This window comes from Oculina patagonica, chromosome 3, assembly GCF_052425735.1.
Source record: "Oculina patagonica isolate OP01 chromosome 3, crgOcupat, whole genome shotgun sequence".
Lineage (NCBI taxonomy): Eukaryota > Metazoa > Cnidaria > Anthozoa > Scleractinia > Oculinidae > Oculina > Oculina patagonica.
Window position 1 is genome coordinate 10,964,397 of NC_135760.1, and position 215,778 is coordinate 11,180,174.

General features: G+C 38.1%; 13 protein-coding genes, 2 long non-coding RNA genes and 1 pseudogene across 24 annotated transcripts; 5 read left to right on the forward strand and 11 right to left on the reverse strand.

Moving 5' to 3' along the window:
• Positions 1-2,478: 2,478 nt before the first annotated feature.
• LOC144646540 (serine/threonine/tyrosine-interacting-like protein 1) lies at positions 2,479-9,199 on the reverse strand. Its single transcript, XM_078506176.1, has 8 exons — positions 9,026-9,199; positions 8,171-8,219; positions 6,487-6,548; positions 5,988-6,087; positions 4,004-4,075; positions 3,548-3,615; positions 2,891-2,942; positions 2,479-2,576 (listed from the first exon to the last, which is right to left on the reverse strand). The coding sequence occupies exons 1-8, from the start codon at positions 9,083-9,085 to the stop codon at positions 2,479-2,481; spliced, it is 561 nt and encodes a 186-aa protein (XP_078362302.1). The 5' UTR covers positions 9,086-9,199.
• Positions 9,200-12,247: 3,048 nt separating this feature from the next.
• LOC144646496 (uncharacterized) lies at positions 12,248-131,121 on the forward strand. 6 transcript variants are annotated; one of them, XM_078506103.1, is made up of 2 exons: positions 12,248-12,877; positions 127,494-131,121. In XM_078506103.1, exon 2 carries the CDS (start codon positions 127,531-127,533, stop codon positions 130,657-130,659), a length of 3,129 nt encoding a protein of 1,042 aa, XP_078362229.1. In that variant the 5' UTR covers positions 12,248-12,877; positions 127,494-127,530; the 3' UTR covers positions 130,660-131,121. The 6 variants fall into 6 exon arrangements, with proteins under 6 accessions (XP_078362229.1, XP_078362231.1, XP_078362226.1 ...); XM_078506105.1 differs by lacking the exon at positions 12,248-12,877 and adding an exon at positions 37,267-37,340; XM_078506100.1 differs by lacking the exon at positions 12,248-12,877 and adding an exon at positions 40,104-40,155.
• On the reverse strand, positions 25,243-26,313 carry LOC144646554 (uncharacterized). The gene is made up of 2 exons (XR_013569442.1): positions 26,236-26,313; positions 25,243-25,790 (listed from the first exon to the last, which is right to left on the reverse strand). It is a non-coding gene; the product is annotated as an uncharacterized LOC144646554 (long non-coding RNA).
• On the reverse strand, positions 27,096-39,044 carry LOC144646557 (uncharacterized). 2 transcript variants are annotated; one of them, XR_013569446.1, is made up of 4 exons: positions 38,757-39,044; positions 29,456-29,501; positions 28,622-28,670; positions 27,096-27,223 (listed from the first exon to the last, which is right to left on the reverse strand). It is a non-coding gene; the product is annotated as an uncharacterized LOC144646557 (long non-coding RNA). The 2 variants fall into 2 exon arrangements; XR_013569447.1 differs by lacking the exon at positions 29,456-29,501.
• On the reverse strand, positions 50,201-60,521 carry LOC144645839 (eukaryotic translation initiation factor 3 subunit C-like). Its single transcript, XM_078505376.1, has 13 exons — positions 60,506-60,521; positions 59,978-60,240; positions 58,473-58,598; positions 58,019-58,084; positions 57,575-57,662; positions 57,115-57,198; positions 55,396-55,493; positions 54,960-55,009; positions 54,645-54,710; positions 54,353-54,440; positions 51,791-51,883; positions 51,278-51,356; positions 50,201-50,832 (listed from the first exon to the last, which is right to left on the reverse strand). Exons 1-13 carry the CDS (start codon positions 60,519-60,521, stop codon positions 50,684-50,686), a joined length of 1,266 nt encoding a protein of 421 aa, XP_078361502.1. The 3' UTR covers positions 50,201-50,683.
• Positions 60,100-112,746, reverse strand: LOC144646541 (serine/threonine/tyrosine-interacting-like protein 1). 2 transcript variants are annotated; one of them, XM_078506177.1, is made up of 8 exons: positions 112,562-112,746; positions 111,663-111,711; positions 110,489-110,550; positions 64,749-64,848; positions 63,819-63,890; positions 62,161-62,228; positions 61,457-61,606; positions 60,100-60,240 (listed from the first exon to the last, which is right to left on the reverse strand). In XM_078506177.1, the coding sequence occupies exons 1-7, from the start codon at positions 112,619-112,621 to the stop codon at positions 61,499-61,501; spliced, it is 519 nt and encodes a 172-aa protein (XP_078362303.1). In that variant the 5' UTR covers positions 112,622-112,746; the 3' UTR covers positions 60,100-60,240; positions 61,457-61,498. The 2 variants fall into 2 exon arrangements, with proteins under 2 accessions (XP_078362303.1, XP_078362304.1); XM_078506178.1 differs by lacking the exons at positions 110,489-110,550; positions 111,663-111,711; positions 112,562-112,746 and adding exons at positions 66,421-66,479; positions 81,683-81,731; positions 82,649-82,821.
• On the forward strand, positions 86,075-132,152 carry LOC144645840 (protein NLRC5-like). Its single transcript, XM_078505378.1, has 2 exons — positions 86,075-90,450; positions 131,998-132,152. Exon 1 carries the CDS (start codon positions 86,075-86,077, stop codon positions 89,117-89,119), a length of 3,045 nt encoding a protein of 1,014 aa, XP_078361504.1. The 3' UTR covers positions 89,120-90,450; positions 131,998-132,152.
• Positions 92,413-108,684, reverse strand: LOC144645841 (eukaryotic translation initiation factor 3 subunit C-like). The gene is made up of 26 exons (XM_078505379.1): positions 108,658-108,684; positions 108,471-108,570; positions 107,499-107,554; positions 107,316-107,384; positions 106,641-106,740; positions 106,414-106,465; positions 105,579-105,711; positions 104,916-105,011; positions 104,561-104,630; positions 103,972-104,071; positions 102,499-102,598; positions 101,514-101,632; positions 101,209-101,332; positions 100,709-100,751; positions 99,134-99,396; positions 97,698-97,823; positions 96,953-97,018; positions 96,525-96,612; positions 96,051-96,134; positions 95,292-95,389; positions 94,939-94,988; positions 94,609-94,674; positions 94,342-94,429; positions 93,766-93,858; positions 93,261-93,339; positions 92,413-92,815 (listed from the first exon to the last, which is right to left on the reverse strand). The coding sequence occupies exons 1-26, from the start codon at positions 108,682-108,684 to the stop codon at positions 92,667-92,669; spliced, it is 2,439 nt and encodes an 812-aa protein (XP_078361505.1). The 3' UTR covers positions 92,413-92,666.
• A 1,615-nt stretch (positions 132,153-133,767) lies between the features above and the next one.
• LOC144646551 (eukaryotic translation initiation factor 3 subunit C-like) lies at positions 133,768-182,146 on the reverse strand. Of its 2 annotated transcripts, XM_078506191.1 has the most exons (5): positions 140,965-141,159; positions 136,484-136,532; positions 135,290-135,407; positions 134,760-134,838; positions 133,768-134,314 (listed from the first exon to the last, which is right to left on the reverse strand). In XM_078506191.1, exons 3-5 carry the CDS (start codon positions 135,347-135,349, stop codon positions 134,166-134,168), a joined length of 288 nt encoding a protein of 95 aa, XP_078362317.1. In that variant the 5' UTR covers positions 135,350-135,407; positions 136,484-136,532; positions 140,965-141,159; the 3' UTR covers positions 133,768-134,165. The 2 variants fall into 2 exon arrangements, with proteins under 2 accessions (XP_078362317.1, XP_078362318.1); XM_078506192.1 differs by lacking the exons at positions 135,290-135,407; positions 136,484-136,532; positions 140,965-141,159 and adding an exon at positions 182,130-182,146 and having other exon boundaries at positions 134,760-134,880.
• Positions 146,197-151,089, forward strand: LOC144645842 (uncharacterized). Its single transcript, XM_078505380.1, has one exon. The coding sequence runs from the start codon at positions 146,457-146,459 to the stop codon at positions 149,562-149,564; it is 3,108 nt and encodes a 1,035-aa protein (XP_078361506.1). The 5' UTR covers positions 146,197-146,456; the 3' UTR covers positions 149,565-151,089.
• LOC144645843 (eukaryotic translation initiation factor 3 subunit C-like) lies at positions 152,603-165,973 on the reverse strand. The gene is made up of 20 exons (XM_078505381.1): positions 165,767-165,973; positions 164,869-164,964; positions 164,488-164,518; positions 163,997-164,096; positions 163,259-163,379; positions 161,586-161,704; positions 161,283-161,406; positions 160,782-160,824; positions 159,826-160,088; positions 157,815-157,940; positions 157,338-157,403; positions 156,910-156,997; positions 156,435-156,518; positions 155,690-155,787; positions 155,331-155,380; positions 155,001-155,066; positions 154,734-154,821; positions 153,964-154,056; positions 153,461-153,539; positions 152,603-153,015 (listed from the first exon to the last, which is right to left on the reverse strand). Exons 1-20 carry the CDS (start codon positions 165,971-165,973, stop codon positions 152,867-152,869), a joined length of 2,091 nt encoding a protein of 696 aa, XP_078361507.1. The 3' UTR covers positions 152,603-152,866.
• On the forward strand, positions 172,872-178,024 carry LOC144646503 (nucleotide-binding oligomerization domain-containing protein 1-like). The gene is made up of 2 exons (XM_078506116.1): positions 172,872-172,963; positions 174,995-178,024. Exon 2 carries the CDS (start codon positions 175,031-175,033, stop codon positions 178,016-178,018), a length of 2,988 nt encoding a protein of 995 aa, XP_078362242.1. The 5' UTR covers positions 172,872-172,963; positions 174,995-175,030; the 3' UTR covers positions 178,019-178,024.
• LOC144646545 (eukaryotic translation initiation factor 3 subunit C-like) lies at positions 182,147-185,850 on the reverse strand. The gene is made up of 8 exons (XM_078506185.1): positions 185,793-185,850; positions 185,333-185,416; positions 184,637-184,734; positions 184,273-184,322; positions 183,961-184,026; positions 183,534-183,624; positions 182,826-182,996; positions 182,147-182,551 (listed from the first exon to the last, which is right to left on the reverse strand). Exons 3-7 carry the CDS (start codon positions 184,718-184,720, stop codon positions 182,853-182,855), a joined length of 435 nt encoding a protein of 144 aa, XP_078362311.1. The 5' UTR covers positions 184,721-184,734; positions 185,333-185,416; positions 185,793-185,850; the 3' UTR covers positions 182,147-182,551; positions 182,826-182,852.
• A 210-nt stretch (positions 185,851-186,060) lies between these two features.
• On the reverse strand, positions 186,061-189,364 carry LOC144647496 (eukaryotic translation initiation factor 3 subunit C-like). Its single transcript, XM_078507297.1, has 5 exons — positions 189,253-189,364; positions 187,775-188,037; positions 186,964-187,089; positions 186,491-186,556; positions 186,061-186,141 (listed from the first exon to the last, which is right to left on the reverse strand). Exons 2-5 carry the CDS (start codon positions 187,940-187,942, stop codon positions 186,061-186,063), a joined length of 441 nt encoding a protein of 146 aa, XP_078363423.1. The 5' UTR covers positions 187,943-188,037; positions 189,253-189,364.
• LOC144646538 (serine/threonine/tyrosine-interacting-like protein 1) lies at positions 189,249-202,478 on the reverse strand (annotated as a pseudogene). Its single transcript, XR_013569438.1, has 7 exons — positions 202,307-202,478; positions 198,593-198,641; positions 195,809-195,870; positions 194,088-194,187; positions 190,844-190,915; positions 189,963-190,030; positions 189,249-189,401 (listed from the first exon to the last, which is right to left on the reverse strand). The product of XR_013569438.1 is annotated as a serine/threonine/tyrosine-interacting-like protein 1 (transcript).
• A 1,279-nt stretch (positions 202,479-203,757) lies between these two features.
• Positions 203,758-206,296, forward strand: LOC144645844 (NACHT, LRR and PYD domains-containing protein 3-like). Its single transcript, XM_078505382.1, has 2 exons — positions 203,758-203,763; positions 203,917-206,296. The coding sequence occupies exons 1-2, from the start codon at positions 203,758-203,760 to the stop codon at positions 205,498-205,500; spliced, it is 1,590 nt and encodes a 529-aa protein (XP_078361508.1). The 3' UTR covers positions 205,501-206,296.
• Positions 206,297-215,778: the final 9,482 nt, after the last annotated feature.

Below are 215,778 nucleotides of genomic sequence, written 5' to 3' on the forward strand. Positions count from 1 at the left end.
CCGCCTGTCACTGAGGGTTACACTACCTATCTGCAGCAGAAGTTCATCGTAATTGGAGTCTCTGTCATCTAAGATAGCCCTAAGTATTCTTTTATTTAGCGTCTCTAGCTTGTCATGATTTCGAGCGCTACAGAAATGCCATACGGGCCCGCAGTAAAAGACGATCTTTCCGGTGCCTAAATGAAGCAATCCTTCGCAATTATATAATTCGATAGTAATTCGCTATCCGCCGCTTAAATTTCTCGGCAGCCTGAATAATTTTGCAGTGGGAATCAAGGTGTTATTGCCGGATCTTCGACTAATAAATTCAATTTTGGGCCATTTTTTGGATACCTTCAATCTGTTTTCACTTACTAAAGCAAAAATGTTTGGAATCTATCATTTTTCGAGCCTTTCGAGAATCTCGGCCTCACATTGTGCCGGTCCCCTAGGCCTCCATACAAAGCCTTTGCCCAAACTAAAATTGTTGTCCGACTCACGCAGAGGGGGGGGGGGGGGTATCATGTGGCGAAATCTATTTTTAGTAATAGTGCGCTTCGCTAGATGATGTTGCAATTCTAAATTGTGCAACTCAGCAGAAATAATCAATTGTCACGAAATGAGATCCCTTTGGTTAACTATTAGCAACGTTTTAGTGTGTGAAAGACTTGTACAAATTTGCGTTGTTAATCGTTTTAGGTTAAATTAATATTAGCGCCTAAAGACTTGTACTAGTAAAAATTGCGTTCTTAATCGTTTTAAACTTCACTGCCTTTGAGCGCTGAACCGCTTACATTCTTAATTGGTTATGTGACGTAAGATTTGGGCTACTCACGTTTTTGATTCTTATATAATGTTTGTAAATTTGACAAGTCACGTTTTTTCTACAAGAACGGAAGTGCTGAAGCACAACTATAGAGTGACACTTACAAGTCACGCGCTTTGATCACCCACAGCGGAAAGTATTCCCTTGAGAGTTAACAAGAATGCGATCCCTTCCGGTTCAGATTTGAGTCCACTAAACGCTATTCTTCTACTTTTTTGCTTGTAAACAAGCAAAAAAAGTCGAAAAAATGACGATTTATTTCACTCATGGACTCACTCACTCACTCCATTCCGATATCAAACCGCAATTAACTCATGCATTAAACGGTAAACGTGCTGACAGAAAGGTCCTTTGCCACACAATTTCCCCTGCCTCCCCGCCCTTGTGTTCTGTTCAAATATCTGGGGGGTGGGATAGAGGCCAAATGTTTGCTTGAGTGCAGAGATGAACATTTTCAAATTGTTCAAATTTCAAATTTTCAAATTTTTCAAATTGTTGCAAAAAGTAGAACTCGGTTCTACTTTGTGCAACATGTTGCTGCAACTTACAACACCGAAATTTGTTGCGAGACAAGTTGAGCGCGCGGTAGTAATACGGGCAACAACTCGTTCAACTTGCAGCGCAGCAATGTTGCGAGACAAGTTGAACAAAAATGTTGCCCGTATTACCGTTCCTTAACTAAGTTATTTTGCAAAAAAAAACAATACATAATAAAAAAACATGACGATGCACCAAAATAGAATTTAAACTGTTCATTTACTTGTAAATTTTCTGTGAAGTACTAAGAAAACTTGGTTCTTCGGGGAAGTCGCTTATGAGTTTTTGCCCGTGTTAACGAGCCTTTACTGCTTGCTGAAAATGGTTGAAATTAAATAAGCGCCCAGCCTCGATTAAGCTCTCCTCTCCAATAAATTTAGTGTCATAAGTCATGATAAGTGTCGACTCTCAAGATCCAAAAATTTAATAAGTGCCCAGGGCACTTTATCGACCACTTTTTATAATTATCAAATAAAAACGGTCTATGTCAGGGTAAAAGAAGGAGAATCAAAAAGTCTCTTTTCGGATTTCCTGGAAAATACATTTTCCTACACATCCCAGAAAGTTTTGACATGATTTAATCTACTAGATTTATCTTACCAATAAAGTGAATAATGTCAGACAAGTGTGAGTACAGATCCTCTTCACCATTGTCATCAATTGGTACAGTTAGAATTTGCTTGACTCTCTTCTCCTCTTTACCAAGTGTCATGCTTTCTGTAGGAAATCTACACCCCAAAATGACGCACATTAAAAAAAATAAGTTTTTACTTTTTTACCCAATGGGGGGATCAGGGACTCCCCTATAAAAAATGATGAAGGGAGCAAATTGTCGTACCCTCATGAGGGGGTAAAACCTAAAATGACCGCTGCTAGAGTTGTCAGTGATGGGAAAAATAACGCATATGTTGGCCAAGTTGTCAACATAATCTATTAATAATTATTTCACAAGATTGAGCAGGGCAATTTAATTAAGGTCTTATTTTTTAACAAAATAGCTGTCAGTGAAACAGTCACTTTAACGCAAGATAAACTGTGAACAAAGCACTAAGTAAACTATGTACAGTCAACTCTCTCTTAAAGACAGATACCACTTAAAACTGCAGTGAAAATAAGGTTTGTATCCAAGACTGTACTTACAATGTGTCATTTTCTTTTGCAACAATCACATTCGCCTTGACATTAAGATCCTTGATAATTCTGTGGTCCTGAGATTGTTGGAATGTTGCAACATACAAGAAACCCAGGGGGGGTACTTGCAGTATTCATGACGGGGGGGTCCGACGGAGCTTCATATTGCGAACCCAAAAAAATACATGAGCCTGAAATTTTACACCCATAAAAATACCTGGCAACAAAATTTTCTACCCCAAAAAATACAAAACCTAGCACCTCGATACTGATTTATTCAATCAAACAGACTTTAAGTCCTAAAAAAATTACATGACAGATCTCTTGACCCAAAAAAAATACCGAGGGTGTAAATTTTCAACCCAAAAAAATACGTCGGACCTCCCCGTTACGTATACTGCAAGTACCCCCCCTGGGACAAGAAACCAGGTATGATCTCCACTGGATACGTATTAATGACATCTAGCTCCTGTTGATAAAAGAATTAATACAATGGTGGATAGTGTAATAACTCATTATGTTTACATGTATTTAAGGGAGGGTACTGCAAGCTTAAGCTTAACTTGTACGTGAAATTACTCATACAAATAAATTACTGGTAAATTATTTTTTTATAAATAATTTACCAGGCTGCTTAATAAGACCTTAGGCCAGGGTATCCAACATCTCTTAATTTGCTCAACTTTAACCTACCGGTATATTAAAATATAGGTAAAACTAGAGCAAATTAAGAGATGTTGAATACCCTGGTCCATTAGGTCTGATGGCAGCCAAATTGAGGTGATGTTTATATAAGTATACAAATTTTAACTAGCAGAAATTAAAGTGCTCAAAACATTGGGATCCACATCTACATTGTAAACACGTTAACATCATGAGGCAAAATTAAGGATGCATGCATGGTAAAGTGTCTTTTTAGAGGTCAGCCGACTAACCATAGGCCACTGTGCATTCCGCTAACAGCCTAAAAGAAGCCTCGAGTGTTGAATTTATATGCATATGAACATCAATAATGTACTCAGTACTTAAAGTGAGAATGATATGTAGTCACATTCTACAGAAATACAAACTCACCTTGGGCATATATATGATCTTTTGAGTACGAAGAAATGGGTACAATGCAGAAAATTCCTCATATCCACCTAAATATGAATAAAAGAATTAATAATAATAAAACCTTTTTTTACCCGGCACACTCTAAACTGCTGTAGATGAAACCCATATCTCAAACAAGGCAGTCAAATGAACACTGTATATTATCGTCTACGAAGGACATGGTTAAGTCAAATGTCAAACTTATCATGCATACATGACTGTATGAACTGAAATGTTATTTTTGAGCTTGTACATGTAAAGCATACAGAAGTCTAGGAACTTTCCTGCTGAGCTCAAATAGTACTAGTGCTCTTAGTTTTTCAGCTGTTTTAAAATGAACTTAAATGTTTCACATTCAAAATGGTTCATACAGCATTTTAAAGTTAACAATATTAAGAAAAATAGCTCTGCACAACACACAACTGATAGAAATACCTTTTATGATTTTTACAGGGTTCTTGCTTTCCATTTCCCACATCAGTTTAGCACATGACAGAGCAGTGCTATCTGGAAAAATATTTAATTTGTCAAATATTCAACAGTACTATTTTTTGCCTTGATCATAATATTCAACTTATTTAATTTGAGTGGACAAGTCAGGACAGCCAAAGGAAATACAAATATCAGTACTCATTACTGTTGAAACAGTTGAACCTCAATCTCATTATGGACACCTCCAGAATATTCGGTTATTCAATGGGTGGACAAGGCTATCTACCAGATAAATCGATCATTATCCAGATTATGCTAGAGCGGTTTTCACTTGAGTGTCGAAAGTTAATTGCGTTTGCTTTGGTTTTGCATTACTACGCTCAGTGATTGGCTTAAAAATCTCGCGCCACTTTCTCAGCCAATCAGAACTAAAACCAAAACCAATCGTGACTCGCTCGCGCACGTTTTCCCGCGCTTCGTGCCGGCTACATGTATTTGCTTCGAGTTTTGATTGGCTCACTCAATTGTCTGTGTCCTTTGTGATTGTCCAGAGTAATTACTTTGGTTTTGGTTTTACGACACTCGATTGAAAACTGCTCTATGCACTGGATAGTGATTTATCCAGTGGATAGCTCTTTCCATCAGGCCCTGGTTGTTCAAAGGATTGATAATGCTTTCCACCGGATAAATCAGTATCCAGTTGATAGCGTAGTTTGTTTTGTTTACACTAATTATCCACTGCACAACCAGGCCCAGTTGAACAATCAGGGTCAGTTAACCTGGTCCAAAAGACATCAAAATTCATAGGAACCCTAGGCCTTTATAACATGGTCACCTCCATAATACAGCCGTTCTTCGCTGTCCCTTTGGTGTCCATGTTTAAGTGTTATATTCATTATATCCATATTACAGTTGCTCTTTCTGTTGACTGTAATTTTCAAAGACCTTTTTAATTGTAATTTTAGCTTCATTTTTAATTACAATTGTAATTTTTTAATGAACTTTTTATTGTAATCTTAGATACCTTTTTAATTGAAATTGTAATTACCTTTTAACTAGAATTATATTTATATAGATTTCTATTTATTCATATCATAATCACAATTTTGTACATATACACTTTTTACCTTTTAACCGTCTTTTATTTGTAATTTTTAGACCTTTTTTATTTCACGAGAGCGTTTTAACGAGCTACAGCTCCTGAGCTCTTCGTGGTTAAATAAACTATGTCTATGTCTATGTCTATGTCAACTGCATATCACTGACAATTCAACAGCACTAAGTTATTTGTAAGTAACATGCACCCTTGTCAAAGAATATACAATTATTTTAAGATCTTGGTCAAGTCCTCATAAAATCCTTGACAAGCTTGATGGATCCATTTTCTAGACCCATGTCAGCACATAAGAGTTCAAAGGCTTTTCAAGGACTTTTAATTACAACATAGAATTTATTTTTAAGCACCTGATCTCACTGGTCAGAATATCAAAGACTCAAAGACAGTCTGTCAGTCTAGCTAAAACAAACATTTTTAGATACTAATTTCTAGTATATAATTTGTAAATCTGCCTTTGCAAAAGTCTATTTATTGCATGAGCTTCCCTTTTGTTGGGAAATTGAAAATTGTACTCCAAAATAAAAATACACATCAACAAAAATAGAATGGTGTTTCAAATTTCAAGGACTTTTCAAGACTCATTATTAAAAAAGTTGATGGACTTTTCAAGAAATTGAGCAGATTCATAGACTTTTCATGATGACAGCCAAAGTTCAAGGGCTTTTTAAGACTGTAGAAACCAGGTAAATCCTAATGCCATCATCAATCTTTGAAAAATACTCATCATCTTTGAAGTCCTGCAATGTTTTTTTTTTTACCAGGGACTTTAAGTGTTTTGGTGTGGCTTATACTGATTATTGCTTTTTTTCCTTTTGTAATAATACGTTATATTTGCCTGATTGCAACACCCAAACATTTCTAGCAACTTACTTTTGTCTTTAATTGAACTGGTGTTACTGTCGTAAACTATAACATGTTCCTTGGTCTGCAGCTCGGCATCAGGAGGAACTGTGAAAGCACCAATGTCATTCTAGAATACAACAAGCAAAGTATTTATAAATAAATTATAAAAATGTTAATTACACAATTTGCTTACGACTCTACCACTGTTCCAGCAAGTTTTCATTGATCACTGAAGAAAAAACACTTATCAAAAAGGTACCGGTAGCTGTCGTTTACATTTGTTGGAATACTGTATTATTTTGTTTATTTGAGTATAGTCCAACGTGGTAAAACAACATCCATGTTGCTTATGGCAAATGGCACAATCTTCCTACAAATAGCTAAAAAAACCTCTGGGTGATCTGTGACATGGTATTATGAAAAGTTCTATAATTTATCAAGAATTGGTTTTTAGCAAATGATGCAAAATTGACCTCTGAAAGTATAAATTTAATATAAAATTCAACAACTCAATGTATTAACTAACCCTTGGTGCAAATTTAGCTGTTATAATATGACTTTCATTGTAGTCAAGTCTTTGTCTTGTGTCTGTAAAAGACAAATATAAAACAATACAGTAAAAATACACAAGAACCTAATTTTTCAAGGTTAGGGCATGTTTACATGGTAGGCGGGTGTGTCCGGCTAACCGAGCTACCCTGGGCAAACCAACTTTTTATACATTTCTTTAGAAAACGCATCAAAGCGTTTACATGCAAGACGGGAAACCCGCCTTGCCGGGGCACTCGGTCTGCTTGCCCGGGGCATCTTTCTAGGTGAGATGGCTTTTTGCCATGTAAACAGTTTTGCCCGGGCTATCCCGACTTGCCGGGATAAGACTTAGCGCATGTTCTTAAATTAAATTTGAAGTTAATGGCATAAAATGTATAAATTCTGGATCCAAACAGTGCTATTTGACCAAAATTAGATTAAGGTCATTGCCCCGAAATAAAACTGAACATAGATTTTTAACCAAACTTCGCCTACTGGTTTATTACTTCAAGGGAACTTAAATTTTGAAATAAAAAAGGGGGGTCACCAGATTCGTTTAGGAGCAGGACGACCATGTATATTCCATATAATTCCTTTATAATTCCTCTGCGAGTACTGGCAAAGTACACTTTTTTAGCGATAATTTATTTTTCAAACACATGAATTGATCTGTTTTCATTTTACAGAAAGAATTTGATCGCTACACCCAAAATATGAGAAAAAATTGATAGGTCACCAGGCTCGTTTAGGAGAAAGTGACAATTTACTTCTCTCGGGGACTAAGCCGCATAGAAAAAAGCCGCCATTTTGTTGATGTGCTCGCGCGCGCGCGCTAATTACGCGTAAAATTCTGCGCAGTAAGGATGCGCAATGCAAAACAGGGCAATGACCTTAAAGTAGTTTTATCTGTAGGCTGGAAATTTTCATGGGAATGATCATCCTAATTCACGAAACAACAAATTTAAATTCAATTTGGCGGCCAAAGACTGTTTTATTTTGATTGAATTCCCCCATAAATGGACGCAGTAAACTTCTAAGAGCTTGCACATCAAAATAAAATAGGTTTGAAGACAGCTATAGCCTTGATGTTTTCTGTAAAAAGTCATATTTTTCTTTAATTATTTGGAGCGACATGGTTTTCCCACGCTGTGACAGGTTTCAATGACGCTGTTTCAACTCGGGTAGAAGGGCTGTGAATTCTGCATGTAAAGGCGGGCTACGTTTCATCCCTTATAGCCAGTTAACTCAGTTAGCCAGGGCACCCTCCCTTCATGTAAACAGGCCCTTAGCCTAAACAGGTTCTTTATATAAGGACAAAGGGTAATTAACACAATTTTTGGCTATTAAAAGGGCCTTAATAGTATCTTATTTTCTGTAGAAAAACTTACTTTGTTGCTAATAGAATTTTTAACAATTATTCCACGAGCGTGCATTGGATATGAGATAGTAGATTAGCCCGGTTGACGGGGATAAAATTAAAGAAATGAAACCAAAATGGTGACACATAAAGTTCCATCTTTTGCCACAGGACACTAATCGCTAGTCGCCTCCTGGCGACTGGCCTTGAAATTCTGGTCGCCAACACTCAATTTTTAGTCGCAGTGGCGACCAGCTGGTCGCAATTTTGGAATATTCAACAGTTTCATTGATTTTCGTAATAATTTACCTCTACAACTTACCTAAAAGAAGTAAATAATTGGGATCACTCAGCCTTGGGTACTGCCCAGCCTGGCGACATGAAGAAAAAAACATTCAAGGATCCTCCTGCACGGTAATAAGCTGTTACCTTACCTACTGAGCTAGAATTCATTCACTGGAATAGGCGATTATTATTTAATTAATATTTGTGAACAAAGGCTGTCGCAAAGCAGGCCACTCAACTATGTTTTAATACCAGGAAAAATGCAATCCATAAACTTTACTATTTCCTTAAAGTTGATTTCTGTTTGCCATAAAATAAAATTCTACAGAGTAGAAGACTTACAAAATAAGCAAAACTTTAAACCTTAGAAAGGTCAACGCACAAAACAAAGGAACCAGATCCTGATGGATCTGATCAGCAAAAATGTAGAGATACAACTGCTAGCAACTGTAAAACAGAAAGGCTGACCCTACAGTTGGATTGAACTATCATATTTCCAAATTATATTTCAATTCAATCGTACGGTCAGCCTTTCTGGTTTTCAGAAAATAAAAACAGTTTCACTTTAATTTAGAAACACTAATTCATCTATAACTTGCAAACGTTACAGTTTACGAGCAGAACTCTGAGAACTCATGGACCCATCGGGGCCCAACTGTATTTTCATTCAGGCCAGACACAGCCTATATTCATATTTTGTCAACTTTGCCATCTATTTATCTTTAATGGTAATTACAACAAACTGTTCATCATAGAGTTAGGAATTCGGCGAAATGAAGGTCGCCAGAGTATCACAATAAAGAATTTCGGACGACATCCACAAATCCCACAATAGAATTCAGTCTGCTATATTCAGACTAGTTTATACAAAACAGAGAGTGAAATTTCTTACCTGATTTAGAATATTATACACCTCTGTGCACTCTAATAGAATAGTCCCTGTTGACGACATCTACTTTGTTTGAAATGTTATTCAAAGTGATTTAAGCTTTGCTAAAACAGGCAAATAACTTAAAATTTCTCACAAGTCTAATGTCTCAAAATGTCCGCCATCCGCCATGTTTGTTTTCGTTGCCATTGGTTTAGCCGCTAATTGTTGACCCGCTGGCTCAAAAAATGGACGGCGATGATGGGAGGGGCGGGGCAAGGGGCGGGGTTGGGGGCGGGGTGGGTGATTCTTTTAAGAGGGGGTGGGGTTGTGGCTGAGTAAATTCAGTGTATGAATCAAACAATTTTCTTTATTTCTACTTTTACCTAAATTAAAGGTAACGGTAACAGCAAATAAAATTATCAACCGGAGTCCTCCAAACTAACCATGACCGGAACTCACACAAAAGTCTATAAATCAATTATAAAACGGATCGGAGTGATCATCTGTGTACAAAAATCTCGCTTGCACTGGAAGGCGTTTTATCTGCCCCCAGGCCAAGTCTCAGTTACAATCTTTGTCCGGTCACTGCTCCGCGGATTGCATTTTAAAAGCAAACTCTGAAAACTTAGCTTTAATCAATTTCGAAAGCATTTTGGATGAGACACAATGGTGTTCTATGTTTAAAATCAGCCCGTTTTTGTTGGTTAGTTGTTTTAGAAAATAAGAAATAAAAATGTTTTCGGTCGCTATTGCTGTCCGACTAAGCTGTCCTAAGTTTCAACCCACCACTGAACTCAGCTGAACGGTTTTTCTTGAAAATAATCATAAGTTATTTATTGCAAACTGACAAATTCTTGCAACTGTTTAGGAATAAGGCCCCAAAGAAACATTCTTTTACAGGACGTTCTTGACAAAAATGTGCCCTTATCACCTAGGGGAGGAGAAATGACAGAATCTTTGCGTGGGTCCTCTAATTGCCCATGAGACGCCAAACAAAAAATATAGATTACTAACAAAAATATGCCCTTATGGCCTAGGGGAGGAGTTTGCGCAAGGCCTCTTATATTATGGGAGATCGCAGATCATTCCTTAGATGAAAAATTCGACCAGATACACAGATCACTCAGCTCCTCACTCTCTGTATCTAAACACGCTACATACTGTTCTCTGAAATTCCTGAATGCAGGTTTGTTAAATTGTTTCCTACTTTTTTAAAAACGTTAAGGGTTAACATGGATGTTTTGTAATCCAGCAAGAGATTTACGAGTTTCATTCAATGGAACAGTTAGCTTCATTTTATGGATAGGTTGGCAGTTTCTTTCTAGTAATCTTAACTCTTCGTTCTAGCCAGCATTCTCTCGATAGTCGCTGTGTTTGCCCATCGCTAAAAACGTATTTTTTCTACAGATCGGAAGTAGACAGCTTCAGTAATTACATTGTCGATCGCGATTGACAAGAACTGATTTCCAAAACAATCTGTAGCATTTTACAGTCGAACAAAAAAAACGATATCTCTTGGTATGCCATCTCTCAGCCTAGCCGAGGTTTTGTATTTTCACATACAAAACTCACGAATATGCAGAACGAGCTAATGTTTTCCGCAGCTCGCTTAACTTCGCGCGCTTTTCTCGTGATCGAAGCATCCCGAAATTTGCTAGTTTTCTCCCGCAGTCTATAAGCTAAACGAAGGGACTGCTCTCATGTACATAACAGTCGGTGGAATGTTGCATAATTCTTTTCTATGTATTGTTTTCATCCATTTTTGTAAATTAATTTTATGGCCAGTAAATCTCGCAGATGCATCAGGCAAGAAATGAAAATCAGTAAATAAATATGGCAAACAAGTAGATTCAAATCTGGAAAAATGTATTCTTTAAGAGACGATAAAATTTTGCAACAAATCAAAATATCAGTAAACACGCTACCAAACATGAGCGGAGAATTATATTAATAAACCCGGCCAAACTTCTTACGGGAAGGTTTTTACTCCAAAAAAAAAGCGGTGAACAAGCGACAAATGTTTTGTCAAACTAGCACGCGCTGCGCGAGGAAAATATGGGTGATGCTCCCTTGCCATTTTTTCCCTCTTTCGAAAAAAGATACCCTATCTCAGACCAGGCTGTAAAATCGCACTTCTCAAAAGATGAGCGATAACAGTATAAGAACAGTTTCTCGAGGGAGATGTACCTAATTACTGACCAGACTGCACACACTATTCCCTGCAGGTATTTATTTAACTGATCAACCCTAAATTGATAGACGTGCCAATTCTGAAATGTAGTCATGAATAGATTGTGCTAGTAAATACAGGAAAAATTGCTTGATAACCAAAAGTTGCTCTAAAGTTGCTCAAATATCAAAACGTTGCCACCAAAATTTAGAAAATTTGCTTGCTCTAGAGTCGTTTTGTTTAAGATAAATACTCAAAACGTGTTTGTTTGTTTGTTGCCATTTAAACATTTTCATTAAATATTCTTACAATCATTAAAAGAGGCCAAAAAGCCATTGTTATATGAGAAATATAAATACTTTGTTGTAATCAATATATTCTTTAACTCAACATAACTTCAATAATAGATACGTATTTTCTAGTTAAAGTTCCTAACTATTCAACCTTGCAAAGTTTACTTGGATGGGCATCGTAATGTTTACTATAACCAAAGTTTAAATAAAATCCTTCGACATAAACCATAAACTTTTTATGGTTTGGATCGGTTTTATATATATCAATTTGTTGCTCAAAAGTTGCCAAGGAAGGCAAAAGTTGCCCTAGGTTGCTGGTACCACAAAAAGTTGCTCAAAACGCTAAAAGTTGCTCAAAAGTTGCCGAGCACAATCTTTTTATGCCTACTGAAATGACATGGTTTTTGATCCTGAATGATATGTTTATTCGATTAATCTAGGCGTCAAACTGGCGCGCCGATTCCATTTTAAAACGTTCACCCTTAACCCGGCTTCAAACAAAACTGATCAGTTTCATCCCACGCAATGATATCTATTACAGCGTCTAAACATCCAAAAAGTCGAACACTTCATGGAATTTACAATTTATCCCAGAGAGTAAAGAAAGAAGAGTGGAGTCCAACTAAACATTTTCGGGGTGATTGTGAAACCTAATTATGCGGGCGTTGCTTGAATTACTTTCGTCCTCAATGATTCGTTTATTTATTTAAGAAGCCAACTGTTTATAATCCTGCCAAGCGTCCAACTGGCTGCACCTTTAACCTTTAGACAAACTTGATCAGTTTCATAGCGCGGCACGCAATGTAGTCACGAAATTCCATCTGTAACGTGCTTCTACCATTCAAATTTTGGTCGGTAAGGTTTTTGAAAAAAAAAAGGAAAAGATGTTTTCGGTTGTTATTGCTGTTCAACTCAGTTGAAACCCGCCACTGAAATGTTCTCTAATTAGACCAAATCGTCCCCGATTATGGCTCCTGACCAAACCTGGTTGTTAACGGACAAATTCTTGCAACTGGATTGGAATAAGATAAACATTCCTATCCCTGGATACAAGACTTAATTCCCCACCCTTCAGTTTTGCACATTTTGTTATGGTGCGTTCGCAAGAAGACAACTCTTTGATTCGTGACAAATGCCGAGCCATGCCACGCCGCATTAAAAAAAAAAAACATTACTAGGATTAATTTTAATTCTTGAGAAATATGTGCCCTTAAGGCCTAGGGGAGGGGAAATCACAGAATTTTTGCGTGAGGCCTCTACTGACCTTTAACTGTCAAGGAGGCAGGAGATATATATTCTTCAAATACAGCCCTGATACGACATTCACAAATTTTAGTCTCTACTCCAAATCGATCCAAAACTCTTTGATTTTGAGCTCGCCCCCTTTGCTTTGGACTTTCGCGAATGCAGGTTGGTTTTCTGTTTCTTTTTTTTTAAAACATTAGGTTTTAACAAGGATATACGGTAGTTATAATCTAAGCTAATCTAGCTAATGGCACAGTAATTGTCGCCGCAAAAATTGGCAAAACCGCAACTCCTGTCATACCGTTTCTTTCGAGTATAAAGGTTGGATTTTCTATATCTAGCCAGCATTCTCTTCTAGCGATCAGTCACATTCGCTTCGCGTGTTATTTTACGAATCAAGTGAAGGGAAAAAGCTTTACATTATGACCGCACGCTTTGGAATGCTTCCAAAGACTGATATTTCAACTAGTCGACTGTTTTGCTCTTAGATGCCTTAGTACATTTTTAAGAGTCATGCAAAATTTAATACCAGTTAGCGATAGCTCTTGGTATGTGATCTAGTGGTTCCTATATTCGACAACCATTTGAGCTGCGACTGCGACGAAATTCACAGACACTGGTCATTTGTGTTAGTATATTCAGTTTGTCCTAATCATTGTTACTCGTCTTACTCATCAACATCAATTTAGTGTAATCAACATCTTTGCCCAGAAAAGAAACTATTGCATAAAGATCGTTATTTTTTCCAGCTAGTGGCATAATTTCATCATTGCAAAAACTTTTCTTGAGCTTGATATTTGACGGAATAATGTTACTCTGTGTTTCACATTTAAGCCGACTGTTATTGGCAGAAACTTTGCAAAACTGCCGAAAATTCATACGTTGGTTATTTATGATCAATTTTGGCTTCTAAGATAAAGTATTAGAAAATGTGGCTTAAAGTACTTGTGAAAACTAAACGTGTGGTGAACAGAAATGGTTCAAGTAAGTCGTGAAAATATGTTCGCAATGTAAGTGACATCTCAAGATGTCTATCGTTGGAATGATTATGAAGTTACTTTGTTCAGTATAGTACATCAGAAGACAAACGGCCACAAAACATTTCTTGTAGAATTAGCCCAAGAGATAAGCAAATTAGTGTAGAGGACGTGTGAAATTTCGTATTCGACGGAACAGTGATATCTGTTGTCTTGAAATTAGTTTGTGATGCGTACACAGTTGCGAAATACTGCTCATTTCTACTACGTTTCTTCTTCAATTCTACTCTATTAACTTGAAATCGAAAAAAGGGAAGAATTAGTCAATGCAAACATTCGATCATCATCTTAATTTTACTCAATCTAACTATAAATTCCTGCGCGTAGAAGGGAGTGGGAATGTAATTTGTTCATTTGGCTTACATTATCATCATTGGGGAAAACTGCTTGATGGCGACATCTGCTGTCTCAGATGTATTATAAATGAGAATCGAATCGATGTACAAGCATCAGTGGTTATTACTTTGGCGGAAAATACCGTAAACTCTATATTATGATAAATAAACTTGGACAATTGATAAAGTATTTTTAACACAGACAACTTCAGTACTCGGGCGTGAAAATATGATTGCAATGAATTTTACCAGTCATCAATGTAAATGATATCTTGTGCATAGCCGAAGGGATTTGTCTAAATCGGTTTATAGTACAACAGTAGAACAGCAAAGTTCGTGAGAGTTATCAACACATCGGTACAGATTTTGGAATCAAAACAGACAATAAACTTATCTATCTTTAATTTTTTCAACCATCGCTGAACTCAGATAAAGCAATTTTAAACAGACGAACAAACAACAACAACAACAAAAAAACAGTGTTGGAAGGATACTGATCCTAATCATTTATATTTTCCCAAAGTATTGGAATTCGGTATACTTCATGATTAGTTATAGCTGGTTAGCTGATCCTGGCGAGGATCCTATACTTTTGTTTCTCCATGGTGGCCCTTGCTAATTTACGTTTTGGTTATCAAACATTTCTGTCAAAATAGTATCATTGGAACCCTGCAACAAAATAAATTAAAACCGGCCAAGGTATAAAAGGTTAATCTCAGCAGTTACAGACCTTACAAATCGAGAAGAATGGAATTTTTTGTAGTTAGAATTGTGCAATTAAAATAAACACAAAAAATTAAAAACAAACAAATATTTTTAATTATAAAACGGATCGGAGTGATCATCTGTGTACAAAAATCTCGCTTGCACTGGAAGGCGTTTTATCAATTCACAGTTTGGATTTTTCTTGATCTGCCCCCAAGCCAAGACTCAGTTACAATCTTTGTCATTTATTGCAAACTGACAAATTTTTGCAACTGTTTAGGAATAAGGCCCCAAGGAAACATTCCTTTACAGGACATTCTTGACAAAAATGTGCCCTTATAGCCTAGGGGAGGAGAAATGACAGAATCTTTATGTGAGGCCTCTTATTGGCCATGAGACGCCAAACAAAAATTATAGATTACCAACAAAAATGTGCCCTTATGGCCTAGGGGAGGAGTTTGCGCAAGGCCTTCTATATTATGGAAGATCGCAGATCATTCCTTAGATGAAAAATCCGACCAGATACACAACTCACTCAGCTTCTCACTCTCTATATCCAAACACGGTAAACTGGGGACTGTTCTCTGAAATTCCTGAATGCAGGTTTGTTTCCTACTATTTTTAAAACTTTAAGGGTTAACATGGATGTATAGATGTTTTGTGATAATTTTTAACCCATCAAGAGATTTACGAATTTCATCAATAGAATTTATTTTATGGATAGGTTAGGAGTTTTTCGCTAGTAATGTTAAGTCTTCTAGCCAGCATTCTCGCCATAGTCGCTGTGTTTGCCCATCGCTATAAACGTGATTTTCCTACAGATCGAAAGTAGCCAGCTTTTAATACATTTTCGATCGCGATTGACAAGAACCGATTTCCAAAACAATCTGTAGCATTTTGCAGTCGAACAATAAAACCGATATCTCTTGGTATGCGCCGCTGGACCGAGGGTTTGTATTGTGACATACAGAACTCACGAATATGCAGAACGAGCTAATGTTTTCCGCAGCTCGCTTAACTTCGCTTCTCGCGTGATCGAAGCATCCCGAGATTTGCTAGTTTTCTCCCGCATCCCGCAGTCTATAAGCTAAAGACGAGACTGCTCTCCTGTACATAACAGTCGGTGGAATGTTGCATAACTCTTTTTATGTATTTCATTCATCCATTTTATTGTACCTTCCTGCTAGAGTAAATTAATTTTATGGCCAGTTAATCTCGCAGATATATCAGGAAAGAAATGAAAATCAGTAAATAAATATGGCAGCTGAAACAAGTAGATTTATATCTGGAAAAATGCATTCTTTACGAGATGATAACATTTTGCAACAAATTGAAATTTGCCGGTTCACATGCACGCAGCCAAACAGCGAAGAATTGTATGAATATATCCGGCCAAACGTCTGACGCGAAGATTTTTACTCCAAAAAAAAAAGGGGGAAAAGCGACATACCGTATTTACTCGAATAAGCGCCGCGGCGCTTATTAAAATTTTCGCGCCTCAAGTGCGGCGCTTATTCGAGGGCGGCGCTTATTTGAGGGCGGCGCTTATTTAAAATTTGGACGCTACAAAGAATCTTATCTTTTACAGTTATTGAAAAGCGTCTCTTGATCGTCAGTATTTGTCTCTTGCTGAGACACAAGTGGCGCGAGCTGTCGTGGCAAAGTTTGCGGTCTTCATAACATCTACAGAACTACGTATTGTGAGAGTGTTGAATAGAAAAACTAATGAAAGAGCGATAAGAGCGAACTGCAAAACATCGCTTTTGATACAAAGAAATGTTACAGCTTGTTTTAGAGTTGCTTTGTAGTGCCGTTTTAAGTTAAACGAAATTCTTCAAATAAGCGCCGCATCGGGACTGCGGCGCTTATTCGGGGGCGGCGCTTATTAACTTTTTTGTCCCAAATGCGGCGCTTATTCGAGGGCGGCGGTTTTTCGGGGGCGGCGCTTATTCGAGTAAATACGGTACTGTTGTGTCGAGCTAGCATGCGCCACACGGGGAAAATCCCTCGCGCCGCGCGAGCTCTAATCACGTGCCACTCGCGTCCTGTACTTTGCAGCTTAGACAGCTTCGGCTAAACCTTTTATTATTAAGAGAAATGCTTTAAATCGCGCAATTTGGTATCTCCTTAGCGGATGTCTCATGATACGAAATTTCTCAGCACGAAAACAAGCTTACAATACCCTCCGCCCGAGACGACCAAAAACATGCCATTTTCCCTCTTAAAAGTGATACCCTATCTCAGACAAAAATGCTTCGATTTGCGCGAGAAATTACATGCAAAGGACTTCTAATTCCCGATGTTTGTCTTAAAATCGCACTTCACAAGAGATGAGACAGAGTGCTAACAATATAATATAAAGACAGTTTCTCATGGGCCCGGGAGTTATTCCTAATAACTGGCCAGACTGCACAAACTATATATACCCTATTTAATTTCTGATCAAAACGGCCACACCTCACAGCTGACCTCATGCCGCATTTAAAAACAAAAACGGCTTGAAAACTGTGACACCGCACAAACTCTGTTTTTGAGAAACGACACCCTCCCCGGGATGAAACCTTCTTTTGTCGGCTGCTGGTATTAATTATCAATCCTAAATTGATAAATGTGCCAATTCTGAAATTACAAGTAGCTCTCTACTTTTGGCTTTTCTGAGTGATATGCGTTTATTCGATTTATCTAAGAGCATGTGGGTCAGCCCTGTTTAATCTCGCCAGGCGACAATCTGGCGCGCCAATTCCATTATGAAACGTTCACCCTTAACCTTCAAACAAAACTGATCAGTTCCATCCCACGCAATGATATCTATTACAGCGTCTAAGCATCCAAGAAGCTGAAAAATACATGGAATTTACAATTTATCTTAATAGAGAGGAAAAGAGGAGTGGAGTTTCATTTTAAAAAATGTTCGGGTTGATTGTTAAAGCTATATTCTGCCGTCGTTGCTTGAATTACTTCTGTCCTCAACAGATAGATATATTTAAAGTGGCTATGTCACGGGGATTTCGTAAAGTTTTGGTCTACACTAGTACTGTTCTGAATTATCTTTAAACATCTAAAGGAAGATATAACCTTACTTTGCGGACAGAAATCAAACTATGGCTATAAATATCGATTTTTTTTTTGAAGACTTGAAAAGTTAAGCCTTAATTTTTCAAGTTGCAATCCATTTCCATCCAAGCCATCTGCAACCAATGACGCTCGTTAACAGTTTCAGTGCTCTAATATAGCAATTTTTAATAAAAAAAAGACTATTATATTTATGTTTCCTGCGACACAAATATAAATTTTGGCTGTTCAAAAATCCATTAAAATCGGTGATGTGGCTCAAGTCTGCTAATCCTGTCAAGCGTCCAACTGGCACCAAACCGTGCACCTTAACCTTCAGGCAAACTTGATCAGTTTCATAGCACGCAATGTAGCCACGAAATTCCATAACGTGCACAGACAGGCAAAAAAATCCAATAACTCATCAAATTTAGACGTTTCTTCGCGGTCGTCCGATTTTGTTAATTTTGCTTTTTATATGATTACAGACCGAATTGGACTCCACTCAGTCTTACTACCATTATAAATTTAGACGTTTGCAAAACTTTAAAAGAACTCGACGAGGTCGCAGGCTTAGTGTCTTTAAAAAATTTGCATATCTGCGGAAGAAAACGCTTTAATATGCCAGATTCTTTATGTGTAGATTGTCAATAGATATCTGATTTCTAACAAATTAAAGTAAAACAAGCTACGACGAACTAGTGATCAATTGACCTGTCAACTTATTTCATCAATGCTTATATTTTTACAGATCCATTGAACGGGAAGGCTAGACGACATACAAAATGGAATATCTCAGAGAATGGCTGGCACCAAAAACATTTAATCGACTCAGCCATGTAGTAGTTGTTACTTGGACGCTATGCGGAGTAATACTACTCGGCATCTTTGCAGCGATGGATAACAGTCAGCCGAGGTTCGCTTGCAGTGCGAAAAGTAAAAACATGGACCTTGTACCAGAAAAGTGTCTTCAGCAATATGAGAAGCGGCACAACAAATTCGGTGTTCCCGTCTTTGCCTTCGTGATCGTTAATTTTTCCTTTATTGGAATTGTTTGCGTGATTTACTCCCTACTCGTAAAGTCAAGAGTTGAACAGCTGCTGGAAGCCAATTTAAACAGAGATGCCGAGAGACAACGCCCACCTGAAACACGCAAACTGTTTGCGGCGTACTGTTGTCAACTCACCGCCAGATTCGCTTTGGGAATTCTCTTTATAGTCGTACAAACTCAAGTGCTTTATCCAAGCAACTTTCCTACCGACTTTTCTTGTGATTTAACACTCGCCGAAAGTACTAGTGCAGCGAATGCGTCAGACGCGAACATTCAGAACACAACAAAAATTATATACGAGTGTCACAATCAACAGGCAGCGAAGAAAACCTCCTGGATGAACGCTGTGAGTGTGGTGAATGGACTTTTTGCCCTTGTTATTTTTATCGAGATCATCTGGATCTTATCTCGCGCTATAAAACGGAGAACGTTCATGAAAGACAGGCAGTTTTTTGCAAATCATCTCATCGGGAGTCCCAACGAGTGACGGGGGAAACAAAAGTCAACTATGTTTATCCACAAGAGCTATCCCTCACATCGTTCCTGGAGATGATGAAGAGAAGTATCATCGAGAACACAGAAAAACCTCTAGATCTGAAGGCACTGTTTACAGCTTATCCAGGTGAAGGCGAATCAACCAAAGATCTGAACATTGACAAAATCTACACTAATTTGGTTCTTCATCCTAAGAGGGCGCAATACGATTTTCCCGAAGATAGAGAAGAGCAACTCAAAGTATACCCCAAGCCAAAAGCGAGAAAAATTTGAAATCAAAAGGACCTGAAGATATTGTTGACACTGAAAACAAGAAAATACTGATCATTGGTCGCCCAGGGATTGGAAAATCATTACTTTCTACAAAGTTTCTTAGAGACTGGGCTTCGGGTAAAATATTTAACGGCACACAAGACACTGAGCTCCACTTTAATATTGCTTTCCTAATAAAGTTCAGAAGATTTAACGTCAAGAGTTCTAACTCGGAAGAAAGGCTCAGGCTGGTACCGCGCAGTCTTCGTGAACTACTTGAACGGGCCGAATTCTTGCCGACAGAACATCTTCCTGATGATGTCTGGAATAACATTGTAGAAAATCCGGAGAAAGTCCTAATTTTGTTCGACGGCATGGACGAACTTGCAGATGAAGATCTAACAAGTATTAATAACGAGGCCGTTAACGACAGCTACAGAGACAATGTTGAACAGAAGATGCCTCTAGCTACTCTCTATGCGAAACTTATGAACGGCAAACTTCTCCGTGGAGCCTCCGTTTTGACAACTACAAGACCTACCGCCGTGTCAAGCATCGAAAAACTTCATGGCCAATTCCATCGAACTTTTGAAATTCTCGGCTTCGCGCCTGAGCAAGTTGACGAATATGTGAAGAGTTTTACGAGAGGAGCAGCGGAAAATGTAAGCGGCGCAGGAGAACAAATACTGCATCACATCACCTCGAATATGAACTTGTTTTCATTTTGCTACGTTCCTGTGAATTGCTTCATAATTTGTTCATCCCTGCTTGAAGAGCTCAAGTTCTCCCTGAAGTCCGGTTTAACTGGAGGCGGCCTCCCCGTAAAACTCACTCAGATTTACAAGACTGCCACCAAAGTGTTTTTCTTCAGGCACAACGAGCAGTATCGTAATAAACCTTTCGGCCGGAAAGAGATCCAATCAAAAAAATTACCTCCTGATGTGGAAAAGCAATTCAAGGACCTAGGAGAACTGGCATTCAAAGGTATAAAAGAACGAAGACTAATCTTTGGATCAAGCGAAGTACCACAGGAATTGGAAAACAGTTCGCTATTTCACAAGATGCCGGATAGACAAAGTAGCGCTCACGAGCACGAAGCTCAATTCTGTTTCATTCATTTGACAATGCAAGAATTCCTCGCAGCGAAGCATATAACCGATACCATGAATGAAGCAGAATTGAGAACATTTGTCAAAGATCACATTAATAAAGGTGAGTGGCATGTCGTGTTGGAGTTTGTGGCTGGCCTTCTCGGTGAACGAAATGAGCAATTGATGAAGATCTTTACTGATCTGCTTCCCGAGAAAACAGAATTGCTGCTGATGAATATGGCAACCGAGTCAGAGCCACGCACATTTACCTGTTGGCCGACTGAGAGCGAAAAACATTTAGCACTGACAATTATTAAATGTATATATGAAGGCAGTGAATCAAACGTAGTTTTAAAAAGCAAGTTAGAAAACATTAGATGTAATGCAGTAGATTTTAGTTTTTGTAGTCTCGCTCCTGCTGACTGTACAGCAATAGCGCATGTGTTTAAAAATGTGCAACAAATTTCGCTCATAGATTTGTCCTTTAATTACTTTGGCTCGTTGGGTTGTGCAGAGATTACAAAGTTGTTTGACAATGACAATAGTCAACTAACGCACTTAAACCTCAGGAGCAATAGGATAGGAGATGAAGATGTAAAACAATTGAGTAAAGTAATTGTAAAAAGTAATTTAGATGTTAGACCTGTATTCGTTAAACCTCCGTGCTAATAGCATTACAGATAAAGGATTAAATTATTTAAGTGATAAACTTGTTAATACAAATGTAAAATCGTTAAACCTCAGTGAAAATAATATTACAGATAAAGGGTTAAATTATTTAAGTGATAAACTTGTTAATACAAATGTAAAATCGTTAGACCTCAGTGACAATAATATTACAGATAAAGGGTTAAATTATTTAAGTGATAAACTTGTTAATACAAATGTAAAATCGTTAGACCTCAGTGACAATAATATTACAGATACAGGATTAAATTATTTAAGTGATAAACTTGTTAATACAAATGTAAAATCGTTAAACCTCGGTCGCAATAATATTACAGATAAAGGATTAAATTATTTAAGTCAACACTTGTTAGTACAAAAGTAAAATCGTTAACCTCAATCCAAACACAAGTGAAGCTAAACAGCGCATCCAAGATGCTAATCCTAATTGCAAGGTCCGCTTCTTTTAAAATTATTTCAAAACTATTGTCATTGTCTTTCAATAAACATGTAACAAAACAAATTGTAAAGATTATTGTTGCTGGGTGACCGACTGAAAAAGACAAAACAGGAACTCCGTAAAAAAAACTCAAAACAATCTTAAAATAAATGAAGACAAGTTTTCATGTCAGTGACTGATGCGTGAAGATATGAATCATGTTAAGATTGAAGTCGCTTTACATCTTCAATACAACAACAGGTGTCTAGGTAAAATGCATTTTTGTGTTTTATATCATTTGACATTAAAACATCTTGTGCAAGATGTGATTTTATATTTACGGAGTTTTTGATAAACAAAGGTCACTCAGCTAAATACTAGTTAAAATATCGTGTTAGGAGAAGACATGTTGCAAACACCACAAATATATCAGGCAAAAACACTTTATTAAGCTACTCAATTCAAAGAAAATTGTACACAGAAAGAAAGAAAAACAGAACATCATTCTTAGCTGTTTTATCGACGGTAGCAAATCCATTGCTGATTGTGTTTGAAAGTTGTGTTTGCTTCATGTAGCGTTTTGAAACGAAATTGTCTTTTCAACTCCAAGGAATTCTAGCAGACGAAACTTTTCAACTCTGAAGATTATTTTGTAGCCAGCAGCACTCAGAAAACCCAGCCTTCGCCAGAAGCGTGAAACTGTCAAACTGAAATGAAAAATAACGCTTGGCGACATTTTGCTGGGATGTAGGATCGAAATTAACCAATCAAAAAAATGTTGTGTTTCCCGAGAGGTCCTCCTTGCGAGGTGAAAAGAAAATGGCGCCAAAATTCGACCATTGCAAATCAAGGCAAGTTTCGGGTAAAAAATTTCAGTGCGTATAATATTTTCCAGCCTTCGTTCACTGCTGTATTGTTTTCCAAGCCATGAAAGGCTTTGCAGGATTTTTATAGTATAGAAATATCTTAATGTGTTTCAGTTTGCTTGCAAGAATAATTACCGTATTTGACATTAAACAATTTGCAGGATTTTTTGGGGGGATATAATTTTTTTTTTTTGGGCAGAATTGCCTCTCTTCCCTTGATTTCTAAAGGTCAACCAATTGTTTTTACAAGATATTGTAATTGCATGTCTTATAATTTAATGATTTTGCATGTAAATACAAAGGCAGTCAGCACAATTGCTTATTACACTACATAAGAGCATCTGGCAAATAAATTATCTTGGGAAATGATCGATCCAGTCAACCATAGTAGGTGGGAGAGGGGGGTGGGGCAAAGCTGTCCCACTCATTCCCTCTCTAGCCATGGTTTTGTTTATGTTATGCATTTATAAAAAAGATTCATATAACCTAGTGTGAGCTGATTTGCTCCATTTTGCAGCTTAATTTATAGTTAATTGAGGTGTTAATTCGACCTCTGTACAAAAACATTTGAACTGTATCAAATACATAACTGCAGGATATGAACTTTTTAATCTCGCATTATTGCTGACTTTAACTTATCTTAGTAGTAACTGGTCAAGTATGTAAATAGAGCAAAGTTCCTGTTCAGTTCGGAATAAAAATTGTTTGTGTGAAGTTCAGTGTCGTGTTCAATTTTAGCTAAATATACTATTGGTGTTTAGGCAGAACTATAGTGATCAAAATTTGAAACCCTGCGCAGCTAGGTGCTAAATGTATAAATGACAAAATATGTAAATACTACGCTGTAGTAAAAAAAACTGTTCCCAACATTTCGGCAATGTTGCCTTTTGGGAAAAAATTTTCCGAACTTCTTAACGGTGAAATAGTTTTGTCCCCCTGAAGAAGGCAGCATTGCCGAAACGTCGGTTAGGCAGAACTATGTTTGGCTATCCTGGCTCAAAATTTATCTGACCAATGTATTCTCCTGCAACATAATATAAACCTATGTTTGCTTAGTAGTTTCCATGCCAACAAGCTTATTCGGTCTTTGACCTTTTGAGAGGAAGGTGGGGAGGGGGGGGATCTTGTAGTAAATATTTTGAATTCAAATCACAAAACAGAAACATTTCTTCGAACGAAATGATCGCTGAGTAAACTTCTTTAGTAATTCATGGGGTGGTCTTCCGGGATTCACATCAGACCAAACAAATGGCCAATTCTAAGAAGCCCCAAAACAACCGTCTCCCCCCCCCCACCCAATGTTATCAGACAACAAACACTAGTACCAAATCAACAAGATTGTGGAAATTGTTTGCCACGGTGATAAATTGAGATTGCACAAGTATGTGAACAGACTTTAGTTCCAGAAAATGTCCATACTACCCCCCACCCCCCCCCCCCCCCCACACACACACACACACACACACAGAAAGGATTGGAAATTCCTGGCGGGTTGGGGGGGCGGTTTCTTTGACCAACAAATGTTTAGACATGTACAAAGTTTAATTGGAATTTCCAGAGGGGTGGGGGATTCTTATAAAAAAATCCCTTGCATGGGGGAGATATGGATATTTTATGGAACTACACATTGAAACTCAATAATGGACCTGTTCGCACACCATTAGATATAATTTGTTGAGCAGCTGGAGTGTTTGGAATTGGCTGCTTCTAAAAGAAAAGAGGGAATCATGCTCAGGGGCGGTTTCTCAAAAGCCGTGGAAATACTTTTTTGGCTTGCAAAGTCATTTTTTGTTACCCGCATCTTAAAAATGGGGAACTGTATACCGTATTTATTGGATTATGCGCCCTGGGCGCTTATTAAATTTTTGGACCTAGAGAGTGGGTGCTTGTTCAAGGCTGGGTGCTTATTAAATTTTTGGACCTTGAGAGTGGGTGCTTGTTCGAGGCTGGGCGCTTATTAAATTTTCCGCAAGGGTAAGTTTATTTTACAACAAAACAATGAATAATAATAAAACGTGAAGATCTACCAAAGCAGAATTTTAACTGTTCATTGAAAGTTTCTATAAATTACTAAGGAAACTCGGTCTTCGGGGAAGTCTCTTAGTAGTACTTAGTCAACTTCAATTTCAATTTCAATTATAATCAAAGTACTCCTCTAATGCACTTCAGTATTTTTGAAGCGGGGTGGGGGTGGGTGCTTATTCGAGGATGGGCACTTATTAACTTACCTACAGGGTGGGCGCTTATTTGAGGTAGTTGCTTATTCAAGGTTGTGTGCTTAATCGAATAAATACGGTAGGCCTGAAACTTTGTATGCAGGGAATTGAACCTCTGTTCATATTTTAAATATATGTGAATATAGCAACAGCTTTGGAATGATAAGGTTCGATATTTGAATACAATGCCAGAGATATTTTTATGCTCACATCACAAATTAAACTCTTAACAGAAAAAGCTTGTGATGACTTGCGAGGCTTCACCATGACAGTTACTTATAATTAGTGAACCCAGTCTTCTGTGCGGTTGTGACGAGTAACAAACAAAACCTTGATTTAACCTTTAATATATTGTGCACCAATGGAGATTTTGGGTGCGAAAACTTCAAAAATTGGAAGCCCACCTAGTCTAAACCAACAGTCTCTTGCAATATTGGGAGAAATAATACCTCCATCAAGTACAGGTTATCACAGGCTTCTGTTAGTTTTATTAGCTTACAAGATGTTCACACATTTGAAGATTTCAAAACTGAACACCCAGCAATAAAATAATATACTTTACAATATTATTTCTAGTTCTTATTGACCAGTGGAGTTCTTCTCGGCTTATATATCAATGAAACTTCACGGTATTTTCTTACAAGAACAACATTGACTTGAATCACAGACAGGACAATAAAATGCCCCCTGATAATCCTTGGTTAGTTGTGCATGTTGTGTCTAGTTCAGTAAGATGACTGTGACTTTTGGTAAGACCTGTCATGCTGCCGTCCGTATCTCTCCTGCCAGTTGTATCGATCCTGTCTGTCCTGTTTTTCTGGCCCGTCTTGTCGATCATAATGTTGCTGATTTTGTCGACGATAGCGGCCTTGGCCTGAAAGGGAGAAAAACAGTGTTGACTAAAACAGTTAAATAGCTGAGAGCTTCAGTGAGCAAATATAAGCCTTCCCAAAAATTAACCATTTAGATTACAGGTCATGTTAAATTTCCACCAAAATTATATTTAGCTGGTTTAGTAACATAACACCGGTGCACTGATTTGGTCGTGGTCAATCAATTTGATTGTTGAGTGTAAATGTGCCATACTTCTGATACTTGAACAAAATTATTTTGACAAATGGTGTTGACAAGTCTGCATTTTACTGAAGGGGATGGCTTTCAGTCTCTTGCCACACTAGTAAACTTTTCACTGGTTCGACAATAAATCAAACCTTTAGAGTGGTTTAATGTGAGAGGTGACTGCGAGTATCACTTGTGCAAAATTCATCTATTTGGAGGTAAATGTTGTCCAGAGAAGAAAATAATTAAGCAGTTATTACCTTGCCTGTCCTTGAACTGGACAAATCCTCCATGCCTTGTGTCATAGATACGTTCATTGTTTTCTTGTACTAAAGTGCTGACCTGAAAAACAGAAAACACCGAAAAAAAAAACAATACTTGTGATAACCTGAGCATGTGAAAGCAAGGAATCCGCAAATAGGTTTAGTGAAAACAGTGTTAAAATATCAATCTGTTCCTCATGTGACCAAATGAAAACCAATGCTAGGATAATATGCAATCCGTTATAGCCCATCTTTGACATAATCAAAATTCTAACTTTTTTTCTAGTTAAAAATGCAAATTTTGAATTATTCCTTTGTCTGTTAATATCCAACAAAAGACTTGACACAAGGAAAACAAAACCAGATATAGAAGTTAGTCAGAAAGTGTCGGTGCCATGCATGTTTGAATGTTGACATAATAAACTTGGGCTGTTCAAAATACATTGACTGGTGCATAAATACCAAAACATATGAACTCTTATATGTGCTTCCTACATTAACAGCTTCTTATGGCTGCAAAATAAACAAAAGAAAACAAACCAAGGAAAAACTATGAAAGTTGTTTCATTTATTTTTTTTAGCTTCAGGTTATTGCTTACGGGACAATTGTCCCGTAAGCAATGTAAGTAAGTGAACTGTAAGTTGTTGTTTTTTTCTGTGTTTTGCAATTAAAAAAAAAAAAAAAAAAAAAAAAAGCTTCAGGTTATTAAAAAAGCAAGTTGACTTGACAGTAATAAAGAGTTCTACCTTGTCTGCCAATTGTAGTGCCAGGCTCTGGAGGAGAGAAGGCTTGGCTCCTCGGTGCATTACCACTGTCTGAGTTGGCTCATCCCAGGAGGCCTGGGGCAAGACGAATACCACAACTACATTAAATAACATTGTTTAATCTTGAAATTTGAATTCTTATCGAGCCCTTTAAAAAAGCATAATCACTCTGCTAGTTGTTTTATCAGTGTACCCCTATCAGGATCAGGCCACAGACATCCTTGGCAAAAACAATAGGTGCATTTCAATACAGAAAAAAATCTTAGCTTTATTCAGTTTCAAGCCCTTTTTTAAATGGTAGGCTGGTTTTTGGAGGGACTTACATATATTAATCTAGGAATTTTCCAATTCAAAAATGTTCTGGTCTGTATGTGGATGAAACTAAGTGTGTGAAAATTTCAGCTGTACATAAGAATGCAGTTTACATGTTGTTTATGAGAGCTTCCTGCAAAGCATTTGTAGAATAGTTCTTATATTTTAATTTATTTTACACAACACGCAAGTAATACGCTAAATTGATTTTTATGATGTTTGATAATTTATAGAGGTTACATGCACATATCATTTTCTATCTACCATTCACATAGGTAGAATTTATATTAAGAATATAAAATACTGTTTTACTACAAAAGATCACCACACTGTGGAATCATTGGGTCCAAGTTTTCAGATTGCTGCCCAACCACTTTGTTCTACTGCTGTTGGAAAATTTTGTTGCTTTTTTGCATTATAATTTACAACTTAGTAATTAAATTAGGGTCGTTGATAAATAAAGCATCAAATAAACAGTTGGTAGAAGAGCAAATTTTATTTATTTATTTATTTATTTATTTATAAAAGTTTGGTTAAAAGAAGTTTTTTTTCTATTTTCTAGTTAAGTGGTCTACACTGTAGTAAAAAATATATTATTTTAACCGGGTTAATTTTTCCAGCATGGCTCAAGAGTACTACAATCTTTTTCAAAAACACTTGACACGGTGGCATCTATTTGTGTGACATGGGAGTGCGCGTGACATTTATTTCCTTCCACCCCTTTCTCCCCCGCACAATGTTGAACTTTGAAGGAATGTTCACTGAAACTTTTTTACGCAACATTGGAATGGGGAGGGGGGGGGGGGGGGGGAGGAAGAAGGATCTGTTATATTAGTCTGGACTAAAGGGTTACGGTATCCAAAATTGGATGGGTATCCAATTTTGAAGGAGTTTCTCAACAATTTTGCAAAGCATTGTAGTTAGTGCAACTTTCAACAACAGTAGCGGTAAAATATTAGGATATGCAGTACATGAGCCACACTGGAATGTCTGGAATTGTGTTCTTTTGAATGTTATCAAAACAGTTAATTATTACTGTGATCGATCGCGTCATGGCCCCAAGTCTCTTGTAACATTCCCTTGGGGACTAGTTTGCAGTTCGCTGTGTATTTTGAAACTCACCCTCCCTCCTTAGGGCCTTTCTTTTAACTATAAATTAAACGAATATTTTAGCCCAAACATGTCTCTCATGGAGCAATGAACAAGTTATTAGTCAACGAAAGTGGGTGGGACAGCAATATATAAATTCTGAAATATTTCACAGTTAAGTGATTTTTGTAATAATTTACCTCAGTCTACATCTTACCTGAAAGAAGTAAATAGTTGGGATCACTCAGCCTTGGGTACTGCCCAGCCTGGCGACATGAAGAAAAAAAACATTCAAGGTAAAAAGAACTTAAAAACTTTGAGGTCTGATGGAATTATTAATTATTTTAATGGTTGGAAAATGATGGAGCTATAAGGAACATTATATCCAAACTGATTTAAACCTGTATAAAAATAACAATATTTTCTCTTTTCAATGACATCAAATTGTTGTTGTTATTTACTAAGTGATTAACAAAAAATGTTGTCCTAGTTTGTTTCACTGCCATTATACAATTAATAAAGCAGGTTGCATCGTGTGCAAGCTACAACTGCATCTTACCGTTTACCGTGGTATTGCTTGCCGCAAAATTCCTCGGTAAAACCAGAGAAAATTTGTGGCATGCCGCGCCTTTCCCAAGGAAAGAACACAGTATCAATCTGCAGTTTGACCGACTGGAGGTAAAACTGTGGCAAATTGGTAAATAGTTTTGGTTGATACACTGTATGCCAAAGGTCTTCATCGGGATTTTTGCCTTTTTTCACTATTATCATAAAAATCTTGGTGTATCTTTGATGTAAACTACACATGAAATGTGCCTTGGCAAACACAAATACACACTGTAAGTTAAAAATAAAATATTTTTATTAAAAAATATAGTAAGCAGGCTTTTGTATGTAAGGCTTATGCTTTTGTATGTATGTTTTATGTCTCAATTCAATAAAAAAAATAAATGCTGCCATTTTCTTTATAAAAAAGTCTTATGGGATTATTATAAAAAATTACGAAAAGTGTGTGTTAAAAGCTTAGCTCATAAAGAATGAGTTAGTTTACCTCAGTTATATAAAAGGAGAACTTTGTTAGCCAGCAGAAAAACATTCTAATGTGATAAAATTATAACACATTTTCAGAACTCGCAACCTCAAAGAACCAGAAATCTGGAGATTGAGGTAATAAAATCAGGAGATTTCAGTAAAAACTGGGAGATTGATCAACTGAGGGACAAAAATAACTAAAACCAGGTGCTAATCAAAAAAGTGTTTGTTTCCTGTTGTGAAACACTTAAAATGCGATATAACCTTAGCGACACAAAAATTAACATAATTTTCACAGCTTATGTCTTCTCTATGTGGTCATGGATTGTGTGTCTAGCAGACAAACTATAGATTGAAATACTTCTACTGATTACTCAGACCATGTGCTATAGGATAAGTGATCACCAAAATAATAAAAGCAAATGTGTTCCACAACACATTCATAACCAAGCTTTTAATGAACCAAGAAGTCCTGGATACTTAATTATAGACTAAGAGTTCCTATGCCCACTCCCCAAACAAACACCATTTTCTTTGGGGGTAGGTATGGTTACATGTGGACTTCTAGCTAAGCTTATTTTTGCATTTGGTGTTATGTGTTATCATACTCTGGGTAGGAAGATAACTCCTTCAATCATTCAATCTATAAGATCCAAGGGTGACCATCTGCAAAGGAAACCAGTCCAACTCATAATCACACAGGAAGTCATATGTTGTAAACATGGATTTACCGTATTTTTTCATTTAAACGCCCCCGGCGTTTATTTCAAACTTGGCTCCGTGGATCCGGCGTTTATTTGAATGGTGCAGTTTACTGGAGCAAAATGTTTATAAAAGAAGGGTTTTAAATCATTATTTGTGACATGAACGTAATTTGCCATCATACCTAAAGCATATTACACCTCAAATAAATGCCTGGAAGGCTTACTTAAAACTCTAGCTCGGAGACCCAGCGTTTATTCGGGGCCCGGCGTTTAATCGAGAAAATACGGTACCCAGAGTTGTTGCAGTCTTAGACTGTCCACAGCCTCTATTTTTCACGAAAAAAGGGGGCCTTGTGCCTCCCATTTTCCCCCTGGCCTTCAGTTCTCTCACCGTTCTTTCACCGCGCTCATTCAATCAAAAAATAAGAAAAAATAGAGGGCTGTGAACAGTATATTGCAGTCTTGCTTAATGAATTGAATTTTGCAAGCGTGATATGTTGTAAACATGGATTTACCCAGAGTTGTTGGAGCCTTGCTTAATTAAATGGTTGAAATTTGCAAGCATGATATGTTGCAAACATGGATTTACCCAGAGTTGTTGGAGCCTTGCTTAATTAAATGGTTGAAATTTGCAAGCATGACATCAGCTTTCAAACAAATTGAAAAAATACAGGCTATCCCACTTTTACAACTTTCCTTTTCCTTCCATCATGTACTGACGTTCAAATGTTAAGGTTACACAATACTTTCGCGGGTGTCCTTCACAAAATTTTTTACTCACATTGTTTTAAAGTAAACTACCACAAACTATATATCAATAGAAAGGTAAAGAACTGTGAAATTCGAAAAAAAATATCCGATGCTTGGCAGAGCCATCCTTGAGAAGAAAGTAGGCGGTAAAGAGAAAACGACTGAGTGTCATTCCGCCAAATTAATCGGGTATCAAACACAACCACTATTACAAAAGTACTGCACAATGTTTACGTAAATCAGCAAGCATCAATCTCTCAAAGTGTGTCAGGCTTTTTCTTATTTGTTTCCCGGTGGGGGGGCCCCCCATTCTTATTGGTTATCTTTTTATAGACCCGTAAAGTTTAAAAGTATGGAATAGTTTGCCGACCCTGTTGCGTTCCCGGTCATCACAAGCAAAATATCCAAAATAAAGAAAATCCCTGTCTCACGGCAAATTAAAATCCTGAGACTTGAGAGGTCTGCATTTTTGAGTCAGGCTATTTTGTCAACTTAAGTTTGCCACCTCTTTGTCTTGGTCATTGTTACAAACTGCCCATCATAAAATAATGAATTCGGAGAATAATGAAGTTGCTCTTCCCAATTCAGCTAAACTTCAGAATACGACATAAACGCGTTAACATTGCAGCCATTTAGCGTCTTTAGCGCTATTTAGACCCAGGACATATCTAATCGATATTTTCGATACTCGATAGAAATCGAACGTAATCGATCCTAATCGATACTAAAGTTTGTCGTAGATCCACAACACTTTGACAATGTTATGACACAATTTGGAAAGATTTCCGCACAGGACCCTACATTAATTATGTATGCAACTATTTCATACTATCACTATACATAAACAGCAATCATGAAAAGAACGAATCAGTAAGAAAATTGTATGCATAATTAATGTAGGGTCCTGTGCGGAAATCTTGCCCACAATTTATCCTCAATAACAGGACAGACGCATAAAAAACTAATGTCAATTTGTTAATTCGATGATCGATTTCTATCGACTAGATACGTCCTGTTAGACCAGTTACAAGAACATAGAGTGAAATTTCTTACCTGATTTAGAATAATATACACCTCTGTGCACTCTAATAGAATAGTTTCTGTTGACGACATCTACTTTTTCGGAAATTTTGTTGGGGAACATCAGCCGATGGTTATTGGGTGATGTGCTTCTAAATAACAAACATCAGTTTTGGGTCATGGGCAGTCTTGCATCATACTTGGATCCAAGCAACTCGTGCAGTTTATTTTAGTACTAGTAATTTCCCATCACCTGTTAATTGTAACTACTAGTTGGTTTTTGCCTAACGTTAGTAAAAGTACAAACACGCTAGGTACAAAAAGGGATCGCGCAGAGGGTCGAGTTTTATTGCTCAATTGCTTAGCTTGCTAGTACACGCTACACCTGGCTACTACACATATTGGCAGCTTTTCCTTTTCTCCTTATTCTAAGTCCTTAGAATAATTGATTTTATAGACAAAATTGTCTCGAACACTGAGGACAGAACTATTTCCGATTTAGGAACCACGAAACTGGTCATTTCTTCTGGGCCCAAAAAGCCTAAGTTAGATTCTATTTCTATCGCCCAGTGGGTCGTAGGCAACACTAGAATTTTCCACCATTTGTTATGTAGTGGTAAGCTGCCATCCCCTCAGGATGTCCAGCATTATCTGGCATATACTGTTAAGATAATGGAGTTAAGTGCGAAATTTAGTTGGTCTTCTGTCCTCCAATATGATGATGAATTTCGTCATATACAAGCAGTGTATAATTACCCGTGGAGTTTCGACTCCCATCATTTACATACCGTAATATTAGAACCATTAGTATTAGCACCTAAGTCAGCCCTGGGCAAGACTTCCCAAGCTCCTTCTGTTTTTGCCAACTATAGCTCAGATGGCAGAGTTATTTGTAGAAACTTTAATCGGGTAAAGGGCTGTACCCTTTATGAGTGTCACTTTGCGCATCAATGCAACCGTAAGGTAAATGGTAGGGCATGCGGGCAATCACACCCCTCCCATAGTCACCCTGGGGGTGGTAGGGGGGCTCTCCAGGGACAGGGGACTTCAGCTACATCCAGCTGACTCCCTTTGGCCTCTCCCCTCAACAAAAATCTTTGGCTGGCAGAACTTATTGGCGATGAGGATCATGCGTTCCTCTCTGATGGCATTTGCAATGGCTTTAAGTTGGCTCCAGTAGATTGCAATTTTGTACCAGCGCACCAGGGCAACTATAAATCAGCAACTTGTGCAGAGCAAAAAATGGCAGTTGAGGAAACTATCTTGGGTGAGATTGCAGAGGGCAACTACGTTATCACGATGTTAAACCTACTATTGTCAGTGCCTTAGGAGCTATTCCTAAACCTGATTCCTCGGAAGTGCGCCTTATTCATGATTGCTCCCGTCCTGTTGGGCGGGCACTTAATGACTATATCACTAGCCAATCCTTTAAGTTTCAAACTTTGGATGACGCGATAAAATTGCTAAAACCAAATTATTTCATGGCAAAAATTGATCTGAGGCATGCATACAGATCGGTTCCCATTCACAAAAGCAACTACTCAGCAACAGGCTTGCAGTGGCAGTTTTCAGGGCAACCTCACCCCACCTATCTCTTCGACACTCGGCTTCCTTTTGGAGCCAAAAGCTCACCTGAAATTTTTCACCGTCTGACACAGTCCGTGCGGCGCATGATGGCCAGGCGTGGCTTCGAGACAGTTGTTGTCTACCTAGATGACTTTCTCGTCATAGGCAAGTCCAAGGCAGAATGCCAAGAAGCCTTCTCAGTACTTTTGAAGCTGCTCCAGGACCTTGGCTTCCAAATCAGCTGGCGCAAGGTCATTGGCCCAACACAGAAGCTTGTGTTCCTTGGAGTGGAATTGGATACCCACCACTGCGAAATGGCATTACCACCCAATAAACTGGCAGAACTCCATCAAGTTGTCTCCCGGTTCCTCACCAGGCGCAGGGCCAGCAAAAACCAACTCCAGCAACTTGCCGGCAAGCTTAATTGGGCCTGTCGTGTGGTGTATGGAGGGCGAACTTTTCTTCGACGAATACTCGATATGATGAATTTACTGGAGTCCTCCTCAGCAAAGAAGCGACTCTCTCCAGAGTTCCACAAGGACATTAGGTGGTGGCATTCCTTCCTGACACATTTCAATGGCAGATGTGCTTTCCTTCATCAGCAGCCCACAACTGATGTGCAAACAGATGCTTGTCCAGTAGCAGCAGGGGCCTTTTTCCGTGGGGACTGGCTGTACCACAACTTTGCAGTTGACTCCCCAGAGCTTTCACACCTTCACATCAATTACAAAGAAGTTCTTGCCCAAGTTTTTGCTGCTTTTCGCTGGGCCCCTAGTTGGGCCAACCACCATGTAATTATTTACTGTGATAATGAGGCTGCTGTGCACATTATTAATAAAGGCTCAACTGCCCATCCTCTAGTTATGCATGCATTAAGGCAGTTATTTTGGTTATCTGCTATTTACAATTTTAGATTTACAGCCAGGCATATTGAGGGTAAACTTAATGTTATTGCCGACGCAGTGTCGCGCCTTCACCAGCCTGTCAAGTGCTTGGCCTTTTACCAGCACCTATGTTCACTGGCACCACAACCAGAAGTGGACAGCATCCTGTTATCTCATCACATGTCTCTTAACAGCAGGAATCTTCTTTGTTGCAGATTGTCTGGACCCTCAACTGGCCAAGCAGCTGGAAGATGAGATTTTCCTATATCGCTCACATACATTTTCTACCAACACCAAGACAACTTATCGTACACATCGCAACAGCTACTTCCGCTTTTGCCAGCGTATGGGTTACCCCCCTATCCCAGCAGAACCCACCCATATTTGTCAGTATGCTGCCTTTCTAGCGCGGTCACTTAAGCCATCGTCGATTCCTAATTATCTAAACATTATTAGTATTTTGCACAAGGAATTCAACTTGCCCAACCCCTTAACCAACAACTGGCCCCTCCAGTCTTTGCTTACCGGTATCAAGCGGGTTAAGGGAGAACCACCCTCTCAGAAGCTCCCCATCACCCCAGAGATTCTTCATCTTATACATACTAAGCTTAACCTGCGCTCCAGTTTTGATGCCTCCTTCTGGGCAATATGTTTGGTCTCCTTTTTTGGGATGCTCAGGAAAAGCCACCTTTTAGCTAGTTCTTCGCGCTCATTTGACCCTTCCCAGCAGCTCCTTCGGTCAGACTTCCAGTTTTTTCCCTGGGGTGTTCTCATAGATATACGATGGAGCAAAACTATTCAGTTTCGGGAACGGGTTGTACAACTTCCCCTACCTCTCATACCGGGTTCTCCCCTTTGCCCCGTCACAGCTATCAGACGGGCATTCTCCTTTGTTACACACCCTCCCTTGCAATCCCAGGCCTTTATGTGGGTTGATCCTACCTCCCTTGCCTACAAAGTTTTTACTTATTCTAGATTCCTGTGGCGCCTCCAAAGCATCCTCCAAGCTCTGGGGCTGCCAGCCAAAGATTTTGCCAGTCACTCTTTTCGGCGAGGTGGTGCCTCCTTCGCTTTTCGTGCAGGGTTGCCTGTCGAGCTCATTAAGATCCTTGGTGATTGGCACTCCGATGCCGTGCTACTTTACCTTACGGTTCCACTGTCTGTTCGATTAGAGTCTGTCAATATTATTGCCAATACATTACTTTCCACAGTTTAGTTTTTCATATTTTCCTTTCACAACCTTCTCCTTCTGGGTTTGGAGTGTTATTTGACTTATTAGCTTATATTATATTCAAATAATAGTTATATATATTGTGAAAATTAGTTAATTTATTATATTGTAATAATTATTAATAAAGGCTGCCTTTGTCCCAAACACTGCCTACTGTCATGTTATGTGGTTTAGGGGGGACATCAGCCGATGGTTATTGGGTGATGTGCTTCTAAATAACAAACATCAGTTTTGGGTCATGGGCAGTCTTGCATCATACTTGGATCCAAGCAACTCGTGCAGTTTATTTTAGTACTAGTAATTTCCCATCACCTGTTAATTGTAACTACTAGTTGGTTTTTGCCTAACGTTAGTAAAAGTACAAACACGCTAGGTACAAAAAGGGATCGCGCAGAGGGTCGAGTTTTATTGCTCAATTGCTTAGCTTGCTAGTACACGCTACACCTGGCTACTACACATATTGGCAGCTTTTCCTTTTCTCCCTCCCTCCCTCCCTGGCGTTTCATTTTTTCTTAGTTTTTTACTTCGTTTTCATTATCTATTTTATTAGCAGCCACTCTGTTAAATTGTGTTTAGTGTGATTTGACTTATTAGCTTATATTATATTCAAATAATAGTTATATATATTGTGAAAATTAGTTAATTTATTATATTGTAATAATTATTAATAAAGGCTGCCTTTGTCCCAAACACTGCCTACTGTCATGTTATGTGGTTTAGTAACAATTTAGTTTCAAGCTTTGCTAAAACCGGCAAATAACGTAAAAATTCTCACACGAGTCGCCAAAGCCCGCCATCAAAAGCGGACGGCGGGACGGCGATGATTGCGGAGGGGGTGGTGATCCATTTTAGCGGGGTGGAGGTGTGGATCAAGTAAATTCCATAATTTGCATTCAGTGTACAAACATCTTGCGTTGCTTAAACTGCCAAGAGTCATTTCTCTCCCCTCCCCCCTGTCTCAGAGGACAATCCCCGCTTACTGCTCCACCAAAATGTCATAATTATTCTCTGCATTAAAATCAAAACTTGGCTTTTATCAATTTATTTCGAAAGCATTTTTGATGAGTCACACAATGGTGTTCTTTTGTAATAAGCTCGTTTTGGTTGGTCAGGTTTTTGAGAAAATGGAAAAAAAATATGCTTCGATTGTTATGGCTGTTCAACTCCCTCCGTCACTGAACTCGTATAAATCAACTTAAGTCACTAAACAGTTGAAGATATTGTGCAATAGGTAACAGTCACTTCAGTCATAAACAGATCTTGAAATATTCCCTACGTAAAAACCAATCATGATCAATGCAATCAAAACTGGTCGAGGGCCTTGAAACAGTTGCTCCCAATAGAACACTACTAAACATACATGAATAATATTTTGTTTACTGAAAAATTCTTGCAAGGCTTTGAGGGGTTTTATAAAAATACTACACTACATAAACTGGTTGAGAATAACATTCATATACTGGGCGTCCTACCCCTCCGTTCACTTTTCACGACTTGTCGACAATTTCCATTTTTAACGAAAATTTGTCCTAATGGCCTGGGGGAAGGAAGGCGGGGGAAAACAATGACAGAATCGCTGCGTGAAGCCTTTAATTGCCAAGGAGACAGGACATAACAGCTCATTCTTTAGATGACGCATTCACCCTCTCAGGGCAGATAACTTGTTTCAAAACTTTAGAAACTTCATTACGAAAGCACACCCGTTACATTTTAAACTAGCCTGCTGTTCTTCGGACTTCGTGAATACAGGTTTGTTTCCTACTTTTTAAAACGTTAAGGGCTAACCAGCTGGATATCTGTGCTTGTTTTGAGACAACTCTTTAGTTTAGCTAGTGATTTATGGTTTGATATGGTTTAAGCATTCACCAATGGCACAATAATCGTTTCCCGCATAAGTTGGCATCACCGCAACGCCAATCACAATGAACAGTTTTTTTTTCAACTCTTTCAAACAGTGTTCAGTGTTGTAGCCACTTTAGCGATATCACATCGGCTGTGCTTGCTCATAGTTATTTAAAACACGACTCCTCAACGAAGTGTAAGAAGCTTCGGTCGATTGCTTCAAGAACTAAAATTCCAAACTATTTTGCTCTTTTGCTATCGAAAACTTGAATACATGCTTGATTAGAGTCGAGCTATAGATATGTGACCTATACAGGCCCAGCGGATTTTATATTCGTCAATCTTAAGCCTGAAGACTATATTCAACTCCCGGCCTTGGACCCCTAAGAAGGCTTGCTCGCAGGCCAGAGCTAGAAGAACGACGAAGCAGTCCGATGAGACAGTTTGGCCATTTTGCTAGTAATCAGTTTCTTCTAAACATTGAATGTCATGTTTTTTACTCATCCAAATCAATTCAGTGTAATCAATATCTTTGGCCAGAATAGAAACTATCGCATAAAGATAGTGGCACTTCCCAGATAGTGGCATTATTTCAGCATTGCAAAACTTTCCTTGATTTCGACGATATGAGTGTGACGAAATATTGCTATTGATTCTTCAAGCCGACTGCAAAACACACACAAAACTGTATGTTTGGTTCTTGAACATGATACATCTTGGCTTGCAAGACATAAACAATTGATTAAGTGCTAGAAAATGTTTAATGTACTTAAACGTGTGGTGAAATGGTTGAAGTCGTGAAATATGTTTGCAATGTGAGTGACATCTCAAGTTGTTTATAGCTGAGAAAATTAGCATCTACTTGATCAACTAAAGTGACTTTGTTGATAGCACAACAGAAGAAGACAAACGGCCACAAGGAAAAAAGTTCATGGGAATTAACGGCAAGGAGTTTAGCTCAATAAATTGTGTTATCCCACAACACAAAATATGAATTTTAGAGCAAAACTGAGAAGACGTATATTTATAACATACTGAGTTGGTGAAGCGTACACAGTTGCGAAATACTTTTAATTTCTACTCTAATAACTTGAAGTCAAAAACGGTAAGAAAGACTATTTCACGAAGTCAATGCGAACATCTGATCACGAACATGTATTTTTCTTAATTTTTTACTTCTAACTTGCGCCTAAAGAAGGACATCTCGTGATCTGTTTTCAGTCATGCCGAACAAAAGGCGTAAACCCCATTTTGATGTCCGTCTGCTTATGGAAATTGTTTTATAAGCAATAATTGAAATTGGTTAATCTTTTCAAACCTCACCTTTCCGTTGGAGCAAGTAATTTTCCAAAGCAGAAGTTAATTTGATGCATCACTTAAAGCATCGTGTTATAGCTACATTAATGTTTCGCTTTTGTTAAATTGACGGATTGGAATATTACTGATATCCAAAAATATTTCTAGGGCGGTTTATTGTTATCACTGTTTTATCCATGCATGCATCCACCCTTGAACTTGCTAGTTTATTGCTGTCCGCTGTTCTTTGACTTCTGTGAATGCAGGTTTGTTTCCCTATTTATTTTAAACGTATGAGGCTTACCTGGATACATGTGTTTGTTTTGTTATGTCTTATAATTTATCTAGTGATTTATGATTTTTACGATCAATGGCAGAGCTATTTTTTCCCGCATTAATTGGCAAAAAAAAAAAAAGCGTGTGGTGGAATGGCTGAAATCGTGAAAATATGTACGCAATGTAAATGACATCTCAACTTGTTTATAGCTGAGAACAACCAAAAATGACTCAACCAAAGTGACTCTGTTGATAGTACAACAGAAGAAGACAAACGGCTACAAGAAAAACGTTTTTGGAAATTAACGGCAAAGAGTTAAGCTCAATAAATTATGTCAACCCACAACACAAAACTCGATTTTAAAAGCAAAAATGAGTAGACGTATATCTATACATTACTGAGTTGTTGAAGCGTATACAGTGAAATACTGCGAATTTCTACTCTAATAACTTAAAATCGAAAAACGGTAGGAAAGACTAATTAACAAATTCAGTTCAAACAACTAATTGATCAAGAACGCGTATTTATGTTATTTAATTTTACTTCTAACTTTTGCCTAAAGAAAGACATCTCGTGATCTGCATTAATCGGTCTACCAACCAAATATATATATCATGTCGTACTTAAGCGTAAACTCTATTTTGATGTCTGATTAATGGAAAATGTTTTATAAGCAGTGATTAAGATTTTTTCAAACCTCAAATTTCCATTGGAGAAAGTACTTTTCCAAACTAGAGTTTGTATGATGCATTCATTTAATTTTACAAAAAGTGGCTTGTTATGTATTGTTATCGTGGTAAACAACACAAGGGCAATCGATCATATATTGTACTTCTAGAATTCTGGGCGGGGATGGTGTTAAAATTGTAGAGTTCGACTGTGAAGCAACTCCAAACGAACAACTTTTTGGTTCAATTTATTGGGAGGCTCGAGAAATCAAAGGCTTGAGAAATGCACTGAAGCGTAACGTACGAAAAACGCTGCGTCAAGCCTGTAGTTACCAAGGAGACAGGTAATAACAAACCATGGATGACGTCATCCGCCCACATAAGCCCCTCCCTCACGCGCTCCCTGCATCTTAAGTCTCCATCCACCCTTGAACTTGGTAGTTTATTGCTGTATGCTGTTTTTTGCCTTCTGTGAACGCAGGTTTGTTTTCCTATTTTTTAAAACGTAAGAGGCTAACCTGGATACGTTTGATTATTTTGTAATAATTTTATACTTAAGCTAGTGATGTATAGTTTTTAGAACTGTTTACCGCATTCATATAATTGGCATAAGCGCAGCGCCAGTCGTCGAGTACAGTTTCTTCAATTTAAGTTTAGCTTTTGTAGCCAGCATTCTCACAACATCACGTTCTTGATAAGGGCCGAGCTATCAATATGTGACCAAACGGCTTCTCTATTCGACAATCATGAGCGGGGCTGTTTATTGGAAGAGCAACACATAGACAGTTTGGTCATCTTGTTAGTTATCACTTTCCTTCGAATCGTTGACCGTCATGTTTGTTACTCATTGAAATCAATTCAGTGTAATCAACATCTTTGGTCAGAAAAGAAACTATTGCCGTATAAAGATCCTTTTTTTTCAGCTAGCGCCATGATTTCTTTGTTGCAAACAGAGAAGAACTGTATGAATAAATCCGGCCAAACGTCTGACGCGAAGATTTTTACTCCAAAAAAAGCGGGGGGAAAGCGACATGTTGTGTCGAGCTAGCATGCGCCGCGCGGGAAAAATCCCTCGCGCCGCGCGAGCTCTAATCACGTGCCACTCGCGTCCTGTACTTTGCAGCTTAGACAGCTTAGGCTAAGCCTTTTATAATAAAGAGAAATGCTTTAAATCGCGCAATTTGGTATCTCCTTAGCGGATGTCTCATGACACGAAATTTCACAGCACGAAAACAAGCTTACAATACCCTCTGCCCGAGACGACCAAAAACATGCCATTTTCCCTCTTAACCCGAAAAGTGATACCCTATCTCAGACAAAAATGCTTCGATTTGCGCGAGAAATTACATGCAAAGGACTTCTAATTCCCGATGTTTGTTTTAAAATCGCACTTCACAAGAGATGAGTGCTAACAATATAATATAAGGACAGTTTCTCATGGGAGTTATTCCTAATAACTGGCCATACTGCACAAACTATATATACCCTATTTAATTTCTAATCAAAACGGCCACACCTCATGCCGCATTTGAAAACAAAAACGGCTTGAAAACTGTGACACCGCACAAACTCTGTTTTTGAGCCACGACACCCTCCCCCGGGATGAAACCTTCTTTTGTCGGCTGCTGGTATTAATTATCAACCCTAAATTGAATCTCGCCAGGCGACAATCTGGCGCGCCAATTCCATTATGAAACGTTCACCCTTAACCTTCAAACAAAACTGATCAGTTCCATCCCACGCAGTGATATCTATTACAGCGTCTAAGCATCCAAGAAGCCGAAAAATACATGGAATTTACAATTTATCCCAGAGAGGAAAAGAGGAGTGGAGTTTCATTTTAAAAAATGTTCGGGATGATTGTTGAAGCCATATTCTGCCGTCGTTGCTTGAATTACTTCTGTCCTCAACAGATAGATATATTTAAGAAGCCGTCTGTTTATGTGGCCCAAGTCTGCTAATCCTGTCAAGCGTCCAACCGTGCACCTTAAACCTTCAGGCAAACTTGATCAGTTTCATAGCACGCAATGTAGCCACGAAATTCCATAACGTGCGCAGACAGGCAAAAAAAAATCCAATAACTCATCAAATTTAGACGTTTGCTTCGCGGTCGTCCGATTTTGTTAATTTTGTTTTGTATATGATTACAGACCGAATTGGACTCCACTCAGTCCTACTACCATTATAAATTTTGACGTTTGCAAAACTTTAAAAGAACTCGACGAGGTCGCGGGCTTAGTGTCTTTATAAAACAGTTAAGACAAGTTGCATATCTGCGAAAGAAAACGCTTTAATATGCCAGATTCTTTATGTGTGAATTGTCAATAGATATCTGATTTCTAACAATTAAAAGTAAAAAAAAGCTACGACGAACTAGTGATCAATTGACCTGTCAACTTATTTCATCAATGCTTATATTTTTACAGATCCATTGAACCGGAAGGCTAGACGACATACAAAATGGAATATCTCAGAGAATGGCTGGCACCAAAAACATTTAATCGACTCAGCCATGTAGTAGTTGTTACTTGGACGCTATGCGGAGTAATACTACTCGGCATCTTTGCAGCGATGGATAACAGTGAGCCGAGGTTCGCTTGCAGTGCGAAAAGTAAAAACATGGACCTTGTACCAGAAAAGTGTCTTCAGCAATATGAGAAGCGGCACAACAAATTCGGTGTTCCCGTCTTTGCCTTCGTGATCGTTAATTTTTCCTTTATTGGAATTGTTTGCGTGATTTACTCCCTACTCGTAAAGTCAAGAGTTGAACAGCTGCTGGAAGCCAATTTAAACAGAGATGCCGAGAGACAACGCCCACCTGAAACACGCAAACTGTTTGCGGCGTACTGTTGTCAACTCACTGCCAGATTCGCTTTGGGAATTCTCTTTATAGTCGTACAAACTCAAGTGCTTTATCCAAGCAACTTTCCTCGCCGAAAGCACTAGTGCGGCGAATGCGTCAGACGCGAACATTCAGAACACAACAAAAATTATATACGAGTGTCACAATCAACAGGCAACGAAGAAAACCTTCTGGACGAACGCTGTGAGTGTGGTGAATGGACTTTATGCCCTTGTTATTTTGATCGAGATCATCTGGATCTTATCTCGCGCTGTAAAACTGAGAACGTTCATGAAAGACATGCACTTTTTTGGAAATCATCTCACAAAAACAAACTTTGTTCATCCGCGAAATGAAACACCACAAGAACAACCGCTCACATCGTTCCTGGAGATGATGAAACGAAGTATCATGAAGAACACAGAGAAACCTCCAGATCTGAAGGCACTGTTTACAGCTTATCCAGGTGAAGGCGAATCAACCAAAGATTTGAACATTGACAACATCTACACTAATTTGGTTCTTCATCCTAAGAGGGCGCAATACGATTTTCCTGAAGATAGAGAGCAGCAACTTAAAGTATACCCCAAGCCAAAAGATATCGATGCTGAAAATTTGAAATCAAAAGGACCTGAAGATATTGTTGACACTGAAAACAAGAAAATACTGATCATTGGTCGTCCGGGGATTGGAAAATCATTATTTTCTACAAAGTTTCTTAGAGACTGGGCTTCGGGTAAAATATTTAACGACACACAAGACACTGAGCTCCACTTTGACATTGCTTTGCTAATAAAGTTCAGGAGATTTAACGTCAAGAGTTCTAACTCGGAAGAAAGGCTCAGCCTGGTACCGCTCAGTCTTCGTGAACTACTCGAACGTGCCGAATTCTTGCCAACAGAACATCTTCCTGATGATGTCTGGAATAACATTGTAGAAAATCCGGAGAAAGTCCTAATTTTGTTCGACGGCATGGACGAACTTGCAGATGAAGATCTAAAAAGTATTAACAACGAGGACGTTAACGACAGCTACAGAGACAATGTTGAACAGAAGATGCCTCTGGCTACTCTCTATGCGAAACTTATGAACGGCAAACTTCTCCGTGGAGCCTCCGTTTTAACAACTACAAGACCTACCGCCGTGTCAAGCATCGAAAAACTTCATGGCCAATTCCATCGAACTTTTGAAATTCTCGGCTTCGCGCCTGAGCAAGTTAAAGAATATGTGAAGAGTTTTACGAGAGGAGCAGCGGAAAATGTAAGCGGCGCAGGAGAACAAATACTGCATCACATCAACTCGAATATGAACTTGTTTTCATTTTGCTACGTTCCTGTGAATTGCTTCATAATTTGTTCATCCCTGCTTGAAGAGCTCAAGTTCTCCCTGAAGTCCGGTTTAACTGGAGGCGGCCTCCCCGTAAAACTCACTCAGATTTACAAGACTGCCACCAAAGTGTTTTTCTTCAGGCACAACGAGCAGTATCGTAATAAACCTTTCGGCCGGAAAGAGATCCAATCAAAAGAATTACCCCCTGATGTGGAAAAGCAATTCAACGACCTAGGAGAACTTGCATTCAAAGGTATAAAAGAACGAAGACTAATCTTTGGATCAAGCGAAGTACCACAGGAATTGGAAAACAGTTCGCTATTTCACAAGATGCCGGATAGACAAAGTAGCGCTCACGAGCACGAAGCTCAATTCTGTTTCATTCATCTGACGATGCAAGAATTCCTCGCAGCGAAGCATATAACCGATACCATGAATGAAGCAGAATTGAGAACATTTGTCAAAGATCACATCAATAAAGGTGAGTGGCATGTCGTGTTGGAGTTTGTGGCTGGTCTTCTCGGTGAACGAGATAAGCGATTGATGAAGATCTTTACTGATCTGCTTCCCGAGAAAACAGAAGAGGAAAGTGAAGAGCGGCTGATGGTTATGCCACTCGAGTCAGAGCGCACATTTACCCGTTGGCCGACTGACAGCGAAAAACATTTAGCACTGACAATATTAAAATGTATTCACGAAGGCAGTGAATCAAACGTAGTTTTAAAAAGAAAGTTAAAAAACATTAGATTCAATGCAGTAGATTTTAGTCGTTGTAGTCTCGCTCCTGCTGACTGTACAGCAATAGCGCATGTGTTTAAACATGTGCAACAAATTTCGCTCATAAATTTGTCCGGTAATTACTTTGGCCCGTTGGGATGTGCAGAGATTACAAAGTTGTTTGACAATGACAATAGTCAACTAACGCACTTAAACCTCGCGTTCAATGACATAGGAGATGAAGGTGTAATACAATTGAGTAAAGGAATTGTAAAAAGTAATTTAGAATCGTTAAACCTCGTTGGCAATAGCATTACAGATAAAGGATTAAATTATTTAAGTGATAAACTTGTAAATACGAAAATAAAATCGTTAAACCTCAGTGTGAATAGCATTACAGATAAAGGATTAAATTATTCAAGTGATAAACTTGTTAATACAAAAGTAAAATCGTTAGACCTCAGTGGCAATAATTTTACAGATAAAGGATTAAATTATTTAAGTGATCAACTTGTTAATACAAATGTAAAATCGTTAGTCCTCAGTGTCAATAATATTACAGATAAAGGATTAAATTATTTAAGTGATAAACTTGTTAATACAAAAGTAAAATCGTTAGACCTCAGTGGCAATAATTTTACAGATAAAGGATTAAAATATTTAAGTGATCAACTTGTTAATACAAATGTAAAATCGTTAGACCTCAGTGGCAATAATATTACAGATAAAGGATTAAATTATTTAAGTGATAAACTTGTTAATACAAATGTAAAATCGTTAAACCTCAGTCGCAATAATATTACAGATAAAGGATTAAATTATTTAAGTGATAAACTTGTTAATACAAATGTACAATCGTTAAACCTCATTAACAATCCAAACATAACACGTGAAGCTAAACAGCGCATCCGAGAGGCTAATCCTAATTGCTTTGTCCTCATTTAAAATTATTTCAAAACTATTGTCATTGTCTTTCAAATATATCAACTAAACAAATTGTAAAGATTATTGTTGTTGGGTGACCGACTGAAAAAAGACAAAACAGGAACTCCGTAAAAAAAACTCAAAACAATCTTAAAATAAATGAAGACAAGTTTTCATGTCAGTGACTGATGCGTGAAGATATGAATCATGTTAAGATTGAAGTCGCTTTACATCTTCAATACAACAACAGGTGTCTAGGTAAGATGAATTTTTGTGTTTTATATCATTTGACAATGATTCAAACATCTGGTGTAAGATGTGGTTTTATATTTACGGAGTTTTTGATAAACAAAGGTCACTCAGCTAAATACCAGTTAAAATATCGTGTTAGGAGAAGACATGTTGCAAACACCACAAAGATATCAGGCAAAAACACTTTAATAAGCTACTAAATTCAAACAAAATTGTACACAGGAAGAAAGACAAAACATCATTCTTAGCTGTTTTATCGACGGTAGCAAATCCATTGCTTGTGTTTGAAAGTTGTGTTTGCCTCATGTAGCATGTTTTGAAACGAAATTGACTTTTCAACTCCAAGGAATTGTAGCAGACAAAACTTTTCAACTCTGAAGACTATTCTGTAGCCAGCAGCACTCAGAAAACCCAGCCTTCGCCAGAAGCGTGAAACTCAAACTGAAATGAAAAACAACGCTTGGCGACATTTTGTTGGGATGTAGGATCGAAATTAACCAATCAAAAAAATGTTGTGTTTCCCGAGAGGTCCTCCTTGCGAGTTGAAAAGAAAATGGCGCCAAAATTGGACCATTACAAATCAAGGCAAGCTTCGGCTAAACAATTTTCAGTGCGTATAATATTTTCCAGCCTTAGTTCACTGCTAGATTTTTTTCAAGCCATGAAAGGCTTTGCAGGATTTTTATAGTAAAGAAATACCTAAATGTGTATCAGTTTGCTTGCAAGAATAATTATTTGACATTAAACTATTTGCGGGATTTTTTGGGCAGAATTGCCACGTTTCCCTTGATTTCTAAAGGTCCACCACCTTTTCAATGAGCTGGTTAATTAATTTTACATGTAAATACAAAGCCGGTCAGCGCAGTTGCTTTTTACACAAAATTATAGCATCTGACTAATAAATTCTCTTTGTAATGATCGTTCGAGTCAACCATAGTAGGTGGGAGAGCGGGTGGGGCAAAGCTGTCCTACTCATTCCCTCTCTAGCCATGGTTTTGTTTATGTTATGCATTTATAAAAATATTCATATAACCTAGTGTGAGCTGATTTGCTCCATTTTGCAGCTTAATTTATAGTAAATTGAGGTGTTAATGTGACCTCTGTACAAAAACATTTGAACTGTATCAAATACACAACTGCAGAGTATGAACTTTTTGATCTCGCATTATTGCTGACTTTAACTTATCTTAATAGTAACTGGTCAAGTATGTAAATAGAGCAAAGTTCCTGTCCAGTTCGGAATAAACATGTTTGTGCAAAGTTTTGTGTCATGTTCAATTTTAGCTAGATACAGTCAACTCTCGCCTTGCGGACACCCCGCTATTGCGGACAAAATCCAGATCCCCGGCAAAAGAGGTTTGACTGGAAATGACTCCCGCTATTACGGACTCTCGCTATAACGGACACTAAACGACACCCCGAGCGTGTCCGCTAAAACGAGAGTTGACTGTATACTATTGGGGTTTAGGCAGACCTATGTTTGGCTATCCTGGCTCAAAATTTAGCTGACCAATATATTCTCCTTGGCTTAGTAGTTTCCATGCCAACAAGCTTATTCGGTTTTTGAGAGGAAGGTGGGGGGGGGGGGGGGGGTGGGTGGAATCTTGCAGTAAATATTTTTAATTCAAATCATAAAACAGAAACATTTCTTCGAACGAAATGTTCGCTGAGTATACTTCTTTAGTAATTCATGGGGTGGTCTTCCGGGATTCACATCAGACCAAAAAAAATGGCCAACTCTCCAAAAAGCCACCAAAACAAGTGTCTCCCCCCCCCCCCCACCCAATTTTATCAGACAACAAACACTAGTACCAAATCAACAAGATTGTGGAAAATGTTTGCCGCGGTGAAAAATTGAGATTGCACTGGAATGTGGACTTTAGTTCCAGAAAATGTCCATACTCCCCCCCCCCCCCCCCGCACACACACACACAGAAGGGATTGGAAATTCCTGGCGGGTTGGGGGGGTTTCTTTGACCAACAAATGTTTAGACATGTACAAAGTTTAATTGGAATTTCCAGAGGGGTGGGGGATTCTTATAAAAAATCCCTTGCATGGGGGAGATATGGATATTTTATGGAACTACACATTAAAACTCAATAATGGACCTGTTCGCACACCATTAGATATTTGTTGAGCAGCTGGAGTGTTGGGAATTGGCTGCTTCTAAAAGAAAAGAGGGAATCCAGGCGCGTAGCTGAGGTTTTTGGAAGGGTGTTCGTATTGACAGGAATATTTATTAGGGGGTTATTAAATACGAGCGCCGAAGGCGCGAGCCTCTAGGGGCGTCTGGGGGCATGTCCCCCCAGAATATTTTAAAATCTAGAGGCCCGGAAATGCTATTTTCAGCATTGTACACGTCAATATTTCAAACTCAATGGAGTGTAAAATAACAGGTATTTTTAATCATAACAACAATATTTCCGGCGTTTTGTTAACTTGATACATTCATACATACATTGTGCTGCAAAGGCATCTCAGGATTAAAGCTTAAGCCCCCCACTCCCGGCTCCACCGTCAATGTACTAAAAGCAGCGTCAAAGCGTCAATAGGTACTAAATACACGTATCACCTGGGTACTCCTAAATTGTATTCCCCGCCTTTCCTCTGTTAATACTCCATTTATCAAATCCCGAACGCCTGTTAAGGAAATATGTTTTAAGGATGGGATTATTTTGACTACATATAATACTAGGTCACTAGGATATATTGAGGCCACTTACTAACTAATTCACTACAGGATTATTCATAAAGAAAACTTGACAATTGCATCATCCTCGGGTGGAGGCCTTGAAATAGATTGACAATTTCGTCCGGATCGACCACAGGTAACCAAAGCGTACTATGAGAGTTTGTATGGATGTACTAAGAAGGCTTGTATGGATTTGAAATAAAGTTGAGAAAAATATCCCTTTTTACCGGCGAAAAGTTATAATGAAACTTTAAACCTTACCTGGTGTCACGTTTTTGTATTTCTAGTGCTTTAGAAAGTCATACGCGCGATTTTCGTCTTAACCGTCTGTTGCACTAAACGGTTAAGACGAAAATCGCGCGTATGACTTTCTAAAGCACTAGAAATACAAAAACGTGACACCAGGTAAGGTTTAAAGTTTCATTATAACTTTTCGCCGGTAAAAAGGGATATTTTTCTCAACTTTATTTCAAATCCATACAAGCCTTCTTAGTACATCCATACAAACTCTCATAGTACGCTTTGGTTACCTGTGATATGCATGAGAGCCAGTGAGGAGAGCCCATTCTCCTAACAATTTAATACTTTCCCGATACTTTTAGCGTTTTCTTGCAGGGTAATATAAAAGCTGTAACACTCAAAGTTTGTTTTCCATTCCCCACTATTTGCTAAAAGCTGAAAATCAACAGTTTGTGTTTTCAGCTTGTTTTCAGTCCTCCATTATTGACCTCAAAGGGGGTTCGTTCGAACCCCTCGAACCCCCCCCCTCCTACGCGCCTGGAATCATGCTCAGGGGCGGTTTCTCAAAAGTTGTGGAAATACTTTTTTGGCCTGCAGTCATTTTTTGGTACCCGCATCTTAAAAATGGGGAACTGTAAACCGTATTTATTGGATTATGCACCCTGTTCGCTTATTAAATTTTTGGACCTAGAGAGTGGGTGCTTATTAAATTTTTGGACCTTGAGAGTGGGTGCTTATTAAATTTATTAAAGTGTAAGTTTATTTTACAACAAAACAATGAATAATAATAAAACATGAAGATCTACCAAAGCAGAATTTTAACTGTTCATTGAAAGTTTCTATAAATTACTAAGGAAACTCGGTCTTCGGGTAACTCTCTTAGTAGTACTTTATAGTCAACTTCAATTTCAATTTCAATTATAATCAAAGTACTCCTCTAATGCACTTCAGTATTTTCAAAGCGGGGTGGGGGTGGGCACTTATTTGAGGCTGGGCACTTATTAACTTTTCTTACCTACAGGGTCACTGGGCGCTTATTTGAGGCTGGGCTCTTAATCGACTAAATACGGTAGGCCTGAAACTTTGTATGCAGGGAATTGAACCTCTGTTCATATTTTAAAAATATATTCACATATATTTAAAATATATGTGAATATATGTGAATATATTCACATATATTCACATATATTCACATATATTTTAAATATATGTGAATATAGCAACAGCTTTGTAATAATAAGGTTCGATATTTGAATACAATGCCAGAAATATTTTTTTGCTCACACCACAAATTAATTAAACTCTTAACAGAAAAAGCTGGTGAAAACTGGCGAGGCTTCACCATGACAGTTACTTATAATTAGTGAACCCAGTCTTCTGCGCAGTTGTGACGAGTAACAGGTCACAAACAAAACCTTGATGTAACCTTTAATATTCGTGCACCAATGGAGATTTTGGGTGCGAAAACTTCAAAAATTGGAAGCCCACCTAGTCTAAACCAACAGTCTCTTGCAATATTGGGAGAATAATACTTCCATCAAAGTACAGGTTATCACAGGTTTCTGTTAGTTTTATTCGCTTACAAGATGTTCACACATTTGAAGATTTCAAAACTGAATACCCAGCAATTCGCTGTTTCGACCGTTCCCATAATACATCTTGTTTACCCCCCAAAATTTTTGCATAAGCATTGTTTTCAATTTCTCTTGGGATTTACAGTGACGTGCAATCGTCCCCAGAGAAATTGAAAACAATGCTTATGCAAAAATTTTGGGGGGGTTATTTAAATAAAACAAGATGTATTATGGGATCGTGAAAAAAGCGAATAAAATAATATACTTTACAATATTATTTCTAGTTCTTGTTTACCAGTGGAGTTCTTTTCGGCTTATATATCAAATGAATGAAACTTCACGGTATTTTCTTACAAGAACAACATTGACTTGAATGACAGACAGGACAATAAAATGCCCCCTGATAATCCTTGGTTAGTTGTGCAGGTTGTGTCTAGTTCAGTAAGATGACTGTGACTTTTGGTAAGACCTGTCATGCTGTCGTCCGTATCTCTCCTGCCAGTTGTATCGATCCTGTCTGTCCTGTTTTTCTGGCCTGTCTTGTCGATCATAATGTTGCTGATTTTGTCGACAATAGCGGCCTTGGCCTGAAAGGGAGAAAAACAGTGTTGACTAAAACAGTAAAATAGCTGAGAGCTTCAGTGAGCAAATATAAGCCTTCCCAAAAATTAACCATTTAGATTACAGGTCATGTTAAGTTTCCACCAAAATCCTATTTAGCTGGTTCAGTAACATAACACCGGCGCACTGATTTGATCATGGTCAATCAATTCAATTGTTGAGTGTAAATGTGCCATACTTCTGATACTTGAACAAAATTATTTTGACAAATGGTGTTGACAAATCTGCATTTTACTGAGGAGGATGGCTTTCAGTCTCTTGCCACACTAGTAAACTTTTCACTGGTTAGACAATAAATCAAACCTTAAGAGTGGTTTAATGTGAGAGGTGCCTGCGAGTATCTCTTGATGAAAACTCATCTGTTTGCGGGTAAATGTTGTCCAGAGAAGAAAATAATTAAACAGTTCTTACCTTGCCTGTCCTTGAACTGGACAAATCCTCCATGCCTTGTGTCATAGATACGTTCATTGTTTTCTACTAAAGTGCTGACCTGAAAAACAGAAAAACACCGACAAAACAGTACTTGTGATAACCAGCATGTGAAAGCTAGGAATCTCCAAATAGGTTTAGTGAAGACAGTATTAAATACCAATCTGTTCCTCATGTGACCAAATGAAAACCAATGCTAGGATAATATGCAATCCCTAATATCAAAATTCTAACATGACTTTTTGGCTTTCTAGTTAAAAATGCAAATTTTCAAATATTCCTTTGTCTGTGAACTTGGGCTATTCAAATACATTGACGGCATAAATACGAAAACATATGAACTCTAATATGTGCTTCCTAAATTAACATGTTCTTATGGATACAAAATGAACAAAAGAAATCAAAACAAGGAAAAACTACGGAAGTTGTTTCATTTATTTTTTATTAGTTTCAGGTTAAAAAGCAAGTTGACTTGACTGTGACAAAGTGTTTTACCTTGTCTGCCAATTGTAGTGCCAGGCTCTGGAGGAGAGAAGGCTCGGCTCCTCGGTGCATTACCACTGTCTGTGTTGGCTCATCCCAGGAGGCCTGGGGCAAGAAGAATTACATTACATACTTTTGTTTACATTTGACTGAAATTTGAATGGGCGATTCCAGAAAATATCCGTACCATACCACGGACGGCTTTTTGGAAATCCGAGGGCAAGGGGGGATTCATTGAACTGGAATTCCGAAGGCATGGGGGGATACTTACGATTGGAAATTCCAAAGGCATGGGGGAGTTCCAGGTCTTGGATTTCCAGAGGAGAAAACAAGAATGTGTTCCTTGAAAATGCTTATTTTGTGGACTACCAAGTCGCAAATAAAGCACGAACTGACACCGCGTAGCGGAAGCAGGATACAAGACAAGTATCGATCGATCAGGCATGTGTTTGCGTTCATTTACAAAAGAAAATCGCTAAAATGTGGGTTCTACATCAATCTCCAGATGCCCTAACTTTGATGAACTTCTTCATTCGCTCTTTGTTTTCTTGTCAAAGCGGATCCACAAATATTTAGTCCATTCAGTGGAGTGGGAAACTCTTTTGCTACGCTTCGAGACGCCATTTTGAAGCACGTGGGTTGGGAGCGACTGCTGACCGTGAAGGCTCAAATCCAAGATGGCGGATATGTCAGTGCACTCGATCGTCCTCGATCGTATTATCTTCCGAGTTTACACACGTGCATCACGCGATATTTTTATTTTAATGTTCTGCACCAGTTTGGGGCAATGTAAAATTAATGTAGGTTGTATCTGTTGAACAAGGGTAAGGAGAAAAGTCTAATTTTTTTTACATTTTCATCCCAGAATCTCTCGAGTCATAATGACTGTCTCTATGTACAGATCGAGTCATTTGAAATAATTTGATGTAAAATACGCCACATTGGGCGTATTTGCGAACCCTGACGGGAATTCTAAAGAGCTTGACTAAAAAATGAAAAATCTGAACGGGAGGGGGGGTTAATGATTATGGAATTCCGAGGACATGGGGGGATAACGAATTTTGGAATTTCCGAAGGCAAGGGGGGCTAAAATATGGAAGCCGTCCGTGGTATGGTACGGATATTTTCTGGAATCGCCCAATTCCCATTGAGCCTTCAATCACTCTACCAGTTGCGTTACCAGCGTACCGGCCAGAACAGTAGACTAAGGCAAAACGTGCATTTCAACACTGAAAAAATCTTGGCTTTATTAATTTCAAGTCTTTTTTGGTAGGCTGATTTTTGGAGGGACTTACATGTGATGTGTGTCTGTTTTTGGATGAAACTTTGTGTGTGAAAATTTCAGCTGTACATAAGAATACAGTATACATGTTGTTAATGAGAGAGAAGCACTCCATGTTGCTACCTAATCCCAAATACCAATAAAAGGCTAACTGCAAGCCCTAAATTAACTGTAGGCTAACCAGAGTGCTATTAAGGCTAACCGAAGTGCTATGTAGGCTAACCAATGTCCTATTTAGGCTAACCTGAATGGCTCGCATGACTCGCAAGCCATGCGAGCAATGCGAGCCAGAAATCCCTAATCCCCAATAAAAGGCTAACTCAAGCTACCAAAGCCAACTGTAGGCTAACCAGAGTGCTATTTAGGCTAAATGAAGTGCTATTTAGGCCAACCGAAATGGCTCGCATGGCTCGCTGGCTCGCAGACCCGGGGGGGTACTCAACAAAGTTTTGTACGGGGAGGCTCCGCCCCAAGCTCCTACCCCTTACCCTTTTATATACCATTTTGCCAGAAATTGTACCCCTTTCGTATACCTTTTCATAAAAAAGGTACCCCTTTCATATACCTGAAAGTCATGGCATAGACTTAAAACACAACGTTTTCTTTTCATTTTCAATAGCGCTTCATAAACTGAAATTATACAGCCATAAATTGCATCTGCTCGAAATATTTTTATTAAAAGGCCCTTTCAAAAACCTAAATGACTGATTTCCATATACCCTTTCGTATACCTAAACTTGTGAAATCCCTACCCTTCATATACCTGAAGCCTGAAAAAGGTACCCGGTACCCCTTTCAGGCGGAGCCTCCCCGTATAGGCCATTATAGGGAGTACCCCCCCCCCCCCCGGCCTTGCAGATTATCCGGACCCGATAATAAATTATACGAGTGCAACCTCAATTTATGATATTTTTTAAAATGGAGATGTTACTGTCACATCAAGAAAAATTATTCATTCACTGCTATTGTTTTCTGTTGTCACCTAACACTGTCTATTGAATGAACACATGGCTCACGTGATCACAAGTCAAGGGAAAAATATTTATGGTCTGTTTTTGGATGAAACTTTGTGTGTGAAAATTTCAGCTGTACATAAGAATACAGTATACATGTTGTTAATGAGAGAGAAGCACTCCATGTTGCTACCTTATTCTATGGAGGAGGCATTGCACAAGTGAAATGGCCCCAAAAGTAGTAACATCACAAAAAATGAAATCCTGAGAGGTGACATCCATTCAAAAATTTCCTCTAAATTTACTATGAGTACAGCAGGAAAAAGAAACATTTCAAACCTGTAGTTCCTCATTGATGATCATTTTGCTAATAGTACTGTGCACCACAGATGGAGGCAAATCAAACATTTCAGCCAACGTGTACAGGCTACAAGTAAAGAGATATACAAAGTCTTAATAGTGCAATACAAAGTCTTGATAGTGCTACACCAATTAATGGCACAGGACTGAAGACTGAATAAAGATAGTTGGATGACTTTAGATTAACAAGAGAGAGAAAGCAATAAAACAATTAATTATAATTATAACAATCATCAAATCCATTTAGCTTGTCACTTTACTAAAACTGTACCTCAAAGAGTCATATACACTGTTATATGTGAACAAATATGTCCTGAGGCTTTCCTCTTGAATTTTTCTGTGAGAAAAAAAAAAGACAAAATAGAAAAGTGACAATCACGCTTACAAGAGAAATAGAATTTACAATAACATTTTAACTTGCATTGCAAGATCATGAGTCCAAATCTCATTCTGCATGCTAAATTTGCAGGTGCCTTCACAGGCATTTACTTCATGTACATTATAACTTTAAACAACAATCTTTCTTTGATCATTTTATCCACAGTAACATAAGAAATCTGCAACAAAATAACAAAAAAGCTGTTACCTTGTTAACATTTCTTGTACCTGCTCCGTTTGGCGAAACAATTTCCATACCTATCATGTAAGAGAGAGAGAGGAAAAAAACGCTTATAAAACATCAATCAATCAGTCAAAAAATCAATCAATCTATCCATCCGTCCGACCATCTGTCCATCAGTCAGTCAGTCAGAGTCAGTCAGTCAGTCAGACAGTCGGTCGGTCGGTCGGTCGGTCGGTCGGTCAGTCGGTCGGTCGGTCAGTCAGTCAGTCAGTAAGTCAGTCAGTTAAAATTTGTCCATTCAGACAGCTAACAGGCATCCAACAAACAAGCAAAGGACAAAAAATGCAATGGTGCAAGACAGCACAACATGTCATATCCTAATGGCAACAAATAAATTATTGTTGGATTAATATTTTCCATAAGCTAGTTAGTACACATAATTCCATTATTTTAAGTTTACCTTAACAGCTAATATGTAGTCCTTGCATTGTTTCCAGTCTCCCTTTTTCATAGCTTTGGAGGCAGCCACTACATGTTCACGCATGCTCTCTGGTGGACCTGAAATAGATGCAAATGTATAGAAATCAGTGGGCTGTAAAATACAATAGTCGGCTAAAAAAACCCTGAAGACTTACAGAAATACACAGCAAGAAAGTTATTAATAGGATTTTTGATTGTTTCCCCAGAGATATAAGCACATGGCAACAACCTTAAGGTGGCTCATCGGATCGCTGCCTCATCATCTGTCTCCATTGTCTCAAGCCGCGTGCATTCATAATTCCAGTAGATCATGAATCACTAATTATTTATTACTAAAGATTTTTGTGACAATCCTGCCTTGGCCTTGAAACTGTTAAGAGATGGAAGATAATACAAGTGCTTTACTAGCCTATTCCTCGTTGTTATTGTATTTTGGCTTGTTAAATTGCTTGTTTCTGTGCAGTTTTCGGAAAACAAGCAGCTGTTATACATATTCAAGATGTGCTGAAATTTACAAATGCACGGGGCACGACACAACAGAGACTTCTAATGAGGCAGCGATCCGAAGTAGGGTGAAAAACAGCGCAATATTTACCTGAGTTAAGGCTTTAAATTAACTGCCGCAGAATGTTTCAATTATTTTGAAAAATCGGACATTTCATTACATACTTATTCTTCTTTTTGACTGCTAAATTTAAAAAAATTCTATCGAGCGCGTTTTATTTTGCGATCATTTTTGTAAGCGAAGGCCCTTTTTCGATAAAAGAGCGAAATAACACTTCGTACCAGTTCATATTCAAGCCGATGTTTCAAGAAATCAAATGAAACGATTTCTCTGAGATTTTCTCCCAAGGTAATTAGATAGTTCAAGATTCACTTAAGGCCAAAATGTTACTTGATCGGGCCTTGTGAACGTTTTCTCGATAATGTTTTAAGACTGCTTTGTTTTTGTTGTATTTTAGCACCTAAAAACTTCATCCAAATTTTTCTCGAAAACGCTCTCATAAAAATTCTTCAAATTTTGCAGACCTTGAGAAAACTATGTCAAGTCCAAGATCTAGAAGCCTTTTTTCAAAATTATCCTTGTATTACAAGAAAATCGGTCTCGTGTAAAATGGGTGGTGACGTCATTATGTTGCTATGGTTACTCTGATTTCGACGAAACTTATCTTATTCGAAACTTTCATCTTTCTTAAGTACAGCTGTACTGATCGATTTTCAGTCGTATTGTTTACTGTGGCATACAAGTTGCTCAAAGTTGAAAGGTATCGTCACTCAAAAATCCGATCGAGCCACCTTAAGTCATAAGATTTTTCAAAACAAACTGTTCACAGCCCTCTTCTTTTTCATATTTTGTTTTTCGATCGTTGAATGCAATGAAAGAACAGTGAGTGAACTGAATGCCAGCACAAAACAGGAGGCATGACGAAGAGAAAATATCTCAATTTTTCTTCCGAGCTTGCTTCACTTGCTTCGCACTGCACGTGCTTCGCTCACAGTTTTCCCTCGTGCACATTCTTTTGCATTGAAAAATTGCGAGTGGCTGTGATCAGTTTATTTTCAAAATAGAGATGGTACACTGTCATGTCAATGAGAATCACTTGCAGTAATTATTTCCTATTGTCACTAAACACTGTCCTCACTGCAAACACGTGGCTTACATGTTTACAATTCAAGGAAAAAAATTACATATACTAACCAACTAAGGTTTGCTTTTCACTTTGTCGTAACTGATAATGAAAACTCTTGCTAAAAATACGTGGTCTGTAGTCATATGCATGGGCTGAAATAAAAAAAAAGACATGTAGGTTACACTAGTTGCATGCTGTGAAAAAATGATTAAGCATTTCAAAACCAACAAGAGAACCCTTAAAATGAAACTCTTCTTTTTCAAGCTACTTGATTTAATTGTATGCTTTTCAAGAGTTGAAAATACTGGAGATGTATGGCCCTCGCCACTACTGACACTTGAAATATGTGTATGATTAACTTTTCGTATCTATATGCTTGTTCACTAATAAACAGTCTGAGAAGCAAAGAAGCCCAAATTGATAACTGGTAATTCTGTGAGCTGTCATTTGTTGCACTGTCAAAAAGCGGCAATGGTACAGAAAATTTAGTTTAAAATTAAAAAATGTACTTTTTATTTTAAGACATACCAGCCATCCAAGGGATTTCCATCAACATTGCTGAAGTCAAGTAGACACACTCCAACAGTTCAAGGTTTATGTGCATGTGGAATGGAACCTGAAATTTAGAAAAAAAGCAAAATGGTGGATCATTGATGATAATTTAACCAACAGTCCTCTTTGAGTTTGAGGATGGGTGCCTCAGATGTCTATAGGCCTTGCACCATGACTATAGCCAACCCCTGCAATTTATCATAAAAGGACTGCAGTATTATTCAGTGGTTGTGATGCATGTGACGTCAAATTTGTGCAGCTCTAGATCTCTACAACAGTGATATGTGTACAATTGCATCCATGTCCCCAGGGGTGCCCTCCTGTCACTTCTCCTTTCCTTACATCCCACCCATAACCAATGTTACACATGACATTGTATGTTCATCAGTCTCATGACAAAGAATATTTCAGTTACCATACCTGTCTTCTCTTCTCAATCTTCTCTTGTTCTGGGGTTCTTTCATACTGTCTTTGTTGCATTAAACCCTAACAAAAATTAAAACAACGCATCTTGATAAATAATACTTTGATTGGAGACAGTACCATACTTCTCCTTTACAACTGAAGGCTGGGTAAATTATTTAAAAGCTACTGTCTGTCCTGATAATGATAAAGATGATGATGATGATGATAATGATGATAATGCAGATGAAAATGATGACGATAACAACAGCAACGTTGACACTGCCGACGCCGATGATGGTGACGCACGGATTCTACAAAAGGCACTTGGCAAAATTTATAATATTAATTATATTTTTAACCCCAAATAATGACAGTTGAAAAGCCAAACATGTCTGTTACTTCCATAATCCTGTGATTGTCATGGCTATTTACTTTCTAATTTTACTTCATTTATGACAACACTACAAACCTGTGCAAGAAGTTCCTTTGCTCTTCCACTTGACTGCACATCATGTAGTGCATTGTGGGCATCCTTGATCATGCCGTGCCTAAAGGTACACAGGCCAAGTTGTACCATGGTCCTGTTGTAGAGAATCTAGACAGCACAAAAAAGGAAAACAGATGATAAAAAACAATTTTATCTTATTTGCATCACTAACTGCTTCATATTCAATTCGTGGGTTGCAATTAAAAATTTCACTGAACTGGACAAAGATAAAAAATTAAAGATCAATCTCTAATTTAACTTTTGGGGGGGGGGGGGGTGGAGCGGTTATCAAAAGGAGTTTCCATGTCAAAAGAACATAATACGAGACAGGCCCTAGCCTATAATAGAGGACATATAATCGGTAGAGCTGAAAGTAAGTAAAAGCACACATCTCACACTTGGGAGATCGAGAGCTTTCAGGGGACTTGCTTTAGGGAGTGCTTATAAGCAGAATTTTAACTTTTCACCAAATTGTCCAATGTCAAGACAAAACTTACATGACGAGCAAAACACACATCTGTGTATAAGTCATTTCTATGACAGTGTTCAAGCTGTATTGCAACCCTGGCTAACCATGATTTTGTATGTTTCATTAACTAAGGCTTAAGGCAAGATGAATGCCTGTGGCCAACTCTCATGGAACATGCGTGCAGCAGTTATTAATAACAACCAGACAGTCTCAACACAAGACTAGACCAGCGCCACTTGCTCTACTGCTTTATCTACCACATGTGTAGCCCTGGCTCAGTAACTGCACATACTCAGCTTGTGGGAAACTTGTGGATACTCATACATGTATGAAAAATATCTACGTTGCAGGGGTTTCAAGATGTCTTGAAGTATTAAGTGTCAGAGACTGGAAGAGTAGGCAGCTGTGACAACACTGAGTTATTTGTCTCAAGCTGGTTGCTATAACCAGAGTAACCAGCAAACATATAATCAAGTAGTCGGTGTAACTCCGGCAGTTGACAGCTTGATTTTATCCTTGGTCAATTTGATATTTTTCTTTGTTCAGGTGTATGGTGGCATATGATAATAAAAACAAATGAAAATATCAGAATGTACGTAAAATAAAATTGAACCACAACGTCTAAACACAAATAGTGAACACTTAGACTACCGGTAACACTGATTTAACAAAATGATTTTAAGACTGATTAAGTCAAGAACTGAATATTACTAGGGAGAAGAAATAGCAATTCTCGTAACAGCAACAATGCCATCGCAATTCTCGCCAAAAAATCAGAGTTTTCAAAACAGGCTGATGACTGCAAGAGTTTCACTGGATACTTGATTATATTTCACCAGATTCTCCAGATCTCACTGGTCATAGCAGTTGGCTCACAACAAACAAGCGCAGTTATCGTTTCACAGCCACCAACTCTGCCAGTTGCTGACAGATGTTTACTTCAAAACATTTTGAAACCCCTGAAATTATTTAAAAAGAGGACCCACAACTCAGACTACAATGTACATATTTAACGAACCTGTGTTGGAATATCAGAATGTTGGATGGACTCCTGCAGATGTGACATCAGCATCAGATCACGAGCTTCAAACCAGCGATCATGTAGAGCATGGTGATAAACATGACAGAGCATGGCTCTGGTTCGGATACGGTCAGACGTGTCCCGAGAGTAGATGAACTTACACATTTTATCAACCCTCTTTGATGAGCTGGGTCCTTCTTTCTTTTGCTGTTCAACTGGTTTCTCTGTTTTCTCAACCTCTGCTGAGTCCTTTTCTCCTTCTAGTAAAACAATAATATTAACATGAAAAATTACGACAAAGTAAAGGTGTATTATTTTTTTTCAACTTAAATGAGCGTCAAAAGTAGTTGAGACAGTTGTTCTATTATTCCACTTCAAATCCATTGTAGTTTGTTTGTGTAGTCTGTATATTAAATTATAGCTGAGCTGTGAAGATTAATTTTGTTCAAGGTACATGTTATTATAAAAGAGCATAGTTTCTTGACTCTTTTGTTACTCATCAGTTGTTGTTCATGTTCATGTTACTGTTGTTATTTTTCATTCTTATCCTTTCAGTATTATGCAGTTTTCTTACAGTTTCATACAGAGAAACAGCACCACATTTTATTGTAAAAACTAACAGCTATGCAAAGTAATATTGATTTACTGACATTTGAAGAATAACACATAATTTTTTAATGGGACAGTTAGCAAAGTATGTTAATTTATTGTTGCTCAAAATCAATCTGCAGTTTTAGTAGGTGCTTTACCCAAGAACAAAGAATGATGTTTTTGTTACACAGCGTTTAGATGCAGCAGGATGTTGGATTGGATTGGTTAGCCTGCGAACAGGCTTTCAGGAGATTTCCGGAGAGTGCTTGGACAGCCTCCCCCTGAGGTCCCTGAGGTGTAAAGTTTGTATAGACGCCCCTCTCTAAGAAACGCCCTGTGTCTTATAGACGCCCCCTCTTAGGATCGCCTCAAAAACCAAGGTAACGCTAGCGTTCCATAGAGCAAAATCACACAATTTATTTAGTTTCGAACATCGAAGAGGCCAACGACACCAACATGGTTGAACCCGAAGTCAATGTAAACATTGATATAGAACTGTGAACAACATCTCCAGGCTTTGCATTTGCGCAGAATAGATTAGACTCCTAACTCACAAACTCTGCTTTTCGTCTTACTCCGCGAACAAACTTCGTGTCTTATTTGTTTTGTTGACGTTGTTTCAGTTAAAGTGAAATAAACGCTTCTTTCTGATAAACGCCTCATATCTATTTAACGCCCCTAGCCTAAAATTTAATAGACGCCCCAAGCATTTATTAGATCATTTATGGTTCTTTGGTTTTGGTTTTACGACACTCAAATGAAAATTGTTCTAAACCAATAACTAAGTGTAGACTTTAAATAAAGTAAGACCAAAGCAAAAATGATTCGCAGCATCACTTTAAACTGCAGTGAAAATAAGACTTGTATGCAAGACTGTATACTTACACTGTGTCATTTTCTTTTGCAACAATCACATTTGCCTTGACTTTAAGATCCTTGATAATTCTGTGGTCCTGAGATAATTTGTTGGAATGTTGCAACATACAAGAAACCAGGTATGATCTCCACTGGATACGTATTAATGACATCTAGCTCCTGTTGATAACAGAATTAATACATTATGGTGGATAGTGTAATAACTCATGATGTTTACATGTATTTATAGCAGGGTACCTGTAGTCACAGATCAATTTATAGGTACTGCAAGCTTGTAGTCGTGAAATTACTCATTAATATGAATAAATTACCGGTAAATTATTTTTAATATAGGTAAAACTAGAACAAATTAAGAGATGTTGGATACCCTGGCCCAAGGTCTGATTGCAGCCAAATTGAGGTGATCACTGCTCAGTTTATGTAAGTATACACATTTTAACTTAAGCGGAAACTAAAGTGCTCAAAACATTGGTGTCCACGTCTCCATACATTCACATCCTGAGGCAAAAAGGATGCATGCATGGTAAAGTGTCTTTTTAGAGGTCAGCCAGCTAACCATAGGCCAGTGTGAATTCCACTAACAGCCTAAAATAAGCCTCAAGTGTTGAATTTACATGCATATGAACATTAATAATGTACATGTGAAAACTCAGTACTTAAAAGTGAGAAATTATGATGATATGCAGTCACAATTTACATAAATACAAACTCACCCTGGGCATAAATATGATCTTTTGAGTACGAAGAAATGGGTACAATGCAGAAAATTCCTCATATCCACCTAAATATGAATAAAAGAATTTATAATAAAACCCTTTTTTACCCGGCACACTCTACACTGCTGTAGATGAAACCCATATCTCAAACAAGGCAGTCAAATGAACACTGTATATTATCGTCTATGAAGGACATGGTTAAGTCAAATGTCAAACCCATCATGCATACATGTATGAACTGAAATGTTATTTTTGAGCTTGTAAAACATACAGAAGTCAAGGAACTTTCCTGCTCAAATAGTGCTCTTAGTTTTTCAGCTGTTTTGAAATGAACTTACATGGTTCACGTTCAAAATGGTTCATACAGGGTGACCCTATTCGGCGGAATGGCGGAATGACGGAACGGCGGAATATCCTAAAACGCGGAATGACGGAATATCCTAAAACGCAGAATTGCGAAACATTAAAAAGAAGAAGCAACAACAGCAACAAAAACTAACAAACAAAAGGAAAATTATAATTGCTAACTTTCTCAGACGGCGATAATAAGGCTTAATCCTTCGAAGGATACTTGAGTGATCGACTGGGAGGATTTCATTAAATTACAGAGTTCTCGTCCCGCCCGAGACAATGAAATGTATAAAGCCGAAGTTCGTTAACAAAGCCGTTAGAAAGAAAACGAAAGGGCCTGAAATTTACTGAGTTCGTACTGAGAAATTAAAAAAAAAAAACGAAACCCACAACAAGGGGTTTCCAGATGGTCACCCATCCAAGAACTAACCCCACCCAACAGGGCTTAACTTTGGCGATCAGACAAGAACCAGTGCTTTCCTTGTGGTATCAGTCCCAGAAGAAGCAAAGACTGACAAGAGTCATGCAAATAAAGAACAGAAATACCTGGTTATAATGGATCTTTTGAACGATGATTTAACTGGACTAACACTGTTATAAGCTGATTTATGCGCTCTTTCTGATACCACATAGAAAGCACCGGTTCTCATCCGATCGCCAAAGTTAAGCCCTGTTGGGCGGGGTTAGTGCTTGGATGGGTGACCATCTGGAAACCCCTGGCCTTGTTGTGGATTTCCTTTTATTAATATGTCAGTACAAACTCAGTTAATTTCAGGCCCTTTCGTTTTCTTTCTAACGGCTTCGTTAGCGTACTTCAGCTTTATACGTTTCATTGTCTCGAGCGGGACGAGAACTCTGTAAAATAACGAAATCCTCCATCGATCAATCGAACCCTTCGTTTATAGGGTATATTTACTGTTTACTGGTTTTCTACTGCTAGCAGCCGTTGTAAACAAGTTGGCTTTTCTGTCACGGCAACGAATATCCACAAGTTACATTCTTATCGACATTCTTAGCCTTATTATCACCGTCTGAGAAAGTTAGCAATTATAATTTTCCTTTTGTTTGTTTGCTTTTGTTGCTTCTTTTTTTAATGTTTCACAATTCCGCGTTTTAGATCTAGAATACTCCGTCATTCCGCGTTTTAGGATATTCCGTCATTCCACGTTTTAGGATATTTCGCCATTCCGCCGTGCCATTCCGTCATTCCGCCATTCCGCCGAATAGGGTCACCCTTCATACAGCATTTTAAAGTTAACAATATTAATAAAAACGGCTCTGCACAATATGCAACTGTAAAATACCTTTTATGATTTTTACAGGGTTCTTGCTTTCCATTTCCCACATCAACTTAGCACATGACAGAGCAGTACTATCTGGAAAAAATATTTCATTTGTCAAATATTCAATTATTTTATGCCTTCATCATAATATTCAACCTAGATTTAATTAGTAGACAAGTCAGGACAGCCAAAGGAAATACAAATATCAGTACTCATTACTGTTGAAACAGTTGAACCTCAATCTCATTATGGACACTTCCAGAATATACAGTTGTTCAATGGGTAAATAAGGCTATAATATCTACCGGATATTGCAAACCCAAAAAAAATACACAAGCCTTATTGCACCTGCTTCCCTTTTGTTGGGAAGTGAAAATTGTACTCCAAAATAAAAATATGAATCAACAAAAATAGAATGGTGTTTCAAATTCCAAGAACTTTTCAAGACTGACATTAAAAAGGTTGACAAGTAAATCCTAATGCCATCATCAATCTTTGAAAAATACTCATCATCTTTGAGGTCCTGCAATGTTTTTTTTAACCAAGGATTTTAGTGTTTTGGTGTGGCTTATACTGCTTATTGTTTTTTTTCTTTCGTAATATTTAATTTAACAGTTATTCTATGAGCACACATATGAGATGAGATGGTAGATAGCCAACGAGGCGCGTAGCACCAAGTTGCAGGCTATAACAATCTCATATCCAACAAGCATGAGTGAAATAATTATTGTTTTATAAAAAACACCCAAACGAATTGCAATATTTGAGCTCCCCAATTGTTCAGCTTCGTTGATGCTTATCGGCTACGATATTTGTGGTCAATGGTATATGAGCTCATATATCATTGCCTGTTAACCAATCAAAACTCAGGAATTGCAATATACCATTGCTAGTTTTTAATAAAAATACGTTATATTTGATTGCAACACCCAAACATTTCTAGCAACTTACTTTTGTCTTTAATTGAACTGGTGTTATTGTCGTAAACTATAACATGTTCCTTGGTCTGCAGCTCGGCATCAGGAGGAACTGTGAAAGCACCAATGTCGTTCTAGAATACAACAAGCAAAGTATTTATAAATTATTAGTATTGAAAAAGTAAATTAATACACTTTGCTTATTAATATGATTCTACCACTAGTGTACTGTTCCAGCAAGTTTTCATTTACTAAAGAAAAAACACTTATCAAAAAGGTACTGATAGCTGTCCTTTACATTCGTTGGAGTACAGTTAGTATTAGTTTATTTGAAGTATAGTCCAACACAGAAAGTATAGTCCAAAACTTCTGTATTGCTAACGGCAAATGGCACAATCTTCCTACAAATAGCTAAAAAAACCTCTGGGTGATCTGGGACATGGTAATGAAACTATTCATCAAGAATTTGTTTTTTAGCAAATGATGCAAAATAGACATAGGCGTACGGGCCGGGGGGGCTGGGGGGGCTGCAGCCCCCCCAAATTTTGGGCAACTCAGATTTTTTGGGCAGCAAGAGAAATTTGGGCAAAGCCAGTTTTTCAAGTAGTTTTCTTTTTTTTTTTCGAAAAGATAGATATTTTTTATTTTAACCTGAAGTCGGCGTGATTATTATTTTCTTGACAATGTGAGACCAGATTCACTAACAAGATTTACCCAAGATTCCTTATTTCGAGAGGCGCTGATATCGTTCGTAACTGTAGGACGTAAATTTCCGGCGGCCACCATTTCAAGTAGGGACGTCAGTGAGAATCGATACATTCAGAAAGAACGTGGAATCTAGTGAGATGTTAAATTTAAAGAACCAGTGAATGGACAGTTTGATGAATGCACCAAAGAAGCGTTGCTTGTACGTGGAAGCCAGCAGTTATTATCAACTTCCATTTCTAAACGTTATAACAAATAAATTCATATTTCCTTTAATAATGGACACAATGATGGTCACTCAATACGACCCTGATAAAGAAAGCTTCCCCCGCGTTGCTAAATTTTACAAAATCGACGGCGAGATTCTGAAAGCCGAGCAGAAAATGTACGCGAGTTTTCGTCGTTTGCGCGGATTAGGCTACATGAGTGTTTCAGAAATGCTGGAGACAATGCACGAGAATGTTCTATTTGATATGTCTCCAAAGTTTTCTTATGTGGTACATATCCTCGCAGTGCATGATACTTGCTACATCGTGTTCTGCAGAAAGATCATTGTGTGCATTGCGCAGATTGAAAACTTACCTCAACAGCACCATGGGGCAACAACGTGTCAGTAACATCGCACTTATTAACATTGAAAGGGCATATGCCAAATCTGTAGTCAACAATGAAAAGATCGTATCATTGAAATCTTCGGCCATCGAAATGGCAAATAGCTATTCAGTCTTTAAGGTGATTTATGAGCTCATATGATAAATTCATATGCAAGAACTGCACGAGAATATTTTCTCTTCATATGTAGGCCTTTGGTAGCTTATATTAGTGCATCACAAGACCCTCGTTTCTTCTCGACTTTTTCGTAAAAATTTGGGCAACTTGTGATAACTTTTTGGGCAAATGGTTCACCGCCCCCCTGGCAAAAAATTGCCCGTACGCCTATGAAAATAGACCTCTGGAAGTAATTTAATATAAAACTCAACAACGTCAATGTATTAACTAACCCTTGGTGCAAATTTAGCTATAATATGACTTTCATTGTAGTCAAGCCTTTGTCTTGTATCTGCAAAGGACAATATAACAATACAGTAAAAACACACAAGAACCTTATAATTTAAATTCAAGGTTTAAGGGCCTAACCGAGCTACCCTGGGCAAACCAACTTTTCATACATTTCTTTAGAAAATGCATCGAAGCGTTTACATGCAATTATTTTTTTTTTATTTTTTTTTTTTTATTGCAAAACACTGACACAGAACGTTCTTACAAAGTGACATGTTCGCTACTAATTACTTACTATACAAGGCTTTACGCATTACTTACTATACAAAGCTTACTCTACTTACAGTACAATACACTGCTTACACTGCCTACATGACAATTAAATTGTTTACAACACACTACTTACAATACAATACTCAATTTCTTAAAATTTAATATTTATACCTATAACAGCGCAATACAATTTATCTCTTTTAATACATTTGCAAAGAAACTACAACTACTTTTGGCTTATTAAAGATAATGAAAATAAAAATGGTAACTTATAAAAACTAAATCAAATTGCGCCATTTTTATCTTACCGACATTTTTTTCAAAAAATTTTAACTGTTTCTGTCAGTCATTGAGAGGGGCTTGAAGGGCGTTGAAGGAATTACCTGTTCAGAGGATCTTAGAGCCTAATATATTGTGTATATTCGACTAGGGAGGATGAAGATAAAGAGATTAGTTTTTATTCATTTATTTTATTTCTTCTTTAAAAGGCTTTCCAGCAAATCCCACTTTTTGTTGGTTGTGTCATCTGTTCTTTGTTCAACGGCATAAATCGATTTAAGATAAAGTAGAAAACTTTCTATTTTAGGAGGTCTTGTTTTATTTTTACAAATCCAAATAAAGTGTCTGGCCAGTAGAAAGCAGAAATTAATTTGGCGATGATTTTTTGAGCAGTCCGGTATCAATCCTAAGGCGACAGAGATGTTTACTGTGTAGTGTTCTGGAAATATTTTAGATAATTTTAGCAGTTCGGTTAAGGAGTTCCAAAAGGAGGTCACCTTGGAGCACGACCAGAAGAGATGCTTTAATTTTTCTGGTTCTTCTTTGCAGAAAGAGCAGTTTGGGTCATCTTGTACTCCAATTTTTGTTAAGAATTCGTTAGTTGATATTCGCCTATGTAAAAGTTTGAATTGGAACTCAATAAGTTTTGTGCTTTTGGTGCATTTAAAGGCTAATTGATAGGCATCGCTCCATTTAATGCATTTTGTTTCTTCTGTATTACAGTCTTCAAACCATTTCCGTTGAGATTGGGAAGAAAGCGTAGATTTTTTGGATATCAGTTTCTGATACACTGGTGGGCTTGTTCGTTGCGATTTTATTAACGTTTCCGAAAAGGTTTCGTATTCGGAGTCTGTCATAATAAGGTTGTTTTTGTGTGCGTCCCAGAGCAGTTTAAGGGCCGATATGAGTCCATAGTATCTGAGAGGACAAGTTTTAAGACTGAATTTTGTCTGTAGTTCAAAATAGGATAAGAAATTATTTGAGCCATCTTTCAAATGTTTCACCTTTGTGATACCTTTATGATAACATTCAGGGTAAAAGACAGGACGGTCATCAATTCTGATCACTGAATTGTGCCATAAGTTTTGGTTAAGGAACTGATTCTCAGATTTAATTTCATCTTCAAAATTAACATCCGACCAGATTGTCAGTACTTCTTTGATAAAAGTATCCTTAATTTGAAATTTCTTTATGTCTTTCGTGTTGAGATTGCCCTTAAGGACTATTGGACCTCCACTTTTGTCTAGCTCCACATCAAAAAAAAGTTTCCATTTACCATGATTTTCTTCATCTAAATATTTTTTAACCCACGAGGCTTTCAGGGATTTGCTAAAACTTTCAATATCGATCATTCTGAGGCCTCCGCTTGGGTAGTCATTAATGATAACATTTCGTTTGATTCTATCTGGTTTTCCATTCCAAAGGAATGAGAAGAAAAGTTTGTTTACTTCTTTGATGACTTTCTCATTTGAAGGTAAAGGCGATAATACATAAACGAGTTGAGAGGCAACAAGACTCTTCAGGACTGTTATTTTGCCCATTAAATTATGTGAGTCTGCGATATTTCCAGCAGCTTAAGACAGTCCTTACCTTTTCTAATTTTTCATTTCATCACATGCAATTATTTAACAATTATTCCACGAGCGTGCATCGGATACGAGATGGTAGATAGCCGGTTGACAGGGATAAAATTCAAGAAATGAAAACCAAGATGGCGACACCTAAAGTTGCATCTATCGTGACTACAATCGTAGCTTTTTCGACCATTGTAACTTTACTTATACAGCTAATTCGCACATTTCTAAAGTAGAAATAGATAAAAGGCAAAATACTGTAATGCCATATTGACCACCCAGTTAAAAATTGTTAAGTTTCTTATAAATGTTCGGGAATGAAAGAAATATAAGAAACTTAACAATTTTTAATTGCATACCACTCCCTATTCTATCCTTTTTAGTCACGTTTTTAGAATTCCACCCCCCCCCCCCCTTTTTATTCTGTACATTCCTTATATCACCTTTTTCTGCATTTTTTAGTTTTTATTCCTATAACATCAGGGACGCCATTTTAAATTTACATATTGCTGAAGAAGGCTACAGCAGTAGCCGAAACGTCCTGTACATATTCTAAGCCAGTGTCAACTTTTATCAAATAATTTTAATCTTATCATGCCTGGCTACACACCAGATATTTTTAGTAAATTCATTAATTAAAAATACTAAAATTCATTATAAAATACTAAAATTCTTAAAAAAATTACTAGAATTCATTATAAAATTCTAAAGTTACCTTATTCTTACTAATTTTCGCGAGTACTAATTTTCGCGATATTCGCAATTTCAAAATAATTGCAAAATTTAATATGCGCGAAATTTAAACACATTACCTTTTATCCGAACAAAAAATTAAAATGTTTGGAAACTTAACAATCAATCCTTGGAAATATCTTTCCGTCTTGTTTTCGACTAGCACCCTTTCTCTAATTACTGTTTTCTTTAGCTTGTAAGTCGGCCATGTCTTCTTTAGTACAGTCACCAAAGTTTCAGTTTGCAGACTCCTTCTAGCATTGTAGTTACATTGAACCAGACCTTTGTATATGTCCCGTAGCTAGTTCCTTATTCTTTGACGACTGATCCAGAATACACTGGGAAAATCGCGAAATTTAATACACTCTTACTTTAATTTTTCTTGCAATCGTGAGAATTAATACTCGTGAAATTCGGCTCCCAAATTTCTACGAAATTAAGTAAGCGTGAAAATTAGTAAGAATAAGGTATTAAAGGTCAAATGCAACGAAATTGGGAATTTTTTCTTTTGTCCGCAAACCTGTCGTTTATGAAGGTACTAATGATAATAAACTCTCAGAAATGGTTTTTGTGCGAAATGTGGCGCTTAGGAGATGAAAATCCGACGATTTCCGAAGACTTCACGAAAACGAACCAAAAATGGCCGCGCGTGGAATGGAATCGAATAGAGGTATTTGTGACGTCAGGTGTGGCGAGCAAGTTTTCACGTGTTATGAGCGATCCTTGCAAATCCTTGGGTTTGTTCGATGGATTTCCAGAGTTTCTGGAACAGCCGTTAGTTGAAACCGATGAAGACTTTGATTCAAGCCTTCGAAAAGTCTAAATACAGCCTTATCAGTTCGAACTAACGGCATCTGGCAAAGAATAAATCGATTTCTCGAGTGATTAATTCCGACTCTGCGAGTGAACAAGATGGCGTCTAAATCAGGAAACATCGACATGCACCAACAACGAAGGAATATGGCCAGATATATTGGTGAGCCTAATAAATATAATGGAAACGGCTTTCAAAGAATTTGAAATAAATAAATAGTTGAATCTTAAGTTGAAGTATTGTCTTGCTTTTGTTCAAAAGGATTGCAATGTGGAATTATTTGTACACTGTTTGTAGCATTGCCCGAGCTGAGTGTGTTCTCTAAAATAACACAGCTTGAAGAATCAATAAAACCTTTAGAAGCTTTAAACTAATTTCCCTCAGCCAAGGGCCATTGGTGATTATTTTATCCTTTAACTAATTCATCTATGTAATCTGGCCCTTATATTTTTTAGTTGATTTTACTGATAATTCTCTGAAAAGGGAATTGTCTTAAGTAGATGGGGTGTAGGTCGAAGATAACAATTTCAACAGTAATTTATGGCAACTTGCATTTCTTAAGACCCAGGTTATAAGATCTAACTTGTGTGCTGACACTGGGACATATAGCAGGGAACAATTTACACCTAGTTTTGTGTTTCAATGTCCTTGCTTACACATCCTTGTATGTACAATCATGAGATTTTGTCAATGCTGCATTATTATAAAATATGCTAGGAAGCAAGGATGGCGCAGTCAGGTGAGAGTCCTTGCCTCCCACCAATTGACCCAAGTTCGATTCCCTGATTTGGCATCATATGTGGGTTGAGTTTGTTGTTCGTTCTCGGCCTTGCTCCCAGGGTTCTTCTCTGGGTTCTCCAGTTTTTCCCCTCCACAAAAATCAACACTTCCAAATTCCATTTCGATTAGGAATACACTGCCCCACAAGCTTCTAGCTTTAATCCTCTCCATGTCTAAAAAAAGGTTTTATTTATTTTTATATAAGCTTGTTCATGCAGGATGTCATTTAATGTCAGCTTCTTTGTTTTGTACATTTATTGGTACTTCTAATGGGTAATATGTTCTTTTGTTATGGTTGGATGGGGTCGGACATCAATGCATAGCCCCTTTGTCAACATCCATCTTTAAACATGAACAAACAACACAGATCCAAATCAAGCAATCACAGCCCACTAGCATGACCTTCTGATTTTGTGCGCTCATTTGCATGAAACCAACACCAGTATCGGTCACTTTTAAGTGGATGCAGAGAAATGGCTATGCAAGGTCACTGAATGCATGTGTAAGAAGCTGATAACAGTTTCCAGTACCGGTACTTTCCAGCCTATTACTATGATAGGTCAGTACTAATTATTTGTCAGTTAATGCTGCAATTATTTTATCGAACAAATGTACCATCATTGCCGAAAAAGTTGTGGTCATTTTTAGTTTGTCACTGGTAACCATAGCAACAGTAAAATCTGTCCAAAATTACCCTTAATTTTCACTTTAAGTGCTTATAGCTCAAAAACGAGCTAAATGATAATCAGCTAGATGACAATCAAACTAAGTGCCGTGATTTTCCAAGACCCCCTAAGGAGACATTATAGCCTCTGCATGCACTGCTTGTAATTTATCACTTTATCTCAGACCAAGCGATGAATACCAACAGTATGAATACAAACAGTAGGTGCTTCAAAAAACTATTTCCAAGTTTACAAAGAAATTGATAATCTTAATGATACCCAATTTCAGAATAGCTAAAAACAATACTCTTTTGTCTCGAGGAAAGGGGGGGGGGTACTCTTTATATTTTTGAGTAGGGGTGTGCTGCTGGACCTCTGTAACCGTACCCTATCCCACACCATTTTCAGCTTATTTTGCAGTACCCTATCATAGTATGCTAGACTATACACTGAAAATCCCTACCCTACCCCAAACTATTGTATCACTATTTCATCTTAAACTCATCTGCTTGAAAAACACACAGCAGCACACGTGCATTTTCCTATCAAGCTCATACATGGGAGTATTAGGCTTGCTTACAAGTTGAGCACACAGAGTGCGAAGCTCGAGAGCTCCACACCGGGATCTACTACCACCAAACCGGAAACGAGAAGCGAAGGACTTTTGGAAAGTCTATGGGAGTATGGGAGTACCCCCAGCAAGCGGGGAGAGGGTCTTGGGCACCAAAGATACCCATATAGATTTTGAAAGGGAGTATGCCTAAAGCTATTACTGAGGAATTTGTAAAAGGTCAACAGATTTGGGGCAGACAAAATTATGAAGAGTTAATTTCAGAAATAAATTGTCATGACACACCTACAATCTGGTTGTAGATTCTCCTGTAGTTCATGACAAAAGTGCTAGATAAAAAAAGTTAGCTGATCTGGTCGGGTTTATGCCTTAGATTTCTCATAAATAGCTTAAACTAAAACTAAATTACCATTCAGTTGCACATACTAATTTATTGGCCACAATGAAGCCTGATTTGCAGGTTATAATGAGTGCTATGCAATGCAACAGTCATTGTACTGGACTGAAATGGGGTTAATGCAGATCTGAACAACAAATGAATCAGGTAAATTGGCCTTTACAAGTGGACAAACTCATCATATACACGTAGTTTACATGAAAAATATAAACCTTTTCTTGGGCCCCAACAATGCTCAGTCGGGGGTATTTTCTTTGTTATATTTATCATTAATTCATAATAATTTCAAATAAAAAAAAATAAACAAACATTGAAACGAGTGTTTCATTGTACACAATACTGTAAATTAAAAGCATTATTTTCCTTTAATGACTGCATGTGTGATTTAGCTTTTTAGACGATCGAAGCAGTACAGGGAATATCATTTTTAAGTTAAAAGAAACATAAACATAAAAGATTTGTTTGTAACTTAGTAAATTCATGCAAAAGTTCCTTCCTGTAATAAAAAATATATTTTTAATACCAGCCTCGCGATTCGCAATATTTCACGCAAACAGTAAAGTTATATTTTTGGTAGAAGTTTATGAAGCGACTAGGGTCAGGTTAAGAAAGTAGTGTGTGAATCTAAGTTCAATATAATACAAGAAAGTACAACTTTGGGGTTCCCAGACAATGGGTTAAGTTTATTAGCGACTTTACCTTCGAATTCTGCATTTCGTCGCAAACGATTTCGCATTAGTCCTGGATTAACGGCTTTCTTTCCAAGTTGGTAATAAGAGGAGAGGCGCCAGGTCTCATTCGAAGTTTCTAGGGCTGGAACTCGAACCAAAGTGCTAGATTCTGCTGAAAGCTTTCTGAGAAAAACATGTCGGATGATACTGTATTTGCTGAGCAAAGCCAGCGTGCATTTGACATAAACATCCTCTCTTTTTCGTCGATTTCAACCATTCCTTGCATCGCTCCTCGTCTTTAAGAAGATATTTCGAATGGTCATCCGGCTTAATCGGGATTTTAAATGCCAAAAGCCGCAAAAGGTGCAGCAGACCTGGTAGAGACAACAGCACTTCGCTGCATCTTCGCGCGTCGAAGCTCGCCACATGTGACGTCACAAGATCCATTTCCGACAATTTTCCGAAGCTTTTCCGAACCGTTCCGTTTGTGAAGCGAAGATAAAGGGCTGTCTTCAACGTCGAATATCTCAGCGATGTTTTAACCAAATCGTTTAAAACTTTAGATTATGATTATTCACAGTATTTCCTTTCATTTAAAGTCAAAATGAATCTTAAATAAAATTTGATCAAATTTCGTTGCATTTGACCTTTAAGAAATACTAAAGGTCATTATTGAATAAAAATGTTTTAAGCTTAATTTTAAAAGTGTCAACCGATGGGGCACTCCTCACATCAAGTGGGAGACTGTTCCACAGTGCTGGTGCGCATGACGAAAATGCGCACCCCCCGTAAGTCTTGGTCTTAAACAATGGTTCGTGCAGTCGCAGGTGATAATGGTTGGAATGAAGACACCTTATCGGTTGATGAATATTTATAAGTTCCGCTAAGTAACTGGGTGCTGAACCATTTAAAATTTTATAAGTAAAAAGTAAAGTCTTAAAAATAAAATGCTTGTGCACAGGCAGCCTGCAGTGCAGCTTGCAGGGAAAGGCGTGATGTGCTCCACTCTCCTTGTTTTTGTAACTAGCCGGCGGCCGAGTTCTGAACACGTTGAATTTTCGAGATTTCTTTATCAGGGAGACCATACAAGAGACTGTTACAGTAGTCCCCCGTACGAAACTAACAGCGCTGTTGCAGCGCTGCAGAATGGCTTCAAGAAGCGCTGTAAAAGAGCTGTAAAATGGCTGGCTGCAGCAGTCGCAAATTTTGGCTGTTCGTGGCAGCCACGAGAAGCGCTTTGACAGCGATAAACAGCGGTTTGGCAGCGGCACAAAAATGTTGTCAGGGCTGCAGAATGGCTGCACATGGGCTTCAAAAATTTGAAAAATGTATATTTAGATAATATTAATTTACGGCTACTGGAATTACTAAACTTAAAACAAATCAAGCTCCGCATTGCGGAATAAAACGAAATAACTGCACAGTACATTGTTGGCTACATCGATACGACATAAGTAAGATTAGAATATAAGTTAAAACATTCCTCAGTCAAATAGCACGATCTAGCGATGCAGCAGACAGTGAAACAACAAAACCAACTTTGATATACATAAGTTAAGTCTTTATTTTCATATAACACTGCTTTCATTGAAAATTGTATCATGTACGAGCAGTCAAAATTGCAGCTGCAACTTCTTATTTTTGTTACGAAATGAATTACAAAATCATCAGACAATTCAATATAAGGGTGGTGGACAAAACACTGACCCCCAGTCCATGGACTACCCCCATGGACTACCCAAATGGACTACCTAAAATGGACTACCCCTTAAAAATGGACTACCCCTTAAAGTACTATTCCGAGTGTGTACTACTTACTGAGCTGTTGTTATACGCACATAATTTGCACTTACTTCGGTTACTTTCGACAACTCTAGCCGCCATTTTGAATGAATTACACTATACATCTGCTGACCTCAAAAAGCGAAGACTCATGCCCAGACCCCAGGGGGGGTACTCCGGGATCAAAGTGACGGGGATGATCGAATGGAGGAAAAACTTAGGACCCAAAAAAATCCCTAAGTCTCCCGACATTACCCAAAAAAATCCCTGGACCAAAAAACAACGCCCAAAAAAACTCCCTAGTCAAATTACCCCTAAATTGCCAAGGCCGCGCCAAGGCACTTTAGTTTGATTTTAATACCCCCCAAAAATCCCCTATTTAAATCAAGTCACCCAAAAAAATACCTGCCAAATTCTCCTACCCAAAAAAATCCCGGAATCGAAAATTTCGACCCCAAAAAAATCCTTCGCACATCCCCGTCACTTGGATCCCGGAGTACCCCCCTGGGGCCCAGACTCAGCACTATTTTTTCCTCAGGATCTGTCTGCCTACCGGTTCTGTTCTCCTCCCTGCACTGCCAAAGTTATTCATTCAAAAATTTTCTCTGGCCACCAAATGTTTAAGATTCGTCTCAAGCAACTATCTGATACTATTAAAAAAGTTTGGATCTTCTGTAGTGCAGTGCAGTGCCTGTTTTGTCTGTCTCTATGAGTCCAAAGATTGATTGCTTGATTTGAGTCTACACTTTCGTGATCAGCGGATGTTCATTTAGTATAATATATTCAAAATGGCGGCTAGAGGGATACGTACGGCTTGAAAATAAACAAGGTAAGACGTAAGTGCAAATTATGTGTGTATAACAACAGCTCAGTAAGTGGTACACACTCGGAATAGTACTTTAAGGGTAGTCCATTTTTTAGGGGTAGTCCATTTTAGGTAGTCCATTTGGGTAGTCCATGGGGGTAGTCCATGGACTGGGGGTCAGTGTTTTGTCCACCACCCAATATTAAAGGTTTATTTATAAGGTGCAAAATAAAGATTGAGAGGAAATATTGTACGAAAGATCCGTTTACGTGTACTCGAACGGTAATCTGTTATCGCCTTGTGTATTGCAATATTTACTGACAGTGCTCACCTCGATCTGCCGCTGTTTCCTTTGCAAAACTACATTATAGGGCTGGACAAAACCAAGACCGAACTTGTATCGTGCAGTTCACAACCAAAGCATCTTTACAAAAGACGGTACACATCAGACAAGGAGCTGCTCACATCCCAAGCTAAGGGCCGATTGAAAACGCGCGTGCCAACTTCTGCGTTCGGTGAAAGGAAAATGCTACATGGTACCTTGTTGCAAAACTTGGTAATAATTGCAAATCCATTTCAAAAGCTAAGTGAATCTTTTTCCCAAACTAAACCTCGAAAAATCAAAACATTGTACTCTTCACCACAGAATTTCCCGCTTTGTGAAGATATCAACCGTTGAAATCGTTTCATTGCTCTGTAACATGAGCAGGCGGCAAACCGTAAACAATGTACACACTGTCACAAGTAACCAATTACATCGCGTGTTTGTCTCCAGGGAATTTTAGTAAAACTTATTATACGGCTACAATAGTACGCGCGCTCTGATTGGCTACTGAGCGGGCATTATTTTCTTGTAATGACCGGGCATTATGAAACTTTTTCTCGGCTCGACGGTTTTTTGAGTTGTGAGTAAAAATGAACTAGCGAGGGGGCAAAAACAGCAAAAAATGCCGACAAAATATAACTTTCTTTTCAATAACTGAAAGAAAAATATAAGCATACCGATACTTCTTTAGTATGAGCGACGAAGAGAGCCACAGAGAGCGAGAGCGAGTTTTACCTCCATTGTTTTTTCCCTTGATTATACTCTTCTTTTGAATAGTGCTTAAAGGCCATATAATAAATAACTTATTAACCTCGTCCGTTCGGTCATTACAGGGGAATCTCAGACCTCGACCCTGATGTATTGACCTCGCTGTCGCTCGGTCAATACATCAAGGCCTCGGTCTGAGATTCCCCTGTAATGACCTCACTCTCGGTTAATAAGTAGTATATTCCACAATGCATTATCGTCACGTACACTGTCTCGCGAACTAGAAATTGTTTCTTTAGCATTTTATTTATCACCGGAGAACTCAAGAAATAGGATAAAAATCCATGTTGCAAATTTTTGATGCGACTGTTAGTGTAGTGTTAACTATTATTCGAGCAACATTTATGATTTTTCAAATATCGCACAGAATTTATCAGGAATTTACTAGCCGTTTTACTGTGAATTTAAGCAGAGTTAGCATGCTTTTTCTCAGTTTTCTGCAATGGTGAGTACAAAAGTGATAGATTTGCTGTGTTTAGAAAACCACTTTTCTAGCTGCTTTCCGAAACGGTCGTTTATGCGAGGTCATCCAGCCGCAACAAATTGGCGATGTGTTGATAGCGGCATATTGTAAAACATGGAGTGGAGTGGATTTGTAAAACATGGACTGGATTTGTAAAACATGGATTTGTAAAAGGTGGATTTGTAAAACATGGATTTGTAAAAGGTGGATTTGTAAAACATGGATTTGTAAAACATGGAGTTGTAAAACATGGAGTTGTAAAACATGGATTTGTAAAACATGGATTTGTAAAAGGTGGAGTTGTAAAAGGTGGAGTTGTAAAAGGTGGAGTTGTAAAACATGGAGTTGTAAAACATGGAGTTGTAAAAGGTGGATTTGTAAAACATGGAGTTGTAAAAGGCGGATTTGTAAAACATGGAGTTGTAAAACATGGAGTTGTAAAACATGGATTTGTAAAACATGGAGTTGTAAAAGGTGGATTTTTCTCTCTCATTGCGGTTTTCAGTGAAATGCGAACTCTGAAATTCAAAATCCAACCAACGAATGCGTTTTTCGCTGCCGTCAATCATAATTACGGCGACAGAAAAACAAAAACAAAGAAAATGGATCGAAATCTACCAATCACAACTGAGAGACGTGACCTTTTGACCTGATTGAAGTGAACTTCTGTTTCCCGAGAGGTCCGCTAAGTTAATTGACGGCAGCAAAAAGCGTAAACCATTGGTTGAGGATTGAATGTCAGAGTTCGCATTTCAGTGAAAACCGCAATAATTAAAAGTTAAAAAGAAGAAGAGGTTAACTATAACGTACCCAATCAGACACGAAGACTATCTAACAACTTGGCAATGTCTAGTCTCCTTCACAGCCGCTTTTTGGGTAGCGTTGCGTGGCGTCCCAAAAAGCAGCTGCGAAGGAGACTAGGCAATGTCAGGTCAAAAAACTAACTGTCACGCCGCGACGCGACGCGAAGCCAAAACCATCAAGCAAAACAGTCGACAGAAAGGAATTTCATGGAACACTTATTCACAATTTACTTATCCAAGTATCACGTCACAGGGCACATAAGAGTCAAGTTTGTCCCCACTTTAAAAATTTTTCACCGTGCAAAACGACCTTCAGAGTACGTGATACAGCGCCGTCATGCGATATCTTTTTACAGATCGTCTGGTGGTATCGTATTCCGACAATGTGTCGTTTTGCACGGCAGAAATTTTCTAGTGCGGACAAATTTGACTCCTCCGTGCCCTGTGCGTCTATATGATACATCAGACGGCGCAAGGTTCAGCTCAATATTATTGTCAGAAGTTATTGTCCTATTATAGACCTTATATTACTATAGAGCAGTTTTCAATTGAGTGTCGTGAAACCAAAACCAAAGTAATTACTCTGGCCAATCACAAAGGACCCAAACAATCCTGTGAACCAATCAAAACTCAAAGCAAATACATGTAGTTGGCACGAAGCGCGGGAAAACGTGCGCGAGAAAGTCACGATTGGTTTTGGTTTTACTCCTGATTGGCCGAGAAAGTGGCACGAAATTTTTAAACCAATCACTAAGCGTAGTGAACGCAAAACCAAAGCAAACGCAAATTACTTTCGACACTCAAGTGAAAACCGCTCTAATAAGGTAAACAAACATGAGTTCTCGTTTTAAAAATTCTCTTTAGAGATTCCCCCTTTCTCACCAAATGACCCAAGACTGTTATTATAATAGAAGTTGATGCGAAAAGTACGATTTATTACGATAATTAAATGATAATTGAGTGATGTAGATTAATATAAATAATTCAGGAATACAGAAATTCAGCATTTAGGTTGTTAGAGTTACTGCTGAGACGATTTAACTAAGAATTAATTGAGAGAGAAAAATCCACCTTTTACAACTCCATGTTTTACAACTCCATGTTTTACAACTCCACCTTTTACAACTCCACCTTTTACAACTCCACCTTTTACAAATCCATGTTTTACAAATCCATGTTTTACAACTCCATGTTTTACAACTCCATGTTTTACAAATCCATGTTTTACAAATCCACCTTTTACAAATCCATGTTTTACAAATCCACCTTTTACAAATCCATGTTTTACAAATCCAGTCCATGTTTTACAAATCCACTCCACTCCATGTTTTACAATATGCCGTTGATAGCAGCGCTTTGCAGCCGGGAGCAGCTATTTTACAGCCATTTGATAGGCTGCCAAACAGCTGCTTAACGCTGCCAAGCGCTTCAAAGGGCTGCACAGCGTTTCTGCAGCCCGCTTCAGCTGCAGGAAGGCTTCCAAATCGCTGCATCTTGGCTGCAAAATAGCTGTACAGCTCTTTTGCAGCGCTTTTGTGGCGCTGTACAGCGCTGCTCGTTTCGTACGGGGGCCAGTTTAGAGGACACAAAGGCGTGAACCAATTTTTCTGTGCTTGGTTGGTCAAGATACCGACGAATATTTCCAATACGCTTTATAGCAAATGAAGCATGAGTGAGCGGAGATCTCGGTAACTGGGCCAGCCCAGTCAACTGGGATCATACAAAGAGGCCCTTAGAAAACTTTTAGAGATTCCAGCATTAGTATAATAGTAACTGTTCTTAGTTTACTTTATAATCTACTAATTCTCAGATGAACTGTGTAATGGGTCAGAATTTTCATATTGCTGTCCTATCCACTTTAAAATTGTTCTACTGCCGCTGGAAAATTCCAATCATTGCTTTTTTGCATATAATTTACAACTCAGTAATTAAATTAGAATTGTTGATGATCAAGGCACTAAATAAATAATTAGTAGAACAGCAAATAAAAGCTTGGTTAAAAGAATTTTTTCTATTTTCTTCACCGGTAACAAATGAATTCAAACAAGATCATTTTTCCAGCATAGTTGCAGTGTGTATTACTGTCAACAACATTGGCGGTTAAGGTAGTAGAACTGCTATAAACATGTCCAATTTGAAAATTAATATCTCAAACGTTAAATAATTTTTCAAAATAAAAGTTACTTAGGCTTATTAAACAAGACCTGGACATTCAGGAAAATGATATAAGGTGTCAATTTTCACACCTTAGGCGTGAATTCACGGTTAAATCGCAGGCTCATGCAATTAAAGATTGCCGATTTACGGTTTTCCTTTGAAAGATACAGAGATAATTTCAACTGGAGCCAATTTATGATAGAAAAGTTTAATTACCTACAAATACCCGGAGTATGCCAGCATTTACTTCTGGAGATAGAGCCTTCTAATTATTTTTATGTGTGCCTCAACTTTGAACAGCAATAATTTTGTCAAAAATGTCTGGGCCGCTCCGGGTATTCACACACAGTTTCCTCGACATTACACAAATAAACAGTGCAAATTTCACCGAGATCTGACAATTCTACACCTTTAAATTGCAAGTACCTTTCGAGGCGGTCTGTTACAGCGGCGAAATTAGCGAATGTAAGCAGCGAAATGTGCGTTCGACGCTTTGTTTTTTTCCTCGACATTACACAAATAAACAGTGCAAATTTCACCGAGATCTGACAATTCTACACCTTTAAATTGCAAGTACCTTTCGAGGCGGTCTGTTACAGCGGCGAAATTAGCGAATGTAAGCAGCGAAATGTGCGTTCGACGCTTTGTTTTTTTCGACGCCATATTGAATTCTCAGAGGTAGACCGCTGTTCATTGTGTTTAAGGCCGCATTGTTACGATTGCTACAAGAACAAGCACGAAAAAATATGGATTTTTCCGATTACTGTCGGAGAAAACATGGCGGCGTAAACAAATATGATACACATAGCAACGCCAAATTTCGCAATTGCGTTACGGAACTCAAGCTGCGTCTTCTCTGGGCTCTGCGAGGGTCGGATATCAAGACAGCTTCTTTGCGAGCTTTAGAAGGCTTAACAACAGGCATAGATTTAGTCGATGCTTTCGAATTATATTTGAAGATGAAATACGAAAGAATTTTGCCGTCTTTTACTAAAACTTCGCTCGAACTGCGTAGATACGATCGCATGTTGTAAAGCCGATTCATGTAACATTGCTGTCAACGCGAGGTCATATCGACTCGGATGGCAGAGCGCTAATCATTAACATCGCAAAATGGCGATGGTAGCAACCAACTTTCGCCTTTTTTTTCTCCGCTTCTAAGCTAAAAGAAGCCCCCATCTCTTGTATTTGTGTTAACTTAATTAATATCTTTGAAAGGAGCGAGTTTTAAGGTATGGTTTATTTTTGACCTTATAGCAGTTCTAATACCTTAAGGAGATGCAGCATGCAGGGCTGCAGGAATTTCTGAAATTAATTTGTTAAAACTGGCTGGGACAGCAATATGAAAATTCTGGAATATTCAACAGTTTAATTGATTTTCGTAATAATTTACCTCACAACTTACCTAAAAGAAGTAAATAATTGGGATCACTCAGCCTTGGATATTGCCCAGCCTGGCAATATGAAGAAAAAAAACATTCAAGGTAACAAGAACTTAGACTTTGAGGTCCATTGGAATTATTTAATAGTTGGAAAATTGATGAAGCTATAATGCACATACTTAATGCATGTGCGTACGCTCGAACTTTCAACCTCCTGTACGGTAAGCTGCCTTACCAACTGAGCTAGAAGCCATTCACTGGGATTGGGGATAATTACTTTATAATAAATATTTGTGAACAAAGGCTGTCGCAAAGCAGACCACTCAACTATGTTTTTACTTTTAATACCTCAAAAAATGTCATCCATAAACTTTACTATTTCCTTAAAGTTTACTTATGTTTGCCATAAAATAAAATTCTACAGAGTAGAAAACTTACAAAATAAGCAAAACTTTAAACCTTAGAAAGGTCAACGCACAAAACAAAGGAACCAGATCCTGGTGGATCTGATCAGCAAAAATGTAGGGATAAGTCAACTGCAAGCAACTGTAAAACAGAAAGGCTGACCCTACAGTTGGATTGAACTATCATATTTCCAAATTATATTTCAATTCAATCGTACGGTCAGCCTTTCTGGTTTTCAGAAAATAAAAACAGTTTCACTTTAATTCAGAAACACTAATTCATCTATAACTTGCAAACGTTACAGTTTACGAGCAGAACTCTGAGAACTCATGGGCCCATCGGGGCCCAACTGTATTTTTATTCAGGCCAGACACAGCCTAGCTAAGTATTCATATTTTGTCAACTTTGCCATCTAATTTTCTTTAAATGGTTATTACAACAAACTGTTCATCATAAAGTTAGGAATTCGGCGAAATGAAGGTGGCCAGAGTATCACAATAAAGAATTTCGGACGACATCCACAATAGAATTCAGTCTGCTATAAATTCAGACAAGTTACAAGAACAGAGAGTGAAATTTCTTACCTGATTTAGAATATTATACACCTCTGTGCACTCTAATAGAATAGTCCCTGTTGACGACATCTACTTTGTTTGAAATGTTATTTTAAGTGATTTAAGCTTTGCTAAAACAGGCAAATAACTTAAAATTTCTCACAAGTCTAATGTCTCAAAATGTCCGCCATCCGCCATGTTTGTTTTCGTTGCCATTGGTTTAGCCGCTGTACTAGTTGTTGACGCGCTGGCTCAAAAAGTGGACGGCGGGGGTTGTGGCTGAGCTCGAGCGTCGCTCGAGTAAATTCAGTGTATCAATCAAACAATCAATCAATTTTATTTTCACTGTAAAATTGCCTAAGTTACAGGTAATGATAATAGTAAATAAAATTATTAATGGAGTCCTCCAAACAGAGCAGACACCGGACCTAAAATGATTCTTTGTTGTAAGTTTGTTCGCCATTTTGGGCGTTGAGAGTGCACAAAACCTGGCAAAACATATTAATTATAGGTGGTTACGTGTGCCCATGCAACTAACCAATAGAACATTGCGATTACGTAATTCATGCATACCGTAGTGTATGAGTGAAAAACAAAAGATGTCCACCTTCGTGGACCTTTCATTCAACCTAAATCTTGGCCTCTTTGTTTCCTGCTTTGATGTTTACCGAGATTCATAACCAGTTCCCTCTATTGACTATGACAAGATAAACGTTTCATCAAAATGTGAAAGCGAAAACAATAATAATCATCAAAGATTAAACTCTTACAAATCGAGAAGAATGGAATTTTTGTAAGAACTGTACAATTAAAATAAACACAAAATATGAAAAACAAACAAATATTTTCAATTAAAAAACGGATCGGAGTGATCATCTGTGTACAAAAATCTCGCTTGCACTGGAAGGCGTCTTATCAGTTCGCAGTTTGGATTTTTCTTGATCTGCCCCCAAGCCAATTCTCAGTTACAATCTTTGTCCGGTCACTGCAAAAGCAAACTCTGAAAATTTAGCTTTTATCAATTTCGACAGCATTTTTGATGAGACACAATGGTGTTCTATTTTCAAAATCAGCCCGTTTTTGTTGGTTAGTTGTTTTAGAAAATGAGAAAGAATAAATGTTTTCGGTCGCTATTGCTGTCCGACTAAGTTTCAACCCACCACTGAACTCAGCTGAACGGTTTTTCTTGAAAATAATCATAAAGTTGTTTAGGAATAAGGCCCCAAGGAAACATTCCTTTGCATGACGTTTTTGACAAAAATGTGCCCTTATGGCCTAGGGGAGAAGCAATGACAGAATCTTTGCGTGGGTCCTCTAATTGCCCATAAAACGCCAAACAAAAAATAGGCCTTTTATATTATGGGAGATCGCAGATCATTCCTTAGATGAAAAATCCGCCCAGATACACAGATCACTCAGCTCCTCACTCTCTATATCCACTGAAACACGGTACACTGGAAACTGTTCTCTGAAATTCCTGAATGCAGGTTTGTTTCCTACTATTTTAAAAACTTTAAGGGTTAACATGGATATATAGATGATTTGTGAGAGATTTAATAGAAAAGTTAGCTAAATTTTATGGATAGGTTGGCAGTTTTTTTCCAGTTTTTTAACTCTTCTAGCCAGCATTCTTGCGATAGTTGCTGTGTTTGCTCATCGCTATAAACTTAATTTTTCTATAGATCGATAGTAATACATCGTTTAATACATTGTTGATCGCGATTGACAAGAACCGATTTTCAAAACATGCAATCTGTAGCATTTTACAGTCGAACAATAAAACCGATATCTTTTGGTATGCCATCTCTCAGCCTGGCCGAGGTTTTGTGTTGTCACATACAAAACTCACAAACATGCAGAAAGAGCTAACTTTTTGCGCAGCTCGCTTAACCTCGCTTCTCGCGCGATCGAAGCATCCCGAGATTTGCTAGTTTTCTCCCGCATCCCGCAGTCTATAAGTCCTATAATTAAACTAAAGGAAGAAACTGCTCTCCTGTACATAACAGTCGGTGGAATGTTGCATAATTCTTTTCCATGTATTGTTTTCATCCACTTTATAGTACCTTCCAGCTAGAGTTAAATCTCACCCGGTAATTCGACCGGTTGGTCGGTCCATTTGGAAAATCGCTTACCATAATACAACGGTCGCACCAACTGGATTTTTCTTACAAATGGTAAGCACCTAAAATTTTACTCCAAAAAAAGCGGCGAACAAGCGACAAATGTTTTTGTCGAGCTATAGCACGCGCCGCGCGAGGAATTTACAGGTGATGCTCCCTTGCGCCGCGCAAGGTATATGTCATGACACGAAATTTTGATCACAGCACGAAAACAAGCTAACACCGGAGAGTTGGGTGGGCGGGTACTGCGCGCTTTTATAAACAAGTTTACTCTATTTCATACCAAAATATACCATTTTTCCCCTCTTAATTCGAAAAAAGATACCCTATCTCAGACCAGACTGTAAAATCGCACTTCTCAAAAGATGAGCGATAACAGTATAAGACTCATTTTCTCGGGATATGTCCCATTACTGACCTGCAGACTGCACACACTATACCCTGCTGGTATTTATCTTCAACCCTAAATTAATAGACGTGCCAATTCTGAAATGACAAGTAATTCTTTAGTTTTGGTTTTAATCCTGAATGATATGTTTATTCAATTTAAGTCAGGCGTCAAACTGGCGCGCCAATTCCATTATAAAACGTTCACCCTTAACCTCCAAACAAAACTGATCAGTTTCATCCCACGCAATGATATTTATTACAGCGTCTCATAATAAAAATTCAAAAATAAATGGAATTTACAATTTATCCCAGAGAGGAAAAGAGGGGTGGTGTCCCATTAAAAATTTTCGGGGTGATTGTTCAAGCCTTACTCTGCGGGAATTCGGCTTTACTTATTTTTGTCCTCAGTTGAGAAGTAGATTTATTTAAGAAGCCGACTATTTTAATAATATGTGGCCCAACTCTGCTAATCCTGCCAAGCGTCCAACTGCACCTTTAACCTTCAGACAAACTTCATCAGTTTCATAGCACGCAATTTAATAGCCACGAAATTTCATCTGTAACGTGCGCAGAAAGCCAAAAAAAAAATAATTTAACCAAGAGCCATTATGGCTCCTGCAAATTTAGACGTTTGCAAAGAGGAGTTCGCGGGCTTAACGTCTTTGAAAATCAGACAAGTTGCAAAACGGTTAATATGACAGATTCATCATTTGTGGACATCTGATTTTAATAACAATTAAAAAAAGCTAAGTTGTGATCAATTGACCCGTCAACTTTTTTCAATCGATGCTTATATTTTTACAGATTCATTAAGCGGGAAGACTAGACGTACAAAATGGAATATTTGAGAGAGTTGTTGGCACCAAAAACATTTAATCGATTCAGTCATGTAGTAGTTATAACTTGGACGCTATGCGGAGTATTACTACTCAGCATCTTTGCAGCGATGGATAACAGTGAGATAAGGTTCGCTTGCAGTACGAAAGGTAAAAACATGGACCTTGTACCAGAAAAGTGTCTTCAGCAGTATGAGAAGCGGCACAACAAACTGGGTGTTCCTGTCTATGCCTTTGTGATCGTTAATTTCTTCTTTATTGCAATTGTGTGCGTGATTTATTCCCTCCTCGTAAAGTCAAGAGTTGAACAGTTGCTGGACGCCAATTTAAATAGAGATGCCGAGAGACAGCGCCCACCTGAAACATGCAAACTGTTTGCGGCGTACTGTTGTCAACTCACCGCCAGATTCGTTTTGGGAATTCTTTTTATAGTCGTACAAACTCAAGTGCTTTATCCAAGCAACTTTCCATCCGACTTTTCTTGTGATTTAACATTCGCCGAAAGCACTAGTGCGGCGAATGCGTCAGACGCGAACATTCAGAACACAACAAAAATTATATACGAGTGTCACAATCAACAGGCAACGAAGAAAACCTTCTGGACGGACGCTGTGAGCGTGGTGAATGGACTTTTTGCCCTTGTTATTTTGATCGAGATCATCTGGATCTTATGTCGCGCTGTAAAACAGAGAGACTTCATGAAAGACTGGCACTTTTTCGGAAATCATCTCACAAAAACAAACTATGTTCATCCGCGAAATGAAACACCACAAGAACAACCGCTCACATCGTTCCTGGAGATGATGAAGAGAAGTATCATCGACAGCACAGAGAAACCTCCAGATCTCAAGGCACTGTTTACAACCAATCCAGGTGAAGGCCTTAGAACTAAAGATCTGAACATTGACAATATCTACACTAATTTGGTTCTTCATCCTAAGAGGGCGCAATATGATTTTCCCGAAGATAGAGAGCAGCAACTTAAAGTATACCCCAAGCCAAAAGATCTCGATGCTGAAAATTTGAAATCAAAAGGACCTGAAGATATTGTCGACACTGAAAACAAGAAAATACTGATCATTGGTCGCCCGGGAATTGGAAAATCATTATTTTCTACAAAGTTTCTTAGAGACTGGGCTTCGGGTAAAATATTTAACGACACACAAGACACTGAGCTCCACTTTAATATTGCTTTCCTAATTAAGTTCAGAAGATTTAACGTCAAGAGTTCTAATTCGGAAGAAAGGCTCAGCCTGGTACCGCTCAGTCTTCGTGAACTACTCGAAAGTGCCGAATTCTTGCCGACAGAACATCTTCCTGATGATGTCTGGAATGACATTGTAGGAAATCCGGAGAAAGTCCTAATTTTGTTCGACGGCATGGACGAACTTGCAGATGAAGATCTAAAAAGTATTAATAATGAGGCCGTTAACGACAGCTACAGAGACAATGTTGAACAGAAGATGCCTCTGGCTACTCTCTATGCGAAACTTATGAACGGCAAACTTCTCCGTGGAGCCTCCGTTTTAACAACTACAAGACCTACCGCCGTGTCAAGCATCGAAAAACTTCATGGCCAATTCCATCGAACTTTTGAAATTCTAGGCTTCGCGCCTGAGCAAGTTCAAGAATATGTGAAGAGTTTTACGAGAGGAGCAGCGGAAAATGTAAGCGGCGCAGGAGAACAAATACTGCATCACATCACCTCGAATATGAACTTGTTTTCATTTTGCTACGTTCCTGTGAATTGCTTCATAATTTGTTCATCCCTGCTTGAAGAGCTCAAGTTCTCCCTGAAGTCCGGTTTAACTGGAGGCGGCCTCCCCGTAAAACTCACTCAGATTTACAAGACTGCCACCAAAGTGTTTTTCTTCAGGCACGAGCAGTATCGTAATAAACCTTTCGGCCGGAAAGAGATCCAATCAAAAAAAATACCTACTGATGTGGAAAAGCAATTCAAGGACCTAGGAGAACTTGCATTCAAAGGTATAAAAGAACGAAGACTAATCTTTGGATCAAGCGAAGTACCACAGGAATTGGAAAACAGTTCGCTATTTCACAAGATGCCGGATAGACAAAGTAGCGCTCACGAGCACGAAGCTCAATTCTGTTTCATTCATTTGACGATGCAAGAATTCCTCGCAGCGAAGCATATAACCGATACCATGAATGAAGCAGAATCATTGAGAACATTTGTTAAAGATCACATAAATAAAGGCGAGTGGCATGTCGTGCTGGAGTTTGTGGCTGGCCTTCTCGGTGAACGAGATGAGCAATTGATGAAGATCTTCACTGACCTGCTTCCCGAGAAAACACAAGAGAAAAGTGAAGAGTGGCTGATGGATATGCTACTCGAGTCAGAGCAACGCATATTTACCTGTTGGCCGACTGACAGCGAAAAACATTTAGCACTGACAATTATTAAATGTATATATGAAGGCAGTGAATCAAACGTAGTACAAAGCAAGTTAAAAAACATTAGATTTAATGCTGTAGATTTTAGTTTTTGTAGTCTCGCTCCTGCTGACTGTACAGCAATAGTGAATGTGTTTAAACATGTGCAACAAATTTCGCTCATAAATTTGTCCCATAATAACATTGGCTCGTTGGGTTGTGCAGAGATTACAAAGTTGTTTGACAATGACAATAGTCAACTAACGCACTTAAACCTCGCGGACAATAACATAGGAGATGAAGGTGTAAAACAATTGAGTAAAGTTATTGTAAATAGTAATTTAGAATCGTTAAACCTCCGTGTGAATAATATTACAGATAAAGGATTAAATTATTTAAGTGATAAACTTGTTAGTACAAATGTAAAATCGTTAGACCTCCGTGACAATAGGATAGGAGATGAAGGTGTAAAACAATTGAGTAAAGTAATTGTAAATAGTAATTTAGAATTGTTAAACCTCAGTGTGAATAATATTACAGATAAAGGATTAAATTATTTAAGTGATAAACTTGTAAATACAAATGTAAAATCGTTTAACCTCAGTTTCAATAATATTACAGATAAAGGATTAAATTATTTAAGTGATAAACTTGTTAATACAAATGTAAAATCGTTATACCTCAGTAACAATCCAAACATAACACGTGAAGCTGAACAGCGCATCCAAGATGCTAATCCTAATTGCGAGTTCCTCTTTTAAAATTATTTCAAAACTATTGTCATTGTCTTTCAATAAATATTAACTAAACAAATTGTAAAGATTATTATTGTTGAGTGACCGACTGAAAAAGACAAAACAGGAACTCCGTAAAAAAAACTAAAAACAATCTTAAATTAAATGAAGACAAGTTTTCATGTCAGTGACTGATGCGTGAAGATATGAATCATGTTAAGATTGAAGTCGCTTTACATCTTCAATACAACAACAGGTGTCTAGGTAAGATTAATTTTTGTGTTTTATATCATTTGACATTCAAACATCTTGTGCAAGATGTGTTTTTATATTTACGGAGTTTTTGATAAACAAAGGTCACTCAGCTAAATACCAGTTAAAATATCGTGTTAGGAGAAGACATGTAGCAAACACCACAAATATATCAGGCAAAAACTCTTTAATAAGCTACTCAATTCAAAGAAAATTGTACACAGAAAGAAAGACAAAACAAAACATCATTCTTAGCTGTTTTATCGACGGTAGCAAATCCATTGCTTGTGTTTGAAAGTTGTGTTTGCTTCATGTAGCATGTTTGATTTTTTGTCTTTTCAACTCCAAGGAATTCTAGCAGACGAAACTTTTCAACTCTGAAGATTATTTTGTAGCCAGCAGCACTCAGAAAACCCAGCCTTCGCCAGAAGCGTGAAACTGTCAAACTGAAATGAAAAACAACGCTTGGCGACATTTTGTTGGGATGTAGGATCGAAATTATCCAATCAAAAAAATGTTGTGTTTCCCGAGAGGTCCTCCTTGTGAGTTGAAAAGAAAATGGCGCCAAAATTGGACCATTACAAATCAAGGCAAGCTTCGGGTAAAAAATTTTTAGTGCGTATAATATTTTCCAGCCTTCGTTCACTGCTGGATTTTTTTTCAAGCCATGAAAGGCTTTGCAGGATTTTTATAGTAAAGAAATATCTACATGTGTATCAGTTTGCTTGCAAGAATAATTATTTGACATTAAACTATTTGCAGGATTTTTTGGGCAGAATTGCCACTCTTCCCTTGATTTCTAAAGGTCCACTAACTTTTCAATGAGCTGGTTAATTGTCTTATAGTTTAATGATTTTACATGTAAATACAAAGCCGGTCAGCGCAGTTGCCTTTTACACAACATTATAGCATCTGACTAATAAATTCTGTTTGTAATGATCGCTCGAGTCAACCATAGTAGGTGGGAGAGGGGGTGAGGCAAAGCTGTCCTACTCATTCCCTCTCTAGCCATGGTTTTGTTTATGTTATGCATTTATAAAAATATTCGTATAACCTAGTGTGAGCTGATTTGCTCCATTTTGCAGCTTAATTTATAGTTAATTGAGGTGTTAATGTGACCTCTGTACAAAAACATTTGAACTGTATCAAATAATTCACAACTGCAGAATATGAACTTTTTGATCTCGCATTATTGCCGACTTTAACTTATTTTAGTAGTAACTGGTCAAGTATGTAAATAGAGCAAAGCTCTTGTCCAGTTCGGAATAAACACGTTTGTGCAAAGTTCTGTGTCATGTTCAATTTTAGCTAGATATACTATTGGGGTTTAGGCAGACTTAGTGATCAAAATTTGAAACCCTGCGAGTGGTGTAATTATAATAAATTTATTTTTAAAAAATTTTTTAATTTTTCCCCAGCTATGTTTGGCTATCCTGGCTCAAAATTTAGCTGACCAATATATTCTCCTGCAACATAATATTAACCTTTGTTGGCTTAGTAGTTTCCATGCCAACAAGCTTATTCGGTTTTTGAGAGGAAGGTGGGGGGGGGGCAATCTTGCAGTAAATATTTTGAATTCAAATCACAAAACAAAAACATTTCTTCGAATGAAATGTTCGCTGAGTATACTTCTTTAGTAATTCATGGGGTGGTCTTCCGGGATTCACATCAGACCAAAAAAATGGCCAATTCTCCAAGAAGCCACCAAAACAAGTGTCTCCCCCCCACCCAATTTTATCAGACAACAAACACTAGTACCAAATCAACAAGATTGTGGAAAATGTTTGCCGCAGTGATAAATTGAGATTGCACAGGAATGTGTACAGACTTTAGTTCCAGAAAATGTCCATACTACCCCCCCCCCCCACCCCACACACACACACACACAGAAGGGATTGGAAATTCCTGGCGGGTTAGGGGGGAGGGTTTCTTTGACCAACAAATTTTTAGACATACCGGTATATGAAGTTTAATTGGAATTTCCAGAGGGGTGGGGGATTCTTATAAAAAATCCCTTGCATGGGGGAGATATGGATATTTTATGGAACTACACATTGAAACTCAATAATGGACCTGTTCGCACACCATTAGATATTTGTTGAGCAGCTGGAGTGTTGGGAATTAGCTGCTTCTAAAAGAAAAGAAGGAATCATGCTCAGGGGCGGTTTCTCAAAACCCGTGGAAATACTTTTTTGGCCTGCAAAGTCATTTTTCGTTACCCGCATCTTAAAAATAGGGAACTTTAAACCATATTTATTTGATTATGCGCCCTGGGCGCTTATTAAATTTTTGGACCTAGAGAGTGGGTGCTTGTTCAAGGCTGGGCGCTAATTAATTTTTTCGCAAGTATAAGTTTATTTTACAACAAAACAATGAATAATATTATAAGACATGAAGATCTACCAAAGCAGAATTTTAACTGTTCATTGAAAGTTTCTATAAATTACTAAGGAAACTCGGTCTTCGGGGAAGTCTCTTAGTAGTACTTAGTCAACTTCGATTTCATTTATAATCAAAGTACTCCTCTTATGCACTTCAGTATTTTTGAAGCGGGGTGGGGGTGGGATCTTATTCGAGGCTGGGCACTTATCAACTTTTCTTACCTACAGGGGGGGCTTATAGGTGGGCACTTATTCGAGGTTGTGTGCTTAATCGAATAAATACGGTAGGCCTGAAACGTTGTACGCAGGGAATTGAACCTATGTTCATATTTTAAATATATGTGAATATAGCAACAACTTTGTAATGATAAGGTTCGATATTTGAATACAATGCCAGAAATATTTTTATGCTCACACCACAAATTAAACTCTTAACAGAAAAAGCTGGTGATGACTTGCAAGGCTTCACCATGCATGACAGTTACTTATAATTAGTGAACCCAGTCTTCTGCGCGGTTGTGACGAGTAACGGGTCACAAACAAAACCTTGATTTAACCTTTAATATATCGTGCACCAATGGAGATTTTGGGTGCTAAAACTTCAAAAATTTGAAGCCCACCTAGTCTAAACCAACAGTCTCTTGCAATATTGGGAGAAATAATACTTCCATCAAGTACAGGTTATCACAGGCTTCTGTTACTTTTATTCGCTTACAAGATGTTCACACATTTGAAGATTTCAATACTGAATACCCAGCAATAAAATAATATACTTTACAATATTATTTCTAGTTCTTATTCACCAGTGGAGTTCTTCTCGGCTTATATATCAATGAAACTTCACGGTATATTCTTACAAGAACAACATTGCCTTGAATCACAGACAGGACAATAAAATGCCCCCTGATAATCCTTGGTTAGTTGTGCATGTTGTGTCTAGTTCAGTAAGATGACTGTGACTTTTGGTAAGACCTGTCATGCTGTCGTCCGTATCTCTCCTGCCAGTTGTATCGATCCTGTCTGTCCTGTTTTTCTGGCCTGTCTTGTCGATCATAATGTTGCTGATTTTGTCGACGATAGCGGCCTTGGCCTGAAAGGGAGAAAAACAGTGTTGACTAAAACAGTAAAATAGCTGAGAGCTTCAGTTAGCAAATATAAGCCTTCCCAAAAATTAACCATTTAGATTACAGGTCATGTTAAATTTCCACCAAAATTATATTTAGCTGGTTCAGTAACATAACACCGGTGCACTGATTTGGTCGTGGTCAATCAATTCAATTGTTGAGTGTAAATGTGCCATACTTCTGATACTTGAACAAAATTATTTTGACAAATGGTGTTGACAAGTCTGCATTTTACTGAGGGGGATGGCTTTCAGTCTCTTGCCACACTAGTTAACTTTTCACTGGTTTGACAATAAATCAAACCTTTAGAGTGGTTTAATGTGAGAGGTGACTGCGAGTATCACTTGTGCAAAACTCATCTATTTGCAGGTAAATGTTGTCCAGAGAAGAAAATAATTAAGCAGTTCTTACCCTGCCTGTCCTTGAACTGGACAAATCCTCCATGCCTTGTGTCATAGATACGTTCATTGTTTTCTACTAAATTGCTGACCTGAAAAACACCGACAAAACAGTAGTTGAGATAACCAGCATGTGAAAGCTAGGAATCTCCAAATAGGTTTAGTGAAGACAGTGTTAAATACCAATCTGTTCCTCATGTGACCAAATGAAAACCAATGCTTGGATAATATGCAATCCCAAATATCAAAATTCTAATATGACTTTTTGGCTTTCTAGTTAAAAATGCAAATTTTCAAATATTCCTTTGTCTGTGAACTTGGGCTATTCAAATACATTGACGGCATAAATACGAAAACATATGAACTCTAATATGTGCTTCCTAAATTAACATCTTCTTATGGATACAAAATGAACAAAAGAAATCAAAACAAGGAAAAACTACGGAAGTTGTTTCATTTATTTCTTATTAGCTTCAGGTTAAAAAGCAAGTTGACTTGACTGTGACAAAGTGTTTTACCTTGTCTGCCAATTGTAGTGCCAGGCTCTGCAGGAGAGAAGGCTCGGCTCCTCGGTGCATTACCACTGTCTGTGTTGGCTCATCCCAGGAGGCCTGGGGCAAGAAGAATTACATTACATACTTTTGTTTACACCTGAATGAAATTTGAATTCCTATTGAGCCTTCAATCACTCTACCAGTTGTGTTACCAGCGTACCCCTATCAGGATCAGGCCACAGACATCCTATTGGCAAGAACGGTAGACTAAGACAATAGGTGCATTTCAATACTGAAGAACCTTGGCTTTATTAATTTCAAGCCTTTTTTGGTAGGCTGATTTTTCGAGGGACTTACATGTGATATTCTGGGAATTTTTCAATTAAAAAAACCTAAGGTCTGTTTTTGGATGAAACTTTGTGTGTGAAAATTCCAGCTGTATATAAGAATACAGTATACATGTTTTTAATGAGAGAGAAGCACTGAAATGGCCCCAAAAGTAGTAACATCACAAAAAATGAAATCCTGAGAGGTGACATCCATTGAACAATTTCCTCTCAATTTGCTACGAGTACAGCAAGAAAAAGAAACATTGCAAACCTGTAGTTCCTCATTGATGATCATTTTGCTAATAGTACTGTGTACTACAGATGGAGGTAAATCAAACATTTCAGCCAACGTGTACAGGCTACAAGTGAAGAGATATACAAAGTCTTATTAAATAGATTTAGCCAAGCCTGAAAGCGGAGCTCCCAAGTTTTTTATTATTATTTATGCGAAAGTACATTTTAAAAGATATGATATTTTTTAGATAGTTGGATGACTTTAGATTAATCCATTTAGTTTGTTGCTTTACTAAAACTGTACCTCAACGAGTCATATACACTGTTATATGTGAACAAATATGTCCTGAGGCTTTCCTCTTGAATTTTTCTGTGAGAAAAAAGATAAAATAGATAAGTGACAATCATGCTTACCACAAAGAAAAAAATAGAATTTACAAGAACATTTAAACTTGCATGGCAAGATTATGGGTCCAAATCGCATTCTGCAGGCTCAATTTGCAGCTGCTTTCATGTGCATTATCTATGCTACATGTACATCATAGCTTCAGTTCAAACGACAATCTTTATTATTTTGATCATTTTATCCACAGTCACATAAGAAATCTGCAAAAAATAACAAAATAGCTGTTACCTTGTTAACATTTCTTGTACCAGCTCCGTTTGGCGAAACAATTTCCATACCTATCATGTAAGAGAGAAAAAAAGATCATAAAACATCAATCAATCAGTCAAATAATCAATCAATCTGTCCATCCGTCCGACCATCTGTCTATCAGTCAGTCAGCCAGTCAGTCAGTTGGTCGATTAAGATTTGTCCATTCAGAAAGCTAACAGGCATCCAGCAAACAAACAAGAGGCAAAAAAAATGCAATGGTGCAAGACAGCACAATATGCCATATCCTCGTGGCAACAAATAAATTTATTGATGGATTAACATTTTCCATAAGCCAGTTAGTACACATAATTCCACTATTTTAAGTTTACCTTGACAGCTAATATGTAGTCCTTGCATTGTTTCCAGTCTCCTTTTTTCATAGCTTTAGACGCAGCCACTACATGTTCACGCATGCTCTCTGGTGGACCTGAAATTGATGCAAAAGTATAGAAATAATTATCAGCGGCCTGTAAAATACAATAATAGGCTGAAAAATACCCAAAGACTGACAAGTATTTTCGTCTGTTTACCCAGAGATATAAGGAGATAGGATAATATGCGAGCCAGGGCGAGCCATGCGAGCCAGAAATCCCAAATCCCAATAAAAGGCTAACTGCAAGCTCTAAATTAACTGTAGGCTAACCGAAGTGCTATGTAGGCTAACCAATGTCCTATTTAGGCTAACCTGAATGGCTCGCATGACTCGCAAGCCATGCGAGCAATGCGAGCCAGAAATCCCTAATCCCCAATAAAAGGCTAACTCAAGCTACCAAAGCCACCTGTAGGCTAACCAGAGTGCTATTTAGGCTAACTGGAGTGCTATTTAGGCTAAATGAAGTGCTATTTAGGCCAACCGAAATGGCTCTCATGGCTCGCTGGCTCGCAGATTATCCGGACCTGATAATAAATTATATGAGCGCAACCTCAATTTATGATATTTTTTAAAATGAAGATGACTGTTACTATCACATCAAGAAAAATTATTCATTCACTGCTATTGTTTCCTGTTGTCGCCTAACACTGTCTATTGAATGAACACATGGCTTACGTGATCACAAGTCAAGGGAAAAACATTTATGTATACTCACCAACCAAGGTTTGCTTTTCACTTTGTCGTAACTGATAATGAAAACTCTTGCTAAAAATACGTGGTCTGTAGTCATATGCATGGGCTGAAATAAAAAAGACAGATAGGTTTTACACTAAATACATGCAGTCAAAAAATGTTTAAGCACTTTAAACCCAACAAATGAAAAGTCGCAAGTGTATTGAAGAAAACCCTTATTTAACTGTACTCAATTTTTCAATCTTTCAAGGGCCCAAAATACTGAAAAAGTATGGCACTGGCCACTACTGCCATTTGAATTATGTGAATGATCAATTTGTCACAAATTGCTCACTAAAAACAAGTTTAAGAAGCAAAGGAGTTCAAGTTGACCACTGGTTACTGTATAAGCAGTCATTTGTTCCTCAACTAGCTGAGAAGAGCCATCAAAAAATGGCAACAAAACAGGAAATTTAGCATTAAAATTAGGTAAGTAAAAATGCACTTTAAGACATACCAGCCATCCAAGGGATTTCCATCAACATTGCTGAAGTTAAGTAAACACACTCCAACAGTTCAAGATTAATATGCATGTGGAATGGAACCTGAAATTCAGAAAATACAGCAATGAGGTGGATCATTTGTGATTATTAACACAACTGCCACATTTGGCTTAACATGGAGCCTCATGGTGCCTCAGTTGTCTATAGGCTCGCGCCATGACTAGCCAATCCCTGCAATTTATCATAAAAGGGTCACTGCAGTATTATTCAGTGGTTGTGATGCATGTGACGTCAAGTTTGTGTAGCCCTCTACAAAAGTAATCTGCTTACAACTGTATCCATGTCCCCAGGGGTGCCTTCCTGACACCCCTCTCCTCCTCCCCTCCCAACTACAACCAATGTATGTTCAGTCTCATGACAAAGAATATTTCAGTTACAATACCTGTCTTCTCTTCTCAATCTTCTCTTGTTCTGGGGTTCTTTCATACTGTCTTTGTTGCATTAAACCCTAACAAAAATTAAAAAAATATGAAAGCTGTGAGAGGTGAATGTTGTAAAATATAAAACACAGACCTCGCAAATCGAACATCAGAGAACATGTAATCGATCACTACCAAGATGTTCCTTTGTCATCGTAGACCATCGGTAGGCCATCGTAGTTACGAAGGGTTACCGAAGAGACTCACATATCTGTATTTCTTTGTGATGATTGGCTCCAAAGTATACTCTATTGTTACTTACCTACTTACTTTCGGGACGGACATGACAGCAATAGTGACTACTGGCGCATGCGCAGTAGTCACAACAATGCATCTTGATAAATAATACTCTGATGGAGACGGTACCATACTTTTCATTTATAACTAAGGGTTGGGTAAATTATTTAAAGCTACTGTCTGTCCTGATAATGATAAAGATGATAATGATGATGATGATGATTATGATGATAATACAGATGATAATGATGACGGTAACAACAGCAACGTTGACACTGCTGTCACTGATGATGATGGTGACACACGGATTCTACAAAAGGCACTTGGCAAAATTTGATATTACTTTTATTTTTAACCCAAATAATGACAGTTGAAAAGCCAAACATGTCTGTTATAATTACTTCCATAATCCTGTGATTGTCATGGCTATTTACTTGCTAATTATACTTCATTTATGACAACAATACAGACCTGCGCAAGAAGTTCCTTAGCTCTTCCACTTGACTGCACATCATGCAGTGCATTGTGGGCATCCTTGATCATGCCGTGCCTAAAGGCACACAGGCCAAGCTGTACCATGGTCCTATTGTAGAGAATCTAGACAGCACAAAAAAGAACACAGATGATAAAAAAAAATTATCTTATTTGCATCACAAACTGCTTCTTCAAATTCTTGGGTTGCATTTAAAAATTTCACTGAACTGGACAAAGATCAAAAATTAAAGTTCAATCTCTAATTTCACTTTAGGGGTTATCAAAAGGAACATAAAATATGATACAGGCCATTAGCCTTCAATAGAGGACTTATCATCAGTAGAGCTGAAAGTAAGTAAAAGCACACATCTAACACTTTAGAAGAACTTTATTTAATGTGGCACTCCACTTTCAGGGGACTTGTTTTTGGGAGTGCTTATGAGCAGAATTTTAACTGTTCACCAAATTGTCCAATGTCAAGACAAACCAAGGCAAGCAAAACACACATCTGTGTATAAGTCATTTCTATGACAGTGTACAATCTGTATTGCAACCCTGGCTAACCATGATTTTGTATGTTTCATTTACTAAGGCTAAAGGCAAGATGAATGCCTGTGGCCAACTCTCATGGAACATGCAGCAGTATGACAACCAGACAGACTCAACACGAGACTAGACCAGCGTCACTTGCTCTACTGCTTTATCTACCACATGTGTAACCCTGGCTCAGTAACTGCACATACTCAGCTTGTGGGAAACGTGCGGATACTCAAACATGCATGAAGAATATCTATGTTGCAGGGGTTTCAAAATGTTTTGAAGAAGGCGTCAGCAACTAAAAAAGTAGGCGGCTGTGACAACACTGACAGAGTTGTTTGTCGCAAGCTGGTTTCTAAAACCAGAGTAACCGGCAAACATATAATCAAGTAGTCGGTGGAACTACGGCAGTTGACAGCTTGTTTTTATCTTTGGTCAATTTGATTTTTTCCTTTGTTCTGGTGTATGGTGGCATAAATATTTATGATAATAAATACAAATGAAAATACCAGAATGTACTTAGAATAAAATTGAACCACAACATCTAAACCCAATAGTGAACACTTACTAGACTAACATTGATTTCACAAAATGATTTTAAGTGTGATGAAGCCAAGAATTTATACTAGCCAGAAGTAACCCATGTAAAACCAATTCTCCTCTGCCAAACATTCAGGGTTTTCAAACCAAGCTGGTGACTGCCAGAGTTCCTTTTGCTTCTTGATTATGTGTCACCAGTTACTGTAGTCATAGCAATCAGGTCATGAGAAACAAGCTCAGTGTCACAGCCACCTACTCTGCTACATGTAGTTGCTGATGCCTACTTTAAAACATTTGAAAACCATTGAAATGATTCAAAAAGAGAACCCACAACTCAGACTACAGATTTAACAAACCTGTGTTGGAATGTCAGAATGTTGGATGGACTCCTGTAGATGTGACATCAGCATCAGATCACGAGCTTCAAACCAGGGATCGTGTAGAGCATGGTGATAAACATGACAGAGCATGGCTCTGGTTCGGATACGGTCAGACGTGTCCCGTGAGTAGATGAACTTGCACATTTTATCAACCTTCTCTGATGAGCTGGGTCCTTCTTTCTTTTGCTGTTCAACTGGTTTCTCTGTTTTCTCAACCTCTGCTGAGTCCTTTTCTCCCTCTGGTAATACAATAATGTTAACAATATGAAAAATAAAAACAAAGTAAAGGTGTATTATTTTTTCCAACTTTATTTAGCGCCAAAAGTACTTCAGACAGTTGTTCCATCATTCCATATCAAATCCATTGTAGTTTGTTGTTTGTGTAGTCTGTGTAATAGCTGAGCTGTGAGGGTTAAAATTGGTTCAGGGTAGTTTGTTTTGTTCATTATAAAGATGAGCTGAGTGTCTCAACTCTTTTGTTGCTCATAAGGTGTTGTTCATTTTCATGTTATTGTTATTTTTTTTAATTCTTATCCTTTTAGTATTATGCAGTTTTTACACTTATTAGCTACATTAAATTATTCTCATGCTCATCAACACAGCACCACATTTTTTTAGAAACATACAGCTATGCAAAGTAATATTTATTAACTTACATTTGAAGAATCGCATTTTTTTTTTCAACAGGACAGTCCCAGCAAAGTAAAAGTATGTTATTTTATTGTTGTTCAAAGTCAATCTGTAGTTCTTGTTGGTGTTGTACGCAAGAACAAAGAATGGGATAGTAGAATTCAGTGAACATAATTTTTCTTTTTGTTTTATGCATGATGTTTTTTTGATGCAGCAGGATACCGTATTTACTCGAATAAGCGCCGCATTTGGGACAAAAAAGTTAATAAGCGCCGCCCCTGAATAAGCGCCGCAGACCCGATGCGGCGCTTGTTCGAAAAATTATTTTTAACTAAACATAGCACTACAATGCAACTCTAAAACAGCCTTGGAAATTCCTTTTCATCAAAAGCAATGTTTTGCAGTTCAAGGTATTATGTTTTACCGCTCGAACATTCTTTTTTTTTCTATCCAAAATTCTTACAATACGTAGTTCTGTTTACTCGTTTTGAAGGCCGTGAACTTTGTCGGGACAGCAAGCGCAACTACCTTCTTCCGTAAGAGAAGAATACTGACAATCAAAATGCCTTTCTTTTAGTCACTGTAGAAGTTTTGTCTAGATGACATTGTTTGTGGCGTCCAATTTTTTAATAAGCGCCGCCCTCAAATAAGCGCCGCCCTCGAATAAGGGCCACACATGAGGCGAGAAAAATTTAATAAGCGCCGTGGCGCTTATTCGAGTAAATACGGTATATGAAAAATCACTATATAAATTCATTATCATTATCATTGGATAGTAGAATTAGTACATTTTTTCTTTTTTTTTTTTTATGTTGGATTGGTGCAACTCTATTGCAGACTTTGCAGTTGGAGGTTTGTCTTTAGAGGTCACACGGTGATGATAGTAATGGTATTGATCATAATCTCAGTTGATGTACTAACCAGTTTCCTTACTTTCTTCTTCATTCATCAGCTCTGCGTCAGTCTAGAAATGGAATTACAGTTCTAATTAATTCTACAGCAGCCTATGTGTAGGTATTCACCTGTTGTGTTGCATGTCAAGATGACCAGCTAAAATATAGAATCAAATTAAAGGTACATGTATGTAATTAATGGTTATGTCTGTATTGAGCCTGGTGGTCCATTAAGCTGGTGCTTATCTTCAGTTTCCTTGGTATGAAGCAACTAGGAGTGTTTCCTACTCCCCCTGGATGGGATGCTAGTCCATCACAGGGTTACCCCAAGTATCTAATATGCCAGTACCCATTTATACACCTGAGTGGAAAGAGGCAATGTGAGAGTAGAGTGTCTTGCCCAAGAACACAACACGGTGACGCCAGTCAGGGCTCGAGCCCAGACACCTCAATCTGGAGTCCAGCGCACTAACCATTAGACCACCAAGCCTTCCATCCCCTTTAAATGTAGGATTTTATCATACCTACCTTGTAGTAAAGATGCTCAATGTGCCGCAAGTAAACTCTGCAAATTTCTGACCTTGAACCATTCACTTCCAGATAGCCTTGTAATTTAGTAATGAGTTCGCAAACTGTTTCTTCATCCCTCAGTCTGAAGGGAAAGCAATATATATATTTTATTTTAGATCACTCCGAGAGAAATTTTGAGAGCAACCTCACTCAGATAGAAAGAAATTTCTCATGTCAAGTTTCTAACCTAGTTGTACAATGGGTATTGTAGAAAAAATTTGATGCCGACAACTCTTCAAAATGAAAGGTAAAAGAAGACAAACCTTGCTACATATTCAGTGGAGTGGCAATCACATCCTTGAAGCATCTTAGTGAATTCATCATCCATACGCTCAACAGTGACCAGAGGACAGCCACGTACTTTAAGAGGCTGATCTAAATTCTAAGGAGAGACAAGTTTTGAAATGCTTAGTGAATTTATGTCAATCAATCAACCCCAAATGATGAGAGAGAAATTTAGCCAAAATAATGAGGGTGTATTAAGACATAAGAAGCATATTGCAGAAGTCCAGACAAAATGTCTCCTGAAAGAAATATGTCAGACAGGCTGACATTGCCTATCTGGCAAATTATACAACAACTTTAACTTTGGGCATAAGCAGGGCATTTGAACCACCCTGAGATTTTCTTTTCAAATGTCCCACCCCAGGGCACTTGTGGATGTCCAGAAAAGAGTCACTCAATATCATTCAAAATTTGTCAGAAAGTCCACTTATATGGTCAGAAGTATCCATTATGGGAGGGGGCATATAATTTTATGTCCCTTCTTATACCTTTCTGCTGTCATTTCACACTGATGGAGTCTTGCAACTTTGAGGGTCTCGAACTTTGGGAACCATATTTTGGGTTGCTAGGGAAGCATCATTCAGAATAACAGGGAGGCCGGTTTTGCACCAACCAAGCAATATCAAAACAGAAAGAGATAGCAAGAACTCTTTAAATCTTACAGAGATGGGGAGATGGCTTTAAAATAATCTCAAAGAACTTGTGAAAATAAACAAGATGGGATGAGTAAGTGAGAGGGCATCAAATCTAAGAGGGAGCTAACAAAAGCATTCATTCCTGACCAACAGGAATGAGTATGGGAATAAATTTGACTTTATCATTTGGTCAGATTGTAATTAAAGGGCTAGCCAAATTTATTCCCATATTGTGATTTGCAGTGAATTTTTGCCTCGCAAACAGAGCTCAGCATTGATAGCCAAATTGTCGTTTATTTTGGCAGGCATAATGCATAATTAATCTTACATCTACATTCTCGGATTCTTCAGAGATGTTTTCTCCAATTGTCAGTGTCTCTTGATTGTCAATTAGAATGCTAATCAGTTCATCAATCTGCTTCAAGCATCTGCAAAACATAACAGTTGAGTTTTATTTATTCAGGGTTACAAGTGGGCCAATATAGACAGTAACAAGTCTGGGTTGGAGCCTAGTGAGTTGCCCATCAGGGCAAGGATTACCTTATTTCTGTAGCATCAAGTGATTATGAGCATTTCCACTTACCGTTAAAACCCGCAGATAAGCCGCACCTTTTTTCCAAAAACTTTTGCTCGAAAGCGGGGGTGCGGCTTATCTGCGGGAACATCGGAAAAGGTGCCGTAAATTTTCGTTAACTGATGCTAATTTATGGAAAATTATGTAAATAACTTTAACATAAAACTACAAGAGAGTACCAATCATTGCTTTTGCACGTTTGACAGCTTCTATACTGTTTGCAGTGTCGACAATGGCCTATAACTTTAACAGTAATATTGATACTTTTACGAGCGAGAAAATACCACGAGTATTCACGAGTGAGATGGCCTTTTTCTTTCTCATTTTGCACTTTGATGGAAAATTTGTCGAACTGTCGCCTCTTTATGCAACAAGTTTATCTCCAATAGATGGCTCCCAAATCTCGTTAATTTGTCGAATGATAGCCACGAAACCTGAACGCCTCCATCGCCATCTTGTTTTGCTTTACGTTCTCGCCCTAGTCCCACATTTCGCGTCCGATCAAATGCCTGGTTAATAAGCTACGAACGTTCTGCAAAGCTTTCTTTTTTGTGACACAAAAGCTATGGAAATCTAAGAAAAATACCTGTCAATAAATGCCAGAAAAAGATCACCCATAATATGTCAAAGTTGTTTTCATATATTAAGAGATATTTTTTCTTTCAATTTCATTGAGTTTACGTCGATGAGAAGACCTAAGACCATTTTGACCGATTATTTATTTACTTTCAAAAAACTTTTTTCCAACATATTTTAAACTTGGGTGCAGCTTATCTGCGGGTGCGGCTTATACGCGGGTGTTTATGGTACTCCTGGATGGGATGCTAGTCCATCGCAGGGTAACCCCTAGCTTTGAACTTGTTGGTACCCATTTCCTTGGTGGAAAGAGGCTGTGAGAGTTAAGTGGTCTGCCCAAGAACACAACAGAAGGAAATGACCCTGACTCATAGCCAGTCCAGTCCTAAGCCACCCAATATGGAATCTAACAAATAATCCTGTACAGTAACTGTACTATATTTTAAACTGATGACCCAGGGATGCTGCTAAAGGCTGGCGCCAGCTGAAAGAGAACTTAAATCTGGCTGAAATTTCACATGAAAACAAAAACTTGGGTAAACTTTTAGAACTGCAAAGGCCAGGAAAGCCAACTGGGCTTGTCAATGAGCCGGTTTACTGTTTTCTAAGCAACATCCCTGGATGATCTAAGTGTCCTTTTGTCATACTTACTCCTGCCACATCTCTGCTTTCATACATGTTGCTACATTCGGATTGTAGTCGAAGATGGACGAGATGATATTAAACAGAAGCTTCACTGTCATCCCAGCACCTACAATAACAAATTAAATTGATTCCAACTCAATTCAGTGCATTTCAATGTCATATACCTCAGTAAACTGTATAACAGCCCAAGGTGACCGACATCTCTTTTCTCTCTATATTTTTACAAGAACTGTATTAGGTAAAATTCTGAAAAAATAACCTTTCCCCCTCTAAAAAAAAAATCAGTCCCCCAAATCTCAAAAGAAAAGTTTGAAACCAGGGGGGGGGGGGGGAATGGGGGGGGGGGGGGGGGGGGGGGGAAAAAAAGGTATGGATAATTTATGGAACAACAAATGCAAAAATTCTGAAAATAAGCCCTCCCAAATACAAGCAAAGGAGTATAGCCCAATTTTTCTATTATAAGCCCCGAGTAAGGACAGTTAAAAATGCTGTGTTTCTATACATTACAGCATCTGCCAACTAAAGCATACATTTTTCATGTCAATTAAGTGCTGTTGCATTGCTGAGGCAGAAAAAAAGGCATAAGTTTACCTACCTAACTTGGCATTGTCTGAGATAACCCTCAACTGCTTGAGGAATTCAATCTGATCTGTACGGTCTGTGCCCTAGAAAACAGAATAAAAGAAGATGGTAGGGGAGAATGACAAGGATGGGGGAGGGGGGTTCAGAGACAGTGAGGGAGGGGGAGGTGCATTGATTTTAAATTTCCACAACTTAGTTTTAAAAAATAGCCAAGGTTAAAAAAATTAATTTAATTCAATAAAAAAAATACCAAGTAAAGCAAAACCTTATAAGGGTTGAACAAAATGATCTTGAGTTAATTTTGACCTGTAACATATGCAGTGATACAACACACTATTAAAAATGAATACGATATTTATTTCACTCACCTTTTTGCCCCTTGCAGAGAGAATCTCGTGCAGTTTCTTTAATACGACTGCATGAGTGATTTCAGTGTCCTTTGGAAAGAGTTGTTTGACCTTTTCCTGAAGAATTAAATAGCTTTTTATCAGTATATACTTAAACAGTGGATAGCGTTTTTGGCATATGCTGATTGGCTACTCAAACTTGAAATACCCTTTGCTATTCACCTCTGAGTAGCGCCTGCAAAAAAATTGTAATCTTTGACAGGAATAAACTAGTCAAAAATCATCCTTTTGGGCTATATTATCTCACTGTTTTAGTATATACTGAAACAACTATTCACCTCAGGGTCAGTGGCTAGTGGTGGAAAATTATTTACCTCGCAGCTCAGTAAATATCCACCACTAGCCACCGCCACTTTGGTGAATAGTTGTTAATTACCGGTATACTTTGTAGATGAAGCCCACGTTTTACTAAAAATAGACAACTGATACAGTCCATACAAAATTATCTTCCGTATCCTCACTAATGAGAATATCAATGACATCATTTCTTTTAATGGATGACAAAGCAAATCTGTGAAGGAACAATACCTGTTCCACCAAATAATTTACCAAAAGTAGCTTGCGTTGCTTTTTTTAGCAGAATGGTTGGAAAAATCATCCTAAGCAGCTGATGTAACTACATACCGCAGAAGATAAAGAGGAGCCCTTCACTTCTGTCCAACCGCCTTCATCATCACCTTCTTTGAATTTCAGTTTGGTTGTCTTTTTTTCTTTGACTTTCTTTTTCTGTTTTCCTTTGTCCTCCGGGTCTTTTTCTCTACACAGAAAGACAGAGTGAATTTCACAAGATGATTTAACCATCAGGGAGTTAGTACCTATTCTTTGTCCAAACATATTTACTACAACAAAAATATAGCTTGCTTTATTTTACAAATTATCTGTGGGCCGCTTGCTAAACTACTTAGTTATGTAAAATGAACTGTATGAAACACGGAAGTCAGCGTCAAGATATGTTTTCTCAGCACTGACAAAGAGCACTTCAGTTGTTTCTGTCGCATACTTCTTTCCCCCCTGAAAGGCAAGGCAATGCACTTCCAGGGTCTACATGTATGCTATGGATTGTAAATTCATTAACTATTCAGGGGGGTGCAAACCAAGCACAGTGTTCAGATCACATGTACACAACTGTAAACCCCAATACAAATCAAACAATAGAATCAACTTTTGATACAAACTCCTGTTCAGCTAATTAGTATTCATTAACTTTTGATACAGATCGATCTCTACCAAATTACATTACTTTGCATTCAATTAATTGTTTCATATCACAAGTAGAATAAAATATTCGCGTCCAATCTGTATGGCCGTTTTCAATGGCTCGCCTATCGGCTAGCCCATAACGATCTTCTGCTCATATTTTATCTACTTAACTTAAAGGGGCAGTCTCACCAAAATTATACATGATTTGCTTCTTGAAAATCAAGAATGTTTGAAGTAAAACAATGGAGTGTGTATGTACATATAGTCAACTCCCTTTATACAGACACCTTCAGGACCATCATACAGGAAATCTGTAGTAGCAAGAGTTATTTTCAGAAATTCTTATTCACAAGGACTTCATCTCCTATCTGTCATAACCAGGTGTCCGTAATGGTGGTGTCTGCAAGGCAAGAGTTAACTGTATAAGCACCAATGTTGAGTCACTCACTTCTTTAAAAAACATCCAGGCTTTTAATTGTGTTGTACCTCCCTCACCGCCGATATCACTGTCACTTGAAGACGACTCCTCATCACTGCTATCCCAATCAATACTGTCATCATCATCATCATCTTCATCACCTGCACCCTAACAACAGCAATGTTAAATTTATTGATTTAGATCGATTTGTGACACATAAACAAATCACAATATTTTAGTACTAACAAAGTTCAGACTTAATTGTTTTATCATTTTATCAATTTCAAATCCTTCTTAGACAACTATGGAAAACAAGATGCCTTTTTTTTCTTCTTGGAATTGCACACAACTATGCATGAGCAGAAGGCTATCTGCAGCAAAATCACTGTCAGAGGCTAATGCATCATTGTATGCAGTTACTTTAATTCTGATTTATGTGGTGGGCTCTCAGTCAATGAAAAGATATGTGGCTGAATGAAATTTTTAAAAAATTTATTCTCAAGACAATGTTGGCCAGCAGTTTCTGTGACTAAGTATTTGGGGCAGTTGCTTAACTTTGGAAGGGGTGCTGGGGATTTTACAGCTTTCTTGTTGAGGTCAGGTCATTCTGTTCATGTTGCCTCCCGTTGCACAATATGCTTACAAGTTTTCTGCTCCCCTGCCCAACCCTCCCTATGGTAAGAATGGTAAGTTTTCAACTGATAAGCAGTGTGACAGTGCACACCTGGGTGGATGCCACTCACAGGGTTGTCATGGTTACTGACTGTACTCAGATCACCAAGCTCCCAGGCACCGGTCTCCTCCACTCCCATCTATTGTTCACGTTCAAAATGGTTCATACAGCATTTTAAAGTTAACAATATAAATATTAAGAAAAATAGTGAGCTGCACAACATGCTACTGTAAAATACCTTTTATGATTTTACAGGGTTCTTGCTTTCCATTTCCCACATCAGCTTAGCACACGACAGAGCAGTACTATCTGGAAAAAATATTTCATTTGTCAAATATTCAATTATTTTATGCCTTCATCATAATATTCAACCTAGATTTAATTTGAGTAGACAAGTCAGGACAGCCAAAGGAAATACAAATATCAGTACTCATTACTGTTGAAACAGTTGAACCTCAATCTTATTATGGACACCTCCAGAATATTCGGTTATTAAATGGGTGAATAAGGCTATATCTACCGGATATTGCAAACCCAAACAAATACACAAGCCTTATTGCACCTGCGTCCCTTTTGTTGGGAAGTAAAAAATTATTGTACTCCAAAATAAAAATATGGATCGATCAACAAAAGTAGAATGGTGTTTCAAATTCCAAGAACTTTTCAAGACTGACATTAAAAAAGTTGACAGACTTTTTAAGAAATTGAGCAGATTCATAGAATTTTCATGATGACAGCCAAAGTTCAAGGACTTTTAAGGACTGTAGAAACCAAGTAAATCCTAATGCCATCATCAATCTTTGAAAAATACTCATCATCTTTGAGGTCCTGCAATGTTTTTTTAACCAAGAATTTTAGTGTTTTGGTGTGGCTTATACTGCTTATTGTTTTTTTTTTTCTTTCGTAATATTTAACAGTTATTCCATGAGCACACATTGGATATGAGATGGTAGATAGCCAACGAGGCGCATAGCACCAAGTTGCAGGCTATAACAAATATCTCATATCCAACAAGCATGAAACGAATAATTATTGTTTTATCAAAAACACCCAAATGTTCAGCTTCGTTGATGCTTATCGGCTACGATATTTCTGGTCAATGGTATATGAGCTCATATATCATTGCCTGTTAACCAATCAAAACTCAGTAATTGCAATATACCATTGCTAGCATTTAATAAAAATACGTTGTATTTGATTGCAACACCCATTTCTAGCAACTTACTTTTGTCTTTAATTGAACTGGTGTTACTGTCGTAAACTATAACATGTTCCTTGGTCTGCAGCTCGGCCTCAGGAGGAACTGTGAAAGCACCAATGTTGTTCTAGAATTAATACAACAAGCAAATTAAAGTATTTATAAATTAAGAATAAAAAAGTAAATAATTAAAACAATTTGCTTATAATTCTACCACAAGACTGTTCCAGCAAGTTTTCATTCTGACTGAAGAAAAAACACTTAATCAAAAAGGTACCAGTAGCTGTCCTTTACATTTGTTGGAATACTATATTTTTTAATTTGAAGTATAGTCCAACACAGAAAAAAGTATGTCCGCACTGCGTACATGTGTCTAGTGCTGAGTTTTATTGAGCTTTGTGCATAATTGTATTGCTCAGTGACACGGTAGCACATTTATTAGAATTTTGTTGGCATAGACTAGAGGTGTGGAGAAAGGGTCAAAATTAATCAAGCTTCAACAGTGTAGCAGAGAAGTACGCCTTGAAATAATAAACAGGTGCAAGGTGATCTAGGAAGGCTATCTGGAGTAGACGTGGTATATTTTTTTTGTAGCACAACCTAAAAAAAGAATGCGCTCTGATTAGTTGCATCTCCTATTTGCCCAAGGTAGACGCTAACGACTACCTTCAATTGAGCGCGCGAGAGTTAACAGACAGCACAAGTGTTGATGTTTGTTGACGTAGTTAAAAATGTCTTAATTATTTCAAATTAAACTTGTTCCATTTCTTCCACATTGTCATCGGTTGTTTACTTCGGGTTACGAGGCAATAACGAATGATTATCGATAACTACTAGTGTACCAAAATGGTAGAAATGCTGCCAAAGGGGAAGAACGATGCAGAACTGATGCTTGCAGTAACTTTATACTTTTTATGTCTGAAACGGTTAAGTACTGTAAAATTGAACTGAGATTTAACATTAGAAAATTTATTATTATTATTATTTCAGATATTTGTAGTAATATCAACTGAGGAAGTTTAATTAAAGGAGACTTATGGAAACTGAAACTCTTTAAAAAAAACTATACTAGTCAGTTACAACCAAAGGTTACAAAGTTAGGGCGAGATTGATGCAAGGTGTTGTAGGATGACAGTAATGAAGACGTGTACTATGACATAATTCCTCAGGAAGCGATTTATGATTTAGTCTGCCCAAGATCCGCTTTCGTGTCAGTGCACTTTGGATCATGTGTGGTGATGCACAGCACTGGCAGTGGTTATGCAAAAAGTTTTACGCTAGGCTTTTCCCCCTGTTGCGTGACACACAAGTCCCACCGGAAGTCACGGCAGTAAAATTAAACTGAAGTGGGTTTTGAGTTGATTCGAGTGAACTTTTAAACAAATTTTCCATTGTAAAGCAGAGTACTTAACTGTTTCAGTTAACTTAAAGATGTCACTTGTTTTCAATCCTGCCTCGATCGCGCCTGGTCACTAGCAACGTGCAAATAGACGAGGCCCAGAGACGAGGCCGCATTAGCGCGAAGATTGCGAGGATCATATCATGAACTCCACTGCGCATCGTGAATCTTCCATTCACGCATAACCACAATTCCTTGTGCCTTTGATCTTACCGCCGACCACAATTCCTTGCGTTTGGTAAAAAAAGTGATTGCAGGCCCCATAAAGTAATCCTTTGCCGATTAGAGAGCTGCCTCGCTCGTTCGCTTCAGGCTCACTCGCTGCGGCAGCAATTACCCAGAGAAGAATACCGCAAAATACTTTGTGTACACTGACATGTATGAGAAACCTCAGTGTGACTTGGTTAGTATGACGACATAATTTGCTGTAATAGTATATGAAGCACTTACCCAAATTTTTAGCGTTATAGCATTGTGTCTGCGCCTCGCACTGGACACAAAAAACTTCCATGTTTCTTACAGCTAATGGCACATTCTTACTAAAAAAGCAAACTAAGAACCTTTGTGTGTGACAAAGGGAATGGTACAAAATTGACCTCTGAAAATAATTTCATATAAAATTCAACAACTCAATGTACCAACTAACCCTTGGTGCAAATTTAGCTGTTATGATATGACTTTCATTGTAGTCCAGTCTTTGTCTTGTATCTGTAAAAGACAATAAAACAATACAGTAAAAACACACTTGTAAGAACCTACATGTAATTTTTCCAGGTTAGCCTAAACAGGTTCTTTAGGACAAAGGGTAATTAACACAATTTTTTGCTATTAATAGGTTCTTAATAGTATCTTATTTTCTGAAGAAAAACTTACTTTGTTGCTAATAGAATTTTTAATAATAATTTATTCCAAGAGCGTGCATTGGATATGAGATGGTAGATAGCCCGGTCGACGAGGATAAAATTCAAGAAACGAAACCAAAATGGTGACCTTACTTATACAGCTGTAAAGCTAATTTGCACATTCCTAAAGTGGAAATAGATAAAACGCAAAGTAATGCCATATCGACCACCCAGTTACGAAAGGGAAGCTATTTTCTCAACTAAAGTTGTGTCCCGGCGACCGGGCTGGAGTGTTCATGAGGGGAAATTTTCTTCCCGGATGCCGATATCTCAGTTGCAGAAACCGAGATGTCGGTAACCAGGCTCGCCAGGCCTTCTCATATGAACACATCGAAAATTTTACAGAGAAAATAGGAGCGAGCGGAGATCTTGGTAACTGGGCCAGCCCGGTCAACTGGGATCATACAAAGAGGCCCTTAGAAGACTTTTAGAGATTCCAGCATTTGTAGAATAGTAACTGTTCTTGGTTTACTTTATAATCTACTTCTCAGATGAACTGTGTAAATTATGGGTCAAAATTTTCATATTGCTGTCCTATCCACTTTAAAATTGTTCTACTGTCGCTGGAAAATTCCTATCATTGCTTTTTTGCATACAGTTTACAAATCAGTAATTAAATTGGGATTGTTGATGATCAAGGCATTTAATAAATAATTAGTAGAAGAGCAAATAAAAGTTTGATTAAAAGAATTTTTTTCTATTTTCTTCACTGGTAAGAAATGAATTCAAACAAGATCATTTTTTCAGCATAGTTGAAGTGTGCATTACTATCAACAACATTGGCGGTTAAGGTGATGCAGCATGCAGGGCTGCAGGAATTTCTGAAATTTGTTAAAACTGGCTGGGACAGCAATATTAAAATTCTGGAATATTCAACAGTTTAATTGATTTTCGTAATAAGTTACCTCTACAACTTACCTAAAAGAAGTAAATAATTGGGATCACTCAGCCTTGGGTACTGCCCTGCCTGGCGACATGAAGAAAAAACATTCAAGGTAACAAGAACTTAGAAACTTTGAGGTCCATTGGTATTATTAATTTAATAGTTGGAAATAATGAAGCTATGATGCACATACACACTGTACTTAATGCATGTGTGTACACTCCAACCTCCTGCACGGTAATAAGCTGTTACCTTACCAACTGAGCTAGAATTCATTCACTGGGATTGGCGATTATTATTTAATAAATATATTGTGAACAAAGGCTGTCGCAAAGCAGACCTCTCAACTATGTTTTAATACCTCAAAAAATGTCATCCATAAACTTTACTATTTCCTTAAAGTTTACTTCTGTATGCCATAAAATAAAATTCTACAGAGTAGAAGACTTACAAAATAAGCAAAACTTTAAACCTTAGAAAGGTCAACGCACAAAACAAGGAACCAGATCCTAGTGGATTTGATCAGCAAAAGTGTAGGGATACAAAGTACTGGATTGAACTATCATATTTCCAAATCATATTTCAATTCAATCGTACGGTCGGCCTTTCTGGTTTTCAGAAAATAAAAACATTTTCACTTTAATTCAGAAACACTTATTCATCTATAACTTGCAAACGTTACAGTTTACGAGCAGAACTCTGAGAACTCATGGACCCATCGGGGCCCAACTGTATTTTTATTCAGGCCATGCCAGACACAGCCTATATTCATATTATGTCAACTTTGCCATCTATTTTTTCTTTAAATGGTAATTACAACAAGCTGTTCATCATAAAGTTAGGAATTCGGCGAAATGAAGGTGGCCAGAGTATCACAATAAAGAATTTCGGCCGACAGACTAGTTTATACAAAACAGAGAGTGAAATTTCTTACCTGATTTAGAATATTATACACCTCTGTGCACTCTAATAGAATAGTCCCTGTTGACGACATCTACTTTGTTTGAAATGTTATTCAAAGTGATTTAAGCTTTGCTAAAACAGGCAAAAAACTTAAAAATTCTCAAGAGTCTAATGTCCAACATCCGCCATGTTTATTTTCCTTGCCATTGGTTTAGCCGCTGTACTAGTTGTAGCCCAGTAAAGTTATGCCAAGAGGTCAAAATGCTTGCAACAGAATTTTTCTTTTTACATTGTTTGCTTTTGAGGCATGTATGTTAACATACTAAAAGTCAACAAAAATCAACTCATGGGAAATACGTAAAAAATCCATGTATTGACGACTCCCTGCCTCGTCCCCAGGCGCCGATTGGCCGGACGTTGAGGCGGTAAGGCGGGAAAACAGGGAGCGCGGGGTTTGATGGTTAGGGAGCGAGCCGCGGAGCGCCTGGCAGATCTTGCATTCAATATGGCGGACCAAAATGTCATCAACCCTGAAATGTGTATTAAAAACAGCAAAAGAGCCGTCTATTTAGCATTTTTACAGCACAGAGCGCCTTGAACACATCTTTTATGAAAAATATTCTTATTAAGACGACGGACTTCACCACCATTTTCGCACGCTTCATGTCCCAGCTCAGCTTGAGAAGAGCCAGGAGGAGCATACGAGGCACTCTGAAGTTAAAAAAGCTTTAATCCTTTACGGCAAAGAGACGTTGAAATGTCTAATGACATTTTCCGAACTCCAAGAGAGACAGGTACTCATTTCCGTTTATCGAAGTTGTCTTGTAAATCCGAGTGTAAATGACAAGAAAATTAGTTATCCTTTCCATTATTGTTTTGTGTAGAATTCTTTTCGTAGAGCCCGAGAGTTAGTTGCCTTTTAGTTATTCCATGGACGCTCATTTAAGCCAGACGCGACAAAGATAATGCAACAACAGTATGAATCCATCGATACAAATAACAATTCATCTGTCTTTGGGATGTCATTTCTACTATCTCTGGTTTACTTCAATAAAATGTTAATTATCTGCTTATCAGTGATCAAGCACAACCTTTGATAGTTGTTTTATTAATTGAAAATAAAAATTACATTAAAAATGTTTGATATCATAACTGTAATTTTTTTCAATGCAATTTTTTTATTGATTGCCAGTAGGTGACTTTTTTCCCATGAAACCACAATTTTTTAAGGATAAATACACATTTTTTTGTTAAGCATTGTGGCAGTGAATCTGCCATTTATGCTGTGAATGCAACTGAGGCAACTAAATTGTTTGGAATGTACCTATGCCATGCCATGCAGGCTTTTAATTTGGGGGCAGGTGCAGAGAGCATTTCTGATGAATGTGACACTGTTTTCATGAAGTTTTTAGAATGGTTCATGTGCGGTATATGATTTAAGATCATCTTGAAATCTTGCTTTGTAAAAATGGAAAGATAATTTTTCTCATAAATATTTATGTATTAATATGCAAGGCTAGCATCTTTGGACATCCAAGGCCCACCATCATTCTATTCTAAATAACTATAGTAACAAACCCCTCTTAATTTTTTATCACTCTCCTGTAATTCTTTACTCTTTTAGCCACTGAAAAGAAATGTTTACTTTGTGCTTGCAAATTTGGTGTCTAAAGGCCTTTGTTATGCTCCCACTGACTTGATATTAACTAATTACAAAAGGAGCTGGGGTGAACTGTACATGGAGGGTTGAAGAGGGTAGTAAATCACTTTATAAAATCAATCAAGTTAATTTTCAGGAGAAGGCTAACTATTATGTCTAGATCATAATCAGATGAAGGGCACCACCAAGGAAATTCTCGTACAAACAGTAATCCTCAGATTATCTCATGCACAACTTATTTAAATTCACAGTAGGTTAAGGCCATGCAGGTAAAACCCTCCTGGCTAGATAACTTTTGCAAATTGAAGGGAAATGTCTGAATGGTTTTGCAAAATCAGTACTACTAAAAATATTTTTAAAAATGTAAAAAGGTATCTTTTTCTCTTACAACAGCCGTTGTCATGGGTATAAAGCAGCAGGGTAGGCAAAGCATACATTCAACATCTAAAGTGTTTTAATTGTTTTCCAAGACTGCTAGAGGCAGTGGGCTATTAGCAGACTGGGGAAAAAGTGGCAACTCCAGGTTTGCCGGTTTATTTATTTTAATCAAATTGAATATGGTTAGCCAGGAGTTGCCATGTTCACATGAAATGCATTTAAGAGTCAGTAACAAACCCTTTGATGTAAAATTGCCTGGCATCTCAATTTATTTTCCTACACTATCCCAGCCATAAACTCTTGGGCCGGCAAAAATGATTTAAGTTTTGCTGTCTGTCATAGTCCAGTGTTTTGTTACCCTTAGGAATAAAGGTTTGCCACACATTCTCTAAAAACACCTACTAAAAAACACTCCCTGTGACACTACAACTAGAAAAAACTATATTTTTTTTTGTTACAAGTTTGTCAAAGTCTTATCCTGCTTAAATCCTCAGTCCAAAAGAGTGACCAAAACCTTATTTCTCCTTACAGTATCAATGCATTATCAAGCAGTACAGTGACGAGAAACACAAATTAATCAGCGGAGAGTAATTTCGATATTAACACTTGAATCAGTAAAAAGAAATTTTGAGTAAGATCTGCCTCCTCTGGTCACTAACACATTAAGTGCTGAAATAAACAGAACTACGCAAAGTTGAAATTTCAATAATTGTACTTTCTGTCAAGAAAGGTAAATTATGAGGTTAACCTAGCTAGAATAAAATATCAGCACACATTATAATTGTTTATGTGTCATGTTCTCATAAGTTCTCCTACGTTGGACAACATTAGAGACATTTAGCATCAGGTTTTTTATGAGAAACCGCAAACCGCAAACCTGAGGATGTCACGTGACCACGGTCTTGCGGTCGCGTTTGCAGTTTGCAGTTCATGTTTGAACGGCAGGAAGGGCTTCTAGCGGTAAGTGATTTACGGCAAGGTTTTTTGCCATTACAAATTGTACAGCCTCACGTTTAAAGGCAATAAATAAGTTTCTTAACCTGTCTGCGGTGTTCTAGTTAACTTGTTGAACTTGAATCAAAAAATTATTCGGTTTTATAGGCAATGAAAGTGAAGCACTTCGACTTGACGAAAAACAACAAGGTGAGACGAAACACTTACTTCGAAGTCGAACGCCTTGCTAAAATTCGAAACCCTGGCAACCTGAAACTGCAAACGTCTAACCGCAAACTGCAGTTTGCGGTTTCCCAAAAAACACCTGAAGCTAAAGGTCTCTATTAATTTGATAAAACACTTGTTAGCACTTGAACGGCTCTCTCTGGAGCGCTGCTTATAGACTTAATAGCTGAAGTTTAACGGCCAAGAGGTACAAATAAAAGTATACCGAAATGTAAGGAAGCTAAACACTGCTCAGAAACGAATCAAACCAGCTCTGGCATCGATTGAAGCGAAACTTACCCTCAGTTCGAAGCTTATAAAGAAATTTAATTTTCTAACGACGGCAGAGATTCTTTACCCTCCGCCATTGACGATCTTCTCGCAATCAAAGTGGGATTTTCTCTGTTCAATCTTCTGCTCAGATTTCATACCATTTCTCCGGATAAATCGCTGATTTTGAGCTAGATTTCCCGCCAACATTAGATTAAAGCAAGGGGACCCCCGCTTTGCTGAAACCAGCCTCAGTGAACGCTGAAAAGAATCGGCTCGATAGAGCAACGAAAACGATCCGAAAGGCCGTCAAAATCCCCATGTTGACAGTACTAACTTCCACGTAGCTCCTAGTGTTGATTTCTTGACCGTTAAACTTGTTAAAAGCGCTAAAACGCCTTTTGACGAGAAACCGAACATTTTTGCCAAGAAACTGAACAGGATCTGCCAGGCGTCCGCTTCCCCGTCCGCATCAGGCCCAGAACGCCAAGCGAACCGTGCACGTCAGTCCCACAACACCAAGCGAACCGTGCACGACCAAGGACGAGGACGCCTGGGGACGAGGCAGGACGACTCCCATGTTTTTATGCTAATTAGCCATTGTAGACTGATGTGTCAAGGCATTTACCACTTTTAGTTATATTTAACATGTAAAAACAAGGACTGTTAAGTACAGTGTACATTTAAATTCTATCATGGACCGTTTTCCAACAAATATTCAACAAAAAAGTGTTATTTTCTAAAATTAACATTTTAATTTCATTAAAATGGTAATTTCTCAACCCAATGCTTGTCAGTAACTGGACTATCATATACCATCACCTGATTATCTATCAGTACCTTTCTAACTGTACAGTAACATCGGTGGAGCAGAGGGGGCAGGTAGATCTGTAGTCCCCCAGCCCCCCGGGGGTGTTACATGTATGCCGTGGGGGTAGCGTCTGCCTTGGTGTACAGCTACCAACCCCCTCCCCCCTCCCCCCCCCCCACACACACACACGCGCGCGCGCACGCGTTTAAAAACGCTCCGCCGCCTCAGCTGTGAAAATTAAGTCATAAGGCATCGACTGCTTCCCCGATGTCCTCTGTATCACTAGCTCGATCTGTCGGAAACAAGCACTTCCACGACACTCTCCACAGGCAGGTGAACAGTCAAGTCCGTGCTTTTTGGAACCGCATGGAGTCGTGTTACAATTCATCTTGCAGTTACATCTGATAACTCAGAGGAGAGTTTCAAGTGCAGGTGATATATCGGTCATTACCTGAATTAGAATACCATCAGTTTCTTTTCATCTTCAGTAACACGGTGGAAGCTCTTGATTTCCAGTCCGTAGTTGCACCTGGTAGTACACCGGAAGGTAATGAAATTTTGCTGCAGACGACGTTGGAGGCAATGTCTTCGCTTTAATTTTAGCAAAAACTTCGATATCGCAAGGCCTCCAAACTTCTTGTTTTTTCATCTCTTTCTTGAGTCTTACATCAACATCCTCTAATGAAGCCCTTGACTCTTCATCGAATCTGACATCAAACAGCTGCTTGTCTTATCAATATGTGTCTCTCGTTTTGTGTAATAAACTACTTGAATCACTGGTATAGACGACACGTTATCAGTGCAGCTTCCTTAGGCCGCAGCGTGTCCACTGTCGAAAATCCACATTTGATTGACTATGCTAGAGACACTAAACGCTTCCTGTTCTGAGCCCTGGTCTTCCTAGATATATACTCCTAGATTGTCAGTTTGTGGCATAGAAAAATTTGGGCAACGAACCTGAAGCGCGTCTGCAATAAGAACAATATTGAGTGCTTCGTCAAACCAAAAAATGACCCCTGCGAGTCTCGCTTGTGCCTTTCCACTTAGCATATTCTCCATAAATTGACCTATGCCGCCAAAGTATCTCATTTCTGTGTTTAGACTACTAATTCGTAACACCACAGACAATAAATATCTGCTTACTGGCTCATTTGTAATGAAAGTCTAAGCCTTTCACCACAAGAGCTGATCAAATGTTATCGCACGTGCTGTTTTCTTGCTTGATCAGATACAAAGAATAGGGTAGAATAAGTACAGCGGAACCCCACTTTACGGACACCCCGATATAACGGACAGTTTCGTAGGTCCCGACGAATACCTCATACATTTTCTCTTAAATAAACCCGCTTAATACGGACACTCGTTAATACAGACAACGGACACTTTTCCGTCTCCCGAGTAACAAACAGTCAAACATTGTCAACCCCGCTTTACGGACCGGCACTGTTTATCTGTGCACTGCCAATTTTCATTTTGGCCTGTCCCCTTTGTGTCCGTATTAACGGGGTTCTACTGTAATTGCTTTTCAAGCGCTAGGGTCATAATAAGATAAAGGCCGCTTAACCTTGGGATAGTTGTACTGTGATATTCAGTTTACGCTTCCTTCCTATTTTTATCAGGCGTTATAAAAAAGAATTACTTGAAATTAATAGCTTCATCTGAAGTTTGGATAAAGGCACTGGCGGGACGTGCTCGTGATCTGTCGTACATGAACTCTGCCCTACTAATCTTCTAGGAAACCGGTGTCGACTTTATACTCTATCGTCAGCTTCAACGCAAAACTGGAGCAAGCTAACATTATAAAGTGTATACTAACATTTATTAATATTTGTTATTTTGTTTTGGTTTTATCCTACCTTAGAACGTGATTGAATAAACCACCGTGATAGTTTTGTCTGGAATTGTCACGATTTGGACTGATAAATCGCTGGCGTCTTAATTTAGAAACAAAAATTCACGCTATTACCAACCTATCGAAACTGGCTTGTTAGAGAAGGAATTTAAAGGCTGAAATAAGGATTCACGCTTGCAGGGATTGTGTCTAGTTTCACGTGATTATCAGTTTAACTAAAGGACGAGTTGGTTTTCAATGATGACGTTTGTGTAACGTTGTTTCATTTCAGTTTAATCCTATCCAGACCGGGGGGGGCTTTTGAAGCACGCGGGCGGTGACTTTGAACTCTTATAACTTTTTTAAGATTCAAGCAAATGCTGCCAAACTTTTTGAGTTTTCCTAAAATTTATCTGGCAATAATTTGGTAGGGTTGGATGATGTATCAGGAACTTGAAATCGCCATGGCAACGGCATTTTGACAGGCATGTTTTCCCAAATTTGTAATTTTGCGTGTTTCTGTCAATAACAATTAACTTTAATGAATTATTTTACATTTTTACGGGTTTAAAGCACATTTCTATTGATTTTGAGTACTTTGCAGTAATTTTGGGTGGTTTTCCGGCATTTTAGAAAAATTTTGAAATCCAAGATGGCGGATCCAAGATGGCGGCTGTTTTGACACGTGATGTAGTTGTCACGTGATGTGACGTCACCATCCCACGTGACGTATACCAAATGAAAGATTTTCGGACATACAATACATAAGTTTCAATAAGTTTCATTGTAATTGCTTAAATATTCTGGAAGTTACCTCCTAGGGGGGGGGGGTTGGTGGGGGGGGGGGCTGCCGAACCCCCCGGTCTGAGAAGGTCCAAAGAGCTCCGTCTGAATAGGGTTAAATGTTGTCACACTTTGGAGTTTATTACATTTAAGGCCAAATGTTATTACATTTAGGAGTTTATTACATTTAAGGTCAGTTATTACATTTAGGTCTTCAACAAACGGGTTATAGTTATGCCATTTAGTTTACACTGTACTTTGCAGATGTGTAATATCAAAGTGCCCTGTAGAGCTTAAAAAATGATTTTAAAACTTCGTAACAGTAGTAGTAATAAAAGTTATAGTGATAGTAGTATTTCGTAGTGAGGATCTTCGATTAGCAAACCAAAGCATTTTTTGCCCTTCAAAAACACTTTTTAAACTTAGCTGTGATATAGCTAATTTGCATAAAACATGGCGTCTAAAGAGCAAAATGAGAGAGATCAAAAACTTTCATTTTTTCGTATTTCGCCTGGGTTGATTTTTGTTGACTTTTATTAAATATGTTTATCTAGAGTCCTCGACGAAAACGTCCTTGATAAAAAAAATTCTGTTGCAAGCATTTTGACCTCACGGTATCAAATCGCGTTAACTTTCCTGGACTATTGTTGACGCGCTGGATCAAAAAGTGGACGGCGATAATCGTAGGGGCGGGGCGAGTGATTCATTTAAGAAGGGGCGGGGGGGGGGGGGCGGGGGTTGTGGCTGTGTAAATTCAGTGCATGAATCAAACAATCAATCATCTTTATTTTCACTTTTGCCTAAATTAAAGGTAACGGTAACAGCAAATAAAATTATCAACGGAGTCCTCCAAACTAACCATGACCGGAACTCTCACAAAAGTCTATAAAACTGAAGTGCAATGAAGCCTAGATTTCACAAGTCGTGCAAGCAGGAGAAAGGGAAAATTTCGATCCTTGCGGTAAAGACAAGCACAAGGATTAAAATGCAATGCGCTTGTGATTATGTTTGCGTCAAAGCCATTTTCATATTTTCACGGTGAAATAAGATCTGTTATCTTTGCGCTCGTGCTTGGGTGGGAAAACCAAGCGGCTTATACATGTAATGGTATATTAAAGTAAGCTTAAGAAGACAAAAGTTTTATCAAAACATAAAAGCGAAATCAACAACAACCTTCAAAGATTAAACTCTTACAAATCGAGAAGAATGGAATTTTTGTAAGAACTGTACAATTAAAATAAACACAAAAAATAAAAAACAAACAAATATTTTCAATTATAAAACGGATCGGAGTGATCATCTGTGTACAAAAATCTCGCTTGCACTGGAAGGCGTCTTATCAATTCGCACTTTGGATTTTTCTGGCTCTGTCCCCTGTCTCAGAGGTCGTTTCATTTCTCAGGCACACTAATTTCAACCCACCACTGAACTCAACTAACGGTTTTTCTTGAAAATAATTATAACGCCATTTAATGGAAAAAAATAAACCAAACCCCGTTGTTAACTGACAAATTCTTGCAACTGTTTAGGAATAAGGCCCCAAGGTAATATTCCTTTTGACAAAAATATGCCCTTATGGCCTAGGGGAGGAGAAATGACAGAATCTTTGCGTGAGACGCGACACACAAAAATTATAGATTACTAACAAAAATGTGCCCTTATGGCCTAGGGGAGGAGTTTGCGCAAGGCCTCTTATATTACGGGAGATTGCAGATCATTCCTCTATAGATAAAAAATCCGCTCAGATACACAGTTCACTCAGCTCCTCACTCTCTATATCCGGTCCAAACACGCTACATATTGGGAACTGTTCTCTGAAATTCCTGAATGCAGGTTAGTTTCTACTTTTTAAAAACTTTTAGGGTTAACATGGATATATGGATGTTTTGTGATAATTTTTAACCCATCAAGAGATTTACGAATTTCATCAATAGAACAGTAAGCTTTATTTTATGGATAGGGTGGCAGTTTCTCGTTAGTAATGTTAAGTCTTCTAGCCAGCATTCTCGCCATAGTCGCTGTGTTTGCCCATTGCTATAAACGTGATTTTCCTACAGATCGAAAGTAGCCAGCTTCTTTAATACATTGTCCATCGCGATTGACAAGAACGGATTTCCAAAACAATCTATAGCATTTTACAGTCGAACAATAAAACCGATATCTCTTGGTATGCGCCGTCTCAGCTGGGCCAAGGTTTTGTATTTTCACATACAAATATGCAGAACGAGCTAATGTTTTCCGCAGCTCGCTTAACTTCGCGCGCTTCTCGCGTGATCGAAGCATCCCGAGATTTGCTAGTTTTCTCCCGCAGTCTATAAGCTAAACGAAGGGACTGCTCTCCTGTACATAACAGTCGGTGGAATGTTGCATAATTCTTTTCTACGTATTGTTTTCATTCATTTTTGTACCTTCGTGCTAGGGTAAATTAATTTTATGGCCAGTTAATCTCGCAGATGCATCAGGCAAGAAATGAAAATCAGTAAATAAATATGGCATCTGAAACAAGTAGATTCATATCTGGAAAAATGTATTCTTTAAGAGACGATAACATTTTTGCAACAAATCGCGAAACATGAGCGGAGAACTATATGAACATACCCGGCCAAACGTGTGACGCGAAGATTTTTACTCCAAAAAAAAAAGCGGTGAACAAGCGACAAATGTTTCGTCGAGCTAGCACACGCCGCGCGAGGAAAATACGTGTGATGCTCCCTTGCCATTTTTTCCTTCTTTCGAAAAAAGATACCCTATCTCAGACCAGGCTGTAAAATCGCACTTCTCAAAAGATGAGCGATAACAGTATAAGAACAGTTACTCGAGGGAGATGTACCTAATTACTGACCAGACTGCACACACTATTCCCTGCTGGTATTTATTTAATATCAACCCTAAATTGATAGACGTGCCAATTCTGAAATGTAGTCATGAATAGATTGTGCTAGTAAATTCAGGAAAAATTGGTTCACAATATAACCAAAAGTTGCTCAAATATCAAAAAGTTGCCACCAAAATTTAGAAAATTTGCTTGCTCTAGAGTCGTTTTGTTTAAGATAAATACTCAAAACGTGTTTGTTTGTTTGTTGCCATTTAAAACATTTTCATTAAATATTCTTACAATCATTAAAAGAGGCCAAAAAGCCATTGTTATATGAGAAATATAAATACTTTGTTGTAATCAATATATTCTTTAAACTCAACATAACTTCAATAATGAGATACGTATTTTCTAGTTAAAGTTCCTAACTAGTCAACCTTGCAAAGTTTACTTGGATGGGCATCATAATGTTTACTATAACCAAAGTTTAAATAAAATCCTTCGACATAAACGACTTTTTATGGTTTGGATCGGTTTTATATCAATTTGTTGCTCAAAAGTTGCCAAGGAAGGCAAAAGTTGCCCTAGGTTGCTGGTACTACAAAAAGTTGCTCAAAACGCTAAAAGTTCAAGTGCTCAAAAGTTGCCGAGCACAATCTATTTATGCCTACTGAAATGACAAGTTGTTCTTTATAGTTTTGGTTTTTGATCCTGAATGATATGTTTATTCGATTAATCTAGGCGTCAAACTGGCGCGCCGATTCCATTTTAAAACGTTCACCCTTAACCCGGCTTCAAACAAAACTGATCAGTTTCATCCACGCAATGATATCTATTACAGCGTCTAAACATACAAAAAGTCGAAAAAATCGTGGAATTTACAATTTATCCCAGAGAGTAAAGAAAGAAGAGTGGAGTCCAACTAAACATTTTCGGGGTGATTGTAAAACCTAATTATGCGGGCGTTGCTTGAATTACTTTTGTCCTCAATGATAGGTTTATTTATTTAAGAAGCCAACTGTTTATAATCCTGCCAACTGGCTGAACCTTTAACCTTCAGACAAACTTGATCAGTTTCATAGCACGGCACGCAATGTAGCCACGAAATTCCATCAGTAACGTGCTTCTACCATTCAAATTTTGGTCCGTTGCTGTTCAACTCAGTTGAAACCCGCCACTGAAATGTTCTCTAATTAGACCAAATCGTCCCCGATTATGGCTCCTGACCAAACCTGGTTGTTAACCGACAAATTCTTGCAACTGGTTTGGAATAAGATAACATTCCTATCCCTGGATACAAGACTTAATTCCCCACCCTTCAGTTTTGCACATTTTGTTATGGTGCGTTCGCAAGAAGACAATTCTTTGATTCGTGACAAATGCCGAACCAGGCCAAACAAATATGTGCCTAGGGGAGGGGAAATCACAGAATTTTTGCGTGAGGCCTCCGCTGACCTTTAAATGTCAAAGATATATATTCTTCAAATACAGCCCTGATACGCCATTCACAAATTTTAGTCTCTACTCCAAATCGATCCAAAACTCTTTGATTCTGTTTCTTTTTTTTAAAACATTAGGTTTTAACAAGGATATACGGTAGTTATAATCTAAGCTAATCTAGCTAATGTCTTATTTTAGCTTCAATGGCACAGTAATTGTTCGCCGCATAAATTGGCAAAACCGCAACTCCAGTCGTACCATTTCTTTCGAGTATAAAGGTTGGATTTTCTATATCTAGCCAGCATTCTCTTCTAGCGATCAGTCACATTCGCTTTGCATGTTATTTTACGAATCAAGCGAAGGGAAAAAGCTTTACATTATGGCCGAACGCTTTGGAATGCTTCCAAAGACTGCGACTACGACGAAATTCACAGACGCTGGTCATTTGTGTTAGTATATTCAGTTTGTCCTAATCATTGTTACTCGTCTTACTCATCAACATCAATTTAGTGTAATCAACATCTTTGCCCAGAAAAGAAACTATTGCATAAAGATCGTTATTTTTCCAGCTAGTGGCATAATTTCATCATTGCAAAAACTTTTCTTTAGCTTGATATTTGACGGAACAATGTTACTCTGTGTTTCACATTTAAGCCGACTGTTATGGGCAGAAACTTTGCAAAACTGCCGAAAATTCATACGTTGGTCATTTATGATCAATCTTGGCTTCTAAGATAAAGTACTAGAAAATGTGGCTTAAAGTACTTGTGAAAATTAAACGTGTGGTGAACAGAAATGGTTTAAGTGAAAATATGTTCGCAATGTAAGTGACATCTCAAGATGTCTATCGCTGAATGATTATGGCATCACTGAAGTTACTTTGTTCATGGTACATCAGTATATAGACAAACGGCCACAAAACATTTCTTGAGAATTAGCCCAAGAGATAAGCAAATTAGTGGAGAGGACGTGTGAAATTTCGTAACGACGGAACAGTGATATCCGTTGTCTTGAAATTAGTTAAAAATAAAATACTGAGTTTGTGAAGCGTACACAGTTGCGAAATACTGCTCATTTCTACTATGTTTCTACTTCAATTCTACTCTATTAACTTGAAATCGAAAAAAGGGAAGAATTAGTCAATGCAAACACTCGATCATCATCTTAATTTTACTCAATCTAATCATAATTTCCTGCGCCTAGAAGGGAGTGGAAACGTATGTTGTTCATTTGGCTTACATTACCATCATTAGGGAAAACTGTTTGATTGCGAAATCTGCTCTCTCGGATGTATTATAAATGCGAATCGACAGCGAATCGAATCGCGAAGCAAATCGAATCGATGTACAAACATTACTCACTTTTTTTTAGTGGTTGTTATTTTGGCGGAAAATACTGTAAAACTGCATGTTACGGTAATTGCTTAGACCTGGACAATTGATAAAGTATTTTTAAACGCAGATCACTTCGGTACTTGGGCGTGAAAATATGATTGCAATTTTATCAATCATCAATGTAAATGATCTCTTGTGCATAGCCGAAGGGATTTGTCTAAATCGGTTTATAGTACAACAGTAGAACAGCAAAGTTCGTGAGAGTTATCAACAGATCGGCAGATTGTGAAATCAAAACAGGGAATAAACGTATCTATCTATCTTTAATTTTTTTTAACCACCACTGAACTCAGTATAAAGCAAAAACAGAAAAACAAAAAACAGTGTTGGAAGGATACTGATCCTAATCATTTATATTTTCCCAAAGTATTGCAATTCGGTATACTTCATGATTAGTTATAGCTGGTTAGATCTTGGCGAGGATCCTATACTTTTGTTTCTCCATGGTGGCCCTTGCTAATTTACGTTTTGGTTATAAAACATTTCTGTCAAAATAGTATCATTGGAATCCTGCAACAAAATAAATCAAAACCGGCCAAGGTATAAAAGGTTAATCTCAGCAAAAAGATCACACACAAAAAACGGGATGAAGGATGAGAAAAAAATCCCACATTCCAACCTGTCGTGGAGAATGTCCTACCCATCAATCACTTTTCTAATGGTGATCAGTTTAGATATGTGATCGTGAAGAATGGGTAGGAGGCTGACTAAATGCATGCCAATTTAAATTTTTGACAGAAATGTCCTCCTTATATGGCAAAGGGGAGGAGAAATGACAGAATCGGGCGTGTGGCCTCTAATTGTCGAGGAGGCAGGAGATTTCATTCCTCAGAAGAAGCATCCGCCCGGATACGCCGTCCACAAGCTTTATTTAGTCTCTTATCAACTCTCTTTATTTAGTCTCTTAACTCTTTCTTTTTGAATTCGCCCGCTATTTTTTGACCTCCGTGAATGCAGGTTGGTTTTGCATTTCTTTTTCTTTAAAACATTAGGGTTTAAGCTGGATATGTGTGGTTAGAATCTAAGCTGATCTAGCTAGTGTTAACTGTTCGCCGCATAATATAAATTGGCATAACGGAACGCCAGTCGTACCGTTTCTTTAAAGGTTTGTTCATCTATATCTAGCTAGCATTCTCTTCTAGCGATGTCACACTCGTTTGTCATGCTTGCACAATCGTTATAGAAACAACCCTTCCGCGATTCAAGCGAAGGAAAAAAGCTTTACATTACGGCCGAACGCTTTGGAATGCTTCCCAAAACTGATTTTTCAACTTAACTCTTTTGCTCTTAGATGCCTTAGTATATTCTTTATAAGACTGAGTCACAGTTTGCGATACCTCGGTATGTGATCTAGCGATGTCTATATTCGACAATCATGAGCAGCGATTCCGTTGGAAGGGAGCTATACGAAAGTCGCAGACACTGGTCATCAGTGTAGTATATTCAGTTTCTTGTAATCATTGAATGTCATATTTGTTACTCATCCAAATCAATTCGGTGTAATCAATTGACCCAAAAAAGAAACTATCGCATTAAATCGTTCTTTCTTCGAGCTAGTGGCATGATTTCATCATTGCAGAAACTTTCCCTAATTTCGATATTGACGGAGTATATGCTGCTCCGTGTTTCAGATATTAGCCGACTGGTATGGGCGGAAAATTCTGCAAAACAGGCAAAACTACATACTTTGGTTATTTACCCTTATTTTTCTTGGCTTCCAAGTCATAAACGATTGATAAAGTACTGGAAAAATGTGGCTAGAAGTCATTGTAAAGCGTGCGGTGTACGTTCGCAATGAAAGTGACTTTTCAAGATGTCTATCGCTGAACAATAATATTCTTGGTTTTCACTCTCACGCCCTAAAATATTTAAATCCGAACCAGTTGATGAAAGAAGCAAAGAATTTGAAATGTTATAAAGGATACACAACTTTTTTTCAGCTTTTGATGTTATTTTCTTTTTAAGTTTACTTTTACACGACCCCACAAATCTTCACTCTAATCTTGAGATCTTCAATTTTTCCGCGGTGGTCGTCGCATCTTCGATTTCTTCGGAGATACCGATAGAGGTGCTCATATTTACTGACGGGCCCACCCACGGTAATTAATTTCTGCTCTAAATACTTGAAATGTTAGACGGCAGTAATAAGAAAGAGTAACTGATAAAGACAATACAAAGAATTTGCTGGGCTGATATGCAACTATAGATTGTAAAAAGATTATATCGATTAATCATTGTGACATGGAATACAGTTAAAAGCATCCTTTGTTTTAACAGGCAATAGATGTCTAGTTAAGTTGACAATAACAAGTATAATAACTTGATAGCTAAGTCCGGTCTTGTGACAAACTTGTGATCAATCGGTCTTTGTGTTTTATTTGGACTTTACACGTCCCATTCCAATCAATGTTATTTTTTTACAGATCCACTGAACGACCTGACAAGCGTAATCAAATACAAATGGAAAATCTGAAAGAATTGTTAACGGCGAAAACCTTCAACAGGATCAGTTATGCAGCAGTCATTAGCTGGGTACTGTTTGGAGTTATTCTGCTCGGAATCTTTGCAGAAATGGACAACAGTGAGTCGAGGTTCGACTTTCGCTGTGGTGCGAAAAGTGAAAACATGGACCTTGTCCGTGGAAAGTGTTTCGAACAGTACGAGAAGAAATACAGCAAATTCGGTATTCCTGTCTACGGCTTTGTGATTCTCAACTTCTCGACGATTGCAATTGTTTGCGTGATTTACTCTCAATTCGTTAAGTCAAGAGTTGAACAGCTGCTGGAAGCCAATTTAAACAGAGATGCCGAGAGACAGCGCCCACCTGAAACACGCAAACTGTTTGCGGCGTACTGTTGTCAGCTTGCCGCTAGACTTTCTTTAGGAATAATTTTTATAGTCCTACAAACTCAACTACTATATCCTTTCTTCTTTCCGTCGAACTTTGACTGTGATGATACGCCAGAAAGCAGTCGTGCTGCGAATGACTCAATCGGCAACATTCAGAACAGGACTATATACGAGTGTCACAACCAAAGAGCTACAAAGAAAACCTTCTGGATGTACGCTGTAATCGTGGTAAATGGATTTTTTTCGCTTATCCTTTTGACCGAAATCATGTGGATCTTACTACGAGCAGGACGCGAGGACTCACAGTTTTTGGCTGATCATCTGAATTCCGGGCAGCTGCCTCCAGAGCCGCCGCAACAAGAACCAGTACAGCAAGTCTCCCAAGAAATACCACTAGAAGAACTGCCATCATCAATCATCGACGGGTTCATCAAAAGCCTTAAGAAAAGTATCATTGAAGACACGGAGACACTCCCAGATTTCAAGCCACTGTTTCAGCCTGATCATGGCGAGGGCGAAAGAATGGAAGATCTTAAGCTCGACAGTATTTATACCAATTTGGTTCTTATTCCCAACAGGGCGCAATACGACTTTAGCGGAATAGATAGACAGGAACAACTCAAAGTGTACCCCAAGCCAAGAAAAAATCTGCAAGCACTGAAAGGACGAGAAGAAATTCTTGACGCTAAAAACAAGAAAACTTTGCTCATTGGTCGTCCTGGAATTGGAAAAACACTGTTTTCCACCAAGTTTCTTCGAGACTGGGCTTCGAGTAGAGCGTTCAACAAAACACATGAACTAAATTTCAAAATTGCGTTCCTGATAAAGTTCAGGCAATTTAACAAGGTAGAAAAACTTAGTCTTCGTGATTTACTGACATGGTCTGAGTATTCACAGACAGAACATCTCCCTGACGAGGTATGGAATTACATTTGTGAAAATCCCGACAAAGTGCTTATCCTGTTTGATGGCTTAGACGAGTACATAGAAAACTCAAGTATCGCTACCGAGGCCGTTCATAACAACCGAAAAGCAAGTGTTGAACAGGCGATGCCACTATATTCTCTCTATGCCAAAGTAATTAATGAAGAGCTTCTCCCCGGAGCCGCCGTTTTAACGACTACAAGAGCCACTGCCGTGTCAAGCGTCAGAAATCTTAAATTCGAAAAAACCTTTGAAATTCTTGGCTTTGCAGCCGAACAAGTCGAAAAATATGTGGAGAATTTTACGCACGAAGCAGCGGAAAACCTGAGCGACGCAGGAGAAAAGATAAAGAAACACATCCGCGGGAATATGAACATATTTTCACTGTGCTACATTCCAGTTAGCTGTTTCATAGTTTGTTCGTCGCTGCTAGAAGTTCTCAAGTCCTCCACGGAGAGCGGAAAGCGTTTGACTGGTGGCCTTCCTGTGAAACTCACACAGATTTACAAGTTGGCCCTGAGGCTGTTCTACTTCAGGCACAACGAGCAGTATCGAGATAAACCTCTTACGCGGGAAGTTATTGAAGCAAAGGAACTACCTCCCGAAGTGGAAAAGCAGTTCAAGAATCTAGGAGAACTTGCATTCAAAGGTATAAAACAAAGAAAACTTATCTTTGAATCAAGCGAAGTACCGCAGGGATTGGAAAACAGTTCGTTATTCCATAAGATGCCGGATCGTAAAAGTGGCCCATTCAAGCACGAAGCTCAATTCTGTTTCATTCATCTGACGATGCAAGAGTTCCTCGCAGCGAAGCATATAACCGATACCATGAAAGAAGCAGAATTGAGAACATTTGTTAAAGACCACATCAACAAAGGTGAGTGGCATGTCGTGTTGGAGTTTGTGGCTGGCTTGCTCGGTGAACGAGATGAGCAATTGATGAAGATCTTTACTGATCTGCTTCCCGAGAAAACAGAAAAGAAAAATGGAGGTGAGCTGATGTATATGCCACTCGAATCAGAGCCACGCACATTTACCTGTTGGCCGACTGACAGCGAAAAACATCTAGCACTGACAATTATTAAATGTATTCACGAAGGCAGTGAATCAAACGTAGTACAAAGCAAGTTAGAAAGCATTAGTTTTAATGCAGTAGATTTTAGTGATTGTAGTCTCGCTCCTGCTGACTGTACAGCAATAGTGCATGTGTTTAAAAATGTTAAACAAATTGCGCTCATAAAGTTGTCCGATAATAACATTGGCCCGTTGTTGTGTGTAGAGATTATAAAGTTGTTTGACAATGACAATAGTCAACTAACGCACTTAAACCTCGCGGTCAATTGGATAGGACATGAAGGTGTAAAACAATTGAGTAAATTAATTGTAAATAGTAATTTAGAATTGTTAAACCTCAGTGTCAATAGCATTGCAGATAAAGGATTAATTTATTTAAGTGATAAACTTGTAAATACAAAAGTAAAATCGTTATACCTCAGTGACAATAATATTACAGATAAAGGATTAAATTATTTAAGTGATAAAATTGTAAATACAAAAATAGAATCGTTAAACCTCAGTTACAATAGCATTACAGATAAAGGATTAAATTATTTAAGTGATAAACTTGTAAATACAAAAATAGAATCGTTAAAACTCTATGGCAATAATATTACAGATAAAGGATTAAATTATTTAAGTGATAAACTTGTTAATACAAAAGTAAAATGGTTAAACCTCCGCGCCAATCCAAACATAACAAGTGAAGCTAAACTGCGCATCCAAGATGCTAATCCTAATTGCTTTGTCCTCATTTAAAATTATTTCAAAACTATTGTCATTGTCTTTCCAAAAATATCAACTGAACAAATTGTAAGGATTATTATTGTTGGGTGACCGACTGAAAAAAGACAAAACAGGAACTCCGTAAAAAAAAACTCAAAACAATCTTAAAATAAATGAAGACAAGTTTTCATGTCAGTGACTGATGCGTGAAGATATGAATCATGTTAAGATTGAAGTCGCTTTACATCTTCAATACAACAACAGATGTCTAGGTAAGATGAATTTTTGTGTTTTATATCATTTGACAATGATTCAAGCATCTTGTGTAAGATGTGGTTTTATATTTACGGAGTTTTTGAAAAACAAAGGTCACTCAGCTAAATACCAGTTAAAATATCGTGTTAGGAGAAGACATGTTGCAAACACCACAAATATATCAGGCAAAAACACTTTAATAAGCTACTCAATTCAAAGAAAATTGTACACAGAAAGAAAGACAAAACAAAACATCATTCTTAGCTGTTTTATCGACGGTAGCAAATCCATTGCTTGTGTTTGAAAGTTGTGTTTGCTTCATGTAGCGTGTTTGAAACGGAATTGTCTTTTCAACTCCAAAGGAATTCTAGCAGACGAAACTTTTCAACTCTGAAGATTACTTTGTAGCCAGCAGCACTAAGAAAACTCAGCCTTAGCCAGAAGCGTGAAACTGTCAAACTGAAATGAAAAACAACGCTTGGCGACATTTTGCTGGGAGGTAGGATCGAAATTATCCAATCAAAAAAATGTTGTGTTTCCCGAGAGGTCCTCCTTGCGAGTTGAAAAGAAAATGGCGCCAAAATTGGACCATTACAAATCAAGGCAAGCTTCGGGTAAAAACCTTTTAGTGTGTATAATAATTTTTTCCAGCCTTCGTTCACTGCTGGATTTTTTTTCAAGCCATGAAAGGCTTTGCAGGACTTTTATAGTAAAGAAATATCTAAATGTGTATCAGTTTGCTTGCAAGAATAATTATTTGACATTAAACTATTTGCAGGATTTTTTGGGCAGAATTGCCACTCTTCCCTTGATTTCTAAAGGTCAACCAATTGTTTTTACAAGATATTGTAGCTGTCTTATAGGTTAATGATTTTACATGTAAATACAAAGCCGGTCAGCGCAGTTGCTTTTTACACAACATAATAGCATCTGACTAGTAAATTTTCTTTGTAATAGTCGCTCGCGTCAACAATAGTAGGTGGGAGAGGGGGTGGGGCAAAGCTGTCCTACTCATTCCTCTCTAGCCATGGTATGTTATGCATTTATAAATATATTCGTATAACCTAGTGTGAGCTGATTTGCTCCATGTTGCAACTTGATTTATAGTCAGTTGAGGTGTTTATGCGACCTCCCTGTATATGAACATTTGAAGTATATGAACTTTTTGAACTCGTATTATAGCGGACTTTAACTTATCTTAGTAATAACTGGTCAAGTATGTAAATAGAGCAAAGCTCCTGTCCAGTTCGGAATAAACATGTTTGTGCAAAGTTTTGTGTCATGTTCAATTTTAACTAGATATACTATTGGGGTTTAGGCAGACCTATGTTTGGCTATCCTGGCTCAAAATTTAGCTGACCAATATATTCTCCTGCAACATAATATTAACCTTCTTTGGCTTAGTAGTTTCCATGCCAACAAGCTTATTCGGTTTTTGAGAGGAAGGTGGGGGGGGGGGGGGAATCTTCCAGTAAATATTTTGAATTCAAATCACAAAACAGAAACATTTCTTCGAACGAAATGTTCGCTGAGTATACTTCTTTAGTGATTCATGGGGTGGTCTTCCGGGATTCACATCAGACCAAAAAACATGGCCAACCCTCCAAGAAGCCACCAAAACAAGTTTCTCCCCCCACCCCGCCCACCCAATTTTATCAGACAACAAACACTAGTACCAAATCAACAAGATTGTGGAAAATGTTTGCCGTGGTGATAAATTGAGATTGCACGGGAATGTGTACAGACTTTAGTTCCAGAAAATGTCCATACTCCCCCCCCCCCCCACACACACACACACACACAGAAGGGATTGGAAATTCCTGGCAGGTTGGGGGGTTTCTTTGACCAAGAAATGTTTAGAAATGTATGAAGTTTAATTGGAATTTCCAGAGGGGTGGGGGATTCTTATAAAAATCCCTTGCATGGGGGAGATATGGATATTTTATGGAACTACAGTCGAACCCCTATTAAGCGGCCACCCATTAAGCGGCCACCCCCTATTAAGCGGCCAGTTACTTAAGTCCAGAAAATATTGTCAGTATTATACTGTAAATATGACCCCTTTTAAGCGGCCACCCCTATTAAGCGGCCGCGGCCACCTTTCTGCCGTCCCGATGAGCATTCTTCTATTGTTTTTACCTCTATTTAGCGGCCAATAAGAATGTCATATACGATATTTAAATTAATTTCCAACAAGCTCAGACCGTGACGGCCGATAAAATCATTCAAACACAGGTTTATTGTCGTCTTCCTGTGATTCCGTTATTCATTTTCACCTTATTTTGTATTGAAATAATGTTACCTTTTAAAAAGACCTTATGCTAATTTCTGACAAACCCCTATTAAGCGGCCAACCTCTATTAAGCGGCCAGTTGCCATTTCCCCGAGGGTGACCGCTTAATAGGGGTTCAACTGTACACAATGAAATTCAATAATGGACCTGTTTGCACACCATTAGATATTTTTTGAGCAGCTGGAGTGTTGGGAATAAGCTTCTTCTAAAAGAAAAAAGGAATCATGCTCAGGGGCGGTTTCTCAAAAGCCGCAGAAATACCTTTTTGCCCTGCAAAGTCATTTTACCTACAGGGTGGGCGCTTATTCGAGGTTGTGTGCTTAATCGAATAAATACGGTAGGCCTGAAACTTTGTATGCAGGGAATTGAACCTCTGTTCATATTTTAAATATATGTGAATATAGCAACAGCTTTGTAATGATAAGGTTCAATATTTGAATACAATGCCAGAAATATTTTTATGCTCACACCACAAATTAAACTCTTAACAGAAAAAGCTGGTGATGACTTGCGAGGCTTCACCATGACAGTTACTTATAATTAGTGAACCCAGTCTTCTGCGCGGTTGTGACGAGTAACGGGTCACAAACAAAACCTTGATTTAACCTTTAATATATCGTGCACCAATGGAGATTTTGGGTGCGAAAACTTCAAAAATTGGAATCCCACCTAGTCTTAGACCAACAGTCTCTTGCAATATTGGGAGAAATAATACTTCCATCAAGTACAGGTTATCACAGGCTTCTGTTAGTTTTATTCGCTCACAAGATGTTCACACATTTGAAGATTTCAAAACTGAATACCCAGCAATAAAATAATATACTTTACAATATTATTTCTAGTTGTTATTCACCAGTGGAGTTCTTCTCGGCTTATATATCAATGAAACTTCACAGTATTTTCTTACAAGAACAACATTGCCTTGAATCACAGACAGGACAATAAAATGCCCCTTGATAATCCTTGGTTAGTTGTGCATGTTGTGTCTAGTTCAGTAAGATGACTGTGACTTTTGGTAAGACCTGTCATGCTGTCGTCCATATCTCTCCTGCCAGTTGTATCGATCCTGTCTGTCCTGTTTCTCTGGCCTGTCTTGTCGATCATAATGTTGCTGATTTTGTCGACGATAGCGGCCTTGGCCTGAAAGGGAGAAAAACAGTGTTGACTAAAACAGTAAAATAGCTGAGAGCTTCAGTGAGCAAATATAAGCCTTCCCAAAAATTAACCATTTAGATTACAGGTCATGTTAAATTTCCACCAAAATTATATTTAGCTGGTTCAGTAACATAACACCGGTGCACTGATTTGGTCGTGGTCAATCAATTCAATTGTTGAGTGTAAATGTGCTTTACTTCTGATACTTGAACAAAATTATTTTGACAAATGGTGTTGACAAGTCTGCATTTTACTGAGGGGGGTGGCTTTCAGTCTCTTGCCACACTAGTTAACTTTTCACTGGTTTGACAATAAATCAAACCTTTAGAGTGGTTTAATGTGAGAGGTGACTGCGAGTATCATTTGTGCAAAACTCATCTATTTGCAGGTAAATGTTGTCCAGAGAAGAAAAAAATTAAGCAGTTCTTACCTTGCCTGTCCTTGAACTGGACAAATCCTCCATGCCTTGTGTCATAGATACGTTCATTGTTTTCTACTAAAGTGCTGACCTGAAAAACAGAAAACACCGAAAAAACAATACTTGTGATAACCTGAGCATGTGAAAGCAAAAAAAAATCCCCAAATAGGTTTAGTGAAAACAGTGTTAAAATACCAATCTGTTCCTCATGTGACCAAATGAAAACCAGTGCTAGGATAATATCAATCCCTAATAGCCCATCTTTGGCATATCAAAATTCTAACATGACTTTTTGGCTTTCTAGTTAAAAATGCAAATTTTCAAATATTCCTTTGTCTGTGAACTTGGGCTATTCAAATACATTGACTGCATAAATACGAAAACATATGAACTCTAATATGTGCTTCCTAAATTAACATCTTCTTATGGATACAAAATGAACAAAAGAAATCAAACCAAGGAAAAACTACAGAAGTTGTTTCATATATTTTATTAGCTTCAGGTTAAAAGCATGTTGACTTCACAGTGATGTTGAGTTTTACCTTGTCTGCCAATTGTAGTGCCAGGCTCTGGAGAAGAGAAGGCTCGGCTCCTCGGTGCATTATCACTCTACCAGTTGTTTTATCAGCACATCCATATCAGGATCAGGCCACAGACATCCTTGGCAAAAAACAATAGGTGCATTTCAATACAGAAAAAATCTTGGCTTTATTTAGTTTCAAGCCCTTTTTTAATTGGTAGGCTGATTTTTGGAGGGACTTACATGTGTTACTCTAGGAATTTTCCAATTCAAAAATGTTCAGGTCTGTATGTGAATGAAACTTAGTGTGTGAAAATTTCAGCTGTACATAAGAATACAGTTTACATGTTGTTAATGAGAGCTTCCAATCCTGCAGAGGCATTTGTAGAATAGTTCTTATATTTAAATTTATTTTACACAACACACAAAAAATACGCAGCCGCTGTATTGATTTTTATGATGTTTGATAATTTATAGAGGTTACTTGTACATATCATTTTTTTACCGGTATCTACGGTACATATAGGTAGAATATATATTAAGAAGATAAAAAAGATTACTGCACTGTGGGGTGCAAGTTTTCAGATTGCTGCCCATCCACTTTGTTCTACTGCTGTTGGAAAATTGTATTGCTTTTTTGCATTATAATTTACAACTAAGTAATTAAATTAGAGTCGTCGATAAATAAAGCATCAAATTAACAGTTGGTAGAAGAGCAATTTAATAAAAGTTTGGTTAAATGAAGTTTTTTCTATTTTCTAGTTAATAGTGGTCTACACTGTAGTAAAAAATATATTTAACCGGCATCATTTTTCCAGCATGGCTCAAGAGTGCAACTTTCAACAACAGTAGCAGTAAAATATTAGGATATGCAGTACATGAGCCACACTGGAATGTCTGGAATTGTGTTCTTTTGAATGTTATCAAAACAGTTAATTATTACTGTGATCGATCGCGTCATGGCCCCAAGTCTCTCAATGTAACATTCCCTTGAGGACTAGTTTGCAGTTCGCTGTGTATTTTGAAACCCACGCTCCCTCCGTAGGGCCTTTATTTTAACTGTAAATTAAACAAATATTTTAGCCCAAACATGTCTCTCATGGAGCAATGAACAAGTTATTAGTCAACGAAAGTGGGTGGGACAGCAATATATAAATTCTGAATTATTTGACAGTTTAGTGATTTTTGTAATGATTTATCTCAGTCTACATCTTACCTTAAAGAAGTAAATAGTTGGGATCACTCAGCCTTGGGTACTGCCCAGCCTGGGGACATGAAGAAAAAAACATTCAAGGCAAAAAGAACTTAGAAACTTTGAGGTCTGATGGAATTATTAATTATTTTAATGGTTGGAAAATGATGGAGCTATAAGGAACATTACATCCAAACTGATCTAAACCTGTATAAAAATAATATTTTCTCTTTCCAATGACATTAAATTGTTGTTGTTATTTACTAAGTGATTAACAAAAAATGTTGTCCTAGTTTGTTTCACTGCCATTATACAATTAATATAGCAGGTTGCATTGTGTGCAAGCTACATGTACAACTTCTACCGCTTCTCACCGTTTACCGTGGTATTGCTTGCCGCAAAATTCTTCAGTAACACATGAGAAAATTTGTGGCATGCCGCGCCTTTCCCAAGGAAAGAACACAGTATCAATCTGCAGTTTGACCGACTGGAGGTAAAACTGTGGCAAATTGGTAAATAGTTTTGGTTGATACACTGTATGCCAAAGATCTTCAGCGGGATTTTTGCCTTTTTTCACTATTATCATAAAAATCTTGGTGTATCTTTGATGTGAACTACACATGAAATGTGCCTTGGCAAATACAAATACACACTGTAAGTTAAAAATAAAATATTTTTATAAAAAAATATAGTAAGGCTTTTGTATGTAAGGCTTATGCTTGTTAATGTATGTTTTATGTCTCAATTCAATAAAAAAAAATAAATGCTACCATTTTCTTTATAAAAAAGTCTTATGGGATTAGTATAAAAAATTACGAAACGATAAATACATGTATTTCAAAATTTTTTAAAAGCTTAGCTCATAAAGAATGAGTTAGTTTACCTCAGTTATATAAAAGGAGAACTTTGATAGCCAGCAGAAAAACATTCTAACGTGATAAAATTATAACACATTTTCAGACCTCGCAACCTCAAAGAACCAGAAATCTGGAGATTGAGGTAATAAAATCAGGAGATTCCAGTAAAAACTGGGAGATTGATCAACTGAGGGACAAAAATAACTAAAACCAGGTGCTAATCAAAAAAGTGTTTGTTTCCTGTTGATGAAACACTTAAAATGCGATGTAACCTTTGCTACACAAAAATTAACGTTATTTTCATGGCTTATGTCTTCTCTATGTGGTTACGCATTGTGTGTATAGCAGACAAACTATAGATTGAAATACTTCTACTGATTACTCAGACCATGTGCTATAGGATAAGTGATCACCAAAATAATAAAAGCAAATGTGTTCCACAACACATTCATAAGGTTCCAAGCTTTTATTGAACCAAGAAGTCCTGGATACTTAACTATAGACTAAGAGTTCCCATGCTAGACAAACACCATTTTTTGGGGGGTAGGTACGGTTACATGTGGACTTCTAGCTAAGCTTATTTGCATTTGGTGTTATGTGTTATCATACTCTGGGTAGGAAGATAACTCCTTCAATCATTCAATCTATAAGATCCAAGGGTGACCATCTGCAAAGGAAACCAGTCCAACTCATAATCACACAGGAAGTCATATATTGTAAACATGGATTTACCGTATTTTCTCATTTAAACGCCCCCTGCGTTTATTTCAAACTTGGCTCCGTGGATCCGGCGTTTATTTGAATGGTGCAGTTTACTGGAGCAAAATGTTTATAAAAGAAGGGTTTTAAATCATTATTTGTGACATAAACGTAATTTGCCATCATACCTAAAGCATATTACACCTCAAATAAATGCCTGGAAGGCTTACTTAAAACTCTAGCTCGGAGACCCGGCGTTTATTCGGGGCCCGGCGTTTAATCAAGAAAATACGGTACCCAGAGTTGTTGCAGTCTTAGACTGTCCACAGCCTCTATTTTCACTTGTGCCTCCCATTTTCCCCCTGGCCTCCAGTTCTCTCACCGTTCTTTCACCGCGCTCATTCAATCAAAAAATAAGAAAAAATAGAGGGCTGTGAACAGTATATTGTGTGGTTCCAGAAAATATCCATACCCCCACCACGGAGGAAATTGGAAATTCCAGAGGGGTGGGGGGGTCAAGGGCCCAGGAAATTCCGAAGAGAAGGGGGGGTTGCCAGTGGAATTATGTTTCCAGACGGTCAAGTTTGATGAAGTGCAAACTAGTTTCAAAAATCGTTTCTTACCTACTCTACAAGCGTTTTACATAGCAAAAATAGCACTCTGGGTTCTTGATTCACAATCGCTTTACATTTAAAACGGGTTTTCTTTCTCCTGAAAGCACACTGAAAGCAAATAATTTCACTGAAATCCTCCATGTTCGTTCGTCCGCCATTACTTGTTACCAGTTCCCTGAAACTTGTCACGTGGTTTGACCGAAAGGCACTGGTGTCAAGGGTTGCTTGTTTCACGTCATTCTCGTCCCCATAGCCCTTTCGTTTCTCTTAGCCGGCTGGGCCTTGGCACGAGGAAACAAAGGGCTCTGGGGACACAGAATTTCCAGTCCTAGATTCTAGGACTTCCGGTCTTCATGTATGCAGTCATGACGTTTCAAAAGAATGTATGAGAGAGTCGTTACATTTTCGACTTCCGTTCAGGAATTCTTTGTTCCAAACAGCCAATCAAAAAAATTCGAATTAATTCAAAAATCCTATGTCCCCAGAGCCCTCCGTTTTCTCGTGCCAAGCCGGCTAAGAGAAACGAAAGGGCTATGGGGACGAGAATGGTTTCACGTTCGATCGAAGGAAAATCGTCCTTGTTTGTGAAAAGTTTCATGTTTATTAGCGATGAAAATAGTGTAATGATGTCAGAAACTCGAGATTAACATGGTTTTGTTATTTCTGGCTATTTGTTTGTAATTTTCCTGTTAAATTTTGCTTTCTCAGCGAGCATTAGCGATTTTGCGATCACGTTTACGGTGAATGTTTATGGTTTATATCAACACTTCAAATCCGTGTTCTAATACATTTTAAATAGCGGTTTTCTAAAGCGATTGGAATGAAAAGGGATGGATGGTTATACAACAAGGTAATTTGACAAGTGACTACCAGATATTTTGTTTGTTTACTTTTGAGGAAATTTCTTATTTTGTCTTCAGCAGTACATGTAACGTATGTATCGTTCTAACATATCTTCCGATCGATCAGTTATACACTGTAACTGTTTACAAGAGAGGTGACCTAAAATTTAGAGCATTGTACAATTTATCTTTTTTTCCAGAGGGGCTGGGGGGTATGCAATATACTTTTGGAAATTCCGGAGGGGTGGGGGGTTTATTTTTCTTAACAAAAACGGAAATTCCAGAGAGGTGGGGGGTCTTACGTGAAATACCCTCCGTGGTGGGGGTATGGATATTTTCTGGAACCACACATTGCAGTCTTGCTTAATGAATTGAATTTTGCAAGCGTGATATGTTGTAAACATGGATTTACCCAGAGTTGTTGGAGCCTTGCTTAATTAAATGGTTGAAATTTGCAAGCATGATATGTTGTAAACATGGATTTACCCAGAGTTGTTGGAGCCTTGCTTAATTAAATGGTTGAAATTTGCAAGCATGACATCAGCTTTCAAACAAATTGAAAAAATACAGGCTATCCCACTTTTACAACTTTCCTTTTCCTTCCATCATGTACTGACGTTCAAATGTTAAGGTTACACAATACTTTCGCGGGTGTCCTTCACAAGTTTTTTTACTCACATTGTTTTAAAGTAAACTACCACAAACTATATATCAATAGAAAGGTAAAGAACTGTGAAATTCGAAAAAATATCCGATGCTTGGCAGAGCCATCCTTGAGAAGAAAGTAGGCGGTAAAGAGAAAACGACTGAGTGTCATTCCGCCAAATTAATCGGGTATCAAACACAACCACTATTACAAAAGTACTGCACAATGTTTACGTAAATCAGCAAGCATCAATCTCTCAAAGTGTGTCAGGCTTTTTCCTTTTGGGGGGCCCCCTTAATTCTTATTGGTTATCTTTTTATAGATCCGTAAAGTTCAAAAGTATGGAATAGTTTGCCGACCCTGTTGCGTTCCCAGTCATCACAAGCAAAATATCCAAAATAAAGAAAATCCCTGTCTCACGGCAAAAAAATCCTGAGACTTGAGAGGTCTGCATTTTTGAGTCAGGCTATTTTGTCAACTTAAGTTTGCCACCTCTTTGTCTTGGTCATTGTTACAAACTGCCCATCATAAAATAATGAATTCGGAGAATAATGAAGTTGCTCTTCCCAATTCAGCTAAACTTCAGAATACGACATAAACGCGTTAACATTGCAGCCATTTAGCGCTATTTAGACCCAGGACATATCTAATCGATATTTTCGATACTCGATAGAAATCGAACGTAATCGATACTAAAGTTTGTCGTAGATCCACAACACTTTGACAATGTTATGACACAACTTATCATCAATAACAGGACAGACGCATAAAAAACTAATGTCAATTTGTTAATTCGATGATCGATTTCTATCGACTAGTTACAAGAACAGAGAGTGAAATTTCTTACCTGATTTAGAATAATATACACCTCTGTGCACTCTAATAGAATAGTCCCTGTTGACGACATCTAATTTTTCGGAAATTTTGTTTAACAATTTAGTTTCAAGCTTTGCTAAAACAGGCAAATAACGTAAAAATTCTCACACGAGTCGCCAAAGCCCGCCATCCGCCATGTTTGTTTTCGTTATCATTGGTATAACCGCTCACTGTTGACTCGCTGGCTCAAAAAGCGGACGGCGATGATTGCGGAGGGGGTGGCGATCCATTTTAGCGGGGTGGAGGTGTGGATCAAGTAAATTCCATAATTTGCATTCAGTGTACAAACATCTTGCGTTGCTTGAACTGCCAAGAGTTATTTCTCTCCCCTCCCCCTGTCTCAGAGGGCAATCCCCGCTTACTGCTCCACCAAAATGTCATATTCTCTGCATTAAAATCAAAACTTGGCTTTTATCAATTTATTTCGAAAGCATTTTTGATGAGTCACACAATGGTGTTCTTTTGTAATAAGCTCGTTTTGGTTGGTCAGGTTTTTGAGAAAATGGAAAAAAAATATCCTTCGATTGTTATGGCTGTTCAACTCCCTCCGTCACTGAACTCGTATAAATCAACTTAAGTCACTAAACAGTTGAAGATATCGTCCAATAGGTAACAGTCACTTCAGTCATAAACAGATCTTGAAATATTCCCTACGTAAAAACCAATCATGATCAATGGACATAGCAATAAAATCAATCAAAACTGGTCGAGGCTTGAAACGGTTGCTCCCAATAGAACACTACTAAACATACATGAATAATATTTTGTTTACTGAAAAATTCTTGCAAGGCTTTGAGGGGTTTTATAAAAATACTACACTACATAAACTAGTTGAGAATAACATTCGTATACTGGGCGTCCTACCCCTCCGTTCACTTTTCTGAAGGTACGTTTGTATGGGTTAATTGGCTGAGCTACGCCCCATAAAAAATCAAAGGATTACCGACTTGTCGACAATTTCCATTTTTAACGAAAATTTGTCCTTATGGCCTGCGGGAAGGAAGGCGGGGGTGGGAAAACAATGACAGAATCGCTGTGTGAAGCCTTTTTAAAGTAATTAAAATTACCAAGGAGACAGGAGATAACAGATCATTCTTTAGATGACGCATCCACCCTCTCAGGGCAGATAACTTGTTTCCAAACTTTAGAAACTTCATTACGAAAGGCACACCCGTTACATTTTAAACTCACCTGCTGTTCTTCGGACTTCGTGAATACAGGTTTGTTTCGTACTTTTAAAACGTTAAGGGCTAACCTAGATATCTGTGCTTGTTTTGAGATAATTTGTTAGTCTAGCTAGTGTCTTATGTGTTAGCATTCACCAAATTCACAATAATCGTACGTTTCCTGCATACGTTGGTGAAACCGCAACGCCAATCACTACCTGAACAGGTTTTTTTTCAACTCTTTCAAACAGTGTTCAGTCTTCTAGCCAGCACTTAAGCGATATCACATCGGCTTTGCTTGCTCAAGCTATTTCAAACACGACTCTTCAACGAAGCGAAGGAAGCTACGGTCGATTGCTTCAAAAGCTAAAATTCCAAACTTTTTGGCTCTTTTGCTGTCGGAAACTTTAATACATGCTTGATAAGAGTCAAGCTATAGATATGTGACCTATATAGGCCTAGCGGATTCTATATTAGTCAATCCTAAGCCTGAAGACTGTATTCAACGCCCGGGATTGGACCCCTTAAGATTGACGAAACACTCCGGTGAGACAGTTCGGTCATTTTGCTAGTAATCGGTTTCTCCTAAACATTGACTGTCATATTTGTTACGCATCCAATTTAATTCAGTGTAATCACCATCTTTGGCCAGAAAAGCAAGAAACTATCGCATAGAGATCGTTCTCACTTCCCAGGCTAGTGGTATTATTTCAACATTGCAAAACTTTCCTTGATTTCGATAGTGTGAAGGAATAGTGCTTTTGATTCTTCAAGCTGACTGCAAAACACACACAAAACTGCATGTTTGGTTCTTGAACATGATACATCTTGGCTTGCACGACATAAACAATTGATAAAGTGCTAGAAAATGTTTAACGTACTTAAACGTGTGGTGAAATTGTTGAAGTCTTGAAATATGTTCGCCATGTAAATGACATCTCAAGTTGTTTGTAACTAAGAAAATTAGCATCTACTTGATCAACAAAAGTGACTCTGTTGATAGCACAACAGTAGAAGACAAAACGTCCACAAGAAAAAAGTTCTTAGAAATTAATGGAAAAGAGTTAGGCTCAATAAATTGTGTTAACCCACAACACAAAACTCGATTTTAAAAGCAAAACTGAGAAGACGTATATCTATAAATTACTGAGTTGGTGAAGCGTATACAGTGGAAATACTGCGAATTTCTACTCTAATAACTTGAAATCGAAAAACGGTAGGAAAGACTAACTAACAAATTCAGTGCAAACAATTGATCAAGAACGCGTATTTATATTATTTAATTTTACTTCTAACTTGCGCCTAAAGAAGGACATCTCGTGATTTGTATGCATCTGTCTACTAACTAAATATAGATAGGAAGCAAATCATGCCGAACAAAAGGCGTAAACTCCATTTTGATGTCTGCTTATGGAAACTGTTTCATAAGCAATAATTTAAATTGGTTTATCTCTTCCAACCTCAAGTTTTCTTTAGAGAAGGTGATTTTGGGTGTTTTAAAATATGTTCGCAATGTAAATGACATCTCAAGTCGTTTATAGCTGTGGAAATTGGCATCTTACTGATTAACTTAAGAGACTCTGTTCATAACAAAACATTTGAAGAGAAACGACCATAAGAATGAATAAATTGTGTTAACCCACAACACACTGCTCAATTCTAAAAGCAAAACAGAGACTCAGAAGACGTATATCTATAAATTACTGAGTTGATGAAGCGTACACAGTGCCGGAAATACTGTTCATTTCTACTCTAACAACTTGAAATCGAATAAAACGGTAAAAAGACTACTTTGACGTGGTCAGTGTGAAAATTTGATCAAAAATATGTATTTATGTCATTTAATTTTACTTTTAACTTGCGCCTAAAGATGTCAGTACATCTCGTGATCTGTATTAATTGGTCTACCAACCAAATGTTAATAAGACGTAAATCATTTAAGCGTAAACTTCATTTTGATGTCTGATTATGGAAAATGTTTTATAAGCAGTGATAAAGACTTTTTCAGTAACCTCAAATTTCCATTGGAAAATACTTTCAAAGAAACGACTTTTGGTTTGGTCTATCGGGAGGCTCGAGAAATCGAAGGTTTGAGAAATGCACTGAAGCGACAACGTTCGAAAAAGGCTGCGTAAAGCCTGTAATTACCAAGGAGACAGGAAATAACAAACCATGGATGACGTCATCCGCCCACATAAGCCCCTCCCTTACGCGCTCCCTGCATCTTTAGTCTCCATCCACCCTTGAACTTGCTAGTTTATTGCTGTCCGCTGTTCTTTGCCAACTGTGAATGCAGGTTTGTTTTCCTATTTTTTTAAACGTAAGAGGCTAATCTGGATACGTTCGATTGTTTTTTAATAATTTAATACTTAAGCTGTTGACCACATTCATATAATTGGCATAAGCCCAGTGCCAGTCGTCGAGTACAGTTTCTTCAGTTCAGGTTTAGCTTTTGTAGCCAGCAATTTCACAACATCACGTTCTTGATTAGGACCGAGCTATCAATATGTGGCCTAACGGCTTCTCTATTCGACAATCATGAGCGGGGCTGTGTATTGGAAGAGCAACTCATAAAAGTCATAGACAGTATGGTCATCTTGTTAGTAATTACTTTCCTTCGAATCGTAGACCGTCATGTTTGATACTCATTGAAATCAACACAGTGTAATCAACATCTTTGGTCAGAAAAGAAACTATTGCCGCATAAAGATCATTTTTTTTTCCAGCTAGCGGCATGATTTCATCGTTGCAAAAACTATTCCAGATTTACATTACCGTAATGATTCGATTTAGCGCCCTCCTTCCATAACGCCCCCTCACCCCCTTGTAATAAGAGTTGATATGAGCGTGAAAGAATGCTACCGATTCTTCAAGCCTATTGGTGTGAGAAACTTTAGCAGAAGCGAAACTACGTAAGGTCTTCGATTCCTTAAAATGATTAATCTTGGCTTCTTAGTCATAAAGTAAGAGGAAATGTGGCCAAAAGTGCTTTTAAGTTGTGAAAATAGGTTCGCAATGTTAATGATTTCTTGTTTAACAATTCCCGCAACAGTTAGTCTGCAAGCTTCGTCTAAATCTGTTCATGGAAGGGAAACGCTACAACAAAGTTGATGAGAATTTACAAAGAATTGAATGCGAGGGCGGGTTTGGTGTAAATAACACACTGGTGGATTTTAAAACCAAAACAGAGAAAAACGTATTTATTGAAAACACAGTTGGTGTAGCGTGACTTGCTAAACAGTCGCGAAATGATAATGACTAAATGACGCGGCTCACTGCACTTTCTGCTCTATTCACTTGAAGTCGTTATCATAAAGATTATCTGAAGAAGTAAATGTTGAAATATTTCATGAAAATTCATACCTTTACTGTGTCAATTATGAAATTTCTATCGATTACGTTTCAGGGGCACACAGCAAGGCAATTTGTTAGAATTCATCAGGGATCGTATAAAGCAAACAGCAAATAAACGCTGGGAAAATGCAAAATTTGTCGAATGTAAGATCACAAGCATGCGCAGTTAATTGGTTTTCAATAGTACTGTATTTTCTCAACTATACGCCCCCGGCGTTTATTTCAAACTTGGCTCCGTGGATCCGGCGTTTATTTGAATGGTGCAGTTTGTTTGAGCAAAATGTTTATTAAACAAGGGTTTTTAATCATTATTTGTGACATGAATGTATCTTGCCATCATACCTTTAGCATATTACACCTCAAATAAATGCCTAAAAGGCTTACTTACCACTCTACCTTGGAGCCCGGCGGACCCGGCGTTTAATCGAGAAAATACGGTATTTTCGAGAACAGAATTCCGTTCAGTCAAATCAGTCAATAGTTATTATGTAATGTCGCGGTTGATTTGTGCGAAAATCTCGTGAAAAAGGTCCCTTTCACCGAACCGCCTGGCACGTTTGCGTTAATGCCGTGGATGCGTGCTAGAAAACCATCAGGCTTCAGTGGGTTAATATAACAATTATTCCACGAGCGTTGTATATGATAGTCCAACGAATCGCGTAGCGCCGAGGTGGCTATAACTATCTCATATTCAACAACCGCGAGTGGAAAATGTTTTTTTTTTTTCAATAACACCCAAAACATTTGCACTATTTGAGCTCCAGAGCTGTTCTTGCTGACCATATTTGTCAAAAGTCAGGAATTGCGTTATACCATGGCTAGCTTTTTATTTCGGTTACCCACCTATATTTCTTAGCAATCACTTTCATTTTTGGGGTCTTCTACTTTATTTTTTTTCCTTTCATGTATTTTCTTCCAGACTTTACACGTCTCATTCCAATCAATGTTATTTTTTTTCAGATCCCCTGAGCGAGCTGACAAGCGTGATCAAATACAAATGGAAAATCTGAAAGAATTGTTAACGGCGAAAACCTTCAACAGGCTCAGTTATGCAGCAGTCATTAGCTGGGTACTGTTTGGAGTTATTCTGCTCGGAATCTTTGCAGAAATGGACAACAGTGAGTCGAGGTTCGACTTTCGCTGTGGTGCGAAAAGTGAAAACATGGACCTTGTCCGTGGAAAGTGTTTCGAACAGTACGAGCAGCAATACAGCAAATTCGGTATTCCTGTCTATGGCTTTGTGATTGTCAACTTCTCGACGATTGCAATTGTTTGCGTGATTTACTCCCAATTCGTTAAGTCAAGAGTTGAACAGCTGCTGGAAGCCAATTTAAACAGAGATGCCGAGAGACAACGCCCACCTGAAACACGCAAACTGTTTGCGGCGTACTGTTGTCAGCTTGCCGCTAGACTTTCTTTAGGAATAATTTTTATAGTCCTTCAAACTCAACTGCTTTATCCTTTGAACTTCCCATCAAGCTTCAACTGCTACGATATGCCAGAAAGCAGTCGTGCTGCAAATGAGTCAATCGGCAACATTCAGAACAGGACTTTATATGAGTGTCACAACCAAAGAGCCACAAAGAAAACCTTCTGGATGTACGCTTTGATCGTGGTGAATGGATTTTTTGCACTTATCCTTTCGACCGAAATCATGTGGATCTTATTACAAGCGGGACGCAAAGACTTGCAGTTTCTGGCCGATCATCTGAATCCCGGGCAGCTGCCACAAGAACGAGCTTCGGAAGAACCCTTACAACCCCCTCAAGGGCCGCAGGAACAAGAACCAGAACAACTTGTCTCCCAAGAAATACCACTAGAAGAACTGCCATCGTCAATCATCCCCGGGTTCATCAGAAGCCTCAAGAGAAGTGTCATTGAAAACACAGAAAAACCTTCAGATCTGAAGGCACTGTTTACAGCTTATCCAGGTGAAGGCGAATCAACCAAAGATCTGAACATTGACAAAATCTACACTAATTTGGTTCTTCATCCTAAGAGGGCGCAATACGATTTTCCCGAAGATAGAGAAGAGCAACTCAAAGTATACCCGAGGCCAAAAGATCTCGATGCTGAAAATTTGAAACCAAAAGGACCTGAAGATATTGTTGACACTGAAAACAAGAAAATACTGATCATTGGTCGCCCGGGGATTGGAAAATCATTATTTTCTACAAAGTTTCTTAGAGACTGGGCTTCGGGTAAAATATTTAACGACACGCAAGACACTGAGCTCCACTTTAACATTGCTTTCCTAATTAAGTTCAGAAGATTTAACGTCAAGAGTTCTAACTCGGAAGAAAGGCTCAGCCTGGTACCGCTCAGTCTTCGTGAACTACTCGAAAGTGCCGAATTCTTGCCGACAGAACATCTTCCTGATGATGTCTGGAATGACATTGTAGGTAATCCGGAGAAAGTCCTAATTTTGTTCGACGGCATGGACGAACTTGCAGATGAAGATCTAAAAAGTATTAATAACGAGGCCGTTAACGACAGCTACAGAGACAATGTTGAACAGAAGATGCCTCTGGCTACTCTCTATGCGAAACTTATGAACGGCAAACTTCTTCGTGGAGCCTCCGTTTTAACAACTACAAGACCTACCGCCGTGTCAAGCATCGAAAAACTTCATGGCCTATTTCATCGAACTTTTGAAATTCTCGGCTTCGCACATGAGCAAGTTGACGAATATGCTGAGAATTTCACGAAAGAAGCAGCGGAAAATTTGAGCGGCGCAGGAGAACAAATCAGGCATCACATCACTTCGAATATGAACTTGTTTTCATTTTGCTACGTTCCTGTGAATTGCTTTATAATTTGTTCATCCCTTCTCGAAAAGCTCAAGTGCTCCCCGGAGACTGGTCTAACTGGTGGCCTTCCTGTAAAACTCACTCAGATTTACAAGATTGCCACCAGACTGTTTTTCTTCAGGCACAACGAGCAATATCGCGAAAAAACTCTCAGCCGGGAAGAGATTGAATCAGACAAGCTACCTCATGAAGTGGAAGAGAAATTCAAGGTCTTAGGAGAACTTGCATTCAAAGGTATAAAACAAAGAAAACTTATCTTTGGATCAAACGAAGTACCGCAGGGATTGGCAAACAGCTCGCTATTTCATAAGATGCCAGATCGTAAAATTGGCCCATTCAAGCACGAAGCTCAATTCTGTTTCATTCATCTGACGATGCAAGAATTCCTCGCAGCGAAGCATATAACCGATACCATGAATGAAGCAGAATTGAGAACATTTGTTAAAGATCACATTAATAAAGGTGAGTGGCATGTCGTGTTAGAGTTTGTGGCTGGTCTGCTCGGTGAACGAGATAAGCAATTAAAGATCTTCACTGACCTGCTTCCCGAGAAAACAGAAGAGACATATGAAGCGGGGCTGATGCTTATGTCACCCGAGTCAGAGCAGCGCACATTAACCTGTTGGCCGACTAGGAGCGAAAAACATTTAGCATTGACAATTATTAAATGTCTTCACGAAGGCAGTGAATCAAACGTAGTTTTAAAAAGCAAGTTAAAAAACATTAGATGTAATGCAGTAGATTTTAGTCGTTGTAGTCTCTCTCCTGCTGACTGTACAGCAATAGTGCATGTGTTTAAACATGTGCAACAAATTTCGCTCATAGATTTGTTCGCTAATAACATTGGCCCGTTGGGTTGTGCAGAGATAACAAAGTTGTTTGACAATGACAATAGTCAATTAACGCACTTAAACCTCGGGTACAATAGGATAGGAGATGAAGGTGTAAAACAATTGAGTAAAGTAATTGTAAATAGTAATTTAGAATCGTTAAACCTCAGTGGCAATAATATTACAGATAAAGGATTAAATTATTTAAGTGATAAACTTGTAAATACAAAAGTAAAATCGTTAAACCTCAGTTACAATAATATTACAGATAAAGGATTAAATTATTTAAGTGATAAACTTGTTAATACAAAAGTAAAATCGTTAGACCTCAGCAGTTTCAATTCAAACATAACACGTGAAGCTGAACAGCGCATCCAAGATGCTAATCCTAATTGCTGGGTCTTCATTTAAAATTATTTCAAAACTATTGTCATTGTCTTTCAATAAATATCAACTAAACAAATTGTAAGGATTATTATTGTTGGGTGACCGACTGAAAAAAACAAAACAGGAACTCCGTAAAAAAAAAACTCAAAACAATCTTAAAATAAATGAAGACAAGTTTTCATGTCAGTGAGTGATGTGTGAAGATATGAATCATGTTAAGATTGAAGTCGCTTTACATCTTCAATACAACAACAGGTGTCTAGGTAAAATGAATTTTTGTGTTTTATATCATTTGACATTAAAACATCTTGTGTGAGATGTGGTTTTATATTTACGGAGTTCTTGATAAACAAAGGTCACTCAGCTAAATACCAGTTAAAATATCGTGTTAGGAGAAGACATGTTGCAAACACCACAAATATATCAGGCAAAAACACTTTATTTAAGCTACTCAATTCAAAGAAAATTGTACACAGAAAGAAAGAGAAAACAGAACATCATTCTTAGCTGTTTTATCGACGGTAGCAAATCCATTGCTTGTGTTTGAAAGTTGTGTTTGCTTCATGTAGCGTGTTTGAAACGAAATTGTCTTTTCAACTCCAAGGAATTCTAGCAGACGAAACTTTTCAACTCTGAAGATTATTTTGTAGCCAGCAGCACTCAGAAAACCCAGCCATCGCCAGAAGTGTGAAACTGTCAAACTGAAATGAAAAACAACGCTTGGCGACATTTTGCTGGGATGTAGGATCGAAATTATCCAATCAAAAAAATGCTGTGTTTCCCGAGAGGTCCTCCTTTTGAGTTGAAAAGAAAGTGGTGCCAAAATTCGACCATTACAAATCAAGGCAAGCTTCGGGTAAAAAATTTTCAGTGCGTATAATTTTTCTAGCCTAAGTTCACTGCTGGATTTTTTTCAAGGCATGAAAACTTTGCAGGATTTTTAAAGGAAAGAAATGCCTAGTAAATATGTTTCCAGTTGCTTGCAAGAATGATTATTTGAAATTAAACAATTCATAGGATTTTTTGGGGGGACACAAAGTTTTAAGCAGAATTGCCACTCCTCCCTTGATTTCTAAAGGTCCACCACCTTTTCAACGAGATAGTTTAATTGTCTTATAGTTTAAATTTTAATGATTTTGCATGTAAATACAAAGTCGGTCAGCAGTTGCTTTTTACACAACATTATAGCATCTGACTAATTAATTATCTTTGTAATGATCAATCGAGTCAACTATACTAGGTGGGGCAAAGGTGTAATCCTCATTCCCTCTCTAGCCATGGTCTTGTTTATGTTATGCATTTATAAAAAGATTCATATAACCTAGTGTGAGCTGATTTGCTCCATGTTGTAGCTTAATTTATAGTCAATTGAGGTCTTAATGTGACCTCTGTACACAAACATTTGAACTGTATCAAATACACAACTGCAGAATATGAACTTTTTGATCTCGCATTATTGCGGACTTTAACTTATCTTAGTAGTAACTGGTCAAGTATGTAAATAGAGCAAAGCTCCTGTCCAGTTCGGAATAAATATTGTTTGTGTGAAGTTCTGTGTCGTGTTCAATTTTAGCTAGATATACTATCAGGGTTTAGGCAGAACTGTTTGTTTCAAAATTTAGCTGACCAATATTTCCTGCAACATAATATAAAGCATGTTGACTTTAATAGTCGGTCAGTGTTTGAGGGGGGTGGGGGTTCTTGCAGTAAATATTTTGAATTCAAATCACGAAACAGAAAAACTCCCCAACATATTTCTTCGAATGAAATGTTTGTTGAGTATACTTCTTTAGTGATTCATGGGGTGGTCTTCCCGTATTCACATCAGACCAAAAAAATGGCCAATTCTCCAAGAAGCCACCAAAACAACTGTCTCCCCCCGCACCCAAATTTTATCAGACAACAAACATTTAATAGTACCAAATCAACAAGGTTGTGGAAAATGTTTGCCGTGGTGATTTAATTGAGATTGCACGGGAATGTGTACAGACTTTAGTTCCAAAAAATGTCCACACTCCCCCCTTGCATGGGGGAGATATGGATATTTTATGGAACTACACAATGAAACTCAATAATGGACCTGTTCGCACTCCATTAGATACTTGTTGAGCAGCTGGAGTGTTGGGAATTAGCTGCTTCTAAAAGAAAAGAGGGAATCATGCTCAGGGGCGGTTTCTCAAAAGCCGTGGAAATACTTTTTTGGCCTGCAAAGTCATTTTTCGTTACCCCCATCTTAAAAATAGGGAACTGTAAACCTTATTTATTCGATTATGCGCCTTGGACGCTCATTAAGTTTTTGGACCTAGAGAGTGGGTGCTTGTTCAAGGCTGGGCGCTAATTAAATTTTTCGCAAGTATAAGTTTATTTTACAACAAAACAATGAATAATAATAAGACGTGAAGATCTACCAAAGCAGAATTTTAACTGTTCATTGAAAGTTTTTGTTAATTACTAAGGAAACTCGGTCTTCAGGGAAGTCTCTTAGTAGTACTTAGTCAACTTCAATTTCAATTTCAATTATAATCAAAGTACTCCTCTTATGCACTTCAGTATTTTTGAAGGGGGTGGGGGTGGGCACGTATTCGAGGCTGGGCACTTATTAACTTTTCTTACCTACAGGGTGGGCGCTTATTCGAGGTGGGCGCTTATTCGAGGTTGGGCGCTTAATCGAATAAATACGGTAGGCCTGAAACTTTGTATGCAGGGAATTGAACCTCTGTTCATATTTTAAATATATGTGAATATAGCAACAGCTTTGGAATGATAAGGTTGGATATTTGAATACAATGCCAGAGATATTTTTATGCTCACACCACAAATTAAACTCTTAACAGAAAAAGCTTGTGATGACTTGCGAGGCTTCACCATGACAGTTACTTATAATTAGTGAACCCAGTCTTCTGTGCGGTTGTGACGAGTAACAAACAAAACCTTGATTTAACCTTTAATATATTGTGCACCAATGGAGATTTTGGGTGCGAAAACTTCAAAAATTGGAAGCCCACCTAGTCTAAACCAACAGTCTCTTGCAATATTGGGAGAAATAATACCTCCATCAAGTACAGGTTATCACAGGCTTCTGTTAGTTTTATTAGCTTACAAGATGTTCACACATTTGAAGATTTCAAAACTGAACACCCAGCGATAAAATAATATACTTTACAATATTATTTCTAGTTCTTATTCACCAGTGGAGTTCTGCTCGGCTTATATATCAATGAAACTTCACGGTATTTTCTTACAAGAACAACATTGACTTGAACCACAGACAGGACAATAAAATGCCCCCTGATAATCCTTGGTTAGTTGTGCATGTTGTGTCTAGTTCAGTAAGATGACTGTGACTTTTGGTAAGACCTGTCATGCTGCCGTCCGTATCTCTCCTGCCAGTTGTATCGATCCTGTCTGTCCTGTTTTTCTGGCCTGTCTTGTCGATCATAATGTTGCTGATTTTGTCGACGATAGCGGCCTTGGCCTGAAAGGGAGAAAAACAGTGTTGACTAAAACAGTTAAATAGTTGAGAGCTTCAGTGAGCAAATATAAGCCTTCCCAAAAATTAACCATTTAGATTACAGGTCATGTTAAATTTCCACCAAAATTATATTTAGCTGGTTCAGTAACATAACACCGGTGCACTGATTTGGTCGTGGTCAATCAATTCAATTGTTGAGTGTAAATGTGCCATACTTCTGATACTTGAAAAAAATTATTTTGACAAATGGTGTTGACAAGTCTGCATTTTACTGAGGGGGAAGGCTTTCAGTCTCTTGCCACACTAGTTAACTTTTCACTGGTTTGACAATAAATCAAACCTTTAGAGTGGTTTAATGTGAGAGGTGACTGCGAGTATCACTTGTGCAAAACTCATCTATTTGCAGGTAAATGTTGTCCAGAAAAGAAAATAATTAAGCAGTTCTTACCCTGCCTGTCCTTGAACTGGACAAATCCTCCATGCCTTGTGTCATAGATACGTTCATTGTTTTCTACTAAATTGCTGACCTGAAAAACACCGACAAAACAGTACTTGTGATAACCAGCATGTGAAAGCTAGGAATCTCCAAATAGGTTTAGTGAAGACAGTGTTAAATACCAATCTGTTCCTCATGTGACCAAATGAAAACCAATGCTAAGATAATATGCAATCCCTAATATCAAAATTCTAACATGACTTTTTGGCTTTCTAGTTAAAAATGCAAATTTTCAAATATTCCTTTGTCTGTGAACTTGGGCTATTCAAATACATTGACGGCATAAATACGAAAACATATGAACTCTAATATGTGCTTCCTAAATTAACATCTTCAGATGGATACAAAATGAACAAAAGAACAAAACAAGGAAAAACTACGGAAGTTGTTTCATTTATTTTTTATTAGCTTCAGGTTAAAAAGCAAGTTGACTTGACTGTGACAAAGTGTTTTACCTTGTCTGCCAATTGTAGTGCCAGGCTCTGGAGGAGAGAAGGCTCGGCTCCTCGGTGCATTACCACTGTCTGTGTTGGCTCATCCCAGGAGGCCTGGGGCAAGAAGAATTATATTAATAGTAAAGTATTATTTCGTTTGTCTCACGACGTAGTCACGTGTGATGGAGATCGCAACAAATCGACTGCATACTGCTAGTCTTCATCAGGCGATAAGGTCGACTGGTTGTGCGTTAGCTTATAAAGCACACGGCTGCACTGTGATTGGTTGGTTTTCAACAGATCTGATTGGTGCATTTATATATTACATACTTTTGTTTACACTTGACTGAAATTTGAATTCCTATTGAGCCTTCAATCAGTCTACCAGTTGTGTTACCAGCGTACCCCTATCAGGATCAGGCCACAGACATCCTTGGCAAGAACGGTAGACTAAGACAATAGGTGCATTTCAATACTGAAGAATCTTGGCTTTATTAATTTCAAGCCTTTCTTGGTAGGCTGATTTTTCGAGGGACTTACATGTGATATTCTGGGAATTTTTCAATTAAAAAAACCTCAGGTCTGTTTTTGGATGAAACTTTGTGTGTGAAAATTCCAGCTGTACATAAGAATACAGTATACATGTTGTTAACGAGAGAGAAGCACTCCACAAGTGAAATGGCCCCAAAAGTAGTAACATCACAAAAAGTGAAATCCTGAGAGGTGACATCCATTCAACAATTTCCTCTCAATTTGCTACGAGTACAGCAAGAAAAAGAAACATTGCAAACCTGTAGTTCCTCATTGATGATCATTTTGCTAATAGTACTGTGTACCACAGATGGAGGCAAATCAAACATTTCAGCCAACGTATACAGGCTACAAGTAAAGAGATATACAAAGTCTTATTAAATAGATTTAGCCAAGCCTAAAAGCGGAGCTCCCAAGTTTTTTATTATTATTTATGCGAAAGTACATTTTAAAAGATATGATATTTTTTAGATAGTTGGATGACTTTAGATTAATCCATTTAGTTTGTTGCTTTACTAAAACTGTACCTCAACGAGTCATATACACTGTTATATGTGAACAAATATGTCCTGAGGCTTTCCTCTTGAATTTTTCTGTGAGAAAAAAGATATTAAAAATAGATAAGTGACAATCATGCTTACCACAAAGAAAAAAATAGAATTTACAAGAACATTTTAACTTGCATGGCAAGATCATGGGTCCAAATCGCATTCTGCAGGCTCAATTTGCAGCTGCTTTCATGTGCATTATCTATGCTACATGTACATCATAGCTTCAGTTCAAACGACAATCTTTATTTTATCATTTTATCCACAGTCACATAAGAAATCTGCAAAAAATAACAAAATAGCTGTTACCTTGTTAACATTTCTTGTACCAGCTCCGTTTGGCGAAACAATTTCCATACCTATCATGTAAGAGAGAAAAAAAGATCATAAAACATCAATCATTCAGTCAAATAATCAATCAATCTGTCCATCCGTCCGACTATCTGTCAGTCAGTCAGTCAGCCAGTCAGTCAGTCAGCCGGTTGATTAAAATTTGTCCATTCAGAAAGCTAACAGGCATCCAGCAAACAAACAAAAGGCAAAAAAAAAATGCAATGGTGCAAGACAGCACAACATGCCAAATCCTCGTGGCAACAAATAAATTTATTGATGGATTAACATTTTCCATAAGCCAGTTAGTACACATAATTCCATTATTTTAAGTTTACCTTGACAGCTAATATGTAGTCCTTGCATTGTTTCCAGTCTCCTTTTTTCATAGCTTTAGACGCAGCCACTACATGTTCACGCATGCTCTCTGGTGGACCTGAAATTGATGCAAAAGTATAGAAATCATTATCAGCGGCCTGTAAAATACAATAATAGAAAAATACCCAAAGACTGACAAGTATTTTCGTCTGTTTACCCAGAGATATAAGGAGATAGGATAATATGTGAGCCAGGGAGCCATGCGAGCCAGAAATCCCAAATCCCAATAAAAGGCTAACTGCAAGCCCTAAATTAACTGTAGGCTAACCAGAGTGCTATTAAGGCTAACTGAAGTGCTATGTAGGCTAACCAATGTCCTATTTAGGCTAACCTGAATGGCTCGCATGACTCGCAAGCCATGCGAGCAATGCGAGCCAGAAATCCCTAATCCCCAATAAAAGGCTAACTCAATCTATCAAAGCCAACTGTAGGCTAACCAAAGTGCTATTTAGGCTAAATGAAGTGCTATTTAGGCCAACCGAAATGGCTCTCATGGCTCGCAGATTATCCGGACCCGATAATAAATTATACAAGCGCAACCTCAATTTATGATATTTTTTTAAATGGAGATGACTGTATCTGTCACATCAAGAAAAATTATTCATTCACTGCTATTGTTTCCTGTTGTCGCCTAACACTGTCTATTGAATGAACACATGGCTTAGGTGATCACAAGTCAAGGGAAAAACATTTATGTATACTCACCAACCAAGGTTTGCTTTTCACTTTGTCGTAACTGATAATGAAAACTCTTGCTAAAAATACGTGGTCTGTAGTCATATGCATGGGCTGAAATAAAAAAGAAAGATAGGTTTTACACTAAATACATGCAGTCAAAAAATGTTTAAGCACTTTAATCCCAACAAATGAAAAGTCGCAAGTGTATTGAAGAAAACCCTTATTTAACTGCGACTCAATTTTTCAATCTTTCAAGGACCCAAAATACTGAAAAAGTATGGCACTGGCCACTACTGCCATTTGAATTATGCGAATGATCACTTTGTCACAAATTGCTCACTAACAACAAGTTTGAGAAGCAAAGGAGTTCAAGTTGACCACTGGTTACGGTATAAGCAGTCATTTGTTCCTCAACTGGCTGAGAAGAGCCATCAAAAAATGGCAACAAAACAGGAAATTTAGCATTTAAATTAGGTAAGTAAAAATGCACTTTAAGACATACCAGCCATCCAAGGGATTTCCATCAACATTGCTGAAGTTAAGTAAACACACTCCAACAGTTCAAGATTAATATGCATGTGGAATGGAACCTGAAATTCAGAAAATACAGCAATGAGGTGGATCATTTGTGATTATTAACACAACTGCCACATTTGGCTTAACATGGAGGATGGGTGCCTCAGATGTCTATAGGCTCGCGCCATGACTGGCCAACCCCTGCAATTTATCATAAAAGGGTCACTGCAGTATTATTCAGTGGTTGTGATGCATGTGACGTCAAATTTGTGTAGCCCTCTACAAAAGTAATCTGCTTACAACTGCATCCATGTCCCCAGGGGTGCCTTCCTGACACCCCTCTCCCCCTCCCTCCCAACTACAACCAATGTATGTTCATCAGTCTCATGACAAAGAATATTTCAGTTACAATACCTGTCTCCTCTTCTCAATCTTCTCTTGTTCTGGGGTTCGTTCATACTGTCTTTGTTGCATTAAACCCTAACAAAAATTAAAACAGTGCATCTTGATAAATAATACTTTGATTAGAGACAGTACCATACATGTACTTCTCTTTTACACCTGAAGGCTGGGTAAATTATTTAAAAGCTGTCTGTCATGATAATGATAAAGATGATGATGATGATGATAAATGATGATGATGATGATTATGATGATAATGCAGATGAAAATGATGAAGATAACAACAGCAACGTTGACACTGCCGACACCAATGATGATGGTGACGCACGGATTCTACAAAAGGCACTTGGTAAAATTTGATATTAATTACATTTTTCACCCCAAATAATGACAGTTGAAACGCCAAACATGTCTGTTACTTCCATAATCCTGTGATTGTCATGGCTATTTACTTGCTAATTTTGCTCCCACTATGACAACACTACAGACCTGTGCAAGAAGTTCCTTAGCTCTTCCACTTGACTGCACATCATGCAGTGCATTGTGGGCATCCTTGATCATGCCGTGCCTAAAGGCACACAGGCCAAGCTGTACCATGGTCCTATTGTAGAGAATCTAGACAGCACAAAAAAGAACACAAATGAAAATTATCTTGTTTGCATCACAAACTGCTTCTTCCAATTCTTGGGTTGCATTTAAAAATTTCACTGAACTGGATAAAGATCAAAAATTAAAGTTCAATCTCTAATTTCACTTTAGGGGTTATCAAAAGGAACATAAAATATGATACAGGCCCTAGCCTTCAATAGAGGACGGATCACCAGTAGAGCTGAAAGTAAGTAAAAGCACACATCTAACACTTGGGAGAGCTTTAGATAAAGATAACATAAGAACTTTATTTAATGTGGCACTCCACTTTCAGGGGACTTGTTTTTGGGAGTGCTTATGAGCAGAATTTTAATTTTTAGCTAAATTTTTTATCCTATGCCTTTTATTGTGAACTTTAATACTATACTATACATTTTTTTTATCATGTAACTTTTTTAATTCTTAAACTATTTTTTTAATCTTTTAATCTTAAATTTTTAACTATTATTTTGCAGGGCCTCACTGAATAACACCTTTGGTGATGTGAGCTCCCTGGGTAAAGAACATTATTATTATTATTATTATTATTATTATTATTATTATTATTATTATTATTATTATTATTCACCAAATTGTCCAATGTCAAGACAAACCTTACAAGGCAAGCAAAACCCCAGGGGGGTGGTACTCGCATATTAAAGTGACGGGGATGCTCGTCGTCTCGCTTAGGGGTGTAAATTTCGGATATTGGTCTCGCTTAGGGTGTTCCAGGCAAAACGCCAATATTTTTAGTCATAATGGTCTCGTTTAGGGCTTCACAAGAAAAAAATATACAAATATAAATTCTATTTTTATTTTTTGGTATCTTTTAGGGGTCAAGAAAAGCTTGAGCCACACCCAGATTGGTCTCTTTTAGGGGTCCTTTTCAAAATTTCCGACGAGCATCCCCGTCCATTTCATATGCGAGTCTCCCCCCCCGGGAGCAAAACACACATCTGTGTATAAGTCATTTCTATGACAGTGTACAACCTGTATTGCAACCCTGGCTAACCATGATTTTGTATGTTTCATTTACTAAGGCTAAAGGCAAGATGAATGCCTGTGGCCAACTCTCATGGAACATGCAGCAGTATGACAACCAGACAGACTCAACACGAGACTAGACCAGCGTCACTTGCTCTACTGCTTTATCTACCACATGTGTAACCCTGGCTCAGTAACTGCACATACTCAGCTTGTAGGAAACGTGCGGATACTCATACATGCATGAAGAATATCTATGTTGCAGGGGTTTCAAAATGTTTTGAAGAAGGCATCAGCAACTAAAAAAGTAGGCGGCTGTGACAACATCGACAGAGTTGTTTGTTGCAAGCTGGTTTCTATAACCAGAGTAACCAGCAGACATATAATCAAGTAGTCGGTGGAACTCCAGCAGTTATAATTAACAGCATGTTTTTATCCTTGGTCAATTTGATATTTTCCTTTGTTTTGGTGTATGGCGGCATATGATAATAAATACAAATGAAAATACCAGAATATACTTAGAATAAAATTGAACCACAACATCTAAACCCAATAGTGAACACTTAGACAGACTAACATTGATTTCACAAAATGATTTTTAGTGTGATGAGCCAAGAATTTATACCAGAAGGAAGTAAAACCAATCCTCCTCTGCCAAACAATCAGAGTTTTCAAAACTTGCTGATGACTGCCAGAGTTCCACTTGCTTCTTGATATTTATATGTCACCAGTTACTGTAGTCATAGCAATCAGGTCATGAGAAACAAGCTCAGTGTCGCAGCCGCCTACTCTGCTACATGTAGTTGCTGATGCCTACTTTAAAACATTTGAAAACCATTGAAATGATTCAAAAAGAGAATCCACAACTCAGACTACAGATTTAACAAACCTGTGTTGGAATGTCAGAATGTTGGATGGACTCCTGTAGATGTGACATCAGCATCAGATCACGAGCTTCAAACCAGCGATCATGTAGAGCATGGTGATAAACATGACAGAGCATGGCTCTGGTTCGGATACGGTCAGACGTGTCTCGTGAGTAGATGAACTTGCACATTTTATCAACCTTCTCTGATGAGCTGGGTCCTTCTTTCTTTTGCTGTTCAACTGGTTTCTCTGGTTTCTCAACCTCTGCTGAGTCCTTTTCTCCCTCTGGTAAAACAATAATGTTAACATGAAAAATATGAAAAATTAAGACAATGTAAAGGTGTATCAATTTTTTTCAACTTTAATGAGTGCCAAAAGTAGTTAAGACATGTTATATTATTCCACTTCAAATCCATTGCAGTTTGTTGTTTGTGTAGTCTTCGTAATAGCTGAGCTGTGAGGGTTAAAATTGGTTCAAGGTAATTATAAAAGAGCTGAGTGTCGCAACTCTTTTGTTGCTCATAAGTTGTTGTTCATGTTCATGTTATTGATTTTTTAAATTCTTATCCTTTTAGTATTATGCAGTTTTCACACTTATTAGCTACATTAAATAATTCTCATGCTCATCAACACAGCAACACATTTTTTTTTTTTAGAAACCTACAGCTATGCAAAGTAATATTGATTAACTTACATTTGAAGGACAGTCCCAGCAAAGTAAAAGTATGTTATTTTATTGTTGTTCAAAGTCAATCTGTAGTTCTAGTTGGTGTTGTACGCAAGAACAAAGAATGGGATAGTAGAATTCAGTGAACATGATTTTTCCTTTTGTTTTATGCATGATGTTTTTGTTGATGCAGCAGGATATGTTGGATTGGTGCAACTCTATTGCAGACTTTGCAGTTGGAGGTTTGTCTTTAGAGGTCACACAGTGATGATAGTAATGGTATTGATCATAATCTCAGTTGATGTACTAACCAGTTTCCTTATTTTCATCCTCATTCATCAGCTCTGCGTCAATCTAGAAATGGAATTACAGTTCTAATTAATTCTACAGCAGCCTATGTGTAGGTATTCACCTGTTCTGTTGCATGTGAAGATGACCAGCTAAAATATAGAATCAAATTAAAGGTACATGTATGTAATTAATGGTTATGTCTGTATTGAGCCTGGTGGTCCATTAAGCTGGTGCTTATCTTCAGTTTCCTTGGTATGAAGCAACTAGGAGTGTTTCCTACTCCCTCTGGATGGGATGCTAGTCCATCACAGGGTTACCCCAAGTATCTAATATGCCAGTACCCATTTATACACCTGGGTGGAAAGAGGCAATGTGAGAGTAGAGCGTCTTGCCCAAGAACACAACACACTGACGCCAGTCAGGGCTCTAGCCCAGACACCTTAATCTGGAGTCCAGCTGCACTAACCATTAGACCACCAAGCCTTCCATCCCCTCCAAATGTAGGATTTTATCATACCTACCTTGTAGTAAAGATGCTCAATGTGCCGCAAGTAAACTCTGCAAATTTCTGACCTTGAACCATTCACTTCCAGATAGCCTTGTAATTTAGTAATGAGTTCGCAAACTGTTTCTTCATCCCTCAGTCTGAATAGAAAGCAAAATTTTTATAATTTTAGATCACTCCGAGAGCAATTTTGAAAGCAACCTCACCCAAATAGAAAGACATTTCCCATATCAAGTTTCTAACCATTTGTTCGTTTGGGTATTGTAGAAGAAATTTGATGCCGACGACTCTTCAAAATGAAAGGTCAAAGAAGACATACCTTGTTACGTATTCAGTGGAGTGGCAATCACATCCTTGAAGCATCTTAGTGAATTCATCATCCATACGCTCAACAGTGACCAGAGGACAGCCACGTACTTTAAGAGGCTGATCTAAATTCTAAGGAAAGACAAGTTTCGAAATGCTTAGTGAATTTATGTCAATCAATCAGTCAATCAATCCCAAATGAAGCGAGAGAAATTTAGCCAAAATAATAATTAAGATACGAGAAGCATATTGTAGAAGTCCAGACAAAATGTTTCCTGAAAGAAATATGTAAGACAGGCTGACATTGCCTATCTGGCAAATAATACAACAGCTTTAATTTTGGGCATAAGCAGGGCATTTGAACCACTCTGAGATTTTCTTTTCAAATATATGTCCCACCCCAGGACATTTGTGGATGGCCAAAAACAGTCACTCAATATCATTAAAAAATTGTCTGAAAGTCCACTACAATGGTCAGAAGTATCCATTATGGGAGGGGGATATAATTTTATGTCCCTTCTTATACCTCACTGCTGTCATTTCACACTGATGGGTGGGTTGTTAGGGAAGCATCATTCAAGATTACATGGAGGCCGGTTTTGCACCAACCAAGCAATATCAAAACAGAAAGAGATAGCAAGAACTCCTCAAATCTTACAGAGATGACTTTAAAATAATCTCAAAGAACTTGTGAAAATAAATCAAAGAGCTCTTCGAGCCACGACTGAATTTTTTTGCCAAGTTTAAAAGTTTAGTTTTCATTCCTTGAAAATTTATGCGCAGCAGGTGATTCAAACATTCCTTTGATGCACATGATAACAGATACACCGCGGAATGTCGATTACATTGATATAAGATATTTTCGTCTCACGTGACTAAGTACATCTAAGTAGCACAGTCGCGTAGGCATCTGACTGCGGATCGAGAGGTCGCGAGTTCGAATCCCGGAGGAGAGAGTTTTTTTCTTTTTTCCTTTTTTTTTCTTTTTTTAACCCATAGCACTAAAATGGTTTGTTTATTATATCGCTCCGTAGGTATGCATTGCAGAATAATTTACATGTAAGCCGTTAAGTAATAACGCCGTAAATAAATATATCAGAACATATAGACTGATTCAGGTACAAATGTATTAAATTGTGCTGTTTCATCTGAAAAGCTCTTCCTTTTGTTCCGAACAAGCAGCCACGCACTCGATTTTAGCAAACGCTCTGGTTTCTAGATAGATCCATCGTTAATGAAGCTTATGTGAAACCCGATTTAGTTTTCGAATGTTCCTACATGTACGTCGCTAGCTCGACAGATATATACGAAAGAGATCGATCGTTACATCGCTTTTGCCGCTCTCAATTTCCACTTTTTCGGTGGTCGAATACTTTCCACACATAATTGTCAGCCATATTTTGTTTCTTTGCTTCTTGTTTTTCTTGTAAACCCCTTTAAATTAAGAAAGGCCGCCTTTATTACGGCCGCCTTGCTACACTCTTTCTTCTAGTATATCTGCTGGTCAGCGGAGTTGCAATGAGAAGTCTACAGATGATGGACCGACCATGCGAGTGCCATTGGGCTAGCTACTAAACTCCTGAATAAATTCAGTCGTAACAAAATGGGATGAGTAAGTGAGAGGGCATCAAATCTAAGAGAGAGCTTACAAAAGCATTTATTCCTGACCAACAAAATTAATCTTACATCTACATTCTCAGATTCTTCAGAGATGTTCTCTCCCACAGTCAGTGTCTCTTGATTGTCAATTAGAATGCTAATCAGTTCATCAATCTGCTTGCCCATCAGGGCAAGGATTACCTTAATTCTGTAGCATCAAGTGATTACGAGTATTTTCACTCACTCCTGAATGGGATGCTAGTCCATCGCAGGGTAACCCCTAGCTTTGAACTTGTTGGTACCCATTTCCTGGGTGGAAAGAGGCTGTCAGAGTTAAGTGTTTTGCCCAAGAACACAACAGAAGGACATGACCCTGACTCATAGCCAGTCCAGTCCTAGGCCACCCAATATGGAATCTAACAAATAATCCTGTACAGTAACTGTACTATATTATAAACAGATGACCCAGGGATGTGGCCAAAGGCTGGCGCCAGCTGAAAGAGAACTTAAATCCGGCTGAAATTTCACGTGAAAACAAAAACTTGGGTACACTTTTAGAGCTGCAAAGGCCAGAGAAGCCAGCTAGGCTTGTCAATGAACCAGCTTAGTATTTATTAGCTCCTTCCTGGATGTAGGGGATTTATTAAGTTTTGGAGCACCCTGGCAAAGTATCAGCAAGGCCCAACCCTCTTTGGTAAACTGAAGTAAATTCATATGTTGAAAACATCCGGGTAAAGTCGAGTTCACAGCCGGACAATTTGCCAGGTACCTGGACCTTAATGAAACCCCCGCATCTAATTAATATTGTCTTTTTGTCATACTTACTCCTGCCACATCTCTGCTTTCATACATGTTGCTACATTCGGATTGTAGTCAAAAATGGACGAGATGATGTTAAACAGAAGCTTCACTGTCATGCCAGCTCCTGCAATAACAAAATTGATTCCAACTCAATTCAGTGCGTTTCAATGTCATATACCTCAGTAAACTGTATAACAGCTCAAGGTGACTGACATCTATTTACTCTCTATATTTTTACAAGAACTGTATTACGTAAAATTCTGAAAAAATAACCTTTCCCCCTCTCAAAAAAAATCAGGTATGGATAATTTATGGAACAACAAATGCAAAAATTCTGAAAATAAGCCCTCCCAAATAGCGTTTTTCCTATTATAAGCCCCAAGTAAAGGAAAATATTACAGTTATAAATGCTGTGTTTCTATACATTACAGCATCTGCCAACTAAAGCATACATTTTTCATGTCAATTAAGTGCTGTTGCGTTGCTGTGGCAGAAAAAGGCATAAGTTTACCTACCTAACTTGGCATTGTCTGAAATAACCCTCAGCTGTTTGAGGAATTCAATCTAATCTGTACGGTCTGTGCCCTAGGAAACAAAAGGATAAAAAGGATGGTAGGGGAGAATGATAAGGATGGGGGAGGGGGATTCAGAGACGGGGAGGGAGGGGAGGTGCATTGATTTTAAATTTCCACAACCAAGTTTAAAAAAATAACCTAGAATGAATAAAAAATTACCAAGGTCTAGGTTAAAAAATAAAATTAATACCAATGTCAAAGAAACCTAATAAAGGTTTAACAAAATGATATAATTAAAAGTTTATTTTGACCTGTTACATATGCAGTGATACTTTACACTAACAATTACCGTAATGTATGAGATACATTTATTTCACTCACCTTTTTGCCCCTTGCAGAGAGAATCTCGTGCAGTTTCTTTAATACAACTGCATGAGTGATTTCAGTGTCCTTTGGAAAGAGTTGTTTGACTTTTTCCTAAAGAATTAAATAGTTTTTATCAGTAAATACTAAAACAGTGGATAGTGATTTGGGCGTGCGCTGATTGGCTACTCAAACTCTAAATATCCTTTGCTATTCACCTCTGAGTAACGCCTGCAAGAAAATTGTAATCTTTGACAGGGGTATATCTCACTATCTCTCTCTATCTCACTGTTTTAGTATATACTGAAACAATTATTCACTTCAGGGTCAGTGGTTAGTGGTGAATAGTTACCTCGCAGCTCAGTAAATATCCAACACTAGCCACCGCAACTTGGGCGAATAGTTGTTAATTATACTTTGTAGATGCAGTCCACGTTTTACTAAAAGTAGACAACTGATACAAATTATCCATACAAAATTATCTTCCGTATCCTCACTGATGAGAATATCAATGACACCATTTCTTTCAATGGATGACAAAGCGAATCTGTACCACCAAATAATAATTTTATCAGGTTCTTCAAAAAGTCATTAATAATTCATAAAGAAAATACAAAAGAAATAAATGTTTAATGAGTGTCTTTATATCTGATAAAGACACGGCTAAACTTAACGTCCAATTTTTTAGGCCAAAATAACCCCAAATCTAAATATTAGTGCAGGAAAGTGTTGATCTACATCAGAAGTTTTTGAAGCAGTTCAATAAATTCGCAGTTCGTGTTTTATCAAGTTTAAAACACTGCTGCTCATCTATTAAACATTACAAAGTGCACCAATAGCAGCATGTGTTGCTTTTTTAAGCAGGATGGTTTGAACAATCATCCTTAGCAGCTGATCTATACATGTAACTACATACCGCAGAAGATAAAGAGGAACCCTTCACTGCTGTCCATCCACCTTCATCATCACCTTCTTTGGATTTCAGTTTGGTTGTCTTTTTTTCTTTGACTTTCTTTTTCTGTTTTCCTTTGTCCTCTGGGCCTTTCTCTCTACACAGAAAGACAGAGTGAATTTCACAAGATGATTTAACCATCAGGGACTTAGAATCTATTCTTTGTCCCATACTCACAAAAAACCAAAATAATTGAACTGGTGTTACTGTCTTAAACTATAACATGTTCCTTGGTCTGCAGCTTGGCATCAAGAGAAACTGTGAAAGCACCAATGTCGTTCTAGAATACAACAAGCAAATTAAAGTACTGGTATTATAAATTAAGAATAAAAAAAGTAAATAATTAAAACAATTTGCTTATAATTCTACCACTGTTTCAGCAAGTTTTCATTCTGACTGAAGAAAAACGCTTAATCAAAAAGGTACCAGAAGCTGTCCTTTACATTTGTTGGAATACTGTATTTTTTTATTTGAAGTATAGTCCAACACAGAAAAAGTATGTCCGCACTGCGTACATGTGTCTAGTGCTAAGCTTTATTGAGCTTTGTGCATTATTGTATTGCTCGGTCACGGTAGCGCATTTATTAGAATTTTGTTGGCATAGACTAGAGGTGTGGAGAAAGGGTCAAAATTAATCAAGCTTCAACAGTGTAGCAGAGAAGTACGCCTTGAAATAATAAACAGGTGCAAGGTGATCTAGGAAGGCTATCTGGAGTAGACGAAGTATATTTTTTTTGTAGCACAACCTAAATAAAGAATGTGCTCTGATTAGTTGATTAAGCATCTCCTATTTGCCCAGGGTAGACGCTAAATGGTAGAAATTCTGCCAAAGGGGAAGAACGATGCAGAACTGATGCTTGCAGTAACTTTATACTTTTTATGTTTGAAACGGTTAAGTACTGTAAAATTGAACTAAGATTTAACATTAGAAAATTTATTATTATTATTATTTCAGATATTTGTAGTAATATCAACTGAGGAAGTTTAATTAAATTAAAGGAGACTTATGGAAACTGAAACTCTTTAATAAAACTTTACTTGTCAGTTACAACCAAAGGTTAGAAAGCTCGGGCGAGATCGATGCAAGGTGTTGTAGGATTAATGACAGTCATGAAGACGTGTACTATGACATAATTCCTCAGGAAGCGATTTATGATTAAGTCTGCCCAAGATCCGCTTTCGTGTCAGTGCACTTTGGATCATGTGTGGTGATGCACAGCACTGGCAGTGGTTATGCAAAAAGTTTTACGCTAGGCTTTGCCCCTGTTGCGTGACACACAATGTTTCGCGCAGGACTTCCTGATGTCGGTTTCAAGTTGCAAGTCACACCGGAAGTCACAGCAGTAAAATTAAACTGAAGTGGGTTTTGAGTCAATTCGAGTGAACTTTTAAACAAATTTTCCATTGAAAAGCAGAGTACTTAACTGTTTCAGTTAACTTAAATGTCACTTGTTTTCAACCCTGCCTCGCGCCTGGTCACTAGCAAAGCGCAAATAGACGAGGCCCCGGAGACGAGGCCGCATTAGCGCGAAGATCGCAAGGATCACATCATGAACTCCACTGCGCATCGTGAATCTTCCATTCACGCATAACCACAATTCCTTGTGGCTTTGATCTTACCGCCGACCACAATTCCTTGCGTTTGGTAAAAAAAGTGATTGCAGGCCCCATAAAGTAATCCTTTGCCGATTAGAGAGCTGCCTTGCTTGTTCGCTTCAGGCTCACTCGCTGCGGCTGCAATAATACCCAGAGAAGAATACTGCAAAATACTTCGTGCACACTGACACGTATGAGAAACCTCAGTGTGACTTGGTTAGTATGACGACATAATTTGCTGTATATGAAGCACTTACCCAAATTTTTAGCGTTATAGCATTGTGCCTGCGCTTCGCACTGGACACAAAAAAACTTCCATGTTGCTTACAGCTAATGGCACATTCTTACTAAAAAAAACTAAGAACCTTTGTGTGTGACAAAGGGAATGGTGCAAAATTGACCTCTGAAAATAATTGGGTTATTCCAGAAAAAATACACACCTCCCCGACGGATGGCAAACTGGAAATTCTCGCGGGAGGGGGGGTTAATGGCTCGGGAAATCCGGGCGGGAGGGGGGGGTCTGAACCTAAAAATTCTTCCTCGGGGGTCACTTTTAACTTTAACTCGATCGATATGTTTTACCACTTAAAAGAAGAAGTTTGCATCGAAAAATCTTGTAGTCTTCCACTTTATGGTGTTCTTACCTCATATGCTTCAAGTTTACCTTCATAGGTCCTTTTATTTATGAAGAACCAGCGCGATAAATGGATAACAACAACTTTACAATCGGAAAAAAACACTTTCGACCGAGCATGCAACGCCTGGAACATTTTTACGGTACCCAGGCCACCCGCGCCCGTGCTTTGCAACATCCTCAAAAATGCGAAGAAAAGACGATCGGTCCGGCTGCACTTTTCTGTTTTTTTTTTTTAGCCAACCCGAGAACTCCTTTTGCTGGCTATAGCTAACATGTGTATACACAATTTGTGTATTATTTGGCTACTTCCAAGTTGAAGTTGAAGTTGAATTAATCCATGTCTTACGATCGATATGTTAACAAGTTTATGAAAGCAAGAACCGTGGACATTACGCATGAAAACTTAAATTTTTGAAAGAAAGGCAAGAGCTCCAGTTGATCTACACGCCCATATAGGTAACAAAATTTAAATTATTGTAGTTCAAAAGGCTTTATTGCTAAGCTTAAGAAGTGTCACACTAGCGAGAACTCGATCTTGTAAACACGCGCCAATTTAGGCCGCCTTGTCACCGACAACTAAAATTATTGTTTTTCTTTATTAGCGCATTAAGGACTTTTTCACTGTGTTTTTTCTTACATTTACATAATTTTTAAGACTTACATATTTCTTATCTTGTACATTTGTTGTTTGACGGAAAAAACAAGTGGCATTTTAGAGGAGAGTGTGCCGGAGGTCACACAAACACACGTGCGATCGTTGAAATTTGACCAGCAAAATTCGCAACATTAGCCCAGTTTTAAAAATTATAATAAACAGGGATCTTTTGAAAGAAAGGTTGCGACGTTTGTATTGCCTGTTGTGTCCAGTTAGGGCCTTTAAAAAAAATGGAAATCCGGGCGGGAGGGGGGGGGTTCTTGAGCTTGGAAATCCAGGCGGGAGGGGGGGTCTAGCGATCTGGGAAATCCGGGCGGAAGGGGGGTCAAAAAATGTTGCCATCCGTCGGGGGTGTGTGGATTTTTTCTGGAATAACCCATTTCATATAAAATTCAACAACTCAATGAACTAACCAAAATGGTGACACATAAAGTTGCATCTTTCGCAACTATAATCATAGCTTTTTCAACCATTGTAACCTTACTTATACAGCTAATTTGCACATTCCTAAAAGTGGAAATAGATAAAAGGAAAAGTAATGCCATATCGACCACCCAGTTATGAAAGGGAAGCTATTTTCTCAACTAAAGTTGTGTCCCGGCGACCAGGCTGAAGTGTTCATATGCCGATATCTCGATCAGTTGCAGAAACTGAGACATTAGTAACCAGGCTGGCCCGCCTTCTCATATGAACACGTCGAAAATTTTACAGTGAGAGAAAATAGGAGTGAGCGGAGATCTCGGTAACTGGGCCAGCCGGGTCAACTGGGATCATACAAAGAGGCCCTTAGAAAACTTTTAGAGATTCCAGCATTTGTAGTAACTGTTCTTGGTTTACTTTATAATCTACTTCTCAGATGAACTGTGTAATGGGTCAAAATTTTCATATTGCTGTCCTATCCACTTTAAAATTGTTCTACTGTCGCTGGAAAATTCCTATCATTGCTTTTTTGCATACAGTTTACAAATCAGTAATTAAATTGGGATTGTTGATGATCAAGGCATTAAATAAATAATTAGTAGAAGAGCAAATAAAAATTTGGTTAAAACAATTTTTTCTATTTTCTTCACTGCTAAGAAATGAATTCAAACAAGATCATTTTTTCAGCATAGTTGAAGTGTGCATTACTGTCAACAGCGGCGGTTAAGGAGATGCAGCATGCAGGGCAGCAGGAATTTCTGAAATTTGTTAAAACTGACTGGGACAGCAATATAAAAATTTTGGAATATTCAACAGTTTAATTGATTTTCGTAATAAATATATTTTCCTCTACAACATACCTAAAAGAAGTAAATAATTGGGATCACTCAGCCTTGGGTACTGCCCAGCCTGGCGACATGAAGAAAAAAAAACATTCAAGGTTAGTAACAAGAACTTAGAAACTTTGAGGTCCATTGGTATTATTTAATAGTTGGAAATAATGAAGCTATGATGCATGGTAATAAGCTGTTACCTTACCTACTGAGCTAGAATTCACTCACTGGGATATATTGGCGATTATTATTTAATAAATATTTGTGAACAAAGGCTTTCGCAAAGCAGGCCACTCAAATAATATGTTTTAATAATACCTCAAAAAATGTCATCCATAAACTTTACTATTTCCTTAAAGTTGACTTCTGTTTGCCATAAAATAAAATTCTACAGAGTAGAAGACTTACAAAATAAGCAAAACTTTAAACCTTAGAAAGGTCAATGCACAAAACAAAGGAACCACTGATCCTGGTGGATCTGATCAGCAAAAATGTAGAGATACGAAAGGCTGACCCTACAGTTGGATTGAACTATGATTTTTCCAAATTATATTTCAATTCAATCGTACGGTCAGCCTTTCTGGTTTTCAGAAAATAAAAACAGTTTCACTTTAATTCAGAAACACTAATTCACGAGCAGAACTCTGAGAACTCATGGACCCATCGGGGCCCAACTGTATTTTTATTCAGGCCAGACACAGCCTATAGGCCATCCCAATAAAATGTTTCGTTTCCCATCGCCCGACCGACCCATTTTTTTCAAAAAGTAAAAAAAAAAAAATTGCAGATGCACTAGTCAAAGAAGCAAGTACTTTAATTTACAAGCACACGATCTTGTTATTATTAACCATTGACATTATGTGATGTCCTTGCCTTTAATTTTGATTAAAGAAAGCATAACGGAAATAACTAACGAAATAGCCACCTTTTCGCATTCGTAACCCGAGGCTTTCTTCCTTCAAGCGTTCCATCTTTTTTTTTTTTTTTTTTGCCCGACCGACCGACCCACCATCACAAGAGACGAGGCGATGGGAAACGAAACATTTTATTGGGATGGCCATATTCATGACATATTTTGTCAACTTTGCCATCTATTTCTATTTTTCTTTAAATGGTAATTACAACAAACTGTTCATCATAATGTTAGGAATTCGGCGAAATGAAGGTGGCCAGAGAATCACAATAAAGAATTTCGGACGACATCCACAATAGAATTCAGTCTGCTATAAATTCAGACTAGTTACAAGAACAGAGAGTGAAATTTCTTACCTGATTTCAAATATTATACACCTCTGTGCACTCTAATAGAATAGTCCCTGTTGACGACATCTACTTTGTTTGAAATGTTATTTAAAGTGATTTAAGCTTTGCTAAAACAGGCAAATAACTTAAAATTTCTCACAAGTCTAATGTCTCAAAATGTCCGCCATCCGCCATGTTTGTTTTCGTTGCCATTGGTTTAGCCGCTGTACTAGTTGTTGACGCGCTGGCTCAAAACGTGTCGAGAACATAGCGATTTTCGATTTTATAGTATACCGAAGTTCGGATATTTCGTCAACTAGAAAACCAAAATCATTTTTTGAATCGCTTGACATTTCTAAACAAACATCTGATACTCTCAAGAAGTTTCAGTGGATATTCTATGAAAATTTTGCACATTGTGAGGAGAAGGCTCGGCTACCAAATCAAGCCTGGTTTCCAAGCTCCCCAAGAAAGTGATCCCAAAAAAACTTTTTGCGGACGGCGATGATGGGAGGGGCGGGGTGGGTGATTCTTTTAAGAGGGGGTGGGGTTGTGGCTGAGTAAATTCAGTGTATGAATCAAACAATTAATCATCTTTATTTCTACTTTTACCTAAAGTAAAGGTAACGGTAACAGCAAAAAAAATTATCAACGGAGTCCTCCAAACTAACCATGACCGGAACTCACACAAAAGTCTATAAAACTGTAATGAAGCCTAGATTTCACAAGTCGCGCAAGCAGGAGAAAGGGAAAATTTTGATCCTTGCGGTAAAGACAAGCACAAGGATCAAGATGCAATGCGCTTGTGATAATGTTTGCGTCGAAGCCGTTTTCATATTTTCGCGGTGAAATAAGAGCTGTTATCTTTGCGCTCGTGCTTGCGTCGCTAGTGAAAACCCGCCGCCTTTTACATGTAACGGTATATTAAAGTAAGCTTAACAAGACAAAACTTTTATCAAAACATGAAAGCGAAATCAATAACAACCTTCAAAGATTAAACTCTTACAAATCGAGAAGAATGGAATTTTTGTAAGAACTGTACAATTAAAATAAACACAAATCAATTCGTACTTTGGATTTTTCTGGCTCTGTCCCCTGTCTCAGAGGTCGTTTGATTTCTCAGGCACAATAATTTCAACCCACCACTGAACTCAACTAACGGTTTTTCTTGAAAATAATTATAACGCCATTTAATGGAACAAAATTAACCAAACCCCGTTGTTAACTGACAAATTCTTGCAACTGTTAAGAAATAAGGCCCCAAGGTAATATTCCTTTTGACAAAAATGTGCCCTTTAATATGGCCTAGGGGAGGAGAAATGACAGAATCTTTGCGTGAGGCCTCTAATTGCCCATGAGACGCCAAACAAAAAATATAGATTACCAACAAAAATGTGCCCTTATGGCCTAGGGGAGGAGAAATGACAGACTCTTTGTGTGAGGCCTCTAATTGCCCATGAGACGCCACTCACAAAAAATATAGATTACCAACAAAAATGTGCCCTTATGGCCAAGGGAAGGAGAAATGACAGAATCTTTGCGTGAGGCCTCTAATTGCCCATGAGACGCCAAACAAAAAATATAGATTACTAACAAAAATGTGCCCTTATGGCCTAGGGGAGGAGTTTGCGCAAGGCCTCTTATATTACGGGAGAGATTGCAGATCATTCCTTTATAGATAAAAAATCCGCTCAGATACACAGTTCACTCAGCTCCTCACTCTCTATATCCAAACACGCTACATATTGGGAACTGTTCTCTGAAATTCCTGAATGCAGGTTAGTTTCTACTTTTTAAAAACTTTTAGGGTTAACATGGATATATGGATGTTTTGTGATAATTTTTTTAATCCAACAAGTGATTTACGAATTTCATTCAATGGAACAGTGAGCTTAATTTTATGGATAGGTTGGCAGTTTCTTTCTAGTATTTTTAACGCTTCTGGCCAGCATTCTCGCGATAGTCGCTGTGTTTGCCCATCGCTACAAACGTAATTTTTCTACAGATCGAAAGTAGCCAGCTTTTAATACATTGTTGATCGCGATTGACAAGAGCAGATTTCCAAAACAATCCATAGCATTTTACAGTCGAACAATAAAACCGATATCTCTTGCTATGCCGTCTCTCAGCCTGGCCGAGGTTTTGTGTTGTCACATACAAAACTCACGAATATGCAGAACGAGTTTTACGCAGCTCGCTTAACTTCGCTTCTCGCGTGATCGAAGCATCCCGAAATTTGCTACTTTTCTCCCGCAGTCTATAAGCTAAAGGAAGAAACTGCTCTCCTGTACACAGCAGTCGGTGGAATGTTGCATAACTCTTTTTATGTATTTCATTCATCCATTTTATTGTACCTTCCTGCTAGAGTAAATTAATTTTATGGCCAGTTAATCTCGCAGATGCATCGGGCAAGAAATGAAAATCAGTAAATAAATATGGCAGCTGAAACGGCATACTGTATTTCGTGGACTGGACTGGACTGGACTGGACTAGCTGAAACAAGTAGATTTATATCTGGAAAATGTATTCTTTACGAGATGATAACATTTTGCAACGAATCGAAATACCAGTAAACACGCTGCCAAACATGAGCGGAGAATTATATCAATATACCTGGCTAAACGTCTTACGGGAAGATTTTTACTCCAAAAAAAGCGGTCAACAAGCGACAAATGTTTTGTCAAGCTAGCACACGCCGCGCGAGGGAAATACGTGTGATGCTCCCTTGCGCCGCGCGAGCTATAATCGCGCAATTTGGTCTCATGACATGAAATTTCACAGCACGAAAACAAGCGAACACCCGAGAATGGGGGTGGGGGTACTCGAAAGTTGAGTGAGCGGGTACAGGGCGCTTTTATAAACTAGTTTATTTCAGACCAAAATATGCCATTTTTTCCCTACCCTATCTCAGACCAGACTGTAAAATCGCACTTCTCAGAAGATGAGCTATAACAGTATAAGAACAGTTTCTCGAGGGGGATGTACCTAACTACTCGATAATCACTGATCTGCAGACTGCACACACAATACCCCACTGGTATTTACTATCGACCCTAAATTGATAGACGTGCCAATTCTGAAATGACAAGTAATTCTTTAGTTAGTTTTTGATCCTGAATGATATGTTTATTCGATTTCTTGCCGGCGTCAAACTGGCGCGCCGATTCCATTATAAAACGTTCACCCTTAACCTTCAAACAAAACTGATCAGTTTCATCCCACGCAATATCTTTTACAGCGTCTCATAATGAAAATCCAAAAATTCATCGAATTTACACTTTAATTTATCCCAGAGAGAAAGAGAGGAGTGGAGTCCCATTAAAAAATTTCGGGGCGACTGTTGAAACCTCATTCTGCGAGCGTTATTTAAATTACTTCTGTCCTCAATAAAAAAGAATATTTATTTAAGAAGCCGACTGTTTATGTGGCCCAACTCTGCTAATCCTGCCAAGCGTCCAACTGGCACCAAACCGTTAACCTTCAGACAAACTTGATCAGTTTCATTGCACGCAATGTAACCACGAAATTCCATCTGTAACGTGCGCAGAAAGGCAAAAGAAAAATCCAATAACTCATCAAATTTATACGTTTGCAAAACTTTAAAAGAACTAGAAACGGCCGTCAGCTAAGCGTCATTAAAAATCATAACAGTTTAATCAAGTTACGTATCTGCGGAACAAAACGCTTTAATATGCCAGATTCTTTACGTGTGGATTGATTTCTAACAATTAAAAGTAAAAGCTAATAATGTCGAAGTTGTGATCAATTGACCTGTCAACTTATTTCAATCGATGCTTATATTTTTACAGATCCATTGAGCTGAGCGGGACGACTACACATATAAAATGGAATATCTTAGAGAATTGTTGGCACCAAAAACATTTAATCGACTCAGCTATGTTGCAGTAATTGTTTGGACGCTATGCGGAGTAATACTACTCAGCATCTTTGCAGCGATGGATAACAGTGAGCCGAGGTTCGCTTGCAGTGCGAAAAGTAAAAACATGGACCTCGTACCAGAAAAGTGTCTCCACCAGTATGAGAAGCGGCACAACAAACTGGGTGTTCCCGTCTATGCCTTCGTGATCGTTAATTTCTGTCTTATTGGAATTGTGTGCGTGATTTACTCCCAACTCGTAAAGTCAAGAGTTGAACAGCTGAACAGAGATGCGGAGAGACAACGCCCACCTGAAACACGCAAACTGTTTGCGGCGTACTGTTGTCAACTCACCGCCAGATTCGCTTTGGGAATTCTCTTTATAGTTGTACAAACTCAAGTGCTTTATCCAAGCAACTTTCCTGCCGACTTTTCTTGTGATTTAACATTCGCCGAAAGCGCAAGTGCGGCGAATGCGTCAGACGCGAACATTCAGAACACAACAAAAAATATATACGAGTGTCACAATCAACAGGCAACGAAGAAAACCTCCTGGATGAATGCTATGAGTGTGGTAAATGGACTTTTTGCCTTTGTTATTTTGATCGAGATCATCTGGATCTTATCTCGCGCTTTAAAACGGAGAACGTTCATGAAAGACAGGCACTTTTTTGCAAATCATCTCACAAAAGCCAACTATGTTCATCCGCTGCAAGTCGAATTACAACAAGAAGCACAACAGGAAAACACACAAGAACAAAACGAAATACCACAAGAGCAACCAGTCACATCGTCCCTGGAGATAACGAAGAGAAGTATCACCGAAATCACAGAAAAACGTACAGATGTCAAGGCACAAGGAGAACTGCCATCATCAATCATCGACGGGTTGATCAAAAGTCTGAAGGAAAGTATCATTGAACACACGGAGACACTCCCAGATTTCAAGCCACTGTTTCAGCCTAATCATGGCAAAGGTGAAAGAATGGAAGATCTAAAGCTCGACAGTATTTATACCAATTTGGTTCTTATTCCCAACAGGGCGCATTACGACTTTAGCGGAAATAGACAGGAACAACTCAAAGTGTACCCCAAGCCAAGAGAAAATTTGGAAGCACTGAAAGGACTAGAAGAAATTCTTGACGCTAAAAACAAGAAAACTTTGCTCATTGGTCGTCCTGGAATTGGCAAGACACTGTTTTCCACCAAGTTTCTTCGAGACTGGGCATCGGGTAGAACGTTCAACAAAACACATGAACTAAATTTCAAAATTGCGTTCCTGATAAAGTTCAGGCAATTTAACACGGTAGAAAATCTTAGTCTTCGTGATTTACTGACATGGTCTGAGTATTCACAGACAGAACATCTCCGTGACGAGCTGTGGAATTTCATTTGTGCAAATCCCGACAAAGTGCTAATCCTGTTTGATGGCTTAGACGAGTACGTAGAAAACTCAAGTATCGCTACCAAGGCCGTTCATAACAACCGAAAAGCAGGTGTTGAACAGAAGATGCCACTATATTCTCTCTATGCCAAAGTAATTAATGAAGAGTTTCTCCCCGGAGCCGCCGTTTTAACGACTACAAGAGCCACTGCCGTGTCAAGCGTCAGAAATCTTAAATTTGCAAAAACCTTTGAAATTCTTGGCTTTGCAGCCGAACAAGTTGAAAAATACGTGGAGAATTTTACGAACGAAGCAGCGGAAAACTTGAGCGACGCAGGAGAAAAGATAAAGGAACACATCGGCGGGAATATGAACATATTTTCACTGTGCTACATTCCAGATAGCTGTTTTATTATTTGTTCGTCACTGCTGGAAGTCCTCAAGTGCTCCGCAGAGACCGGAAAGCGTTTAACTGGTGGCCTTCCTGTGAAACTCACACAAATTTACAAGTTGGCCCTGAGACTGTTCTACTTCAGGCACAACGAGCAGTATCGAGATAAACCTCTTACGCGGAAAGTTATTGAAGCAAAGGAACTACCTCCCGAAGTAGAAAAGCAATTCAAAAGCCTAGGAGAACTTGCATTCAAAGGAATAAAAGAAAGAAAACTTATCTTTGGATCAAGCGAAGTACCGCAGGGATTGGAAAACAGCTCGCTATTTCATAAGATGCCAGATAGACAAAGTAGCGCTCACGAGCACGAAGCTCAATTCTGTTTCATTCATCTGACGATGCAAGAGTTCCTCGCAGCGAAGCATATAACCGATACCATGAATGAAGCAGAATTGAGAACATTTGTTAAAGATCACATCAATAAAGGTGAGTGGCATGTCGTGTTGGAGTTTGTGGCTGGCCTTCTCGGTGAACGAGATGAGCAATTGATGAAGATCTTCACTGACCTGCTTCCCGAGAAAACAGAAGAGAAAGATGAATGGCAGCTGATGGTTATGTCACTCGAGTCAGAGCCACGCACATTTACCTGTTGGCCGACTAGCAGCGAAAAACATTTAGCACTGACAATTATTAAATGTCTTTATGAAGGCAGTGAATCAAACGTAGTACAAAGCAAGTTAGAAAACATTGGTTTTAATGCTGTAGATTTTAGTCGTTGTAGTCTCGCTCCTGCTGACTGTACAGCAATAGTGCATGTGTTTAAACATGTTCAACAAATTTCGCACATAAATTTGTCCAATAATAACATTGGCTCGTTGGGTTTTGTAGAGATTGCAAAGTTGTTTGACAATGACAATAGTCAACTAACGGGCTTAAACCTCAGGGACAATAGGATAGGAGATGAAGATGTAAAACAATTGAGTAAAGTAATTGTAAATAGTAATTTAGAATTGTTAAACCTCAGTCACAATAGCATTACAGATAAAGGATTAAATTATTTAAGTGATAAACTGGTTAATACAAAAGTAAAATCGCTAGACCTCCGTAACAATCCAAACATAACACGTGAAGCTGAACAGCGCATCCAAGATGCTAATCCTAATTGCAAGTTCATCTTTTAAAATTATTTCAAACAAAACAAATTGTATAGATTATTGTTGTTGGGTGACCGACTGAAAAAGACAAGACAGAAACTCCGTAAAAAAAAAACTCAAAACAATCTTAAAATAAATGAAGAGAAGTTTTCATGTCAGTGACTGATGCGTGAAGATATGAATCATGTTAAGATTGAAGTCGCTTTACATCTTCAATACAACAACAGGTGTCTAGGTAAGATGAATTTGTGTTTTATATCATTTGACAATGATTCAAACATCTTGTGTAAGATGTGGTTTTATATTTACGGAGTTTTTGAAAAACAAAGGTCACTCAGCTAAATACCAGTTAAAATATCGTGTTAGGAGAAGACATGTTGCAAACACCACAAATATATCAGGCAAAAACACTTTAATAAGCTACTAAATTCAAAGAAAATTGTACACAGAAAGAAAGACAAAACAAAACATCATTCTTAGCTGTTTTATCGACGGTAGCAAATCCATTGCTTGTTTGAAAGTTGTGTTTGCTTCATGTAGCATGTTTTGAAACGAAATTGACTTTTCAACTCCAAGGAATTGTAGCAGACAAAACTTTTCAACTCTGAAGACTATTCTGTAGCCAGCAGCACTCAGAAAACCCAGCCTTCACCAGAAGCGTGAAACTGTCAAACTGAAATGAAAAACAACGCTTGGCGACATTTTGTTGGGAGGTAGGATCGAAATTATCCAATCAAAAAAATGTTGTGTTTCCCGAGAGGTCCTCCTTGCGAGTTGAAAAGAAAATGGCGCTAAAATTCGACCATTACAAATCAAGGCAAGCTTCTGCTAAACAATTTTCAGTGCGTATAATATTTTCCAGCCTTCGTTCACTGCTGGTTTTTTTTTTTTTTCAAGCCATGAAAGGTTTTGCAGGATTTTTATAGTAAAGAAATATCTAAATGTGAATCAGTTTGCTTGCAAGAATAATTATTTGACATTTAACTATTTGCAGGATTTTTGGGCAAAGTTGCCACTCTTCCCTTGATTTCTAAAGGTCAACCAATTGTTTTTACAAGATATTGTAATAGTCTTATAATTTAATGATTTTACATGTAAATACAAAGTCGGTCAGCATAGTTGCTTATTACACTACATTATAGCATCTGACAAAAAAATTATCTTAGTAAATGATCGTTCGAGTCAACCATAGTAGGTGGGAGAGGGGGTGAGGCAAAGCTGTCCTACTCATTCTCTCTCTAGCCATGGTTTTGTTTCTGTTATGCATTTATAAAAATATTCGGATAACCTAGTGTGAGCTGATTTGCTCCATTTTGCAGCTTAATTTATAGTTAATTGAGGTGTTAATGTGACCTCTGTACAAAAACATTTGAACTGTATCAAATAATTCACAACTGCAGAATATGAACTTTTTGATCTCTCATTATTGCCGACTTTAACTTATCTTAGTAGTAACTGGTCAAGTATGTAAATAGAGCAAAGCTCTTGTCCAGTTCGGAATAAACACGTTTGTGCAAAGTTCTGTGTCATGTTCAACTTTAGCTAGATATACTATTGGGGTTTAGGCAGACCTATGTTTGGCTATCCTGGCTCAAAATTTAGCTGGACCAATATATTCTCCTGCAACATAATATTAACCTTTGTTGGCTTAGTAGTTTCCATGCCAACAAGCTTATTCGGTTTTTGAGAGGAAGGTGGGGGGGGGGGGGCAATCTTGCAGTAAATATTTTGAATTCAAATCACAAAACAAAAACATTTCTTCGAATGAAATGTTCGCTGAGTATACTTCTTTAGTAATTCATGGGGTGGTCTTCTGGGATTCACATCAGACCAAAAAAAATGGCCAACTCTCCAAGAAGCCACCAAAACAAGTTTCCCCCCCCCCCCCCCCACCCAATTTTATCAGACAACAAACACTAGTACCAAATCACCAAGATTGTGGAAATTGTTTGCCGCGGTGATAAATTGAGATTGCACGGGAATGTGTACAGACTTTAGTTCCAGAAAATGTCCATACTCCCCCCCCCCCTCCCCCCCCCCCCCACCACCACCACCACACACAGAAGGGATTGGAAATTCCTGGCTGGTTGGAGGGTTTCTTTGACCAACAATTTTTTAGAAATGTATGAAGTTTAAATGGAATTTCCAGAGGGGTGGGGGATTCTTATAAAAAATCCCTTGCATGGGGGAGATATGGATATTTTATGGAACTACACAATGAAACTCAATAATGGACCTGTTCGCACACCATTAGATATTTCTTGAGCAGCTGGTGTGTTGGGAATTAGCTTCTTCTAAAAGAAAAAAGGAATCATGCTCAGGGGCGGTTTCTTAAAAGCCGCGGAAATACATTTTTGGCCTGCAAAGTCATTTTTCGTTACCCCCATCTTAAAAATAGGGAACTGTAAACCTTATTTATTCGATTATGCGCCTTGGACGCTCATTAAGTTTTTGGACCTAGAGAGTGGGTGCTTGTTCAAGGCTGGGTACTAATTAAATTTTTCGCAAGTATAAGTTTATTTTACAACAAAACAATGAATAATATTATAAAACGTGAAGATGTTCATTGAAAGTTTCTATAAATTACTAAGGAAACTCGGTCTTCAAGGAAGTCTCTTAGTAGTACTTAGTCAACTTCGATTTCAATTATAATCAAAGTACTTCTCTAATGCACTTCAGTATTTTTAAAGCGGGGTGGGGGTGGGCACTTATCTGAGGCTGGGCACTTATAAACTTTTCTTACCTACAGGGTGGGTGCTTATTCGAGGTTGGGCGCTTAATCAAATAAATACGGTAGGCCTGAAACTTTGTATGCAGGGAATTGAACCTCTGTTCATATTTTAAATATATGTGAATATAGCAACAGCTTTGTAATGATAAGGTTCGATATTTGAATACAATGCCAGAAATATTTTTATGCTCACACCACAAATTAAAGTCTTAACAGAAAAAGCTGGTTAAAAGTGGCGAGGCTTCACCATGACAGTTACTTATAATTAGTGAACCCAGTATTCTGCGCGGTTGTGACGAGTAACAGGTCACAAACAAAACCTTGATTTAACCTTTACCATATCGTGCACCAATGGAGATTTTGGGGGCGAAAACTTCAAAAATTGGAAGCCCACCTAGTCTAAACCAACAGTCTCTTGCAATATTGGGAGAAACAATACTTCCATCAAGTACAGGTTATCACAGGCTTCTGTTAGTTTTATTCGCTTACAAGATGTTCACACATTTGAAGATTTCAAAACTGAATACCCAGCAATAAAATAATATACTTTACAATATTATTTCTAGTTCTTGTTCACCAGTGGAGTTCTTCTCGGCTTATATATCAATGAAACTTCACGGTATTTTCTCACAAGAACAACATTGACTTGAATCACAGACAGGACAATAAAATGCCCCTTGATAATCCTTGGTTAGTTGTGCATGTTGTGTCTAGTTCAGTAAGATGACTGTGACTTTTGGTAAGACCTGTCATGCTGTCGTCCATATCTCTCCTGCCAGTTGTATCAATCCTGTCTGTCCTGTTTTTCTGGCCTGTCTTGTCGATCATAATGTTGCTGATTTTGTCGACGATAGCGGCCTTGGCCTGAAAGGGAGAAAAACAGTGTTGACTAAAATAGTAAAATAGCTGAGAGCTTCAGTCAGCAAATATAAGCCTTCCCAAAAATTAACCATTTAGATTACAGGTCATGTTAAGTTTCCACCAAAATCCTATTTAGCTGGTTCAGTAACATAACACCGGTGCACTGATTTGATCGGTGTTGAGTGTAAATGTGCCATACTTCTGATACTTGAACAAAATTACTTTGAAAAATGGTATTGACAGGTCTGCATTTTACTGAGGGGGATGGCTTTCAGTCTCTTGCCACACTAGTAAACTTTTCACTGGTTCGACAATAAATCAAACCTTTAGAGTGGTTTAATGTGAGAGGTGCCTGCAAGTATCTCTGGATGAAAACTCATCTGTTTGCGGGTAAATGTTGTCCAGAGAAGAAAATAATTAAGCAGTTCTTACCCTGCCTGTCCTTGAACTGGACAAATCCTCCATGCCTTGTGTCATAGATACGTTCATTGTTTTCTACTAAAGTGCTGACCTGAAAAACACCGACAAAACAGCACTTGTGATAACCAGCATGTGAAAGCTAGGAATCCTAAAATAGGTTTAGTGAAGACAGTGTTAAATACCAATCTGTTCCTCATGTGACCAAATGAAAACCAATGCTAGGATAATATGCAATCCCTAATAGCCCATCTTTGACATATCAAAATTCTAACATGACTTTTTGGCTTTCTAGTTAAAAATGCAAATTTTCAAATATTGCTATGTCTGTTAATATCCAACAAAAGATTTGACACAAAGAAAACAAAACCAAATATAGAAGTTGACAGAAAGCGTTGGTGCCATGTTTGAATTTTGACATATTGAACTTGGGCTATTCAAATACATTGACTGCATAAATACGAAAACATATGAACTCTAATATGTGCTTCCTAAATTAACATCTTCTTATGGATACAAAATGAACAAAAGAAATCAAAACCAAGGAAAAACTAGGGGGGGGGGGGGCAGGGGGGTCTGAACCTCCCGCCTCCCGTACTTTTTACTCCCACTTCCCGTACCTTTTATTCCCGCCTCCCGTCCCTTTCTGTAGCTGTTCTCTCCTATGTGTTCCATGTCCATTGCGAAATATAACGAAATGTTGCGAAATCTTACTCGTTTTCTCCCGGTTCCCGCCACCTAAAGAATCCCGCTTCCCGCCCTCTCTCCTCCCGCTTCCCGCCCCTTTTCTCTCGGGCTCCCGCCCCCCTGTCCCCCTCCACAAACTACAGAAGTTGTTTCATTTATTTTTTATTAGCTTCGGGTTAAAAAGCAAGTTGACTTGACTGTGACGAAGTGTTTTACCTTGTCTGCCAATTGTAGTGCCAGGCTCTGGAGGAGAGAAGGCTCGGCTCCTCGGTGCATTACCACTGTCTGTGTTGGCTCATCCCAGGAGGCCTGGGGCAAGAAGAATTACATTACATACTTTTGTTTACACTTGACTGAAATTTGAATTCCTATTGAGCCTTCAATCACTCTACCAGTTGTGTTACCAGCGTACCCCTATCAGGATCAGGCCACAGACATCCTTGGCAAGAACGGTAGACGAAGACAATAGGTGCATTTCAATACTGAAGAATCTTGGCTTTATTAATTTCAAGCCTTTTTTGGTAGGCTGATTTTTGGAGGGACTTACATGTGATATTCTGGGAATTTTTCAATTCAAAAATCCTCAGGTCTGTTTTTGGATGAAACTTTGTGTGTGAAAATTTCAGCTGTACATAAGAATACAGTATACATGTTGTTAATGAGAGAGAAGCACCCCATGTTGCTACCTTATCCTATGGAGGAGGCATTGCCAGGGTTTATTTCAACAAGTGAAATGGCCCCAAAAGTAGTAACATCACAAAAAATGAAATCCTGAGAGGTGACATCCATTCAACAATTTCCTCTCAAGTTACTATGAGTACAGCAGGAAAAAGAAACATTGCAAACCTGTAGTTCCTCATTGATGATCATTTTGCTAATAGTACTGTACTGTACCACAGATGGAGGCAAATCAAACATTTCAGCCAACGTGTACAGGCTACAAGTCATAAAGAGATATACAAAGTCTTATTAAAATTATAGATTTAGCCTGCAAGCCTAAAAGCGGAGCTCCCAAGTTTTTTTATTATTATTTTATGCAAAAGTACATTTTAAAAGATAATGATATTTTTTATGTTAACGATGCAGAAACAACAGCAAAAAAAATTCAGTCAGGTACTATTAGCCAATAGTGCTACACGAATTAATTGCATACGACTGAATAAAGATAGTTGGATGACTTTAGATTAACAAGAGAGAGAAAGCAATAAAACAATTAATTATAATTATAATAATCATCAAATCCATTTAGCTTGTCACTTTACTAAGACTGTACCTCAAAGAGTCATATACACTGTTATATGTGAACAAATATGTCCTGAGGCTTTCCTCTTGAATTTTTCTGTGAGAAAAAAAGACAAAATAGAAAAGTGACAATCACGCTTACAAGAGAAATAGAATTAACAATAACATTTTAACTTGCATGGCATGATCATGAGTCCAAATCTCATTCTGCATGCTAAATTTGCAGGTGCCTTCACATGCATTTACTTCATGTACATTATAACTTTAAACAACAATCTTTCTTTGATCATTTTATCCACAGTAACATAAGAAATCTGCAACAAAATAACAAAATAGCTGTTACCTTGTTAACATTTCTTGTACCTGCTCCGTTTGGCGAAACAATTTCCATACCTATCATGTAAGAGAGAGAGAGAGGAAAAAAACGATCATAAAACATCAATCAATCAGTCAAAAAATCAATCAATCTGTCCATCCATCCGACCATCTGTCCATCAGTCAGTCAGTCAGTCAGTCAGTAAGTCAGTCAGTTAAAATTTGTCCATTCAGACAGCTAACAGGCATCCAACAAACAAGCAAAGGGCAAAAAATGCAATGGTGCAAGACAGCACAACATGTCATATCCTAAGGGCAACAAATAAATTATTGTTGGATTAATATTTTCCATAAGCTAGTTAGTACACATAATTCCATTATTTTAAGTTTACCTTAACAGCTAATATGTAGTCCTTGCATTGTTTCCAGTCTCCCTTTTTCATAGCTTTGGAGGCAGCTACTACATGTTCACGCATGCTCTCTGGTGGACCTGAAATAGATGCAAACGCATAGAAATCAGTGGGCTGTAAAATACAATAGTTGGCTAAAAAAAAACCCTGAAGTTACAGAAATACACAGCAAGAAAGTTATTAATAGGATTTTTGATTGTTTCCCCAGAGATATAAGCACATGGCAACAACCTTGCCAACAAGTCATAAGATTTTTCAAAACAAACTGTTCACAGCCCTCTTCTTTTTCATATTGTTTTTCGATCGTTGAATGCAATGAAAGAACAGTGAGTGAACTGAATGCCAGCACAAAACAGGAGGCATGACAAAGAGAAATCTCATTTTTTCTTCCGAGCTTGCTTCACTTGCTTCCTGCCCTACCCCCTTCTGCTTTCCACTGCACTTGCTTCGCACTGCACGTGCTTTGCTCACAGTTTTCCCTCGCGCACATTCTTTTGCATTGAAAAATAGAGAGGCTGTGATCAGTTTATTTTCAAAATAGAGATGGTACACTGTCATGTCAATGAGAATCACTTGCAGTAATTATTTCCTATTGTCACTAAACACTCAGCATGCCTTCACTGCAAACACGTGGCTTACATGTTTACAATTCAAGGAAAAAAAATGACACATACTAACCAACTAAGGTTTGCTTTTCACTTTGTCATAACTGATAATGAAAACTCTTGCTAAAAATTCGTGGTCTGTAGTCATATGCATGGGCTGAAATAAAAAAAAAAGACATGTAGGTTACACTAGTTGCATGCTGTGAAAAAATGATTAAGCATTTCAAAACCAACAAGAGAACCCTTAAAATGAAACTCTTCTTTTTTTAAGCTTCTTGATTTAATTGTATGCTTTTCAAGAGTTGAAAATACTGGAGATGTATGGCCCTCGCCACTACTGACACTTGAAATATGTGTATGATTAACTTTTCGTATCTATGCTTGTTCACTAATAAACAGTCTGAGAAGCAAAGAAGCCCAAATTGATAACTGGTAATTCTGTGAGCTGTCATTTGTTGCACTGTCAAAAAGCGGCAATGGTACAGAAAATTTAGTTTAAAATTAAAAAATGTACTTTTTATTTTAAGACATACCAGCCATCCAAGGGATTTCCATCAACATTGCTGAAGTCAAGTAGACACACTCCAACAGTTCAAGGAAAAAATAGTGCTGAGTCTGGGCATGAGTCTTCGCTTTTTGAGGTCAGCAGATGTATAGTGTCATTCATTCAAAATGGCGGCTAAAGTTGTCGAAAGTAACCAAAGTATGTGCAAATTATGTGCGTATAACAACAGCTCAGTAAGTAGTACACACTCGGAATAGTACTTTAAGGGGTAGTCCATTTTTTAGGGGTAGTCCATTTTAGGTAGTCCATTTGGGTAGTCCATGGGGGTAGTCCATGGACTGGGGGTCAGTGTTTTGTCCACCACCGTGGAATGGAACCTGAAATTTAGAAAAAAAGCAAAATGGTGGATCATTGATGATAATTTAACCAACCGAGCCCTCTTTGAGTTTGAGGATGGGTGCCTCAGATGTCTATAGGCTCCCGCCATGACTAGCTAATCCCTACAATTTATCATAAAAGGACAGAAGTATTATTTAGAGGTTGTGTTGCATGTGACATCAAATTTGTGCAGCCCTCTACAAAAGTAATCTGTTTACAATTGCATCCATGTCCCCACAGGTTCCCTCCTGTCACCCCTCCCCCCTCCCCTTCCACCCACAACCAATGTTACACATGTACCGGGTATGTTCATCAGTCTCATGTGAAAGAATATTTCAGTTACAATACCTGTCTTCTTTTCTCAATCTTCTCTTGTTCTGGGGTTCTTTCATACTGTCTTTGTTGCATTAAACCCTAACAAAAATTAAAACAATGCATCTTGATAAATAATACTTAAATGATTACAGACAGCACCATACTTCTCTTTTACAACTGAAGGCTGGGTAAATTATTTAAAAGCCACTGTCTGTCCTGATAATGATAAAGATGACGATGATGATAAATGATGATGACAATTATGATGATAATACAGATGATAATGATGATGATAACAACAGTAACGTTGACACTGCCGACGCCGATGATGATGGTGACGCACGGATTCTACAAAAGGCACTTGGCAAAATTTGATATTAATTATATTTTTAACCCCAAATAATGACAGTTGAAAAGCCAAACATGTCTGTTACTTCCATTAAATCCTGTGATTTTCATGGCTATTTACTTGCTAATTTTACTTTATTTATGACAACTCTACAAACCTGTGCAAGAAGTTCCTTTGCTCTTCCACTTGACTGCACATCATGCAGTGCATTGTGGGCATCCTTGATCATGCCGTGCCTAAAGGCACACAGGCCAAGCTGTACCATGGTCCTGTTGTAGAGAATCTAGACAGCACAAAGAGAACACAGATGTTAAAAAACAATTTTATCTTATTTGCATCACAAACTGCTTCATATTCTTGGGTTGCATTTAAAAATTTCACTGAACTGGACAAAGATAAAAAATTAAAGATCAATCTCTAATTTAACTTTAGGTTTTTTTTTTTTTTTTTTTTTGGGGGGGGGGGGCGGTGGAGGGGTTATCAAAAGTAGTTTCCATGTCAAAAGAACATAATACGAGACAGGCCCTAGCCTACAATAGAGGACTTATAATCGGTAGAGCTGAAAGTAAGTAAAAGCACACATCTCACACTTGGGAGATCTTTCAGGGGACTTGCTTTAGGGAGTGCTTATAAGCAGAATTTTAACTTTTCACCAAATTGTCCAATGTCAAGATAAAACTTACATAACAAGCAAAACGCACATCTAAGTACAAGTCATTTCTATGACAGTGTGCAACCTGTATTGCAACCCTGGCTAGCCATGATTTTGTATGTTTCATTAACTAAGGCTAAAGGCAAGATAAATGCCTGTGGCCAACTCTCATGGAACATGCAGCAGTATAACAACCAGACAGTCTCAACACGAGACTAGACCAGCGCCACTTGCTCTACTGCTTTATTTTGAAACCCCTGAAATTATTCAAAAAGAGGACCCACAACTCAGACTACAATGTACATATTTAACGAACCTGTGTTGGAATATCAGAATGTTGGATGGACTCCTGTAGATGTGACATCAACATCAGATCACGAGCTTCAAACCAGCAATCATGTAGAGCATGGTGATAAACATGACAGAGCATGGCTCTGGTTCGGATACGGTCAGACGTGTCCCGTGAGTTGATGAACTTGCACATTTTATCAACCTTCTCTAATGAGCTGGGTCCTTCTTTCTTTTGCTGTTCAACTGGTTTCTCTGTTTTCTCAACCTCTGCTGAGTCCTTTTCTCCTTCTGCTAAAACAATAATGTTAACATATAAAAATAAAAACAAAGTAAAGGTGTATTATTTTTTTCAACTTTATTTAGTGCCAAAAGTACTTCAGACAGTTGTTCTTTCATTCCACTTCAAATCCGTTGTAGTTTGTTGTTTGTGTAGTCTGTATAATAGCTGAGCTGTGAGGGTTAATTTTGTTCAAGGTAATTATAAAAGAGCATAGTTTCTTGACTCTTTTGTTACTCATCAGTTGTTGTTCATGTTCATGTTACTGTTTATTTTTCATTCTTATCCTTTCAGTATTATGCAGTTTTCTTACAGTTTCATACAGAGAAACAGCACCACATTTTATTGTAAAAACTAACAGCTATGCAAAGAAATATTGATTTACTTACATTTAAAGAATCACACATAATTTTTTAATGGGACAGTACCAGCAAAGTATGTTAATTTATTGTTGCTCAAAATCAATCTGCAGTTTTAATGTAGGTGCTTTACCCAAGAACAAAGAATGATGTTTTTGTTTAACACAGCGTTTAGATGCAGCAGGATGTTGGATTGGATTGGTTAGCCTGCGAACAGGCTTTCCGGAGATTTCCGGAGAGCGCTTGGACGGCCTCCCCCTGAGGTCCCTGAGGTGTAAAGTTTGTATTAGACGCCCCTCTCTAAGAAACGCCCTGTGTCTTATAGACGCCCCCTCTTAGGATCGCCTCAAAAACCAAGGTAACGCTCCCTAGAGCAAAATCACACAATTTATTTAGTTTCGAACACCGAAGAGGCCAACGACACCAACATGGTTGAACCCGAAGTCAATGTAAACATATGGAACTGTGAACAACATCTCGATCCAGGCTTTGCATTTGCGCAGAATAGATTAGACTCCTAACTCACAAACTCTGCTTTTTGTCTTACTCTGCGAACAAACTTCATGTCTTAATTATTGTTTTGTTGACGTTGTTTCAGTTAAAGTGAAATAAACGCCTCTTTCTGATAAACGCCTCATATCTATTTAATGCCCCTAGCCTAAAATTTAATAGACGCCCCAAGCATTTATTAGATCATTTATGGTACTTTCGCCGGGTTTTGGTTTTACGACACTCAAATGAAAACTGTTCTAAACCAATAACTAAGTGTAGACTTTAAATAAAGTAAGACCAAAGCAAACAAGATTCACAACACCACTTTAAACTGCAGTGAAAATAAGACTATAATGTATGCAAGACTGTACTTACACTGCGTCATTTTCTTTTGCAACAATCACATTTGCCTTGACTTTAAGATCCTTGATAATTCTGTGGTCCTGAGATTGTTGGAATATTGTTGCAACATACAAGAAACCCGGTATGATCTCCACTGGATACGTATTAATGACATCTAGCTCCTGTTAATAAAAGAATTAATACAATGGTGGATAATAGTGTAATAACTCATGATGTTTACATGTATTTAAGGGAGGGTACCTGTAGTCACAGATCAATTGATAGGTACTGCAAGCTTGTACGTGAAATTACTCATACGAATTAAATTACCAGTAAATTATTTTTAATATAGGTTAAACTAGAGCAAATTAAGAGATGTTGGATACCCTGGCCCAAGGTCTGATTGCAGCCAAATTGAGGTGATCACTGCTCAGTTTATGTAAGTATACAAATTTTAACTTAAGCAGAAACTAAAGTGCTCAAAACATTGGGATCCACGTCTCCATTGTAAAACACGTTCACATCATGACGCAAAATTAAGGATGCATGCATGGTAAAGTGTCTTTTTAGAGGTCAGCCGGCTATAACCATAGGCCACTGTGCATTCCACTAACAGCCTAAAAGAAGCCTCAAGTGTTGAATTTATATGCATATGAACATCAATAATGTACATGTAAAAGCTCTGAGTACTTAAAAGTGAGAATGATGATATGCAGTCACATTTTACAGAAATACAAACTTACCCTGGGCATATATATGATCTTTTGAGTACGAAGAAATGGGTACAATGCAGAAAATTCCTCATATCCACCTAAATACGAATAAAAGAATTTATAACAAAACCATTTTTTACCCGGCACCCTCTAAACTGCTGTAGATGAAACCCATATCTCAAACAAGGGAGTCAAATGAACACTGTAATATATTATCGTCTATGAAGGACATGGTTAAGTCAAATGTCAAACCCATCATGCATACATGTATGAACTGAAACGTTATTTTTGAGCTTGTAAAACATACAGAAGTGTAGGAACTTTCCTGCCCAGGGGGGGGGGGGGGTACCCGGTATATTTTTGGGTGGGGGTGTGCCGCTGGGAATTTGAAGCCCTTACCCTATACCAGACCATGTTCAGTTGATTTTTGCAACCCTATACTAGACTAGACACCGTAAATCCCTACGTCCCTATCACAGACTTGCATTTTGTTAGAACTGTATCATTATCAGTGTTTTATGGAAAACCATCTGTGAACAACGATGCTGCGATGATTTTATTTACGTTTAGGAAAGCCTTTTTCTCTTCCGAGTTTTTGGACTATATTTGACATACCGTCGATCAGTTTCCCGGCAAATGCTACCCTTTTCTAGACCAAAACTCTCTGATTTCTATACCCTATCCCAGACTAAACTGCTTGAAAACCATACCCTTCACAGCGGCACATACCTATATAGCTCATGTATGGGAGTGCCCCCCCCCCCCGGGCTTTCCTGCTCAAATAGTGCTCTTAGTTTTTCAGCTGTTATGAAATGAACTTAAATGGTTCACGTTCAAAATGGTTCATACAGCATTTTAAAGTTAACAATATTAAGAAATTAAGCTCTGCACAACATGCAACTGTAAAATACCTTTTAAGATTTTTACAGGGTTCTTGCTTTCCATTTCCCACATCAGCTAAGCACACGACAGAGCAGTGCTATCTGGAAAAAATATTTCATTTTTCAAATATTCAATTAATATTTTATGGAGGGGGGCGTAAGAGGGGTCCGAAAACCGCAAAACCGCACAGAGAAACGCTACAAAACCGCAAACCGCATCAAATTTTACCAAGATACCGAAACCGCAGTTTCAAAACAACAACAACGGTAGACAAGACTGGATCATCAAGTCAACGTAACATTGGATAAACGAAACAGTTAAACACATCAAGTATTAACTGGAAGAGACTGCAATTACAAACCAAAGAACCCTGATTTAAAGCAAAACACTTGCTCAAGCTTGTTTAACTGAAGAAAAACAACCGAATGTGAAAGGATCTAGTGGAAACACGGGAGAATCATATTACCGCAGACAATTTTCTCACCGATTACTGCGACCTAAAATTTGTAATAACCGCACACCGCGTAGTCTTGTAAAACCGCAATACCGCAGATTAAAATTAAGATTACCGCAAAACCGCACGAAAAATAATGGAAAACCGCATCACCGCAAACCCTTACGTCCCCCTCTTTATGCCTTGATCACAATATTAAGTCTATTTAATTTGAGTAGACAAGTCAGAACAGCCAAAGGAAATACGAATACAGGTACTCATTACTTGTACTGTCGATACAGTTGAACCTCAACCTCATTATGGACACCTCCAGAATATCCCGGGGGTAGTCCCATAAATTTTGGATAGGGGTGTGCCGCGAAGGTTCTTAAACCCTGACCTATTTTAAGGATAAGAAAGCGAAAATTGGGAGAAGTGTTCCGTGACAACCCAAATAACGGCTAACCGTGTACAGCAAAACACAAATCTTTATAAAACCGCTTTATTAATACTTGAACAGATAAATCAGTCATTTTTCTTGGCGTTCATTTTAGCTGATAGAATTTAGGTACCATATATAAGGATCACAATGGGAACACATTGCCAAAAGGAGCAAACCGAGAACCTCAAAAACCATACCCTATCCCGCGGCACATACCTAAAAATTCCGATTATTATCCGTTTCCCCCCCCCCGGTTATAGGCCCATCTACCTGGAAACAAAAAAAATACATCCGATTATAAGGTCCCCCCCCAGATTTAAGCCCCCCTCTGCCGGATGACAGTACTGAACAGGGCTAATTAAATTTTGTTTTTTATGCATTTTTAACCTAAAAACGTATTTCATTCAACAATCCTGTGGCTCGTTTCGAAACATTTTTTTTTTTATTTCGCTTATAAGCCCTCCGGAATATATGCTCCTCCGCTTATAAGCCCACACAAAACCCCTTACAAAGTTGTATAAGCCCAGGGCTTATAACCGGAATTTTACAGTATACGATTGTTCAATGAGTAGATAAGGCTTTAAATCTACTGGATAAATCGCTATCCAGTGGAGAAGTGTTGACAAAACAAAGTATGCTATGCACTGGATAGTGATTTATCCAGTGGATAGCACTATACATCAGTTGAACAATCGGGGCCAGATGTACCTCCCTAAGCTATTACGGACACAGTTCACTTGGTCCAAGACACCAAAAAATCACAGGACAACTATATAACATGGACACCTCTATAACATGGACACCTCTATAACATGGACACCTCCATAACATGGTCACATCTATAACATGGACACCTCTATAACATGGACACCTCTATAACATGGACACCTCCATAACATGGACACCTCCATAACATGGACACCTCTATAACATGGACACCTCGGTAGTCCATAATACAGCCGCTCTTCCCTGTCCCTTTGGTGTTCATATTAAAGATCGAGGTTCAACTGTACATCACTGACAAATATATTGAACAGCACTAAGGTATTTGTATAAGAACAGTCAGACATGATTTAAATGGGTGTAAGGGTTAATTTAAAGGGATAATGTAGTTAAGAGGACCAATCCACTAGGTCTAGCAAGACCTTAGACCTAGACCTTAACAAGACCTACAAATGTAGGTCTAGATCTTGTTAAGGTCCTCTTTAAATCTTTGATGAGCTTGATGGATCCATTTTCTAGACCCATTTTAGCCCTAAAAAGTTTAAGGGCTTTTCAAGGAAATTACAACACAGAATTTATTTTCAAGCACTAAATTGATTTCACTGTAAGAGTTCAGAATTTCAAAGACAGTCTGTCAGTCTAGCTAAAACAAACATTTTCAGATACTTATTAATATAATAACAATAATAATATATTAAAAGTTACAGGCAATACCTACTCTAGTATAAAATTTGTAACACTGACTTTACGAAAGTGTACAAGTTTCCCTTTTGTCGGGCATGGAAATTACACTCCAAAAACAAAAAATATGCATAAACAAACTTTAAGACAGAATGGTGATTATATACCGTAGAATTCCGGTTATAAGCCCTGGGCTTATACAACTTCGTAAGGGTTTTTGGGTGGGCTTATAAGCGGAGGGGCTTATATTCGGGAGGGCTTATAAGCGGAAGGAAAAAAACGTTTCAAAACGAGCCTCGGGAGTGTTGATCAAAATACGTTTTTAAGTTAAAAACGCACAAAAAAGCAACATTTAGCCCTGTTCAGTACTGTCATCCGGTAGAGGGGGGCTTATATCCGGGGGGGGGCTTATAACCGGATGTATTTTTTTGTTTCCAGGATGATGGGCCTATAACCGGGGGGACTTATAAGCGGGGGGGCTTATAACCGGAATTTTACGGTATTTGAAGGACTTTTCAAGACTCATTTAAAAAATTTAAGGACTTTTCAAGAAATTGGGCAGGTTTATAAACTTTTTAAGGTAACAGCCAAAGTTCAAGTGCTTTTTAAATTACGGAAGACTGTACCTAGTAACCAAGAAGCTAATTCTTAAATGCCATGATCGATCTTTGAATAGTTGAATTCAAATGTTATCTTTGATGTCCATTTGGCTAGTGAAAAACTCGGAAAAGTCAACTGTTCTTGATAGAAATCAATATACCAGCTGACTAGTGAAAAATTACTTTTGGCTAGTAAAATCTGACATGTCACTAGCCAGTAAACCAGTGAGTTAAAAAGTAAGTCTCAAGCCCTGATGTCCTACAATGTTTTTTATCAGGGATTTCGTGTTTTGGTGTGGCTGGTTGGTTTTGAAGTGACTGCTTTATTTTTTGTTTTTTATCTTTTGTTTTATATTATATTTGATTGCAACACCCAAACACTTCTGGCAACTTACTTTTGTCTTTAATTGAACTGGTGTTACTGTCGTAAACTATAACATGTTCCTTGGTCTGAAGCTCAGCATCAGGAGGAACTGTGAAAGCACCAATGTCATTCTAGAGTATAGGTCCGCACTGCGTACATGTGTCTAGTGCTGAGCTTTATTGAGCTTTGTGCATTACTGTATTGCTCGGTCACGGTAGTGCATTTATTAGGTTTTTGTCGGCATAGACTATAGTTGTAGAGGATTCTAGCTTCAACAGTGTAGTGAAGAAATATGGGTAGAAGTTATCAACAAGTGCAAGGTGATGTTGGAAAGCCATCTGCAGTAGACGTTGCATAATAGCTAGAGTTGCCTCATAGAAGCTAGAGATGGACGATTCTTGCGCTTTTTTCGTGCTTAACAACCTCCCGCGTGCATCCATAACTCAAAATTGCACGTTGTGGCGTTAACCTTAGCGCTGGGACAATTTGTCATTTTCTACAACATCATAGTGATAACAGCGTTAAAAATACCTTCACGCGCGTCTTCGTAAGTGTAAAAAATGCGGTTAACAGACAGCACGCGCGTGTACATTTAAATTAATTTAAAATACATCTTCGCCGCAAGCGCGCGCTTGCACCGTCACAAGAAAGGAAAGTCAACGTTCATCCCATTTGAATGCAGGGTCTTGCGCGTGCTGTCTGTTAATGGCAGTTTTAACGTTACCCATGAAGAGACAAAAGTCTTCAAACGTCCGAGAATTTATTATTTTTAGCGCAATACATTGTGTTGACGTTTGTTGACGTAATTATATAATGTCTTAATTATCTCAAATTAGACTTGTTCCGTTTGTTCTACGTTTTCATTATTAATTATTATAATTATCATCAGTTGTTCACGAAGGAATAACGAAGGCAAAACGAGTGATTATCGATTATTATTATGCAGAGAAGCATTTCTGTAAAATACTTCGTGTACGCTGTCACGTATTAGAAACCTCAGTGGAATTTGGTTAGTATGACGTCATAATTTGCCGTATATGAAGTACTTACTGAAAAATTTTAGCGTTATACCTTAGTGTCTGTGCTTCGCACTAGACACAAAAAGACAAAAAAAATTGCTTATAATTCTACCACTGTTAGGGGTGGTGAATGGTCCTTCAAAAAAAGTAGATCTTGCAAAATTTTAGCCAAATTTGAGGGGTCTCGTCGTCTCTAATTTTTCTTGGCGCCTTCTCGCAGTCTCCATTTCTTTTGCAAGGCTAAAAAGGTCTCGGGCTCGCAGAAAAGATATAAGTCTCGCCTTCTCACAAAGTCTCGCATTTACCATTCAACACCCCTGCTGTTCCAGCAAGTTTTCATTTGCAGAAAATCAACATTTCCTAATTCCAATTCGACCTGGATAGAGCTAGGACCCGCATGAAAACCAGCTAGCGCTGATGTGGCATCCTATCTAAATATTAGCCATTTTGTAAAAAAAGGTAACTTTGCTTTACTTTAATTTATTGCAATATTTGTTTATTTGAAGTATAGTCCAACACAGAAAAAAAAAACATCCATATTGCTTGTAACGGCAAATGACACAATCCTACTACAAATTAAATAACTACAGAAGAACCTTTGGATACATAGTAATGAAAAAAATTATCAATTCATCAAGAATTTCTTTTTCTTTTTTTAGCGAATGGTGCAAAATTGACATCTGAATTCAAAGTACTTTAACATAAAATTTAACAACTCAATGTATTAACTAACCCTTGGTGCAAATTTAGCTGTTATAATATGACTTTCATTGTAGTCTAGCCTTTGTCTTGTATCTGCAAAAGACAATAAAACAATACAGTAAAACCAACAAGTAAGAACCTAATTTTTCCAGGTTAGCTGAAACAGGTTCTTTTTCTGGCTTTTTAGGTTCTTAAGGTTTCTTATTTCCTGAGAAAACAGTTACATTGTTGCTTATAGAATTTCTTATGGTACCGTATTTACTCGATTAAGCGCCCTGGCGCTTATTAAAGTTTTGGACCTTGCGGGTTGGCGCTTATTCGAGGTGGGCGCTTATTCGAGGCTGGGGGCTTATTAAATTTTCACCATTTTTAGCAAGTAGTACGCTTATTTTGCAAGGAAACAATGTATTATAACTAAATGTGAAGGTGTACGAAAGCTGAATTTAAAATGTTCATTGAAAGTTTCAGTACTGAAAACTAAAAAAACCTCGGTGTTTGGGATAGTTTCTTAGTAGTACTTAGTCAATTTTAATCTCAACTTTAACAATGATCAAAATTCCTCTTGTGCCCTCATTTTAGGGGGGTGGGGGTGGGCAGTTATTCAAGGCTGGGCGCTTATTAAATTTTCTTACCTACAGGGTGGGCGCTAATTCGAGGTGTGCGCTTATTTGAGGTTGGGTGCTTAATCGAATAAATACAGTATTTGACCAAGTCCTTGTATAAAACTTGCATACCACATAAGGGTACCGTAAAGTTCCGTGTATAAGCCGCACCTTTTTCCACTAAATTCAAGTCAAAAATTGGGGGTGCGGCTTATCTACGGAAACATCTCTGGTTGGAGTTCTCAAAGGCCTAATTATTATTCATAAAAAACTTCTCAAGACGTCATTGAATAAACATATAACAACCTGAAAACTTTGTTGTTGTTCACTACCTTTTAGTTCCTCTGCAAAGCTGTTTGCAGTAAAGCGTGCCAGTCACTTTGAATCATGTCTTTCCGCCGCGTGCAAGAAGGCACCGAGATAAACGCAAATACTCACAAGGCAAATGGCCGACCGCTTTGGTTTTTTATTGACCTTCACAGCAAATACATCTGCTGGATTAACAAATTCTTATTCTGCATAAAGTTTTTATCCTGTTGCGGGTAGCAGTTTCCAAGAATCTTGAAATAAAAACGTGGTTTCTTCCGAAGAAAATGCCGCCATGTTTGTTTTTAATGCCCAGACTCCTCTCTACAATTCAGAGCTTGGCTACTAAGCATTTATCATTCGCGAACGATTCGAACGAATTACAAGTGTTTTAGGAAAGTTTAGAAGTGATAATCTCGAAAAAATGATATCAAGAGAGCATCCAAGTTTAAGATATTGTGAACTCAAACTAAAAAGGAGGTATGACAAGTGAAATTTAGCTTTCGTGAGACTTAATTTTATATTAAACATTGCAACAACCACCGCGTCAGTGTATCGAAACCGTGCTTGTTTGCCCTTGATTGTTTACCAACAGAACTTCACTTGAACTTCAAACTTTATGGTCTGTATATTTTTTTTTTCCAAAATTTGAGCTTCCAAATCGGGGGTGCGGCTTATCTACGGGTGCGGCTTATACACGGAACTTTACGGTATGTAAAAATGAAACACCATAGAATTACCTCTTGATCACACATATAAAATATATTCATAAATATGATATATTTTGTGACTGTAAGTACTTTGTGATTTTCAACTTTGTCATTTACAAATGCAACTGGAGTGATAAGGCTCCTAGGCTAGGTGGTATCCCCAAAGAGGATCCAGAATGTTGACTTATCTTATTTTCCCAAATTAGTAAAGTTAACATGTTTAAATAATCAGTTTAAGAAAATAAGTAACTGTTTCTAAATTTAAGGCTAAATACATTCTTATAAAAACAACCCTCCAAGTTAGGACCATTTTAGTCACCATGGCAACTAAAATTTTGGAGCTGGCGACCAAATTGAAACCAAAGTCACCAGCCTGGTGACTTAAATTGAAAGGATTGAAAGCGTGGGCTTAATTTAGCGACTAAAATTTTTCACTGGCAACCAAACTTGAGCAGTCGGTTGCCAAATGGCCACTAAGGAAAAAATAAACTTGGAGGGTTAAAAAAGGGGGTTTAATTGGCAAATTTTAGCCTGACAGGTTCTTAAATGTTAGGTTCTTACTTGCACATTTTTACCATATACAAGTATAGTAACATACATGGATTATATGAAAGTATACATGTACACTTCCTGGTAATTTACTAATATACCATAATAATTTTATTATCATTATCATTCTGTTTTTAAGCACATTTATTAGAGACCTGTTAGAGATTCCAGCATTTGGATCTCGAACAGTAACTGTTCTTGGTTTATTTTATGAAAATATACTTCTCAGATAATTAACTGTGTGATGGGTCAATTTTCAATTTGCTGCCCCATCCACTTTGTTTTCTTTTCGCTGGAAAATTCTAATCATTGCTTTTTTTGCGTATAACTTACAACTCAGTAATAAAATTAGGATTGTTGATGATTAAGGCATTAAATAAATAATTAGTAGAACAGCAAATAAAAGTTTAGTTAAAATATTTTTTTTCTTTTTTCTTCACCGGTAAGAAATGAATTCAAACAAGATCATTTTTTCAGCATAGTTGAAGTGTGCATTACTGTCAACAACAGTGGTGGTTAAGGAGATGCAGCATGCAGGGCTGCAGGAATTTCTGAAATTTGTTAAAACTGGCTGGGACAGCAATATTAAAATTCTGGAATATTCAACAGTTTAATTGATTTTCGTAATAATTTACATCTACAACTTACCTAAAAGAAGTAAATAATTGGGATCACTCAGCCTTGGGTACTGCCCAGCCTGGGGATATAAAGAAATAAAAAACATTCAAGGTGACAAGAACTTAGAAACTTTGAGGTCCATTGGTATTATTAAATAGTTAGAAATAATGAAGCTATGATGCACATATACTTAATGCATGTGTGTACGCTCCAACCTCCTGCACGGTAATAAGCTGTTACCTTACCCACTGAGCTAGAATTCATTCGCTGGGATTGGCGATTATTATTGCGTTCGACGAAGGAGAACGCATACTAATCGCGTCGTTTGCCCGACGTCAGTCCCGCGGGTTCTATGGTTCAGTCCCGCGGGTATCGATCACCTGATGCCATAACCGTTTGAGACTTTTTGGACTGCTACAAGTGACCTCGACCTCATGCAGAGGGCCTCAATCTCATGCATATCAAAATGGCATCTAATTTGCATTTTTTGTGTAAACAAAATAAATGCGTGGAACGTGTACCCGAAGTTAAAATAATACCGAAAATGTCATGGGAAGCATATCATACAGGGAAGTAGAGTTTAAGTCAGCCATCGAACTCGAAAAAAGTGGAAATCGAGTGAGTCATTTCGTGTGTCGCTTTGAAGTTTAGTACGTCCGCGCGAAAATCTTCCCACATTGACTTTTTTTTAAAACTTTCACCGCTGTGAGATTATGGGTTACCCATATGTCAGAAATGTAATAAAATTGGGGGTTACCGGCCATTCAAAAGCTGCAAGCGAAGTGAACGCAAGGGCAATCATCAGCGCGCACTTAATTATTGCGACATGAATTACGTGCGCAGTAAGGATGCGCATAAACAACGAAGTTGTCCATGTTCTTCGACGTGCTTGTGTTCGCGTCTTTGGAGGTCAGTCGTGTAAAGATGACGAAAATTGTCTCGAACGCACTCCACTAATCCATGATTATTACTAGTTTAATAAATATATTTGTGAACAAAGGCTGTCGCAAAGCAGGCCACTCAACTATGTTTTAATACCACAAAAAATGTCATCCATAAACTTTACTATTTCCTTAAAGTTGATTCCTGTTTGCCATAAAATAAAATTCTACAGAGTAGAAGACTTACAAAATAAGTAAAACTTTAAACCTTTGAAAGGTCAACGCACAAAACAAAGGAACCAGATCCTGGTGGATCTGATCAGCAAAAATGTAGGGGTACAACTGCTAGCAACTGTAAAACAGAAAGGCTGACCCTACAGTTGGATTGAATTATCATATTTCCAAATTATATTTCAATTCAATCGTACGGTCAGCCTTTCTGGTTTTCAAAAAATAAAAACAGTTTCACTTTAATTCAGAAACACTAATTCATCTATAACTTGCAAACGTTACAGTTTACGAGCAGAACTCTGAGAACTCATGGACCCATCGGGGCCCAACTGTATTTTTTTTCAGGCCAGACACAGCCTGTATTCATATTTTCTCAACTTTGCCATCTATTTTTCTTTAAATGGTAATTACAAAAAACTGTTCATCATTAAGTTAGGAATTCGGCGAAATGAAGGTGGCCAGAGTATCACAATAAAGAATTTCGGACGACATCCACAATAGAATTCAGTCTGCTATAAATTCAGACTAGTTACAAGAACAGAGAGCGAAATTTCTTACCTGATTTAGAATATTGAGGGTCTAACATAGGGTTTGCAATTCCCGCTTCCCGCCACCATTTTTTCCTCTTTCCCGCCATCCCGCTCGCTTCGGACGCGTCATCCCGATCCCGCCGCATTAAAATGTTTTTCCCCGACTGTTCCCAAGTTATCGTATTACAGTAGATCTTTACAGTTGCCTTGGTCAATGATAACGATAGACAGGAGTAGCTAGTTCACTTTGGTAAATCTATGGTTTACCTACTTTACCCTGAGTTGGCGTTCATTCGTTGATCTTTAATGATGCTCTGTCGTTTCTCTGAAGTATCGATGTTATTTCTTTTTCTCTGGCTGATGACCTGTTGTTGTAGTAGCTGTCCTTCCTGTCATGCTGCATTTCCATTTAACCTGGAGGGAATGCAACTAGGCTATGACGATCCACTTCGCCATTTTGATTTTTGACAGCAAGAAGCTTGCAGTGGCCTAATATGGTTAGTGCACTGGACTCTAAATCGAGCGGTCCGGGTTCAAGCCCTGGCCAGGGCACTGCGTTGTGTTCTTGGGCAAGACAATTGACTCTCATAGTGCCTCTCTCCACCCAGGTGTAAAAATGGGTACCGGCGAATTTACTGCTGGGGGTAACCCTGCGATGGACTAGCATCCCATCCGCTCAGACGCTCCATGCTACGTGCGGAAACCGGGATAAGTTCGCGCGCCCAGAAAACATTTCCAAACACATATAGAGTTGGTAGCCGTTGCGTTAACTTCGCTTGCAGTTTCCTCTCTTAAACGGTCGGTGACCCCCACTTTTTTCGGGATATACCAACTTTACCGATAAATCTCTACTGATTGACAAAAAATGAGCGAATTTCCAATGTTGGAACTTTGTTATTTTTTCATTTTCTCCCCTCGCGCGCGACCAAATTAGTCACATTTTCCAGTCTCGAGTGTTCGCAAATCCAATTCTTTAAAGCAAGATTTTCCTTAAGGGACTTCAAAACCGAAATATATTTGTACAATAGACCCACTAAAATAAATTCAGGCAAAGAAAGTTAGCCTACATCAATTAATTTAAAATATTTTGTCGCCCGAAGCCGCTAAGGTCATATCGAGTGACGAAGTGAAATTTATCCAAATACGCGCCCTCTTTCGGTTATCGTATTTCGGAAACGAAGTCGGTGACCCCCACTTTTTTTTTACATTTCTGAGAAAAGTAACTAATAAACTAGCTCTGGTGAAATTTTAAAAAAATTGCAATGTTGGAAGATTTTCGCGCGAACGTCCTTAAAGACAATAGAAGCCATTCATTTAGAACAATGAACAATGAAGCCCCACGGAGTCTTCTTTTATCGTTTATCGTCTATATCTGCTGGAAACGTGATTTTTAAATGGATTTTATAGAAAAAATTGACATGTTTGTGACAGGTCTTAATTAAAAATTAGACGGTGGTCGGACCGCAAATTGATTTTGCTGATAAGGATCAAAAATTCACACGCACGCTGATAATGACGAAAAAGTAGACTGTATAGCGACCTATAGCATCCCGTTTCCCGCCCGAAAAAGACAAGAATTCCCGCGTCTCGCCACGAAAATAACCAACTTCCCGCCTCCCGCCGACCCCTTACAATCCCGCATCCCGCCTTTAAATTTCCTTTCATCCCGCATCCCGCCAGCGAAAACAGGCCCATCTCGCATCCCGCCAAACCTATGTTAGACCCTCAATATTATACACCTCTGTGCACTCTAATAGAATAGTCCCTGTTGACGACATCTACTTTGTTTGAAATGTTATTTAAGGAGATTTAAGCTTTGCTAAAACAGGCAAACAACTTAAAACTTCACACAAGTGTAATGTCCGCCATCCGCCGCCATGCAGCCCATGCAGCCTGGTGGATCTGATCAGCAAAAATGTAGGGATACAATTGCAAGCAACTGTAAAACAGAAAAGCTGACCCTACAGTTGGATTGAACTATCATATTTCCAAATTATATTTCAATTCAATCGTACGGTCAGCCTTTCTGGTTTTCAGAAAATAAAAACAGTTTCTGCTATAAATTCAGACTAGTTACAAGAACAGAGAGTGAAATTTCTTACCTGATTTAGAATATTATACACCTCTGTGCACTCTAATAGAATAGTCCCTGTTGACGACATCTACTTTGTTTGAAATTTTATTTACAGTGATTTAAGCTTTGCTAAAACAGGCAAATAACTTAAAATTTCTCACAAGTCTAATGTCTCAAAATGTCCGCCATCCGCCATGTTTGTTTTCGTTGCCATTGGTTTATCCGCTGTACTAGTTGTTGACGCGCTGGCTCAAAAAGTGGACGGCGGGGGTTGTGGCTGAGCTCGAGCGTCGCTCGAGTAAATTCAGTGTATCAATCAAACAATCAATCAATTTTATTTTCACTGTAAATTTGCCTAAGTTACAGGTAATGATAATAGTAAATAAAATTATTAATGGAGTCCTCCAAACAGAGCAGACACCGGACCTAAACTGATTCTTTGTTGTAAGTTTGTTCGCCATTTTGGGCGTTGAGAGTGCACAAAACCTGGCAAAACATATTAATTATAGGTGGTTACGTGTGCCCATGCAACTAACCAATAGAACATTGCGATTACGTAATTCATGCATACCGTAGTGTATGAGTGAAAAACAAAAGATGTGCACCTTCGTGGACCTTTCATTCAACCTAAATCTTGGCCTCTTTGTTTCCTGCTTTGATGTTTACCGAGATTCATAACCAGTTCCCTCTATTGACTATGACAAGATAAACGTTTCATCAAAATGTGAAAGCGAAAACAATAATAATCATCAAAGATTAAACTCTTACAAATCGAGAAGAATGGAATTTTTGTAAGAACTGTACAATTAAAATAAACACAAAATATAAAAAACAAACAAATATTTTCAATTAAAAAACGGATCGGAGTGATCATCTGTGTACAAAAATCTCGCTTGCACTGGAAGGCGTCTTATCAGTTCGCAGTTTGGATTTTTCTTGATCTGCCCCCAAGCCAATTCTCAGTTACAATCTTTCTCCGGTCACTGCAAAAGCAAACTCTGAAAATTTAGCTTTTATCAATTTCGACAGCATTTTTGATGAGACACAATGGTGTTCTATTTTTAAAATCAGCCCGTTTTTGTTGGTTAGTTGTTTTAGAAAATGAGAAAGAATAAATGTTTTCGGTCGCTATTGCTGTCCGACTAAGTTTCAACCCACCACTGAACTCAGCTGAACGGTTTTTCTTGAAAATAATCATAAAGTTGTTTAGGAATAAGGCCCCAAGGAAACATTCCTTTGCATGACGTTTTTGACAAAAATGTGCCCTTATGGCCTAGGGGAGGAGCAATGACAGAATCTTTGCGTGGGTCCTCTAATTGCCCATAAAACGCCAAACAAAAAATAGGCCTTTTATATTATGGGAGATCGCAGATCATTCCTTAGATGAAAAATCCGCCCAGATACACAGATCACTCAGCTCCTCACTCTCTATATCCACTGAAACACGGTACACTGGAAACTGTTCTCTGAAATTCCTGAATGCAGGTTTGTTTCCTACTATTTTAAAAACTTTAAGGGTTAACATGGATATATAGATGATTTGTGAGAGATTTAATAGAAAAGTTAGCTAAATTTTATGGATAGGTTGGCAGTTTCTTTCCAGTTTTTTAACTCTTCTAGCCAGCATTCTTGCGATAGTTGCTGTGTTTGCTCATCGACTTTTCTTGTGATTTAACATTCGCCGAAAGCACTAGTGCGGCGAATGCGTCAGACGCGAACATTCAGAACACAACAAAAATTATATGCGAGTGTCACAATCAACATGCAACGAAGAAAACCTTCTGGACGAATGCTGTGAGCGTGGTGAATGGACTTTTTGCCCTTGTTATTTTGATCGAGATCATCTGGATCTTATCTCGCGCTGTAAAACTGAGAACGTTCATGAAAGACATGCACTTTTTTGGAAATCATCTCACAAAAACAAACTATGTTCATCCGCGAAATGAAACACCACAAGAACAACCGCTCACATCGTTCCTGGAGATGATGAAACGAAGTATCATGAAGAACACAGAGAAACCTCCAGATCTGAAGGCACTGTTTACAGCTTATCCAGGTGAAGGCGAATCAACCAAAGATTTGAACATTGACAATATCTACACTAATTTGGTTCTTCATCCTAAGAGGGCGCAATACGATTTTCCCGAAGATAGAGAGCAGCAACTTAAAGTATACCCCAAGCCAAAAGATCTCGATGCTGAAAATTTGAAATCAAAAGGACCTGAAGATATTGTTGACATTGAAAACAAGAAAATACTGATCATTGGTCGCCCGGGAATTGGAAAATCATTATTTTCTACAAAGTTTCTTAGAGACTGGGCTTCGGGTAAAATATTTAACGACACACAAGACACTGAGCTCCACTTTGACATTGCTTTTCTAATAAAGTTCAGGAGATTTAACGTCAAGAGTTCTAACTCGGAAGAAAGGCTCAGCCTGGTACCGCTCAGTCTTCGTGAACTACTCGAAAGTGCCGAATTCTTGCCGACTGAACATCTTCCTGATGATGTCTGGAATAACATTGTAGAAAATCCGGAGAAAGTCCTAATTTTGTTAGACGGCATGGACGAACTTGCAGATGAAGATCTAAAAAGTATTAATAATGAGGCCGTTAACGACAGTTTATACAGAGATAATGTTAAACAGAAGATGACTCTGGCTACTCTCTATGCGAAACTAATGAACGGCAAACTTCTTCGTGGAGCCTCCGTTTTAACTACTACAAGACCTACCGCCGTGTCAAGCATCGAAAAACTTCATGGCCTATTTCATCGAACTTTTGAAATTCTCGGCTTTGCACGTGAGCAAGTTGACGAATATGTTGAGAATTTCACGAAAGAAGCAGCGGAAAATTTGAGCGGCGCAGGAGAACAAATCAGGCATCACATCACTTCGAATATGAACTTGTTTTCATTTTGCTACGTTCCTGTGAATTGCTTTATAATTTGTTCATCCCTTCTCGAAAAGCTCAAGTTCTCCCCGGAGACCGGTCTAACTGGTGGCCTTCCTGTAAAACTCACTCAGATTTACAAAATTGCCACCAGACTGTTTTTCTTCAGGCACAACGAGCAGTATCGCGATAAACCTCGCAGCCGGGAAGAGATTGAAAAAGACGAGCTACCTCATGAAGTGGAAGAGAAATTCAAGGTCTTAGGAGAACTTGCATTCAAAGGTATAAAAGAACGAAGACTAATCTTTGGATCAAGCGAAGTACCGCAGTGATTGGCAAACAGTTCGCTATTTCATAAGATGCCGGATCGTAAAATTGGCCCATTCAAGCACGAAGCTCAATTCTGTTTCATCCATCTGACAATGCAAGAGTTCCTCGCAGCGAAGCATATAACCGATACCATGACTGATGAAGCAGAATTGAGAACATTTGTTAAAGATTACATCAATAAAGGTGAGTGGCATGTCGTGTTGGAGTTTGTTGCTGGCCTTCTCGGTGAACGAGATGAGCGATTGATAAAGATCTTTACTGATCTGCTTCCCGAGAAAACAGAAGAGAAAAGTGAATGGCAGCTGATGTTTATGTCACTCGAGTCAGAGCAACGCACATTTACCTGTTGGCCGACTGAGAGCGAAAAACATTTAGCACTGACAATTATTAAATGTATTCAGGAAGGCAGTGAATCAAACGTAGTACAAAGCAAGTTAAAAAACATTAGATTTAACGCAGTAGATTTTAGTGATTGTAGGCTCGCTCCTGCTGACTGTACAGCAATAGCGCATGTGTTTAAACATGTGCAACAAATTTCGCTCATAAATTTGTTCTATAATAACATTGGCTCGTTGGGTTGTGTAGAGATTGCAAAGTTGTTTGACAATGACAATAGTCAACTAACGCACTTAAACCTCGGGTACAATGGGATAGGAGATGAAGGTGTAAAACAATTGAGTAAAGTAATTGTAAAAAGTAATTTAGAATTGTTAAACCTCGGTTACAATAGCATTACAGATAAAGGATTAAATTATTTAAGTGATAAACTTGTTAATACAAAAGTAAAATTGTTAGACCTCAGTGTGAATAGCATTACAGATAAAGGATTAAATTATTTAAGTGATAAACTTGTAAATACGAAAATAAAATCGTTAAACCTCAGTGGGAATAAAATAACAGATAAAGGATTAAATTATTTAAGTGAAAAACTTGTTAATACAAATGTAAAATCGTTAAACCTCGGTGGCTATTCAAACATAACAGATGAAGCTAAACAGCGCATCCAAGATGCTAATCCTAATTGCAAGGTCCTCTTCATTTAAAATTATTTCAAAACTATTGTCATTGTCTTTCAAAAAATATCAACTCTACAAATTGTAAGGATTATTGTTGTTGGGTGACCAACTGAAAAAAGACAAAACAGGAACTCCGTAAAAAAAAACTAAAAACAATCTTAAAATAAATGAAGACAAGTTTTCATGTCAGTGACTGATGCGTGAAGATATGAATCATGTTAAGATTGAAGTCGCTTTACATCTTCAATACAACAACAGGTGTCTCGGTAAGATAAATGTTTGTGTTTTATATCATTTGACAATGATTCAAACATCTTGTGTAAGATGTGGTTTTATATTTACGGAGTTTTTGATAAACAAAGGTCACTCAGCTAAATACTAGTTAAAATATCGTGTTAGGAGAAGACATGTAGCAAACACCACAAATATATCAGGCAAAAACACTTTAATAAGGTACTCAATTCAAAGAAAATTGTACACAGAAAGAAAGAGAAAACAAAACATCATTCTTAGCTGTTTTATCGACGGTAGCAAATCCATTGCTTGTGTTTGCTTCATGTAGCGTGTTTGAAACGAAATTGTCTTTTCAACTCCAAGGAATTCTAGCAGACGAAACTTTTCAACTCTGAAGATTATTTTGTAGCCAGCAGCACTCAAACAAGTGCAAACAGAAAACCCAGCCTTCGCTAGAAGCGTGAAACTGTCAAACTGAAATGAAAAACAACGCTTGGCGACATTTTGCTGGGATGTAGGATCGAAATTATCCAATCAAAAAAATGCTGTGTTTCCCGAGAGGTCCTCCTTGTGAGTTGAAAAGAAAGTGGCGCCAAAATTGGACCATTACAAATCAAGGCAAGCTTCGGGTAAAAAACTTTTAGTGCGTATAATATTTTCCAGCCTTCGTTCACTGCTGGATTTTTTTTCAAGCCATGAAAGGCTTTGCAGGATTTTTATAGTAAAGAAATATCTACATGTGTATCAGTTTGCTTGCAAGAATAATTATTTGACATTAAACTATTTGCAGGATTTTTTGGGCAGAATTGCCACTCTTCCCTTGATTTCTAAAGGTCCACTAACTTTTCAATGAGCTGGTTAATTGTCTTATAGTTTAAGGTATCAGCCACCGTTAAAAGGTGCAGTTTTTCTAAATTTGAGATTTTGTGATGTTCAGATAAAGCTCTTCAAGGGCGTTCTTTTACAAAAAAGTTCACAAAAAAATCTTATTTCTGCGCGAAGTTATTGCGCGATAAAGTTTTTGCAAGGTTAATTATGTTAATTGCCCGTTGAGATGTCCTGTCAACGCGTCACGAAATCCCAGATCCATTGTTCACGCAAGAACATATTTGCAAGAACAAGCGGTAAAGCGCCGAATGCGGGCAGTCGGTTTCCGCGCCAACAAATGAAAGCCGATCGTAAATTCATGTTGAAGAACCGGTTGAAGATCAAGAAAGTGGTCACACTGAATAGAAGACGCGCTACTGTTCAATGGAAACAGACACGCATACCGGTAAATATTGAAATAAAACGACAGTGACGGTGGATACGGCCTGCCTTGTGAAACATTTAGGGTTTACAATCGACGATATTTGTTGTCTGAAAATATGTAAGCCTTAAATCAAATTTATTCTTACCCAGCTAGAACTACTAGTCTCATTTCGGCAAGCCTGTTTTCTTTTGTGTTGACCGAACGTTATTTCGAGGCTTCACCTTCACTTTCAGCAGCAATCGCCGTTTGTTAGCGGCTTTGTCGCGCTTTCGATGAATCAGCACACAACCAAACTCGAAGCATGTCAAATTATATAACATAAATGCGGCTCCGTATGTGGAGCGAAAATTTTGAATTTTCTATAAACTGTATAAACCTCGATTTGTATCCGGTCAGAAGATAAAAATATATCGCCACGTTCCGCGTAAATGTTTTGCCTGTTGAATGTAACCTGTCAAGCATCTATTGTTAGAGAAGGATGACCCTTCCTGGTAAGCATCAACCTTGACGTTCCAGGCGTTATAATCCCATTATGGGTAAGACTCCGCAAAAAATATATTTCGCTTTTTTCTCGGAAAGAAAATTTCGACAAGTTGAACGTACGTTTTTAAGTCCAAGTCGGCAGCCCCTGAACCGATTTGGCTGAAATTTGGCCAGCTTATTGCCAGATAGTTTTTCTCCAAAACCGTGTCTGCGATTTTTGTTTTCTTTTCTCGTTTTCGAATAATTTATATTTTTCCACAGGAAGTGGCGATGATTCGTCTCCCCTAACTTCATCTGCGCATTACAAAAGAACAAACGCACTTGTCAAAAATCTGAGACACGGTTTTTTAGAGAAAGGTGTTAAGAGGCAAACGCGATGTTTATCGTTTTCTTCCGCTTATTTTCGGCGGGCCTGGAGCTTGATTTACACAGACATATACTTTCGCAAAAACGTCTCAATTTTGCGTTTATTTTAAGTTTTCGTCATTTTTAAAGGAATAATTCATAATCTGGAACTATTAAGCTTTCAGAAAATGTGTGGTTTGTAGGGGTTTGTATTAAAAACAAAAGCGCTGGAGCGATCCGGGCGCGGACGGTCCTGAAGGGTGGCTGATACCTTATTAAGGTATCAGCCACCGTTAAAAGGTGCAGTTTTTCTAAATTTGAGATTTTGTGATGTTCAGATAAAGCTCTTCAAGGGCGTTCTTTTACAAAAAAGTTCACAAAAAAATCTTATTTCTGCGCGAAGTTATTGCGCGATAAAGTTTTTGCAAGGTTAATTATGTTAATTGCCCGTTGAGATGTCCTGTCAACGCGTCACGAAATCCCAGATCCATTGTTCACGCAAGAACATATTTGCAAGAACAAGCGGTAAAGCGCCGAATGCGGGCAGTCGGTTTCCGCGCCAACAAATGAAAGCCGATCGTAAATTCATGTTGAAGAACCGGTTGAAGATCAAGAAAGTGGTCACACTGAATAGAAGACGCGCTACTGTTCAATGGAAACAGACACGCATACCGGTAAATATTGAAATAAAACGACAGTGACGGTGGATACGGCCTGCCTTGTGAAACATTTAGGGTTTACAATCGACGATATTTGTTGTCTGAAAATATGTAAGCCTTAAATCAAATTTATTCTTACCCAGCTAGAACTACTAGTCTCATTTCGGCAAGCCTGTTTTCTTTTGTGTTGACCGAACGTTATTTCGAGGCTTCACCTTCACTTTCAGCAGCAATCGCCGTTTGTTAGCGGCTTTGTCGCGCTTTCGATGAATCAGCACACAACCAAACTCGAAGCATGTCAAATTATATAACATAAATGCGGCTCCGTATGTGGAGCGAAAATTTTGAATTTTCTATAAACTGTATAAACCTCGATTTGTATCCGGTCAGAAGATAAAAATATATCGCCACGTTCCGCGTAAATGTTTTGCCTGTTGAATGTAACCTGTCAAGCATCTATTGTTAGAGAAGGATGACCCTTCCTGGTAAGCATCAACCTTGACGTTCCAGGCGTTATAATCCCATTATGGGTAAGACTCCGCAAAAAATATATTTCGCTTTTTTCTCGGAAAGAAAATTTCGACAAGTTGAACGTACGTTTTTAAGTCCAAGTCGGCAGCCCCTGAACCGATTTGGCTGAAATTTGGCCAGCTTATTGCCAGATAGTTTTTCTCCAAAACCGTGTCTGCGATTTTTGTTTTCTTTTCTCGTTTTCGAATAATTTATATTTTTCCACAGGAAGTGGCGATGATTCGTCTCCCCTAACTTCATCTGCGCATTACAAAAGAACAAACGCACTTGTCAAAAATCTGAGACACGGTTTTTTAGAGAAAGGTGTTAAGAGGCAAACGCGATGTTTATCGTTTTCTTCCGCTTATTTTCGGCGGGCCTGGAGCTTGATTTACACAGACATATACTTTCGCAAAAACGTCTCAATTTTGCGTTTATTTTAAGTTTTCGTCATTTTTAAAGGAATAATTCATAATCTGGAACTATTAAGCTTTCAGAAAATGTGTGGTTTGTAGGGGTTTGTATTAAAAACAAAAGCGCTGGAGCGATCCGGGCGCGGACGGTCCTGAAGGGTGGCTGATACCTTATTAAGGTATCAGCCACCGTTAAAAGGTGCAGTTTTTCTAAATTTGAGATTTTGTGATGTTCAGATAAAGCTCTTCAAGGGCGTTCTTTTACAAAAAAGTTCACAAAAAAATCTTATTTCTGCGCGAAGTTATTGCGCGATAAAGTTTTTGCAAGGTTAATTATGTTAATTGCCCGTTGAGATGTCCTGTCAACGCGTCACGAAATCCCAGATCCATTGTTCACGCAAGAACATATTTGCAAGAACAAGCGGTAAAGCGCCGAATGCGGGCAGTCGGTTTCCGCGCCAACAAATGAAAGCCGATCGTAAATTCATGTTGAAGAACCGGTTGAAGATCAAGAAAGTGGTCACACTGAATAGAAGACGCGCTACTGTTCAATGGAAACAGACACGCATACCGGTAAATATTGAAATAAAACGACAGTGACGGTGGATACGGCCTGCCTTGTGAAACATTTAGGGTTTACAATCGACGATATTTGTTGTCTGAAAATATGTAAGCCTTAAATCAAATTTATTCTTACCCAGCTAGAACTACTAGTCTCATTTCGGCAAGCCTGTTTTCTTTTGTGTTGACCGAACGTTATTTCGAGGCTTCACCTTCACTTTCAGCAGCAATCGCCGTTTGTTAGCGGCTTTGTCGCGCTTTCGATGAATCAGCACACAACCAAACTCGAAGCATGTCAAATTATATAACATAAATGCGGCTCCGTATGTGGAGCGAAAATTTTGAATTTTCTATAAACTGTATAAACCTCGATTTGTATCCGGTCAGAAGATAAAAATATATCGCCACGTTCCGCGTAAATGTTTTGCCTGTTGAATGTAACCTGTCAAGCATCTATTGTTAGAGAAGGATGACCCTTCCTGGTAAGCATCAACCTTGACGTTCCAGGCGTTATAATCCCATTATGGGTAAGACTCCGCAAAAAATATATTTCGCTTTTTTCTCGGAAAGAAAATTTCGACAAGTTGAACGTACGTTTTTAAGTCCAAGTCGGCAGCCCCTGAACCGATTTGGCTGAAATTTGGCCAGCTTATTGCCAGATAGTTTTTCTCCAAAACCGTGTCTGCGATTTTTGTTTTCTTTTCTCGTTTTCGAATAATTTATATTTTTCCACAGGAAGTGGCGATGATTCGTCTCCCCTAACTTCATCTGCGCATTACAAAAGAACAAACGCACTTGTCAAAAATCTGAGACACGGTTTTTTAGAGAAAGGTGTTAAGAGGCAAACGCGATGTTTATCGTTTTCTTCCGCTTATTTTCGGCGGGCCTGGAGCTTGATTTACACAGACATATACTTTCGCAAAAACGTCTCAATTTTGCGTTTATTTTAAGTTTTCGTCATTTTTAAAGGAATAATTCATAATCTGGAACTATTAAGCTTTCAGAAAATGTGTGGTTTGTAGGGGTTTGTATTAAAAACAAAAGCGCTGGAGCGATCCGGGCGCGGACGGTCCTGAAGGGTGGCTGATACCTTATTAAGGTATCAGCCACCGTTAAAAGGTGCAGTTTTTCTAAATTTGAGATTTTGTGATGTTCAGATAAAGCTCTTCAAGGGCGTTCTTTTACAAAAAAGTTCACAAAAAAATCTTATTTCTGCGCGAAGTTATTGCGCGATAAAGTTTTTGCAAGGTTAATTATGTTAATTGCCCGTTGAGATGTCCTGTCAACGCGTCACGAAATCCCAGATCCATTGTTCACGCAAGAACATATTTGCAAGAACAAGCGGTAAAGCGCCGAATGCGGGCAGTCGGTTTCCGCGCCAACAAATGAAAGCCGATCGTAAATTCATGTTGAAGAACCGGTTGAAGATCAAGAAAGTGGTCACACTGAATAGAAGACGCGCTACTGTTCAATGGAAACAGACACGCATACCGGTAAATATTGAAATAAAACGACAGTGACGGTGGATACGGCCTGCCTTGTGAAACATTTAGGGTTTACAATCGACGATATTTGTTGTCTGAAAATATGTAAGCCTTAAATCAAATTTATTCTTACCCAGCTAGAACTACTAGTCTCATTTCGGCAAGCCTGTTTTCTTTTGTGTTGACCGAACGTTATTTCGAGGCTTCACCTTCACTTTCAGCAGCAATCGCCGTTTGTTAGCGGCTTTGTCGCGCTTTCGATGAATCAGCACACAACCAAACTCGAAGCATGTCAAATTATATAACATAAATGCGGCTCCGTATGTGGAGCGAAAATTTTGAATTTTCTATAAACTGTATAAACCTCGATTTGTATCCGGTCAGAAGATAAAAATATATCGCCACGTTCCGCGTAAATGTTTTGCCTGTTGAATGTAACCTGTCAAGCATCTATTGTTAGAGAAGGATGACCCTTCCTGGTAAGCATCAACCTTGACGTTCCAGGCGTTATAATCCCATTATGGGTAAGACTCCGCAAAAAATATATTTCGCTTTTTTCTCGGAAAGAAAATTTCGACAAGTTGAACGTACGTTTTTAAGTCCAAGTCGGCAGCCCCTGAACCGATTTGGCTGAAATTTGGCCAGCTTATTGCCAGATAGTTTTTCTCCAAAACCGTGTCTGCGATTTTTGTTTTCTTTTCTCGTTTTCGAATAATTTATATTTTTCCACAGGAAGTGGCGATGATTCGTCTCCCCTAACTTCATCTGCGCATTACAAAAGAACAAACGCACTTGTCAAAAATCTGAGACACGGTTTTTTAGAGAAAGGTGTTAAGAGGCAAACGCGATGTTTATCGTTTTCTTCCGCTTATTTTCGGCGGGCCTGGAGCTTGATTTACACAGACATATACTTTCGCAAAAACGTCTCAATTTTGCGTTTATTTTAAGTTTTCGTCATTTTTAAAGGAATAATTCATAATCTGGAACTATTAAGCTTTCAGAAAATGTGTGGTTTGTAGGGGTTTGTATTAAAAACAAAAGCGCTGGAGCGATCCGGGCGCGGACGGTCCTGAAGGGTGGCTGATACCTTATTAAGGTATCAGCCACCGTTAAAAGGTGCAGTTTTTCTAAATTTGAGATTTTGTGATGTTCAGATAAAGCTCTTCAAGGGCGTTCTTTTACAAAAAAGTTCACAAAAAAATCTTATTTCTGCGCGAAGTTATTGCGCGATAAAGTTTTTGCAAGGTTAATTATGTTAATTGCCCGTTGAGATGTCCTGTCAACGCGTCACGAAATCCCAGATCCATTGTTCACGCAAGAACATATTTGCAAGAACAAGCGGTAAAGCGCCGAATGCGGGCAGTCGGTTTCCGCGCCAACAAATGAAAGCCGATCGTAAATTCATGTTGAAGAACCGGTTGAAGATCAAGAAAGTGGTCACACTGAATAGAAGACGCGCTACTGTTCAATGGAAACAGACACGCATACCGGTAAATATTGAAATAAAACGACAGTGACGGTGGATACGGCCTGCCTTGTGAAACATTTAGGGTTTACAATCGACGATATTTGTTGTCTGAAAATATGTAAGCCTTAAATCAAATTTATTCTTACCCAGCTAGAACTACTAGTCTCATTTCGGCAAGCCTGTTTTCTTTTGTGTTGACCGAACGTTATTTCGAGGCTTCACCTTCACTTTCAGCAGCAATCGCCGTTTGTTAGCGGCTTTGTCGCGCTTTCGATGAATCAGCACACAACCAAACTCGAAGCATGTCAAATTATATAACATAAATGCGGCTCCGTATGTGGAGCGAAAATTTTGAATTTTCTATAAACTGTATAAACCTCGATTTGTATCCGGTCAGAAGATAAAAATATATCGCCACGTTCCGCGTAAATGTTTTGCCTGTTGAATGTAACCTGTCAAGCATCTATTGTTAGAGAAGGATGACCCTTCCTGGTAAGCATCAACCTTGACGTTCCAGGCGTTATAATCCCATTATGGGTAAGACTCCGCAAAAAATATATTTCGCTTTTTTCTCGGAAAGAAAATTTCGACAAGTTGAACGTACGTTTTTAAGTCCAAGTCGGCAGCCCCTGAACCGATTTGGCTGAAATTTGGCCAGCTTATTGCCAGATAGTTTTTCTCCAAAACCGTGTCTGCGATTTTTGTTTTCTTTTCTCGTTTTCGAATAATTTATATTTTTCCACAGGAAGTGGCGATGATTCGTCTCCCCTAACTTCATCTGCGCATTACAAAAGAACAAACGCACTTGTCAAAAATCTGAGACACGGTTTTTTAGAGAAAGGTGTTAAGAGGCAAACGCGATGTTTATCGTTTTCTTCCGCTTATTTTCGGCGGGCCTGGAGCTTGATTTACACAGACATATACTTTCGCAAAAACGTCTCAATTTTGCGTTTATTTTAAGTTTTCGTCATTTTTAAAGGAATAATTCATAATCTGGAACTATTAAGCTTTCAGAAAATGTGTGGTTTGTAGGGGTTTGTATTAAAAACAAAAGCGCTGGAGCGATCCGGGCGCGGACGGTCCTGAAGGGTGGCTGATACCTTAATGATTTTACATGTAAATACAAAGCCGGTCAGCGCAGTTGCCTTTTACACAACATTATAGCATCTGACTAATAAATTCTCTTTGTAATGATCGCTCGAGTCAACCATAGTAGGTGGGAGATGGGGTGAGGCAAAGCTGTCCTACTCATTCCCTCTCTAGCCATGGTTTTGTTTATGTTATGCATTTATAAAAATATTCGTATAACCTAGTGTGAGCTGATTTGCTCCATTTTGCAGCTTAATTTATAGTTAATTGAGGTGTTAATGTGACCTCTGTACAAAAACATTTGAACTGTATCAAATAATTCACAACTGCAGAATATGAACTTTTTGATCTCGCATTATTGCCGACTTTAACTTATCTTAGTAGTGACCAGTAGTAACTGGTCAAGTATGTAAATAGAGCAAAGCTCTTGTCCAGTTCGGAATAAACACGTTTGTGCAAACGTATCAAATAATTCACAACTGCAGAATATGAACTTTTTGATCTCGCATTATTGCCGACTTTAACTTATCTTAGTAGTAACTGGTCAAGTATGTAAATAGAGCAAAGCTCTTGTCCAGTTCGGAATAAACACGTTTGTGCAAAGTTCTGTGTCATGTTCAATTTTAGCTAGATATACTATTGGGGTTTAGGCAGACCTATGTTTGGCTATCCTGGCTCAAAATTTAGCTGACCAATATATTCTCCTGCAACATAATATTAACCTTTGTTGGCTTAGTAGTTTCCATGCCAACAAGCTTATTCGGTT

Bases quoted from the DNA above. Each gene is read 5' to 3' on its own strand.
- LOC144646540 (XM_078506176.1), bottom strand. From the start codon at position 9,085: ATGTCGTCAACAGGGACTATTCTATTAGAGTGCACAGAGGTGTATAAT. The intron at 8,220-9,025 runs GTAAGAAATTTC...TCATGTCGCCAG, and splicing joins TGTATAATATTCTAAATCAG to GCTGGGCAGTACCCAAGGCT. The intron at 6,088-6,486 runs GTTAGTTAATAC...GTTGTATTCTAG, and splicing joins CAGCTAAATTTGCACCAAGG to AATGACATTGGTGCTTTCAC.
- LOC144646503 (XM_078506116.1), top strand. From the start codon at position 175,031: ATGGAATATCTTAGAGAATTGTTGGCACCAAAAACATTTAATCGACTC.
- LOC144645840 (XM_078505378.1), top strand. From the start codon at position 86,075: ATGGATAACAGTGAGATAAGGTTCGCTTGCAGTACGAAAGGTAAAAAC.
- LOC144647496 (XM_078507297.1), bottom strand. From the start codon at position 187,942: ATGTGCAAGTTCATCAACTCACGGGACACGTCTGACCGTATCCGAACC. The intron at 186,557-186,963 runs GTTTGTAGAGTT...AATTTTTGTTAG, and splicing joins CAAAGGAACTTCTTGCACAG to GGTTTAATGCAACAAAGACA. The intron at 186,142-186,490 runs GTATTGTAACTG...TCTAAATTTCAG, and splicing joins AGATTGAGAAAAGAAGACAG to GTTCCATTCCACGGTGGTGG.
- LOC144645842 (XM_078505380.1), top strand. From the start codon at position 146,457: ATGTTATTTTTTTTCAGATCCCCTGAGCGAGCTGACAAGCGTGATCAA.
- LOC144646496 (XM_078506100.1), top strand. From the start codon at position 40,127: ATGCTGTTTTTTGCCTTCTGTGAACGCAG. The intron at 40,156-127,493 runs GTTTGTTTTCCT...ATTTTTTTACAG, and splicing joins TTTGCCTTCTGTGAACGCAG to ATCCACTGAACGACCTGACA.
- LOC144646541 (XM_078506177.1), bottom strand. From the start codon at position 112,621: ATGTCGTCAACAGGGACTATTCTATTAGAGTGCACAGAGGTGTATAAT. The intron at 64,849-110,488 runs GTTAGTTGGTAC...GTTGTATTCTAG, and splicing joins CAGCTAAATTTGCACCAAGG to AACGACATTGGTGCTTTCAC. The intron at 63,891-64,748 runs GTAAGTTGCTAG...TATTTTTTCCAG, and splicing joins CAGTTCAATTAAAGACAAAA to ATAGTACTGCTCTGTCATGT.
- LOC144645839 (XM_078505376.1), bottom strand. The intron at 57,199-57,574 runs GTATGTCTTAAA...TTTTTATTTCAG, and splicing joins GGAAATCCCTTGGATGGCTG to CCCATGCATATGACTACAGA. The intron at 50,833-51,277 runs GTAAGAACTGTT...TCTCCCTTTCAG, and splicing joins CCAGTTCAAGGACAGGCAAG to GCCAAGGCCGCTATTGTCGA.
- LOC144646551 (XM_078506191.1), bottom strand. From the start codon at position 135,349: ATGCACCGAGGAGCCGAGCCTTCTCTTCTCCAGAGCCTGGCACTACAA. The intron at 134,839-135,289 runs GTAAAACTCAAC...TCTGTTTTTCAG, and splicing joins CACTACAATTGGCAGACAAG to GTCAGCACTTTAGTAGAAAA. The intron at 134,315-134,759 runs GTAAGAACTGCT...TCTCCCTTTCAG, and splicing joins CCAGTTCAAGGACAGGCAAG to GCCAAGGCCGCTATCGTCGA.
- LOC144645841 (XM_078505379.1), bottom strand. From the start codon at position 108,684: ATGAAAACTTGCTGGAACAGTCTTGTG. The intron at 108,571-108,657 runs GTAGAATTATAA...TATTAATTCTAG, and splicing joins CTTGCTGGAACAGTCTTGTG to AACAACATTGGTGCTTTCAC. The intron at 93,340-93,765 runs GTAAAACACTTT...GGTGTTTTTCAG, and splicing joins CACTACAATTGGCAGACAAG to GTCAGCAATTTAGTAGAAAA.
- LOC144645843 (XM_078505381.1), bottom strand. From the start codon at position 165,973: ATGGGACAAAGAATAGATTCTAAGTCCCTGATGGTTAAATCATCTTGT. The intron at 153,540-153,963 runs GTAAAACACTTT...GGTGTTTTTCAG, and splicing joins CACTACAATTGGCAGACAAG to GTCAGCAATTTAGTAGAAAA. The intron at 153,016-153,460 runs GTAAGAACTGCT...TCTCCCTTTCAG, and splicing joins CCAGTTCAAGGACAGGCAGG to GCCAAGGCCGCTATCGTCGA.
- LOC144646545 (XM_078506185.1), bottom strand. From the start codon at position 184,720: ATGCGTGAACATGTAGTAGCTGCCTCCAAAGCTATGAAAAAGGGAGAC. The intron at 184,323-184,636 runs GTAAACTTAAAA...CTTACATGATAG, and splicing joins ACTACATATTAGCTGTTAAG to GTATGGAAATTGTTTCGCCA. The intron at 182,997-183,533 runs GTTTGCAATGTT...TTCTTGCCCCAG, and splicing joins TCATCAATGAGGAACTACAG to GCCTCCTGGGATGAGCCAAC.